At 45.4% G+C, this 266,235-nt stretch overlaps 10 protein-coding genes across 17 annotated transcripts; 5 read left to right on the top strand and 5 right to left on the bottom strand.

The window, feature by feature from the left end:
- Positions 1-7,903: 7,903 nt before the first annotated feature.
- ALOX5 (arachidonate 5-lipoxygenase) lies at positions 7,904-34,678 on the top strand (the record flags this gene model as incomplete). Of its 4 annotated transcripts, none has more annotated exons than XM_082285753.1 (14): positions 7,904-8,053; positions 12,020-12,218; positions 13,948-14,029; positions 15,535-15,657; positions 19,318-19,424; positions 22,298-22,470; positions 23,170-23,316; positions 23,416-23,619; positions 23,844-23,930; positions 25,712-25,794; positions 28,491-28,612; positions 30,785-30,885; positions 32,782-32,952; positions 33,983-34,678. In XM_082285753.1, the coding sequence occupies 14 exons, from the start codon at positions 7,904-7,906 to the stop codon at positions 34,160-34,162; spliced, it is 1,929 nt and encodes a 642-aa protein (XP_082141879.1). In that variant the 3' UTR covers positions 34,163-34,678. The 4 variants fall into 4 exon arrangements, with proteins under 4 accessions (XP_082141879.1, XP_082141878.1, XP_082141877.1 ...); XM_082285752.1 differs by having other exon boundaries at positions 25,703-25,794; XM_082285751.1 differs by having other exon boundaries at positions 25,616-25,794.
- An 18,488-nt stretch (positions 34,679-53,166) lies between these two features.
- On the top strand, positions 53,167-62,626 carry LOC309575722 (cytochrome P450 2H1-like). The gene is made up of 10 exons (XM_082286492.1): positions 53,167-53,290; positions 55,640-55,822; positions 56,755-56,917; positions 57,786-57,935; positions 59,530-59,690; positions 60,088-60,264; positions 60,695-60,836; positions 61,120-61,307; positions 61,785-61,926; positions 62,196-62,626. Exons 1-10 carry the CDS (start codon positions 53,285-53,287, stop codon positions 62,375-62,377), a joined length of 1,494 nt encoding a protein of 497 aa, XP_082142618.1. The 5' UTR covers positions 53,167-53,284; the 3' UTR covers positions 62,378-62,626.
- Positions 62,627-65,614: 2,988 nt separating this feature from the next.
- On the bottom strand, positions 65,615-69,304 carry BLOC1S2 (biogenesis of lysosomal organelles complex 1 subunit 2). Of its 2 annotated transcripts, none has more exons than XM_082285650.1 (5): positions 68,774-68,792; positions 68,268-68,384; positions 67,308-67,427; positions 66,719-66,823; positions 65,615-66,200 (listed from the first exon to the last, which is right to left on the bottom strand). In XM_082285650.1, exons 1-5 carry the CDS (start codon positions 68,787-68,789, stop codon positions 66,169-66,171), a joined length of 390 nt encoding a protein of 129 aa, XP_082141776.1. In that variant the 5' UTR covers positions 68,790-68,792; the 3' UTR covers positions 65,615-66,168. The 2 variants fall into 2 exon arrangements, with proteins under 2 accessions (XP_082141776.1, XP_082141775.1); XM_082285649.1 differs by lacking the exon at positions 68,774-68,792 and adding an exon at positions 69,192-69,304 and having other exon boundaries at positions 65,617-66,200.
- Positions 69,305-69,938: 634 nt separating this feature from the next.
- LOC309575308 (broad substrate specificity ATP-binding cassette transporter ABCG2-like) lies at positions 69,939-88,593 on the bottom strand. 2 transcript variants are annotated; one of them, XM_082285669.1, is made up of 16 exons: positions 88,441-88,593; positions 86,632-86,915; positions 85,992-86,051; positions 84,615-84,729; positions 82,188-82,340; positions 81,322-81,479; positions 80,067-80,218; positions 78,758-78,874; positions 77,674-77,939; positions 77,040-77,122; positions 76,585-76,674; positions 74,993-75,117; positions 74,480-74,634; positions 72,984-73,073; positions 71,713-71,825; positions 69,939-70,826 (listed from the first exon to the last, which is right to left on the bottom strand). In XM_082285669.1, exons 2-16 carry the CDS (start codon positions 86,913-86,915, stop codon positions 70,679-70,681), a joined length of 2,109 nt encoding a protein of 702 aa, XP_082141795.1. In that variant the 5' UTR covers positions 88,441-88,593; the 3' UTR covers positions 69,939-70,678. The 2 variants fall into 2 exon arrangements, with proteins under 2 accessions (XP_082141795.1, XP_082141796.1); XM_082285670.1 differs by lacking the exon at positions 88,441-88,593 and having other exon boundaries at positions 69,940-70,826; positions 84,615-84,721; positions 86,632-86,762.
- A 9,956-nt stretch (positions 88,594-98,549) lies between these two features.
- Positions 98,550-114,720, bottom strand: PKD2L1 (polycystin 2 like 1, transient receptor potential cation channel; the record flags this gene model as incomplete). Its single annotated transcript, XM_082286541.1, has 15 exons — positions 98,550-98,738; positions 99,688-99,835; positions 100,586-100,722; positions 100,953-101,070; positions 101,390-101,511; positions 102,240-102,338; positions 102,915-103,035; positions 103,953-104,134; positions 104,842-105,012; positions 105,387-105,615; positions 105,968-106,192; positions 107,041-107,297; positions 108,422-108,549; positions 110,523-110,636; positions 114,426-114,720. The coding sequence occupies 15 exons, from the start codon at positions 114,718-114,720 to the stop codon at positions 98,550-98,552; spliced, it is 2,535 nt and encodes an 844-aa protein (XP_082142667.1).
- A 21,108-nt stretch (positions 114,721-135,828) lies between these two features.
- SCD (stearoyl-CoA desaturase) lies at positions 135,829-157,306 on the top strand. Its single transcript, XM_082286564.1, has 6 exons — positions 135,829-136,081; positions 139,812-140,097; positions 147,248-147,378; positions 150,700-150,905; positions 152,134-152,366; positions 153,589-157,306. The coding sequence occupies exons 1-6, from the start codon at positions 136,055-136,057 to the stop codon at positions 153,786-153,788; spliced, it is 1,083 nt and encodes a 360-aa protein (XP_082142690.1). The 5' UTR covers positions 135,829-136,054; the 3' UTR covers positions 153,789-157,306.
- A 15,373-nt stretch (positions 157,307-172,679) lies between these two features.
- On the top strand, positions 172,680-194,814 carry WNT8B (Wnt family member 8B; the record flags this gene model as incomplete). The annotated part of the gene is given in 8 exon segments (XM_082285820.1): positions 172,680-172,685; positions 173,772-173,807; positions 173,811-173,833; positions 189,082-189,115; positions 190,100-190,238; positions 191,609-191,734; positions 193,731-193,873; positions 194,257-194,814. Coding segments are annotated over 8 exon segments (1,065 nt in total).
- A 4,798-nt stretch (positions 194,815-199,612) lies between these two features.
- SEC31B (SEC31 homolog B, COPII coat complex component) lies at positions 199,613-234,899 on the bottom strand. 3 transcript variants are annotated; one of them, XM_082286517.1, is made up of 27 exons: positions 234,804-234,899; positions 230,381-230,469; positions 228,242-228,365; positions 227,252-227,447; positions 226,380-226,475; positions 225,159-225,299; positions 224,536-224,678; positions 224,197-224,296; positions 222,082-222,243; positions 220,073-220,225; positions 219,112-219,342; positions 217,639-217,713; positions 216,978-217,058; positions 215,945-216,053; positions 215,382-215,560; positions 214,603-214,729; positions 213,369-213,514; positions 211,803-211,976; positions 210,988-211,170; positions 210,084-210,297; positions 209,378-209,701; positions 208,297-208,335; positions 205,398-205,453; positions 203,997-204,143; positions 203,461-203,577; positions 201,984-202,055; positions 199,613-201,448 (listed from the first exon to the last, which is right to left on the bottom strand). In XM_082286517.1, exons 2-27 carry the CDS (start codon positions 230,457-230,459, stop codon positions 201,269-201,271), a joined length of 3,648 nt encoding a protein of 1,215 aa, XP_082142643.1. In that variant the 5' UTR covers positions 230,460-230,469; positions 234,804-234,899; the 3' UTR covers positions 199,613-201,268. The 3 variants fall into 3 exon arrangements, with proteins under 3 accessions (XP_082142643.1, XP_082142644.1, XP_082142645.1); XM_082286518.1 differs by having other exon boundaries at positions 225,180-225,299; XM_082286519.1 differs by lacking the exon at positions 208,297-208,335.
- Positions 234,900-236,911: 2,012 nt separating this feature from the next.
- On the bottom strand, positions 236,912-240,766 carry NDUFB8 (NADH:ubiquinone oxidoreductase subunit B8). Its single transcript, XM_082286667.1, has 5 exons — positions 240,645-240,766; positions 240,343-240,469; positions 239,583-239,682; positions 237,838-237,993; positions 236,912-237,137 (listed from the first exon to the last, which is right to left on the bottom strand). The coding sequence occupies exons 1-5, from the start codon at positions 240,742-240,744 to the stop codon at positions 237,045-237,047; spliced, it is 576 nt and encodes a 191-aa protein (XP_082142793.1). The 5' UTR covers positions 240,745-240,766; the 3' UTR covers positions 236,912-237,044.
- A 2,026-nt stretch (positions 240,767-242,792) lies between these two features.
- Positions 242,793-252,511, top strand: HIF1AN (hypoxia inducible factor 1 subunit alpha inhibitor). Its single transcript, XM_082285641.1, has 8 exons — positions 242,793-243,078; positions 244,032-244,282; positions 245,563-245,711; positions 247,403-247,548; positions 248,046-248,152; positions 248,551-248,614; positions 248,852-248,962; positions 250,107-252,511. The coding sequence occupies exons 1-8, from the start codon at positions 242,839-242,841 to the stop codon at positions 250,149-250,151; spliced, it is 1,113 nt and encodes a 370-aa protein (XP_082141767.1). The 5' UTR covers positions 242,793-242,838; the 3' UTR covers positions 250,152-252,511.
- The last annotated feature ends 13,724 nt before the right edge of the window (positions 252,512-266,235 follow it).

The raw sequence follows: 266,235 nt of genomic DNA, 5'->3' as shown, positions 1-266,235 counted from the left end.
AGATATGAGTGAAACAGGGCAAATACAAAAGCAAGGATATTGCTGGCTGGATTTCCTTAGTGTTGTATTAGATACAGAAAGAAAATTTCTAAGTGGGACCTTTTATTTTGTGATTATTTTTTAGTTTTGAGATATTGCGGTGTCTGTATATTCCAATGAAGTACTGAAAGCACTTGTCTTTGTATAGAAGATAACTGTTTAAAAATTGCAGCTAATCTTGTATTTCGATAAAACATTTGTAGATAGGTAATTGTATAATGTTGAAGAACTTTACACTGGCATGTGTTGTATAGTTTATACAAGACACTTCATACTTCTGCAGAATTTTTTAGTTATTAAATTTCTAGTAACTTAATGTATAGTTTTGTATCCTTTCATGTATGTTTGTTTTCTCAGTATTGCCACTTGCAGAGTTATTTTTAGTTTCTTAAACTGTAATTGGTTATTTGTGTGTGATACACAGGGTTATTGACTGCAGCAATAAAGTGTTTCTATAAAAAAACCCAGAAAATCCCAAACCCATTATAGTATCCATTTTGTTTGAAAAACCATGGAGAGAAAAATTGAGCTCTGCAGTAGTAAGATGACGATCAAAACACAGAATCTGATGGCTCTTCAGTGTAGCAGACCAATGCAGAGTAGCATCCCATGACAATTTGATAATAAAATGATCCATAATGATAAAGGCATTGTAACCATGGGAGTAATTGGGCAACTCCTTCAATGCAGGTGCTTTGGCTTCAAATGCAGGAATCATGGGGAGAATTTTCTGGTTTCTGCCATGCAGGAGGTGGGGAGAGAAGATTGCCATGGGCCTTGAAATCTGACCTTTGGAATCAACACTGCATGGGGCATCAAATGCTTCATGTCTGGAGTCAGCATTCTCACATGCATCTGTGTAGAGGTGCAGAGCAGAAGATGCTCATTACTATGATTTTCATCTAGGAAGAATATATTACTTTTGTATACAGAAGAGGAAATCTTCAGTTTCACGCGAATACGTTTCTAGAACCAGCAGGTCAAGGAAACTGCTGCTGTGAGAGAGCTTGTTACAAAGGCATACACACCAAAGAGCAAAGAAAAGCTTTTCATTTCTGCTTAAGTAGTAATTAGTTTTTAATTTTCTTTTAGGTAAGGAAGGGAAGGAAATCTTAAATCTGCAGCCCTGGAGAGGTGTCTCCCATGCAAAACAAAAGTCTCTGTCCTATATTCCCTTAGTTAAGAAATTCTGGCTGTAGTAAATGAAGCTACTTACATAAAGTTTGGAAACCCAACAAGACCTCTATACAAAAAAACCCTTCTGGAGAGATGGTAGGATAATTTCCAGGGCCTGCTGTTTGACTGGCAGTCTCTGAGATGAAAAGCTGATAAATGGTTTAAGGAACAGAGCCTGCAAAGCCATCTGGCTGCCAGTTAAAAAGTGTTCCTTGTCTTGGGCTCAGGCATCTCGAGTTAATTATAAATTAACTTACTTCCTCTTGTAAACCTTATTTTCATCTGAAAGAGTATTACTGTCACTGTGTGCATTGTGTCCATCTCTGAGGCAGAGAACAGCATTGGCTCAGCAGCATATGGCACAGCTGTGACTCCAGGAACAGGATTTTTCATCTGGTCCCCAGGAACTGGAGGTGTCTGGTGAGTAGTTACTGGTATCTGGCTGGCAGGACCAGCATGACTTGCCCCTTGGAGCAGGGCACAAGGAGGCAGTTGGGAAGCAGAAGGGGCAGCATTTCACAAGGTCGACAAATGCCCTGTGGAGGCTACAGACCTGTCAAAAGGTGCAGCTCCAGCTGCTGACTCTGAAAACCAAGTCCTCTCTCAAGAGCCAGGCTCGTTCCTGCACTGCTGCTCAGCCCCCTGCACTGCTGCAGGAGCTGGACATCTCCCACCCCACTTCCCACAGCCACCCTGTGGACCAGTCTCCTGTCACCCACCCCTCCATTTCAGATTTCCCTATCCCCAGTGTGTTACCCATATCATGCTGTGCTTGTCCTTTTCCTTTCAGTCTGCTTGTGCAACCCAAATTTCCTTCCTCTTGCCCGCTTCCTCACTTGCCTCTGGGCCAGGCTGGCAGTGAGGGTTGTGCTAGGATGTACCAAATGGCAGGCAATGTGTGATTAATAGGAATAACCATGGAAGTACCCAGGAGTGTCACTGCAAATAAAGGTCAATGCCCCCTTGTGATCTCAGTTTTTCCTGTAAATCCTCTAGGCTCCAGTCTCTGATGCATAGGATGCTCTCTGACATTTTGGCATTGTATGATGTACCACAATACGGCAGAAGTGGAGGATTTTTCACTTCCTTAGGATAGATGTATGACATAAGAAAGTCAGGCAAGAATATCTCAATATAGAACAAGAACTGAACAGAGGAAAACTCAGTTCATCTTGGCTAGATGGAGAAAGGAAGCAGAGGAGGTTTTTTAAAAAAAAAAAAAAAACAGCCCTGGACAAAGGAAATGGGGAGCAAATTCAGTGCATTACACAGGGTAGAATAATTGGAAATGTAATACTGCTTAGGCAGGGTCGAGTGATGACAAACTTTAAGAATAATCTTAAAAGTGCATTCTAGGAAAAAGACAAGAATGGTGTCAGAGGAACTGAAATCTAAAAATAGAGAGTAGACTTTGTTTGAGAGTATTAGGGAGATAAATGAAATTGTCTCAAAGGCTTTAACATCAGAGGAGGGTTTGAAATGACTGAATAAAGCACCAGAAGGCTGCACAGAGCAAAAGGGGGGAAGATCACCACTCAGGGTGTGTTCATTAAATCCTGAAGCTTCAAGGAATCAGGCTTGCAATTCCTCACATTTTAAGACTTAACTAAAATAAACCTCCCAGTCATTTTTGCTGGGAGCAACTTGCTGTGCTGGGTTGTTCTGGTAACTGTCTCAAAGGCCACCTGCAAACAAGGCAGGCCAAGCAGGCTTAGGAGAATTCATCACTGTTAGAGCTGTAGGGTGTGGTGCTGGGACAGCAGGTTCCTTTGTGAAGGGGAAACAGTTATCCTTGTGGTTGGGAGAGAACAGGAAATGTCTTGGGCTAAGGACTTGATCCCAGCTGCAAGAGCACAGCTGTCTTGGAGAGTGTATGTCATACTTCATACCTGCTTTACTCCTGAGCATCCCAAAATAACTCACCAAGCACCACTGTCCCCTTCCTGCAGATAAACTGAACTCTCTCTAGAGCCCAGCTTGCCACTTATTTTGCTCTCATGTTTACCTTCTTGCTTTTGAAAGTGCTGTCTTAAGAGAACTGATTCTAATAATGGGATTAGCTAAACCAGTATATCCTCATGCCAGCAAGATGATGGTTTATTTTATCCCAAAACTGCTTTTAGGACCATGTTACATTCATGGTCACATGTAACCAGTTGATGTACACCAGAGAAATTAGATGTAAATTAAATCAAACCTTTCCACTGAGCAGCTTTCTTGCAGCCCTGGACCAAATAAGGCTTCAGTAGAAGTTAGAGGTATTATTTCAAGGATTAATTTGGACCTGCCTGATGTTGCACAAGCCTCTATCAGGACTCTACCTTTGCTGCTTGTGCTTAGGAATTTTGCAGCAGTTTTCAGTCTCTCATTACTGTTCTAGTTTTGCAGTTGTCAAATGTGTGCAGCACAAAATGATACCTAAAGAGCAGCCAGTAATGCAGCTGTACTCCTTGTGTTTGTCTTGTCTGTGGCTTATGTGTCCTATGCCTTTGCTCTCTCCTCCTCTTTAGCACTGTTACCTGCGCAGCCTGAAGCAATGGTTTGGGGAGGGGAAACCTTGAGAGCATGCTGCTTTCTCTCTGCCTCCCTCCTCTCCTTAAGCGCCAGAGTTGCACAGCTACATCTGCAGAGGCAGGAGAGGATCTGCGCATTTAGGGGGAAGTGATGAGGTCAGGCAGTTCCAGATCCCATGGTTCTCAGGGCTGAGGGAGATGTCCTAACACCATATTAAATGGGATGAAGGATCCAAGGAACATCAGCTCAAAAAGAGGGTAGGAAGTTCATGGGGATAGAGAGACTCTCAGCCTCTCTCAAGCTGGATGGTCCCTTGCAGAAAAGGTATTAAGATACCATATTAAGTGTTGATAGAGCAGCCCTGCTGGGGGCTGTGAGAGATTGAACTGGTGCCAGAATTGCCACTGCCTGGATGGCAGAGCAAGGGCATTGTGCTGAGCTTTGCAACTCTAGAGTTCATTTCTGGGCACGGAGGTGGGACAGAGGCAGTTCTATGAACATGGAGGGTTTTTTCTCCCCATTCTGGTGGAGTAATGTGCAATTAGCACCCATATGTTCTCGGCTATTCAGCTCATGCCCCTGAGGTTATTTATGTAGCTTGGAAATTTCTGTAGGCTCTGCTGCTCCCCTCTGCCGTTTGTTAATTGCCTATTGTATCATTCCTCCCTACTCCCAGTCCTTACTGACACATTTCAGGAGGGCCATCTGCCCACCCCAACTGCCTGGAACCTCAGGAGGGCTGTAAGATATGTGACATCTTCACAGAACAACCTTGTTTTTCACTAGCACTGCGTGAAGGTAAAGAGGGACAACAGCTGACTTCTGCTGTGAGTTTCCATGGAGTAAATCTGAGGTATGTTTGGGAAAGGGGAGCTGTGAGTCAGAAGCAGCAAAATCTCTGGCAGAGTAGATGTGCCCTTTGCAAGCAGCTATCCTGCCCTGCACTAACACTCAGCCAGACCAGGAACAGCAGCTGCTCATGTTTTAAGGGCCCGGTTTCCCAGCTGCCTGCATGTGGCTGAACAGATCCTGCTGCCTAGTGAAACCTTCTCCAAGAGAGGAGCGAGGTGTTTGTGCACAGCTGGGGCAGGGAACTGTTCCTGCCTCCCCAGGGAAGGGGCTTGGGGCAGGTAAGCCCAGGCTGGTGCTGACAGTACAGTATGGGTCTCCTCATGAGTGAAGTAATGTAGTCTCTGGATAAAATGGTTGGGTTTGGTTTTTGTGTATCCTGCATTTTGTCTGGCAGGATTTTGACAAAGGATTTGAAATGATGCCAGAAATAAATGTCAATAAACTTTTGAATGTGGACCTCATGATAAAAGCTAGAAGTGACAAAAGAACAGACTTAAAAAGAGACATAGCTGTGAAAAGGCTGGTGAGATGTAACAAATGCATTCCTACAAATTTCCTGTACAGGACTATATCTAGTGTATTTTTTGATGAGTTTGTAAGAGGAGTTGTAACACTACTGGGAGACTCCCAGTCACATCTTTGTAAAGAAGAGACTCAAACCGTGTGAGAACAGAACTCATCACTCAGGAGTGGAATTGGGTTCAAATGCTGCATTGGAGCTGAAATGCAAAGAAACATGGAAACCCACTGATCCAGATTCGAACACCATTTTGTTCCATATTTGCAGTGAAAATGGAGGTACCTAGAAAGTGACCTTAGGTATGACTAATCTGTTTCTGAAACACTTGATATATTAAAAGAGTTTCAGATATCTTTAAATGAAGGCTGTGAACCTAAATTTAGAAATTTTAGGACTGACAGCTCTTGTGCAAAAATGAAACGGAAGTGTGAGTTCTTTGAAATCTTACTTAAAGGGAAGAGGAAAGCAAGGAAGAGCTTACTGAGTTTATGGAGCACTTCTATGTGGTAACATTGTCCATAGAAGTGATCACAGTGCAGTAACAAGGATCCCTTGCTGCTTAAATGTCAGGAGGAGAAGTCAGATCTCCAGACTGGGATTCTGCAGCTACCTCAGGTGTGCAGTGCAACAGTTGGCCATTTTGCACTTCTGGGTGTTATTTAAAAAGTAGCAGCAGAGTAGAAATTAATGCTGAGTACTTCTGAATCTTTTCTATGTCTATGTATAAAAGCATGTCCTGAATGTGGGAGAGCCTTGAAATCTGAAGTCACAATACAGAAAATGCTTGAGTTTCTACTTGACCTGAAGAGATGTAGGAGATCTTCCCTAACTCTTCTGGGTGAGCATAGCCAAGTATCTTCATGCCTCTGCAAAAGAAGAACAGAATCCTTTCAAGGGCAGCACAGGCTGTCCCTGTTGTCCCCATTGTTGTGTGGCCACAACATAAATAACTTAAAACGTAAGATGGGCTACAGCATGTCTTGGGAAGCTGGAGCAGAGAATCCATAAGCCTATCTCGTGGTGTTGCTCAGCAGTCCAAGAGGTACAAGGCACTTCGCAACTGGACTTGGCAGAACAGGCACAGCCAGCAACAAGTTCCAACTGTTGGCTGTAATTGCTCACTTCCTCTGTATTTGAAAGTTGCTGCCTCACCTGTGGGCAGAGTGCCTCATACTGAAAGTGCTACCAAAGTATGATTTGATTACTTACCATCATGCACTGATTAAACCAGCACAGTACCTCAGCTCTAACTGGATCACAAGTAAAGCACTCCTGAGGTGGTTTTAATTTCACTTGTTACATATCACTAGAGATTCACAAGAGCTAGAGACCAGCTAGGCCACGTGCCTGACAGCAAGGATATGAGGAGCTGGATTTGATCACAGAACACTGATGAAAGGACACTGAGATGTGCAAAAGCGCAGCCTGGTTCCTCTCAGCACAGTATCCTGCAACTGCTGCTGGCAGCAGCATGGAGGAAGATTATCAGTGAGATAACAAGGGTGGCAGCATGTAGTATTTGTTTGCTTGATGAAATACTAGAGAACAGTATTAGTGGTCTTGGTGTCGAAGTGCCAAGTGTGCAGTATCGCTGCTATGGGGTAAGTTGGAGTCTGGAGGAAGCACAGACAGCTCTTCTGTTCATAATGTCAGCATCTTAATGATAGCAGGTGCTTGGTGTACGCAGGGTGGGGAGTGTGAAATGGGATGTTTAGAGGGCTTTCTGCAAATGGGGAGTTGGTTGTGTGTGTGCAGTTCTGACATGCAGATATGCTGGCATTTGGTGTTGCGCACGGTAATGCAAAGACGGCAGGGTGTTTCAAAAGCTTAGCAGAATACAGGGGAAAAAGCATGGGCAGGTACAGGGGTCAAGCTCTGAGGAAAGCATGAGCTGTACACAGATTTGCACATCTGGTGTATATAATGAGGGTGCAGTATGGTGTGAGTCACCATCCCTAGAAATGTTCAAAAAACATGTGGATATGGCACTTAAGGACATGGTCTGGTGATGAATTTGAGTGAACTTGATCTTAAAGGTCTTTTCCAACCTTAATGATTCTGTGGTGCTATGATAGAATGATTAACTTTGGATGATGAAGCAAGTGGGATATATGCAGTGTGTAGTGTGTCGTGTCAGTATAGTGTGAGTGTAAGGAGCACACAGAAGAGCACGTATGCCTGCACACTGGGGTGGTTGGGGGTGAGGTTACAGAATGCGGAGCAGTTTAAGGTGAAATCCTGTAAGCGTAGAGGTGGTGAGGCACACGGGGCTGTGCCGAGGTGAGCTGTGCCTGGCAGCATCAGGAATACTGTGCGGAGCAGTGTGCTGCAAAGCCGAGAGCTCTGGAAGCTGTGTTGAGTTGTGAACCTGTGGAATGTAGTCAAGAGGAAAGTACAGTGTGGAGGCCTGTGTGTAAAGCGTGCTGGTGTGGAGCTGATGCACAGCGGGAGGACAGGTGCACGGAGAGGGCTGAGTGCAGGGTGCGGGGCAGCTTTGCCAGACAGGAGCACGGGGCAGGGCTGGAATTCAGGGTGAGGGGCTGCTGTGCCAGGACACGGGCACGGGGCAGGGCTGGAATTCAGGGTGAGGGGCTGCTGTGCCAGGACAGGGGCGCGGCGCAGCACGGAGCGGTGCGGCAGAGGCGGGCCGGGGTAGGTGTGCCGGGCTGGGGAAGGGGCGGGCAGCGCCGAGCCGCCCGTGCAGTGCCGGAGGAGGCGGCGGCGCGGGGCAGGGTCCGGGCGAAGGCAGGAGCGCGGCTTAGCAGCGCCGGTGGGGCTGTGCCGAGCCGAGCCGGGGGGAGCATGCCGTCCTACACCGTCACGGTGGCCACGGGCAGCCAGTGGTTCGCGGGCACCGACGACTACGTGTACCTGACCCTGCAGGGCACGGCGGGCTGCAGCGAGAGGCACCTCCTGGACAAGCCCTTCTACAACGACTTCGAGCGCGGCGCGGTGAGTTCCGCGGGCGCTGCCCCGGCCCGCACCGCGCACCATCCGCCGCCTTTCTCCCCGCGCTGCCCCGGCCCGCACCGCGCACCATCCGCCGCCTTTCTCCCCGCGCTGCCCCGGCCCGCACCGCGCACCATCCGCCGCCTTTCTCCCCGCGCTGCCCCGGCCCGCACCGCGCACCATCCGCCGCCTTCTCCCCGCGCTGCCCCGGCCCGCACCGCGCACCATCCGCCGCCTTTCTCCCCGCGCTGCCCCGGCCCGCACCGCGGTGCCGCGGACGGTGGAGCACCAGCGGCATCTCGGCCGCTCGCTGTCCGGCATCTCGAGGGGCTGGGCAGGGCTGGGCTTTCTTTAAATTCGTGTCCGTGTGCCGGTGCTCCGGACAGGGACACTGAGACTGAGGCACCCGCTGCCCTCCCCGGCCGCCCGTCATTCGCATCCCTGCCCTAGGATTTAGCCCTGGCTGTGGTTAGTCAGGCGTTGGGAAAGATGGTTCTGTCTTACAATGGGCTTTCAGATCTCCTCATACTTTCTTTACAAATACTAAAAAAATATTGTGGGTTTCCTGTTGATAGTCGATGTTTAGGGTCAGTTTTTACTAATAGTCAGAGCCCTGTTATCTCCAAAGAATTAAACAAAGAGGTGAGAACATCCAATGAGAATTACAATGCCTTCCAAGAGAAATGTAGAGGGCAACTTCAGTGAAAGCTGAAAAACAGCATGAATGTGTGAGAATGAAGTTGTGGCTGGGCTGTCAGCTGGGCTCTTCTTCCTAACCTAGATTTCTGATGTGTGCTGTGCCCTGTCCTCTCTGTGGTCCTATCACAGTATTTGGACTATCCAAATGTAATTGCTTATACTCTGAGCACTGGTTTAGAATGGCATTTATTTATTTGCTTATTGTCCACTCTGGAAATAAAAGAGCTTTCTTTTTTTCCCTTTTCCAAAATATGTATTTTACTTGGAAACCAAATTCACCATTTCTAGAAGGTCTGATGAGATACAAACAACTTTGAAAGTTTTAAAAAGGTATTCAGAAGTTTGAAAGTTAAACCTACCATCACATGTACAAGTGAGTCTTCACTGTCATGGTGCTGCTTTGCCTTGAGGTGTGTTTTTTCAACAATGTGGTTCACAGCCTGAATTAGGTGCGTGGTCTCTTCTTTGTTAAACAGCATAGACATCCTTAACAGAAGTCAGCATTTTGAGTAGGTGTTGATGGTATGTGTAGCTGTGGTCACCCATTTACCAGCCACTGCTATTGAAGTTAATTTTCTTTCATGATTAAGCATTCATTAGCTTAGAACCTTGGTACCTGAATTTCCCAAATGGACATCCAGTCATTGTTTATCTCTTATCTGCTGAGTAGTCACATACTTTCAGCAAAACTGAACAACATTAGTAAGAGAGGTTGAAGGAAACCTCAGACTGTCCTGAAAACTTATGGTTAGGGTGCTCTCTCAGGAGGGCTGAGCCCTGCCCAGCTGAGGAGATCAACACCAGGGTCTTAGTGACCAGGCAATTTGCTCTTATTCCTGGGCTGCAAAAGAGGGTTTCAGCTGGCTCTGACTGAGAGCCTGGCTGTACTCTGAGCATTCAGTTGCACTGGATCCTGTCACAGGGAGAAAATGCCACGATGGGAGCTTTCAGGATCTGCCCAGCAGTAACTGGTAAGCTGCTGTGGGACCAGGTCCAGCAGGAGCAGAGATACATCCACTGGGTGAGGGAGCAGCAAACAGAGGGTGTGGATGTTAGTAGCAACAAATACACAGTCTGTTTTTCAGCATGTATTTATTGCAGATAATGAGAATAACTCTGTGTTCCATAAAGTGTCCGGCTCATTGGACACTTGCAGTACAATGTGCTAAGTTTTGGTTTTGAGGATGTTTTCTTGGGGAATGCAGCCTGTTTCTCCAGGCACCTGTTCAGATTACATTGTGCCCAAAACACCGTGAGTCTTAATAAAATGTTGTGCAAGGAAAAAAGAAAAGAAAAATACCAGTACAGAACAAAAAAAAATTAAACTGAAGCAGGCCAGAAGACTTTGAGTTTGGTTGGTTTGCAAAATGTAGCAATGGTTTTCACAGTTCTGCCTTTAGTGTTTCTTTCAGTACCATCTTTATATTTTTTTCCTGCAAAGCAATTCAATTGTTAATCCATTTGCAAAACAAATGTCACTTTTTAGTGGATTAACATAATTTTGCAGTATTATTTTGTCTTTGTCTACTTTCCAGGTTTGGGATATTTTTTTCCCGAATGTTGGGCCAGGCTCTGTAGTTCCATTATCCTCATAATGTCTTAATTTGCATTATTGCAAATTGTGCATATTACTAGATGTGATGAAAGAGGGCATGGGCCAGATCTGAGTAGGAGATTTGAATGGCAAATGTTGACTGAGGGAAGAGTATGTGGAAAAGTCTGAAGGGGTTTGCACAATGGTGGCTCAGTTGTAGTTTTTCTGACTTACTTCAAGATCTGGACACAGGGAATGTTGAAAGTGTGTTTTCTTTGTGTAGTGTCTTTTGGGTAAATTCCTCTGGTGCTGAGTGATTTCAAAGTTTTATGGTGTCCCCCAGTTCTCTCTTTCCTTCCTGTTCCCCTTTCATCTACTTTTTGCTTTTGTTGAAAGAAATGTACTCACATGTATTTCCAGAAAGGAAATATAGCTCTTTCCAATTAGAGCTTTGTGCTTATAGAAAGAGGAGTTGTCTGTGCCATCCTTTTTCCAATATAAGAGTAGTCAGTAGGAATCTTTTCTCAAAAAGAGAAGACTTAGGTTTTGCATGAGATTAAATTGCTTGGACAGGACGGTACAGGAGTTTAGACAGTCCAATACTCTTCCTTACTTCTGTTCTCTCACTCTGCACTCAAACTGTATAAAAGCTCCTAACATCTCTGGCAGCCACCCCGGTGTTTACCAAGGGACCTCATACAACAAATGTCATAGAAACCTTGAGCAACCAAGTGTCAGTTCTTACCTGAACCTTGTACATTCTCTGTAACCTTTACTGTATTAGCAGAATTGTCATCTGAGGTGAGCCCATCGCAGTGCTGCCGCAGTGCTGGAGGCAGCAGAAGCTGTGAGGTACCAGGAGGGAGCCCTCCCTTTCAGAACTGCCATTATAGTTGGAGTTGTGATGGTCATAAAAAGATTAAAAAGCTTCAGGAACATTTAGGTTACTTGCAGGTCCTTTTTGCATTACATCAACAGTAACTATTTTAGGGCTTTTGTAATATAGGCAAGTAGATTGTTACCAGAGGAATGAGTTTCTTCTGAAGGTTGGCTGTCAATGTGACATTTCTATCAATTCCTTAGATCTGATTCATATTGCTCTTTAATTTAAATCTTACATCTGCGTATACCTAGGTGTGACATTGTCCTTAAATTTTTCTGTGCATCTGAGCCTTACAAACATGAAATGTATAATTGTCAAAAATCTTAGCTGTACAGCCATAAAATGTACCATTGTCCTCATTTTAAAAAGTAGACCAGGAAGCAAAAGACAGCGAGTGGATTTAGGTGATCTGGATACTACCCTTAGTCTGAAGCACACATAACTAACACACAAAGGTCTTTAAATTCCTAGTGCCATGTTTTAATCTCATTACCATCTTGCCACTCCAGTTGCATGAGTAGATGTGCCCTAGCAGTACCTCCTTCAGCTATTGCTAGGAGAGTAGTGAATGATTTCATGGCCTGCATGTTTTTCTAAGACTTGCAAACATTTCAAGGAGTAATACTGTTTTTAGGTTGCATACAAAAATATTTCTCCTTTTCTGGAGCGTTTTGCATGTTATTGTTTGTTCTTTTAGTCATCTTTCTGTTGCACTGAAGTCCAATAATAGGACTTCCTTTTTTCACCCACAAGAAGCTGGAAAGCTGTGTGAGGAAAGACCAGGTATGTCTGTGTAGTGCTGGTGATGCTTTCTGCATGTGCAGTGGATCACTGGCTGTATTCTGCTCTGCAGGTTGACTCCTATGATGTGACTGTGGAAGAAGACCTTGGAGAAATTCAGCTAATAAAAATTGAGAAACGAAAATACTGGTACCAGGATGACTGGTACCTTAAGTATATCACTGTTAAGACACCAGTGGGTGACTATTTGGAGTTCCCATGTTACCGCTGGATTACGGATGAAAAGGAGATTGTCCTTCGAGATGGAAGAGGTGAGAGCCATTAGAAACCATATTTCCTGCAGAACACCTGGAATTTTTTCATCTCTCCTTCCCATTTCTCCATGTAGCTCCCAGTCTTCTCTCGCAAATTAAGACCCTGCTGCATCCTAGAGCATGGGCTTTCCCTACAGACTAGGAATACTTTCTGAGCAGCTCGTTGGCCTAGGCACTGGCCGTGGCATTGGATGTTTTGGGAAGCACGCACAGGGAAGAGTCGTAATGCTGCCTTGTTACACTGGTCTTGAATTTGAAGGCTGACTCTAGTGCCAAATTTTTGACTATTTTCCCATTGCTGGGAGCCCTTTTGATCTAATTAGAATTAGCGTTCCCTGCTTGTTTCATACTAAGCTCCTAAGTGGCCCATGATTAATTGCCTGCAAATTGTCTTGTTTTTGTGAGAGTGAAATAAAATCCCAAAGTAGGCTGCTCAGCAGGTGCAAACTGAAACAGCAGCTTACTTTTCATTCATTCTCTTTGCATGCTGTCAAGTCCAGGACAAGGCAGGGTGATGGTTGTGACGGCTGCAAGTAATGGGGACCAGCTGAGAAAAGTGTTTTAAGTGTCTCTGACACCTAGTTGCCATGACCAGGGTTTGGGCAGACATTTGTCACTGATGTTTGCTTGTTCCCCTCTCTGCTCCCTGGGGTAGGTTGGCCACTGTAGTGTTCTGCAGCATGAGTGCCTGAAAACAGCTGAAACAAGTGTGAGGTGGTACGAAATAAATGCTTTTATTCCCCTTAAATTTTTGGCTACTCCTGGCTGGGGCATTTTGTCTTTGAAGTCTTTTGTCCTATAATAACAATTATGTGTCAGTTTATTTTTGGTCTTTCAATTTTTCATAATTTGCTTTATAGCAACTGTAACACTTCATGGAAGGCAGCTTTGCATGGCTTTCAGAGTATGGTGAGGTAAAGGACAAGAGCAAATGAAACTCTGTTGGTAAATTGAACACAACCACCTGGAAACCATTAGCCATCTATGTGATCAGCTGTATTACCTCTGATATTTCCAACTCCAACCCCAAACAGCTTTTGTCATGAAACTCTTGCTGGTTTTATCTGCCTCCACATTTGTGTATGTAAAGTGAGTCGTGTGCCTTGCCCTTTCTCTGATCACTAAGGAAGTCTCTGTGTTATTTAATGTTGTATTGAATTCATGGTCAGAAGAGCAAAATGTCTGGAACTGAAGCCTCACTGTTTTTTCTTTCTGTTCTCATGACTGGAAGATGTGATTATTGCCCCAGGCTGACAGGGGAGAGCATTGCTCAAGAAGAGAAGCTTGGAGATGTTTCCTGGAGATGTCTTTTAGCAGAGAACTGGAATAATGTTGTGGTTTTTCTTATTGATGGAAATTCCCCTAGGTACTGAGCTGTAAAACTAGTTCCCATGACCCTCTTCAGACCATTTAACACTAGATGTATACAGCGAGTGTCTGCATTAGAAATCCTGGGTTCATACACAGTTGAGACAGATGTTCCTAGCTTGAGCTAACTGCCCCTTGGAAGCACCAAGTCAGGAGCTTATCTTCTTTCACAGATTCTCTAAGGACCTGTGTGTCTACTCAAAAGTACTAAATTGGATCATGTAAACGTTTCCCACAGAAACTTTGAAAAGGTATAGATCAGAAGTTTGAAGGCTTGAAAACTTTGCTGTCCTTCTCAATACCTGGGCAGTGATAGGTAGAGGAGCCTCATAGCCCTGTCTCTTTTCCCTGTTAACAGCAAAGCTCCCCCGAGATGACAAGACTCAGATTCTCAAGCAGCATAGACGCAAAGAGCTCGAGTCCCGTCAGAAAATGTACCGGTGAGTTTCCTACTGCTCCAGGGTCTGTCCTCATCAGGTCAGAGTTTGGCAGGGTATGTTCACATTATCATATGGCTCTAATTACTCAACTGCTGGATAAGAGAAAGCCTAAGGTATCGTGTTGGCCATATGTGGTTTTTACTTAGATGGAATTCATTGTAAGTGATGATCATCCTGGTGCAAGTGGCATTATGAGATACTTGTACCTCAGATAAGCCTCTCTGGAAGACTTAACTGGGAATTCAGTGATACAGCCTCTGTGTGGGCCCTCTGGCACACCATTGTGCTTTCAAGGAAGATTTGAAGGCATATTTCATTTGCCTGTTACAAGCAGTACTACAGTTTTGGAACATGATCTGAACATGTCAGCTTTTACTGGAGCTTTTTGGCTGCTGAACCAAGCTAGCTTTAGTTGTTGCCTGCACCAGGCTGCAGTGAAGATCTGTCCCTGTTTGAGTGAACTGGAATGTGCTAACAGGACACAGTTGTATATTATATGTATATATTTCATATGTATATATTATACTGACATAGACATTTTCTCCTAGTCTGTGTCAAAATGAGAAAATTCTGTCTTTTCTCAGAGGGTGACGCCAAAAGGCATTTGACATTGCCTTTTGCTAGAGATGTGCTCTGTTAAAATAATGAAAGTTTCTTGCTCTTGTACCTCATTATCGGGAGAGTAAGGGTTAAGGCAAAGGGTCTGTTCAGAATTGATGGATTGAGGCTTGGTGTATGTGTTGTTCATTTCATTTGAACGAGAAAGGCTGTTCCTTAAAAATTATGGGAAGTAGAGCAGAGGAAAATATGGTTCAAAAAGAGGTGTGACACAAAATTTTATTTACATATGCAAGAAGGAAGGCAAAACCATTTGTAATTTCAGGGAAATAGCTACTTACAATTCTGATGCATAGCTGATAATACACAATGCAGTCTGTGTGTGGCAGGTAGTTTGGAAATACCATGGAAACAGTATTCTTTACAATTTACTTTCTTTTGTTTTGAAATAAAAATGGGGCAAAGAATGTGTGCCATGCCCATTAGGAGGTTAAACAGTTGAATCAAGACTCCTGGAGAGTGCCTTTTGAAGGAATCTAAATAAATGCCTGAGTAGTGTTAGCTGCTGTATCTCAGTTCTGCAAAATGTAGTCCCAGGAATGAGCATGCATTGGGCAGCTGTCTCTCTGTCCCCTCCTTCCACAATACATTTGAAGCTACTGCCAGTTTCAACCAAATGTGGCAAGTGTGTAGGAATATCACAGACATTAAGTTACTTCAAGCTTTGTGAAGATAGGTGGCCAAGTAGATCCCTTCCACTGTGCTTCAGGACTCTGTGGGGTACTGGTAGGTACTGATGTGGTATAAATCACTTATTTTGGCCCAAGTGAGTCTGCCACAAACTTCCTTTAGAGCTGTGAGTTACCGAAGCAGTGGAGGTAAAGGAAAGACACAGCTCCTATGCTGATAAGGTTATATGGTTAATCAAATCTCTCTTATTTTCTCAGCTGGAAGGAGTGGCATCCGGGCTTTCCCCTGAGCATCGATGCCCATTCTCACAGTGAGCTGCCTCGTGACATCCAGTTTGACAATGAGAAGGGCATTGACTTCATTCTGAACTACACAAAAGCGTAAGTGTTTGTGGAACTTCAGGAGTTTTGCAGAATCTCTTTTGGGGCAGGGTAAGGATCTGATCACCTGTTAGGTTTCATTGAGTCTCAGAAGTGGATTACTTTCTCCAAGCACTGGATCAGCAGCCAAACAAAGTAGAAAGGTAGGAATTTAGTGGATTTGTTACTTTATTTTTTAGTTATCAATATTTAAGCTTTTCACGCTGGGAACTGACTGAGCCTCTGCATTCTTGTTAGCCATGGTTTTGGCTGTAGGTGGATGGAGGAGACACTGCTGAAAAACATCAGCAGAAGGACTAGAGGCACCTGAGACCTTGAGCTTTTGACTCAGTTCTCAGCATTGCCCCCTGGAGATACTTTTCTTCTCTGACTCTTGGCGATAATTAAACCTTCTGATGGCATACACAAAGAAGATGGTTATCAGTGCACCTTTGTCGTCCTGCTGGAGAAAATCTGTTCCAAGAAGCTCATCAGTTATCCACACCTGAGTGTAATCTGCTTGGGGGGGACAGCCAAGTCACTGTCCACCCACTTGCACATGTCGTGTCATTGAGGAAGACATTGGATGGCCGATGGATGAGCCTGAATAATAAATTCTACAGGGCTCTGGAATAGTACAGGGTCAGTGAGGTGGAGGGACCTCTCTGACCTCTGAGTCGTCTCCTGTGCTGTCTCAAATGCCCAGGTCATATCACAGTGTCTCAGATATCCCACCATACTATCAGCTGGTGGAATAGTCTGACATGAGACAAGACTGGTCATTACATGTCAGAGCATTCTGGGTATTTTTTTTATTTATTCATTTATGCAGCTGAATTCCACTACCGGCACAGAGTCAAATCAGCATGGTGTTAGCCAGTGCAAAACAGCTGTTCCTGGGCTGATAGAGAAGATCTGAGTGATGCAGGAGCAACAGCACCTGAATGCCAGAGATGAGAGGTTTGCCATTAGGAGACATAAAGCAGTTTGGAGGCTGCATTCCCCTTCCAGCAATCCCATCCTGCCAGGCTGTGGCATGTTGTCAGAGGTCCTGAGTTACTGCCAAGTGAAACTTGAAAGCAATTCAACAGAGTGCAGGGACATCTATCTTTGTCATTAGCTGTAAGGGGCCCCACCCATGAAATAGGAACCTGAAACTGTATTGCAGAAAGCCAGACATTCTGGATAACTGGTATGACACAAAAGAGGTTTTTCCAAGCAATAGCAATGCTTCTTGTCTGGCACATTTGGCTGAAAAATCTAGACCTATGTTTTTGGTCGAGTGAATTGTGAAAATCTTTGCAGAAGAGTTTGATAGCCCTTATGTAGCCACCCTGATGTGCTTTGGAATCTTGGGACAACTGTTTGCAGGAATGGAGTGGAGAAACATGGGTGAAGGCATGGGGCCTGCCTTTGGTTTGAGTGCAGTAGGAAGGAAGATAGGGAAGTGTGTCTGGAAATCCAAAGGCAGGTGTGGAGCTGCAAAGTGCAGCAGTGGGCAAGGAGCACTTCTAAGGGAATATGTGAGAGCTGGGAGTGTTGTATGAGACATAGGAAGTCATGGAAGAGGGGAGGGGAAAGCCCTTTTTCAAGGGGCATGCAAAAATGAACTTAGAAAGAGGGAGATAAGTCTTGGATATTCTTTATGCTGTTGCGTGGTTGGATCTTTAGATGCTGTTGACAGTGGATAACTCTGCAAGTTTAAAGGATTAATTGTGTGTAGGCGGAGATAATCCTGAAGATGTCTGGTGCTGATGTGACCTACACTGTCTAGCAAATGGAAACTCTCAAACTGGAATCTGTGCTAGAAATGCAGGCTTGTGTATCTATTTTGGACTAACGTTGCATTTGGGCAGATTAAGTTCTACAAGCAAGTCTGACTTTTTTTCCTTGCTCTGGTTTCTAGTATGTGCCAGAGACTTTAAAGAAGTACTTGATTTCTTGGGGAAAACAGATTTTTATTTCCTAAGTCCTGTGGAAGTTTGTTCCAACATAGGAAATGTGAAGAGCCTCCTCCTTTTGGAAGTAATTTTCAAAACCTCTGGGAATGGATGTGTGCCTGGCATTCAGCAGGTCAAACCACAGCAGGTTTGTGACTAGATCCCAGGTGCTGTGCCTACTGCTTGGTTTGATCAGTAGCCCCAGGTAGGAAGACTTGGGCAGGAGAGGAGCAGTACATATCAGCTTATATGTCAAATGTTCTCTAATCTTAGAGCAGTTCTGAAGGAGGACAGAGGCTCTACAGGACCTTTAGTTGAAACTTTCAAATGAGTCAGTCTTGAGTAACTCTTATCAAGCTATCGAGTCATGCTTTTTCAAATAATTTAACCTTCTGGTGATGGTCATGCTGCCTCTTGAAGTTCATGTGTGATTAGGATACCTGGTCCCTATCAGAAAGTCCTGCCCAGCAGTTACCCTTGCTTTGATCCTTGTACAATGATTCTGTGTCCCTGTCAGGTGTCTCCTGTTCTAGCCTAGGCAGTTGTGTGAGTTTTACTTCCTAGCATGCCTCCAGGCACCTCTTACCCTTGACTGCCATCTGCAGCAGCAGAAGCAGTCCATTCTGCCTGCACCCCTAAAGGGCTTAGTGCAGAAGCAGCTCCTTTGTCTGCATTATGGTCATGTTGGTCTGGAGCCTTCCTTCCAGATTACCACTGGCTGTTCTCCAGGCTTTTGGTCCTCTCCAGCCAGTTCTGAGCCAGTATTTTGTATACGTTTGCTGATTGTAAACCCAGCCTCCTGGGATTCTCCTCAAATTCTTCTTGGGAGGATTTCCTGCAACACTGTGACTTTTCTTTACTTTGTTGTCTGCCCTGCATATCTTTGTGTGCTGTGTGCGCTTTTATTTGTGCATTTGAAGTGTTAGTGGGAAGCCAGCTTTGTTTTTCAAATTCATTATTTGCTTTCTAGTCAAGTAAATGATTTCTATCTAATAACAGCAGTTTAGCATTTATGTAATAATTCAGGACCCATCGTCTCAGATGACGGGAACTTGCTTGGCTGTGCTGTATTTGCTGAATTAGCAGATGAAGTCAGACATTTCTGGCTCCCAGCCTGCTGTGTTCATGTGATGTCTTCAACCAAGAGACTTGGTTTCTGAGGTTAAATGTGAGCGTCAAGTTTATCCAGCAGCTCAAGTAAATAGAAAGCCCTCAAAAACTCAGGCCTCACACTTTAGGGATCCAGTCTGGCCGTGGTCATGTAGATACTTACAGTATCTGTTCCTTTTTTTTAGGAAGAGTGGCTGACTGATCCTGGGTCATGTTCTGACTTTGTGCACCTCTCTCAGTCTCTTTGTGTCACCATACCACTTTCTGAACTGGTGTTAGCAGTGCTCTCAGCACTCCCAGCTGATGCTAACCACTGACAATGTGTGAAGCACTAGCTTTTCTGACTACAGTTTTTATAGGTCCTAAAGCACTGCCATTGTAGGCTGCCAAGAACAACTCTAGAATGGAGTTCTGTAAACACAATAGCCAGAGCTGCACCCTTGGTGTGCCTTTCTGCCTTGTGTGTAAAAGTACAGCCTGCAAATTTAATTCTGTAGGAACTAATCCCACATGCCATCACTCAAAATTTACTATGTTTAGATATATAAAAGCGTGGAAAAGAATAGGAATGGGTATTGAGAAAGCTGGAGATTATTTTTTTCAGATACGTTTTGTTTTGGTTTATTTTTAGGATGGAGAACCTTTATGTCAACCGTTTCATGCACATGTTCCAGTCCTCCTGGAGTGATTTTGCAGATTTTGAGAGGATCTTTGTCAGAATCAGCAACACAATCTCTGGTGAGTTGATCAGCATTTCTTCGTGTTTGCATCATAGAGCGACTAATTAGTTGTCTTGTACATATTTGATTAGGATGGAGGTGGCTGACTGGCTCTTCTGTGTCAATAAATAAATTGTCATCTCAGACTGGTGATCGCACCATCAACCCACAGGACTAAAAAACAAAGCTATGATCTCACAAGCTATCAGTAATTGCTCGGTGACCTTCTCTGTCCTGAGCTGTGCTGGAGGTCAGGGAAGCTGGGCGTCATGGTCCCTTTTGGCTTTTAGAAGTGTATTTTCAAGTATGTTCAAGTCCCATAGGACAGATTTTCGTAAGTATTTTGTGTCTAAACCTAGAGATAACTTAGTGGGAGTGCTTTTCAGACCATACTAGCTGTTGAGGTGTTTTTGAAAGTTTGATTGTCCATATCCCACTTCAACCATCTAAATACACAGAAAATCTTCAGACAGGGAAGTCTGGTAATGTTCTCTGCTAAGGGCGAATATAAGGGTGACCCCTCTTGCCTCTGACACAGACCAGATCAAAGGCTGTTGCCTGATACCCCAGTGCTCAGTTGCACTTTGCTGCTAAAGTCCTGGCTTCTCAACCCTGTTGCAACATGGGGAGGGTACCAGTGCCTTGGTTCTGCTGTCATAAGACCTGTTCCCATCACAGACCCGTAGCTCCTCTCAGTTGGTTCTCTTGGACCATTTGTGTCAGTTACATGGGTGAGATCAAATGTTTTTCAGGAGTAAATTTATCCCCACAGGGGTTATTTTAGTAGAACTCATTTCAGATATGAAAACCTATGCTGATGGGCCAACAGATCTGGGGATGGGTTGCAAAGAGCTGGGAATGACCTGGAAAACGTAACTTCTCCACCTGGTCACCTGGTCCTCAAACCATAATCCGAGGAACTGTGCTTCTTACTGGAAATTTGTGTGAGCTAGACCTGAAAAAAGCTTGTGGCATTTGTCCAAAATGTCACTTACCAAAAATGTGTCAGCATTTATGCATATTGAATTAAATACCCTCCTGTGCTTGCCATTTCATACTCCCATCTTCTTCTTAGAAGACAAAAATCCCCATCTAAGAGAGTGAATTTCACTGTTGCTGTCAAGGATGTTCTGTTAAAAAATCCGTTAATGTAGTATTGACATATAAAAGACAAAATGCTGCTTTTCTTTAACCCTTTTTAATACAAAAATCTTAGAAGCTACTTAAAAACCCAGTAAAAAGAATTGCAGATAGTCAGGGGTTTTGAAGTTTGTGGTGCCATTTCTGTAGAGGTGGGCTGGGGAGCTTTCGATGTGTGAGCCAGGCCCAACCTTCTGCTGTCACCCATGGTTGCTTTATCTTAGTGTGTTATTGGATATAACAGATGCACAGCCTACTTTAAGTTGGTTAATGTGTGACTCCTCAAATTTTTTTTGTTTTGACTCTGCAAAGGAAAATGCTTTTCCCCCCTTCTCTGAAGTTCTACTCTTCTTCAGGCTGCCTAGGGATCAGTTCACAGAAAAAAGAGCAATTTTGCATTTCTTGGGTATAAACCCAAGCACACAAGGTGGCAGAAGTATTAAAAACTAATTACAGCAATTTGCTACATTTAATAAGATTGCTTCCTAAAGTACTTTTAACACAAGAATTAGATACAATCTACAATTAATTTCATTGATAACATTTCCATACTCATGAGGAAAGCTCCAATTCTGTGACATTTGAACATTAAGCATCAGCCTCAGTTATGTTAACGTGACTCTCAATTTGCTTTTTTGCAAGCCTTGGCAAAAACAGGGATAATGGAGAGGTGGTTCAAGGCATTTTTCAGTCATGCAGTTTCTGTCCAAGGTGCTGAGTCATTTTTTTCTTGATGCAGACTTCAGATACAGCTCCAGACTCATAATGCAGTTGACGGAGATAATGTAAATGTCATTTTATATAAACTTTACTTTTTTCTGCTTTATGAGAAAGCATTGTGGGTTTCAAGACCTTTTTTTTTAATTATCACAGCATTCCTTTGGGGCCTATATTTTTAATCCTTTTACCCTTTTTAGAAAAATTAATTGCTTTCAGAATAAGTCCTGCCTTGTTTAAAACTAGACAGTTGTGGAAAACTTCACTACCTTCATTTTCCCCCTGAAGACACCAATAGCATTTTTCACATTAACTGAAGTGGTGACATGACATTACAAATCAGAGCACTGCAACTATGGGAAATATCCAGTAGCACTACATATGTAATAGTAAAGAGATGGAGTATCCAAAACTAGAATTTTGTTGAGATGTTAATCTGGGTTGATGTTAGCAACTGAAATATATTTGGAGAGAAAACAAGTCAAGCAAAACAACGAATGAGGAGTTTTATTGAGTCGAAGTCCAAACGCTTCCCCAAATGTCCCTCACCCAGCTCTAGCTAAAGGAACTGCTCCAGCCACTGCTGTTCTTTCCCTCCACACATTGCTGTGTATTTCCTTTCTCTTGCTTGTGCCATCTGTTTTTTGAACTTATCCCTCTGTACTGCATGCCTTGTGAATTTGAAGAGGGGGATTTAAAAATATCATGGAAGACCTGAGAAGGTGGTTTACAGGTAAAGAGAGTATTCTTCATAGAAGTGGAATATTTTATTTCTCATTGCTTCTGTACATGGAGAAAAAAGTTATCATCAATTTAATTCTTCTCAATGTGAAAAGCAAGGATTAAATTTTCCATTTATCTTCAGTGATTTTTCTTAAAATTCTGTCACCTTTTAAATCCTTTTCTTGCTGCTTTCTGTATTCAGAGTTGCAGTGCAGTCTAACAAAAAGGTGGGGGGGAAAGGAGGAATGCTACAATGCAGTGGGATATTGATGTTGTGCAGCTATTGATGCTGCAGGCTTGTTTTTCCTTTAGAATACGTGATGCAACACTGGAAGGAAGATTTTATGTTTGGCTACCAGTTCCTGAATGGATGCAATCCAGTGCTGATCCGGAGATGCACAGAGATACCCAAGAAGCTGCCTGTGACCACGGATATGGTAGAATGCAGTCTGGAGAGGAACCTGACGCTGGAGGAGGAAGTGAAGGTACAGCTCTGGGTCAGGCTGGGCTCTACCTGTTCCTTCTCACATCCTCTAACCTCCAAAGTCTGTTCTTACTGCCTTCGGCCACATCTCCTTTCTTCAGGATGTGTGATAGGTCATGGAAAAGCAGTCTCTGCAGACTGGCAGTGCTTCTGTTGGCTTTTCTCCTGCTGTCCTGGAGCTGCAGGCCATGCCTGTCTCCAGGTCTGGTGGAAGAGCTGTAATCAGGAGGTGAACAGTCCCTTTTCACTGGTTTTCTCCGAAAGATCAGGGATTGACTGAATGCCTCAGAGGGGAAAGGTGCCTCTTCCTTTTCTGGTAGGGTCTTACCATGGACATGCTGAAGAAGGGTTGACAAGGGTGGTGCCTTGCTTTTGTTTGTACAATTAACACAGGGTTCTCTTCAGCTGGCAGTGTGAAACTTGCTTGCATCTGAGTGTCACTGCGTGAGTACCAAATACAAAGATGCTCTTTGCTGAAGGGCTCACTGCCAGACTCTGCAGACATCCGTCAGGTGTTTGTGCAATGGTACTTGCCATCTCAGTGGCATCATTCCTGAGCTGTGAGCAAGGGCATGCCAGGGGTCACTTGTAACCACCAGGCTCAAGTCAGTCTCTGCCTAAGACTTTCCATTCTTTTGTTCCAAACTGCTTGCACACCATTAAAACACATCATGCTTCTTTCCCCCCCCCCCCCCTACAGCAAGGAAACATTTTCATTGTGGACTACGAGCTGCTTGATGGTGTGGATGCCAATAAAACAGACCCATGCACGATACAGTACTTGGCTGCACCCATCTGTCTGCTGTATAAGAATCTGGAGAAAAAAATTGTACCCATTGCAATCCAGGTGGGCTTGCTGTCAGGGTCTTTAGAGGATCACACTGTTTGTTGTCTCATTTTAAACATGGAAGGACTTGGAGTTTCATATTTTTTTTGTATCTTTCAGCTTGGTCAAAAGCCTGGACCAGACAATCCCATCTTCCTTCCTTCAGATGCCACATATGACTGGCTGCTAGCTAAAATTTGGGTCCGCTCCTCTGATTTCCACATGCACCAGACAGTGACCCACCTCTTACGGACACACTTAGTCTCAGAGGTGTTCAGCATAGCTATGTTCCGGCAGCTGCCTGCTGTACATCCCCTCTTCAAGGTTAGTTCTTGCATGAAGGAAGGATGTCTGTGGGCCAAGGTGGTTATCACATCAGTTGGACAAACCAAAAGGAAGTTCTGGTGAATGTTCAGCTGAAATAGTTTAACTGGCTGCCCTGCAAGATAAGATACAGCTAAGCCACCAGGAGTTCAAACTTTACATCTGGCTGCTGTTGAATTCAATCTGAGAATTTTCCTTCTTTCATTGTTTGTTTCATTTCTCAGCTCTTGGTGCCACATATGCGGTTCACAATAGCCATCAATACCAAAGCCCGAGAACAGCTTATCTGTGAATGTGGCCTTTTTGACAAGGTAGGTAATCCTCTCTGTGAATCTTCACTGTTCATGTCAGTTCTTGGTTATTCCTGGTTCTTTGTTGTTCTTCATGGTTCCATACGTACATATCCTTTAATCACATATTGCCTTATTCCCTGACCTTTCTATTAAAAGACAAACATAAGCAATACCACCCAAGGAACTGGCACACAGAAGTGATGCCTCATTGTGCTAAAGATGTTGTTCTCTTTTACCTCTGAGTACTCAAATCAGAACTGGCCAACGTCAGTCAGTATCTCACTCGCTGCTGATGTGCCTTTGAGTTATAGTATAGAAGTGCACATAAATTCCTGCATGTATTTCCACATAGTTAAGTCCCCAATTTCTTTTAAGTACCCAGTTTTTCATCTGTGAACAAAAGGATTTGTGATTGTGAGTGGAAGTTTTCATCACAGAAAGACATGTAGGGAAGACAGATTTCTAAGACCACAAAGTGTGTTTGGATTCCAGCTTGTCTTCTTGAGTTGCCATAAGCAGCAGACCGGCTAGGATTAAATCTCAGCTTCATCTGAGTCAGTGAAACACAGCTGTATGTCATACCTTAATGGATGATTTGGGTGAAGGCTGGAGTGCACCCTCAGTAAGTTCACAGATGCCACCAAGCTGGGTGGGAGAAATGGAATGCTGCATCTAGGATCTGCAACAGCTTGGCACACAGCAGTCTCTGTGACAACATGCTGGGAGCTATGTTTGGGGAGGTTTCAGAAGTCCTTTCAAAGAGGGAGCCTGTGTTTCAGGACACCTCTGTCCTTGTTACACCACTGGCACCAGGCTGAAAATAGCTTCCTTGCCTCAGACTTTTTCACCCAAGCAGAATAGAGAGGTTAAATCCAGACTTCTTCCCTTGTCATCTATACTCCGCTGCTGACTGTGGAGACTTCCCATCCCTTTAAACAGAAGCATCGTGTCCATACCCCATGCAGAGTGTGTGGGTAAGACTTGCCAGCAAGGATCCTGGAATTCCAGAATTTGTTGGTTCCAATGTAAATGAACAACCGGCCAGAGGACGGTAACTGTAAGGTCACTACTGCTACAACACTTTTATCATATGCTGTGAAAGCAACTTCTGGGAACTTCTGCACGGTGTTTATCTAAAGAGTTTTGCAGTGCTGTCTGTTGTGGACATGCTGTGCTTTTCAAATGTAACATATACCGAAACACTGGCCGGTCCTCATCAGTAGCCACCCAGCAGGATTCATCTCCTGGCATAATTTCCAGGGTGACTAATGGTAGCCTGCATCCCTAAAAACTTTCTCCTAAACTATTCCATAACAGCACTGGGAGTTTAACTTAAGCCCTCTTCTAACACAGTCAGGGCTGCCTTCCTTCACACATGCACTGGTTCTGGAGCATAGGACTGCAGGGAGTGCCATGCTTTGATGTTGCTGTACTTTATTAGTGAATTCCAGTATAAGCAGTACCTGTGGTGCAAATGTGGATATTAACAGTCATTCATAGGAGAGGTGTGAAATCCCTGAAGTCAAAATGCACAGTTCCAGTAGGCCTCTTCAGTTTGGTACTTTGTGTGGAGATGTGGCTTTCTCCTTCAAAAACAGATTCACCAGCATTCTGTATCCCATCTTCTGCACATTTGTAAAGCCAGTCTTGGCACAAAGGGAACATAATCTCCTACTGTTCCCATCTTGCTGTTCTTCCTGCAGGCAAATGCCACGGGTGGAGGAGGACATGTACAAATGGTGCAGAAAGCAATGAAGGATCTGACTTACAGTTCCCTCTGCTTCCCTGAGGAGATCAAAGCTAAAGGGATGGACAGCAAAGAGGATATCCCCTACTACTATTACCGGGATGATGGCATTAAGGTCTGGGAGGCCATAAAGAGGTAAAAGACCATAGTTCTAGATACTGGCTAATAAAGTCACAGAGACACAGACCTCATTTTTTTCCTGCTCGCTTTGCTCTTTATCACATCTTGTAAGCAATATCTGGGCTGTTCAGTCATGTACTGCCTTTTCCATCCAGTATATCTCATCAGAGGAAAAATGCTTAGTCAAGCACACACTCTTGAAAGACCGTTAATTCCTGCTTTTCTCAGTGCTGTTTTCTTGTATTCTGTATTTCAGAAGACCCTTTACAAGTATGTACTCTTGTATAGGATTTCACAGAAATTTAGTGAGTTGGAATTTAGCCTGCAGAAGGAATTTAGTTATGATTTTTTTAGCTGTGCACAAGCCAAGAGAGGACTCAGTTCTCTGAGCCAGCCGTGTGACCTCATCAAGGTTCTTGTGGAGTGAAAATGTAAGTTTGGCTTCCATGACAGTTCTCTTTTGAAACTCAATAAATTAGGTATAAACTGTTTAGAACAAAACCTTTCTTAAAATGCCTTAAAATTGTGAAGTCTGAATTTAATCAAGAAGGGCAGCAATTCTGAGTAAGGAGAGGTACTGCAAGCCTGCTCGACCACACAAACATGGTTCCTTTTCAGATCTGAAACGCTGCCTTGCATGATTTACATGGTTTTTATTCTGCAGTGGCATTTAATTTAACAAACAACGTATTTTTGCATGGCATAAGTTGCTTACCAAATATGCAGCTGTTTCATGACTTTTGAAAAGCATGTTCATTAAAAATCAGATCTTTTGTGTACACAAAGTAGGAGTTTTATGATGCAAGCATAATGTTGAAAGTTCTGGGGACTTCTTCGTCTCCTGTGTTTTCTCTGTGTTTTGACAAGGGCTTATCTTGCAATATTTCCTGCAATTGTTAGTGCCCATTTGAGAGAAAAGGAAGTTGTAACTTTGCTGTGGTTGTTTTCTTCATAAAGTCCATTTATTTTTGTCCTCCTTCTTTTTCCTGTGTTTTCTTTGCGGGTTGAGATATGCCTTTCAAATACCAGGTAGTACTTAGTCAACTCCATTCAGTTTGACTGTTTGTGGGTGTTAACCTTGCTGGATGATGATGTTACACCGCCTCAAACTTGGCTGAGAGCTGTGAATCATTTGGTTTATAAATGGTGTGGGCAGTATCCTTTTGGGTGTGTGAGATCCTGACCCATCAATCCATGGTCATGCATGTGTCTGCTCACCAGAAATCTCCTACGCTGTGCAGGGCTATCAGTCTTCACTTTTTTGATGAAATAATTTCTATCCCCAGCATAACTTCACATGTGGTAGATGGTCTAGACCTGAGGAAGCTGATAAAGTTGTTTCTATAGAAACAATGACTCTCCCATGGCAAATTTGTAAACTGCTCTAGTACACAGCTTCCTATTTCTGATCTGACTGCAGATAGATACACCAGGGCAAAGATACTTCAGCCCAAAAGGTCTCACCCACACTTCATATACTCATTTCTATTTGTGTGGAAGGGGGTCTAAAATACTGCCATTTTCTAAGAGGAGGATCCCCTTCCTGTATCACCTGGCACCCGTGCCAAATGCATGGAGACAGAGCTCATGCAGAGCGGCTTTCTCTCTGCATCTTGCAAAATTTTTGTTTTCCTTTATTGTCCTCTGGAAGCCAAAATTACTTAAACTTTTGCTGTTCATGCAGTTGTTTGTCTGCCTCAATGACAACTGTTGACTGGCTAATAGGAACCAAATTGATTTGTAAAAGCCTCCAAATTGCAGTAAATTGATAAAATTTATAAATTTATATTTTATTAAGGGATAAATCTCTATTGGATAACAATTCTTGATCCCATCAGTCAGCTTCTGCAGGTAAGTGTTTCACCCTAGGGGTTGTTGTCAAAATGTTTAGCAAGAGATTATAGGTACCTGCAGAGCTAACAGAATTATGTCAGCACAGCAGAATGTCTCAGCACAGCTCCATTAACCAGTCATTCAGTCATGAACTGCAAATCTTCAGGAAATCAGGATTACCTATTTTCACTGCTTTCGAAACTGCTTCTGTTATCTTAGTGTTTTAAGAGCCTTTCTTTCAGAGGTGAGCTAGCCTGGGAAGCTTTTATAGGAAGAAGGATCTTGGGAAGAGGAACTGAACAGGAAGGAGATGTCTGCTGTAAACAGTGGGCATAGGAAATAGCTCTAGACCTCTTTTTCCCAGGGGAAGTTTCCTGGACCACTTTAGTATTTCACAAAAAGGATGTCTAGTGGGAGGGGTCAACTATTGGCATTCAGGAGCAGTGTTGGAGTGTCCCACATATGGAGAATGGTACTGGTATCAAAGTCTGGGAACCCAACTGCCCAGTGTGGGAGCCACGTGGATATGAAGAGGGAGGCTGTATGGAGTGAGGAAAGGATGTAGATGTGATGACAGAGCTCTGTGCAGGAGCAAAGCTTCAAATAAGAGAATAAAGTGCACAGGATTGTTCAGGGGTTGCAGTGTGGTCCAGGATCTTTTTGTTGGGGAAAGAAGTGATGCTGCAGTCCCAAATGAATCAAAGTTGCCTCTGTTCTTTCCCACTGCTTGTAGGAAGGAGATAGGAAGGTTTTGAGACCTTCTCTTGCCCTCCTCTCTTTCCCTGTGTAACATCTGCAAGGTCAGAAGATCATTTTCTGGAATGGCACACTTGCTTTCTCCTTTTCGTTTTGTTTTGTCCATTCGTTCCTGTCTGCAGTTTTGCGGAGGATGTAATTCACATCTACTATGGGAGCGACGAGGTGGTGTGTGAGGACGTGGAGCTCCAGGCCTTTGTCAAAGACATTTACGTCTATGGGATGAGGGGTGTGAAAGCCTCAGGTAAGGTATGATGGCCCAGCCAGATCTGCAGCTTGTCCAGTCCCTGCTGACAGCAGTGCTGAGTGCACAGAACAAGTTAGAGACCCTCTCCTTGGCCTGAAGATGCTCAGTTTTATGTGTTAGACCCTGGATCAGGCCACCTCTCAGGAGACAGCTCCTTCCTTTGACAGAGATTCTCATAATCAGCTTGGGCAACTTGTGTAATCTCTCTACACTGGGGACAGGTCTTTGATTTTGTCTGCTCACACTTCAAGCATTAGGGGGAGTGTCTGTGTGTGTTGGAACCACCGGGCAGACTGATAGAAACCAAGGAGTGGGAGACCCCTTGAATCCTCTCCTCCAAACCTCACACCAAATAGGAACATGTAAGAACCTCCCCAGGAGTGCTGCATTTCCCATTTGTTCAGCACTTGTGTCATCATTGAACTATTCTGCTCTCTTCAGGGAAAGATAGTCATAATTATTTCCAAGAAATATTTTCCTTTGCTCTGTCTTTTCTTTCTTTTCTTGCAAACCATCACTTGGCCATGGGAGCTCTCATCTATAACAAAGCTCAATTTGCCCACCTGAGTTAATGCTCCCCTCTCTCTCCCTAAATATGTTGCTTTTCTCTTCCACTCACATTTTTTCCAAGCAGATTTTCTGGAATTTATAGAAGTGGCTGGGGATTCTTCCTACTGTCCTGGCTGATTTACATCTGGCAACACCTCTTGGCCAGTGACCTAGGGGAGATGGCTCTGGTGTTGCCTGCACACATTTGAGTGCCAGATGTCCAGGCAAAACTGTGATGTTTCCAGTCATTACTGGTATGTTCTGGTGGATAAAAGGCTTCTGGGCTCTATCTGCCTGGACAAGCAAAGGTTCATTTTTGTTTGTCTAGTTGTCTCTTAGCAAAAGCTTAGAAATGTTCCTCCTGGTAGGAATTCCAAACTTTACCTAAGCATCTTGATATGGGACAAGTACCGAACCTTTCCAGGGCTCCAGCTGGGGTGGGATGCTACAAGAACGACTGGTGGGAGGACTGCCACTACAGATGGCAAACCTGCCAGGCTTGCAGCATCTCTCTCTGCACTGCTGCTGCTCCAAGGGCTGTGTTATAGAGCAGGGCGACTTGGCGGTGTCTGTAAAGAATGGGAGGAGGCTAACTGAGGGAGGCTATGGCACATGTTTCTTCCTTGGGAAGGCTGCTGTGATTGGGAGAATGCCAAACTCCTTTAAAGATGAGCACAGTGTACTTGGAATAGCAGGACACAGTGGGGGATGGTGCATCCTCTCCTTTTTTGGCTTGGTGTCTGGCCAAGGTACCTCTTCCCTCTCTCAGGCTGAGTTCACATCTGTATCAGGCTGGTGGTGGAGACACGAAGCAGCTGGCACAGGCAGCCTGGGCAGGGGCAGCTTGCTCCAGGGTGCTAACAGGTCTGTAGGTATACTGGGACCTGTGGTCACGTTGGGCTGGGACAGGGAGTACAGCACAGGACTGTGATTTAGTGAGGATAGGAGAGATACAGGCCTGGGGTTTCTTTGGTTGCAAAATATTTCCCTAGTCCCTGACTATTCCGTTTTTTCTTTATATAACTCCGTTTGATTATTCTCTTTCAAAGACAGCTTAATGCAACTATTTCTGTTCCTCATTCTGTTGTTTGTCTTTCAGAAGTTCTCATTTCCTCACTTCCCATTTCAGCGAATAAGCTCTCCCTGCACTCTTTCTTGCAATACGCTTGATTGCTGAACCTCAAACCTTTATAAATACAAGCACATGGTTGCTTCCTCCTTGGCATGAACCTTCCCTGCTTGCACTGCAGACTGAAGAAGAATGGAGCATCTGAGGTCACTGCCCTGGGGACTCTGGGAGTTCCTTGCTGCAGGGTAGGTAGGTCAGGAACACTGTTTTTTAAAGGTGTAATTATGCTTCGTCTTTCCCTTATGGAACACCACATACTTTGCAAACAGAGGCCATGCCTCACAAACTTGTATGAAGTAAGGCTGTTTTTACAGCTGCACAGCCAAGGCACAGAAAGGCTGAGGAGCTCCTGTTAGACCACAGATCAAGATTCATAGAAAGCCCTGCTCTTCAGCGACTGCTGCACAGCCCTCTAAGCCATGTCTTTTGAGTACTGCTGGGTAGCAGGGTCACTTCATCACTGGGTTAAGCTTTTCTTCTCCCTCATCTAGGGTTCCCTAAGATGATCAGAACACGAGAGACACTAGCAGAATATCTCACAGTGATAATATTCACCACATCAGCTCAACATGCAGCTGTGAACTTTGGTCAGGTAGGAATTTGTGGGAAGACTGTTCTTCTTTCTGGGCTGGGAGGTACATCTATGAGGGCAGGGTCTGAGAACCATTTTTTAGTAGATGTACAGATTGACATTACTGTTTCTGGTCAAAATAACTGCAGAGCCATCTACAAATCCTGAAGTGATTTGGAAGCTGAGAAAGGCATTTCAAGCCCTACATAGGTACCAAAGATCAGATGAGGGGTTCTAGCTTGTGTATTTCAGTTTTGCTGATTTTATTACGGGAATAATTTTTTTGAGCATTTAAATGGCATTGCTGCTCATTTCTTGAGTTTACAAGCCAAGTGGCAACTTTGAGCTTCCTCTGTGATGTTTGATGTGTCAGATTCTGATAACCTGTGTTATCCCTACTTGCCTTGACTGATAGATATCTGCCCTGAAACTGTAGTAACAACCTGCCTTTCAAGTGCTGTTTCTTTCAACATCAAGGCATTTTGGAAAGCAGATTTAACAGCCAGAAGCAAATCACTCTGTCAGTCTCAGAGCTTTTTCACTCTGTGGTCAGTCACTGGAGCAGGCTCCCTAGGGAAGTGGTCACAGTTCCAAGCCTGTCAGACTTCAAGGAGCATTTGGATGATGCTCTTAAGCTGATGGTTTAGTTTTAGGTAGTTCTGCAAGAAGCAGAGAGCTGGACTAGGTGATCCTTATAGGTCCCTTCCAACTTGAGATATTCTATGATTTTATGAGCTTTTTTTTTTTTTTTTTTTGCATGTTCTCACTTCAGGCATAGGTGATCTCTGAGATATGATCTCAGAGATAAGCAGAGAGACCATTTTATTTATGATGGTTATTCCCAAATACCCTGCATCACTTTCCATGCTGACCCTTCTGTCCACCCCTGCAGCTCAGGAGCCCTGGAGAAGGTCTGGATCCTGGTGTCTAATGGACCCACACTACTGCTGTGACATGTCCATGACCAGGGACCTCTGCAACTATTCCCATCTGACTTGTCTTGACAACTGATTGTGACAGCTCCCAGTGCCCCCCTCAGAAAATCCTGTCTGTTCAAGTAATACCAAGAAATCATCTCTTGATCTGGCATACAGAGGATATGCAGCCCATCATGGGCTTCAGCCATGGGACAAAAAGGCAGAGAGAGCTGAGGGGAGGAGGAGGAGGTGGCCGTACACTGGAGAGAACACAATGAGCAGTGTGAGCATGGCAGGTAGCTGGCACAGTGTGAGCATGGCACTTCCCCTCAGGCAGGGCAGGGGATATGTATGAAGGTAATGAAAAAGTGCTTGGGAAAGAGTTCTGTTAAGTGCACCATCTCAGATGGTGACAAAGCTCGGGGTCATATCTAAGGCAGATGAGACATCAGCATCTCACAGCACTGAAGCAGGCCAGAACTGAATATGACTTCCCAGTCTGCTGCTCACCGTGGCCATATCAGCATGCCATATTCCATAGTTCTCAGTGAACCAGCATGCTTTATCTCTCTTACCATCTGACCACATGGACATGCTCTGTGGGCATGTTCATGGAGGAAATTTTGCAGAAAAGAGAAGCTGGAGTAATGGGGATCGCCTCAGGTTATTAGAACTGATGTTTGTTTAATAAAATATTTGAGGCCTTAGCCAGTCTGGTGAATTTGAGCTGTCTGGCACATGCCTGTGGTTAGCAGAATAAATACTCCCATTTAGATTACCCAGCTCTCTCTCTTGTGAGTTCCTGAGCAAAACAGTAGGGACTTCCTTGTCACCTCCAGTCCTTCTCTAGAGCATCTCCCTGTCCTTAGTATCTTCTCTTTCTGAGGGGCTCATACTACAGAAGCAAACTCCCTGTTGGCAAACTCCTGATTTTCTTTGCTGTGTTCCTAAACACCAGCTGCTTCAGGTTTTCACTGTGCTCTCTTGCTCTGCTGTGCAGTATGACTGGTGTTCCTGGATTCCCAACGCCCCACCAACAATGCGCTGCCCTCCTCCAACAGAAAAGGGGACAGTCACCATCGAGCAAATTGTGGAGAGTCTGCCAGACAGGGGACGTTCTTGTTGGCATCTTGGAGCTGTCTGGGCCTTGAGCCAGTTCCAGGACAAAGAAGTAAGTCAATCTCCCTGCTCTAAGTGCTGGAGATGTGAAACCACGAGGGCCATGGCAAGACTGCACAGACTCACAAGACTGTAGTGCTGCTCTGTGCTTGACTTGACCATTTTCACTCTTCTGTGGAGCTGTGTCAGTGCTGTGGGTTTGCCCATGTTCTGCCAGATGCAAACCAGCTCTGAGCAAGAAGCTGTATTTTACTCAGAGTGTCATGCACTACAGCTGTGGCTTGTGCCTGGTGGGCGAGGAGTGAAAACAGAGCAAACCTGTGGGAGGCTTTGCAGGCATGGTCTGTAGCCATTTGCCTCGCGTAAAATGAGGTTGTAGGTGCTTGGCTGTTTCACACAAGGGCTCTGTCTGGAGAATGTGTTTTGACATCCTTAAATAGAAGATGATGGACAGAGGGTACTTTAAATTCCGTTCTTCTACAAGAAGAAAGCAGTACTAGCAGAGAAGCTGTACTCTGAGGAAATAGTTCCCAAACTTCCCAAAGCAATGCCAGTGTGCGTATTGGCAGTGCACTTTTCAGAGCACCCTTAGAGTCCATGCTGACTACACCAACTGTCCTAATGAACTCTGAAGGACAGTTTTAGGTCAACAGAATCTTCCACTGTCACTGAATGAAGTAGTCATCTTCCTTTTAAATCTGTGGCTGTGAATTCCCCTCTCATGCTATCCTTTTCTCTATCAGCACAGATGTTTGTGTGGCTGTACAGAGATCTGGCGTAGGAAGCTCATCTGACTGACCACTGGCCTGAGCAAAAGTGCTTGGTTTTCAGTGGATGACCTCTCTTTCGGTCAGGGAGGTGCCATGTAGACACCTGAACCAGCACCACAGAAAGATGCAGGGATGGAAAGAAGCAGCCAGCAATAGAGGGAAGGTGTAGGCTAGCTTAAGTATTGATAATACTATTTTAATAGAAGCATTTGTGAGGTGAGGCTCTGGTTGGTGTTGTGCCTAATGGCATAATGTTGAAACAGAATTGCCTTTGCTTTCTCAAAGCATGATTTCTTGGTGTTTTTCAATTAGCTATTTCTGGGCATGTACCCAGATGAACACTTCGTGGAGAAGCCGGTGAAAGAGGCTATGGCAAAATTCCGCAAGAATTTGGATGAGATTGTCAGCACCATCACCGAGCGCAACAAGAACAAAAAGCTTCCTTACTACTACCTTTCCCCAGATCGCATTCCCAACAGTGTTGCTGTTTGAACACATAGCCAGAAGAATTTGGAGGCCTGTAAAGCTAATGATGTTTTTCTGTTATATATGCTTCCTCAATTAGCTTTTCAGAAAAGGATAAGAAACCCACCCTCTCCATCAGAGCCGCCTTAAGTCGCTTTGAACTTTCAAAATAAATTTGGTTATGACCAATCTTGCAAACAAAGTCTAACAGACAACCCTCTAGGTCAGATTTGTTACAAATTTATTTTTTCAGGACTTTTAAACTAATCTTAGAATCAATATACATGTTTCTGTTATCTTTCCATCTCCTTGTCAAGACAGTGTAACCACAGATTAACTTACTCAATGGAAATAGTGTTATGAGCAATAAGCAAGTCACATTTTAAAATCCTTCCTGTTTTTAATATGTGACACTGGTGACATAAAAAGATAGAATCTTTAAAGTTTATGCATTGTTTTGAATCTGATTAATGTCAAATATTTTCACTACCATTGTGAGTATCTTAATCAGGATGAATGTAGAAGCAGGAAATTTTCTTAATATAGCTGATGGGGTTTTATCACTTTCTTACCAAGTTCATGTGAAATGACATCTCATAGGAGCTGAAAATTTTGCACCTGCATAAACATGAGTATTTTCTGCATAAAACTAGGAAGGTTTGTTTTAGCCTCTGCCAGCAGTTCGATGTCATTCACATGTAGGGACAAATGTTCTACTTCAGACAATGGCAGCAAGTACAGACCTAGCAGTGCTTATGCTCAGTTTCTGTTTCATTGCTGAGGCTGCTGGGTTTTCTGGACAATCTCTTCTGTTTTGTGGGGGATTAAGAGGCTACTTTGTATAATGGAAAAGTTTGCAGAGAAGGCTTAATTGACAGCTCCTAAGAGGAATCTTTGGATTTGGCCAATTAAGCATAACTGGCATGTTCCCTCTTAGTTATAAACCACTGAGTTTTGTCTGTTTTGTTTAGAGGTGTTTAGGTTCAAAAACTTGGGCTCTGGTAAAAGTTGAGAAAGTCACTGAGAAAAGCAAAATTGAGGTTTGTGAAATTAAAAGAGTTGTGGTTTTGCTGATTAGAATTTGGGTTTATTTTTCTGAGAATTTGTTCCTGATACTTCATCTGCTGGCATGCAGTTTGTTTTCTCAATAGATAAGTAAGTTCCTTGTGCTAATAAAACAAAACCAAACATCTAGCTGTTATTCCTAATTCAGCATCTGGTGCTGTATGTCTCAAAAACCTTGTAGGTATAAACACAACATGCTGTGTAGAGAAATGAAGCTTATATCATCGAGAAATACAGTTATTTCTATTGTTCATGTGTGATTTGGAAAACAGTACTGCTAAAATATATATCCTTTCATATGAAATGGGTGTGAAAACTGATTTTAGACCCTTTACAGCAAGCAGACTGATTCCTGTTTTTTTCCCCCCAACCAATGACTTGGAGAAAAATGTGGAAGCTAAGACCGTTTCCTGTTATTGAGGTACTACCTTTATGATTTATGCATCATCATCTTACTGCAGCCCATGAGAAGTGATGAGTGTTAGGAGCAGAGTCAAGCTTGTAAAGCAACATGGAATAGGACCAAGGAACCAGAGACAAGAACCTGTGAGCCCACCCCCTCGAAAACAGAAAAGTGCAACTTAAATGCAACAAGCTGATGCAATATATCCAGCATGCCAGCTCTAACTTTTGTCTTTCCACTGTGTACAGAGAATATCCTCTTGCTTCAGCTTTCATGTGATAATGATTTGCATAGTCAAGTATCTGTTTAGAAAACAAAATGTGGAAGGAGACTGGTGGATGTTCTCTTCCATCTGTGCGCTCTGATGTAGCCTGTGGACCTGGGGTACAAGTACAGTTGATGGGAGGTTTGGGGAATTGAATGTGCAGCTTTCAAAACTGGTATCAGCATCTGATTCAACTGCAGGAGAGGCTGTGGAAAGAGGTAAAGAGGTTAAAATTAATACTAGCACCAGAAGAGGAGCAGATACTTGCAAATAGTAAAGTGCTTACTCTTCCAGGGGGTCTGAGTATACATGTTGCTGTCCCACTCTCAGCTCCCTTTTCAGCTTGTCTCCTAAGTCATGGTACTAAGGTACAGTTCCCTCTTGCAGGATCCCTCCTAGGGGGAAGTATCAGCTTTCCCTGAAGTGTGTCATGCACTCAGCCTGTGATAGATGTTTGAGCTTGATGTGCATCAGCCCAGCTCTAACAGGGTTTGACAGCCAGTAGCTCGTGTCTTGGCTGGATGGCTGTTGCTACTGGCCAGTCCAAGGGAATGTAGCCTGACTCTTCATCTCAAGCTTCCTTGCTGTCTTTTCCAATTGCAGTGATTCTCAACTGGCTGGAAGATTGAACTAGGAGATCCCTGGTTCAGGAAGTCCTGCCAGGATATCTGACCCTCCTTTCCTCTTCTAGCAGGGTGAATTTAACTCTATAAACTACTTTTGGGATTGTCCCTTTCCCAACCCCCAAAGATCCCTTGCAATAATATGATTCTCACTGCCCCTGAAAACAAAGCCCACATACTTCTTAGTCATCCCATATGAAGTAAGCTACCCTTTTCCCATCAGCCCCCATTTTACATGTGGGGAAATGGAATAAGAGCAATGAAATTCAGCAGATTAGCTCTGGTTTGAGGTGCTTTCTTTATAGAAAGAACATGAGAAAGTTGTTTACCTTAAGTATGCTAATTTTAGCCTTCTAGAGAGCAGACAACAGGTTCAGGCTTGGCTGCTCAGACTTACTTGCTCTGTTGCATGTTGAGCAGAATGTAAAATAAACCCCAAAAGATGTGTTTCTAACTAGCAAGTTTCAACCAGCAACTGCCCTTTCCTGCTACATTAATAGCGACATGGTATCTAGGAAGGAATTGCACACGCTGAGGTAGTATCACAAGTGCGTAGTTTGCTTTATTTGTACTGTAAAAAGGCATAGGTATTGCACAATCAGATGTGGCTGGTACATTTAGAGGTTAACTGAGTCATGGGTTTTTATGGCCAGCAGATGTGGGTTTGATTGCTTAGACTGATCTCAGCATAACACAGGCATTTGGATTTCCCTGAAGCATTTCCCTCTTCAAATTCGATGCAGGGGTGCTTGGTCTAGGAATCATCTGGGAACATATCCACTCATAATGTACCAAACCACGATTCACCCTGGTGCTTGAGTCACTTGTCTCACTGGTGAATCCCTCATGCTGTGAAAGATAAATGCTGTGTTTCTAGTTCTGTGTGTGTTCAGGCTTCACATCTTGCAACAGATGGCTTCTTGCAGCAGCCTTGTGTGACTGAAGGTCCTTCTCTGGCCATGTTCCCTACTACATGCTTCCCCTTTCTTTTGGTAAACGGAGTAGATTAATTTCCTGGAGTCTTTTGCTGTAAGACTTTCTTTAAACCTCTTATCTGCTACCACTGTGTGCGCAGCATGTGGGCAGATGACAATGATGATTAAATGGCTATTTCAGTTGTTACTTCATACTCTGCATTTCCTCCTGCTTGCAACTGTGTATCTGCAGTTTGTCCATAGATTTTTGTCACAAACCACACAGCAAATTATCTGTGTTACTGAACAAATTTCCTGTTCGTACATATGCAAGCGGTGGACAATGTCTTCAGGAAGTAAAAGAAATATTAAGTGAGTTGTTCAAATATTTCCTTCTAAGATTAGAGTTGGGACCTGACTTCAGTAGGTCTCTATCAGGCTTCAAATTCAGCATATTCTATGTCCAGCAGCCTTTTAACTTTAGATTTGCAGTGTTTGAAATCGTGTACTTGGTGATTAGGCTCAGTCTCTAGTTACATAGCTGAGTTACTGTAGAATCATAGAGTAGTTTGGGTTGGAAGAGACCTTGAAGATCATCTAGTTCTAACCCCTTGCCATGGAGGGTTCTATCATCCAATGCTAGACATTTTTAACCTGTATTTAACTTAATCAGGGTTTGCTCTAAAGTTAATCCAGGCTTTTGGCTGCCTGCATATAGCAGAATACGGCAGAGGTTTCTGGGAAGCCTGCCCAGCCAGTTCAGTGGAGCTGTGCAAGATGCTGCAGAGGAATGTGTTAAACTCAGTGCAGTTACCACAGTCTACGTCAGCATAGGAATTAGACTGAGAACATCCTTTAGTACAGGACACTGAAGAACCATTTCTTTCCCAACTTGGTGCTTGTTTGTAGAGCTCTTCCTTCACTCTTCAGTACCTTGTGTGAGCACCTCCCTCACATGCATGAAGTGACCAACGTCATGTGCGAACTAACAGCTGCCACATGTCAATCCTCCCTCTCCACTTGCTGCCTCTTCAGGATCTGTTTCAGGAGAAATCCCCATAGGCAAGTGGTGCATTGGTCTTCCTGAAGTCTTGGCAGCAAAGGCTCTGAGTCCTTTTGTCTCGGCTGGAAGTACAGCAATGTAAGAGCCACGGTCTCTGGGGGAGCTGAAGCACTGGATGATTCTCATCTCATTTAAATGGGTGTAGATACCTTCTCTGCAATACAGCATTCTTTGGTTACAGCCTGCAGCTCTTAGATGTTTTGTTTCATTTCACCAAGAAGCTGAGCCATGCCATTTGTCTCAAAGATACTGCAGCCATGACAGCAAAGGGAGCTCTATTTCTGCCCTCAGGGCTTGGGCAGTATCAAATACAAACTCCAGCCTTTATTCTTTATGATTCTAGGGTCAGATCTAGACAAGCTACATGACATAATGAGCCAGTTCTCTCTCATCTGTGAGGAAAATATTATAGGGGTAATTGTCAAAGCTGGTTGGTAACTTTTCAGATCTGCCAACTATATAAATATCTTTTTTGCGTGTTCTAGAGAGTGGTGTCTATGGTACTGCCTGCTGCCACTCACATACCTACTAATGGTTAGCAGCCATCAATCTTAAACAGGAATCAATAATCAGCATTAATCACTATCCTAATAATTGTAGGATAATCTGTCTGAGGACCTGTTTACTGAAAAGCAGACCTGCATGGTGACAAAGTCAACCTGATAGGCTGATGATCAGGTGTCACAAAGTGTTTGGGTAAAGCTTTGAACAGTCTGGCTTTGTCTGGTGCTTGCCTGGTCACAGCTGAGCTTCACATGGTAGAAAAGCTGTGTTTGCTCAGGCCTAGAACAAGCATATCTGGTTTGTCTGGCCCTGTGGAAACAAGAAGTCAGAAACAGACTTGTTACTTTCCTGTGTTTGTGGGAAGTACCTAAGTGTTGCCTGATTTTCACTTGGCCACTGCATTTGACCCAACATAAACATTCCCATTAACAGGCTTCATAGTGGACTGCAGAAAATCAGATGTGATTTTGGCATGAAGAAAAATGGGTTTTTTTACATTTTAACCTAAGAGCAATGGATTTACACCACTGAAATCCTACTTAAGCCTGGGTTGTATCAGTATATTCAAGCTGTTTCAGCAGCAGCATTTCACAGCAGGTTTTTCTTATTTGGGGAATAAAAGGCCATCTGGAAGCCTTCTCATTCCCAGGAACTGTACTGGTGAAACATTTTTTTTCTGCCATCATTAGATCTCAAAGGCTAATGAGTGCTATGTGATTTAGAAGTGGAGGTACTGGTACTTCTGTCTGCATAGATGGAGGTAAGTAGAACTAATCAATAAGCATGGCCAAGATTTAGTTATGTTTCTTCTCCCTTCTGTTCTACAGGGCTAACTTCACAGCAGAGATATTAATAGTTCTCTTAAAGCATGCATGAGAAATGTTTCTGGAAAGAAAACTTTCTTAACAGTACTTCTGTCTCAAAAGGAAATCAACAGATGTAATAGTAGAAAGGTGCTGGAGGCTTTGCAAAATGAATGTACTGGAAGCAGAGGGTCTGACGAGAGCAGTAACAGAGCAGGTTTGAGCTGCATTTGGGTGACCCACAGAAAGGTCTGGGGCTTTGCTGAAGTAATGGATCATATTCAGATGTACAAATTGATCCAAGCAGATAGTGACAAAATGTTTTTCCATAAGCTTTTTGGGAGTTATACAGGTGGAGATCCAGAAAATAAGTTTGGGAATAAGCTAGCAGCTCACCCACAATCTGGATGAGTACTGGATGAAGGTTCTTGGCTCTGTTTGTGTGAAAAAAATCTCCCAGAACAGGTGTTACCAATCATGAAAAGGGAATCTGTGCTTCAGTATTTGACCCAGTGTGTGGAAAACTGCCAAAGGAGACTCCGTGGGACTGACCACATGTGATGGGTCAACACTAAGAATTTAAGACCTTAAAAACACTGAAATCCTGTGAAATCAGTTCCTGAAAGACCTCAGAAATTATGTGAATCATAGTATCATAGAAAATCCTGAGTTGTAAGGGACCCACAAGGCTCATCGAGTCCAAGTCATGGCCCTGCACAGGACAACCCCAAGAATCACACCACATGCCTGAGAACTTTGTCCGGTTGCTTCTTCAATAATATATAAATACAAAAATAATAAGAAAATATAAAAACAAGAATAAAAGGTGTCGCAAGCCGGTTGTTGTCTGAAGGCTTCAGCTGCTTTCAGAAACATGCAGTGTAACCTCACTGCACGGGCTAAACTTCCCTGTTCACATTTCCTTCACCTTTGGCAGAACTTGCTATGCTGGAAATGGGAGCACCACAGAGAGGAAGAGGGAGCTTGTCCTTTGGGTGAGATATTGCTCTGAACAAGTTACTGGGGAGACTTTTGCAAGAATTGTGTATGACTCAGCACTGGTAGAGAATTAAACACACTTTATTTAAAAATCTGAAGACTGATAAAGATCAATGAGGGATAAATTAGGAGCAACTGTTTGGACACGTATGCCCATATGTCAGTATACAGCTCTTATACATATGAAGAAAAATAGGCTTCCTTGTATGTTTGCCTGGCTGTTTCTTCAGGCAACTTCAAGAAAAGTGAGTCACAGGACATACTTCAGTGAAGCATGAAAGCACTGTTGAGTGCTTCGGTTTCATTGTTGCCACTTTATCTCTTTTAACACTTTATCTGCTTTATCAATAGAATCACTTAAATTCTGCGGTCAAAATCATGTCAAGAGCCAGTAGCTAAGGAGAGAAAAATTTAAATAAGATGTAGGACTGATGACTGACTTATCATCGCTGACCATTTTTGAACTCAGTCTGGCTCAATCTTGAAAGATTATGCTGGCAATCTAACAAGCAAAAATCCTTTGTGCTACAGAGATGGTCAAGTCCAACTGCATTAGTTTATGGTTTCATCATTTATAAATGCACATTTTAACAGGAGAACCCAGAGGTGTCAGGGGAATAAGGAAAAATCCTTGAACAACTGGAAAAAATGTAATGGGTGCTGTTACAGATCTGCAGGTTTTTTGTGATACTTCTTTATGGTTTTTTTTATTGCTTTTGGTATCATTTGACCTGCCAAAGTTTATCTGTCTCTAGGCCTTCCAAGATGAATGTTTTCACTATGAGTAAATTCACTGGGAAAAAAGTGCATGTAAAACCAGGTTTCCTGTTAGTAACGTGTGGTACAAGTAATGAATGGTATTTTCACACCAAATTTTCTTAGGCCAGTAACATTTCAGAATATATTTTGGATGTATTTTTTTGTTTTCCAAATCTTGGGCCACTTAAAGCTGGAAAATATCACTTGTTTGTTCCTACTGCAAAGTTAAATCATCAAACTGTTCTTTTACTCTTTTTACTCTTCAGTCATTCACAAGGCTAATTAGATTCATAGGACCAGTAAATGCAGCTCTTTTTTTTATTGCAAAGAATGTAATTCTCCTGTCCTTCCTTTGAAGTCAGCTGGCTTTCACCAAGGTTACTGAATGAGGAGCTTGGCTCTTTATTGCCATAACAGGTAAGATTCAAATTCTGTCCTTTTCTTCATAAATGTGACGGTATCTTGCTGCTAATGGTGTTGATTTTCAGGCTCTGAAAATGGCTTATAACTGTTTGTGTGAGTTGGTGTCACTCGGATTGAGCCATATGACCAAGATGGCCCTTCACACAGTACAGCATGAGAACATACTGGCAGTGAAAGAAACCATGTGCTGCTTCCCCATTCCCACCGTGCTGGTGAGTGCAGCAGGAGTATTTGTGAGAGCTTTGCCAGTGCTCTGTGTCCCCAGGCATGCACTGTCTGTGGCCTGACTTCCTGTGCCTGGAGCGCTGGCAGGAGACGACTGTGCATTTGGGTCTGGAGGGGAGGTAAGAGAGGGCAGATGTGATGCAGCTGTGGGAGAGTTTTGGCTTTCAAGGGTCTGGATGTGAGCCAGTGAAGAAAACCAGAGAGAAATACCTGACACAAGTATAACGTGAATCCTGACACAAATCTCATGCCTTTAATATTGTGGGTTCTTCCATGCATTGTCACCACTGTGCTCTTGCAGTCCTGGAGCCCAGCTTGTTTCAGGAGGAAGCTGGTTTGGTTTGTAAGCAGCTTTGTGACTGTGTTTAGCTAGTCCGCTGTGCTCTGGGAGGTCATAAGGAAGGCTGAAATAAAGAAACTCTTTCTTCATAGCAAAATGATGAGATCAGAATTTAGAGTTTTTTATGATTTGTGAAATGAGATTCATAGAGGCCATGACCTCTCAAATTCCAGGTGTGGGTCCTTGTGGAGGATGGGAAGGAGTGCTGGAAGTCTTGGAGGGGTAGTCATGGGGCAGGCCTACCCCTGGGGGAAGTACTCAGGGTGTGGGACAGGCAGGAAGAGGTACCTATGGGACTCCTTCCATCTTGGGCAGGGCGCCTGAAGCAGAGAGGGAAGGATGCCAAGGGGGCTCAGAGCACAAGCTTTGCAAGTGGGAATGGTCATGGCATAGGTGAGGATCACACAGGAAGGAGCTGGGACAAGTATCATGAGACATGAGTGAAAGTGAAGCAGGGCCCAAGCTGAGCAGAGAGAGAAGTGAAGCAGCCCCAGAGATGCAAAGGAGAGTTCTGGAGAACTGCTGGAGCCTCCAAGGGGCCTTGCAGGGTTGTGGGGACTGCCCTGGCACTGGGCTCGGAAGTAGTCAGATGTTCTTGTCACTGGTGCCCTCTGCTGCTGCTCAATTAGAAAATGTCTCTTGTCCTTTGCCAACACTGTCAATATTTACCACCTGGTAAAGGGAGTGCTCTGGCATCTCACTACAGGATTTCTAAGAGAGTATGTGTAAGCATGGAGATAGGATTTTCCTCTTTGATAGAGTTTTACTTCTGAGAGCACTAAGGTCCCACTTCTTTACATCTCAGCCATTTGTGCAGTTGTCCCCAGTGGTCCCTGCAGGTCTGCCTTCCTTTGGAATCAGCACTGAGCTCAGATTCAGATATTCCGGGAGCTTATGTTTTCACCTGGACGTGTCTGACATTCCCCTGGTACAGTGATTTTTCCAGTTTTAATCACACAGATGTGGCTTTATGTGACTGACTGGTATTGATTTTGTCTCTCACTCAGTGGTTATCAGTATAAAAGCACTGAGTCATTTTGTGTAGACACCATTCCCATGCATTGTGTGGGTACAGCATTTTTTCTTGATGAATATTCAACAGGTTGCATTATCTGAGATCATAAAATATGTTGATGACATTTGCTGAAGTTGTCCCAGCACTTCATCCAGCTACAACCACATAGAAGACTCTCTTCCTTTCTCAGCCACAGCAGAGACATGAGAGCAGCAGTTTCTGGAGCGAGGTGGTACAAGGAGATCCCCGTGGGTGATGGTAAAGGCAATCCCACTGCAGCAGTGATGCAGCCATGAGGTAAAAGAATCAATGTGGGGCCTTTGGGGCTGTCACAAGCTCTGTGACTGCAGGAGTGCTCTCAGGCACATCATGTCACCAACCAGTCAGTCCCTAAGCTCTGTCTCTACCTGCACCTCCAGAATTTTGCAGCTGAAGTCCTTTGCTACTCTCTTTGTGCATCTTTTGAAAGCAACAAGTGCACAAGCATTAGCATGTGTGGTGGCAGAAACAAGAGACTCTAGGAAGCATCAAGTATAAATTTGCTCATTTTATAAAGTCTGTGCAGACCCCTTGGAAAAAGAATGGTCAGAGCAAAGCAGGGAGAGAAAGGTCAATTATCTTATCTCTGAAAGCAGAGATGGAGACCTCAGAAAAGGAACATTCATTGTCTAACTCCACAGCAGAATGATTTTCAGCTTGTTATTAATGGGCTTTTTCTGTACTTATTTGACTTTCATAATCGTATCAGAACTGGATCATAGCTTTTCCTTTCCCAGAAACCTGCCAGGACAAGGTTGAAAATCAGTTATCATATTGTAGAGAGGCCTTTTTTGAAGATCATGGAGGCATCACTGGATAATTCCGCTCGTATCAATTCCCATGTTAACCCAAAGTGTTTCTTCTGAATTGAATTTCTGCATATTTATATAAGTGTGTTGGAGTAAAGAGTCCCTTCTCCTACAGAGATTTTCTTTGATTTATTACAGGCTGTCTGCATTTGTCATTTCTTGAGCTGGGGTCTCAGACAAGGTACAAGAGGATCCTTCTAGGTAGACAGAGAAATGAGACTTAACTTTGTAGCCTTCCTGCTGCTAAGTCCATCCTTGAGTAGGGAAATCACCGTGTAGCTGTTAACTCTTTGCATGAAGTGTTTTGTGGTAGTGGCTGCTGTGTGCATTCCAAGGAGCTGAACAGCAGCGGAGAGAGGAGGATTCCTTCAGCCGTATTTGCCATATGGTTTTAGAGTTAGACCCTGATCTTCCACAAGCTTCTGGCAACATTTCAGACCCTGGCAATCCCCCCCCCAAGTCCAGCTGTTAGAAAGAAGTGATCTTTATTTCTCCAAGCAAGACAAGTGGGAAGAGATGGTTTATGAATTTGAGGCATAAATAGGAGCCCAGCAGCTTTCAGGAAGACTGGATGGTATAGTAATGCTTCCATTTGCTGTCTTTAATGAAACAAAGATGGGGAACCCCAAAGTGTTGGACCTCTGCAAATTCCTAATTCATTGCCTGTGGAAGCTCCAGCATGGCCGGTACCAGCCAGGAGAGGGCGCTGGGATCTCAAAACACCCAGCCTGAACACCTTACACAGTCGCTGATGGGACTGAACAGCCAACAGGATATCCTCTCTCCTGCATTCTCCTTTTCTGATCAGAAATTCTTAACAAACCAGCCAAGCAGCAGAAACTGTTCATTTCTCAAAATAAGATAGTACCAGTTAACGCAGAGTATTCACCCAGTCATGTTTTGGTTTGCTTTGCTTTGCTTTGCTTTGTTTTGAGTGTGTGTGTTGTTTTTGTTTTGGGATTTTTTTTTTTCACAACTTCTTGGTGGATTTGGATGCAAACTGGACTACAAAACCAGTATTCACTTCCCGATGAAGAGATAAAATTCTGTTCCCCCCAGTCCATCATCTCTGTCATTATGTGAACATCATCATAAATTGTACAGCAACACACAGCTGGAAATGCGTGTGTAAGAAGAGCCAGCCACCAACCCTGGGCCAGACCAATGCTCCATCTGTGCCAAAGACTGTCTGGCAGTGGCTGGGAATGCATGAGATGTGAATGTGTATGGCACACATTTCTGGCTGCTTGCAACATACTCTGTATTGGCAGTCAAAGAGTCAAAAAGGTGGTATTTGGGAGAGAGGACAAGGTTTTCCTCACCCTTCCAGGCACAGTCCTAGATAGGGACAAGGAGAAGACTGAGTGAGGGACTGTAACAAGAATTTCAGTTGTGTAACTCTTGATGGGATTAATTGGTTAGTTCATGAGGTCAAGGGTATAATTCTTAGGTTGAACAGGAGAGGGAGTTGTTTTGCATTAGATGGCAGCACTGAGAACCGGCCTGAAGGAGAAATTGCTGTCGGACATGCTCGTTTCAGGAGCAGCCTGTAGCATGGAAAAGAAGTCTGGATCTCAAAACATCTGTGCAGAAATCCAGCTTCTTGGGGCACAAAATGATCAATCTCTTGTACATTCGCTCTGTCAAGGAGTATATGACTTTCAGCACAAGCTGTAAATGAACATCACCCACGTTTGTCCAAATTTCTGTGGCCTATCTGCAGGTTGTGCACGTCCCAGTGCTGCAGGCTCAGGTATGTGGGATATGGTCCATATGTCCCCCCTCCACTGATGCAATCACATTGCACGTGGTCATTTGTTGTACAACACATTGCCATCACTGGGGCAAATAATGTGCCTGGCCAGAGGCCTGGAAAGAAAGAGGATCCACAGAGCACCTGAGGAAGCAGCACATTTGCAGCACCTCACCTTCTCCAGCACAAAACTTGCCAAGCAGCCATCTGGAGAAATCACTTTGTTCATCCATAATAGTGTGAACCCTGGTGCTTCTTGGACTTGGGATAAGACAGCCAGCAGTAGAAAAGTAGCAGAGGAATGTCCCATTGATTGTGGAGCCTGTTATTTAATTTTTGAGCTATACAAAAAAGTCCATATTTGTAGTTTCCCTTGGAGGGTGGCGAGGAAAAAGGAGAGAGATGAGAGAAACAGCATATAAAGAAACATATTACCTTTTTGATTTTTTCCCCCCAAATTTACTTAACCCAACACAGACATAAGGAACTTATCAAATTATCACACCAATGGAGTGAGGCTATATATACATGACTCCAGTGGATTCAAATTTCCTTCTATATCAATAAAAAATGAAATGAAAAAACAATGGCTGAAGCAAGTAGTTTAGAATCCTTTTTAAAGGGTTATACCATGGCTATATATTACCCAGCTAGCCATATTTATTTTTATACGTATATGCTTTGTCTCCTCTAAATTTGTTTGTTACTTTCAATTCCTCTTTATATTAGCCAAGATATATTTCCCCTTAGGTGCAGAAGGGGAAGCACCTCAGAAGTGCCTCCTTGGTCTTTGTACATCCCTTTCTTTCCAGTAGCACAGTATGTCTTTCCATGGAATTAAATGGGACCCCTTGCCAGGGTCCTGCTTCCTCCTCTGCAGGCCACAGTCCCCTGCAGGGTCTCAGAAGTGGGGTCATGTTACAGTGCGGATGCTGTAACACGTGTATCAGACAACGAGGTCTGTGGAAAAGAAATAGACATGGACCGATTCTTGGTAGCTGTTTCAGAGATGTTTATTTCCCCAGCCCATGGCCGGGGCTCTGCCGAGGAACTGCTCAATCCCCGGACCGAGGGTCCTTGCCGGGCAGGGGAACACAAAACAACCGATGGGGAACGAGGCTGAGCAGGGGCAGGGAAACCTTGTGCCTCCCCTCAGGGCCCCTCTCCCAGGGCTACATGGCAGGGGGGAAGGGACCCCAACAGGGTCACAGCCCCTCTTCCAGAGGCTGCTGCTCACAGGCTGTGCCCTTCTCCTGCCTCTACTCTGCCACCTATTTTCTTTTAACCCTGTGTACCTGCTTCCCCCAGATAGCTCTTGTTTGCTGACCAGGATTTTGTGCTGAGGCTTCCTGCTAGCAGCACTTGGAGACCTCTGCATCTGACCAGTCTCCTGTGGGGAATGACAGCAGATCCATGCTGCTTGGAGCTGGTTTTCTGGGCTCATATTTTACTTAGAGTCTTCTCTTTTCTTGCCCTCCAAGTACACGGTCTGTGAGACATTCAAAGTTCAGGACCTGCTCTTAGGGGTTGGACTGATGATTTTCTGCCTCAATATCTTTTTTCCTCCAGGCAGCAATCTGCAAATGATATTCAAATGGACCCATGGAGAGGAGAATTACTCTGCCTCCAGGACAGACACAAACCACTCATAAGGATGAATCCAGTTTGAGGCTAGGGCTTGAGGAAACTCAATTCAGGTTTAGGAAAATCCCTTTATTGCATAAAAAGAGGGCAACAGTGTTCTTTTTTTTCTTTCTCAATTTTTCCTTTATTAAGGCTGAAACATTTCTAGGCAGGCCTTTTCCATCACATGATCTATAGGTACCCCCAGGTAGGTAGGTATGCCTGGATCAAATAATAAATAATAATCCTTCCTTAATAGCTCTTAGTCTAAAGCATCAATGTACCTTACATGAAAGGTGCAGTGAAAATGGTCATGGAACACTGAAAGAGGTCATGGAAGTTCACTCTTCATTTTCAGTGACACCTAGTTACAAGGTCTGATGTTGGAACCTTTCAGGTGATGCCTGGATTAGCTGAGTTCATTAAGAAACATTTAACTAACCTATTTGCCCTGATAAATCAAATATCCTTCTTGCCAAGCCCTTGTGACATATTAGATAAGCTGTGCAATGTTCGTTTTGCTTCTAGCAGCTGTGTCACCTGAGCTGTTGAATACCAGTAGAATGTACAGTACAATCTATGGATCACTCTGCATCTTTTGCCATAGTACTACTGGGAGATTTACTTCCATTAATAACTTCATCTGAAAGTCACAGAGAAAGAAGGGAGAGGTACCTACCCAGATACTTTATTTTCTTTTTTCTGACAATTTTTCATTGAAATATCATATGCTTCACACCTCTTAAGTGGGGAAAATAAATCAGAGTTAGTGTTCTCCCCTTTCTCTATTCCAAATAAATGAAAAAGGATAGGGCACATCTTTCATGTTCATGAGAGAGAATGCATTAGACATCACCATTTCCAGAGGAGGTGATATGTGTAGGAGAAGGTGCTGCTTGGGAGGTGGGGGAAGAGCCGCTTTCACACGAGGGAGACAGGGATGACACCTGAAGCAGAAGAGTCTTCTCATGGGCCCTTTTTACCCAGTGATCCTATGCATGAAACCTGTAGTGAGGAAGGACTGGAAGAGCTTGTTGCATGCTTTGGAATGGGGCAACAGAATCAATCCTGAATTCAGACTGCTGCCATGGAAGAGAATGGTCCCTGTGGGCTCTGAACCAATCACTGTTAAACATTAAATGAAACTCAAATACAGTGATTAGCTCAGAAAATCTCACTTCACTATGAAGTAGTCACATACTTTGTTTTAATCAAGTGAACTCTGCCTTTGGCTCATTGACAAGTTTATCTTTTACGTTAACTTTCAGGACAGTACTGTTTGTGTCCCACCAGGAGAACAGAGTCTGCTACCCCGATACTGCTTCTGAGTTCATGCAAGTTCTTGTTTCTTTTGGGATGCAGGCCACAAATTATACAATGGCTCAACATGCACTGCCAGAGAATTTTGTGGCTGATTTCCACTGTGATGAGCAGACAGTGGAAGACATCCTAGAAACTCCCCATTGACCCTGCAATTTCTTCTTCTCCCTCTGTCACCATGTAGCTGGTGTAGGCCCTCACACAGGGATTGACGGGGTCTTTGGCCAAGGCAAGTCCTCCCTGTCTCACCTGCCTCTGTCCTTGTACCCCACAGCACCACTACATACTCACCAGTTTGGCACTGACTTCTACAGAGAAAAGTCCCTCCCAGGCAGTGCCCTCCACCCTGTCCTGGGCTTTCTGCATTTCTCTTTGATTTGTAGTATAGTAAACATCCTTCTCTTGCTTTCCTGCATCTTCTGGCTCAGGTCTTCTTTCTCAAGTTACTCTACATTTCTTTGCTTACCCATTAGAGTAGGGAAACATGATTTTCACTTTTACTGCTTGCTGTAATTTGGCATGTTTTAGGAGAAAACCCAACTGACAGATACCAATACCTGTAAACTTGGAGTTGAAATGTTGCTAGTTTCTTTTTGTCATTAAAAAACTAACCTCCCAAACAGAGAAAATATGTAAATTCATCAGTGGGATCTGGTCTGGCAGATTAGGCTGATGAGGTTAGCCAATGGTGTGTTCTCCTGCAGACATCTATACTGTATTACATTAGGGACCCCTCACGTGGTGCTGTGGAAATTGCTATGGCCTGACTATCTACACAACCAACAGGGAGATGGTGTCTCCAAGGTGAGGATTCCTCCTCCACCACCATCCTCCTGCTAGAACAGCCCAGCGCTGGCTGTGCCATTGTGGTGGGGTCACTTCTTGGGGTTGTTGTGTTTCTTTGATTTCCTCCTTTATCTTCTCAAGCCACTGTGCTATCTCTGTGCTTCTGTCTCTGGCAGGACTGAAAGGCATGGTGAAGGCATACATTTTATCACTTGGTGTCAGCATCAGTTACTGCTGTTTTGTGTTTTAAATGCATGATTTATCATCCGTTTCCCTTATGACTGTAGTTATTTGCTATCGTGACATGTTAACAAAGGTTTTGTTACTTGATGATTGCTGAATTCTTCTTGAATTTTAAATTATTTGGTGAGTTTTTCTGTTATCATTTTTCTTTATGATATGCACTGTTTTCAGAGCATAGAGACTACCAGCAAGTTACATGTTTCCATGATTTTTTGTGATGATGATAAGCAATGTCCTAAAGTTGCAGGATGCTTCTAGTTAAGGCCCTAGCCTGAGTTTGAGCAGGTCTGTGTTCAGGTCTTGTTTGTCCTGCAGATTCCCTGCTCAGCCTTTGGAAAGGCACGGTGGGCACTCTGCCCCGTGATGACGGTGTTACAGCTGCGGACAGCTGATAATGTTGCCCCTTTGCTTCTTTATCTCCCAGAGCACAGACCTTTTGACAACCTGCTGTACACCACAGTGGTTCTGCAGCTGGTCAGGAGGAGCTGAGAGCAGCAATATCAGGAACTCTGCTAAGCTCAGACACCCTCTTTGAAATTGGCAGCCCTCACTTCTGTGCCTCTTTTTGCCATGTATAGCACCTGACTGACTTTTCCCATTTCCTGACTCTTTTTTTGCCTGGCTTGGGGAAGTGCTTGTTCTTTCTTTATGCTGGCCATAGTCTAGAACTAAGCACCTTTACTGAGAGATGATGGTGTATAGCAGCAACATAGTGATTTACTGTTGGTGGAGTCACAGTACAGGTCAAGGAAAGGCTGTTATCAGCTTCATTTCCATGCCCTTCTGATTACTGAAAGGCAGTTTTCCAAGTATTGCAAATGACTGATGAACTTCATTGACTTCATCCTTTTACAGCTGACATGTTTTGGGTCTAGTGAGTTCATACATAAATATTTAACCAAGTTTTTTGATCTAGCTGGTCAAATGTAATTTCTGTGACCTGAAAATTAATGATGTGGTTTGTATCTTATCTCTAGTACAACATATAGCATTTTACAAATATGGGTGTTACACAAATTGTTGAATACTGAAGCTATTACTGAACCTTAATACTTGCTGACCGTGGCAGATCCTTTGTCAAGTTGCTGTCAGAAATAAGACAGAGGTTGATATTGTTATTTTCTACGTGGCACTAAGGAAAGTCCTGTCTGAAAGCAGTAGAAGTTTAGTAGCTAAGATGTTGCTATTCACAGCAGAACAGGCAAGATGATTTCCGCAGGCTACTCTGCCAACTTGCTGTCCTGGCTTTGGATGGGTAATTTTCTTCTTAGTAACTGGTATGGGACCATGTTTTGGATTTATGCTGGAAACAGTGTTGATAATTCAGGCATGTTTTAATGATTGTTGAGCAGTGCTTGCACAGCCTCAAGGTCTTTTCTAATTCTCCTACCACCCTGCCAGCAAATAGGCTGGGGTAACACAAGAAGTTGTGAGGAGACACAGCTGGGACAGCTGATCCCAACTGTTCAAAGGGATATTTCATGCCGTATGGCAATATGCTCAACACATAAACTAGGGAGAAATAGGCTGGGGGCCACTGCTCAGCAGTGGCTGGGCATCAATTTGTTGGTAGTGAGCAACTGTTTTTAATTTCCATTACTTGTCTTTCTCGAGTTTTATTTTTTAAATTTCCTTTTCTTCATCATCATTGTCATCATCATCATTATTTATTTCAACTATTAAAATGTTCTTATGTCAACCCATGAGTTTTTTCACTTGTACTGTTCTGGTTCTCTTCCCCTCTGTCCTGCTGGAGAGGGAGAGTGAGTAAGCGGCTGTGTGGTGCTCAGTTGTCAGCTGGGGTTAAACCATCTCAATGAAAATGTTTAGTGAAATGTCACATTATAATGTAAGGACATAGGAACCCGAGGATGGGTGTGCTGGATCATGACAATAGTCAAGGCAGCCCAGTACTCTCTCCAACTCCAACACTAGCTTAAGAATTAGCTCTCAAGGAACAGAACAAAACCATGGCTACCACAGAGGAATATTCTTTCAGACTGCTTCAGTCTCCAGTGATTCCTGAGCTATCAGTGGTGTCTTTGTGTTTGAGTACCCTCAATGGATTTTGCTCCCGTGAATTTGTCTGGTTACTTTTTGGACACATATGTCTTGAAAAATGGTGTTCCACAGCCGAAGGGCATGGTGTATGAAAAGCCACCTCCTTTTGCTTATTTAAAAACACAGAAAGGAACAAATACCAAAAATTGTTACATGGATTTGTGCCTGGATGCCAAGGAATAGACACTAGTTAATAGGCTGTACCCAGCTTTCTGTGGTGCAGACTGTAGATCTCTCTCTAACAGGATGAGGGAGCAACTTGGAAGAACAAAAATGATAAAATTTCCTCGTCAAGATACAGACAGTTAAACAAAGAGAAGGAAAAAAATAAAAAAGTGATGCAAAGACTCACCACCAGAAGACTCATGACCAGACAGTCTCTGAAAAATGGCTGCATTGGAGAGACAATTCCCCAGTTTTCTTTGCCAAGCATGATGTTAGACAACATGGATTATCTCTTTGGTCAGTTTGGGTTGGTTATCCTAGCTGTGTCCACTCACGATCCCTTGCTGTCCCCCAGCCTGCTACTTGGGTTGGGGACAGAGGGAGCACCCAAGAAAGCCTCAGTGCTGTGCAAGCATTGTTCAGCAGTGGCTAAAACACTGGTGTGTCCTCAACACTGTCACAAATATAACTGCAGCACCACACCAGCTGCTCTGAGGGAGCCAGATCCAGTATGCCTTAGCAGGCTGTGAATACACTTGAAGGGGCTATTTTGGGGAGAAGAAGGTTTTCTCACAGACCTAATCTGGAGAACAACAGAAGCAAGTGAATTAAGTGCAGGTCCCAGATTAAAGGCTACACATAAGCACAGGATGGAATCCCAGGAGCTGGCCCCTACATGCCAAGAGGCAGGCCCAGCAAAGCAACAGCCTCCAGAAGGCATTCAAAGGAAGGTCTGGAATTTGAAAGACTGGTTCATGCAGCAGCATCCCACCCTGTCAATTTGAGCTTAAATTCGCAGGTGGAGCCAGAGAATGGTGCCAACTTGTAACAAGACCAGAGGACCAGAAAGCATCTGCTTTCCTACTACGTGGGGAAGAAAGCTGGGAAGAAAGCAGAGTCTTTTAGGTGCTTCCTGTGAATGTGAGCTATATCAGGATGGGTCTTTCAGATGCAGGTAAGCCTTTCATACTCAAACAGCCTTTCAGACTCAAATAATCCCTGTCTTTCTGTCATCAGAGGTGACCCAAGATCTTTGGCAGTTAAATCTCTTCCCAGTTAAACTCATGGATCCCTCCAAGCAGCTCTGGCTTTATTCCCAACACCATTTTGAAACCCTTCAGGGATTATGTGAGTAATTACATAAATAATGAAAAAGCCATGTCCGGATGTGGGGTGATGCTGCAAGCAAAGCCCTGCTTTTCCAGTGCATTAGGCTTCACAGCAGTTGTGCACCCTCAGGGCTGCCAATAGAGGAATGAAAGGCACTTTATCTGCAAAAGTAAAGGAAAACAGAATGCAAACAACTAGAGTTTTTCCTTGATGACAATAAAACTGACTGTTCTCAGCAATATAATCATCGCTCCAAAGCCCAGAAGGTTCCTTTCAATTTCACTCATCTGCCCACTTCTGGTTTTAAATGCCCTGGTGTGCAGTATTCAGAGTAGTGCCTATTGTACTAGAATTTGCACAATTTGTTGCTGATAAAAAACCCCATTAGGACCAGGACAAATGAGCAGGAAATTAGAGTCATCTGCCTCAAAACATATCCCTAGCAGTCAGACATGTAAATCTGTATATGTCTCCAGAGCCTTCCTTTGCAGTCAGGGGAAACAAACTTCTTCAGTGACTGACTCATTTTACTAAAATAAACTCATAAGAGAAGTGAGATAACCTGTTCTCTGTAAGCATCAGTATTTCCCCACTAGCAGGGGAGACCATCAGCTCATTTGTATGCCCACCGTTTTAATACCTAAATTTAAGCAGGACATGTTTCTTCGCTCGCTGTTGTAGAATCTGCTAGTACTCGTCTAACTGTGCTAAAGATAAAATCTACCCATCCTTAGAACCCCACTTTGACAACTCAGTAGAAAACAAAGTGTGGTGTTTACAGTACGTCTGGCTATTTTTGTACACATGAACACTCAAAAACTGATTGAACAAATGTGGACTCAAATTCTAAGCCAACAAGTTCATGCAGGAAGTCAAATTACTTTCTGTTACCATTACCGGGGAGACAAAGAAGAGATTTAGATACATATCTATTATTTTATATAGGATATATATTGTTATATATGGGATATATAAAGATATATAAGATTATATGCATTTTAACACATCCTTCCAGCATCACAGCATCTAAGGGGTCAGTATCATTTTGGCTGTGTGTCTCAAATGATGGAATGGGACAGCATGGGCAGAGTCTTGGCAGGTGGCAGAGCCTGTTTCTCTGACTGAAATGGTCCCTGACGTGGTTGTTTGGGTGGGATACCCATAATTTTACATTAGTTGTCTGAAAATCTGGATGAGCTCCTTCTCTAGTGTGTAAAGAGAAACAGGCACTGCCAAAGGGCACTGGCACCAATTTAATGCTCATCCATTATCAGTAGGTGATTTACAGAGACCAGGGTGTCTGAAGCAAAGAGCAGGAGAGTGGTCAGAGTGTGACCGGAGCCTATGGGGTGATGGGTGAGACCTACCCAGGAAGCATCGCAATGAGGACTTCTCTCCTCTGCTAGGGCTCTGGGGCTGTAAAACATAAAGCTTCTCAAAAACAGAGCAGAAGGTGCGAGGGGGAGGAGGGAGAATAAAAAAGAGCAAGCTGTTTCAAACAGAACTGTCCAGAGAGATTTTGCTACGCAGAATTTGTACTGAGATTACCTCAGCTGATTAGAGCATGGTGCTAATAATGCCAAGGTTGTGGATTTGATCCCTGTGGGGGCCATTCATTTAAGAGTTGGACTAGAGGATCCCTTCCAACTCAGAATATTCTGTGTTTGACACACTTCATTTTTCTTACCAGCATTATCCCCTGCATTGTCTTTGAGCACCAGTTTCATAGATCAGAGATAAACAGAGATAACCAATCTTCTTCTGCAGATTCTCATTCAGGATGACTTTAGGAGTAATGTCATGTCTCTTTCTTATTACACAGAGACTTCCTAAGATAATGAAACCAATTTATGTTTTATTCCACTAATACTTCCATTCCCCTTCTTAAGCTACAGTTGTTACCATCTTCTGCTCTCTACACATGCTCTCATCCCTTGTTTATTTGTTTCCCTACCAGGGCTTTGCCAGGTCTTAGTTACCATTGCTTTAGGACTATTACATAACTCACAAAGTCAACTTTAGTAACATTCATTCTTATCATGAGCAGATTAATAAGTAAACTCGTATCTCAACAGGAATAGGAAGGCACTATTGGCTCATTTCAACCACATGCCTTGGCACCACAGCATATAAATAAGCATGGATTTACAGGTCCAGCATCAGGATTTTCTGACACTTGACTTCTCTTCCTCAGCCAGCTATGGAGCCCCTGGGAATGACCACTATTTTCTTGCTGGTCTGCATCTCATGCCTTCTCTTTGCCACATGGAGAAGCAGATCTCAAAAAGGGAAGGAGCCTCCTGGTCCCACTGCATTCCCCATTGTTGGAAACCTGCTCCAGATTAACCCATGGAATTTGCCAGAAAGCTTGAAGGAGGTAAGGGACTGTCTCATTCCTTCCTATGTTGTCTTCATTGCATATAAAAAAAGTCCAGTCCCACCAGTCTCAGCTTAATTCACAGGCTTAATTTGCATTGACCAAATGTTAGATTCAAACAGAAACAAAATGTTTCCCAGATATACATGCCTGTGAACTCTATATATTGCAATAATTTGTAAGTCTATATACTACAAGTCAGTCTATATATTTGCAGTGATCATACTAACAGTAAGCCCTGTACTGACCTCACAATTTGTACTACAGTACTACAATTTGCAGTGGATTTGCAATCAAGGCACTGATGCTGTTGCAAGATAATCCTCCTGTGCCCAACTCCTCGCCATGTTGGCAACACAGCCTGGCCCTTTTTGGGGGGAGAACCCTGCTCCATTTTGCTGCTTCTTCTCCTTAGCAGATATGTAGGATCTTCTGGAAGTAGCAAGCACAGAAATTGAAGCAAAAACATTTGGAAGTGATTGTGCTGTCCATTCCCTCCCCTGACTGATGTCACCCATCAGGAAAAAATACCTGTTTGAGAGACAGCTTTGCTGTTTGTGCTCAAAAACCCTTTAGGCATTTGCTTCCATATGTGTATATAATTGATTTTAGAGCTCATGTAAACTGTTATCCACTATGCCTTGTAGAAAGGCATTCTGAAATGTTTTGCCAGCGCTGCAAAGGGCTATTTTCTTTTCTCAGACTTAGACTGGATACTCACCATTTCCATTCATATTCCCTATTTCTTGTATGATTCCCTATTCCCTTGTCTGTAACTCATAGTTCAAAGATCTCTGCGCTGTTGTTAATCAATGTCATGTCTCAGCAGTGCTGGGACACTGGCACATCACCTGTCAGACCTCTTTGCTGCAAACTTAATATGATTATCATTCATGTTGTCATGCTGTTCTTTGTGCTCATCTTTCCTACAGCTCAGTGAGAAGTATGGTTCTGTCTTCACGGTACATTTAGGCCCACAAAAGGTTGTGGTGCTGTATGGCTATGATGTTGTAAAAGAAGCTCTGGTTGATCAAGGAGATGACTTCAGTGGAAGAGGCATTCTACCACTGATTAAAAAACTCTTCCAAGGCACAGGTACATCCTTGGTAATGCCAGCGTTAGATGGCAACAGATGCTTTCAGTGCTTCAGGGACACAGCTGAGAGGGCAGTGCAGGAGGGAATTTGCTACTTTTTTGCAGACAAATATTTCATTTACTACTTTTATGCAGACAAATTAGCAATTAAAGACCAAAAACCCAGCTCATTACTTGGACCCATGATTAGACTGGTCCCCTGTTTCAGGTCCCAGGATGGCTTCACTGAGTGCCTTTTTATTTTCAGCATGCTTCAAGTGCTGGCTAAAATTTTGTACATTAAATGTGCCTCTAAGGTCTTACATTCATTCTCCCATTTCTGAAAATATTCTGAATATAGATATAGCTAAGGAACCAGCAAAAGGAAAGTCACAGCACAACAAAGATAAAATAATACAGGCTGACCTAGTAAGGACCACACTCCAGATTAGGTCATGAGATTATTCACCAGGTCAGTCCCTGGTATGGCATTTATTGTACATATTCCATGGTATTATATATGTAGTGCAGTACCAATGGTATTGTCACTAATGATATGCTCTGTGAAGGTGCACAGCAGAACATTTGAGTAGTTATTTCAGTGTAAAGGCCTTGTGCCCAAGACCAATCCAGCATTACTTCTTACTTACTTCCCTACATAGTTTTTATTATCCTGGGAATAAAGTCCATTTTACTCAAAGCGCTGTGACAGGTGGATCAAATTTGTCACCTTCAGAATTGCAGAGAAGTTATGGTTTTGGGCAGATAGCAATTGTGCTGTAACTCCACAGAGAGGTGTCTTTGCATGCTGAGTACTTACTGTGTAGTTCCCATTGAGGGAAAAAAAATCTATTTCATCATGAAGGTCTATTTTTCCTCCCTGTGTCAGGCATTGTGACCAGCAATGGGGAGACCTGGAGGCAGCTGCGACGATTTGCACTCACCACCCTGCGAGATTTTGGGATGGGGAAAAAGAGCATTGAGGAGCGAATCCAGGAGGAAGCTAATTTTCTGGTGGAGAGGCTCAAGAACACACATGGTAGGATAAGGACTTCATGCCTGCTGAGACACTCTACATATCTGCAATGAGGCAATGAGCGGTATAGGGCTGCTTCACAAAATCTATGGCCCAAGGAGTGCACATACGGCTGCTGTTTCTGCTCCCTGCTTCTGTAGGCAAAGTTATCAGTCCTGGAAGTGGGTCAATCAAAGACATGGTGACAGTATGGAGGATAAAAGTAAGAGAGGCTTGAAAAGTGCCTTTTAACCTATTCTGCTTGAGGAACAAGACAGCAAGTGGCAAAAGGAAAGGCTTTGCCACAGAGCCAAGGGTTTGATGGAACTCAGCCATGGAGACAGTGCTGGACGCTGTCATGTAACCACGTAGGCTCCTCTTCACCTTGTCTCCTGCAGCTCTATGTAAACAGATCTTGACGAAGTGGGTGACCAGAGAACTCACTTGCAGATATTTGAGGTTGGGTCCAGTCCATCTGAACACTAGACAACACGTCCCAGTATTGATGGGGCTTTTCAATGGGAACAGGGATATAAGCTGCTTCTGAGGGAAGGGTATAAGGTTACCCACTTGGTTTCAACCCGTAAATGTGTTTTCTGGTAGTATAAAAGTCAGTGTGACTTCTAAGTCACCCCTGAGGGTGACATAGTACCAGCCTGGACCCCAGGCATCCTTTTCATTGCCAGTCCTCAATGTGTGCCTATTCTGCAAGGCAGGGGAAAGCAGATGGATCTAAAAGGATGATTAAGCATCACTGTTTTTCATGAGCCACTAGAAAATTCAATCTGGCTTCTCAGATAAACATTTATTTTATAAATCAGAGAAAACACTCTCACCTGCATTGCTTTAACCTTTTGACTAGCACAGTAATACTATATTTCTTATGCCCTTATGCAAGCCTCTAGCTCTGGCTCACCTTGTTACTGCATCTTTTACTTGTGTACTAAAAGGTTTTGCAAGCAAGATATATACAACAGAAAAGTATAATTCCATTATTTACCCTTAATGTAATTAATAAATAGCTATGACTAGCATCTTCTACATTCAACATTAATATTCTCACGACCTCTGAAACATCTGCTGAGTCTTCGATTGCCACAGAGTCACCAGTCAGGCAGAGAAGAATCGGTGCTATTGCTCCTTGGAATAGTCTGCTGCCAATTTGACATTTTCTCACTCTATGGTTTTCTTTTGGGATTTTACACCTTTTCATGTTATTGTTTCTCATCTTGAAACCTTGAGAGGCACTCTATCACTGTCTGTAATTATAGCTTTCCTTTCTTTCTTGGGTCTAATCTTGCTTTTTGCTTACACCATAATTCTCTTCATAGAAGTAATGCAGCTGTGCTATCAAAACTAGACTTTGATCACAGGCATTTGAACCCCAAGGAGAAAGTTGTGTAACTGAGGTTATGCTAATAAAGTTAATAAGGAGAGTTCAATAACCTAAAGACATGGTTCAGGCAAAGTCCCTATGGTTTCATTGGGATTTTGTGGGAATCTTTAGGCTATTTCTAATAAACAGTCTATAAGGCAGACAGGCATGTGCTAGCTGAAGAGGAACTAAGGCACTCAGACCAGAGTTCTGCTGAGAACCACTTTTTGGTGGCTGTTGCAGAGCGACCCTTCAACCCTGGGAGTTTCCTAATCCATGCTGTTTCCAACATCATCTGCTCCATCGTCTTTGGGGATCGGTTTGACTATGAGGACAAGAAATTTCTTGCTTTAATTGATTGGATAGAGGAAAACAACAAGCTCCAGATGTCTATACAAACACAGGTGTGTGTGGTTTTATTTAATACATTTGTTAGCTATTATAATATTTTATTAAGGAATATTTATTCATGTTATTAGTTTTTAATTGCAGCGGGTTTTCCTAAATTTGAAAAAATTTTTAAAAGTGAAAAAGTCAGTTAAACAAATTCCTGCTGTTTTTTTCTTACCTTGTGGAACTGCCATTATATGTCCAAAAGCTGTCATTGCAAAAATTGCTCAAGTGCCATCTATCCTTGAAGGTACTGAAACCATAAAGTAAATGGCAATAAAATCCTGAGTAATAAAGACGTACTGTTCCAAAACAGTTTAACTGCCCCATTTTCATTGTTACAATCAGGGGAACATTTTATTGTATACACATTAATCAGAACGTACTTTGTCATCCCTTTTTTTTTTACAGATATATAATTTCTTCCCAAATATCATGGAGTATTTACCTGGACCTCATAAACAACTGATAAAAAATATTGAAAAAATTGATAAATTCACAACAGATATCATAAGGGAACACCAGAAAACCCTGGATCCCACTTGTCCTCGAGATTTTATTGATGCTTTCCTTAACAAAATGGAACAGGTACTGTAAGAGTAGACATTTATTGGATTATAGGGAAATCACTGCTTGAATCACATCTTTTACTTGTGATGGGGCATTGGGTTTTTGCAAATACAGAGGGGAACTTGCTCTTCTTGTCCCACTGACTTAATTTTATCTTCTCCATTTTCTTCTCAAGTTTTAAACACAGAATTAACAGCATGAGCCAAAGTGAGGAAAAAGTGAAGACCAATCTGGTTAATGCAATTTGATGCTCCTTCCATATTAAAAAAGGTTTTTAATATTATTCAGTAAACCTACCATAAATGCAGGTGTTCTGGAGAGTGACTGTCATATTTTTGATAGGACATTAGATGTGTTTATAAACTTACATTACGGGTACAGGATTTTTCTTTTTAAACAAACTTCTTGGCTTTGTCATTCAAAACCTTCTGCCAAATCTTCCCTGCAGGAGAAAGGGAATGATCACTCAGAATTCACCGTTGAGACCTTGAGCAGAACCACGCTCGACTTGTTCCTTGCAGGAACAGGGACAACAAGCCTCACACTGAGATTTGCAATTCTGATTCTCCATAAATACCCAGAGATAGTAGGTAATGGAAAGAAATAGTTTAAAACTTTTTAATAAGTTGTGGGATCAGTTTGGACAATTCCTGTCACTACCACGTGGCAATAGTCCCCTGACGAAGGAAGTATGTCTCTGCAGTGTGGAAATGTGTATTAGTCTTAGTTTTGTGCATAGGAAGGAGATGTTAGTACTAAGTATATTCATATATTCCTGGTGTGCTAAAAGCAAACTTTGCTGTGAATGGGGGGAGAGGTTCAGGCAAACAGATGGGGGATTTGTTCATTCAACACTTACTTATTTCTTAATAGAGAAAATGCAAAAGGAGATTGATTCCGTGATCGGCCGGGACCGAAGCCCTCGCATGTCAGATCGGAGCCAGATGCCCTTTACAGATGCTGTGATCCATGAAGTCCAGAGATACATCGATTTCCTTCCTCTTAATGTCCCACATGCTGTTATCAGAGACACCAAGTTCAGAGACTATTTTATCCCCAAGGTCTGTTCCACTGTGTCTGAGAAAGGTCATCTCTTGAAAAGAATGCTGTGTTCTGTTCTTTGTATTTTATTTAATTTTCAAAAGCACTGAAATACTATACTGAATTGAAATTTTTTTCTGGAAGGGGATTCTAGAAGTTACTGAGTCTAACCCCTTGTGTTAGGAGAAAAGGAAGAAAATACTTTTACATCCTCTGTATGAAGAGGGAGATAGAGCTTTCCATTTATTTTTTCACATAAACGCAAGTTGCAATTTATTTGGAAGCAATATTAAATACTCCAAACAGACTCACCATTAAAATTCATTTAAAAACCATATTTGCCATACCAATGGCATCTATTTTCATGCATTAAATGTTCACTTAAACCTGGTTAAACTTTGACTACCGTTCTGTTTAGCTCTGGGATTTTCTTAAATTTCTTAGTGCCTCCTTGCTTTAACATATTTCCATTGTACCTTTCTTTTTTGTTAATTCAGGACACTATGATATTCCCTATGCTGAGTTCTGTCCTACATGATAGCAAGGAATTTCCAAATCCAGAAAAATTTGACCCAGGACATTTCTTGAATGCAAATGGTACCTTTAAAAAGAGTGACTACTTCATGCCATTTTCTACAGGTAAGACCTCTTGCTCTTTCCGATCCTAGACTATCCTCTCCTGGAATTTCTCTGAAGATTTCATGACTCTATCACCATGGTCTGTACAGTGATGTCAGGTGACATCTGCTACAGTCACTTCTGGGCAACTCTAACCCCTTCACTAGAGTTTCAGTTGCCTTCCTTTTTAAGTAAACACAAAAGCTCCTCCAATGCCTTCTACAAGATGTGTATGAAGTGGGACTCAGACATGCAACTTGTGTCTCAAACTCAATTTTTTTTTCTTGTAGGAAAACGCGTCTGTGCAGGAGAAGGTCTGGCCCGGATGGAGATATTCATATTTTTAATATCCATCCTGCAGAACTTTACTTTGAAGCCTACTATTGATCACAAAGACATTGACATTACCCCAGTAATCACCAGTCTGGCAAATATACCCCAACACTATGAGGTCTCTTTTGTTCCACGTTAGCCAAGTGAAGACAGTTGCCAGCTCCCAAACTCATGAGTACTCAGGTCGAATGACAGCCATTCCCCAATCTGTTGAGACTGAAACACTCAGATCATTTGATACATACTTAATGGAGAGAAGAGTGCTTAGAAAAGAAAATTGTGTGGTGCTTTTATAATCACCACAGCCAGCTCTTAACAGAGTAGGCAATCACACAACTCCCTGTGAAAAATTATAGATTCTCCTATGCACCTACCTCACCCAGCTCTGGTCCCTGTCTGGCTCCTGACATGCCAGGCTGTCTGCAACAGTTCTCTGAGAGCCCTGCTGCTCCTGCCCCTATCACCTGAGGGGTTCCAGCAGGAACAGATGCTTGTACTCCAGGGATTTTACAGACTTTTCCTGAAGTACCTCTCTCCTCTGTACTTTCAGTTTGTTTGTCATCTATTTGTAAAGGCAAGCATAAAACACTGAGGATTTTTTGTGTTAGATGATGATCATCTATTGTATATTCTTTCCCCAATACTTAGGGTCTACTGTGGTGGGGATGGAGTTTGTCAATGACTGGGCAGATGGGTCATCTTCAGTGTGTTTATAATAAAGGTTTGTGAAATTACAATTTATAAAATAAATTACAAAATAAAGAAGTAGTATACTGAATTGTTTTTCTGACATCCCAGAACATCTTTTAGTGAAAAACCTGTGTCCACAAAGCTTATACTCCAAAATCTCTTTCAAGTCTTGTACACCTCTGACTGTTTAATTTCACTCACTTATAAGAATTGTACTATGGCTTGAAGAATGAGCTGGCTACTGACCTATAAACTTCCATTCCTAATGTGGGATAAAGCTGCACTGACTCTACGGGACCTATTAGAACCCCGAACTGTGGTTACAGAGCTGTTCGTTGTGGAAAAAAAGGACAAATGAAATAATATCAGGATCCTTGCCAGTGCCTTTTCCTAGATGAATGCCAGCTTGCATCTTCCCGTTATTTTATGAAGTACATAAAGATCACTGCAGCAATGTTACAATCAGGAAAAAAATCGTAAATAGAGTTTACATGACTTGCCAAGCATACATGTACAGATCCACGAGTGGCATTTCCTGTCTTGATCATGTTCCCATCAATGTAGAGAGCTGAATCTGTACTATGTGGGAAAAGACAAAACTGTAATATTACCACAATGGCATTAACTGTTTATGTGAAACAGACAGAACTTGTTTCCTTTCAAAGATTAATAACCTAGATACCACGAGTTAGTAACATGGCATTGCAAAGGCAAAAAGCCACAAATGTCACAGTATCACAGATACAAGTCCTCTCACCAGATAAAAAGAAGAAAGCACTGTACTTCCTCTTTAGCTGTGCCACAACCAAAATAGCCAAAACAAATGAGGGAGCAGCTTCCTTGTTCCAGGTATCTTCCTCCATGCTGAAAAGTGAAGGAGGCAGCCAATGCACATCAACAAGAAAACAGCTTTAGCACCCAGAGACTCCAGCATGGTATGAAGTGGGCTTTGGGATTAGAGGAGGACTAAAGCCATGTGCCCTGATTCTGAAGACTGTGGATATCTCCACAAAGTACTGCTCTGAAAGTTGGATGACTTTAGAAAAACATGTTAGAGAAGCTGGGCAGAACTGTCTTAAGATGCTGCAAAAAAACAAACTCTCCTCTGGAACTCTTCTGCTTCTGCCAAAAGCTGTATTTGCTAGGCTGATTTTCATCCCCTGGTTTGCAGTTGCAGTTCAAGCCATCAAGAACTGCTTCAGCTCCAAAGTGGTTGTATAGACCATTTTGATGACACTCTTCGTCCCTGGACTCTCATCCATCAGCCCTCCCTTTTCTGTTTTCTTCCTGTTCCTCCCTTCAAGAACCCACTACTTTCTTACTCTATTTTCCACCAGAAAATACTGCAATAGAGAACAGTGAGATTTAACCACCTTCTGTACCTCCTCTGGAATTTCTCAGGGACTCTCCAAGTGAAACATCCGAGCAGTAACCAAGTCGTGGCTTTGCTTTTGGACTATCCATTTCCCCAGTACAATGCTGTTTACACACACCTCTGTCTCTCCTATGGTGCTACTCTCCAAGGACCTGCCATGCTTGACATGATTTGGATTCTACCAATGGCACAGAGGTCCCTCAGGCAGGGAGGGTAACAGTTACTCAGAGACACAACCGGGAACACAGCTGTCAGCTCTTGGCCTAACTGGGGTGCCACTGTCACACAATTCTCCAGCAGCCAGAAAGTTGGTCTCTAAAATTTCCTCTCAAAAAAAAAATCACTTTTGGGACAAGTCCCTCTTCTAATTTTTGCTTCCTGGAGGTGGGATACTCAAGGATTTGTAAAGGAACTCACTATTTCTTACCTTTCTTACCTGAAAACACTAAGCACTTAGTAGCAGTGCATGGCTAGGAGGATTTCCATCTTCGGAGCCCCTGGAGGTTTTCATCCTTGTTTTGAAATGGTACTGCATTTTGTATACACAGAAAACCAACCTTTTCAACAGGAGCTGGTCCGTAGCGTGCCTTTCCTGCAAGATCTGTGGTTTTCGCTGCTGGCACAGTGCCTCCTTGTGTCCCCCTGCAGCCCCGCCAGGTAACACCGCGAGCACAGAAATGCTATTTCTATTTCAAACCCTGCCTTTTCAAAGTGATGGTGAAGGCTCTCAAAAGTCATCTGCTTCACTCTTTTTAAAGAGCACTAAGAAAAAGTGTCCATCCTGACTAATTAGTGGCTGTACATAGCCTGACAGCATGATGATCTTTATCACACTGGCACCTGACTAGACATTCTTTTAAACACACTAAGAAGTTTGAACCACTTCTTTCCTACATATCAGCACTTATACTGGTCTTCAACTGCAACTCACTCAAAAGGCAGCTTGAATTACTTAAGGTCAATAGCTACAGCAAAAATATCCTTGGAGTAGGAAGAATACTTGTTCAGTACAAAGAACTCTGCCGAATCAGCAATCTGGAACACTGTTAACCTAGCAGAGAAGCAGTTTTTTGTGCTAGGCATGCCACTTCAAAAACTACTAGGATCAAAATTCACTGGTAGAGAAAGGATCTGCTAAGTTAACTGAGCATGTGATAAAGTAGTATGTCTTGAAATTTCACCTGAGGTCCAGACAGTCAAAGAATGTAATTGCAGGAACACTTGATGCAGAGTTTAAAATACATTTTCTTCCATCATCTCCAGCAGATTGAAGGAGTTTGTCTTTATTAACAGACCCCTTTGAAAAAATAAAAAAAGCAGCTTGCGTAATCTTTCCAACAGACCATGAGATTCCAGAGAAATAAACGCAGCAAGTTTATTGTAAATTTATAGTGATTAGTCTCTCTATTTCAAACAGATAAAAGGAGATACCAAAATGAAGTGTTTTTGATACCCCACCCATTAAGTCCAAAGGTCCAGGTATCTTCCCAATACAGAGCTCAATGGAGGAAAAATTGAAGTTTAGGTCCTGCTGCTACTACGGGAAAATGTCTTTACAGATTACAGAAGACCTTCCCTAAACCAAGTATTTCATGTGGAAAACAGGACTAACACACGTATAGCCAATATCAACATGAGTTAAGGACAAGCTTCTACTTTTCACTGCAGAACGGAGGCAACAGTACCCCTTGAGAAGAGGAAAATATTATTCAGCCTTAAGCCTGAATACAGCCTACTGTATTCAATAGCTGAAAAAAGTTCCCAGTCTTCATGTTAGCTGTAACCAAATCCTTGTCAACATACAGAATGTTGTGCAAAACCAGTGTGATTCACTGCCCAACTCCAGTTTATAGACTGTTGTGATTTCATCGTTTCTCCAGTTTTTTGTACTTGGCTTCTGCAGAAGGAAAAATAATATTTTAGTACTTGGTAGGTAAAAGCTTTTCATCCTGTAAGCTAATTTACTGTATCATTCAGGACACTTTTTTACTAATGCATTTAGGCAAATATAATTGTACAATAATTTTTTTTAAGAACCCAGTGCTTAAGTCAGACAATAATACTAATTTAAGCCAAGGGGACTTGAGTGCCTGGTGGAACTTAATGAATCCCGCAATTTGCAAGGCTAAACATCAGTCTTTAAAATATGAGTCAGTGCATACCATAAAAAAGAAATCAAGCCTCACTAACAAGCTGTAGTTTACCAACACCTGTACTAATCCACCATAATATAACTTGTTATACAATTTTTTCCCAATGCTTATCACTTCACGCACAGTGTTTGTGCTCAAAAGCAGCACAGGCAACTCTGCAGCTCAGATTTGTTAAACAAAACAGAGTTTGCTTCCTTTCTTTTTAAATCCCCTTGGCAAGGCACTATGCTGCTAGGCCTTAAGAGTGGGGGATGATAGTTACCAAGTTTTTTGGAATATGCATCCAGTTTATAAGCTGCCTGCTCCAGAGCTGCAACCTGTTCCTCAATTAGGTTTATCTGTTCCAGATATGGCTGAAGATCAGCATCTTAAAAAAGCATAAAAATGTTATCTGTCAGTTCTCAGTAATGCACTTCCAAGAAGCAGTTCACACTTTAAAACACAACAATTTCTTACTACATTCTTCAGATTGGACAATTCAAAAGGTCCTTCCCTCCCCTGCCCCAAAATTAAGTGGTGACACTGACAACCACATTCCAGGAAAATATGAAATGTTTAAGAGTACTGTCTAGTCTCTAACACAAGTAACAAGAGAACGTGAATTAAAAGAAGTGTTATTCCTATCAGATCCAGAATCTGGAGCAAACCAGGACACAAATTCAGATGTATTTTCCCTTACAGTAATCTACAGACTCTAAAGCTGTATGACTGGGATTGTATAGCAGCACATCTATTCCAGTGAGTTTTCTTTCCTTCAGCACAATGGAGTGTGAACCTTCTGACTCTAAGATGCTTCATTTCCCAAACAAGTGCACCATTCATTACACCTCTACCTTATTTGGTGTACTTACATTTTTGATTTAAATCCTTCAGATTTCTGCTGATGTTTATAGCAATATCTTTCATTTCTAAGTACTTCAAACTAGTCAGCTTATTCATGTTTTCCAAGAGCTTGTAGTCTTCACTGGTGGCTTAAAAAATAGTTAAGTTTATTTTAATTAAAGGTGATACAGTTTGAATTGTGTGCACACTCTTCAAGAGGACAAGAGATTTCAAAGAGCCAAAAGAAGCACAACAGTTTAGATGGCAATACAGATTATTAGTATACACTCTACAAAAAGATGACATCTTGTGAAATCAACTGCAAAAATCAACTGCACTGATGAATTCACTTCTAAATTTTTTTGAAAAAAATTTACTAAGTCTTCATATTTCTACTCTTAATTCTGTCAGTTAGATGCTTATATTTACAAAACTGATAGCACAAATCCAGATTGGTCATCTGTACCATATACCCTTCAAGTCTGTGCAAATCAGTAGTGCTGTGGAGTGCTTTCAAAATTAAGAGCCTATGGAATGCACTGGCTTGGTGAGCAGTTTACTTTCCTCCAGTTAATTCTGCACAGCAGTTTATTCTAAAGCATAAATGTTGGAAAACATGTGTGATCCTTGCCCTCAGGAAAAAAGAACTCCACTCTATGCAGTGCTTCCCTCGTAGTCTGTCTTAACCTAGACCACTTTTGTTTGATTGATTTTCCATGTACAAACTTCTTCAAGACAAAAAAGAATTATTTTTTAAGCTGCTGCTATCATACTGAATTATTCTGAAAAATATTTGTGCTATTCTGGGACTTCATTAAATTAATATAACTAATCTTAGTGTTTTTAGCAGCCTAGTAACATGCCAAATTTGGACTGCAAGTCTTACCAGATGTGATTTAAATAGTTACAGTTGAGACAAACTACACAACAGATTTCTTTGAAAGAAAGTGAAAAGAAAGAACTTGCAGGTCAGTATTGCAGTGCCTTACCTGTCAGTTCACCTGTCAAGTAAGTGGCCATTTTGCTGAACATGTCTTTGCAGAGTTCATTGATGTCTGCCTCCGCTGGCTCCTTAGCTTCCTCTGCGGTTTCAACAGCAGGATCCTCTAGTCAGGGTAAAGACATAACAGGTTTAAGGAAAAACTATAGCAAGTACAGAAACACACCAGAAAGATTAAATGGTCCCATTTTTTCCCTTTCAAACTGCCTACAGCTACTTTCCAATGTAAGTTGTCTACTTTACTAAGGGGTAACAAACCAGGGCAGCTTCCTTGAAGTAGCACCAACATTATTTCAAACTAATACTTTAGGCAGCATTCAAGAGACAGGCACCCGGCCTGACCGCCCTGACAAGTATTAGCCCCCTCCTGTGCTTAGACAGGAAAGGAATTCGGGGAGAACTTCTGAGTGGCTGTGCACGGTGCTGCTGTTTATTTCCAGTCACTGACTCGGAACGGAAGCACAGCTGCCCCAGTCCGCTTCAACAGATCCCCACCTGCGGAAAGCGGCATTCGCCGCTTTCTTCTCCAAACCCGCTTCTATCACAACCTGCCCTTGTTCGGCCTTCCCGGAGCAGACGGCACCTCTTCCCCAACCCGACAGGCCGCTCTTCCCCCGTCGGCACCGTCTGCCGGCTCGCACACGGAGGCTGCCCGAGGCCCGCGGCTCCCTCCTACCGAAGCGGCGGCGCGGGGCCGCCCGGCTGGCGCGGGTAGGACCCAGCCGGGTCCCGGGGCAGCAGCAGGAGCAGCAGCAGCAGCAGCAGCAGCAGGCGTATGGCCCGGCCCGGCCGGCACACGCCAGGCCGCGGGCGCACCGGGAGCTCCTGCCCGCGCCGCGGCCTTCCCGGGCCCAGCCCCGCACCGCGGCCCCGGGGCACGCCCGGCCCCTGTCCCGGTCCCCCGGCCCCTTACGCTTGGCGGGCTGCGCGCCGGCCTCGGGCGGCCCCTCCGCCGCAGCCGCCATGGGGACAGAGCCCCTCCCGCGGCACCGCACCGCCTCCTCCGGCCCGCGCCAGGCCCGGGACCGCCCCGCGCCGGGCGCGGGGAGGAGCCCCCGGAGCCTCCGCCCACTGAGGGGCGGCCGCGGCGGCTGTGCGGCGTGTGAGCGCGGCGGGAACTCGGCTGCAGAAAGAGACAAATACCGAGGTGCAAAACGTGGTGCGAGGTGACGTTGCTCCAGCTGTTAAAGGCAGTGAAGCAGAACAGAGAGCGCCTGGTTTGCGCTCGAGGCGGCTGCGCAGTCAGTGCGAGCATCTCCTCCTTCAGCACCGCAACCCGGCCGCTCACTGCAAGAGCACCACCAGCACTGTCACAGCGCACGGCCGGTTCAGGGACTGCTGCCAGCCCGGCCCTCACAGGCAAGCTCTTCAGTCCTGTGTTTGAGGATGTTTTCCTGTGGCTTAGCTGAACCGCTTACAGCTGCAGGTCTTAATGCGATTTAAAAGCATCTCTTCTGTTGCTGATGAGGTGGTGAGGATACAAGTACCGGCAAGATAGTCAGTCTATCCTGTGGGGACTGTGGTACCTGTTGCTGTAGTTGCCACAGAAGTGTCTATGTAGGTTTTTTTCAGTCCAGTGTAAGTAGCACTATATAGAGATAGTGCAGCAAATAATTAAGTCTGTTGTTAAAAACCTCTGCCAGTAGTAAGTATACAAATTTTTATTTAGAAAAAAAAAAAAAAGAAAAAGGGCATTTCCTCTCCTCCTTTTAAGTAGTACATACATTTCTTGCTGTTCACAGTGGGGGGGAAGTTTTTTGGTTTGTTTTTTGTTTCCTTATTTTACAGTACAACAGTATATATTTCTCTTCTTAGGGGAGATGTCTTACACCACTGTTTAGTTTTTAATGAAGCTAAAGTTATTTCTGGAAGTAACTTCCACTGAGAAACTACTAGAAGTATAACTGTTGTTTCCTGGCACTGAGTGCTTGATCTCTGTACTGACTTCAAACTCAAATGCATCTCCAACACACTGCGAATGGTCTGTGTCTCTCCTCAGATGTGACAGACACTAAAAAGGGACAACACATCAATCCATAAATGCCACCATCACCTTCCACCTTTTGTGATGGAGAAGCTCATATGTTCAATGGAGTATTTTGTGTATAAGCTGGCCACAGAATAATAATGGTTTCCAATATAAAATTTGATACGTACCTAAGGAATTACGAGAATTATACTTTCTTAGAAAAAAATCACTTTTGCAATGTACATTAATGTGTTTCTTCTTAAAACCCACAATCACAGTCCTGTGGAGATCATGCTCCAGAAACAGGGGGACAGGGTTCCCATCTAAAGTCCAGCAAAGTCAGCTGAAACATTTTGGCAATCTCCAGTAGGCCCTAACAAGCTTTTCAGTTTTAGCACCTGAGAAGCTGCAGGGCAAGGCAACACAGGAGTCTATGTGAACTTCCTCATAAACCGGAGTTTTGCATAGGCAATGATAAGGAAGATAACAGTCATGCAGAAGAGAGCCACTATGTTTTCCCACATTGCCCAGCTGGTAGGGGCGATTCCTTGGCTGCACAGGTATGCTTCACCAGAACACCTGCAGAAAAGCATGGGGCACAAGTTCATATTACTATGTGGTACACATCATCAGGTAATTACTTTTATTCCTGTTCCACAAAGATCCTTCTACCCTCAACTCTGCCAAACAGGTGACAGAAACAGAGAAACTTCATAACCCATGACCAAATAAAGCTTAAGGGACAAATCTACATCTCTGGTTCTCGTAATTTTTCAGTAGTAACCTAATCATTCTTTATAGATAAGTGGCATTTTATGAGCAAACCTCAGAACCACCTTAAACCATGGTAAGTACAGAAGCATTAGTTTTCCACAACAATCACTGGAAGTCCAAAATCCATGGAAACAGAGCACTGCACTGTTCCCTGCAAAATACACAGTTTGCCATCTTTCTGGTACATGTCATGAAACACTTGCACTGCTTAAGGTATCAGTAGCCAAGAGTATTTCCAATGGGGCCAAATGGAGCACTGAGAGAGAGATACCTCTGCTCTCTGCTGTATCTGCAGGAAGGTTAATATTTATAAACAAGCTCTGTGGGGGAGGCATGTTTCTGATCCCAGGTCTACTGCTTTCCAGCAACTCTGTAGCTGTCCACACATTGCATTCCCATTGTTACATGACCCTGGATTTGTTTAGGAAAACTGGTCAGTCAGGGCTAGGTTATCAAATACAAAACTTAATTTAGTGCATCTGCCTATTTCTTCAAGTAAAGTTTCATCCCTACTTCACTCTTGGGTAACTGTGGAGGTTTACTATATAATCCTAAAATACATTACTTTGGAACATGTTGAGATTGGCTTGTAAGTGGTTATTCTGTGAACAGTATAAAAATTTGACACAGTCAGACTTCCCTTTAAGCGAGTCATCACAATTCAGGCCCAGAACCACCATGAGTTACTTACACTTCCTCTGAAATACTGGGGGGACAACTGCCTGTATCTCCCACAAACACTGTTGCATTTGGATTCTTCTCACCACAGAAGTAGAGATCTCTGTACTCATTCACCTGAAGAGCCTAGGGAAAGAGGCAGACACCAGATTTTTGCAGAGTTTGTGGTTTGGGGTATTAAAACTGAAACACTTCAAAGGAACTTGATTATTAGAATACACATACCACCATTCTTGGAATCATATGTTCATGTTCCTTTTTATTCTCAGGCTCTTAATCACTGCCTTTCTTAGGAACCACTCCAAGTTCTACATGCAGAGTTTGGTGTCCCAGGCCTTGGCTTCAAAGTTACTTAGCCATGGGTTGCTGTCTTTCCAGCTACAAGTTCCTGTTCATCCACTTTCACCTGGGTCAATCTACTGATCCAGAAAACCATGTGGCTGCAGGCAGACACCCCAGCACCACCACACTGAAGGTGTGGCACAGTCAGCCAAGGCAAGAGGTGAAAGGTTCCCTAGCACTGGCATCCTGCACTCACTGCTATCTCAGAGGACACTTCCACATTGAGTACCACTGATAAAATACCTCAGTGATACCCAAACAATAAGGTCTCACACATCTCCCACCCTGCACCAGCTCCAGCATTCATTTCAGTCATTTTTACTCAAAGTAGGACACTATTCCTTCCAAAGAGGCTTGGCCAGGATGAAAACAGGAGATGGAAACAACTCCCACCTGTGACCTGCTCTACCTATTTACTGTGTTCCAAGCAGCTGCACCCTTAGATTTCTGGTACCCCAGCTCCTTACCACTCAGAAAAGTCAAATTTCACTTCAGAGGAAGCCACACTGAAGACTGAGACACTTGGGCATTATAGTAAATCCTTTAACCTGCTGTAAATTCATTGGTCTCAGACTGGCCACCCATACAGTAGTGTCTGGAGAGGCTGTACCATATTTTATTTTATTCGAAACCACAGGGATCAACTATTCAGGCTAGGAATTAGTGCCTCACTGGACAGCTTGCTCTGCTGCTGTCCAAGCAGCACTAATTCTGTAGCACAAGGTGTTTTTTCAGTCTCTGAGACTTCCAGCTCTCACACAGAGTTCTAACTTTTGCTTCTATTTTGAGGCTGGCTGGTTTGTTCTCTTTTTTACCATGTTCATGCAATGAAACAAACCAAACCTGGCTTTTTAGAGAACTTCACTTTATACTCAAAGCCTCTCCAGCAAGCAGCAGTGTGGCTACATTACTCAGAGGAGACCAGTGCTATTTTCTACTCACAGTGAGGCCGTATCGGGGGATGCTGAAGTACTTGAGCCAGTTCAGCCAGCCCATTACTGAAGGGAGGTTCACTAAGAGGCCTGAAAAGATCTGAAATAGAAGAGAAGAGATTGATGAGTCACAAACTCTGTTTACTGCAAGTAATACCATTCCTGCACAGATGCTGCAGTTCCCAGCAGAGGTGCACTGGGATTGATGGACCTACTACTGTTGTCATGCCTGTACCCACAGACATGGGTTGGAGCCTTGCAGCACTCCCAGGCTGCTGACCCAACAGCATACCCAAGTACTTCAGCTGAACTGCTTGCAAAGAGGTCAGAAAGGTTTTTTACATCCACATGTGGGCTAAGAAGCATGATCACAACTTCTTAGTCAGGAGGACTGTCCTATGGTAGAGCTAGCCAGAGGCTAAAGAGGGATGACTGGGAGATAAAAAAGTGGAGAATCAAAAATGAGAAAAACAGGGAACTTGGGGCGTTATTGTTTCAGTCTTCCCCTCTGTCCTACATCTTTCATCCATGTTTTCTCTTGTCTGGAAAAAGATTTGCTTTTACTTCTTAGCACAAGCGGTCTTCACAGCTAAACATGACACTTCAGCCTCTGCTTCATCACAAGTGATCTTGTGCTTACTCCACTGACTTTCACTCCTGTCACTCCTTATATACTGTGACATAACTCAATGTACATCAGCTGCCCTTGACTACACATGCACACTTCTCACCCACAGCAAGAAGATGAAGCAGGATACTATCACTTGGCATATTGCAAAAGCAGACTGAATTGCAAATCGAGGAATAAGGGATGGACTGTGGCTCAGAGTATGCACACAGACAGTGACCAGGAATCACCTAACAAGAAGTATGTAACTTGGTAGGTCTCACAGTCAAGAAGTTCCATCACCAGCACCACCTCTTTGAAAAAGAATTCGCAGCTCTCATGAGTAGTCAAAATTCCTCTTTCTCTTGTTCTCTTCCTTAAAAAATTGGGGAAGAGTATTGAAGTAATTTCTTGAACCCAAGGGCAATACTGAATTAAAAAAAGAGAGGGTTTTCACCTTCTAATCCCACTTAGGCAGCAAAAATTAATGCAAAAAAATCAACAGATCTAAAGTTTATTTCAGGACTTTTTCCTTTTAAATGATCTAGCTGACCACTTAATTTCTAATACTGGAAATGCAAGATTTTTTTTAAATCCATCTTTGTAAGGACAATTTAATAAAAACAAACAACACTTGTTTGGGGCACACTGTTTGTAAAGTTCTGGTGGCATCACAACTACTGAACTGCACCTGAGCAGTGATCTGACCCTTAGATTACAAGCTGGCAGAAGTATATCTTTGACCCTATAGTGACCATAAAAATCACAAGCAAGGGGCTGACATGCCACTGGACTATGGATAGTTTAGCCTGCCTAGGGCTAGCTCAACCCAATCCTCTCAGCTGGTCTCAGCTTTTTCCTCCCCTCCAGGAGGAGTGCACACCCCCTTATATACTTACAAGCATCAGGACAAAACAAATAGTGATGAGCAGATTGGCCACAGCCACCACATCCATCCCAGCACTGATAGCCAGGGACATGGCTGTGGCAGTGTAGGACACCAGTACCAGAGTCAGCATGAAGAAGAAGAACCGCCCTGCAACAGCTTGGTATCCTGTCAAAAAACAGAAAGGTAAGAGTCCAGTAAACAACCACATTATGAATTCCAGAGAGGAATCCTATACAAGACAGGCATGTCAGGAAGGAAAACCAAGTTTGGAGTTGGCAGGAACTATGCATGCTTCAAAGGCCCACAGAGCATTACCAAAACACGTTGTCGGGCAGGTCCCTGTCTTAGATTGCTGCTGTCTCTGCCCCTGCCCCAGAGTCCTCCAAAGTTATGATGCCAAGCACTTAAATCAGTTGAAGGTTCAAGTAGTAGTATGTTATAGATACAGGAATTAAGCTCTGGCTACGTCAGAAATCAAATGTGTTGGAAGACGACAGGTTCAATGAAAGCATCAATTCTTTACCAATCATCCAGTAACTGATGCATGAGAATATGATGGCTGGAGTAGTTCTCATGGGCAGCAGATCTCCTATCATCAAGGCCAGGAAGTAGGCAGACACACGGTAATATCCACTGGTGTACTGATGGCTGCAAGGACAGGAAGGAGGGGAGTTGTACAGGTTTAGAGTTTCTGTGGGAAGCGGGCTCAGAGTGCATGTTTGGTTTATCCTGATTTGTTTTCTGCTCTTTCTGCCACTGACTCCTCTCTATGCAAATTGCTCATATTCTCTGTGCTCTCCCTGATCACTCTGTAAAGTAAGGGCTGATCTGTCTCACAGACCCTGCAGTCAAACTGACACCCCTTCCACGGAAAGTGAATGAAAGGCTGTGTGACTGCTGTGTAGAATACCAGAAAAAAATCTCCTAAATCTCTTTTCAAAGAAAAAGATCCTTAACACAAGAGCACAGGGAAGCGTTAGACTGCTATAAACTGGAGCAACACTTCATCCGCTGCTAACTCATATAGCTGCTTCCAGGGAAGAAGGAATGATACTCAACAATGGGAAAACACCTTTGGAACATCAACCCAGTTCACAGGGCAATTAAATGTCATTATGATTGTTTTGCTGCTTAATGGAGCTCATGAAAAGATGCTTTAACTGGTGAGGTGCCTAAATCCCGATTGACATAGCTGGTAAACTACACTGAGAAGCAGGGCAGACTAGCAAGAAATGGCAGCTTGGGGGAATTTCACTCCTGAGCAGTTGTTAGGATCAATACTAAGCTGCTCTGAGCAGCCTGTGGGTGGACATGTACATTCCAGGCATAAATCTCCAGTTTCCTCTTTACTGCATAGGATCTGTCTCTTGCCCTTCCACTGCACGAGGTGGAGGCGCCTCCAAACGACACTTTCAACATGTATGTATATATACATGTATGTATACTGTATCTACATGCATTTACACACAGATACACACATACAAACACATATATATATATGTATATATATAAAAATATAAAGAATAATTATACAGATATTATACATAATATTATAAGTAAAGTAATAAATGCAGTAACTATATATAATTACATATTAAAGTAATTATTTATAACAAGAATGTAATAACTGAGCACATCCCTCTAAACAGAGGGATGCGCTTGATTATTAGCAAGCTCTTGTAAGCCAGACAGCAGCCCCCTTCATCTGAGCATCCCTTGCAAACTTTTTCCAGGAACTCACCCTTCATTTTTGCACAGTCTTGCCATTTTAGGACCATTGCAAGACAGTCTTTCAACCCTTGTGAGCAAGAGGGCAGGAAGGGTTCACAGTCTGCAGGATTCACATGCAGACTTCAAAACCAGCTGTTACCAGAAGTGGGTTGGAAAAGCAGCTCCAGTAAACTGTCACACAGCAAGCAAGTAAAAGCATTTCCTCCTTCCCGCAGCTCTTAGCATTTCAGCTCCCTGCTCTATAGACTAATTTAGCATTACTATTACAATCTGATGTTGCAAGGGAGCAATGAAGTCTTTGGTGGTAATAATTTTGTTTAGCGTGTAAGATACTCCCCCATCTTGTTCCAGGGTATGAGACCGTCCAAGTGCCTTACTACTTACACAAATAGTTTCTTGTCTCTGATGAATAGCTCAATTGCAGAGACACTGGAAAAACACTGGTTTGTGGTGACAAAAAACAAGGATCCAACCCTAGAAGGCAAAACAGAACACTGCAACAGCGAGGGAACAACCAGATCAAACACTGTCAGCCTCAGACATCATCATACCATCAAGTCAGTGCTTTTCTCTGTCCACAGAATGGATATTTAATTGTGCTACTGTAAATCTTAGCTGTATCCTTTATCTTTCCTTTTACATCCCCTTTGTACTTATGTGCAAGCATGGCAGAACTGTGGCCCCTTCAGGAACCTTTGCAATTCCATGCTGCAGTGCTCTGAGGCTTGTGAACCCAACCCTCCTTGGGTCCAAGTGGATCCCAAGGCCTTCCTTCCCTGTGCCTCAAACCTGACTGCTACAGATAGAAAAATGAGCAAAGCTGTGGCTTTTCATCTTACCGATTCTGAATGCCACTTCGGTCCAGTTTTACACCAAAGAAGATAGCACCCACAACCAAGGCTAGAATTACAGTCACTGCAATCTGGAAGTGGAAAGAAAAAAGGAAAAAGGAAGTCCTTCAGATAAGTAAAAAAGTTAGGAACTAACATTAAGTCATCTGCAGGGTTTAAGATTCACACCTGCCTAAAGCCTTGCTCTTGGTGAGGCAATGTATACCCTATGACACACACAATTCAAATCCTTATGAGTTTTTCAGATTTTATCCTCTTCACTTTCCTACTTTGTTCTTTGGCTAGGAGAGTTAAGCAGAAACACACTTATAGAATAACCGAGTTTAAAATTTAAAGTGAGGCACAAAATTAACATCACCCTAGAAGATCCCCATGTGAACCAGAGAATGGAGCACTTTATGCCCTCCCCAAACTTCAGTGCAGTAGTCCTTAGCTAAACTAAACCAGAGGTTTTTTCCAAAGGCCACAAAGGTAGCTGAGCATCTCACTCCACTTATATGGCAGTGGCACAGGACTTTTCTGTTTCCCCATCTGCCTTTGAAAACAAGAGTCTGTCCTACAAACTGCAGATCATGGGACTGAGAGCAGCAAGAGTCTGAGACTTTTAGCAATTGTTACCTACTTGTGCAATGGAGGCCTGTGGGTTCCTGATGAGGTTTTTCAGGGAACGCTTGGACACCCAGTACAGCTGAGTGAGGAATCCATTTGCATAGGTAATCTCATGCTCCTGCTTGGGTAGTCTCTGCTTGCTTCCCCGTCCAAGCTCCACTTTCCCCAGTGCTTCCTTTGTGCTCTGATACAGGCTGGAGCTGAGATATTTCTGGTGCAGCACATCCACCACACTGCTATCCACGTTGTCTTCTGCCACTCCATTTTCATTCCTCACTTCTGAGTGAGAAAAACAAGATATGGCTTGTGATTCCCTATCAACCTGACCTTCAGATATGGCCCATCAATAAGCTTAGCAGTTCTGGAGGCTGAAGAAAGGCAGAAATGCCCAGAGAATTTGAGTTGTTCAAGCCTCTAGCTCTGAGTTTAGGAGGACAGCTTGAGTGAAAGGTTTTTCCTGCATTTTTAATCGAACCTAGCTAATCTGCCCATTCCTTCTGGAACAAAACAGTCATATTCTTAAAACAAGGCACCAGAAAACCTTTGTTTCATTGAATTTGGGCAAAATCAATGTTTGCTCTGATTCACATTACTGAAAAGTGCTTTACAAAATCTGTTCCCTTATAATCCTTCAGTCAACGATGTACTACAGTATCCCCAAACAAGTATTTCCAAACATTTCACTCACTATATTGCTAGAGAATTTGTCCTCTAATAGTTCCAGTCTTTTTCACTGTCCTGTAAATCCATCACTCCCTAGCCTTGGCTTCCCTGCAGCAGCCTCTTACATGACTGAAAACTTCTGTCAGCTGCCTCTTGAGACTAAGCAGATCTAGTTTTTCCAGTCTTTTCCACATAGGGTTGTTGTTTTTATTTTTGATATTTGTCATTGCTCTCCTATAAAACTGAAGTGAAAAAAATCTTAAAAGTTTTCTGAGCTCTTTAAAGAAGAACAAAGTATATATATTAGTAGGAAAAATAAAAAGATAATGAAATGCTCTTAGGCTCAAGGAAACCCAGAGAATAAGAGCTTGCCATCACCACATACAATTTCCCTTCTACACTAGCCAGCAGTGGATTTCTCCTTCACAATTTACCTTTTTCTGTGTCCACAGGTCTGTGATCTTCCTTGCTTGCTGCCACAGCAGTTGAATCACCATTTATGACATCGAGGAAGAAGTCAGCTGGATTGTTGAAGGGCTCACATTCATATCCTTAAAAAAAAAACAGAACAGACCAAATCAAAACCACACATGCAATGTGTTTGTATTGCACAGAGCACACCTTAGAAGGTTAGGTCTAATACTATATCACCTTTCCATAACCCTGCTACCAGAAAGCTTCACTGCTTTTTTTTAAGTGCTACTTTACAGCAGTAGATTGACAGGACTTAGGAGGTGGTGAATCCAGGGTATCTAAAGAGTTTGAAAGTTGCTTATTCACTGATTTTAGGTGAGGAGAAGTCTCTAACTTGCTTCTACACAGCTCAGTATGGACAACTCTTGCCTCCTTCTCAGTGCTGTTTAACCATATCCCACTCTGAAAGACACAGTTCCTCAGCAGAGGTTCCTGGATGTCTCTTCTACAGACTCAGATACTTCTTCCAGAGACTCAATTCTTGCTGTTGTTTCCCTGGTCACAAGGATGAGGAAGGGCTGTCCAAGAGCAGCTTCTTATACCATTCTAACTATGGGACAAGGAGGAAATTAAAAACAAACAAACCCAAAGATGCTTCTACAGCTTCCCTGAGAGAAAGGAAGTGAGCTACTAAGAGGAGGAGCAGAAGTACTGACACTGGTTAAAGCACCTCCCTTTAAAGTCAGGGAAAGCTTACAGTCTAATGTGTCCATGGTTGCATCTACAGACTGGAAGTTCACTCCACATTCTCTGTTCATTATTTTCAGACATCTTCATCCTGCTTACTTGGAGAGAGGGCAGCCACCCAACAGTGCAACTATTAACCCATCTTAAGACACCATAATTCTGTTTTCTTGGTTGTCCATCTGCATTCAGTCTAGAGCATATTTTTGGATCAATTTGTACAGATTGCTGCCAATCTGCTGGCTGTAGTTCAAAAACCACTAGATCTTCCACCGAGACCTGGTACAACTACAAGTATTACCTTGTCTGTTGGACATCATGCTTCTACATGTCCAAGTGATTCTTGGCTTTTGTCCTCATGCAGGGCAAAACAAAGGCAAGAGAGAGCCATGTTCTCATCTGAAAATTTTTGGGTTTCTCATTCTGTCTTTTTTCTAACATAACACTGCTCAGACTGTATGTGTACAGTCTCTAACATCTTAGTGATAGAGAAGCATGGGACGGTTATCCCATGCTAGGGTAAGAATTTACACACAGATTTAACTCATGAGCCAGTTGCTTTTGCTCTTGGCATGGAAGACTTACCAATAGAACTGAAGTACTCCAGGGCTTGCTTTGCAGGACCATGGTACAGCACCTTTCCTGAAGCCAGTAATGTCAGACTGTCAAACAGCTTGAATATGGAATAGCGGGGCTGATGGATGGAAAATATGATGGTTCTCCCTCTTCTTGAGAGCCTGAAACAGAAACAAACCATCTCTTAAGTACACCACACTTTGAATTTCGGGAAGGCAAACCCCAAGTATCCAAATCCAAGACAAATACTTGGCAACTTCTCAGGGTCTTGACCCACAAAAACTGTCGTTTCCCCTTCTCTGTCACTGAGTCAGACGCTGTCTGCAAGACCTTCAAGATAGCACCCATCATTACAGGAGACCATCACTGCAGTCCAGGTACCCAGAGTATGATGTTGTTATGATGTATGATGTAGCAAAGCCTGAGGCCACAGCTGTGTATAAACCCTCCTTACATGTTTTTTACACCACATCTCAACCTGACTAACTGGAGCAGTCCTACTGTGCTCCATGGCAGCACCAGGCATTACTTAGCAGGCTGTGGAAGTCTGGCCAGCTGAGATTCCTCTTAGGTCTTTTGCTGAAGATTTACTCTAAAGAAAAATCAAAACAAGTGTCCCTTGAGGTTTGTCAGATGCTCTTTCAAGTGCTTTAGCACTGATGCCCAGCAAGTACCCTTGACAACCAAAGACCTATATCCACAAACAGCAGAGCAAAGTGACCCCCAGAAGCAAAACCAGACAACATGCCACAAACCCAGGAGGAGGACTGGAAAGTCTTTCTCATTAAATAAGCCTTCTTTGTCTTCCTGGCATGCAACGTTGTTCTAATTGTCAGAAGACAGTTCATCTCCTAAACACTGGACACTGAGGGTAAATCTGCAGGTGAAGTCTTAGATCTGAGTTCAAGACTGTTATCAGGGGGGGCCTTTGTAATAGACTCAGATGGAAAGCCAAGAAATTATGATTGCAAGGCCGGACCTTCCAGTCCACCCCTCGTTGTGGCAAAGGGAAGCTGTCCAAGCTACATCTGCTTTTTGGGCTCCAATCCAATGCTTGCTGTGGAAAGATTCCCATAAGCTTAAAAAGGCTTTGGAAAAGACCCAAACAAATCATTTACTACCACTTCTGAGACTATTTGTCTAGCTATTAAAAAAACAACAACAACAAAAAAGGAGCACTAGCTACTCAGTCATAAGAACATTCCTTTTTTACTAATGAGTTGACAACCAAATTGCAACACAGCCCTGAAGAACTGATTCTTACTTCTTCAGAAGGATGAGTACTGCATTGGCTGTGCTGGCATCAAGGCCAGTTGTCGGTTCATCCAGAAAAAGGACTGGTGGCTCTGTGATGAGCTCCATCCCAATGTTGGTTCTCTTCCGTTCCCCTCCGGACACTCCCCGGATCAATTCAGTTCCTACCTGCAAGAAGAAGAAATCAGGTATTTGCAACAAGACCCAGTCAGTACATGCTCTGGAGTTGTGGGCTTTCCACACCCAGCAGCTGTTTTCATTTTCAGAGTCCCTTTAATAACCTCTAGGGCCAGCAGCAGGTGAGTTTGACTCAGTGTGAGGGACTGTGTAGTAGTAAGCTGAGCCTGATTTTCAGAGGTATCAGGTGCCTTATAACTTCAGGGAACAAGGATGACACTGACAAGGAAGAGACAGAATGAGGCCACAACATTCAGAGGAGGCATTGGTGTGTGGGGATGCCTTTTGTTGGTAGCTTGCCTGTTAATACAAGAGCTGCGCAGAACTTTTCTATCACAGACCAGTCTTCCATCCCTCAGAGCTTTCAGAAATGAGAAACCAATTTCCTCGTCTTGTCCCACAAAGTCAGGAAGTGACTGAACAACTTTCCAAGATGCAATGACTAAGCGACTCCTTCCCTTCTGAATTTATACAACATGCTGGACATGGTTCAAAACCTTCCCCTTTTAGTAGCAAATACAAATACCTCTCTCCAAGCTCCCTCCTGAGCTGGAGACTGATTTCTTGCATGCAGTATGGTTTAGTCAGGTTCCTGTTTAGCTTCCTGTAACTGCACTACATGCACCATACAGCCCAGAGATAAGCGGCTCAGTTTCCAGAGGTAGTATGATTTCTGAGAAAGGTGTTCTCGCTGCTCACCTTAGCATCAGCCACTTTGCTTAATCCCAGCTCATTGATTATCTGGGTGACTCGCTCTTCCTTCTCTTTAATGCTGATGGAGCTGGGGAGACGCAGCGCAGCAGAGAATTGCAGGTTCTCCCTCACCGTCATTGTGCCCATGACAACATCATCCTGAAAGTACAAATGGACAGTTGGAAAAACTCCTCAGCTGCCTGAGTGGGCACCAGAGTCCCTTAGTGGCAGTCACTAGATCAGCTTTTTGCAGACCACAGTGGAACAAGGACTGAAGGACAACTCCCCTTTCAAATTTTACATGACATGAAATTCAAAGTCCTTCAATAGCAACCAAGGGGAGAATGCAGCTCTGCAGGACCCACAGCTTACACCAAGCACCACCTCAGCCTGCTTTCAGGCTGAGAAGTTCAAGTGCAGACACTGCCACTTTGTACTGCATGTGCATTCTACTTACTAGCCAAAGCGAGGCAGAGCAGGCAGTCATTTTGTACAGTTAAACTTCTGTCAGTCCAGTTGGAGCCAAAGGACGTTGCTAGGACTCAGTGTTCAAGGTAGAGACACTCAGGGCATCACCCTGGTCAGCTCTGTTCCCAGTTACAAGCCACACCTTGTTGTGGTCCAGAGCACCTGCTGAGTTCAGCTGCCAACAAGGACCTTTCCCCAGCTCCTCACTGGCAGCAGCTTCTCAGAGAAGCAAGAATATTGCACCAAGACGCTCCTGATTTTTTCTATGTCTTAACTATGTATATCTCTTGGACCTAAGACTTTTTTCTAAGGGTTACCCCTTTACAAAACTTCCAACAGTTGTGCACTTTGAGGGGGAATTAAATCTATCCACCTGACAGACCTGGGCAGCCTACAGCAACCTGCAACAACCATGAGCCAAACAAGAGATTTATCATCAGGTCCATCCAGAGCTCCATGCCTCTCCATCACCCCACTCTGATATTTGTACCAATTCTGTATCCTACCATATGATGAGGAAAAGGGCTGCAACACTGGGTAGCTGCTGGGAAATATGCCTGTTACATCAGGCATCTTTGGAAGACATCCCCTAAGCTGCAGGGCAGCAGATTCTTGCCTGCTTTGGGACACTGCCCACATCAGATGTAGTGCATCAGTAGCACAAATGATACACCAGTCAACCATGTCTGGCACTGGAGTTAACAGAGGAAGACAAGAATGTGCTGCTTTGCTGCCAAAGATGGTTTTGGCATTTCATACCTTCCCCTCCCTTCCCACAACCCCCCAGTCTCTGACCCTAGCCTCCCATTCTCCACTCTCAGATCCACCAAAACAACTACACTGGAAACTAAACTGTGAATTTAAGCTTAATACCAAACATAACCAACAGTGGTATGACACATTCGCTCTCACAGCATGAATGCAGAGACCACCAGCAGTTTTATGGGGTAACATATGACTTAGCATGCCTATATGCTTATCTGCACAAAACTGATTCTATAATTATGTACGCATTTAGGACTTAAGTGTTGTTTGTAGTTTTTGGTCCATCTTTATCGAGCCAGGGAGTACTGCATGGGGTGAGAACGGGGAGAGACCATTTAATGTTTCACCAAGTTGCTTATCATTTTAAGGTTATGTTTGGTTGCTTTGGACATTTGAGAGACAAATGTCTCAAACTGGGACCACTTGCAAGAAACTTACAGGCTATTCATCAACCACTGAGGATGTGGGGATCTTTTGACCTCCAGGATCAAGATTCAGCACCAGTCTCATCCCACGGATCCTCCCAGAGCCCCCCAGCTGGCAGTTTTCAGCTGCCTATGTCACATCTGCCTGTAGTCAGAACCCTGGATGGTTTCCAGATTCGGCTGCTCATATGGCTGCCAAGAATCCCCTTCTCCCCAAGTTCCCCAGGGCTTTGAGGGTCTATTATTGGTCCAGGCCTCCACCCACTTCCGCAGATTCAGCTGGCTTTTCCTGTCTCCGAGTGGAATGAACCTCTGTCACAGCCAGCTAGAATCAGAGGAAGAACAGCAGGGATCTACTTATTTCCTAGAATTATTGTCTGATAGTTTGAAGGTACTTCTGCCAGCTAGAACTGCTTCTGAGTTTAACAACAAGAGCTTTTGGGTGTCACGGGTTTTTTTCCTGCTTTTTTTTAAAATCTTTGCTAGCTTTTCAGGGCAGAGCCCAAAGGACAAGTCACAGCAGCCCAGCAGTTTGGGCATCCACGTGGCTGTGGGAAGACAAAGACCTCTGTGCTTGACTAAGCTAGAGTAACAGTTGGATCTTCTTGTCTTCCATATCCCAGATAAAAACTGAATAGTGTAATAGCTAAGTGATCAAATTAGGCTCTGTAGGGATCACTGAAAATTACTGCTAAACTAGTAGTTCCTGCTTTCCTCATCTTAAGTGGTCTTCCATCCCAAGGTCTCCCAGGCCTTGCAGAAAGCAGTTACTCACCTGCACAACGTATCCTGAGATGCACTTGAAATTTGGAGGTTGTGGGATACCATCTATAAGCACTTCTCCAGACAGACCTGCTGGGTCCTTTCTGGCAGCCAGCACATCTAGGAGACTTCAGACAAACACCAGGCATTAGGTTTTGCAATAACTGTTGCTTTTACCCTTGACTGGGTAAGAACCATCAGCCAGCACTGAGTTACAGCCTGCTCTCAGCATGCTGCAAACCAGAGGGCACAGGAAGGGGCTTCCCCTACTCTGCAGGCTTTAGCTCTTTGTACAGAAAGTCTGGTGTACATCCAGGATTTTCCAGCACACGGTGTGCCACAGCAGTATGGCAGTGTACAGACAAGCACAATTCACAACAGTCAACCCCCCACAGACATAAACTTGGTCTGTGTATTTATAGATAACCTCAAACGCACAGGGACAAAAGCACCCTGCTGAGTCGTTGCAGGCTGCTCTCCAGCCAGGGGAGCACAAAACTAACTCCTTTGATCTCAAGGAAATTAATCCATATGGGCATAAACAAGACTAGAGTTACGATTAATGCTAGAAAGTAATTTTTTTTTAATGTATCACTGGATCCTCCTTACTGCCAATGCAGAGGCCAGCATGTTCGCCAGCTAAGTAAACTGCCCTGATGAAGTGCTGCTCTTGAAAGCATCCTGATTAACCAGCAGTCTCCTTAGAAAAGAAGATCAATGGTCACTACAAAAACACACCTGTGTGAACTCTGGCCATATTTGAGAGTGTCTGACATTCTTACAGTCAGAGAGTGACAAAGACCTCTCTGACCACAGGAGAGAAAACAGCATTAGCACTGGATGGAGATAGTCTACATGGTATTTCTGTGTGCCTTCATCCAAACAACTCAAGCACATGTGCAGTTCCACCAGCAGGCCAAGTTGGGGTAAGGATCCAGAGCATCCTACAGACTGCATTCCTGTCAGTTGTCAGAGAGGGGTCTGGCCTAGCAGCTTCAAGGAAGTCTTGTTGCAGTGAGTTCAGAGGGAGTGTCATCTGCCATGCCCCAGGAGAGCTTGTACCCCATTCCCACCCTGTTACCAGTCAGGACAGAGCCCACATCTGAGCTCCAGTCACCCCAATTCTGCCTGGTATCTTAAGTCAGGCCACCACCAAAGATGACTGCAGTACTACAGAGCACCAGCTGGAGTAGATGGGGTGTAACACAGTCACAGTGCAAGAACTTCAGCAAAGCTGACAGAGGGGCAGGAGGTCAAACTGTATCACCAGATTTCTCACAGGCATGCAAAGGTCTAATCCTGCAGATCCCTCAAATCTCCCCCAACCCTCAGAATCCCAAATATACTTTGAACAGCTGACTGTCCATTTAAAGGAGCAGAAGGTACTCACGAAGATTTCCCACTCCCTGTTGGCCCCAGGATAGCATTCAAGCCTGGTTTCATAATGCCACTGGAAGAAGGAAAGATTTGTTTACAAATAAGGACATTTACAAGGACCATCCATATGCAGCTTTTAGTAGAGGTGAGGTGTGAACAAAATGCCGTTGAAAGGAAAACTTCAGAGATTAAAAACTTCTTAAATCTGAAATCAATAAGCATTTTTCCTTTCTGTCCCAGACTGCCAGTCAGAACAGAATCAGAACTGGACATAAAAAGCAATCCACAAAAGACAGAAATTAAGTGTCTTCCCTGCTGAGCTGGGTCTTGAGAAGAAGCAACAACTGCTCTCTATTGCTCATTTCCTCTGACTGCACCTTGAACCATAGCTAAGGGAACCCTCAGATCTTCTGGCAGAAGAGTTCACAAAAGTTTGGTCCTAATTTGTTCAGATCAATAACTGAAACTGCTTCAGTTATATTCCAGCTATTTTGCCTAAAAGCAAATCAAAGTGCTCACATGAACTGCTGACTGGCAGGAGGGCAGTCATTTCTGTACCAGCACAGCTGGATCTGGAAGGTGACATGAGGTCACTGGTTCACAGCAGCAGATTAATTCCTACCCTCTAGTATTTCATTTAAGCAAACACTTACTTAACATTATGAAGGATCTTCTTTTCCACAGTTTTCCGTTTACAAAGGAATCCACTGGACTGCTTAACAGAGTACTGGATGTTATGGAAACTCACAACGGAGCCCCGAGGACATCGCAGGGACTCCTGTGTTGGAACAGAACGTTGAAAATTGCCTGCTCCTTCTTCTTCTCCAACAGAAATAATGCTGTGATCAAATGTGTCTGACATCATGTCCTTGTTACACAGGTCAAGCTCCACTGCATGGAGGTTTTTGAGGTCACTATTGTTTTGAGCAGTTCCCATCTGTTGAGACAAAGAACACAGAAACATGAAGGAAGGAGACATGTGAACAAAAATTTCTCCAGAAAGTGTCTTGGAAAAGCAAGTTCATGCACACCACACCAATCAATACACATGCCAAGTTTCCAAAAGGATGGACATCCGCACGGGAACACATCAAGTAGTCCCCAAAGGCACGGAAATCCACAGATTTAGAACTAACCTTTAAGAACAAGAAGTATGTTCTTGAACTAAATGAGGCTTGCTCAAAGGGCATCTAAGGAGGCAAAAACAAGTTCACCTATGATGGTGACTGTCTTTTGCAACAGTTGGGACTACAAATGGAAGCTGTTATCACTTAAAGAGACTCAAGCCCACGTTCTTCAGTCATAGCATGCTTATCCTGCTACCACCCAAAAAAGCCAGCAGAGAAAGCCTATAAACGAATCCATGTGAAGAATCACAGCAAGAAAAATGGCTGTGTTTATTGAAAATGAAGGCCAGTCACATGCATCTTGTTTGCTGCACAAGTCTGTTCCAGAGATGTCAGTGTAATAAAAATAACAATTACACATGCTAAAAATTTACTGTGATGCTGGGAAAAGCCAAGGTGCTCATCAGGTTAAAAGAGCAAGGAGAAAGACCTGTCCACAAAGACATCCATCGCTAGTTTCTTGAATTTTGTGAGAAGGCAGAGGTATCCCACCAACCACCCCCCTCCCACCATCTGCACTTCTTTCCTCCCAGGACTGAGAGGGTGATAACTAGTAGGACCACCACTACAGCAGTAGTAGATTTCTCAGGGAGAGCGAGATGGTCACCCTATTAAGAAACTGGAGCTACAAAAGACAGGTTTAAAGAAACGGGAATTGTTCTTTCCTGTCTGCCTCTTCCTATCACTGAAAGCTCAACAAGTTGCACAAGTTTTTTATGTATAAGTAAAATAAAAATGGTGGGGGAAAGGGTTGTTTAGTTTCGACCCAAACTGAACTCTAAAGCTGTTCACCCCAAGGAAAGCCTTGCTTATGGGAGACAACATAGGGTATGCTGGTTACATCAGCAAGAGATGGCTTACACACTTGAAAGGTTGCACAACAGATGATGAGAAAAAAAAAAAAAACTAACAAGATGACAGTGACACTAAGGACAAGGACCTTGTTAGACTTTTGAACATTTTTCTTGTATCTGTCCTGGCTAGGTTCTGTTGCGTAGTTCATCGTATACCCTTTTATGCAGATTTTTATAAAGCTACCAATTAGCACTGGCAAGCTAAACCACAAGCGGGTGTGTGCACGGACGGCAGGACGACGAGAAAAGCCTAGCAAAGGCTACGGGTAGGCTCGGGCTGCAGCAGCACCTCACCAGTAGTGCCCCTCTGTCTCCCACCCACACCCCACGGGCCAGTTTCGCCAGTAAGCCAGAGCCGCGACCCGACCCGGCCGACCACGCTCCGCTCCGCTCCGCTCCCCCATCCCGGCCCGCCCGCGGCGCAGCCCCGGCCCCGCCAGCAGCGCTGCCCGGCCGCCCCCGGCCCGGCCCGCGCCGTTACCTCGCGGCTGCCGCGGCGCTCGGGGTGGCGGCGGCTCTGGCGGCAGCGCTGCCTTGGCGGCGTTTTATAAGCGGGTCCGAGCGGCGGGTTACATAAAGCGGCGCCGGGGAGTGCCGGCGGTGTCACGCAAACCCCGCCGGTCGCGGGCGAAGGCGGCGGTGATGGAGCCCCGCTCCGCGGGCGGCGCGACCCCCGGGGCGGTGCCGGCGCCGCGCGGGGCCGAGCCCGGCTGTGCGAGGGCCGCGCTGCGGAGCGCTGCCCCCGCCGGCGGCGCTGGGCCCGGGGCAGCCCCCGTGTGCCGGGGTGCCGGCGCCGTCAGCCCGCCTTCCCGGGGCGGGGAGAGCAGCGGGGCAAAGCCGCGGTGTTCGCTCGCTGGGAGCCCCCGACGCGGGCAACGGGCGTCGGACACGAGGAGCCCCGTGAAATGCCCGCGGCCCCGGCGCACCCCGGCACGGGAGGGACGGTCGGGGAGTAGGAGGCAGCGCCCACTCTCCCTCCAGCCCTCCCACCTCCTGGAAAGGTCATCACACCCCGGGGTATGGGTCCAGTCCAGCCGGGTCAGCTGGGGCCATTGGCAGCCCTAGCAGCCCCTTCCCAGGATGACACTGCCACTGTGATCTCACCCTTCCCGAGGCAGTGTGCTCCTTGGTGGGCTCAGAGGTGGTCAGAACAGCCTGTCCATCAGGTTGCCTCTCTGTGCTGCCATGTGTTCCCAGCTAGGAGAACGTGTGAAAGCAGGAATATCGGATTTCCTTCAGTTCATGGTCAAGCCTTCTCCTTGTCTTCCCACTCCTAAGCACTATTGTCTTTATAAATAAGCTGTATCTCCCCTGGTTCCTTGATGCTGTGAATGGCGGAAAAGCCCAATTTTATGGTTTATAAATATGATTTATGGCAAAGCTGTCAAGTCATTATATTAATTGCCTCTGGTTTGAGTGCCCTCTGCAGCTCGGTACAGCATTGCTTTTTTTCTAGCTACAGCTTTTGACAGATCAATTTAAGGCTCAGCTAGGCTAAAGTATACCTCTAGCTATCCAATTAATAATAAAAACTCCAAAGGCTCACCTCTCCCTTCTCCAACACCTGCCTCCCTCTGGGTATGTTGATATACTCAATGCCATTGCTGCATTAGGTGGAAGACACCCACATCCTATGAAGCGGCATTGCTCTGCAGGGCTGACAGGAGTCAGCAGGTGGGTTTATGGGGGTATTGAAATAGCCCTAGAGATCCATCAGAAGAGCAGGTTTTGCCATAGGTACACCCAAGGATCAAGCTTGCTGAATGTTATCTTCAGTCACTCTGTGGGTCAGAAGTGAATTTGAGTTCATGTTTCCTATGTGATTTAACTTCCTCTTTCAAGGAAAATCTGCCTACATTGAAGACTTTTGCCCTAGTGTTTCACCAAGCATGCACATCTCTGTCTCCAAAAATATTTGAATCCTAAATACTCACTACCCCTCAACAAGCTGCAGTCAATCCTCTCTTGTCATGTGCCTGGGACAGTGAGACAAACAGAGCCTGTGTGTTGGGAACAAAGGTGAGCATTTTCTGAGTCATGAACTTGCTGCTCCACATAGTGCCTGCACAGTGGTGCAGGAGAACAACTCGCTCAAGGAGCACAATTAAAAGTTCGGGTTGCTCTTGACAGCTTCAGTTGCACATCTGCTCCTCAGACAAAGGTGCTAAGTGCCTTCATGCTGGTAATTTTGGGAAACACTACTGCTCCTCCCACACTTCATGGAATGGAAAATCCACTTCTCTCTCCCCTGTGCCTAAGCTCATCCCAATGACAAAGAAATAAGCAGAGACCCCAGATATGGGGAGGAACTAAATCTGCCAAATACAGGATCTGGCTGGAGGCTCTGGCTTTTCCCTAGCCCATTCTTCAAGCAGCAGTCTTCTGGGCTTCTTCAAGGAGAGCCTATTTCATCTCCCACCCCAATTAGGAGTATTTTTTCAACTCTATGATGTTACTAGTCCAGTTGATCTAGCTCATACTGTTGCTGAGGGAGGTTTCTGTCAGTACAGGGACAGAAAACAGTGGCCAGGGCTGCAGTTATTCAAGACAAATACTCACAACAAGCCTGATGACAGCCCTGATGTTACTATACTTTTCTCTTGCCCATCACTCTGTAGGCTGGTGGGTGCCAGCACTGCTTTGTGCTCCTCATCCACTGAGAGGGGCATTTGCCCCGTGAACTGTCAGGCTTTACTGCAGATTGAAGGATGTGGTCTTCACAGAAAGACACCAAAAGCATTAGCCCAGTGTAAAGCCCTAGAAAGCACCAGGCTACAAAGCCCTGGTGCTTTTACTGAGTGACATTAAACAAATAATGCTACAGGCTTCAAATTGGTATGTTGTGATAGCAAGGAAAGAACAGCCTGGGTCATGTTTCAGATCTCATGCAGATTTTAGCACAGGTTTGAGATCTTTGCTCTTGCTCCTTGGCTCCTGCTGCCTTGAGCCTCTGATTTGGCTGCCACTACAGGGTTGCAGAGCAGGAGGGACCATGATACCATCCTGGGCATGGGGAAAGGGATCTAGCAGAAAGTGAGGCTTTGAGGAGTCCTGCTGTTTCTCCACTGCTTTCTTTAGGATGCTGCTCTTATTGACCTGAGGATCCAGGGTGTTTTTAATCCTACCTAACGCTGAATTTCTTAAAGCTCATAAAATATTTCAGGGACTTGAACCAGCAAGAGAGTGCATAAGAAATATGCAGGAGGAAGTATATCCAGGAGGAAATGTATGGTGATTAGTACTATTGCCTTCTCTACTGAATGCATCAATAAGCAGATCCCAATGATCACTGTATAAAAGCAGCTCTGAGATCAGTGCAGAAGATGGCAATATCAGACAAGGTGCTTGAGTGATACTTCCTGGGCTCTTCTTTTCCAAAAGCTCCAGTAAACCATTCCAAAAGACACACCCTGTACAGATGTGTACACATGTGCTGTATCTGCTACATCTACAAATTCACCACCCTAGGCACAAAAAAAATCTCATCCTGCTTTTTCCACCAATTGCTCATCATGTCAAAGCTAGTGCTGACTGGCCTCCCTTACTTGGTTAAAGTGCTGCTTGCCTTGGGGAAGTAGACTTTTGCAAGACTTGCAGATTATGTAGAAGAAATCTGACTCTGTCAAGTTTTGTTAATCATTTTGTCCATTATCTGAATTCATAGTAGCACTAAATCCTTAATTGGTTAAAGATAAGAAAAGGTTCAAGCAAATCTAAGAGTAAAGGAAATCAGTATTTAACTAGTGCACTACACTGAGATATCATGAGCTTCATTCTGACAGAAATCATGAATAGTTGAACTACAGGATCAGCAGAATTACACACAGGTATTATCTAGTAAAGCAAGTAATCAGCCAAGGAGGTAATAGATAAAGTGCCTAGTGCATCTAAACCACCACAGCAGTTCTTCAGGAGTTAAAAAGATGACGTCATAAATATGCTCAGATTTTGATCGCTCCTACTCGCTGCTGTTAGTGATGTGTTTGGGAGCCTGTAAAGGCAAAAGAAAGCTCCCATGTCCTCTCCAGCCCAGCAGGTCTGGGAGAGACGCCAGTCGTGACTGCCCCTATAGTATTCTCAAGCCTTTAAGACAAAGCCTGGGACTTCAGACGAAGAAGTGCACCATGCTAAACTGGGGCCACAACACACAATCCCCAGTACAGTTTTCTCCCACACTCAACCCGAGCTCCTGGGCAGGACTCCTTCAAGTACAGTTTGTCTTGCTATTTGAGTCAGGAATGGGCACTCCATCGTTCTGCTTCCCTTCTGAGGGCCTCAGTGCCTGCAGGAGGCTAACAGGATTAAAGTGTGTTTTATCTGTCCAAACTCAGCTCTGCAGAGGTCAGTTCCCTTGCTAGACATGAATGTTGACATACACATTGTTACATAGGCATTTCACCTCCTTCCTCAGGAACAAAGTCCAGGCTGCCCTATGAGACATTCCTAAAAACTGTTTAACTTTTATCCACTCCCAAGGCCTGAACTGCTGCCATTAGGATTTGTTGTGGCAGCCCTGAACACATTCAGACTTTTTTTTTTGCAGTAGGTGCTGTACACCCAGAATCGCAAAGTGTTTGTCCCCCCAAGGGACCCTACACAACAGCAAGAGTGTGAGATACTATTACAGCAAACAGCTTGCATTCTGGAGGAGAGATAAGAAACTAGCTCTATCTCATCCATAACTCTTCCCTTCTTTTGTGCCTTCCTAGAGGCCCACCAGTGCTATGTCATCTTGACAGAGAACTACCATGCCATGAAACAGGGCAGGGCAGAGCATCGCAGTAGGTGAAAGAAAAAGTGCGAAGGCTCAGAAATCTCAGAAGTCCCCTGCTCTGATGCAGTCTGCAGGAAAATCACATTTATCAACAAGTAAACTGAGGAAGAAAAGCAGGGAATCACCAGGTAGCAAGTGTTAGCAAAGATAACCCAAAACAGAAAGCCAGACTAAATGTTTGCATTTTTGTCTTGAAGATGAAGGCAGTAACCAAGAGGAGAACAAAGAGAAGGAAGCACTTGGTTGCACAACTCACCCAGTAATGCCACAGGAAAAAGCAGAACACTCCTAAGCTACTTATGCCAGACTTCTTTCTACTCACCTTCCATCTGGCCTCACTGGTTATGTTCCACTGTGTCCCAACTCATCTATATATTTGGCCATCTTTTTCAGGGAAGCCACTGCCTGGTGTTTGTCTTGGCCAGGGCATCTGCAGGTGTGTGTGCACACGTATATGAAGTTTTTATCTCTGAGCTCACCCTTTGCTGCTATTTCTGATGCTTTTTGCAGAAGGGGACCCCACAGGTAGTCACAAGCAGTGGAAATGATCACTTGGGATGGGTTCCCAGTCCCTTCTTAGGCTGTGGTGCCTTCCAGCACCTAGAGGTGAGTGTACCATCAGAGTAACGATTGGTATCTTCTGGGGATGGTAGTGTCCAGGAAACAGCACCATGCAGAGCTGTTTGGGACATCCTGTGCTGCAGAGCCCTGTTACTGCCATGCACACAGGCTCTTGCCTGTGTGACTTGTATGGCACGCCTCAGCAAAGCTGACTGACTTCAGGCTGGAGACCCATCACTGCACAGCCATTGTTTTGTCAGCTGAACTTCTCCACTCCTCCTTCGGCACTCTTCAGCCAGGACTGGGCTTTCTCTCACCCCACCCCGCGGGGCCGACACCCTTCTGTCACCTGCCTGAGTGCCTGGCATGTGTGCAGCATGGCTGGCTGGCAATGAGCTATGCCCGGCATTTGCCACCTCTGAAAATGGGCCGTGAGCAGGGCTGCTTCGTTCCTCAAGCGCTGAATTGTGCCATGTCTCTCCAAAACCCGGCACGTTCACGTTACCATATCCCTTAACCTCTGAGCCCAGGATGGGGGCTGGACCTCGCACTCAGTGAAATTCCTCCTACTTTTACTGCTCTCGCACTCCCAGAGCTCCTTGCTTTCATGTTTGGAGACCTGGAATTAGGGTTTCTATGACCAGCAAAAGGATGGCACATCCATCATCTGGGCTTGTAATCAGCTAGATCATCAGGTGCTGCTGGCTACTCCCCTCCCTTTTTCACTAGCTGATAAACTCTGAATACTGATAGTTGTTCCCTGATGTTGCTCTTTTCTTTATAAATGCCTCCTGCTAGGGCGTGCTCGTAAAAGAAAGGGGCAGGGCAGCCTCCAGCTAACAACCTTCTGTGCTAAGGACTGACCAGTTAGCAGCAGCCCCAGGCTATTAGTAGCACTCATTAAGAACTTTTCACAAGACTTTAAAAAATGAGCAAAACCTGTGCAAACCCTTTTCACAGGTTGTAGGGAGAATTATAACCTGCCCAGATGGATAAAGCTTGCAACAAATACACAAGTATGAGAGTCTAGTGTCATAAATTACCTGTTGGAAACCATGGATTCTGCTTCTGTCTTTTCTCTGCCACCACGAAGGGAATTTTTCTGTATCTCAGTTTCTCTCAGTAAAACAAATGAGAGATTTGTTTCTGGTCCCCTTCTAAAATGGAAGAGGAAGGGGCTGTAGGTGCAAAGGGTTGTGAGTAGTGCTGACTGACATCTACTGGTAAACCAAAACAGGCTGATAATGTACCTAGAAGCTTGGCTGTATTTGTGGGGTGTCTGGGGATTTGTGTTCCTTTTAAACATGAAAAGTTAGGCTTGCTCATTGTTAAGACAATGGCATCATGTTCTTGAAGAGACACAGCAAAGAGACACTATCAGGAGCTTTCCATGCTTGTAGCCACGGCTGGTTGGGGCTGCTCATTGCCAGATGCCTGAGCCTCCTCTCAGACATCACTGCCATGGCCTTCCCTGCACACACCCATGAATCTCTCTGTGCCTCACTTGGACTTTGAAATCGTGGCTAGGACACCGCTTCCTTCCCCCTTGGCTCTGAGTCAGGAGCACAGACAGCACCTGCCAGAGTGGGCCTCAGACCACATCCACTGTGACTGCCAACATAAATAACAGTGATAACTGGTGATATCTCTTCAAAGCACTTTATGCTTTTCCAAACCTCTTCCCAAAGATTTTAACCAGTTCAAGGCACAGCTGGCACAGTGCAATTTGGAAGGCTCTGCAGATTGAAACAAAACACAACTATGCACCTTTTTTTGAGGAAGAAAATACTTTATTTTCCCCATCAGACATATATCATCTAAGTAATATCAGTAATATAAGTAATATCTGCTCCTGATGGGAGGCCTAACAACACATATCTGAAAAGAGAAGCTGTATGAATTTACCATTTGGCGTATTTGTTATTTCTCAACCAGCTTGGAAACACAATTGACAATTACACAAAAGCACATGCTGGGGACGAGTAATTTCCTTGCCCTCCTCTAGGACACATCATATGCATGACAACGTACACAAAGAACAGACAAGGCACAGTGGCATGAAGATGTAAAAGAAAGAGAGAAGAGATTAATGCAGGTGCAGGCACATGCCAGTAACAGAACTTGTTTTACACTGAGAAGCACTAGCACTGCTAAAATTCCTGCACAGGGGGAAGTGGTCTTTCTGCCAGGAAGGGGAGAGAAGCTGACCTGGGAGACCACTATAGCCTGCAGGTCTTGTCTGATCCCAGCCAGAGCTAGTTTAGGGCTCCTCAATATGGCAGGCTGACTGCTGTCCCCCACGTCCAAGGGAGAGAAAGCTGCCAGGCTGTTCTTTCCAGAGAGAAAGGAAGAGACCTGGCAAGCTAGGCTAGAGTCTCCTGCATTTACCAGAGACAGGCAGAGTGAGAGGCAGACATCTCTCCCAGCAATGGCCCTGTGGAACCTCTCATGCTCTCCCTTTGCAAGTGAAAATTGGTTTCCCAAGTTTCAGGCATGAACAAACACTGCACATGAATATCACCATTTTGTTCCTCCTACTGCCCTAAAGAGCAGACTCAGTGCCTGGGAGCTGGTTGCCTAAGGCTGTTGGTCACTGTCCCGTGGATCTGAGTTCAGCTGTCACACCTCTGCACTTCATCTGCCTTCCCTGGCAGTTATGGGAGTCCCTTTGCAGAAAGGAGCAGGGGAGTGGAGGTTATCTTCTGGTGTGTGGTGACAGGCAGGGCTCTTACACTGTGCTGCTGTGGCTGCAGCATCCCTCCCTCAGTGGGAGGTAATCTGTGGGGCTGGTCCTGGGGTTTGGCACAGCTCGGAAGGGGAACAGAAACACTGGGCAATGCAAAAAGGGAGGCCCTGAGTCGCCTTCTCTGTTGAACACATCTAAACAACACTCTCCCTTGTGAAAAATCTGAGGCTTTGTAAAGCCAAGCTTTACAGATAATAAGTTTTACCTTCATTTTCTTGGCAGAACCTGATTTCAGGATCCTGTTACCCTCATGGTAGTTATTGCTAGGTTAAGGAGCTCAGCCTCAGCCAGCAACATATCTTACACTGACTACTGGCACAGGTTCAACCACCTGAAGCAGACAGTTACTGCTTGGATCTCTCCCAAAGTGCCGGACTTAGTTCCTCACAGATCAGCATCCCAAGCATTTGATAGCTGTGCTGTAATACAGACTCAGAACCTCATCCAGTAATTTGGGTCCATGGAAATGGCAGACACTCTATCAGAGACCTCAAAAGAACAGCAATTTTTTGTTTTTTACTTTGCAATTATACCTTGGTACCCGTAGTCTGCTCTTGAGCCAGGATCTAAAACAAGGTCTTACAAATTAATTTGTAAGAACCCTCCTCTGTGCCTTTCAACACACAGAAGACCTGATGAGTTAACTACAAAGGGCTGTGTGCACTCTTTGAGCCCCATTATACAGCACATAGCTCCTCTGTTCAATTACGATTTAGCATATGAATTTTCTGTTTAATTAAAATTTGGAGGAAAAAGATGCCTATTTCAGGAAGTTCTCCTGACATAGGCTGTTTTCTTCTGAATAAGATAATAGCTTCAATGCAGAGAGGAGGAGGAAGTAAGTAACACCATTGTTCTATTTTCAGCTAGTAAAGCTAAAGGTAAGAAGTTTTGCTCACTTCCGAATTCAGTGGAACTGGGAGTCAAGAACCGTGGCAACATCTCACAGGTAAGTCTTGTCCCCAACAGCAGGAGCAGCTGATGATGGGAAGTGAGTCATGAGACCCTGCAGTTCCTGCCTCCACAGCTCCTGTCTGAAATCTAAGCTCCCTGTGGGTGGGGCAACAAGCTCCTTCTCACAGCCCCCGCTGGGCCCTCGTAGTTGAAGACCCTCTGCTTCAATTTAGTAAGACTATCTTGTGGTGGTGACAGCCCTGAAACTTGGGCCATCTGAGGACAGGGCTCATCCTGAGGTCCTTCAGACATAGCCAGAGAGGCTTTCCCCAGAATGCAGTGACACATCCATCTTAAAAAAGGTGACAATACAAGATGCCCCTGCACAAGGTCCCCACTAAACCTATCACTGCACAGCACACTAAACAGTGTAGCTCTAATGAGAGCTGTTAGCAGTGGTCTGGTACAGCTCACATTTCTATTGGCTTTAAGCCTACAGAGCCTATCTGAGGCTAACTATTGTGGAATACCAGTGATTAAGGTATTTGAAATATATTTATAGTGGCCCTGTAATAGCAGCAATAGTCTGCCCCAATTACAAGGAAAGAGAAACCTCAGCAAACAGAAAAATGCTTGGAAGTGTTTTGCATGTGGTTGAAAAACTGATATTCAGCTCATTTTCACAATATTCTTTAATGCAAATGATGTCAGCACCCACAACTGAAAATTTGTTTCCTTGACAAAAAGAAGCAGCATCAAACTTTGTAAATATGGTGCTAGCTTGCAATATGCAAGGACCTTGAGATGCAATTTAAGGAGTGTGAAAGTAAATGACAAAGATTTCTTAGTGTCAATGGCTGTGTTAGAAATCGTGTAACCAGAAGTTTGTTCCCTAACACTCAGACCTAGGACTCCACCAGTACCAACTGCTTTTCATTTTAGAATATTTCAGGCCTTCTCCCAGTTACACTGGCAGTCAACTCTCATTGTGGTTATCCAGAGTTACATGCTAGTAACCTCTTTCCTCAACACCTGAATCTCAGGTACAGAGAGGCTTACCAAGGTAATCTGGGAACAAACTACAACAGAATAAAACTGGCTGTAACCAGGTAGAAACAACTACATTTCTTCTTCCTGTTTCACACTGGTGATTATACTCTGCTTTCTTTACATGACAGCCACATCTTTTTCCTGAAGACCATTGTGTGTTTGGAACAGGTTGCAATATGCCATTCTGGACTCAAATGTTCAGAGTTTTGGGGTCCCTACTTTTTGGGGAAGGCTAGATAAAAGATGATGTGCCAGCCTGTTTAGAGGCAGAAATCTAATACATCACCTAGCTCTAAATTTCATCTCTTCCCAAGATATAGGGGCAGGGGAGAAGGTGAAGGGGGGCAGAAGTTCTAGCTCTGTGGCATGATACATCATTACACTGGAGAAGAGCATCCCTGATTTTTCATATTAAGAGTTCCTGGCAATAGTGGTGTCTGTGTCCAGCTGTCTGGATTATCCTAACAGTGGGGTAACAGCTGACAGTGACTTGGTACACCATGGCAGCCAGACTGGGAGCACTGGGCTGTTGAGCACTGCTGTAGGAGTGCGCATCAGACTGCGGCTAGAGGTTCTTGGGCACCTGAGACCCCAGCACACTTGACTTGGGCAAGATGTGATAGACCTCCTTTTGGGAAGAGTTGCCACTCAAGTTGTTTATCTGTATGTGTTCCATCCCCCAAATTTCTGCTTCTTCTTTCCCCATCTGGTCTAGGCTCTGGGGGTGCAGTTCTTCCTGTCTGGCTTCTTCCTCCTGTGAACAAGAAGGAAGCATGACCTGCAGTGTCAGCAAGCTACCAAGAAGTCTAGCAACAGTCCAGGAGAGAGGCAAGGTGTGCATGACACTAAAATATCTTCCCACATTCTTTCAGAAATTAGAACAAGCCTGCCTGTCTATTAGAGATCCAATACACTGTTTGCTGCAATACACTGATGAATGCACTTTCAAGCTTTAGACAAATGAGAGATTCATCCCTTTTCATCCTTTTGAGCACATTCACAGAAATGCTGTGGCAAAGCAAATCTGCAAGCAAACACTTGCGTAAGATTTTGGGCATGTTTACATGAGAAGGAGGGCCTCCCAAAACACTCTTTCAGATGGGAAGGGATTACAAGACTACTCTGCAAAAGGGAGGCTTTTTTCTGAATCTGCAAGGTCACTTTGTGCTGTTTGGCTCTTCTCATTATTGAAGCCACAAAAACCTGAAGTAGTGACATGGCTCCCACATGCCTTGATGCCTTTGACTTTAAAGGTGAAGAGCCAAAATACACTGGCTGACTCAATGTGGGCAGTCTTTGGCAAAAGTCAGAGTTCTGCAGGGAGATGCTATAAGCACACAGCTGACAGCCTTCCACCCTATGTGTGATAAATAATCCACAGGCAAGATGTTAAGATCACAGTCCATGACAGCCATGAGCTGCTCTTGCTGGAGAGGACAGTTTGATCATTTTAATGTCTGAGGATGAACAGTTACAAAGCAACTGAAGACAGGCAAATTTTATCCACTGCCACAGGAGTAAGGCTGGCCTCCAAGGAGCCAGAAGGTGTGTTTAAAGGTACCATGGTTAACTGAGGGGACGCGAAAGCAAGAGGTTTTGTGTCATTTTGCTTGAACAGAAAAGACTTATCATACAGAATGCTGACCCTGCCCCTGCCCAGGCCTTTTCCTCTTATGTCAAATGCATGGTGGAGAGCTACCAACCTTGCTAACATCACCCAATGGTTTGCCCAACACATCCTTCCTCTTCAGCTCTTTTCTTTCTGGCACATCAAGCTTGTTCACCACAGCATCAATCTTGGAGCCAATGCTGTTTATGGACTGTTCCAACTGCAGCACACGATGCAGGAGGCTGAGGGAAACATGGAGAGCATTTGTAAGCTTTTTCTTGTGATGATTAGTAGGATTTGCAGCAGACATGTCCCAGAGACCTGAAATAGAAGTGAAAGCTCCCCATCAGATAACTGATTCACACCCACTGATGAGATAACTACCTGCTACACTGTGTTTTTGTCTGTAATCAGTGGTTCTGCTTAGGATGGGTCCCAGCCCAGACACGGTATAATACCACCATTAAATACTGCACCTGTCTCTCCTCTGATATGGCCCTATGTGGTTTGCTCAGTGTTTTTCAATAGTAGAATCAGGATATCCTGATTCTCTGTGCTGTATTTATCCCGTGCTTCTCCTATGGAAGAATTAGCCAAGTATTATTCTTGGACCTGGAGGATAAAGGCCAACTAGGCTACAAATCAAGGATATTTATTGCTACAGGACCTTTTGTAAAGGTATCCGCTTTCCCTGGCCCAGTTATCTGACCTGAAACATGGCAGCATATTGCCTGTGGCCACATGACAGGTGCAGAGGTTATTCAAGAGGCAGAAAGCAAAATTTCTTAATTCAATCTTTTACAGGAACAAGCAAACGACATAACTAGAACTGTACCGGTTACCTGCTTATTTACATACATGCAAGATAAAAGGGACAAGATCTTGCTGAAACTGCTCAGCACCACTGTAAAGAGTCACATCAGGGAAGGAAACAGCAGGAAATTGGACCCCTCATTTGCAGGGGGGTTAAACTACTGACAGCACAAACATACACTTGGAACTCTTCTTTGGAGACCCAGATGGCCTTATTGGTGTGGTTATTCCTTGCTTCCATGTAGGTCAGATTCTCATCCAGGTTGTTGTCACCATAGGATTTCCCCAAAATTTCAATCTCTGTATTCAGAGCAACCTGGAAAACAAAGAAACTCCTGCAAATATGGATACTGACTCTGTGGTCAGCTTTACTGTGAATAACACAGAGCTTCACAGGCAGTGATATACTCAGCTGTTTCCAGGTAGAGTTGGAACTATATTTTACTTGCCTGCTTAGTTTATACCATAAACCCAAAGATTCCTGAGGCCACTTTGGAGTGATCTCTACCAAACAGAAGATTTTTTTCCTTGCCCTTTTTTTTTTACCCTTTTTGCCTCTAGGTCACGCTTCATCTGCTGTTGCTCCTCTTCGTCAAGGATGTGATTGCCATCTTTGTCAAATCTGGAGAAAGCTGCTGTGATCTCATGGTCTGCATGGCCCAGTCTGCAAAAGAATAGAAAGAGAAAGCTCAAAGCATAGAATTACACTGTTAAGCTCTAACAGAGTGGGAATTTTGAAATCAGTGCGTTGTGTCCTCTTGCCAGTGGCAAACCTAGACATTCCAAATGGGCAAGAAATAGTTAAACAAACCTATTTAGAACAGGAGATTAAACATTTGAGGAAAGATAATTTTTTTTTTCGAGTCTTAAATTGCCCAGATCTGAGCTAACTGCTCTCCTTGTCTTGAAAAGCAGAAAATTTAAATTACCTGCATTACTAAGAGAAAGGACTAAGTGGGCATCTCTCAAACTGACTCACTTACTCCTTCAAGCTGTTCTTGAATTCTTCAAAGTCTAGTTGTTTCGTTCTGTTCTGCAGGGCTTTCTGCACGTCGGAAATCCGCTCCTTCTTCAGTTTCAGCCTCGTGAGTGTCCGGTTGTAGCTCTGTTACCAAAGATACACACAGAACCATGCACAAAGAAATACACACAGAACCATGCACAAAGAACCGTGAAGTGTAGAGCAGAGCAGGCAGTGCAATACAGGTGAGCATATGCTGAGTAATACCAGCAGTTTTTAAGCTTTCCACAAGCAAAAATAAAACACTGCTGTATGAACCTCATCTCTAAACTAGATTCATGCCTTCAGAGTGACACCAACACGCTAACCCTCTGATTTTCTTGTCCCAATTCTTCCTTTATCTGTTTTCCCAGCACATCCACTGTTTAAGATAATGTCTCAAATACTATTCTTTCCAGAATATTGGTCCCACAGCAGAATTGTGACGTTCCAGGAGCTTTTCTGGAATTTGCCCATGGGAGAGCCAGATTTGTGCCACTGTAACAGGCTCAGCTTAGCAAAGTAAGGCTTGCCATGTTGTTGATCAAAGTACATTCTATGAAGGACTTTGTCTAGAGACCATCCTGGGAAGAAAAGTCTCTCAGAAACACTACATCAAGTAACAGGATTCCTCCAAGACCTGCTTGCTCATCTTCTCATTGCCAAAGGGTCTGGAAGCTTGATTTATCCCAGAAAGGAACTGTGACTCTTGGACATGCAAAGAAGGGGGGTCTGGAGTTGTTTCTCTCTAGTAAATTCCACTTAGGTCAGGGACTTCCAAAATATGCTTCATGATTTAGCTAGAAAGCAGCATGGCATTCACTATTCATTACCTGCTTCAAGATGTCAGAGAGCTGCAGCTCATCCTTCTGGCTCGAAAGCTCCTCCTTGACTTCTGAGTAGGTGTCATTGATGATGGCTAGAAACATGTTCTAGAAAAAGGTGAAGAAGTGAGATGAATATGCATGAGACATCTTGCCTGCTCCAACAGTAGAAGCAGCAAGAAACAGGCACAGATGTGCAGGACTTGGTTAAACCAGGAGCTGCTTCCCCATGGGGTATCTCTTGGGCAAATTAAAGAGGGTGAAGAGAAGGCCTGCTTCAAGCACACCGTGCTTTCTTAAGTTTTTGCAGTTAAAACAGTGGCTGGAAGTACATTTGTTCCCACATCAAATACTACCTTTGGTAGCTTCTCTTGCAAAGTCTTAGGTTACATTTGGACTCCTGACACTGGGTGTTTAACTTGGTTATTATGAGCATCCCTCTGCATCCATTGCCTAGGAAGCCAGTCAGTTTCAGTCTTCACCTTAACAGATGTTGGCCCTTAATCACCCTAATAATCAAATCCCCAGTCGTAGTACCACACTCTTTGCCTACTGTGGGCTATTTGCACTGCAACCAGAAACTCCTTTTCTAAGCATCTGCACTGCACCTAACCCAGGGATTGTCAGGAGGGATCTCACAAGCGCTGCTCTCAATACAGGGACAAGGAGGACTTGGTTGCTTACCAGGAGCACAAAGAAAACAAAGAACACATAGGTGACAAAGTAAATAGGTCCAAGGACCCTGTTGGCATTGTCAATGGAGTTGTAGTCAAAATCACCAAGAATGATCCGAAACTGGGTGAAACTGGGAGAAAGAAAGAGCACAGGGTCACACAAAGGCACATGCACTTATCCTACACATTCAGACAGTCCTGAGGTGAACCTGAACCTGCCTGCAGCCCAGATGAGCACAGGCACAAACCAGAGCTGATCTGGTTAGAGCTAGAGGAAAATAAAACATGGTTTCCACACAAATTCAGGTCGTCCAAAGTGTGCTTTGGTATAAACAGGAATCAAAACCAAAACAACCTGAATTTCCCTTATTAAAGGCATTTGTCTCAACAGAGGCATCTCTTGCTGAGAGTTTGTGAGACTCTGGAGGGATGTTAGAACTGGACAGTGCTCTTCAACTTGCAGTTCATAGCCCCTATAATGAAGGAAGTTTAAGTCTATTGATCCTAAGCTTCTTTGTCTCCGTTTTCTCTTGCAGACCCCTCAAAGGCAGGACCTGGATGCCCAGAGGTCTGTGAAACACAAGCTGAAAAGCACTGCTGTAACAGATACCTCCATTAACATCACACATTGCTTGAGCAGGCCCAAAGACTGCAGGATTGTCTGAGATGGGACTTTAACTCACTTCCCCAACACTCCCTTCTGTGTGTGTGCGCTCATCCTCCATCTCAGATATATTGGTCATTATCTGTGGGACTTCTCTGGAAACAGATATCCTTACCAATATCCACCATATCTTTTGTCCTCACTGATAAACACCAGACAAACAAAAATCTGCCTGTAGCCCTCATTTTTCTCGTTGTATTCTTTTGTCCATGAAGATGTCACAGCCAGAAGGCTGTGAGCAACTTATTAACCATCGTGGCTTTATTATGATGAGATACAACACGTCTGATTGACATTGAGATTTGCAACTGGCGGGAAGAGTGGAAAGCAGTTAAAATTATTTCGATAAAATTATGGAAACATGGTACTAACTTACACACTTACATGCATTTAACAAAGGTACTGAAGTTTTCCACTTGTGTCCCAAAAAGAAGGTAACCCAGCTGGGCATAGGCAAAGAAGACAATGAAGAACATAATGGCAAAGCCCAGGATGTCCTTAGCACAACGTGCCAGTGTGGAGGAGAGCTGGGTCATTGTTTTGTTAAAGCTAATGTACTTGAATATCTGCAGGATGGAAGAATGGGGACAAAGTTAGGCCAAAACATAAGCTAGGTCAGTCTTTTTCATGTATGCACATGCTTACTAAGACAAGAAGCTCGCTATAGGACCAAAGTACTGAGAAGAAAGTTGGCTAGGGAATGGTGGCTTATTCTTCAGGATATTTGTCCCAGGTGTGCCACCATCCTCCTCTGGGTTTGTAAACGTATGACTGTTCCCTCTGTCAAAGGAAAATATAAACAGGGACTGCTAGAAGGACAAATGTCCTAAGGCTAATGAGGAGCCCCTTGCTGGCTTTCCACCACACCAAGATGCTTTAGTTGAAATGCAAAGTCCATGTCAGCAGATGAGTAATTTCCAGCTCTTGAGTGACCATCATGAAAAAAACATGGTTTGCAAGATTATCCTCAAGAATACCAAAATAGTACAGGGTGGACTAAGTTACGTGGTACTCAGGATTTTCTAAAACCTCTTTTACACAACAGTGTCTGAGCTCATATTCCTGACTGTTATCTCCAAATAACTGACCTCAGAATGCAGGGTGAAAAGTTTCCCAGATTTACTGCAAAACAGAGCATATGACTTTGAAGAAAATCCTTTCTTGTATAGCTGTTACACTCATTTACTCAGAGGGATAGAAGAGACAACCCTCAAGCTCTCCAGAAGAAGAGGCCTGATTGGACACCTGGCACCTCCCACACCCCCTACAATACCTTGATCCAGGCAAAGAATAAGTTGACTGCATTCATGTTGTTGTACTGTGTCTGCCAGAATGCCAGGAACTCAAAGTCTGCATAGGTGTTGGGGTGTTTCAGCAGCTCTCCCAGCAGCCTGTTCACCTCAGTGGTGCGAAAGATGTGAAACCCAATAGCGACAATGGAGAGCTGCAAAGAGAAAGAGGAATAGTCCACAGTGACCACTGTTCCCATGCTTTCCATGGAAATTAAAATGTCACAGAACTCATCGGAATCCCACTTCAGAGCTGCAGTCTAGTGGTGGGCTACGGAAATACAGTCTTGATGCGCTGAATGATGCCCTCACTTCACAGTCTCTTTGGCATCTCTAAGAAAGAATTTTCTCCTAGCAGTTCTTCCAGACACAAGAGCGTGTGTCCATGTACTCTGCAGTTCATTTTAGTATTAGAGCAAAACATGTGCCAGCTCTTGTCTTAGCTAGACTAATTTTCACATTCCTTCATTTGTTTTGGCTCTTGTATCTCTGCCATTGCTCCCCCAAAAAAGCATGCAAGGATCCTCACCAGAATGACAACCACATCCAGGATGTTCCAGATGCTGGTGAAGTACCGAAGCTTGTGGATACGGAGCTCCAAAGCCTCTTCTACCACATAGTAGAAGATAAAGACACAGAATACAATTTCACAGGCAACAATGAAGAAGTCCCATGCGCTGACATATCGTATAAGCTTCACTGTCCGGATCTGCCAGGAGGGAATGGCACCACCAGTGGCTGGAAACTCAACCACTAACCTTGAAGGGGACAAGGAAACAATTACAAACTAGGGGATGGAGGCTCAGAGATGATTTTGAGAGGCATCACACTTGAACATGACCTATCCACTAGACCATGAGTGTGAGACTTGTGTGTGTGTTTATGCAGCCATATCTCTGCTGCTTCACTGCCTCTGATAGGAAAGGGTGAAAGGTGACGAGAAGTGTGACTGGTTATTTCAGGAAGAGCAAGACTAATCCATACAATTTCTACTGACATCACTCAGACCCACCCCACTGGTGGACCATAATAAAATATTTGCATTTTAAGAAGCAATGGCATTGAGGAAGATGCAAGAGGCTGAAGAATTTTCATCATGACTCAGCTTACCTCAGAACACAGAACAGATTGATATTTGCATTATACACAGAGAAATCAATGAAGACGACTCGTGTTCCCCGATCCAGCCACAGTTTCTCCTTCAAGACTTGCAGGGCTTCAGCACTCTCTTCTCTGGTCATCTTGAGGTCTATGTAGTATCCTCCCCCACTGTAACTGGTTAGTTTTCCCCAGTGAGATGAACCACCCAGCTCCTCCTCAGAATGGTACCTCCACCTGCAACAGACAAGCCGCAAGCAAAGGCTTCACTGGCCCAGGCTTGGATATGGCCTTGTACCCAGGAGAAATTAGACTATATCTTCAACAGGCAGAGCAGTTTTAAATTAAAGAATTGGCACTTCATTCCTATTCCAGATCTGACCCCACACAATTTCTCCATTAGTGTTAGTTTTATGGTTTAGTGCTTCCCAGCAGTGACACAACATGATTTGCAATACTATGGAGGGAAAATTCGGAGGTTTGTTGGCTATATTGGTCTTGTTTTCATGGAGGTTACTTTCAGGATCCACTCTATTGCCTTCTACCATATCACACACAACCATCTGCTTAGAATGCTCTTGTGCTCATATTTCCTAATGAATAACAGCTTCTCGTTCATGGATCAAGACTCATGCAGTGAGCAGAGTTATTAAACTGCAGCTACCTCACATTATTATAGAGAAGTAGGTTGTCAAGATGAAAGGGATGCACTCCCTTTTCTCTGGCTCCTGAAATTCCAGAGGAAAGCAAATAGTAACTTGCCAGCTGAATGCCAGCTTGCCATTTGGTCCCAAAAATCTTTATTTATCCTCACTCTCTTAAAAATAGGCAACAGCTTCTTCCGAATTTTCCAGGGGAATTTTTGCATGGCTTTCCCAACATGAAAACTCATTCTGTTGTGCCACTCATTCTGTTGTGCTTCTCCACAAAGAGACACTTGATCCACTCAAATTGATAGACAAAAAGGATTTGCTGCCTCTGACTGCAAGGGGAATTCTAGCCTTATGTGAGACACCCCCGGCATCCTGCAGCTCAGCAGTTCTTACTTGAACTAGAAGAGACTAATTTGGATTAGATGCACTTACGCTGTTCCATTGACGAGCCCAAAGGAGACCCTTTCTTCTTTTTCTTCGGAGTATACATCATAGCAGCCAGAGATTTCCTCCTTGAAGTCATCATGGACCACACAGGAGTTGTTCTTCACCTTCAATTGTCTCATGCGTGGGACACCCAGCAGCAAGTTCTCGTAATAGATGTATGACTGGGTGCTGTGCACTGCCAGGGACTCGTTGTTGTACCACTTTGTCCAGTAAAGATTATCCAGCAGGGGACCTTGTGCATACTGCAAAGGAGGGAGAGGAGAACAACTCCTTCATAGCTCATGCATCAGAGGAATTTTCTTAGTCTGGGATTGAGGTAGTAAGACCTGACCCACCCCTCTCTGCTCCCCAGGATGGAAAGTAGTAGAAATTTGTGTTGGATGTGTGTTAAAGAGAAGAAAGACCAGGGCTGGTGGTAGAGGAGGAATGCTGGGCAGCAGGGTCACTGTTGGTTTCTCATAGGCCTGTAATGTGTTTGCAGCACCTTCCATGGCTAATGAAGAGACAAGAGCCCTACAAGTCTCTTTGTCTCTTCTACTTCAGTCACCACAAGTTTCAAGGAATTGCCTTGGCACCAGTTGTGAATGATGAAAAGTGCATGTGCCAGTATCCTGGAAACAGTGGGGGAGAAACAATAGTGCCATTGTTTGCTCGAGTGTTTTAATATGACAGAAAAAAGACAAATCTAATTAACAAATAATTTCTGGCTGTCAGAGATAAGTGGTTGCAATAACTCAATGGCCTTCACTGTGGCCCTCATTATTCCTTCACTCATTCTTTGACAGAAATATGTTAGACCGCAGATGTTTTTCCCCTTCTTTATTCTCTTTGATAAAAGTCACTGCAAATTTTAATCCTGTTTCTTTCTAAAGAATCTATAGATTAGACAAGCCAAGGCATGAATTACAGACAGGTTAATTTTGATGTTCTCAAAATGCCATGACGGACATAGGCTATTATTAAGACACCAGCTTGAAGACATTGAACTGTAGGATTCAAAGCCACTTGTACCACAAGGAAACCTGAAGTAAATCCCTTGGTTTCTCTCGGCCAGTACTTCTTATCTCATATCACCAAAATTATTTTGTTATGTCCTGCCTGCTTTACTGGGAAGTGGACTCTTGTCTGGGCACACATAACACTTAGCCTAGCCAGTATTCTGGACACAATGCTCAGGGATAAATTATACTTTTATTCGGAGACTATTTTGCATGCAAATGTTACTGTATCTATTGCTAGTAGCTGGCAGAAGCCTGTGGCAGCAAAATGTCTTGCTGAAATCACTAGATAGTACTTCAGAGGGAACTGAATATCCCAGTCTAGCTGAGTTTCAGGGTTCCCCATGGCAGGCCAGATTTGTACTCACCACCCAGAAGTCAGCCATGCTGCCGATGGACTGGAAGGAGACACGGCCGTCTGTAGAGGTCTGCAGGAAGAGCTCAGACATCACTTTGGTGTAGTAATAGGCACTGGAACTTGTCATTCCATATGTCACTAAGAGAACAAGAGGAGGATCCTTCCTTATACCTGAATATTTGAGCCTGATATAAATGTATTTATATATTCACTTTCTGTCTACCTTATATTTTCACAAGTAAGCTGAACAAGGCACAGGAGAAGAAATCTTAGGGCTTTCTGCTTTCTTAGGGATTCATAAACTTATCTGCTCTGTGTTCCAGAGTTTAAACGGTCAGACTGACCTATATATGTAAGAGTTAAGTAGTCAGAGAAGACCACTGGAGGATACAACTGAACATCCTGGGTAACAGTTTTTGTTCTCAGACAAAATTTCTGACGGAAATTTTATTTCTCAGAACAAAGTCCATGATCCATATTTTGAATTTCTGAAGTGAAGTCATAAAGACACAAAGACCACCCTATTTTTCTGAGTGAAAAGCTCCAGGTAAGTTTTCGTCAACCAAGAAACCCCAAGAGGTGCAAACTAGCTTCCACAAACATGTTGTTTCAACTCTCCAGTGCTGCTTCCTTCAGGAAAACATCCATCATGGTGATCACTGAGAACATGTCCTACTCTTGAAAGGACATCAGGAAAATAAAGCACGTGACATTCAAGACACAACCCCTCACACCTCCTGGATGAGTCAGTGTGCGATAACATGTACGTCTGTGTGCGTCTTGGTTCTTTCACGACTGAAGCAGTGTCTCCCTGGCCCAGCATGATAGTAACTTAGGGTGGTATTGTCTGTCCATCTCTCCTGCCATAGGGTCCGTGAAATATAACCCTCTTCACTGTCCCATGCCACAGGTGCTCATTTGTGATAACAAATGAACCTTTGTGAAACCAAACAGCCATTGTCCTACCTACACAAAGTCCATATTAGCATTAGCATTCAGTACAGGGACACATTTCATTCACCCAAGAATAACAGGGTGAGCTGCCATCTGCTTTATCACCTCAGCCACCCATCCAGTCTCAGAAGGGAAAATCTCCCTGGACTGTGTCTTTGAGACCAGGAGTTTCTAGAGCTGCTCTCCGGGTCTTGAACATTTGCTGTGAAACTGAGAAAAGACCCTGGGCAGATTCTCCCAGGACTGTGGAGTCAATGGCTAGAACTCATAATGTGAATCAGAAAATACTGCTTAAGTCTAACCAACAACAGCTAGCATTCAGTAATTTTACTTCTGTGTGCAGTGCCACAGCCCGTGGCGTAAATCAAATCTCTTCTGATGGGAGAGAGTTTTTAAAGTCCTTGCCAGGAGTTAGTTCCAGAGACAAACGGAGACTTTCAGCCTTCACTGCTGCTAGATAGTTGTTTATTAAGTCTTATCAGAGAAACAGAATCACTATCATGACCCAGACACAGCACAGAGCAGAGAATGCAGGAGAAAGCCTAATTATCAAGATCTACACGGCCTTTTAAAGATAATTTAACCAATGGTTACTAAAAACATATATTATTTTCACTTTCCTACCAATTATTCAGTAATGCAGCCAGGAACTGTGGAATTTTTTGTCCAATCATCCCAAATTACTTTTACTGCAGAATATGGAGTAGTAGAAGAAGAAGAAGGAGGTTTGGAGAACAACAACAATCCTCCATTTTGATGTTTTTTGCTCTTATCTATTTACTACAAGAGAAGCCCAAAACCTCTAAATTTTTCACCCTGTGACAATCTTACATAGTAGTCCATCACCTAATTCACACCACTGTATTTTCTAGTTCTTGTCTGATAGTTGGCAATTTTTTCCATGGACAAATGTCAAAACAGTGCTGTTCAGGGGGTTAAAAATCCTTCAAAACAGGCAGAGAAATATTCTCAGCACTCTGTGTTCCTACAGTGCAGCAGCTATTCTGTAGGTTAATGACAACTTCTTGTTGCTGTGAGTGCCCATACAATAAATGTAACACTTACAGCAGAGCAAGGAAGACTAGTAATAAAATCTTACCTTATTCCCCTCACGTTGCACACAGAAATGATGCCTATGAAATATGAGAGCTACTTACATAGACAGATGTCCACCAAGAACATGACATAGACCAGCAGCTCTCGCAGGGTGGTCTTCACGTAAAGCTCCCTGTTTTCAGCTGTGTTCTCAGTCAGCGTAGTGCCCCACAGACCTGTTGGGTATAAAGGGACTAGAGAGTTTTCATGGCCATTCTCAGGGGCCACACGAGGAACTGTAGTCCTGTTCCAAAAGAATGCTGTTGAGAATTGAAGTTTTGTGGCTTTTCAAGGCCAAGCCACTTTTTGTTTCAAAATTTCACCTATAAAAATGTGCTAAATACCCCTAAGAAGAACCATTCCAGCCTGAATAAAAGCTTTGTGGCTAACCAACACTGAAATATACAGGCTTTTTATTTTGCTAAATCACTCTTTAGTTTTCTGTTTGTGTTCATTACAGCCTGATCTCTTCCTGACTGTTTTTCAGCTTATTCTTTGCAGAAATTCAGTCTTTGTCACAAATGCTCTTGAAACCATAATATTTCATCTCTGTCACCCATGGGCCAACAGCTGACCTTCTGAGAGGTCTTCCATAGCAGAACTGCATCTGGTGTTAGTTTTACAACAGTTAGTTTTAGGAACTATTACTCCTTTTAGTGTATATTGAACCATTAGGCCCCAAATATTTGTCCTTTGATTACCTAAAAACTCTTTCAATTTTCTTGTTGGTCATAAGACTCAATCAAATAACCCAACTCAATATTTTCAGCATAACATTTAGAGCCAAATTATCTTCAGGACATCTAACAATGGAACTTAGCTGAATCCAATACACCAATTGCACCAGCTAAAGATCCTATTTCTTCACACAACTCATTAAATGTCACCAGGGCTGTCAATAAGAGAGAAACGCCTCTTTTAAAAGGAGCCTTGATATTTTGGGTTTGATGAACCACCTGATACCATTAGTGTATTTGTTTGTTCTTTTTGTAATGGCTTTCTGTTGTGATTTCTGGAATGCTCCTGAAGTTGAAAGGCATAAGAACTTTCAATTGAAAGCCTAGTGATGAAAGCCATGTCAATAATAGCCATAGTCTTGCTGCTTTCTGCAGCTCCTAGAGAGCTCAGCCCTGATTCCTATCCCCAGTAGGATGCAACAACCATCTTCCTGCAAACCAGGATCAAAGCTGATCAAAGGCCCCACATCTGAAGTCATCTCTGGCGGATGGCAAACTTTTTTCTCTGGAGTAAGCAAAAGTGTTCTAGCATTTATCCTGTCATTTTAATAGCTCTTTGACATCTCAAGAGATTAGAGAGCTTTTTGCACCATCAACTACCGTAGTGACTATTGCAGCATCTGCCGTCACTTCGGGGCAGATAAACCAGTAGCCTGTTCTGGACCAGCAACAGAAATGAAAGCCTGGAGATGATCTGGATTAACTCCTGTGTTATGTGATCTACAGGAATCTTCACAATGGAGAAGAACAAGGGAAAACAATTTGCCCATCTCTTCAGGTCACTTTTAAATGACCACCTTCATCCTCAGAGATGACTACATCACAAGCTTTTAAGAAGTTCGTTTTGGTTTTTTAGCATGAGCAGGGAACCCTTACTATCCATATGTTTGGAGCAAAGGTACAGACCTTCTTTACTTTGAGAACAGAAGTGTACTCAGGAACACCTAAGTTCAACAACACTCAAATATCCTTGAGAACTTGGTTCAAAGACTTGCCCAAAATGATATCTGGAGGACCATGAGGCTGCTCCAGTCCTTTCAGATTGCATCCAGTAGTTGCAATCCTGTATCAGATGATGTTTATTTTCAGCTATGTCTTTAGGAAACATGCCAGGGAAATCTATCACCTGATACATGAAGCATGTCCCCATCTGTGTCTCCTTTGACATCACCTACCCCCTTAGGGATGCAGCTGTTTTGGACATGGCATGTGGAGTAGAAGGACTCAACGCTAGAAGACATCCAGTCTTCCTTACGGTACCTTGAATGACCATCCAGCACTCACACATCTGAGCAAAGAAAAAATAACAGAATCTAGAAAATAGGCTATGAATGCAATTCATTTGTAAGTCTTACCTTCCTGATAGCAACAAGTGCCTGATAAGAATTACTGGCAACACCTACATTATCTTCTGAGTGTGCTTTTAAGCCAGATTTGTGATGCAGGTGAGTGACTAGCTCACAGTCTCAGGTACAGCTGGAGATCCTCTTCCAAAGGCAGCGGGAAGCTGGGTGTCCCTCATCAACCACCATGCACCCAGGTACCCAGCAAAGTCTGTGCATAGGCTGGCCATGAAACACCTGAGGTGGCAGGAGGCAGGCAGGAACCAGGACACAGAGTTGCTTGGACACTGCTTAGAGAGGAATAGTCCTGAGCAGGGTCACTAGGAGCAGCAGCTACTCATTTCTAACCGAGCACAACAGCTGATGAGGACAAAAGCTTAATAATCCATTTATTACCACTAGCTATGGACATGTAATCGCAGGAAATGGTTTTTAAGCAAAAAACCCAACCCCTCAAACTGTCATTGTCTAACTGACTTACATGTAGTACTTCTATTTTCCATGTGAGGCACCAAGGTGATTAAATGGAAAGGGAAGGGGGAAAGCCAGCAATGGAGAAGCAATGAAAAACAATGGGCACCTAGTAAAGATGCAAAGGAAGGAAGCAAGTTCTTCAAGGAAGATGTCCCCACTTCTGTGAGGCTCAAAGAGACCTTTGGTCTGTCTGCACTGGCCTTTGGATTCCCAGCTTTGGTATTTCCTACAGCCCTATGTACCACCCTTAGTGGCAGGACACACTGGTGCAACAGTCAGAAGAAGAAAATGCTGTGGTGTCCTGACAGTTATCATCATTTGCATACTCCAAATTCAACTCTGGCAACTCACAAATGGAAATTTGATGTTAAACTATGGATATGTTTTTCCATTTTAAGCCTCAAACAATGCATAGAAGAAAGCATTTCAGAATAAACCAGGTAAATGATTGCCTAAGAGTAATCTGTAATTAGCTACCAAACCCACTCAGCACTGTTCCTTGGCCAGGAGAAATCTCTAAACCTCTGCTCTGAATTCCATGTGAATTAGTAGTGTTAGACTGTAATGGCTATGATAAAAGTATTATTCATAGAGGGGCTGTGCAATTCAGGACCAAGCTATATTGTTATTCACTCCCTCGTACTGTTAGAGGGTGCAGCTCTGAGAAAGGTTCTTGCCTTCCAAGTGAGGAAAAAAGACACAGTGGCAAGAAGATGTTGTTTTGGTTTGCTGGGTTTTTTTTTTCTTTATCTTCCCTGTTTTTAAAATATTAGGATTTTATGCCTTCTGTAAGAACCTGTTCAAATAATGCCATTACCCAGGATTGTATCCTGACAGGAGACTTATCTTGCCTCCAGGGTTTTGTTTGCCTCTGAATAAACCTATATAATATTTCATTCCCCTTTGTCTTTTAAACTGGAAAACAGCATCTCTTTCTTTCAGCTATCTTCAAGCAAAGCATTATTTGATACATTGCTGTGATCCCTTACATTTCAGTCCTGACAGTGCTAGATTTTCTCTTGTAGATATGTCTATCAGTTCTTATGCTACTGTAGCACAGGGGCCAGTACCACTCTATCTAGAAAATGCACACAAAGACAGAATAGCCTGCTCCAAGCTCTGCCAACAGATTCACTGCATGACCTTGAGCACACCACTGAGTCTCTTGCCTTGTAGTAAAGGTGACAGGACAGACCATGAAGCTATAGCAAGGCACACAGAACGAGGAGGCTCCTTTCAGGTCAGCCAAAGATGATCTCTGAAGTAATGCTACTGCATGTTGAACATGTCCCTGGGCTACACAGACACTCTGAGGCTTCTACCTTCTGCATCCCTTCTCTTCCTCCCCTCCTTCCCACACCATTGCTCTGAGGGCTAATAACTCCCTTCTAATGAGATATCAGAGACTTACCTCGGATGCCTCTGAAGATGTAGAAGCAGCACTTGAGGAAAGGACTTGTCTTCCCATTCACAGCTTTGCTCTGTTCTTCCTGGCAGGGCAGTGGATCCCCAACCTCTTCAAAATTCTCATAGGGATTCTCCAGGATAGACTTGGGGTTGTAGATAGTTTGAATTTTCAAGGAGGTAGAGGGAGAGCCATTGTAAACAGGATTGTCCCAAGCCTTCTTCCCCACTGTCTCCAGTTCATGCACCTCTGATACTTTAAAGTGGCTCTCAGCTCTGTTGTTTAGGTGAGACAAATTCATGACTGCTCACTGCTGACAGAAGTACCTTTTTACTGGAATTGTGAAGATTGCCTGCCCGGGCTGGAATTAAAACTTAGCAGAGAGATGATCAATGCCCAAGAGCTTGTCTGCCTCAGCAGCCAGAAGAGGGCACACCAGCAGCTCCCCACAGAGAGCAAGCATCCTCTGTTTCTTTTATATCAGCTCAGCTGGTGATACCGATCAGAGGGGTGGCACTACCCGTTGTTAGGAACCACCGTCAGCCCTATTATCCCAGTAGCCCTGGGAACACCGACAAGTCCAGGAGTCCTCCTCTGCTTCTTAGCGGCAATAACAGACCTAGACGCCGTCGTGAGAAGAGGAGGCTGCCAGGAGCCGACCCCTGCGGATGGGGAGCGGCTGGACCCCTCAGGCTGCTGCAGCCCGGGTCAGTTCCAGGGGGTCCCCGTGCGAGTGCCGTGGGGAGAGGGGCCGGATGGCAGCCTTGGCTCGGGGCCGGAGCACTCCCAGTTTCGGTGAAGGGCCAAAGAGCAGAAGCTCCCGTGAGTGCCCCGCGGGGGGCACAGCATCCTCTTCCCTATCTCATTGTAAAAGCCGGGGTGAAACACGGCAGTAAATGTAGTGGGTTTGGAAACCAGGGGCTGCAATCTTCTGCTTTCACAGTATTTCCACAAGCCCTGCCTGCTAGCCCTGAGCCAAGCCTGATTAAAAAACAAACAAACAAACAAACCCAAACAGGCAAAACTGACAATAACAGTAGCTGGGAGTTGCCTGCATCCACCTTGCCACTGGCCACCTGCAAGCAGTCGTCCCAGGCATCACAGGTACTGTAGGCCTGTGATTGTACCCTGGAGGGTCCCAGAGCTTAACCCTGGGATGACACACTTGTCTTGGTGATGAGACTATAAAAGAATGTATAGCCTGAGCCTGGTCCTTCCTCAGGTCTGAATATATAATTCAGAAGAGATGCCTCTTCTCAGTGGGTACTGAGGGTTGCTATTTTTCTGGCATTACCCAAGGAAGCAACATGACTCTCACACCTGTAGGCCCAAGTAAGGATGTTTTCTTTGGACTCTAATGTTCATACAGGTGTTGCTGCCAAGCCAGGTGAGATATGCAGAGATGGCCCCTAGATGTCACCTACTTGATCATGGCAACTTGGCACAGGGCACTAAGAGGGCAGCAGCTGCTTGGAAGATCACTGGAGGTCTGGGTTGGATCCTTTGACTGAATTTGGTATTATTAGGGCCTGTTGTGTTTTATTACTCCCTAGCAAAATGAAAGCAGTGGCACAGAATCAGCGGGTTCAATGGATGGGAAGCATCTGCAGAGCTCCCGAGCAGCAGGAACGCTAAGGAATGAGGCCTCAGTGAAAGACCACATGCCAGAGCCAGGCATCCAGTTGCACTCCTGGGACCATACAGCAGATACCCCTGCCCATGCACAAGCAGCATGACTTATGTGTGGAGCTGCTGCTTTGGGGGAACATGAGGGTTTTTTCATAGTGCAGCTCTTGCTACATCCTATCCCATCCTTCAGGACCCAGGTACAGTGCAGATCTGCCATCTCACTGGCTGGGGCACAGAGCAGGTGGCGAGGGGGGGATACTGACCTGTGTTGAAAGACCCAGTCATGCACCTAGCCCAGAATACAGGTCATGTCTGTGCCACCTGATTTTGAAGAGCCTAACACAAGGCAGAACCAAGAGCACCCTATAATTAAGGAAACACATACAATGCTTTACAGGCAGCATGGGGTGACTCCATTTATGTGGGTCTGGAAAGCTCCTTTTCAGCCAGTAAACTTGAATGATGGGTGATGTGTCAGCTGGGGGAGAATAGGATCCAGACTTTAGGACCTCACAGATCACTCTGCTCTGCCCTCTATGGTGTTTGATGTAAGCCTGTGTGGAGCAGGCAGTATTTGCTGGCTAAGGAACAGTGCATGTCTGGTAGCACCTGTGAGCACTTACCTCACATCTCTCTTCCTTACAGTGCCTTGGGCCTTACTCGCCAAACTTTCATTCTTGTGAAAACCAGCCAACAGAATTTCTCTTCTCCATTCTTCTTTTTCCCTTCTTCATTGAGGTCCATTTTTCAGCAGGCCTAGAAGAAACCTTTCAGAGATGCCCAGGGAAGACTGTTTCTAAAACCAGAAACCACTATCACAATGGGATTCAGCATGTTAGGATAAGACAAAGTAACACAGCCACAGAAGTTTTTCTGTCAGTGTGTCAAGCACACATACCTTTAAACAATATCCCACACTTAATTCCTTTGTGTAAGGAGAAGTGAGCACCAAAGAGTTCATCAATTCACCCCCCCCCCCCCCCCCAAAAAAAAAAAGCACTATCAAATGCTGAATTAGAACTACAAAACATTTAGGTTTCATGGTTAGAAAAAAGTCCTCTCAGTTAATGAAGAGCAGTCAGTTATTGGGACTGAAGGCGAGTCTGCTGACCAGACCCAAGAGGACAGACTCTCCAGGAGCTCACCAGCCACTGCTGAAGCGGCCCTGATGGGAACGTTTTCACCAGCTAGAGGTGATGCTGGGACACCAGTTACACACCAACTCTCTGTGCTGAGTAAAGCTGATAGAGGACCAGGACAGAAGTACCCAGCTCCATAACAGAATCCGTTTCTGCCCAGATTTTGAACAATACTTTTAGTTTTCTTCCAGGAGCTTAATCATCATCACTGAGGTTTAAAATCTTACAGCTGTCTCGTTCTTGAGAAATCTTGTATATAAGTTTAGCAGTACACAGTATACTATAGTCACTTTTTACTGTAAGTAAAACAAACAGAGACACAGCCATGGATAAACAATTCTGTATCCAAGTTCCTGTTTTCTTACTTAGGGTGCTATGTTAATTCTCTTGGCAATAATCCATTTTCAGGGCTTCTCATCAACACAAGCATTTTATTCCCACTTCCAGGCAACATTAACAGAGCTAGAGAGAGTTGTTATCTCTGTGTATTGCATCAGGGATAGAGAATGGGAAAGTGGTAGCAACAGCACTAATCAATTGTTAAACATCAGAAATAAAAAAACCAGACTTTCAAGCAGAGTACCTTGGTGTTGAGTAAGCTGTTTATGACACATTTTGAAAATTTTCCCAGCACAGTGTATTAATGTTCATGTGTTTTCATTACTTTTCATTTAAATGAAGTCTTCTCTGCCTATTTTTTTTTTTTTTTGCATCAAACAGGTGGCTTTTATCTACATTTGAATAATACCATTCTTATTATAGTAATGTTCAGAGGCTAAGGAATCCAATCATCTCGTGACAGACTTATTGAGGAACCAGCACAAACAGTGAAAGCTGCTTTCTGCAGACCAAGATGTAAAAACTATATTAGTAAGGCAACCATACATGTCTCCAATCTGTCAAAATAAATCTGCCTGAGAAGGAGAAGGTGAAGAGAGAGTGAAGGACATTTTAGCCAAGGACAGATTGAATTTGAGCTATAAAAACTTGTTACCATGTTGTACAAATTAGCAATAAATTTTCATAAATATTTGTACAAAGACATATTTACTAACACTTACATATTTCCTAACATATTGGAGAGCTTTCTTACATTCATGTACCTGTGCAGTGGCCTTCAGTGGGGACTTCACTGGCTGGCTGCAAATTCACAGGGATTGTGCATGTGCAATCCCACCTGAGCAGAAAGCAGCAGGTATAGGATGAAGTTATCAGGTCCTTTACAAGATAATGTTGATTTTTCCTCTTTTTAGAATATAGAACTAAATTTTCTTGTTCTCTAAATACAATTTTGATTACAAATAACCTTTACTGTCGCTCTGCAGGGTGTTGTTTTCTTAAAGCCTCATTGCAATACATGCAGCCGTGCAGACCCACGTGTGGGCATGTCACCACACACACAAGCAGCAAGCACGCTCTGTGCTCCTAGGAACTGTCTGGGCCAACTGGCACTGCTGGGAGAAAGTCTGTCTTTGACACACCGTGGGCAGCAATGAACACTCAGCTGAGCACCACACCTAAAAAAGCAGAAGCACCTGAGGAGGACCAGTTTCAAAACAAAAGGTATTTCCTCCTCTGCAATGAAACCAGCTCTGGGGTGGCAGCCAACCCACAGTTTACTCCCAGAGGTGACCCACACTTGTCACAATTCAGGGAGCTTCCATCAAGGGGCTCAAGGAGTCACTTCTCATAGGCTGGGCTGCCATCAGTGCCAGAGGCAGGGTGTTTGGATACAGGCTGCTCCTTTGACCCAGATTTATCACAGCCAGCAAGAAGAGGGACAAACACAGTCTGTGTCCCATGGCATATCACAAGCCAACACCTGCCACTGTCCCTACAAAGACAAAGCTGGACTCAGACCAAAGATTTCTTCCCCAGTCCAGCTACCTGGCAGGTGCAAGAGAGTCTCTGTATGATATCCCTGAGAACACAGCAGGTTGCAAGCTGGTGTTGAAGAAGTGTGATGAGAGGAAGGAATGCTGATCACTCTTGGTTTTTGGGGAATGGTACATTAATACATGGGCTAACACATAGGGGAAAAAATAGCAGGATGCATCAGATGTGAGAGATGAGATTGTAGTTTCAATCAGCTTTGTTAACAGAAGCAAGCACAATGGAGAATTGCAGTGCTACATCCAGCTTTCTGATGGAATAGCATCATTCATATAATGGGAGACTAGTAAAAGAAGGTCTCTGTTGTGGAATAGTTTCCCTCCTCCTGAACTTGCGTTCCTGCTGGTGTTCCCACTTTTAGATGCACCAGCACTTTTTACAGCATTTAATCTCTGAAGCATAGGTAAGGCCTGTGGGTTTTTTCAGTTTATTCACAGAAAATCTTGCTTTGAAATATTGTTTGGTTTCATTAGCTATTATTCATACTTCAGTGGCTTTCATCTACTCCCTAATTACATGCTTATGGTTCAGTAAAGCCCTTAAACTCACTGTTGTGACCACCTATGATTGCTGGGCAGTTCTCTGGGAATTTTATAGCATATGGCTACAAACTGGCACAGGGTTGCCCTGTTTGGGAAAGCTCACTTGGAGCATCATTGACCTTTTCTGCCTTTTTGGAGGAATCCCACGAAGATGGTGTCCAAATCTCTCAGCAGCGGCAGTCCAGCCCACTTCGGACGCTTGCACCCCGCTCAGCTGGGATGAAATTCTTCAGCTGAAACCCGCGGGACGCTCCACGGGCTGCCCTCGTAGTCTTCCAGTCCTCGCTGGCGGCCGCGCGGGAGCCAATGGACCGGACCGGACCGGACCGTCCTGTCCCCGGCCCCCGCCTGCGCCGCCCGGCCCGGCCGCCAGGTGGCGCCGGCGCTCCGCCCCGCGCGCGCCGTCCGTGTGGCCGGCCGAGGGTGCGCGCTGCCCTCCCTGCTGCCCTCCCTGCTGCCCTCCCTGCTGCCCTGCTGCCCTGCTGCCCTCCCTGCTGCCCTCCCTGCTGCCCTCCCTGCTGCCCTCCCTGCTGCCCTGCTGCCCTCCCTGCTGCCCTGCTTCCCTGCTGCCCTCCCTGCTGCCCTCCCTGCTGCCCTCCCTGCTGCCCTGCTGCCCTCCCTGCTGCCCTCCCTGCTGCCCTCCCTGCTGCCCTCCCTGCTGCCCTCCCTGCTGCCCTGCTGCCCTCCCTGCTGCCCTCCCTGCTGCCCTCCCTGCTGCCCTCCCTGCTGCCCTCCCTGCTGCCCTGCTGCCCGCCCTGCTGCCCTCCCTGCTGTCCTCTCCTGCTGCCCTCTCCTGCTGCCCTTCCTGCTGCCCCTTCCCCTGCTGTCCTCTCCTGCTGTCCCCTCCCCTGCTGTCCCCTCCCCTGCTGCTCACTCCTGCTGGTCTCTCCTGCTGTCCCCTCCTGCTCTCCCCTGCTGCCCCCGCTGCCCTCCCCAGCTCGTTCGCTCTCCGGACCCGCTGCTGAGCGCATGTCCCAGCGGGTGCCTTCCCGGGGTGAGGGTGGCCGCACACACCGAGCTCCGCTGCCCTGGTGCCACAGCCTGGGTTTTGTGAGTTGTTTGAGCGGCGCCCCGGCACTGCAAGCCTGCCAAGGGCTGCAGCTCGCCAAGGGCTCCCGGACCAGGCAGCGCAGCCCTGGGGCACCCCCGCCTTGTGCCCTTCACGCAGCTGGTCCCTCCTGCATGCATGGCCCCCTCCTCAGCTGGCTCTTCTGCCAGGAACCACATTCCCCAACAGCCACAAGCACTGCAAATCCCAATCCCACCAGCACTCGCCTTCCATACTACACTGGGCTTGTCCCTTATCAAACTCAGTCAATTACTGCCTGTCACCCTCTTTAACAAGGACAATATGGGCAGAGCCAGCACAGCCTCAACAAGACCCAGCCTGTCCTTGCCAGGACAGAGCAGCAGTAATGTCCATCAGCCAGAAGAGAAGCAGCCAGGCATCTTTAAATGCTCAGCAAAGCACTCAGCTATCAACCAATCCTGCCTGAGGACCAGTGCAGGTGTTTGGGATGAAAGGAGTACAGTTTATTCTGCCTGGGAAACCTTTTTCTTGCTGGTCACTGATCCTTGCATATCATGCACAAGCTACAGAATGAGCGGCAGACACATGCCATGAAGGCTGTACCATGGCCATCTGCTGAAAGTTGCCAGGGTCTTTGCAGTTTAATCATTGCATGTTGACTTTAGGAACACTTCCACCTCTCAGAGCCTCTAGCAGGGGCAGGCAATGCAGACATCCCATGATGAATAATTTAGTGATAGTCCAAAGGGTGGGGCTTATAAATATATATATATATATAAATCCAGTATAAAACTGGATTAGCAGTTCAAATTTAAATCCTCAGCAATGGTTAACTGACATGTAACTCATTCCTGGACAGGGAACTCACCCTGTCTGTTCCTGTTATGCCTGGAGCAAACTTTAGCAATGAGGACCCTGAAATCAGGGTCATCCAGGGCAAAACATCAAGCATCTCTGATACCTGCTGTGGGACTAGCCCTCTCCCCTGCTTCTAGCAGCTGTCAAGTGTCAGCAGTTGACATTCTGATGTTGTTTTTCCCATAGTCTATGGCTAAGTCTCACATTAACACATGCTGAAGAGGAGATACCCTGCTCCCAGGGGTGAAAGAAATGTTTGTGATACATCCAGCAGCACCAGAAGAAGGACTGGGTCCCTGCATCTGAAGGCCTGGCACCTCCTGAGATCCAGCTGTGAGCACTAGGGAGGAAATGCAAACCAAGGAATCCTGACATCTTTGGAAACCAATGCAGGAACCCACTGGACACTATAGAGCTGCTCTAGCTTTACCTCAGCAGATCCTGAGCTCACTCCACTGTTCTTTTGGGGGATGGTGCTGGCCAAGTCCTGGCTAGAGACCAGAGAGGCAGATTCCTCAGGGGCTGCAAATGTTTCACCACATTTCTATTTTTGTTCACTGGTTTTCTGTAACCAAATCATTGTTTGGATGAAAATAATTTGTCTGCAGTGCAATTATATCCATTCAACCTACACAGTCCCATACTGCACGTGCTTTATATGTCTCTTCTTATTCCTGACTATGTAATTCCAAATACATGGTTGTAAATTTATATTCTATAGGTAGGAAGACAAGATAAGAAAGGCTGAGGTGGCCATTTGAAAACCCAGAGGCTGGCATCAGTTTTGTGATTAGGTGCTGCAAGTGACTGATATTCAGCGATGAGCCAATCACCTGATTGAGCCAGTCTTTTAAGGATATACTTGAGTAATTGAGAAAGAGGAGGTGAAGAAGGAGTTGGGGCCACACCAGTCACTATCAACACTGCGTGTTTGCACACCAGTTAGCTGCCATCTGTGTTCTAGAGCTTTCCAGACTCATTCTACCTCAGCATTCGGGCACGTTACCTGGGATCCTGGAGTACCTGTGGGGTGCCCTCAGCCTATTACAGAAGCTGTGATCAGGTGGGGACATCACTGGGCAGGAGACATTGCAGACCCTTGGTAGTGGTTTTTGAGGTGCCACCCTGACAGGCATGTATCCCCCTAAGCTGTACAGCTGAGTGTCACACATGATACCACAACTTTGCTGCTGCAGGATGAGGTAAGTTTGCCTGGATTCTCCCTGTGTGATATTTTTGCTGTTCAAGTTTTAGGGTTGCTAATCTTTTTATGCAAATCCTTTTTCATAGTTGTTATTCCCAAGGCACGCCACAGAGTCAGCAGGCTATTTAAAAAGCAAAATAGCACAGTGGACAAACAAGGAAAATCCTCAGGCCTTGCGTGTCGTCAGTGTCAAGCAGAACCAGACAGTTACACACCTTCCAAAACACACCAAATGCCTGCTGTGCAAATGTGTGAATGCATGTGGTGGTCAATCATCTGCTCACCTCTCCAGTGCAATGAGGACCACACTTTGTAAGAAGCCTTTGTAGACTGACATTTTGAATGAGACTACTATGTTAGTACTGTCACAAGACTTTAGAGACAAAATGAGGATGCTTCAAAAAGGTAACAGAAGTCGCTAAGAGCAGATGGTATCGGGCTGCAGGATCTCCTCAGTGTTACCTGCTCAGGATTTCTTTTACAGTTGCAACAGATCTTTCCCTCTTTTAACGCTCCAAACACAAACACCAGGTTAACATGGGGCATTTTTACCCACCAAAACTTACAGGAACCTAGAAGTCTGCAACCCTTTACTTTAAGTGAGGAGGCAAACATGGAAAAAGAAGAGTGTTTCCAGCTCCATTCTTTAGAGGAGGCAGGGCAGACAGGTTCTTTAGAAGACCTGAAAATGCAGCAAAACCAGGCAGGCGGGTAAGGGAGCAAGCGAGGAAACCTAAAAATGTTCCTGGCCAGAAACCTAACAGCTTGTAGGGCCTCTCTACTTAAGAACTCAAAATGTCCTTGACTTGGCCAGCCATGCACACTGCTGCAGCCCACACACCGTGGTGGGGATGCACTCTGCTCAGGGAGGAATCCTGACAGATCTTCAGTTGCAAATGAAGAAGACATTAGAAAAAGACACAAGCACCATCCCTGTTCTGTAGGCAAAAAAAACCCCAAAACAAGAAAATGCTGCTGACCACATACAGCTCTTCACTGGGATAAGCAGAGAGGGAAAAGAGGAAAAGCAATGCTGGTTCCTGGAGGAGTACAAAGCTCTCTGCTCTAGTCCTGTTGTCCAAGAGGAAAGAAAACATTCACTTTAAAAGCGACTGAGGTATGGATATAGACAAAGCTGGAAACAGCAGACAGGGAGAGGCACACCATGTCTTTGAGGTTTTCTTGTGTGTGCCACTGTAAGGAGGATTGGGTTGAGGGTCCAGCAAGTTTCTCCTTTGTCCTTTCTGCTTCTCATACCAGCAGCATGTGTGCGTTCTCAGGGCAACCCCCCCAGTATCTCCCTGCCAGGGTATGCCTGCTTCCCCTGACAGGAGTCTCTCAGAAACATCTCCAGGATAAAAATGAGTATCTGGAATTCAGATATACTCCAGCAAGTATGTAAGGAAGATGTCTCCCAGATCTCTAAACCCCAGGTTATTTTTAACTTTGGTAAGCTATTTTTGTTCCCCTAAAGTTTGGGACAGCCATCAAATTCTCAGGCTGCTATTGCAGCAAGGAGACAGGGTAGAAAGCAATGATGCAGAGCACACACACACAAAGAGGATAAACAGCAGCATGGGACACTGTGCTCTGCCCAAGAGGCAGCTGCAAACTGACCTTGGACGTGCCCTCACCATTCTCTGGTGCTACAATTTCCCGCTGTGCTGACTATGTGGCAATGTGTCCCCAGGGCTCACGCTCACAGCCCCGCAGCATCACCTCTGTCCCCACACACATGGACATCCACCCGCAGATGCAGCGGGTATCTTGGATGTGTCAGCTGCATCTAACCTGGGCTGACACCATGGAGCATGAGACACTGTGGTACTGTGTAGGTACAAAAATGCTGTTAGCGAGGATTTTCTCGTTATTTTCTAAGTCTGTGAGAGATTTTTCTCTCTCACAGAAGAGGTAGCAGGGAATGTAAACAACCAAGCCACCTGCAACCTTGAAAAGTCTTGTTTATGGTATAGTAGAAAATATTTTGACAATGGATGTTGTAGGATTTTAGCCAATCACCCCCAAGGGGTGGCTGGTCCTTTGTCCAATTAGACTATGAAGAAAAAAGTCTATAAAAGAGTTTGTAAAATAATTAAATAGAACAATCTTGCTGCACAATTCCTGCCTGCTGGATTTTCTCTCCTCTTCCTCCCCATGGCTGCGGGACACGGTGATATACCATAGGAACCAGGCCTGCAGTAATAGTACTGCCCACGCCACCTAAGCTGGGTCAGAAGATCTGCCACTACGAGGTGACATTTCTGCAGATCCCTGCTCGGCACACTCACGATGCTGGCAGCAGAGGATGGGGTACCTGGGAGGATGGTCACAGCCTGAGGGGAGGGGCAGGAGGTGTGGGCTGCAGGTGTGAGAAGGAAAGCGCAGAAGGCCTGGAGGAGGAGAAAGGGCAGCTGAGATGAGCAGAGAGGCTGCAATCCGAAGAAGGGAGGCTGCAGAAGTGCAGAGGTGCCACTGTCCAGCGAGTGCAGGGCGGGAGGGTGGGGATGGGCACTCGGCATGCGGCTCCTTGGCACCTGGCCTGCCATATCTGATGTGGGTAGAAGGACACCAGAGAGCACCAGTGCTGAAGAGAGGGTGGCAACACAAAGACTGCTGTGTTCCTCTGGTCCCCATCCCTTTCTCCCCCTCTTCTCCCAATTTATTTACCCAAGTTCAAAAGACAGCCTCACAGTCCGGAGGGGCTGGCTGAAGTGGCCAAGGGGTGGGCTGTGAGGTCATCTTCAATGAGGGCAAAAATCCAGTATCAACAATGCTGCCCATTGTATGGCCCTGTTTAGACAATACCGGCTGGGTTCTTGTTGCTGGCAGACTGGGAGCAAAGCCTGTTTGGGGTAACAGGAGGGGAGGAGGGTGGGCAGGGTGTCTGGCATTGAGTCAGACAGCAAGAGATGGAGCAAAGTGCAGATATAAGCACCCTATCCTATAGGAGAAAGTTTCACAAAGGATGTCTGGACTTCAGGTGGCTCTCTTGAAAGCTGTTTATTGCATAGGCGAAGTTACAGCATTTCAGGGAGTGGGTAACCAGAGCCAGCCCTACAGCTGTCAGCTACAGCTGTGGGCATACCTGAAGCCACTTTCTGTTCAAGTTACAAAGCATTATATACTTTTCTTTGCTGAGTATCTTAACACATAACAACCAATAAGCACCATACACAATACCTTTACATCTGCCTATAGCCTATCATAACTACTACCATCACCATATTACAGTCATTATTATCCAATCACAAGAGTAAGTAAGTTACAATTTAAGCTTACAGTGGAAAATTCTCAGACCTTTCTTCTTCTTCTTCTTGCTACATCAACATTTCTTGTTTGCCTGCCATATCTCTCTTTTTGGTAAAGACATGTTTTCTATTTACTTATGCTCTTCTTGAGACTTATTTACTTGGTGAAAAACATATATTTGTTTGTAGTCACATACCTTTGTCCTACTCCTAGAAATCTCCTTCCAGCTCATCTCCCACCTTTGCCTTCTCAGTTACTCATCGATCACTGTTTCAGCAAAACATCTTTTACTCTATACCAAAACTTGCTTCCATTTCTACGTCATCCCCAGTTTCTACATTCACAGACCTTTCTGCCAAGCCTACATACCTGTGAAACTTTCTTACCAAACTTTCATCCTCCCCAACATCTCCCCCTTTCTGTTGAACTATTAAAACATTAGAAATTGTCTTATTCATTATTTTCTGCACACATTGAAGTACACAGGGTACCACTACTATAACCACAATTATGACTACTAAAATAATTAAGCTTATTTTATAAAGTTCCTTCAGCCAAGGTGCAAAGCTCCAACTATCAAACAAACTGTCTAGTCAAGATGGTTCATCTGTTGTAATTTGGTCAGCTAAATCTCTTAACTTTTGCAACTGCTTATGAATAGAAACAGAATGATCAGATAAGTTTATACAACACAGTCCTTCAAAATTTTCACAGCCATGCCCATGTACTAGTAAAAGACAGTCAAGGGCAGCTCTGTTTTGTAAAGTGGCATGTTTGACAGCCTCTTCATCTGTCAGCAAGTCACTGATCATAGAAGAAGTGGCATTTACTCTTTACTGTGCCTAAAATTTCTAATTTTTGAAGGTCAAATTTATCAACTTTAAAATAATCAATTTAAGTTATGTGTCTTGGGCTGGGAGTTGGAGAAATGTGATGATCATCATATGGCTAATATTTATCAAAAGTAACATTACCAAAACCTTCTGGGAAAGGCACTCAATAAGTTGAGAAAGGTTTGTCAGGGCTTGTGTTGGATAAACAGATGGTGTCGGAGCCTGCGGACTTGGCTAAAACAACCCAAACATTTGTCTTTGGTTGATTTACAGGTAAAGCTTCACTGCAAAAACAAAAACAAAGGTAAAAGCAACATGCATCTGCACAAATAATACTAAAACTCCATTCTTTTCTTGAGCCGTTTCTGGCAGACGATCTTCTCTCAGTGGTTCTGCCAAGTTCACATTTGGGTGCCGCTTCTCGGCTTCCACTCGCAGGGTCACTGGCTGAAGTGGAACCGACAGCAGGCTTTGATGCGTGGTACGGCTTCACGTTCTTTGCTGGAATCCACTTGAGCTCTCCACCTGTGGAAACACACGCAAACCCCTTCCCCCATGTTATAAGATCATATGGTCTTTCTATTTTTCCTGATTCTAAATTCTTAATTAAAACTGGGGGGTGTTCTTTCAATTTTGCTTTTTTGTTGTTCAAGAAATGTCTGTAAATGGGGGGGGGGGGTCATGCTCTTCTGCAGAGCTGCTCAAGAAATTATAAACATACAAGGCTTTATTCAACCTTCTTTGAGGTGTAGACTGGGCTTCTCCCCCTTTCTGTTGATTTAAAATGTGTTTTAAAGTTTGATGTGTTCCTTTTAGGGTACTTTTTAGCAGTTGTTTAAGATACGGTGAGCAAATACCACTGTATCTTACAGCCCTTCTTAGTTCTTTAATTTCGAGAGTGGGGATGGGAGCCCACGTTTTAGGACTGTCAGGCTGTTGGCTAGCTATCACAGGCTTAGCTAATAGACTAAGACTTTCATCTTTACAGATTTGGCATCTTATTTCATGCCAATCTGTTGAGAATAATCTGAGCACTTTGGAGGACTTTTTGATTCAGAAAGTAGCGCTAACAAACTCTCAGAACTCGTTTTCTCTTTCTGGGTTGCAAGATCCCCGTCGCTCGCTGGCGGGACTCTGGGGCTCATTGCAAACAAATCTGGCTGCTTTTCAGGGTTTCCTTGTGTTAGATTTAAAGCATCAGCTCTGGCAGAGCGGCTCTCTGTCCCCCCTGCCACTGGAGCTGCATCATTGCCCTCCGTTCCCCCATTTGTGGCTTGTGAGGCGAGGCTGAGCTGCACGATGGTGGGGTACAGCTGCGCGGTGCCAGGGGACCCCGGCGGGGGCGGCTGTGGCGCGGGGATGGGGCCCAGCGGGGGCGGCGATGGCACAGCCGATCTCCGTGGTGGCGGGCGAGGAGGCGGCGGGGCCACGGGAGACTGGCTCTGTGACTCCAGCACAGCCGATCTCCGTGGTGGCGGGCGAGGAGGCGGCGGGCGATGGGGTAGGGTGGAGCTGCGCGGCGGTGTGGGGTGCATGGCGAATATTTCCACTTACGCTGCACAAGCCGGGATGAGTTTTGCGGTTCTCTTGTCCTGGCGTGATATGGCATTAAATAATTTGATTCCCACTGAGTCCCAAAAGTCTCTGGTGTAGACTGCTTTAGAGTCAGCGACTGGGACATGGGTCACAGTCCATGCTATGAGATCTTTCAGTTCTTTTTTTTGCCAATTTAGTTGGACTGGACTTAATTAGAGGTTTTAGGTGCTGATAGACATCCTTCTGTTGGGCAGACACATGCTGACCCATGACTGGATTACTCGGTGCTCACCTTTGCAGACCCGTCGCGGCAGGTGTCTCTCGTTGAGGTCCGGTCCAGGCTCTGACCCATTGCAGCGTCTGTCCGGCCTCCACACGCCTTCGTTTCAGGTGTCTCCTCTCATTAGCAGCTGCACACGCTTTCCTTTCAAGCGTCTCGTTTGCAGCTACTCAGGTCACTTCGTTTCAGCGACTGCACATTCACCGAGAAGTCTCCTATATGCGGAAAAAATCCCTTTTTGCCCCTCTATAATGCTGAGCACCAATTTATAGGAGAAAGTTTCACGAAGGATGTCTGGACTTCAGGCGGCTCTCTTGAAAGCTGTTTATTGCTGTAGTGGTTTTGGTTCAAAATATTCATTACTTACTTATTTTCCTTCAGTGAGATAAGAATTAGGAGAAAGCAAAGCAGGCACAAACCTTAAACAGTTGCAGTACAATGAAAGAGTTTTATTACTAATAGAATTAAAAGTAAAGAGAAATAAGAGGAAATTAAAGCAAGTCGTCGTCGTCCCCCCCCCCCCCCCCCTTTGCAGCACTTCTCTCCTTTTACCCAATTCGCACAAAGGATAACAGAACATGGGATGTTAGTCAGTGTTGCAGTTCTTGAAAAGTCTCTCTCTTATGCTTAAGGAAAAAAGGGTTTTCTTCAGCTGCACGTGGTTCCCAAACTGCCACCAACAGCAGACTTGCCCGGAAACAAACAATCTGCTGTGTGTAGAACATCTCTCCCATGAAAAATCTCACAGTTCCTTCACACTGCAAAACATGGGCCATCACATGGGGTTATTCATCTTTTTAAGGATAAGTTATTTTGGCCTGCACACAAAGGCTTTCTTCGCCACAAGTCTCTAAAAGCTTCTCACTGCTTCTATACAGCCTGGCATAGGCACTCTTCACAATCTTCACAGGCCACACAAGGATTCTCCATCCCCCCATGTACTTCAAATGGATTAAAGAGACAAACAGTTTGTGGTATTACAGTTTCTTACCACGGCATGCAAGAAGGTTTCTTTTAAGCTGCGCGCCAGAATCGCGGCACCGCCCTCTTTTCTCCCGCCGCCGTGCTCAGCTCCGTCCCACGTGACTCACTTCTCTTTCTCTCTGACTCTGAAGCCGCCATGTTGAAGAGTGTTCTTGTTCAGCCTTTACGGTGGGGAAAGCCTCGCTCCCTTTGTGCTGCTGGCTGCGTGGTGTCTTCTTCAGTTCAGCACGAAGTGTGCTGGCTGCAGACAGGAGGCTCTGCCGGCTCCCGTTGACTCCGCCGGCTCCGCATGGAGAGGAGAGGGACCCGCCGGTCCCCAGAAGCCGCGCTGGGTGGGTTTAGCTGTGAGCAGTCCATGGCTGGTTTGAGCTGTGAGCAGTCCATGGCTGGTTTTAGCTGCCTGTGGCTCTGGGACAGTCCCCCCCCAGCCACCCAGGGTCCGTGCCGCAGCGTTGGGAAAGGGGGGAAGGAGCAGTGGCCCCGGCCCGGCCCAGCGGGGCCTGGAGGCTTGGAGTCCCCCCACCTCCCAGCAAGCGAGCTCCGACAAAAAGGGAAATCCCGCCTTTCCGTGTGGTTTAAATATATAAATTGTGAGAAGCATCATTAGTCTAAAAGAGTGTCCATCAACTCAGGTTCAACCCACTACAATTGCATAGGCGAAGTTACAGCATTTCAGGGAGTGGGTAACCAGAGCCAGCCCTACAGCTGTCAGCTACAGCTGTAGGCATACCTGAAGCCACTTTCTGTTCAAGTTACAAAGCATTATATACTTTTCTTTGCTGAGTATCTTAACACATAACAACCAATAAGCACCATACACAATACCTTTACATCTGCCTATAGCCTATCATAACTACTACCATCACCATATTACAGTCATTATTATCCAATCACAAGAGTAAGTAAGTTACAATTTAAGCTTACAGTGGAAAATTCTCAGACCTTTCTTCTTCTTCTTCTTGCTACATCAACATTTCTTGTTTGCCTGCCATATCTCTCTTTTTGGTAAAGACATGTTTTCTATTTACTTATGCTCTTCTTGAGACTTATTTACTTGGTGAAAAACATGTATTTGTTTGTAGTCACATACCTTTGTCCTACTCCTAAAAATCTCCTTCCAGCTCATCTCCAACCTTTGCCTTCTCAGTTACTCATCGATCACTGTTTCAGCAAAACATCTTTTACTCTATATCAAAACTTGCTTTCATTTCTATCTCATCCCCAGTTTCTATATTCAAAGATGTTTCTGCCAAGCCTACATACCTGTGAAACTTTCTTACCAAACTTTCATCCTCCCCAACACTATCCCAGTCATCAGCATGTTATCAGCCTAATTCTTGATGCTGATTAAGATTGTCTTGGTGCTTATTCTCTCATCAATGGCAGGGAATTTAGCCATCCTGGTCATAGCCTGGAGCCATGGCTGTCACCCCAGTTATGTCTGCATTCCCTTCTAGCCCTGGCAACCAGACACCAGTGATTTCTGCCACTTTATTGACTCCCTTTAACCCCGCATTTTCCACTCAGCAGCAGGAGGGTGGCAAGGTAAGCATCAGCTTCTTCTTCCAGCCCTTGCCCTTGCAAAGGCAGTTGGGGGTTTGACCACTGCTATTCTTCTGGGTGTTCCCAAATGAGGACCCCAGGTAATCCATACTGAGCTTAGCCATGCTTTAAGAGTGAGGATGGAGCAGGGGATCTTCAGGAAATTATGGGAACCATTGAATTTATAGAGCAATGGATGATGTTCTAAGGTGTGTATGTGGTGGGGGGAACATGACGGAAAGCAAGCAAGCAACCAGGATGCTGCCAGTTCTTCTAAAAATAAATAGCACTTATGGTAAATGCCATGATACCAGGCTCCTCAAGTCACAGTGTCTGGAGCCAGGTGACTAAACAATTCTTAGCTTTCCATTTCAAATATGAAAGCCATTAAGTACCTCTCCTGGATAAGGAAGAGTGTGTGAAAATATAACACAGGTCACCAGATTCCAAAAGGAAGCATGGAGGGAGAAAGCAACATCAAACAAGGGTGGTGATCCCACAAGCTGGTATCTGATCCCTGGCACCTGAACTCCAAAAACAGACAACCCTGAAAGATCTGCACCTGCCATCATCTTTCAAGCAGACATTAACTCTGAACTCTTGTAGTCTGAGCCAGGTCCTGTCCCAGCTCATTCTGTAGCCATGGTCCCCTACCCTATTTCTCTGCTACACATAACTCTGCCCAAAAGTCAACCCATCAAAACCAGGGACACCATTAACCTATGAGACTGCTGGCAGCAGTGGTGAATGATGCCAGTGTTCATCTGCTCTGCAGAGCGGGCTCGATGTCTTTGAAGAGCAGATTCTTTATGAGGGTAAGGAGGAGAAAGAAAGCATTGGGGAAAGGACAGAAAGCCACTCCACCACTTCTCTTTGGATGAAAGACCCATGGCATGATTCTCCTACCTCTAGAAAAAGCTCTAAAGCTGGAATTGCTTCATACTTCTCCGGGAAAACAATGCCAGAGATGCAGAAAATAATCCTAGGAAAATTTTTGCAAACCTTTTTTTTTGACATAGTACTCAGTTCTTTCCCCAGTTTTCAGCTTATTCCCTCATTATTTGAGTCTCCTCTTCTTGTTTCAACTTCCAGTTGTGAAATAGAAGACAAAGTGGGACACAAGGAACGTTGTTAAAGAAGATAAATAATCAACATGCAACAAACCTTGCAAAGCCCTTGCAGCAAGCGTTTTTGTGTACATGGCTTTTTCAACAGTTTTGGAGGGGGTAACTGAGGACATCCAATAAAATTTCCATGATGTCAACACCAGATGAAATCCCCTTGCAAAACTTACTGCTAAATGGAAAAGCAATTTTTTTTTTTTTTTAAGGGGAGAATAGGAGGGAACGTGTTATGGTAAAAGAACCTTAGCTTAGCCTTGATGCTTTTCTCTGCATTCTGGCACTGTGGTAGCAAAATCAGGGTGGTTAGTGCATCCCACGACAGGAATGTGACAGTTCTTCCTCTTAAGAGGTCTGCTCATGGATACTGTCTTGTGGTAAACCTCACTGCTGGTTTGTGCCTCATTTTCCCCAACCTTGATGAAAAGGTTGAAAAGGTTGTGAGACCCTCTGACAAAAAGAATTCTGCAAGAATTTTTTGCTAGCCTAGTTCCTCAGCTGAGTCATGAATCTGTGGGGGGGGTCCTAGGAAGGTGGAAACAGCCTTACATGAGATCATGTATTTCTAAAGAAATTCTGTGCTGAAGTTCATGGCCTGTGCTGCCCATGACATGGCTCTGTTCATTGCTGCCCTGCACCATGGCCCTGGCATTGCATCAGCTCATTTATGAAAGACTATGACCCTGGGCAACAGTCACCAGATGCAGAAGAATTGAATCAGTTTCCTGAGGACGATGGCTGAAGCCGAATCGTCGTGAAGCAGTGTAGGTGTACACCACGAGCAGTGTCATTCTGCTGAAGGCTCAGCTGGGAAGTTCTCCCTGAAAGGAGGGAAAAGCCTGTAGAGATTTGTATCTCTGGAGAGATACAAACTAGAGCAGGAGAAGCCCAGTTTAAGATGTATTTCTGTGTCTATATAGACATTTCTGTTTTCCCACCTGGGCTGCCCAGTGATCCCCCTCTTGCCTCAAACCTTGAGCAGCAGAGCTGAGACAGAAGTCTGCAGCTGGGACTCGGATGGGCAGGGCCGGGTGGTGGGGCCAGGGGTGTGCAGGGTGCAGGCCACCGGCAGGGCCAGCAGCTCTCCACAGGAGGGAGCCTGGCTGGCACAGCATGGCCAAACCTCCAGCCCGCAAAGGACCAAAAAGCCTTGTGACAGGCAAGGCCAGATCTGTTGCAATCTAAATATTGGAAAAGCAAACCACTCTGCACACTCTCCACTTCCTCACCAAGGTGTCAATGCCTGAACCTCGTGGCCACATTCAGGAGCATTAACCTGTTTCAAAGGAGATGAAAACAGCAGCTGGAGAAGCTGGCCAAGCTGTGAAGGGCCTTTCTCAGGGCTGTCTTTGGCACATAAGACTTGAAACCTGCCAGGTGAGCACAGCCCCAACAATGATCAAGATCCATCTCTTCCTCTATGCAACAAAAAAAATGTGATGGTCACCCCCAAAATAACTTGGCAGGGGAATATGCAGAAAACACTCCTGTTGTGAGGGAGCAGCCAAACGTGATATTAATTTTAGAGGATGGTAAAGTCCAGCTGCCTTGTATAATCCTTTTTAGTTGCACTCCCTGTCTGAGGAAGGAAACCCATGGAAAAGGAAGGGCTCTGGTTGGGTCTGAGCATCTGCAAAACTGCAAACCTTGAATTCCCCAAAGCCTCACTGTCACCCACCAGTAGCATTGCCAGGTCTGCTCCTGGTTCATGACATGGAGATTATTTTCCCCATGTGTTATGAGCTGGAGATTACCTTTTTAAAATCAACAAGTCTTCATTTTTTAATTGTTTTTTCTTTTCTGGTTTTCTTTTGGAAATCAGGTTTCCTTAGGGCAGTTTTTAGCTCAGTTTGTAGTTCTTTCAGCACTCACATAGAAAATTGGTAGAATTTTTAATTAAAACATCATTTCTCCTCAGTGTTGTTAAGCAAACATTTAATGGAGAGTCTTAAAAGAGATGATTGAAAGTCCCTCCCTGATTCATGTCCGCTTTCACCATCTAGGAACATCTTCTGATGTGGGCTCTCTGTTTTAATATTGTGTCTCAAAAGGTGGGCATGACTTGAGATCCTAATGTCAAATTTAAACATATACTCCTCACAGACCTCTTCATCCATCATAGTGAAATGAAAAAGCAGGGACATATTTTCCCCCTTTCTGGACACCTCTAAATATGGAGAACAAATGGGCTACTGTTATTTTTCATTGTCACTTTTCCCTTCCAGTGATTACAATGCAACTCACTTTTGACAGCTGCCACTGAATCAGCCATGATATGTCTGAGCAGGATGCGCCCAGGGGTGGACTCTGCAAGATCTTGGTTGTCTGTCTGCACCTCGTGTGGTCAGCTCCATCACTGCAGGAGAGCTCCAGACAGGATATATATCAGAGGATATGGGCACACTTTTGGCTTTTCACATCCCTGGTCCACTCCCAGAATGACTCATGTGTCAGCAGGGGACAGAAACTGAACACGGGACACATTACTGAGTAGGGGAAGCAGCTACCAGAGGTCCTGGCCAGGGTGATGGCATTAAGGTACCCTAAGCCTTGGTGCTAAATGACTGAGGGTGCCTGGCTCGGTGACCACACGGTGGAGTTCGGAGAGCTGCCTCCGAGCTCTGCCACCGCCAAGGTTTGATTTGTAAGGGCCCTGTTTTTCACTTTTAATAGTGAAGGTCTCTGTGGGACAGAGTTTGAATTTCAGATGGAGCTTGGATTTTGGATAGAGGCTGGATATTGCTGACATTACTGGCTAGCGAGGAGGTTGTTATGGAAAATAGCTGACGGCAAACTGAGCTACTTCTTTTTCCTTCCATCTTCCGCTGAAGGCATTATTTTCTGGGGACAACGGACAGGATTCTTTTTAAAATGCTACTACCAACATTTTCCAGACTGTTTTTGCATATAGTGATGAACATCTACACAGACATACATTCTTATCCGGACACAAGTTGGGGGGGGGGGGGGGGGGAGTGTGTGCTTTTCTTTGCAGAAATCTCTGATTTCTCTGCACACATATACGTGCAGAATGCTCCCCAGACAGATCCCCAATACAGAGCAGATGTTTCATGCTGAATCCCCTTCCTCCCCCGCCGCAACCCACATCCAGCTGGGGAGGGGGAGCGGGGTTCCCTGCCATCCCTCACCCCTCGGGAGCCCCTTATTTCATGAGGCGCAGCCCTCGCGGCGGCGGAGGGTGCTCTCGGGGGACCGCAGCACGCCCGGCGCTCCCCCGCGGGCGCGGAGCGGGGCGCGCAGGGTGCGCGCCGCGGGGAGCGAACAGCAGATTGCGGGCAGCCAATGGCGAGGGCAAGCCGAGGTGGCACCAAATTTCCCGCAACCAATCAGCTCGCGAGGGGGAGGAAGGGGAAAAAAAAAAAAAAAAGGAAAGAAAAAAAAAAAAAAAGAATAAAAGCAGCCAGGCATCATGAGAGAGCCTGCCCCTCGTCATCGTCCTCTTCCTCAGCATCCTTCCTCCCTCCCGCCCCCCTGCCCGCTCCGCCCCGCCTCTCCCCCCGGCTACGCCGAGAGCCGGGCCCCCGCCGCGATTCGCCGCCCTCCGCGCTGACCCCGCGCATCCCAGCCGCGGGCAGGGGTCACCGGGAGGCCGGGGCGCGCAGAGCCCGGCCCCGCCAGCCGCCAAGCAAGCAGCCCCCTTTAAATACCTCCGCACCCGCCTCCCCGAGCCGCACAGCTCGCCGGGCGAGGAGCCGACCAGAGCCAGCCTCCCACCAGCGCCGGGGACCTGCGCGCCCGCGTACCGCCGCCGAGGAGCAGAGACAAGGCCGCCTCATGCCTGCGCACTTGCTGCAGGAGGAGGTAAGCGGGGCCCCGGGGTGCGGGTGCCTTGTCTCCCCCTCGCCCCTTCCTCCTTCATCTCCTCGGCTCCGGCAGCGCTGCGCTGCTGCTGTCTTGGAGGAAACGGTCTGGGCATCCACGCGTGTCTGTGCGTGCACACACACACGTATCCACACGTGTGTGCCTGAGTCCCCTCCGCCCCGCTTCGCAGCCGTCAGGCCAAGGGGTTCACTGGTAACTTAAGACATCACCCAAGCTTGATGGGGGGCCCATGGATGAAGCGGAGACATCCACGCCTCTGAGGTGATCTTCCTGGATCCTGTGCCCTCAGGTAGACTGAGCATAAAATACTGGCTTATTTTGAAAACACCCATCGAAGCATGCTGGGTGCTTGAAGGGCTATTCAAGAAGATCTTTTGTGTGGGTTTTTTGATAACACTTAGACTGGGATTTTTTTTAGTTTTCTTAATTCATTTTCTTTTTAATAAGAACGGGGTTTCACTCACAGTGTTTTAAAACTAAATATAGCAGCAGGAAGCGTCTCTAGGACAGACGCAAGGTGAAAGCCGGCTGCCCAGATGAAATGAATGACTGTGTCTGCATTGCTTGAGCCAAGCAAACATAAAATAGGGAGACTGCCCTTTTTTGGCATAAGAAGGTCTGAATAACAACCTGACACCAGTAAGATGTGTGGAGCTGTTGGATTTTTAAAGATTTCCCTTATTATTTTTGACCCTTCTGGCAGCCACGCTTTGCCCAAAGGGAGAGTGGCTTGATTCTGGTGTTTGTGCTCTCACCTTCTTATTCTTTCCCCCTCTGCCAATGCCTAGAAGTGGATGTAAATCATTGCCCTGCTCTTTTTCTGTCACCAGCACACAGGGTCTCCCTTGGTCCTTTTGTGCAGGTGTCATGACCTTCCAGGGATGCTGTGATGTAAAGAACTTTCCTTTTCTCCCCTCCCAAAATGGATGTCAAGGGCAGTGTGCTCACACCATGTTTCATGGTTTTGGCATGTATTTTGGGTCATATCCTGGAAGCTGGAAAGAATCCTGTCCCTGGGTCATGCTGGGCATATTCAAATATCCTGGACCCGAGATTCAGTGCCCTGGGGCCCGTACACTGTACCCAGTGCAGGAGCCTTTGAGCTGCAGTTGGTTGTATAAGATGGCTGGGTGCCAGGATCACCTATGGCATGTTCAGTGCTGGGAAGGTGGGGGTGTAGGTGGGGAAACACATCTGTTCTGCAGATGAGAGCTGCAAAGTCATTCAGAAATGAGGGAAAGCTAATGAAAATGATTTAGCTGGCCTCCTGCCTCCCTCAGCCCTAGACCCCAGATCAATCTCCATCCCATTTTCCTCGGTAGGAGCCACTATGGTCATAAGGGGATAAAAATTCTCTTTCTTTCCTCATTTCCCCCATTTCTACCTAAATAGCTGCCCTCTCTCCCTCCCTCTTTCTCCCATGCTCCTCCCACCAAGTCTGTAACGGTGGAGCTGTTTCACAACTGCTTTATAGCCCTTTTGTTTCAAGGTAAGTTTACATGTGAGAAATGACCAGTCTGATTATATCAGTGTAATTCCAGCAGCATAGGTATGCTGGTAAAATTCCTCATGTGGCTACTACAACTCTGCAAAAAGAGATTTTTTCCTCTCTGCTGTTTTCTTTGCTCTCTCCCTCCTCCTCCTCTGCCCCTGTGTAACTTTGACAGTGACATAAACTATCATGGAGGAGAAAAATGCAACTGCAACCCCACATTCTTACTCTGGAAGTAGCATGTCCATATGGGGTGTGTTACCTGTCTAATTATACCACCAATCACTGTTGGGAATTTTTCGTGCATAGACAAGTCTTGGGTCTTTTTGGTAGATCGTCTTGCAGCCAAGAAAATAGTACCTTTCTGCCAAAATGCCAGATGAGAATATCTAACACTTGGGAAAGGGCAGGACTTCTCCTTGCCTAATCTCTGGATTAGAAGCCATTTCTCATGGCTCTTTTGGTGTGGGGATTACCTCTAAATTCTCCAGCAGATGAGAGTATCATATCCTCAGAACATTAATTAGGAAAGCAGGCAGAAACAGCTGATAGCCGGGATGCAGAAGAGCCAGTCACAAGCTCAGCAGCTTGCCTTCCTGCAGTGAAGGCAGCAGGATACTTTGTGTCCAGTTTTTTTCCTTTCTAACCTTTGATTCCCCAAGGAAAAACTTAAAGCGTTCCTTCTGTAGAGATCATTTTACTTCCCAAATGTGGGGAATCTGGCAGCCTTGCCAGCTCCTCCCCATCGGAAGGTATGTCTGTAACCCTCTAGTTTCTACCCTTGGGAAAGGGAGGAGTTGGGGTGGCCACGTAAGCTGCCTGGCCTGATTTTAATGCCTCCCTCAGGAAACTAGGCCATGGCAGGATGGTGGTCTTTTATGAATCCTGAACACCTGAGTGGGAATCTGCTGTTAATTCAGGAGAGATTTCTGTTGGGCAAGGAGTTTTCCCAGCTTGACCATGCTCCCTCTCGCAGTCTCAGCTCTGCTGTTCCTGCTGGCTGACCTTTAGTGCCCCTTCACCCATGGATGTGTCCCTCGGGCAGGTTCCCAGGAGGCAGGGGATGGGGGTGATGTGTGTGGGACACACTGCTTGCATCCCACGTGCTTGGCACCCCTGGGGTTGAGCCATGTTGGGCACTTGGGCTCGGGGCTGACAAAGGGCTGCGAGTACTAGCAAGCACACGGCTGTCATGACAGAGATGGAAATTGGTGATTCAGGGTTCAGTGACCTGTCTCATTAGGGTCAGTCCTGCCTGCTCCTTTCGTCATGCATGCCTGATGGGGCAGGCTGTCACTCAGCCAGCACAAACAAGCATGTTTAGAGGGAATGTTGTGTCACAGTTATAGAAGGGAGTCAGGAGCCAAGCTGAGCCAACTTTGCTGCTTAGAACTTCCTCTCTGCTTATGCTGGTGGCCAAAGCTCAGAGGATTGTCTTCCCTTGCCTCAGTTTGCCTGTGGGTGGGAAATGAGAGAGGGATAAAAGTCTTAGCAGCAGGCACAGGATAAATAGCTGTAGTTCTAACTAGAAGTACCTCACCTGACTGCTTCCCATCCACTGATCTTCAAGCATGCTGGTCTTGCCACATCCCATCCTGAAAGGTGAGGCAGAGGAGATAAGGAGGCACCCCAGAGGAATCCCTCTGTGGATCTTCCTGATGTTCCCTGCATAATCCCTGGCGGGGTGACACAAAGAAGTAGGATAGCAGGAGCAGCCCATTGATTTATTATAAAACTGTGTTTCAGACCATATTTCTCTCCCACCTCTTTGTTCATTCACAAGATTTCCTTTATTGTTGTCTGCTTATGCATAAGCCGAGACCACAAACCCACCGAAAAACGCCCACTAATCAAACTGAAGGAAAATAAAAATCCTTGCAGTCTGCAAATGATCTCACCCAAGCCACTGGTGGAAAAGAGACTGGCTTTCAAGTATTTTTCTTTACTTTCAGCACCCTATCTACCATTCACCTCCTCTCCAGAAAGACCAGGTCCCTGTCCTCTCAGGCCATGACTCCATGTGGCCAGAGCAGGCTCTTCTTTGTGCCAAAGTCTTAGCTGAAAGAATGGAGCCTTCCAGGGAAACCATAGGCTGTGAATTTTTACAATGCTAGCCTAGATGCATGTATTTCTATTTCTTGAACTGATAACCACCAACTTCTTATTTTGTTTTCCCTTTTTTTCTTTCTCAAAAATATCCATTGACACCTCTCCAAGGAGTTCTCCTCCACTTCCAGCACCACTGCTGATGGCACAGTCACCTCCCGGGTGACCAGGAATGGAAATGCCATGATGGAGAAGGACTTACTCAATCATGAGGACTTGGCAGGAGACCGGGGCATGATAGATGATATCTTTGATGAGACCTACCGGGAGAAAGAGGGCCCCAAGCCCCCGCTGCGATATGTCTGGAGGAATATCATCCTCATGAGCCTGCTGCACCTAGGGGCCCTATTCGCGTTGACACTGATACCTTCTGCAAAGATCCAGACACTGGCATGGGGTAAGCACACTCCTCTATCTGTTTCTTGGCATCTGCAACCCCCAAATCTGTTGGGTGGTATTTTTTTTTCCTTCAGGCCCACAGACTTGGGGATGAGAGAGAAGCAGGGGGCTTTTTCTAGAAGCAGCTCTTCAGCCAAATTCGTAGCAAGCTGTGGAAGGGCTTGCTAGTGTCTCTTGTGAGGTCACACGTGAGAGGGAAAGATTTGGCAGGGATTTGGCTTGTCTGCTTAAAGAATAAACTTGATTCACAGACATTAGGCTTGGAAATATCCTGAATGTGCAGCTGCTTCTGGGGTGAAGCACAAAAACTGTTTGATAGAGTACCATGACAGTGCCAGAAAGTTAGGAAGAAAGAGCACCTTAAGAGGTGGTTGGGGAGGCAAGGTACAGAGCACTCTTTGGAATGAGACTGCTGCCCAGACATGAGAACCACTCCTGTCCTTACCAGGGAAGTGAAAATCCCACAGAGCCTCAATGTGTGTATGAGGGAAAAGAGACAAAATACAGTTGTGCAGAAGATAAAAGTCAAGAATTAAGTCTGAAGCTCAGGTTTTTTATCATTCTTAAAAAAGAACAGATTAGCCACCATCATCCCGGAACTAAGCCTGACAACTTTCAAAAAATAAATAAGCATCTCTCCAGGCAGCAAATTCCAGTGGAAAGCACAACCCAGCAGAAGGTAGCTAGGCAAAGCTCCGCTTTCTCAGAGATCTTGCCCTGGGTAGGAACCAAACTTCTCCTCTGACTGCTTAAAAGACAGCTGGGCCCAGGGCCCACTCTGCAGGAGAGCCTCGCTTTCCACGAGCCTTTGTGTGGACCCCTGTAGGAGTCCAGAAGCCAAATGGCTCCCAGTAGGGAGGTCGAGAGATTGTATCCAGCCCCTGCCTCCCTGTGAAACAGAACATCCTGAAACAAAAAGCAACAGTCCAGATTGAGGCCTGCTGCGGCGGCTTTTGGGTTCAGTAGTACTCCTGCTTACTGGTCAGCCCGGCTATGGATGGGCCCTGGGGCGATCCACCTGGTCTACCACACTGTCAGAGTGTGTGTTCCTGATGGCTGTGTGCAACAAGCATCACAGCTGAACTGGGAAGGAGATGGCTTCCTGCATGGACAGGCTGACTCTTCCTCCTGAACCATATCAGCCTCTCACAGGCAGAGGTCTGGGGGATGAGCTTCACTGGAGGCCACAGTCAGAGTCTGGCTACAGCATCTGCAAAAGCAGAGGCACTGATGCGTTCCCTGTGCAGCCAGCGTGGCCTTTCAGGGGGACATTATGAAAGAAGACTTTGCTGGGCCTTTCCCTTGTGAAAACCTGACAGGCTGTACTTTCCCCTGGCCCATCAGGGCTGGGCAGAACATGCAGCTTCAGCATGACCTCGGAGGAGCATTTCAGGGCTCTTGGTCCTGTTATGTGTGTCCCATCCCTGGGCTGGAGCAAAGACTGCTGGAGCAAAGACTGCTGGCTTCTCTCACTCACTGAGCTGACAGCCTGGGTCCTTCAATTCCAGTCAGATATCCTCAGGGTGCTGGGGCAAGGAGGAGGAAAAAATGTGAGTCGAATTTACTGATTTCATTTCAAGCTGCTGATATGCTCCATGATTTCTAAATCCATCCAACCCTTCTCCCTTGAGTTCCCTTGGGATACTTAAGAGGGCTTGAGCATCTTTATCCAGAAGGTTAATGCTGTTTTGCATTCTGCTAAACCCCACCCTACCCCAAAATGGTCTCTGAGGCAATGTCTTTGCAACCGCACATCTCTTTGGGATGTCTGTGTGGCATCTCATGGCACTTCACAGGAATCTGCTATGCTTTTTATCCGATATCAATCCTTCCTGCTCTCCTTGCTCAGTCAACTCTGGCGTGAAGTGCCAGTTGCTCTCCTGCCACTGTGAGGCACTGCAAGATTCCTTGGTGGATTCTGGAGTGACATGTTCTGGGAATGGGAGAAGGGACATGGTGTTTGGGGGAACTGCACTGTTCTGGACCGGCTGAATATCAATCCTGCCGTACCAAAGCTGGAGTAGCTCCACCAAGCTCCCTGTCCTGCACTCCTGTTCCGGGAAAGGAGCACTGTTCTTGGCACCTTGCAGCCAAGTCAGAGTTCCCTTATAGTCCATTCTCCTCCAGCACTGACTGGAACTGGAATACTCTGATCCTCCACAGGTATACCTTCTCAGCAAGGCTTCTTGCTCCTTGCATTGCCCTTTTCTCAGCTCATACCTTTATTTAGCAAGGCATCTGTGGCTGTCATGGCAGTGACTTGCTGTTATTTTCCCAGCACCTTCTGGTAGCAAGGAGAGGGCAGTTCCCATTTTACAGACAAGGATAGTGCAGCAGAGGCTTAGGTTGCTTCTGGCAGTACACCATGGGCACATGGCAGGCCAGCTCTAGCAGTGGTAGTTCTGGAGCTGCTGGAGGTTTTGCTTGTTTCTTTGTTTGTTTTTCAGATTATTTCTTCCTTAGGTTGTGTACATATAATACAAAATTAACATGGTCCCAGATGTTCTCCGTTGTGGTACAACAGGCAGCTGTGGTGCCTGGTAGCTCATCTACCTTCTATAATTTATCTGTTGCTTATACCCACTTCATCTAGGCCACCGTCTCCTTGATGTTCCTGTCCCTTTGAAACCAGTTATACTGGTGACTGTCCTCTTTTGTTTTCATTTCTCTATGTGCTGATTCCTCTTTGTCTCTCAAGCTCTCCAGCCCTGCCTTCATCATTGTTTGCTGTTCTGCACTGCTGTGTGCATTGTATCCCCTGATCTCTTTCTGGTACAGAGCTTCCCAGAATGAGCTCGGGTTGTTGATCAGGTGAGAGCTCACCATCACAAGAGCTCTCCGAGCCATTCCAGCACTGGCTTTCTAGTCAGCTCCCCTTTTATTTATTGTCTTCTCCACTGCACTTCTCAAAGTCTTGCTTAGTCTGTTCAAGGATCATGGGCAGATTTTACGTCATTTGCCAAATGGCACAGAGCCTGAGTCTGAAAGGGCAGGATACAAAGGTGACGGACAGTTTCTTCTCTAATTGCTCAGATCCTCCCTGGAAATGTGATTTGTGGGTAGTCTTTTTAGCCCTCGGATGCAGGAGACTGACAGTAACTGTGTTAACTCCTGTTGGCCTGGACAGCAATGTCTGTAAATAGTGATGGTTCCTCTCCACATGGTTCTCTGTCAACGCCTCAGTTCCCTGCAGTGCCAGAGGCTCTAGAAGCATGGGTTGATACTATATTTTGTTGTTGCTGTATTATCTTTGGACCAAGGTGAATCTTGCTGGATAATTTAGGCAATTCCTGACAGTCTGAAAATCTCAGTCCATACTACCCCCAGAGATATGTCAGCAAACAGCAAACAGCAAAATGGGTTTTTTACTTTCCCATCAAGACTACAGCTGGCAACACCTTCCCACTTAGTGTTCCTCCAGGCTTAAGTAGCAGGTGGTGTGCTTCTCTGAGCATGGCAGGGAAGTTAGGTTTCAGTCACAGCAGATCCTATTGCTCCTCCTAAACACTGTCCCCTCTATGCAGCCTGTACATTTCATTGCTTCTGGTATCTTTCTCCTGAGAGTAGCAGGACTCACCTGGCTAACAGGGACTGGGCAGCAAGGAGGGAACAGTCTTGCACTGAGCAAAAGCCCAAGGACACCTGCTGGAGCAGGAGCACCTCTTCATGTAAACATCCTTGGTGTTCACTGCAGGTGACAATGCTTTTAGCACATTCCTGGTTTCTCATAATAACTTAGGGTCTGAATCTGGGTCCTAAAGAGGTAAAGCCAAATGAGTCATAGACATGACTGAATCCAGAATGTTTTCTGTTTAATTTTTGGAGCACTGAGTGCTTATTACTGCCAGTGGTCATAATTCTTTGTATTCCAGTTGAATGGGTCACTGGGAATATCACCGGTGAGTTGCCAAACCTTTTGGATCTTGTATAGGTCAAAGCATGGTATGGAAGATGACTTTGAATCCTCAGCTGATGGAGTCCCTAAGTCCTTCAGTTTGGGGCAGCATCACAGGGCAGATGTGAAAATCTGTGCTACTTTATTTCACCTTCTCTACACTCTTTCCAGTTGAATTCTTAGTGGATGATCTTGGAGGAGTTTTTCTTCTTCCCTCTGAGATGCTGATTCCCTGACTGTGCAACAATCATCACTGTACCTCTTTGTGGGGGTGAACTCTCTGAATCATAAGGGTGCTGGAATCTTCTGTATTCCACAAGGATTTCAATCATTTGGCATATCCTGTCGCTGTCACATCAACTCTTAGTTATGGCTGATGGATCTGATTGTCTCCAGGTAGGGTTTGGCTTTCTGTGGGGCTGGTGCCACGAATGCACAGACTTTCCCACAGAAAGTGTCTGCCCCTTAGATAAACTACAGCTTCTGTATTTGGGAAAGAGGCCAGGCAGAACAGGATTATAATTAGAGGGTTATGGCCATTGTAGTGACCTGGGATGCAGCTCCAAGAGAAGTCAACATGAGCTGCTGAGGTTCATGGGCTTTGGATGAAGGCTGGGACTGTTCTATGCCAGGGCACCCAAAAGCAGTGGGTACTCTTTCAAATTTTTTACAAAACCTTCCAGGAAAGGCTACCAAAAGCAAGTACTGGGTTGTCTGGGTTTTGAGTCTGTTGGTGTCCCCATCACATCTCTTTTGTGATTCCCTGTGCTTGCTGATAATGTCTTTGTTGCTGGTGTTGTCTTTTCCCAACAGGGATATCCACAGGCAATTCTGAGAATTGCCTGTATAAAAGAGATACAGATGAGCTTCCTTTCCTGCAAAGCTTAAATACAACAGTCCTCAGCCAGTGTCATCTTCCTGGAGGCTTTTTTTACCAAAATATTCTCAGTCAGCATGTGAGGATTCACCAGATAAGGAAAGCTGAAAACTCAGGGCTATGAATTGGGCTTCTACTCATCTAACCTGGCATTTACTTTCTTGTACTATTGAAGATCATGAAAAATCACATAGTTCATTTGTGTCCCTGGTACACCATCAATTCATAGGGCCTGCTTGCCCTACAGCAGACAGATGGGCTCTTTCCCTAGCAAGTTGCCCCCCACATCCATTGCAAGGTGCCATTGTTTATCATGTACTGTCTGTCTTGTGTTATCTGTGGGGATAGTACTGATTTAAATGTGTCTTAAAATCTAAAATTAACAGGTTGTGAGTTGGTTCATTACTTTCAAGTCAGAGTCATGAAACTGAGTAGGATCTTCAAGGTTTCTAGCACCAGTAAGGCCAAAGGGACGCAAGAACCAAATGCCCTGTTCCATCATCCTTCACTTCTCCCCTTCCAGGCTTGGACAGCTTTGTGAGCTTTGTTCAGCTCCATTGTGTCTTGCAAAGGCTGGGTCCTGCTGTATTTGCATGCTTGGCTTTTTTGAGAGACTGTCGAGGTGCTGGGAGAGTTGTGCTCTGGTCCAAGGCTTGTGCTGCATTCAGCAGCAGGCAGGGGAACCAAGGGAGAAGATGAAGATGGGGAGTCACAGTCAGATCAGCAGACAGGGAAGGTCACTCTTGTGCAGTGGGGTGCAAGTGAGAAGGGTTCATGCAAGTTTAAGGGGCCAGAAGATGATGTTAAATCAGCCAAGACAGGCTTTTAGTGGATAAGAGATTAGGTTGGGAATGTAGAAGAACAAAAAGGAGGGACGGAAGGAAGAGGGAGCAGGGGATAACAGGAAAGAAAGCCTGTATTAGTTTGAATGAAAGAACTTGGCTGTGCCTGGCACATGTCTCAGATCTCTGATTCCAGACAAGTTTCTGGCAGAGTATCTAGTTTTCTGGGTTCAAGATAAGCTTGATTAGAGACATTTGGCTGGACTGGATGGCTGAACGTCAAGCATACCAGCAATTCCTATCCATGGACTTACGTGTAAGAATAAGGAACTTTTCTCATGATGGATGCAATTGGCTGAAATGTGCAAATTTATACTAGGAAAGTTTGCCCTGGGGGACTGGTAGGAAGGCATTGCTTCCCGCAGAGGACTAAAGGTGGATCAGTTGACCTGTTCACAGAAGTGCACCCTTCCCTCTTTGTGTCTGAGCTTGCAGAGCAAACCAACTGTTGAATGCTCTCTTTCTGCTAAACTTCCTGACCCTTCCTTCCTCGAGGAAGAGCTAATTTGCAGAACCAATTTTCTTCTAACCCTGACTTCCTAGTGTAATGCTGCTATGAAACTCTTGGGTCTTTCCTCCATTTTAGTTTTAGAATCAGATGCTGGAGCTGAGGTTAATTTCCAGAAGTCCCAGGAGGACAAACAGGCACACAGACCAGAGCAAATATGAACACATGCTGTATTGGGAGCAGGATGTGTTTTTTTACTAGCTGCCAAAGGGCAAGGAATTCCTTCTGCCCTGGGTGAAGAGGGAACACATGAAGCAGCCTCAAAGCTCAACAGGGCCCAGCAAGATCTGCCTCTGCCATGGGCACAACTTGTAATGAATCGTTAGCCCTGGGGTTTCCTTCTGTGAAAGGTGCAGGAGATGAGCAGAGGGAGGAATCAAAAAGACCCTAGGAGTGGTAGCCTCTGAGCAGATTTTAAGCCAGTGGTAGAGCTGAAGGTGAGGCCCAGGCTTCAGTGGGAGGATAGATAGGTTAGATCTTTTTCTAGCCAACTTCTGCTCAGAAAAGGAGCAGAAGAGAAGCCTAACTCTGGGCTTGAGCTGTCCCCCTGAAAAATGGTATTATTTACCATCTCTAGGTGAAAATAATGCAAAAGAGATTTAGTGAGGAGTGGTGAGATAGGAAACCGAGAGCCTGGATTATTTCGGGTGGGAGGAAAGGGAGAAGCTGTTCCCTGGTGGACTGCAGTGCTTTTACCAGAGTGCTTTATGGAAGCAGCCGCTTTATACTGTTTTGACTATTCTGCACCATGACAGATGGCACTGTGCTAAAGAACCAACCCTTGTGACAAGTCTTCTAAGGGGGAGCCTCCTTCCTTGTTAGAGATAAAGAGCTGAATTGATTTGCCCCACATTGCCCAGGAGGCCTGCGGTAGCTCCGGCACTCTCACCTTGAGTTTTATTGCCCCAGTCTGTGCTCTCCATGGATTCTTCTCTTGCTTATACAGCTTTGGGGGAAGGCCCGCCTCTGTGTTGCTCTGCCTGAAACTTTGCTCTAACTGCTCAAACACTTTCTTTTCCTTTGTAGCTCTTCTGTGTTTCCTGGTGAGTGCTCTCGGGATCACAGCTGGATCTCACCGCCTCTGGAGTCATCGCTCCTACAAAGCCACACTGCCCCTGCGAATCTTCCTGACTATTGCAAACTCCATGGCCTTCCAGGTAAGCACTTCCTTAATGTGCCACTGGTCCTCAGAAGGAAGTGCTCCCATTAATCCCTGTCTCAGACAGAGGACACAATCTGATGAAGAGGTTCCTCTCTCCTACTACCTCTTGTTAGGAAAAAGACTGCCCTTTCCATCTAACACTGCAGTGCTAGAGTCTGTCTTTACCTTGTCCCATCAGAGGTTGACTCTGAGACAAACCCAATGAGGAGAGGACAACTGGCCAAGACCAGGGGTAGGAAAGCTCTCCAAACAGGAATGTACCTTTCCCTCCAGGTGTGGTCTCCCTGTGCTTGCACCAGGTCCCATGAAAGAGGTATGGAAGTGTTAAGTGTTCTCCTGGTGTTGTCTCACTCTCCTTTTGCTGTGTGGCTGATAAAGGAGAAGACATCTGCAAAGCTAAGGATGGAAAATTCTGCACGATGTAGAATTTGCTGCTGCATAAAGACCAGGAACTTCTTGAGATTTAGGGGGATGTTTCTCTGGTTCAGAAGAGTGATATTTAGGAATAATCATGTTACAAATCACACCACTGGCTTCCAGAGAGTTGTCCCAGGTCAGTGATATTTTAAGGAGAGAAAGGTTGGGCCTTCAGAGTGGCACAAGTGACTGCAGTCACTGTTAAGCACTTTGGGAGATTGCTTCACCTCTCAAAGAGCACTAACCTCAGGATATTGCCTAACTACTGTGAGAGCACTTCACAGTCCCCAAAGCAAACAAAACTGCAAATCTGTGGAAGTCAGAGTGAAAACCCAGATTGGCATGGTGCAGAAAAATAAATTCTGGTGGTCTCTCAGGCTTGCTGCTGTAAGTCAGCCCTAACAACTCTCCATCCTTTAACTGTACTGAAGGGTTGCTTGTCTGTGGGAAGTACTCAGGAAGGTGTCAGAATGCAGTACTTTCTGCTATAAAAAGCTGAACACAAATGTATCAGTGCTGTGCTCTTAAGTAATTCTCCAGAGGATAGCACTTTGTTTACATGTAATCAGAACAGAGCAAAGTTTTTTAAGCCTTGAAAAACTTTCTAAAACACCATTGAATTTCTTCTTCTCTGTTAGTACCAAATAGCAGTCTTTCACAAGGAAGGGGGAGGACCAAGCTGTCAATTCCAGCCAGTGGTCCAGCACTCAGCAAGACAACAGGATGGGTTGCTGTGTATTAGCTAGTTCTGTACAAAGACCATCTTTCACAGGGTTATAGGGCAGGGGGGGAAAGAATTTGCTGAGCTGTTGCTGTAGGGGATAGGAATAGACAAAGATGAGAGACACACAGATATTCCAGCTTCAATAGGAACTAATCCAAAGTTCTACTGAAAATTTGGTATTATTCCCCATGGATTTTTTCAAATAGTTACTTTCAGTGAGATCAAGAGAAGATTTATGTTGAATCTATCTCGTTCCTGCTAGTGGCAGCAGAGGAGATCAGTAACTTTTAAGGTCAGGGAAGTTTATAGACTGTTTTATCTTAGGTCCTTCAGAAAATGCCTGTTGGTTGCGCAGAGACCTGTGACTTGTAATTTCAGAGAATTTGAGAATTCTGCCTCTAACTGGCTTTTCCACCTGCAAGACCTGTCAGCTGCAGCACAACAGAAGCTCTCACAGTTATAGCCTGTAGCTGGAAACTCCCAAGGAAGAAGACATTCTCCTTGGCTTTGCTTGCTCTTCTCAGAAAGTCATGATTTTCAGTAAAGGTTGCAGTTAGAGGTGGTCCCAAAATAAGATCCATAGAAAAAAGAGCTAAAGTTTGTGTCAAGGTACCGATTTTTCAGGTTTGAGACTCCCAATTTCTGTTTGTAGACAGGGTGTGGTGGAGGAAGTGATACCACATGGTCTCTGCATTACATGGTCTCTTTCCAAATTTGTGCCTCCTCCCTGCAGCAAGACAGGGGAAGCCTTCCCATATGTGCAAGCCCAAGTTGTCTGTTAACTTTCAGACTGGGCTTTCTCGTGTTACATGGTGCTGTGTAGGGTCTGGAATGTGAAAGAGACTTTGGGTCACAGGTGAAATTTTCCAGCATAGCTGCTGGTTAAGTTTCTCTGCTTACTAGATAGGGAAGGCAGCTGGGCCACCCTCTTCTGGGGGAATACTGAATGATGAAGCTCTGGCCAACATCAGCGAGGGCTGCTAATACTTGGAGATACTTGGCTGGAAGGAAGGCAGCAGTTCCCAGTATTTGGAAACAAGTGAGAGTTATAATCCTGGCCCATGTTTATCATTGCCTTCTTGAATGGCCTGCAGGTAAATAATTTTATCTCATTTAAAGGAAGAGTGGTTACAATACTAGAAAGGGACTTGAGGAGTCGTGTCTTTGCCACAGGCTCCCTGTGTGGACAAGTCCCTCAGTCTTTTGAGGCAAGAAATAGAGATGGTTATGCATTTTCCCTACCTTCAAAGTGTTTTCAGGAAAAGTCCTGGATATGTAGAAGATTAATGAGCCTCTTGTGTAATACAGGTAATAGAGCTGTGCTTGGATCTCTATTTCATGTTTTCTAGGATGGTGTAATACATGGCTTTAAGCTTATTGAAATCTTGATACAAAGAAATGATCACAGGCTTATGAAAATCTATTCTTAACACCAGCCAAAGCAATCATTTCATAATACAAATGATAAAAGCATTGACATTTTCCAAACTGTATTGATTTTGCTGCTTAAATGGAACAGTTACAGGGCTGAAGAGAGGTATTTTTGAGAAATGTCATTGAAATGGTGTGTTTGTTCTTTTTCTAAAGAGGAGCCTTAATTTTAAGACTGTTTGATTTCCAATGAAAAAAAAAGTTTAAAAAAGCCTCGCCCCCCAAGTTAAATATCTGATTTGGCAATCCCAGGACAAGCAAGGCAGGATGACCTATGGGAAATATCAGGGACAGGGAAGGGGCAGGTCGGTCAGCCCCAGCTGGCACTGTGCAGGGATGGGGATGGGGACAGGGATGGGATGGGGATGGGGATGGGACAGTAGCTGAGCATGGGAGGGTGGGGCACCAGCCAGCCAATGAGAGTGGCTGCTGCAGGGGTGGGGCACAGGCTGACCAACCAGAGCCTGCAGCACCATGGGTGTGGTGCAGCCCCCAGCCCAGAGTTGGCCAATCAAAGAGCAGACTGAGGCACCCCTGGAGCTGCTTCCCAAAACCTGGAGAGGTACAACCAAGGCCCAACCTCTGTTTTAAAGGCCAGAAACCCCAAACCCTAATGGGGCATGATGCCACTGATATGAGTTCAGGTCAATAGGATTTAAGTATTTAAACATTTCAGGCCATTTTGTAATTTGAAAGGAATTTCTTCAGCCCTGACCCTAAGTTTTCACTGCTGTTGACTTGCAGAACGACATCTATGAGTGGGTCCGGGACCACCGTGTCCATCACAAGTTCTCCGAAACAGACGCAGACCCACACAATGCCATGCGGGGCTTCTTCTTCTCCCACATTGGCTGGCTGCTCGTGCGCAAGCACCCGGACGTCATCGAGAAGGGACAGAAGCTGGACCTGAGTGACATAAAGGCTGACAAAGTGGTGATGTTCCAGCGCAGGTGAGTGCCACGTGGGGTCAACCCTAGTGGGGAGCCATGGGGGATGGAGCAGGGACACTGCAAATGGCCTGGGAACTCCAAGTGGCTTTGATGGAATGTGAGAGGATTTGAGGGCATCGTGTGAGAAATGTGACTCTTCAGCATGCCCAAGGCTTTGTTGTGAGACGAACTGTGAGAAATGAGCTGTGCCTCTCCTATAGGAAGTATTCAGAATCTAGTGCCACCTCTAGCCCTCCCACACTCCTCTCTTGCCTGCCTACCCTGCAGCATCTTGCCAGCAGCAGGCTGATCTTCTCACCACTAAGTCCCCCCATGCCTGCTCACCCCACAGCCCAGCTGCTGCTTTGGCTGGCCCAGAGCCCACACACAGGTGCCTCTGAGACATCTTTGGAGACTGTACACCTTCCAGGCCATGTCTGTGCCCCTCTTCCCTCAGTCTTCTGGAAAAAATGTGGTGAAGGAAGGGTTGAAAACGGAGATGTGAGAGGGGCAGTAACTGGGAAGGACAGTCTTGATTCACTGGTGCCTCGTGGACGGGGTATCTCTCAGCCATCTGGAGCTATACTGGGACTGATCCCCAGAGCAGATGAGCCTATCACCAGGGCTGCAGGGATGTGGGACTGAACCCATATAGTAACCAGCCTAAGTCAGGAAGTCCCTAGTTCAGTCCCAGCGTGATTTTTCTTGTGGGTCATCGGAGTGGTTCACCTTCCTCTACTTCCATTCTTCTAGTGTAAGAGAGCTCACATGCTCATCTGTATGCTCATCTGTGCCACTTGCTTGCACTTTTTGGTGGGTGTATTCATAGGCAGAGCCAAGTCTGCAAGGAGGAGTTGCAGCACTGGGCCAAAGCCAGAGAAAGGACCATCTGTGGGACTCTGGAAGCATGGGGTTGCCTTTATAGTGACCAGTGTAGCTGAGAAGCAAATGACAGATGAGGCCAAAAGCAGCAGGTGTCTGGACTCATGGTGATGGGGACATTGTTTTATGCTTGTGTGAGGAGAGCAGGATTTAGTCTGAGTCTCTTGCCTGATGATAGGACTTGGGAGTCTCCAGGCATGGCTTCCGTGCATCCAGAGTAAAAGATACAAGGTTCAGGAGCAAGGCATTTCTGCACCTGATTTTCCCTGGATAGCTGAGTGTGAATCCTCCAAATAGAGGACTGAATCAGTCCTTCCTGTCCTGCCTCTGCCACTGAACACCTTCCTCCTGGTCCCTTTCTTTCCAGATACTACAAGCCCTCAGTGGTGTTGCTGTGCTTCACACTGCCAGCTGTAGTGCCCTGGTACTTCTGGGATGAATCCATCGTCATCAGCTTCTTCATTCCAGCCATCCTGCGCTACACCATAGGGCTCAATGCCACTTGGCTAGTGAACAGTGCTGCTCACATGTTTGGCAACCGGCCGTATGACCAGAACATCAACCCACGGGAGAACCCCCTGGTCAGCCTGGGGGCCCTAGGTATGTTCAGCATCTGTGTCTTTGCTGCAGGGGGACTCTAGAACAGGGACTGCCTCTTGGGGCTGCAACTGCTTCTAGGAATTTCTATGAATCCAGGTGTCCCTATTTCCCCTGCACCCTTTCCTTCCAGCCTTTGCATCTGGGGGTGTTTCCTGTGCTGGCCAGTGAGTACATAAGGGCAGCAGGGTTATCAGCTCCCATCAGACTCTTTCCAGGCTGGAAAGGACTCTGCTACACTTATCACCTTCTTATCTCAACAGCAATATTTTATTTACCCTGCTCAGAAGTCTCTCTGCCATGTTCACTAGACTGAAAAATGTGTGCTGCAGTCACTGCATGTCTGAGATTTGTCAACTTGAAAACCAGCAGATGCACATTTTGATGTGTTCTCAAGACAGCTGGTGATTTTGGGGGTACTTGAGGATAAGACAAGCTAGATGCTTTTATGTTTTTTACTGAAAATTTGGAGATCTAGGAAAGTACATCCCAGGATCAGCATATGCCCTTATCTGTTCTCCCAAGCCTAAATCCTCATCTGTTTTGCACCACTGTACATTACTGGGGCTCCACTGATTTCCACCACCAAAGAATCTGCTCGTGAATTTTTAGTAGGGAGGGGTTTGAACTGCAGAGATTCAGGGGTAGGAGCAGTAGTCGAGGCAGTGTCTTTGAAGGGGTGAGTGCTGAAGCCAATGTTGACAGTATCCAGAACAGATGGTGGCTGACTGGTGTCAATCGTTTAGTAGAAGTGTGTGTCTGCTTTTTTTTCCCATCTGGAAATGTCCTTTGGATTTGGCATTAGGATTGCTAGTGCCATAGGAGTATTGATTGGCCTGGTTTGTTGGGGACTTGCTGCTGCTCTTGCTGGTAGCTGAATTAATACTAGATTTCTTGCGGTGGCAGGGGAAAGACTATTAAGAATCCCTGGTGTTTTGGTGCAGCTGGGGAGCCAGGGACTAACCATTCCTTGCCACATGCTTGTTTTCCTCTAAAGCACCAAACGTCCTCTATGATTGTCATTGCCTCATTTGGGCCAGCCCTGGCATGCTGGGTCATGCCCAAATGAGATGGGGTAGGTTGTAGAAGGGTGAAATTGGGCTGAGAGGAGAGAGGAGCCTGGACTCAATCCAGAGCCTGTTACAGGAGTGTGGTGCTTTGGGTCAAGATAAAGGGTCTATCACCTAGAGCTCTGCAACATCCTCTCCCTGGTCGTGTTTTTCAGGAGAAGGCTTCCACAACTACCACCACACCTTCCCCTATGACTACTCCACCAGTGAGTTTGGCTGGCGCTTCAACTTAACCACAGCCTTCATCGACCTCATGTGCCTCCTGGGGCTGGCCAGCGATCGCAAGAAGGTCTCCAAGGAGGTCATCCTGGCTCGGAAAATGCGGACTGGAGATGGAAGTCACAAGAGTGGCTGAGTTCCTGCTCCCTTGCACACACACATCCACACCTCTCCTTCCTCCTTTTATCTCCCTTTCTCCCTTCCTGACCCCTCCAAACACGCTGGACAAAAGTTTAATGTTCTGTTTACTAACTACTGAATAATGCTACCAGTTTGCTTAAGATATTGATAATGAGTTTTAATGCCCCCCTCCCATGCTGCATTTTGCGTGATGTATTTAAGATCTAGGACTCTGCCTTTATAACACAAGGCCACCCTTTCCCTCCTTTCCTTTTCCTTTCTGTTTCCCTCTCCAGCCTCTCTAACCTGTCTCCTGCTTTACATTGTCCCAGTCTCTCCCTGGAAGAGAAGCTGGTAGGAAGTGGCCTAGGGAGGCCCATTGCAGTTGGCTATGTACCATTTAGTTAAGGGAAGCCTGTACTAGCCAGATGAAGAGTTAAGCCAAAGTCAGCGACCCTCTCCCAACCACCTTCCCCCACAAAGTTTCTGCCACTGTCCCTCCTCTTTTCTCAAGGGCTGCTGACAGACATGACATAGCTAAACTGCTCTTCCTGGGAAAAGCAGCCCCATCCCTTGCTCTTGCCATCAGAAAGAAGAGTTGCTTCTTTCCAAGACATCTCTTGGGAAGTGTTCTCCCCTGTTCCTCACCACCTAGCCAGTCTGGCTGGAGTCTCTCTCAGATCCCTAGCCAAGTCCACCAGTGGCTGAGGGATGAAGTAGCAGCAGTGGGCACTGGAGGGAAAGTGCTGGTGGCCTTAATTCCTACTCCCTCTGGTGTCACAGCCTCCCTCCCTGCACTGCCCTCTGTGCCACAAGGGACTGAAGGCAGAGCATGTCTCTGGGCTCCACGGCTGTTTTGGAGAACCACAGTGAGGAGGAGGACAGATGGAGGGGTGTGCCACTGGCTGCCAAGGGGCAGCACCAGCCCATAATGAGTTTTGTTCACCCCCACCACTGAGATTTTTGCTGGCAAATGGGACTTTGCCAAAACGGAGAGGAGGAGAAGCATGTAAACCAAAGCTCCACCTCTGAGTTAAGCTGCTTTATGTGCTGGAAGAACAGGGTCCCTTCTGGGGGGCAGGCAGATGTGTGTGCCTGCCCTGCAGATCCACATCCTGTGCTGAGCGCAGGGACAGGACAAGGGAACACCTGCAGGTGTAGGGAGGAGTGAGGGTGTCTGCAGGAGCAGGTCTTTTCATCCTCGGGGGCTCCACTCATCAAGTGCCTGAGAAACACCAATGTGGGGCCAGGTGGCACAGGGGGCTCGAGGAAGTTGAGACCTCAATGTGAGACTGCCGCCAGTGTGAGCTACCTCTGGGCTTTCTTGCCCAGGGTCTGCTGTGTTGGTTTGCCATTCCCTGCTTCCCAGAGGGAGTGGGAAGGAGAGGCAAAACCAGCTCCTTGTTAGTCCCTTAGCTTGCCTCCCAGCCCCCTCGGCGAGCCATCTCGCCACCTCGCTCCTTTGCCAGCAAGACAGGCAGCGAGGGCGGCTGAGCCTGCAGAAAGGTCAGTTACATCACTGAGCCAATGTGGGCATGCAGCTGGAGGATGCTGGGGAAAAAAGTCCATGTGGGTGTTGTTTCCTGCAAGTTGCAGAGACCAGCTTGAGTTCAGGCAGTCTGTTATGTTCTGGGTGTTATGGCCTCATGCCCCTCACTGAGCTGAACATGCTTTTTTTTCCCCCTTAACTCTCCTAGTTACTATTAATTTTTATTACTATTATTATTATTATTATTAGTTGTAGCAATAGTATTGTTTTTGTTGCTTCAATGCATCAATCGGAGCTGGAGGAAAGCACAAGAGGTAGCTGGAACAAAGTGATATTGGAGTGGGGTTTGCAGCGTCTCCCTTATTCAGGCAGGCCAGGGAAGGCAGAGACAGAGCAGATGCCAACTTCCTCACCTCATCTCTGCCACATCGCAGCCAGGGAAGCTTCATGGGAGCAAGTCTCTGCAGCTTTGCTTCCTCTTGCTGCAGTGAAACTCACCAGGAGCCAGGATAGCTCGGTGATGTTCTTAACAAGAACACGCTTGTTACTCAGAAAATGAGTCTGTCTCCTCACCTTCCCCTCCCAGCCACCACCATGACCTTGTTTTTGCTCAGCAATGGGACCCTTTGAGGTTTTCAGCTGTAAGGAGTGATATGGTCTCCAGCCAAGAGGAACAAGGACAAATGGAGAAAAGAGTCCTTCAGCTCCTGGTTTCAGGAGACAGCATCCTTACTGCTCTGAGGCTCTTGACTGCCTGGGTGCTGGCTGGAGCAAAGGGAGTTGTGGCTAGAGCAGTATCCTACCATTTGAAAAAAAAAAGAAAAAGCCCTCCAAAAAAAGAGAAACACTGTTAGGTCTGTAATTGTGGGCTGACTTTGCTCTAATGTAAACCCCTCTGAACTCGTGGAAGTCCCCAGAGAGGATGAATTTGCTCCAGCCAGTAATTTGAAAGGGGTGTGGGGAGGGGAGAAAGGGAGAATGACTTCCTTGCTCCTGGTGCCCTTAAGGTGTAGTGTGACTACCCTACAGTAGAGATGTGTGCTGTGAAATGCAGCAGTATTTCACATCCTCTCAGCAGAGAAGCAGGGCTTGACATCAAGAGTTCCTTTCAAATTTCAAGTGCTGATTCGGGTCCAGAATCTGGAATGAGAGTGGAAGTTGAGGAGCAGTAACCAAACAGTCCTGGTGTTTGTCCAGTCACTTTAAAGGTAGATTGGCAAATATCTCTGGGTGCCTTAAATCTTTCTTTAATATACATAGAAGTATTGACAGCTATTTGCCGTTTTGGTTTTTTTTTCTGAGTTATGAACATTCAAGGGGTTTCTTAATTATTTAATTGCCTACATTGAACTGTGGGTGCAGGTGATTTTGAATGTATTTGAGTTAGAATTTTTGTTAGACTAAGAAACAGATACAACAATTTAGGTAGAACTTCGTTTGAGATATATATATATACCTATAAATATATATATATATATTTGGTGGCATGTTTGTATCCTGGACGCATTGTCTGTATGTTTAGCTTAAACAAGTCTGTGAAAGGTAGAAGCAGAAAAATCAGCAGTGGGACCTCATGGCTAAAGCAGCTGGGACCTGTTCCCAGCTTAACAACTCGCTCACTGCGTGATTTGGGACAAAGTCATTTAAAAACGCTCCGTGCCTCAGTTTCCCTATCTGTAACAGGGGGTTACGCCCTGCCTCCCAGAGGTGTGGTGAGGCTCGCTGCCGACCAGCCGAGCACAGGAAGGAGCCCTACGAACCACACACACCGCTGCTGGCAGAAGCATGGACTGGTTTGTTTTCCAAAACCGTTCCCAGCCCTGCTGGTATTGTGAAGAGCAAAAGTCCAAGTGTTGGGTGTTCAGGGAAGGATTGGAAAGTTGAATCTGCACATTGTCTAAGCTCTGTCACTGTTGAAATGTGAGTAGGATATGATTTTTCACAGCTTAGGGATTTCTGCATAGTAGTATCTCTGTTTTGTGTACTGGAAAAGAAAAAAAAACCTTTTTGAAATAATTTCTACTAATAGGGAAACAGACATCTGGTTGTGCTGATCTGAAATTTTATTTGTTCATAATAAAAACGATAAATGTCACTTTAAAACTTGTTGGACTGATGACATGGTGGGCAAGGCTTGGTAAAGCACATAATGCTCCATCAGGATGCAGAATGCTGTGCCTTACTGTTTCCAAACCCCTCTCTCTTCCAGGAGAACCAAGGGAAAAAAGCCTCTGGCTCTTTAAGCATCATGAATGAGTGGATTATAATGGCTTTCATACTCCAGCGCAGGCCAGGCAGGCACACCCCGCCAAGGCTGCCCTTATGCCTGGGGTTACTGCAGGTTAATTCCAGCCGGGGCCCCTTGCCAGGGCCCTGTGGCTGGCGGATACACATGCGGCACAACACGTAATACCGGCAGCCGCCTCCCGTCAGGCGGGTTCATCAGCCTCAGCGAGGGGAATTTTCCTCATGCAACAGTGAGCGTCCCTGCTTCTCCCCACCCCTTTTGCAGCTGGAGGGAAGTGAAAGGAAAAGGGGGAAATCCCCATACCAAGTATCACTTTAATTGATAGTAGCTTCCCTGCACCCCCACCCAAGCACCTTTTGATCATAGTGGCAAGTAAGGCCATCTCTGCATGGCACCAGCTTGCTCCATGCACAAGCAGGCAGAGGGGATGGCCTTGTTTGTGGCATCTTTGCCACCTGCAGCACACAGGGACCCCTGATCCAGCCCATGTTTGCTGGCACTGCCAAACCCTTGCAGCTGGGCACGCTGAATCTCTTGGAAAAACAGGCCCATGCTTTGATTTCCAGCTGCAGCTACTGCTGCTGGAAAGCCCTTTGGGTGGGAAGGCCAGAGCTAGGGCACTGCAAATTGCAGCAAGTGGCTGAAAAGAGAGTTACTCAGACAGAAGGTTGAGGTTCTTCCAGCAGCTGTGTTCTTCCACCTGGAGGTATGAGACCAGCCCAACCAATTTGACATGTGGCTGCTTTCAGCTGTAGAAAAAAGCAAACCAAACGCTCCTGCTCATCAGCTGGTCACAGCAGTATGTCCCTGGAAGTGACAGAGAGGTGCAGCTTCTGGTAATCTGGTGCATTTTTGATCCCAGCTGTGACAGCACAGCCCTTCCTAAAAGAAGTGAAACAGAGAAGGCAAGTCAAGTCTTCAAAGCTCCTGATTATTCAGCCAAGCCTAAAAATAAAGTTAATGATCCCTCTGTCTGGATTTCATGAGTGCAGCTCCAATCACGGCCTCTCCCTCTTCCTTAAAGACTGTTATTAAATCCCCTGCCCAAAATACGTTTTCCTACAGTATCAAGCCCTTCAGCAGTGCCAGCTCAGCATTTTTAGGTCATTTCCTGGAAGTATTTAATGCATGATAATTCCTGTTTTCCTGTGTAATCTGCACATCTGGGTTGCAATTCCAGTGCACCCCAACTTTGCTCCTCTGAAAATCTCCCACGCACCAGAGAAGGAGAGGGAAAGGAAGAGTTAACGTACAAGCCAGCTCTGCTGGGTAGGAGAGAACAGGCGAACAAGTGCCTGCTTGTTCAGACCCAAGGGAGGGAGAGCAGGGAGGGCTGCAGGCTGTCAGGGGAGAGTTTGCTGCATCTTTTTGCTCTGAACACAACATGCAGAAGATGCCAATGTGATCTCTAGGGGAGACCAAGTTCCAGCTGCAATCCACTCCCCAGAGGCGGCATGCAGTGAACACAGCTGTGAGGAACCCAGCGTGTCCAGCCCAGGACCCTGGGAGCAGGACCTGGGAGCGTGCCCAAGGGAGGGTGCCCAAGGGAGGGCAGCAGTTCCCCCAGGAGCTGCCCAGGAGCAGGACTTGGTACCAGCTCTGCACCAAGCCATGCGCTCCAACCACAGCGAGAAAGCACCAGCTGCTGCTGACGCTCCATGAGGGCACCACAAGCCTGTGGGGACTTCCGGAAGGAGAGAACAAAGTCCCAGGAGAGCACCTGGAGGAGATGGCACCACAGCCGCCCTGCAGAGCAGCCGGATGGATGGCATGTGCCGAATGCCCAGTCCCCTCAGCCCAGCCCCTGAGGGAGCTCTTGTCCCGGGGGGCCGCGGCAGCGCTCCGTCCCGCGGCTGCCATGGCCACAGCAGGGCTGTGTGGGCAGCACGGGCCCCAGGGTAGCCAGGCGCCCTCGCAGCCGGGGAGGCCGGGCACAACCAGCGCCAGCTGACGCTGCAGGGCCGGGATCGGGGGGGAGCACCCGCAGTGGGCCGGGCTTCCCCGGGGTTACTGCCGGTCACCGGGGCCCGAGCCGCGTGTGTGCAACAGCCCACGGCGCCTGACCGCGCCGGGCCAATCCCGCCGCCCAGCCCCGCCCGGCCCTGCCCCGCCCCAGCCCCGTTCCCAGCCCCATTCCCAGCCCTGCCCCAGCCCGTCGTTGGACTTTCTCAAAAAAAGCATCAGATGCTGGAGTCGTGGGAAATACGAGCGCTTCGACTTGTGTTTAAAAATGAGCTCCGGTTTTAGCTTTAAAAGGACAGTATAAAAAATCCGGGAGGCAAAGAATTGCAATTCAGTATGCGCATGGACGCATATAGTCAAATACAGACACTATTATATACATACATAAACAACACAAAAGTATCTTCATAAAGCGGAATACTTAGATTTTGGATGGAGGTTTAAAAGTATGATTTTCAAATGTAAATATTAGCTGTGTTGTAATCTGGTAATTTTGTAACTGTATTTTGAAAGCTGGCATCACAGCAAGGCAATCAAATCCTCACTCGAAATTCTTTACTGAAAATAACCAACCTTGTAAAACTGTCTTTTATTTCTTTTTAAACTGCATGGAAAGATACAGCACTTTGCAGAGCAAATAGTATTTCATAATAGAGACCACGGTGATGACAGCTCTTACATGCCACTTTGGCTTTGCAACAAACACAGCTGCTTGTTTTACTTTTTTTTTTTTTCTGTTCTCCTAAAATAGCTTTTTACAAAACTCTGGTCTTTATCACTCAAACAGAAGAAATGCTTATCGCTTTTGAAAATGCCTGTGACCTTCAGGCACCTTATATGCTGAGTAAGTGAAATTATCATTTTGACAAAATGATCCTAAATACTTGTTCCTTCATCTACAGAGAGGTCTAACATTCTGTCACATTTACACAGTCATATAAAACTAGAAGTTTCTAAGCTAATCACACAATTCTGGTAACCCCTGCCATGTGACTCCTAATATTCAGAAACAGGAGGAGATTTACACAATCATAATATTGCTCTTCTTCCTTGTCTTTTTGAGTTGCCTAATTAAATACCGGTGACTCAAATATCACACATTTTACAACCATATCATCAACTAAAATAGATTTGGCCTGATCCTGAATCCCAAAGAAGTGCTTGGACAGATTGTTCTTGGGTGATCACTGGTAAGTGCATCATTAGAAAACCAAGATAATTAATTTAAAAGCCCTGAAAGACTACACCTGTGACTGAGGTCAAGATGTTTTCTCACCTCAAGCGGGTGACGGAGCATCAGGCTGCCCTGCACTCACCTGTCCACTATCCCCCTTCAGCCAGAAGTCATCTTTCTAAGTCATCTTTCAAGATGACTTAGAATTCATGTGTCTCTTTTCACAGGGCAAAGATGGTGGGGACACGTTCCAATTCAGCAATTTTAAACGCGTGAAATCCACTTTGGTTAAATAAGCATCCCTTAGTCAGGGGAGACAGGGAGGCAGTGCCCACAGTGACTCACAGCAGCAATCTGAGATACCTGTTTTAGAAAAGGGTGAATCATCTGCTGGTGGTGCATCTGTAACTTCTATATATGGATACCTGGATTAGTTTTTGGGTGCCTGTCTTTTAGATCATGAGTTTGGTGCAATGAGTTCCACACCTGGATTTTAATGAGGAGAGCCCTCAACTCTAAGCATGGGCTCTGAGTGCTCAGAGTGAGAAACATGTCATCTGAGGCATCTTGGTGGCTTTGGCCTATGACTAAGCTTCCTTGTTTGAAGCTAAGGAGGTTTAAAATGCCCCAAGAATTACTGGAAATTTGAAATGCACTTGACATTTAAGAGTACTTTTTTTTTTTTCCTACTGGGGGCGATCAACTTCTAGAAATTGTTTCCATAGGATGTCATGGCAGCAGACAGCATCAACAGGTTCACCAAGGCTTTAGGGAGATCACAGCAAACGAGGTCCAAAACCAGATGGTAAAAGCAAAGATGTGCCCTCTAACACACACAAAACGTTTGTGGACACAGGTCTGAGTGGAGCAGACCTGGAACAGCCTCAAACAGCTTGCAGGCTCTCCCTAAACAGCCTCTCTGGCTGCCACTGATGGAAAATATGACATGTTAGGCAGGTACAGCGGGATCAGGAGTAGCTGCCCTGCTCTAAGTTCTGCTTTCATGACAGCCCCTGTTGCAGCATGGGGACACAGAGGGCTGGAGTGACTGTGGGTCCCACAATCTTACCCAGTTTTGGAGGCAGCACTCCTATTCCTCCACATCATTCCTTCCAGATCTTCCAGTTCTCTTCCCCAGGCTTTGTTTGAGAACTCCAAGCCTCTGAGGAGGCCAGCCATCAAATTATCAAGATGTTTGATGGCACATAATAAATATTGAATCTTTGGGAATGAAGCTTGTAACTCAGTTTGCCACTCCTGACTAACAAGCCCGTCTCAGACTAATTAGTTCTTTGGACTAATGACCACATAACATGCTGGGGTTGATGTTGTGGAAGATACTGCAGACATGAGAGTATTCAGGAAATGTCTCTAGAACTGCTAGCAACAATACAGTAGCTTTGTTTTAATATTTGTGTGGGATTTATTTTCTGTGTTTATGGGATTTTTCTTTGTCTCTAGTCTCTCCAGTGCCGATTAAGCTGAGTCATATGCAGGCAGAGTGTAAGAGGTTATAATAAAGAAGCATCGAAAAGGGAATTTTTTGTTTCACAACTAGCTTTAATTTGGATTCAGAAAGGTGAAAAATTGAAGGAAAAAATTTACAAACTTTTTGGATTTATCGGAAAACGAACAAAAAGCTGTGATGTCCCAGGTTTCTTGTGTGGTTGGTTGTTCATGAGGCTGTCTCAGCCTTAAGTGTTTGCCTTCCTTTGTCTTTGACTTGACTCCTTTCATTCCACATAATAGTATATAAGATCACCACCTTTGCACATCAATACAGCTGAAGAGTCTTTTCCAAACAACATCTAGAAGCATTTAATTTTGAAAATACCCAAACCAGGGTATTTCAAACCAGGAAATTATACCCAAACCAGGAAATTTCAGAATGCCCAGAACACCTTTTTTCTCCTTCTGGTTTCAAACAATGTTTCAACTATGATGACCACATTTTCTGCTGGCAGGTGGCCCCCTCAGTGGAATTTATCCAGTCAGAAGGATGGTGCAGTTTTATATGTCTTGGGCTGGGCCAGCCTCCAGTCTGAATCACTACTAGTGAATTTGTTTGGTTCCCACTCTGCTGTTGACTTCCTACGTGATGCTGTGCAGGTCTCTTAATCCTTCAGGAACTGGGAAAATGCTGCTTTTCTCCTTCCCAGATTTTCTGCTGTGCTCTGTGGACAAAAGACTTCATGTTCCTCATCCAGCACAGGGAAGCCAGAGCATGGTTAGGGACGTTTTAAGACAAAGAGCCATCAAAGAAACCTTCCACCTTACCTCCTCTACTTAGAGTTCAGCGATTCCTGTTCCTCTGAGGTCCACAAGGCAGGTCCTCAGGCCATCCCTCATCTTTGAGGAAAATCAGAGCATAGTATCCCATCCTTTGCTACTGCAGAAACCCTTGCCCTAACAAAACTCCTGTGCAATGAAGGACACTGAATCACTGAAACTAAAGCACCTTCTCCTAGGAGATGCATGCACAGGTTTTTCTCTCAAGAGACTCAAATCAGTTCTGATTGCACATTTAAATACATAATGTTTTTGAATGATTGATGGGTTAAGGCACAGCTCTCCTAGCTTGTTCTATGCCCTCATCCTTATCTGGGTGCCTTGACCTAACAACAGCACAGACAGATAATAAATGCTTCTGCCTGGGGAACTGGACACATTTTATTTCTTAACAGCATGTTTACTGTCAGCTCCTTCTTCTGTCTGAGCAGGTACAGGACGTACTGCAAGGATCACTAATTGCCTGACACATCTTTGTCAGTAACCCCTTTAGCTGAGTTTTCCCTGCCCTGGTGAGTTACTTTCATTCAGCTGCAGTATGTGTTGTGCTGTGATAAATTTCTGTTTGGCTGGAGAAACGCTTCTGCATCTCCTGCCCAGCGCTGCTCTGCCACCCAGCAGCAGAGCCACTGAGCTGGGGCACAGGAGAACTCTAAGCTCAGCCTCTTTGCCCTTTAGTTGCACTGTAAAGTACACACCTCCTTCCCATGTGGCCAGCACACAGAGACATTTCCAACCCAAATGTTTGCCTGGGCACAGTGTATGGTGGCAGTGCCAATGGCCTCCGGCCTTCTCTGGTCCCTAAGAGATAGGGCAGAGAGCTTTCCTGGCCTCATGGCATCAGCTCTAGCACAAGGGTGGTACCATACACACCCTTATAAATGTGCTTGCTGTTCAGTGCCAATGTTTAAGTGCATAGGACTGCTCAAGGCATACCAAATAGTAAATATTTATAGGATCAATCTGTGATCAGGCATTGCATCTTTAACACAAACCCCACTTCAGAGCACATTAGCTTATTAAGTGCACTCAATTCCCTTCTGTGAGGAGACTGCTGGGGGGAAAGAACAGATATGTGGTCATGAGGAGGCCACAGTGCAGCAGTAAAAGAGAACTCTTAGAAAGTGAGATAGCTTAGAGATGATTACCCTCATCCTCAGTAGAGTACTGAGACACTCTAGATTAGCTGGCATAGATAAAGCACCTCCCAGTAAAAGCCCAGATTTATAACTACTGAAAAAGTGCCTCCTTCCTGATGTATTTGCAAATAGCTTTTCCATGGCTGAGAGGACAGGGTTAGGCAGCTCTTCCTGTTGGGGGAGATAGGGACACTGATACAAAAATGTTCTTACTGCAAGATAGTCATTACAAGAGTACCATCGAGGGGAAACCTGCAGCAGAGGCTGAGAAATAACCTGGCTGCTGAAGAGCTGTTTGACTGAACCAGCAGGGAAAGGTGGGTGGGAGCTAATTCCAGTTAAGGGCATGACAGATAACAAATGCTTTAGTTGCCATGGCTGGCAGGGTGTCTGTCACAGTGACAAACAAATAAAGAAGAGAAGACCCTTGGTACTGCAAAGCCCCAGCGAAGACAATGCAGTGCACGGTCTGTCAATAAGGGCTGCACATGCCTCCGATTTCCCAAATGACAGGTCTTTAGTAAGCTGGGTAAGAAACTTGGCTTTGTGAAACAACCTGCAGCACTTCACTTAGCACTTAAATCCACAGCTAGTGACTCTGCTTCACTGACATGTCAGCATGGCCTTTTCACACTTTCCTGCTGGCTTATAGTTTTTTTTCATATGATACACAAGCTACCACATGTTTTAAATTTAGAATTCTGTGTGGGACTTCTGAATGTAGTCTGAAAACTAACAGAAAATGCCAGTGATGGAAAGACATGGATACACACCTGCCGACTTCACCTCCACCATCAAAGGTAATAACTACATATTCAGCTGTCACACACAGCAGCACAGCCCTCTTGGTTTTCTCCACTGTGCTATATGGTGAATGAATTTACTAATTCAGGATGTTTCTGCATTTTGGTTGCTCCTAAAAAGCCTACTCCCCCTGTTTCCCTGGTTACACTAGTCAGATCCCCCTGTGCATCCCTGTTCTCCTGCCACTGGCTGTAACGTTGATCAAGAGCATCAAGCTGCTGATAGATCAGATCCACAGGGTCTGCTGCAGTTGCACTGAAAGCCAGCCCTCCAGGTAAGACAGGGAACAAGATCTGAGGGATCCTGCAGTAGGGAAGGGCCCATGTAATCAGGTGATCAGGAGCCCTCAAACTTTTCTATCTCAGGGCTCCTTTAACCCAACCCTTATTCCCATCCACTTTGGCTTTTCAGGACAGGAGCCTCTTCAGAGGGCCAGACTCCACGGAGGTGAAAAGGCAAGGCTGGATTTAGGAAGAATTTCAGAGCACTCATCCCTTTCCTTCACTCTGGGCACCCAAGATGGTAACATTCCTTTCTCCATATTTTCTGGCTGGCTTCACATTCAGGCTGGCCAGCTCCACACCAGCTACAGCTCAGACTTCTTTGGAGATGCTTGCTGTGCAGCAATAGGGTTTTTTCTTTCAGCAGCAGAAGACCAAGACACATCTGGGCGAGACCAGGGAAAGCCAACCAGGAGCACTAGCAAAGGCACCAGCATGAGCTAGTGCTGCTGAAAAAGGAGCCAGGCTAATTGAGACCTGCTAAAGGAGCAGACTGTCTCATTACTGCATGTATATGAAAGCCCCAAGTGAACCTATTCACGAGTAACCAGCACTGCATGCCATATGGCTAAGATCCCACAGAGCTCTCTCCTGGTTTGAAAGCTTGGGCCATCCTGCTCTGGTAAGTTCCCATATAGGGCAGAGACGCAAATTGGTATCTACTGGGTGCCACACAGTTACTTACACTGCTCCTCCTAACCCTTCTAGGGTCTGCAAGGAGCTCTGTTCTTCACCAGCATTTGGGCTGAGCACTACAACACAGCTGTCAGAGGAGGTCATTGCTCCATGTATGAGAGAGCTGGATGACCAGGGGGACCCCAACTGGCCTGCAAAACGTAAAGAGGAGCTGTGGCAGGGAGTCTTTCTATGTGTCACAGGCTCTTAAACCAGCTGGAGAAGGTAAATATCAACTCCATCCACGGAAAGATGACAGCATCAGTGTGCCCAAGTACTGGTATCCATCCAGCTTATTCCCAATGAATTTGAGCCCACCTCATGCCACAATATCACATATTCTGCAGAGGACATACATTTTCCACCACCCCAGTTAAATACTACCTCCTGGTATCATAGAAGCCCCCTTTGTGCAAGTTTGTATGCGTCTATAGATTCAGATGGAAAAATAGTTACCAGGAAATATTACAGGCCAAAGTCAAGATACATATATGCTAAGAAGATACTATGTGAAAGTTTCCTAGGGGCTGATAAACTCCAGAGATAATTAATCCTCATGAATTTGCAAGAAATTATAAACTTGGACCACCAGTGTTTAATGCTGTACAAGGCCACCAGCACACGTTAGCACCTGCAACAGGTTGTGTAACTTGGATCACACCCAGGAGGGCAGTGGCTGCTCTACGCAGATTAAGAATAGAGAGTTATGTATACAGGTGGTGAAACAAAGTGCCCTCTGAAGGAATTTCTAAAGACTTACCCAGAAGGCAGTGGTGTGCCAGGATGCCCTTCTGCTTCCAAGCGTTCACATTGGCATTGGCCTTCTAACGGCTGCTCCCACTAATGAGGGAACCTGAATGAGTGGTGTGTTGTGTGAATAGTTACCTGCTTAACTACTAACACCTTGATTCTATTAACAGTAGCTAATGAACAAAAGATAGTTTAAGAAATAGCAGTTGTAATCTGTGTTTTCCCCTAAGAGTATTCCATATCAAAGGAAAAAGGACCTTATATTACCTGTTTGGGAAAAAACATGTTAAAGACAGTGTGGCACTCATAACTCTTCATGCTGACACACCTGCAGATCCAGCTAGGACAGACAGTGCTAGCACAGGACAGCTTCTGTGACCAAACAAACCATGAAACGGTTTGTGGAAAGCCCAGTGAAACGCATGCTACTGTTTGCCAGAGAGAATTGGTGGCTGTGGGGAACATGTTCCTCCTCCTAAAATGTACTGTAGGAAATTCATTCAAATTCAGCCCTGTGGAGGGACTTGACAGGAACCACGTGCATACCTGTAAAGGCAAGATCTGTTCAATGGGAGAAGGTTCCGCGTAAGAGCCAGCTGAGTGCTTTCTGCTCCATCACCCACATGCTGTGTTCTCTTCATGCTTCAGTGCATGGCTGGGGACCATGAACTGGCAGACCCAACTCTGCACTCTGACTTAGTCACTCTGCAAATATGGGCATTGCTCGAGTCTTCTGTTTTACTAAAGCATCTCCATAGGCAATGCCTTGTGGCTTCCACAGATGTCCAGAGAATCTGTGCAAACTCAGCACTTCTAATGCAGAAAAGTAGCAAGTGTTGCAAGTCACACTGCTGCAAATTAGTGAGATGCATGACAATTTATATTGTGAGTCTCCCTTTTAATCTGCCTCCAGGTAATCTGGATTCCCATCTCTCCAGGGATGTCAAGTTTGTACCTCCAATTAAAGAACAGCCAGATTTTTCCATCTATAAAAAGAATGTGAGGCTGTTTGAATAACTATTGCAACAAAACTAGCTTTATTGAGTCAGACCAAAGGTATCCTCTGACTAACCACAGCCAGCAGCAGATGCTTTGAGCCCTAAGGAACAGCCAGATTATATCTGGACCTCTGTTTTTAATAACCACTAATAACCTCACCTTCTGTGAAGCACTCCTTCCATGTAAATGCTGAAAGGCTTGAGCAGATCACACGATCTTGCAGCTCCTACCCCAGAGAGAGAGTTCATAACCCAAGAGGCAAAAGTCCCAGCTACAAATGCAGGCACAGAGCTGCCTTGCAGGAGGCAGCCCAGATCATTCATGGCAAAGCTGAGAATAAAATGCAGTCTCTTGCCACTAGGTTATATTTTCAAAACTATCTGTCCAAGACATGATGGGAATGATTAAACTGAAGAAACAAAGGTTTTGACAGATGAAATTTCCTTCCAGATTTTCTGGCACTGTTTCAGCCTGATCACTGAAATCCCTCATGCACACCTGACCTCCAAGTGTGCACGAGGACAGTGCTAACACATGCCCAGCTGATGCACCACCCAAACAAAACTTTCTGCTGATGAGCCTATTTCCTATTGCCTCCAGTAACTCCTTCAATACCAGCACACTGATATCAGCAACATTATGATTTGTTAAGACATGGAACAGAGTTTTCCCAGTGTTTCCCCTCCCCCACCATTGTCATCACTGATGAGGTCCTGCCTTTAAGAGCTTTCTGGGTGCTGGCAGCTGGAGCTGGCAAGCTGTGGTCAGCAAACACTTGCAATCAGCAGCCTGCACAGGCAGACAATGTAATGTTTTGCTTTTGTGCCCAGCACCTCACTTTGAGGGCAAAAGAAGGCCCCTCAGGCTGTGGGACCTCCTGAGCCTACACCTTGCCTACAGCTGTTGGATTTGTTTAGTGCTCAAGTAAAAGAAGCCCAATTGGTTATGATCGAAGAATAGGGAAAGTGAGCTGGCTCAGCTATGCTTTAATGGTATTAGTTATGAATTTTTACTCACTCAATGTTCTCAGTGCTTGCTTTCCTTTTTCCTCTAATCTCTTTCATTTGTGTGAAATGGATGATATCAGTCCTGAAAACTTTGCTTAGCTTTGTTACTTCTACCTCTGCCTCAGATTTTGAGGAAAGCCTTTGGGGTGTCAGCACCTGTAGAGCTGGAGAAATGCATTTCCAATCCTCTCTACCAGTGCCAAGACATTGTAAAATCCCCACACTTCATGTAGAAGCCTCCCAATTTCAGAATGCAACGTGCCTTTACCTCTCCCCGTGCACCAGCAAGTAGGGTAGCTGATGGCATGGCTCCAGTGCCCGCTAAAGCTTCCACACTGCTGCTGCCAGCAACCTAAACAGATGTCACCTCTTGTGGCATTTAGAAAGCCTTAGGGTATCAAGTGAGAGTACTCCAAGGCTGTATCACCAGAAATGCCAGAAGGGAGCCAGCAAGAACATTAAGATTAAATCCCATCACTTTAGGACTTGAATTAATTACGGGGCAAGGGAACCTGTATGAGGTAATTTATACACCTACTCAAGTTAAACCCCAGTTACATATATTCCCTCCCCTCAGAGAAGTGTCTCTGGTCTGGCTCTGTATGCAACAAGGTGAGCATACTGCTTCTCCATCAATAGGGTAGAAACTTCCAACTCCCCCTTACCCCTGTAAAAGTCTCATGAGGATTAAAAAAATGTGCTTTTTCATCTGATGCATAAAACATGAGCTGGACTGGAGCTCATTCCCACTCTGCCACTGATCAGCTAAGCAACCTCAGCTGTGTCTTCTCGTTCCTTCTTCACAAGAAGTACTAATCCCCAATGTACCTAGCCCTATACAAGAAACCCCTGCTGCACCCATTAAAGGAATAACTGGACCTATCCTAGATGGCCAGAGGCTTGGCAGAGCAGTTGGGTTTGAACCATCCACAGCCTATAGGATTCTGCAATCTTGATTAAGATCTTTTTGCAAATGAAGGAAAAAGTCAATTTCAGGTGCAAAAGCCTTTAAAAATTTTACATCATTAAGTAACAAAAAGATTTTCAAACCCGTTTATTTGCCTCCTGATGGAAGAGCAGGGGTATAGCCACTGGCAGCCTTTCAGCTTAATACCTGCTTTTCAGATATCAGAGGAGATATGATAGCTGTTCAGATCTAGTAGGGGTCCCCATGGACACTGTTTGAAGATCAAATTCTGTCATTTTCCCTCAGACCAGTTCTTGTCAACCACTGCAGGGACATGGTCACACTAACACAAGTGCCAGATTTTCTGTTTGGCTACAAGCACCAGGGAGTTGCAAAATCTTTGGCTGACCACAGAAACCTGAGAACAGTAACCCTCAGATAAGGGCAGTGGCAGGCAAATGGCTGGCTGATGCACCCCTGGCACTCTGTGACATGTGAGGAGCAAGGGGTTACTTAAGTGAAATGTCCTGACCAGACACTGCCAGCACACTAAGACTCGCTAAGGCTGACATCAGCCAACTGAGACAGCAGGTCAGTGACAGACCTCATCCAAGAATGGCCTCAGACTCCAGCACCTCTGATGGCACTTCCTGGTGCTCTGCCCCACCACCCCAGTATCTGAGAGGTCATCAGCTGAGAAATACTCCTGGCTTGGTCAAAGAGATCCCACAGCAGACCTGCTCTGGCATAGGGAAGAGCCTACAAATCAACTATTAAGATGCTCAGAGACCTAAAAACCATAGCTTTCCTATGAAGGCACAAAGGCACTTAAAATAGCAGCTGTGTCCCCAGAACTTAATTAATAAACTTCTAAACCCTGACAATATCCCAGCAATAAGCAGAGAAATGTCACACAGGAGGTCAGGCTGCCATATCATCATCGGAAGAGAGAATTTCACAAGCCTTCATTGCATGTAAGGCCAAGGACAAGGGCACTGCTTTCTACAACAGCAGGAGACTTTAAACTCTCAAAAAACATTTACAGAGTCTGGGGCCTCAGGGTTACTTCAGGCTCCCAGTATCAGAGCCAAAAAGTTTCCTTTACACTATCCAGAGCATACCTAATCACAGAAGAGAGATAGAAACAAGGGAAAGCTTAAAAAGGTAGGTCACTACTCAATCAAGTATTCTTCCCTCCCTGAGAGCAGGCCATGCCTTGCCCTCCTTTCCCTCCACAGTACCAGTTATAATAAGTAGTATTCAAATTCATCTGGTTCCCCTATTCTCTAGCAGCTGCTTTATCAGCCTTAAACAATGGCCTAAACCACAGAGTTTCTAAAGCTTAATCTCCAAACCTACACTAAGTTTTGCTACTGCCCATACCTCCAGTAGTTGTGCCTCCGTAGTCTCCTTTTATAGGAAAGTCCAACTGCTCAGCTGCCCTCTGTTCCCTAGAAATCCCCCTACCTGGAAGGAGGGGTAAGGCACAGCTGAGGCTCAGAGGGGGTTAATCTACCTTTATTCAGCAGAGTAGTTTCCACCTTGTGCTAATTGCAGCACAAACTCTAAAATGCATGGGCTGAGCCCCTAATTATGCCTGAAAGAAATTTATTAACACATGTGACTGACCATAAGGGAATGATCCACCATCTTGGCCTTGCATAGAGGACACCCAGCCCAAGGCTTTTATATACAGGTGATTTTGGTAATCCTACCAAAGCTAGTGTGAAGCACAGTTTTTGGAGGGTAGGGACTCTTGGTTTTTTTTTCCAGAAATCAGAGATTTTTATGACTGGGGTTTTTTTCCCCTCAGATGTTTTCTGAGTTTTGCCCTTGGAAACTCACTAGTAATTGCTAGTTCCTCAGGAATTCTGGCTTTTGTTCTGTTGAGATAAACCAGCAAAGTGGGAGGAAAACCGGCTCCACATTAGCATTTAGCTGATGCTGCTATAAACGACATTTTTGGGGCCACCTTCTCCCTGTTATTATAGGGCTTAGCACATTTTGACTGTGTGTGCTTTGACTCACCTCAGGTGAAGCCCAAGCTGTGTCTGCTGGTGGTCCAAGCCGGAAGAGTCACTCAGCTCTCAGTGAGAGGCATCACATTTAGGGCACACTGGGTCTGAGGTCATGAGAAGACATGGACACTGTTCCCATTTGTTGGGACATCAAGGGCAGAAATCTCAGAGGACTGAGTGATTTTTTTGGAGGTCCTATAACCTCCCTTGAGGCACACAAGGCACTTGCTCCTTTGGTGTTTGGGGAAGATGGTGGACTTGGTAGGATGCTGCTGAATTCTCCTCTACTACATCATTAATGCAGTTGCTTTGGGAGAGAAAGGGGAAGAAACCCCCAGTTTAGTGGAAATGCTGACAGAGTCCTGATATCCAGATGCTTCCTCTGAGAGGAGAACTTTGCTACTGGGGTCAGCTCAGCAAGCAAGATGCCATTTGATTAGTCAGTTGTTTTCTGGCAGTAGGGCCAGAAATGATCGCAAACTGCAATGCCTTTGGCCAAACATTTGAGAGATTGCCACATTATGTATTTATTAAAGGAGTGAAGAAATCTGAACTGGATAAAAATAGCAAGGCTTGGATTAGAAAGTGGCTGGCAAATGAGGAACAGAGGTTCACTGTTGCTTCAGGATGCCTAGTGTTGCCAGGAAATCCTGCACAGCATGGATATGGGTCTGTTGAGCTGGAGTGGAGGAGACACATAAGACACAAAACTGGCCTGAGGAAGCACTACCAGGTCTTTTGGATGATGGACTGATGTCTTGGTCAAAAGAGGTAGTAGTACACCAATGAAATAAACTCTTTCTGGTAGAGGTTGCACACAGATCCGCTCTTTGCAGCAAAGTTAGAAGACGTACCTTTGGAGGTGAGGTACACACTGGGGTCTGCTCTTCTGCCATGCAAGATGGGAAGTTCACTCTCTTAATGATAGTGAAACAGTACTAATGGTCGTCACACTACTTATGCTGAAAACATCCCCATTAAAATGTCCGTTGTGAGACTTTTTGTAGTCAAAAGGGAGTTTTCCTTAAGAACTGATGCTTCCTATCTCCCGTGGTGTTTCTAGTATGTACTTAAAATGGAAAAGGGGACTGGAAGGCTGGAGGGTCTAGTCTCCTCAAACCTGTGTTTTTGCTCCCTCTTCAGATGGGTCGAGTATCCCCTTGTAATGGAGGTACCAGTTCAATCTCTGGTGCCAGTGTAGTATTAGTTCAGCTCTCTATGGAGTTGCTCCCTGAAGAGAGCCATCACAATTGCTACAAAATTGCCCTTTGGGATCCAAGACTCGGAGTTAATTTCTCGTTCCTACTCGGAAGAAAGCTTCTAGCAGGCAATGGAAACGGCACACACATTGCATCTGAGGTGCAGTGCTGCCACTTGGAGGGCAGTCACCTCCCCTCAGAACAAAGAAGTTACATCTTCAGTCCTTGCAAAGACATAAAATGGTTTTATACATGCACACTTTCCTCTGTCACTTCTTATCTCATGTCTGATCTGGAGTCAGTATGGCCAAAAGATTGTTCAGATAAATTGTTTCATATATAGACTTGGATGCTTCTATTAAGATAATGAGTGAAGGCTGCCATCAGGATCAAGGTCTCCATTGTTCTGGACAGTACCTATACTACATTCTGTATCTCCACACTATGAGACTCTCACTGTCTCCAAAAACTTACAGTCTAAGTAGAATTTGAATGGGGAGGGAGACTAAGGCATGTAAAAGAGGAATAATTTATCCATGATCAAAGGTTGAGCTGGAATTAGAAGAGCCTGTGTCCCGGGTGGGATCTGTTATCTCCTCTTAGCATAACCACCTACCAATGACTGACACCATCTGTAAATACTCATAATAAAAGGCATCCCAGAAACAAGACACGTGTAATTTCTTAGGACATTCTGTTCTTCCTCTGGTTACAATCCACGGGCATGTAAGGGCTGTTCCAGCAGCTGCATGCAAGGCTTCGGACGTAGCAAAAACAGGCGGACCGTGGTTGTAAGAATGACTCCTGTCATATGCAATCATCTCTCAGCACACCCTGTGGTGCTAATAAAAAAATCTTTTCACAGAGTGCACAGTGTGCATAATTAGCTGGAGTAAGAGCCGAGGCAGCATTGCCATCCTGGAGTCACATAGGGAACTGCAGGTGCAATGTGTCTGAATTACAGATTCCTCTTCGGTCACCCTGATGGCACGAGGTCTGAACTATGTTGCCATACTTCTGAAAACTGAAGAGAGGAAAGGTTGGACTCTGTCTCCAAGGAGGTACTGCAATCTGACAACACAAAGTCTGGGAGTTAGCACATCTTTCACAGTGGCAATGAGTAAGGATAAAGCTAAGTAAAGTACATTATTCTGAAAAATACCACCCTGTGATGGACAAATATAAACATTTGTATAAAGAAACTATATAAAAAGTTTCTTCTAATGTGGTGGTTGGGGTTTTTTGCCGCCTCCTCTCATGGCAATGAATGCTTTGTCCTCTGCAAAGTAGGGCTCATTCCTGCTTTGCATATGTTAATATGAAACCAGTGCAAACTTTGCTGTTGATTTTCATTCTGACACCAGATAGAGGTTCCCATAGAAATGTCAATGTTTGGGAAGAGCTGACTTTATACAGGATCCTCTTGTGCTCCTGAGGTAGTGCCATCCCAGTGTACTGGGGTCTCAGCACACAGCAGCCTCTGTCTGGAAGCCAGGATGTTCTTGCATCTTCTGCTATAGGGTACCTTCCTTCTGAGCAGTGATATGTTGTATGGGCACCCTCAGCTCCCTCTCCTCCTATTAGCAGGCTATACCCTGGTCTGTTTTCAGCTCAGATGTACCATATGAGACACCATGTGGCTGCCTGAATATGGGCAAGGCATTATCTGTGTCATGCCTCAGTTACCAGCCTCTAGTCAACAGCTGACACTTTCTAAGTATACCAAGAGGTTGTAGTGGCCCATGTCCTGGGATGCTGCAGTGATGGAGGTGAGATAAGGATGACTTTGTAAAACATTTATACAAAGCAAGCCTGACTGCTGTCAGTTGTGACAAATGAACATAACCAGCCAAAAGTTTGTCACCACGTATTGATTCCCCTCAGCAGCACCTGACAGCACAAAGCCATCTTTTCTTTGAGTGACAGTCAAAAAAAGCTTGTTACTTTTAGCCACAATTCTCTTTCCTTCACTGTCTGCATCTCTGGTCTTTAGGACTCAGGGAAAATCTTGATTAGGACACAGACCATGCTCTTGTGACCAAAATATCTGGTCCATTTAAATGGGAAAAGAAACATCTCCTTCAGAGAGCATTGTGCTTCAATAAAGCACTTCTTTGTGGTGGCCCACATCAGTGGTGAAACCTTGTCCAGGCTCACAGTATGAAAGCCAAGGGGCTTGTTCCAAACAGGCAAAAAAAAGCGATGCTTTATTATTTATACCTCTTTCTTGGGACACTTATAAAAGGGATAAGGGTTGTCCAACAACAGTCTGTCTGCAACATTTTTCCAACAACCATCAATAAAAGTGCTTCATGTTTAAGATTGTGACAGAAAGATGGATAGTAGCTCTGTCAGCAATGGCATTTGCAAAGGATTGGTGATAGATTTTGTGGTGCCAGTTTATCCTGACCATCTCGGAGCTGTTTCTTCATCTTGGCTGCCTGATTCAGCCTCCAAGCTCATCATCATCACCATTTATTGGGACTGGCTGACAATTCTGACAAAAGAAATAGTCCTAGTCAATGCAGAGGACACTGGGTAATGCTGGAACTGGAGCCAGATCCTGCACTCTGGGTTTTATGGGGAAATGATTCAGCTTTCCTTACAGCTCACTGGGAACCACCGCACCCCATGGGCTGATCTGATGTTCACCACTAAAATGCAGCCACTCCCAAGGTGAAGAGTAGCGACAAGTATTACACACAAGGCCAAGAGGAGTCCTTGGCCAAGGACAGAGCAAAAAGGATCCAGTATTTTAATGCACAAACACTAAATGTGTGAGATCTCTCAGGCAAACAGCCAGGACCCACACTCAGGAAGTTTTGGTCAACACGGTGAGGCCCTATATGCCTGCTCAGTCTCACTACGCCCATAATTTCTGGCAAGCCTTTTGACATTTGGTGTTCACTGGAAAGTCAGATTGCCCGGAGCCTAGGACTGTCAGCTTGCCTTTCATGAGAGAGAACTGCATGTTCCCAGCTCTGCCATTTCCAGAGGAAACAAGCCCCAAGAGTATCTTAAAGACTTGGACACAAATAGCTCGCACTGTGTATTGTTTTCAAGCTGGTCTCATGATTTTACAGGTCTGACTCATTCTGGATAAATGCAGAAGGTTAGTCATGATAGTCAGCTGTAGGCAAAGAGGAAGGACCTCACTGGACTTACCCCAGAGCAGTTTTCATTGCTACTGTACGGCAAAGAGCTGAGCCAGATTTGCTGGCCCCTGACCTTGGGGTTTGTCCCAGGTTTGTCAAGGGGCACCGAGAAAGTGTGGATACAGATCTATGCATGCCACTGTCACCCTTACATCTGGGTTGGTGAGCATCTACTCGTCCCTGAGCTAAGGCCAGGTGTTGGTAGGAGTCTCGTGGGCTGCCACAGTAGCTGGCTGTGGGAAGTGTGCTGCAGCACATGGGTGGTGGCTGCACTGTGGCACTGCTGACCCCTGCCCGTGGGCACAGCCACCAGCAGCTCCACACCACTGCTGTGACACAACCAGTCAGAATCATCTTTGGACTTTACCTACTCAGAGGCCTCAAGATACTTGGTCTGGAGAAGCAGGGAGGAGGAAAGGAGAACTTCTAGGCTTCGATCTTGTGCAGAGCCTGTTGTCTGTGCTGGACATGGCCATGTCTAACACAGCAGTATTTCCCTGCACCCCTGCAATTCAGGAATACTCTTCCACAGCAGTGCTGAGCCGCAGCCCAGCCACAGGCCAAGCTGGGAGCACCATCTGCCGGCTTTGACACGGCAGGCTGGCTCGTCAGAGGGACAAATTACAGGGTAACACAGAGCTGCATGTGCCACTGCACGGTCATTAGACTGCATAGCAAATTAGAGATGAAAAAGATCACAGAGTTGGACAAATCCCTCAGCTAAACCTCCTCCTGTCAGCCTCACAAAAGGGACTCCAAACCAGTCTGTCTTTCTGCACTAGAGCCGAACAAACTGACTTGGGTGAAGGAGATCCAGCTGTAAGTTAGCTGGAGTTATTTAGGGCTCTTGCAGAGCTTGTGAACAGTTTCAGCTAAAGAAGTTTGAAGCGTGTCACTGGGCAGTCTTCTTAAGGCTTAATTCTTACAGCTCAAAATGTAGTTTTGTTTACAAATATTCCTGATAATAATATTGAGGGGAGCACTGGGAGCCTGAAAGGGAAATGAAATTTATGTCTCTGGTGTGACAGTGGATCTGTTTAAGCAGCTCCCATGTAGATTTTTCTTGGGTTCTTCAGGTCTGCCAAAGACCCAAACTAACAATTACTTACACCACACTGCTGAACCATCTTCCTGCTGTACCTGCCTCATCCTCTGGTCCACAGAGCTCCATGTACCTCTCAAATCCATAGCCCTTTCCTCTTCCAGCTACTAATCCTTCTGGCCAGTACAGAAGGATTCCTCTGCCTTTCTTCTTCTTTTTTTTTTTTTGTCACGCCCCAAATCCTCATGTGGAGGGCCAAGTATCTTTCCCCCTTGAGAGGCAGAGCTCTCATGGGTGCTAAAGGGAGGCTCCTTTTGCAGAACTGCCCACACTGATGCCTGTGACATTTATATCCCATGACCCCGATCTTGTCTGTGGTGGCCCAAGCAAGGCTCTCTGAAGGATGTTGGCTGTGTCCAGGACGAGTAGTAGCATATGGCCTGGGCTCCTGGTCCCCAAAGAGCTGTGCTGGGGAGCACTGCAGATGCCACTCCATATGGGACTCGGGCTTTTCTTTGGGGTGTGGGGGGACAGGAGTGGGGTGTGGCTGGTGAGCTGCCAGGGTGTGCTGCTAGACCTGGGAGCTCAGTATGGTCCCTCTCACCTCCAGGGGTTATGCCACCAACTGCTAGCCAGCCAGGAATGTGCTTTCACTTGCTCAGTCCTGCTCAACCTAATTACACCTTCCTGGTGTGCTGTACATAATTTCTCTCCCACCCCAACTGTCCTTTCTCTCCAAGCTGATCCTGCTTATCCTTTAGCGGCACACCACTTTCTCACTTTCCTTTCGTTTTCATCCCCATACCCACCTCTCAGAACTTCTGTCTCTTTCCCTCTCACAGCTCTCAGCTGCTTAGTTTGTGAATGCTGGAAAAAAGATGCACTGGACTCGTACTTGCTTTCTGAACTGTTATAAAAATATATTATAATATTGGCTTCTCGCAAAGTATTAAGGTAGGTATTATATAATGTTAGAAATGCTATTTGCTGTGTGGATGTAGTTTTCTCTCTTTTTAGCAAGAATGTTAGCAAGTGTGAGCAAGTAAGATAACCTCCAAGGGAGCAGAGGATGAGGCCCAAGAAGCTGCTAATCAACACTTTGTCCAGAGAACAAAAGGGCCCAAAGGCTGCTCCACCCGGAGAAAGGGCAGCCAGGAGGGTCCGACAGCTGCTATCACCGCTCTGCCCGGGGGGCAAAGAGGCCAAAGCTGCAATCAGCCCTGACTGTCTGGAGAATTAAGAGATCCACCCTACCATCGACTCTTACCTAGCGGGCCCAACCCCAAGAATCAAAAGAAATAAAACCGCAAGGCAGAAGACTACGCATGCTCTAAAAAAGCGGAACCAAGGAGTGGCCATGCAAAACAGCTCCGGGAAAAGTTTGAATATGAATAGAGAACAGACAGTAAAAATGGTATAAAAAGGACTCACCTCTAGCATCAGGTGTGCTCTTGGCAGAGCGCCAAGGCACCCGGCCGTTATCCCTTTGCTTTATTTTATATGTCTCTTATTGTCTTTATATTAAACTCTTTAAATTCTAACAGGAGAGTGAACCTCGTTTTTCACATGAACTCTCAAAAGAAATACTTTTTTTGGCCAAGACAGCATGAGCCTGTGCAAGTCACTTTCACAGCAAGACCATTCCTCTAGTACTGTAACGGAGAACATGTGATAAAGGAATCATTGTAGCTCATACTATGGATGAACCAGAGATTTTGAAGTGCCCTAAGCTCACTTGCTGTGGGGCACAGGCAACTTCTACGTACCATGACTAAAGAGGCTGTTTCCCTAAAGATCTTTGCCTTTCCCTTGAACCTGGCTGCCTTGAATGGTGGCTGGGGCCAGCCTAGGAAGCAGGGCACTGGATCTATCTCCTAACCACTGCCTGGCTCACTCCAGGCCTCAGTTTTGTATCCTGTGAAATGAGAAAAGTGGGGAGCTGTTTCACTGAGGTACTTTCACTGCAGGTGGAAAATGCTTTGTAGATGTCCTTGCCTTGAACCCTGAAGCAACCCTCTATAGCCATTGCAACAATTCTGACCCTTTTGATGTGATTTTCCTTAAGCTTTTCTCCAACAAATGAAGAACAGCCCAAAGCTCTGACCCTTCTGCCTTCTCCACAGCTGGACAGAAGTCACTTCCTATGATGCGTGAGAGATGCGTCCACAGTTCACTGCAGTGGACAAGGATCTACTGAGCTGTCCCTGCATGAACCCTATGGAGAACCTACAAATGTGAGGGTACTTCCAATACTGGTAAAGCACAAGCAGACCTCACAGGAGGCTGTCCTGCATGTGTCACCCCCACAGAGAGCAGCATTAGGGAACAGTGTTAGGTTACAAAATCAAGCTTACAGCAAAAAGGGCATACTGTTGTTGGTGTGTTCTGGTGTGTCAGTACTGTCTTTAATGGCACAATCTCAGACTGATACAGCTAAACACAAAAATAGAGAGACTTCTGGGTATACCAGCACATTTCCTGCCTTTTCAGAGCCAAAATGCTAAAAATCCCATGTTTGCTCCCATTGCATGCCATTCCATCTCATGAAAGCTACTGCATTTCTCCAGCCTTTATTTGGCTTTGTTTCTGGAGCCACTTGACTGAACAAGCAGAATAGCACAGGGCATGTTCAGCACAGGATTGTGAACAACATGTACACATGTTCTTCTTGGGGTGCAGGTGGATATTTTGACAGGCTTTAGACATTATTGAAGCTGCATTTAGCTGGTCCAAAAGGCAAACCTGCAGTCGAGTGAATTGAAATTCATTTACTGGACTGGAAGCTGGACCTTCCTAAGACTATTTCAGCCCTTTCAGGTTTGAATTCTGTGTGTTGCCTAGACAAGATTAATTTCCCTTTATTTTGATCTCATACCTTTTACATATCGTTTAACAAAAGAAATGTCAAATTCTTTCTTGACCTTTTTAATGGCTATTTGTTTTGACAAATCTGTCCTTTGGGCACTTTGCATTGACACCAAGAAACTTTCGAGATATCTGTGAGCCAGACTTGAAATTATTACCCCCCTTTCTTAACCTCTTTTTTCATATCCATCAGTTGCATTGCTACTGGGGTGGAAGGCAGCAGGAATGTTAAAGGCCTTATTTTTCACCTTTTCTCTGGTTTTCGTGATTACTTGTACAAGTTTTTACGATAGTTCAGATTTTCTCTGTACTCTGGAAATCAAAGCTAGACGTATTATATTAAAATTTTGTGGGGTTTTAAATTTTTTTAAAACAAACTGGAAACAATTATTGCAGATGGTGGCAGGTTCTCTATCTGCTGTTGTCCTCAAGCCCTGCCTGCCATTCTGGGAGATGAACAAACAATCAAACACATATTACAGTACTCAGTGCAAAGGTCAGAAGATATCTGTATAGGCCAGTGGGTCAAGTGGGGTAAGGTACCAGTCCCGGCCATAAAATGTAATTTAATGCTCTGTGCATCCATTTAGTAAATTTACAGAGCTCTTGTCAGTAACAATAACAAAATTTGAGGAACGTATAAAACAATTTTGCATCCCATTTCTTTAGATAGTGCTTCATAGAATCTTTTAAATAGCTTTTGAGAACTGTAATTAAATACTTTGAAACATGTTGGGGATGGTTTTGTTTTAGACTTTGCCTCCAGGTTCTTTGGTTTGAAAAACGTGCTTGTTTCCAGGAAAGTCAGTATTGTATTTAATTGGAATTAGATGTTGGCAGAGGAGGCTGATGTTTCCAAAGTTGCTGGTGCTTCTGTGAGCTTGGAGATAGGCCTGCCTGCCTCTTGCAACAGTTAATAAAAACAATTAATTGCATCTCTTTATTTTGGATCCACCTACTATTAGTTTTTTCCTACTTTTTGTAATCTTCTTACTTAATATGTCTCACAGTAACAAAAACAGCTCACCCCAGTGAACCCAGTGGTGTCTTTCCTTTCCAGTTGGTCAAGAAATGTCTGAAGTGTTGCACGATTTCAAAACAGCTGTTGCTGCCAGACCTGAGAAATGTGAACACTCCAGTTCAAGAGCCCTGAAACAGACAGTTGGAGACTTACAAGAAACAACTGAAAATTCTTCCCCTTCCTACCATCAGAAGTAGATGCCAAGTGCAGGATGGTGGCATCTCCTGCATCTCACCAGCATTGTCCCAGTGGGACTGAGCCCCTTGGGAGACCCTCAGCTCCCCTGAGGCAGCATCAGCCCCTGCAGCTGCTCCCGACACCGAGCCCAGGACAGCCTGGGAGGGGGAGCACAGCCACCTCCACTAAATGAATTAGACCACCAAAATCATTAAACTGTGGTAAACATCACAGCACTGAAATTTTGTTCCAATATAATTAATAAATAGTATTCTTTTAAAATAATTTAATAATAAATAAAGGGCTCATTTCCCTCACCTTTCAGTTTCTGGGGTTTTATCTTCTACTAGACAAATTTTCAAGCTTTTTCTCAGTGTACATAACACCTTAGTTTTTAAAATGCTCAGGGCTCCAAGAGCTAGGGCTTTAATGAGTGCAAATACCATCAGCCTTGCTGTAATAGGACACAGCTGGGGGCAGAGCTGGCCCTGGGATAAATTGCTGGCACCTGCATTGTCTTCTCCTCTAGGTGCCCACAAACTGCCCAGCCACCTTTGGGGTGAGGGGGTGCCCTGGCTGGACAGCCAGCGCTCTGGGTGAATGTAGTGTTTTGCCAGCAGTGTCCTACGTGCTGTGCCTGGACAGGGCTCCCTGACTTGAGCATAGCTGTGTGATATGGCCAAAATCCATCAGAGAGCATATCTCTGCCAGGCAGGTTTTCTTTCCTGAGACTGTGCAACCCAGGAGGGACTTTTGTCTATCTGAAGGGTCCCCAAGCAAAGATAAGCCTCCTGCCAGCCCTGCCTGATGGCTCAGCCACACGGTCTCAGTCCTCTTCAGATCCTGCCTGGGTCCAGTCCTTCTGCTTGGCAGCTGGCCCTGGATGAAATGAGTTTGACTGGTCTCAGCCTGTTTTGGCTGATCATGTCCACAGCACAAAATTCAATTGTATAGTGTGGAGATCTTCCTATGGCTTTGGGACATGGTGATACAACTGGTCGTGTTGATTTAGGGCCAGTCAGGGTATCTGTGATGGGTGCTGTGACAGTAATTGGGATGTCCCACATGGCCAGCTGCCATGGGCTGGATGCACTTCTAAGCAGCTCCAGCAGCTGTTGGTCTGGGATAAGCCCTCAGTGAGAGACTGATAACCCTTCCAAACCAAAGACCCCTCTCATGGACTTTTTAGGAAATGCCAAAAGCAAAAAAATTAAGGGTGAATAGGAAGGTTTAGTCACAGGCCTTTCTCCTGGGGTGAGGATGGCTTGATGAAAACAGGAGGTGGGAAGAAAGAGCAGGTCACCATGATGAAGGAGAAGCAGATGGAGGTAGGAACTGGTCCTGATCCTCCTTAAACTTCTGGGGGAGACTGAGGCAGAGACAACGATCACATATCTGTGACCCAAGCAGCAGACACAGACAGCCTGAACCCAATCCCCCCATCCCAGAGCACCCAGTGCACCCCAGCTTGGTGGTGTCTCCAAGGCAGGAGGAGGAGAGGGCACTCCAAAAGCAGCCCTTCCAGTTGCCTTTGCCGGGAATGGAGAGCCAGGGCAGTGCTGGTGGAGATTGAATCTAGTGATTACTTTAAGGGATTTGCTGTCTCTTTCTTTATCCCTTTCTCTCTCTTTTTTTTCTTTCTTTTTTTCCCCCCCTTTTCCCTCCCTCTTATCCCTTTCGTGGTGCATTTGTCTTCGAGGAACCTGGGGTGTTCTTTTCATCAGTTCAATCTCTCTCTGGCACTTGAGTGCTGATTGGCTGAAGGACTTAGGGAAAAAAAAAATCTTTAATTAAGTAGATAATCTCTTCTTAGGAAGTTCTGCGGCTCCATTTCACCAGCCCCCTTTAGCTCTTACTTTAGGATTGGTTACCCTTTGCAGAAGGTGGGATTCAGGAGGCATCCGCCTCTTCATCACACCAGGACTGCCGGGTAGAAAATAACTCCATCCCTTCCCTAAATTAGTTGTGCTGCTTTTTTTTTTTCCTTTTCTCTGGTGGTGGTACCTAAGTTTGGGGTTTTTTTAGGATCTCCTTTCTCCCTCCTTATTTGGATTTTATATTTCACATGGACCCTTATCTGGGCATCTTCTTCCTCACTCCCTTCTTCCAGTCCTGCTGTGCCTGGTGAGTATCAAGAGCACCTCAGTCTGTGTCACAGGCAGGTGTTCTTCCCAGATACCCTAAGGAAATTCCTCTTCACCTTCCTAAATGTCTTATCTTTCTCACTTAGCTCAGTTCTGTCTTTAATGGAATCAGATATTTAACCAAGTCCCTACACACTCATTGGCAGAGAGGTTATATCTATGAAAGTCCCCCTTTTCCCCTGCGCCTCCCAAAAATAACTATGGGCCAAATTGTGAGCTGTAAAGTAGTAAAATAGAGGAGAGCGGATGCTGAGGACCTGGCCCCTCACTTTCAAGTGGGAAGATAACCCAACAGAAAAGCCAGGGACTTCTGTTTTTCCAAAGGGTCCCAGTCAGCTTGTCTCTTGTCTTAATTAAATCAAGTGGGGCTTCTCTCATGCTCCCCAAGGAGGACAGTCCGTGATTAAGAGCTCAGAGCCAGCAGGAGTGAGTTAGATACACAGGAGTGTCACTCTGGCTGAGCAGCCTGAGACCCAAGCTCCTTGGCACACACAGGGGCAGAATTACAGTCTGAAATTCATCTACTAGGATTTCCTGGGAGAAGCTATTGGTAAGGATTTTGCTACAGTGTGGTTTCCAACCACCTGAGTCCCATCAGACCAGTTCTGCTGTGCATAAATCTATGGCCATTTGCTGTGGAGCCCTTGCTCTGCCCTAAGGGTGGTGTTATATTTATTTCCCACAAAGTTCTATAAGGGTGAACCGAAAGAGATTGCGCTAGCATCAAATCTCCTATCATTGCTTGTGGGATATATCAGTCCTATTCCCAAAGGGAGATGGGCTCTGCAGGTATTTTTCCTATGGGATTTTTACTGAGTACCCAAACTTTATTCTCCATTGCTGTGATGCCCTGGGGAATCTGCTCAGCGGGTTACAGACTTATCTCTAACGGCAAGGAAAGTCTTTTACCATTCAATACTAAAATCCCCTGCCTTCCCCACAGCAGATCTCTAGGGTTATTACCATGGATGGAGAAATCAAAATTACAGAAAGAGAAACTAAAGAGTAAATGGGAACTCATTCCTGTTAGTCTGGAAGTGAAATTTATGTTCTTTCAGAGATTTTCTACTCCCTTCATTAAAAGAATGTGCCACAATTTGTGTATGTCTAAATACTATAAAGCAGGAAACTCAAGATAAAACTCCCTTCTGGAACAAGGGGAATACATATGTTCTACAGAGAGACTAGGCAAGAGCTCATGCTGATTTTATTGTTATTTTTCTGCTCTTCCTGTGTATGTGTCTTGCTTTCCTCAATAAAAACAGGTTTAGAATACATAAAAAAAAAAATCAACATTTTAAAGAAACAGTTCAAAGGAGAGAAATTTCAGTGCACAAAGTAGAGCTAAATATGGAAATCCAAGGCATTTTCAGTTCGAAATTGGATGTTTAAATTCCCTGTCTCTCAGCAGTTTTTATCTAAGAGAAAAGTTTATAGATCAAGACAACCCCGCTTCTCTCTGCATGTTGCTCATAGGTCATGAGTTCCAGAGAGAAAGGAAAATTGCAACCTTTATTTGAAATGACCATTTTCCAGACAGTATCCCTTAACCCTTGAGGAGAAAAAAGACAAGTTTGTGGGAATCATAAAATAATTCTGCTTGAAAATTGTGCTGGGTTTCTTTATCTGATCCAACAGCTTAAAATACAACAAGTTTTTTTTTTCCTGTGATTTAATCACAAGTATTGGGAGTGGCAGCATGGGGGGGAGCAATATATAACAACAACAAAACATTTCTTTAAATATATATGTGGCCACTTCCCTTCTGTGAGGGTGCATTAGATTTTACCATCTAACAGACCATTCAATCAGTGTATTTCTAGGTGATCAAAATGTCAGGGTTGCATTTGGGAACAAAAAACCCCAAAATAAATATAACAAAATAGAGAAAAATGAAGAAAAAAGAAGTAAAGCTTCAAAAGTTATTGAGTTACCACCCAGTCTCCTCTCTTTTGGGAATAATATAACGATCTTTAATGCAGCAGTTTGTTTCTAAATGTATTTTCTACACTTCAGCTGTGGGACTGCCTTTGGTTTCCAGCCTCCCTGGTTTTCTAATAATACCAGGGAGCTCATATTGAGAACGAAACTCAGATCCAAAGTGAAATTCTATCAATTTTCTCTATTTACAATAATGACGGCAAAGATCTAAATACAGCTTTATCATTTTCTAAAGAGCAGAACCAGCAGCACAGTAACCTGAGTGGGTGGTAAGGTATCAGACAAATATTGTAATGAGAGATTAGATAAGGCTCTTAGGGCATATTAAACTGAGGAGTGTGGTGCTGTTATTGGTTAAAGTTGTAACTGAGACAGAATTATCTGAGGCTTATTAGTATTTGATATGAGTAAAATACAATGGGACAGCTGCTTGGCAGGGTTCTTTGCTTTCAGATTCAATAAAACTATGATAGAAAACTCCTGCTAAAGATATTCATTAGCTTTGAGATAATTTCCTAATACTGGATCCCATGAAAATCTCTTGCCCTAGATTTGCTTTTTACCTGGAGACAGAGTTGTGGTGAGGGAAGCACTGTACCCTGGCCAGGGCCCTGCACAGCCTGGGGAGGGGGCAGAGGAATTCGGGGGTCTCCTCTCTCTACCTGCTTACCTATGAGCCTGCTTTGCTTCAGTCTGTGTAATGCTGTCCTGGAGTTTGAAGGTGGAGGGAAAGGGGTTTACACAGATAGGAACCCCGTGAGCTTCCTCAGAGAAGAGAAATTGCTTCAAATGTCTCCTTTCATGTGCATGATACAAAAAATCACCGAAGTCATGGGAATTGGGCTGGTGCACACCAGCTGTGAATGCAACTACTTAGCTAGTTTAGTTTTACATTCTGCTTTCCTTTGCAAAGGAATGAAAATTTAGTAGAAATACATAATTTCTTTTTAAAAATCACAGAGAAAATAATGAAGAGAGATTTTGGTAGTGATTCCTGTTTGCAGCACAGAGATGATTCTAGAGACACTGTCACTATTGTACTACATCTGTGTAAGTAGTGACTTAATTGCTCTCTGCCCTTCCTGGAGACGATATACAGAATGGAAATGCATTTTTCTTAACTAAATCATGGCAGAAAAGACAAAGCACACAGATTCTGTCTCCATTATTATGTTTCCTTCCCCCTCAACACAAGTAAGAAAAATTTCAGCCAGCCCCCAGCCATACGACAGTCCCATCTCCCCTTCTCCTGAACCCACTTGCAGTCGCAAGAGTTAAATGTTGGGGTGTCAAGTGCACCAAACACTTGCATCTTTGTGAATCCTTCACTTGTCTAAGTCCTACAAACCCAGCCAGCAGCATACCTGCCTGTTGATCTGAGAGCTCAAGGAAAACGCCTTCTGTCTCTCTGACTTTATAAAGTGTTTAGAATATCCTGCTGGGAAATTGCTACTGTATCATTTACTCAGCTGCAGATGGAGAATTGGCATATCCTGAACTTGGCCTTTTTGTGAACCTTAAAGTATATCTTGGAAGGAGCAGATCCTCTGCTTCAATGCAGTTGTGTCAATTGACTCCTGCTTAACAGGCTGGTTTGCTGTAAATGCTGAATTTGTGGATTACTGTCTTCCTCCTAACGCCATCCTTGCAACTTCCCAGATGTTCCTAATCCAAGGGTTTGAGGCAAATCCCTCCTATATGCTGTGAATTTGGTTTTTCCTACCCACATGGGAAGCAATGCAGACAGGATATTTCTCTTGTTTTGGTGACAAAAGCAAGATAAGAGAGGACTTGCAATTTTCTAGCTCTTGCCTATGCAGAGCATTTTACAAGAGTTTTCTCACAGCTCAGATTCACACTGTCACCATCCTGAGTGTGGTCCCCATAGCAAAGCACTTAAGGTCAAGGCAATGGACAGAAGGGAAACCAGATGGAAAAATAACTTGTTCATGCTGCTACCCAGTTGCGTTAGGATGGGGACCCATGGAGCTTACACAGTCTGATTAGCCCCAGGTTCATGGCCCTGTGTGATTCAGGTCACCCGATGCTCTAATCACTCGGCTACAGATGCCTTCTCTCCAAGTCCCAGGAAATATTTAATTAGCTGTACAATGCAGAAGCAGCTCCCAAAGGAAAATTCCTCTGCAAAACAACCATCGACTTCGTGCTAAAGTACCCATGGGGGCTGGAGCACAGCCGGGTCTGAATCGCAAGCCTGGAACAAAGGGGAAGAATCTCCTGTTCTCGCAGTGCCTTGGCACAGCCCACTCCTGTTTTGACCCAGGGGAATCTTTCCCAAAGCAAGCTTCATCAATATAAACACATTTTCACCAAAAAACCCACAAAACCCAAACTAAAACAAAAGAAAGCTAGACTTGCCAGAAAGAAATGTTGCAAACACACTCTCTCAACTCTTTCTAAATTCTAACAGCAAAGATCAAGTTTCTTGTGATTTTGACCAAGCTAAAGTAATGAGACCTCCTTTTGTGGTGTACATTGGAAAGGATCTCTGTGGGTGCAGTTCTAGTGGAGGTGAAATGGGCTTGCTAACTGCATGACTGGTTTTCCAAGGCAGGACAGCGTCCTCTCCCAGTCTCTCCTGTGTCTGATGTCTGGACACCAGTCCTGCCACCCTGTCTATTGCTGTGTCTGTGGCAGGGCTGCACTTTGACCCTCAGCTTGGGACAGCAGTGCCTGCCTCTGCCTGTGCTTGAGCTCACCCTGGAATGTCCTCACGGTGTCTGTGTTGGATTTGTAGCACAAAAAGACAGTACCTTTCTCTCCCTTACAAGGAGATACTTGTGGCTCATTTGAAGCAGAACATCATCTTCATAAGAAGCTGAACAGCCAAGTTTCTATCAGTGCATGCTCTGTCATTTTCCCAATCACTCACTCACTGCAAGGTCTCAATCCACTCATGCCACCTCTCTGGCCTCAGTGTCCTCTCTGGGTGATAACAACACTCACCCTTTTCTCTGAAGGGCTGGGTTGCGAGCAGGGAAAATGCTCCAGAGGCTCACCAGAAATAGTGATGAGTGTTATTTTGCAAACCTGGAGATACTGGGATTAGGTATTTTTAGGACACTCTCTCTTTTCTTACTTCATTTCTGATTTGGGATATTTAGAATTGGCTCTTGGGCTTTTTCAAAGTCAGTCTTTTCTGCTGTGACACTGCTAAGCAGGATTCACCCAGCCATTCTCCAGATTCTGTAGGTGGTCACTGCACCATATGGAGTCCTGATGCTGACTGACCATTTGCACAAAAACAGACTTTCTCACTAGAGAAGGACTCAGACTGGACAGCATCAGTTCTGCAAGCCCATAGGGACAGTGCTGGAGACAAGCCACAGTGCCTGGCCCTTGGAGATGATCACTCCACGCCTTCAATGGGAACATCAGAAAGCTTAATTTTGTCTAGGACCTCCCACCCACCCCAAACCCCTGGGATCCCCTGCACAGTGTCCAGGAGGGTGGGGAGGACATGTATATTTGTGCTCAGCCATCACCATAACCTGACCAAGAGGAGAGTATGGGCAGTCAGAGCTGGCACCACAGGAAAACAAGGGATTGTGATCTGGAGAGATGCATCTGGACACATACTGCAAAGGAGCAGTGGTGTGATGCCCTCCTTCCCTCAGCATGGTCCCACTCCTGGGGCTGGGGGAAATGCTACCCTGAGTTTAGTCAAGTGAGGTAAAAAGCAAGGCTAGGGGAACAGGAAAGGACTAAAATAATGGGTGGCTTGGTACAAAGGGTAGCTGAGCAGAGGAAAGCAAAAAGACAGAGCAGTGAAGGAACTGCAGCCCAGTACAGCCTGACTGAGGGGAGCAGGGCAGGGGGAAGGAGACGGCACTGTCCTGTCCCTCAGGGAGCAGCAAGGGGACATGAGGGAGAGACTAGAGGTGCCTGCAGCCAGGAGACAGGCAGACTGTGGGGGGTAAGAGGAGAGCCATGGGATGCCTGGCATTCCCCAGGCCCCTCCGCCATCATCCCCTCCCTGCTGACACTGTCTCTGTCTTCCAGGTCAGTGAATAATTTCCTGATGACGGGGCCCAAGGTAAGAGAAATCCCTTTGATCTCTGTCCCTGATTCTACTAAACCCAGAGAGGGAAGGAGAGAGAGGGAGAGAGAGGTGCTCCTCCTTCCCACTCCTCTCCACCCAGCCTTGGCCAGAGCTCCCCTCACCCCCAGGTTTCCAGCAATAAGGCAGAGAAAGGCCAGGAAAGATTTGCTGTGAGCTGCAACCTGTGAACTCCTTGGGCTGCACCAGCCCCGAGCAGTGCTGACCTGGGGTTCTTTTAAGCTGGTTGGGGCCAGATTCTGGAGATTTGTCTACTGACACCAGCCAAGGTTCTCACCTGCCATCTATTGCTTCCTGAGGATCAGGTTGGCGTCAGGACCCACACTGATCCAGCTGGAAAGTATTTGCTGTTAAGCCCTGTAAAACATACTTCCTCAAGGAGCCCAACTAAAATTGCCAGGAATTTGTTCCATATTTTTGACCCCTCACATCATTGTGCTCCTCTTTCAGAGGCCTTTTTTCTTAGCCAGGACCAGCTGTAAAATTTACCCAGTTTTTGTTCTGGCTATTCCCCAGGAACACCTCCAGGCCCATCTAGCTCCCAATACACTGGTGGAGCAACCTTGCTCCAAAGCACTAGCTCTCCCCCTGGAGCTGAGGTGAAGAAGGTGGCAGGCTGAGGCATCTGCTGGCCTAGAGCTCCCTGATCTCTGAGCAGAAGGCTCTGTTTCTTCTCATGGTGAAGAGATAAGGGGTTCCCCATGGCAGAGGCTGGCTGGCACATTTCCTAACGTGGCTAACAGCCAAGAGCTCAGCCTTCTCCCCTAGGAGGCTCAGGCTCTGACCCAGGACAGCAGAAAATGGGTTTGCTGCTGCTGATGGTGAGCACCACTTCTCAGGGAAGCCAAGGCTGGGAGACCTTCTCAGCTCTGTATGTGTTGCCTTTGTAAGATGGCATGCAGGTTACTTTCAGTTGAAAATATGCATCGTCCCTGTGCTGACCCCCAGCTCTGCTCCTAGGCCTATCTCATCTACTCCAGCAGTGTGGCGGCTGGGGCACAGAGCGGCATCGAGGAGTGCAAGTTCCAGTTTGCCTGGGATCGCTGGAACTGCCCAGAGAGGGCACTGCAGCTCTCCAGCCACGGTGGGCTGCGCAGTGGTAAGGAACGCATTGGATACCACTACTGGGACCCCCTTGCTACAGGTTAGAGCCCATGGCCCCCTCCTCTCTTCCCAAGTACCTCCTTTTCTTCCCCATCCCCACCTGGGAAGTGCTTCTCCCAGGAATCCCCCAGAGGGATCTCTCCAGGAGACCCCTTCACCCATCGGCTCCCAGACACACGGGGATCTAGCTCCAAGGCATCCTTGCAATGCCAGCCTCACCTACGGACCTGCTGAACCCCAGCTGGCGCAGGACCAACCCTCACACAACTGCGTCCCCACAAGGATGTCCCCCCACGACCTGCACATGGGCTGCTGGCCACACCATGCCTAGATGGTGTCCCAGGGTATCCCAGGGAGGCTGAGAACCAGTGCAGGCTGGTTGGGTAGCAAGCAGGGGGATAAGGCTAAAGGGAGCAGGAAAGAGTTCATCAGTGGCTGTGCTCTGGCCAAGAGGCAGGAGAAAAGTCTCCTACATCTTCCAGATGTCAGAATCACCCTAAGCAGAAATCCAGTACCCCTGACCTAGGCCACTGTAGGGCATGGGGCTGTGGTCATTGTTACTGTATCCTATTCCTTACCTATTTGCAGGTCCCAGGAAATATTTCAGTGCATACCTGGCCCCCTAGATCCATGTTTGATGCTGGGCTGGGCTCATACCTGCTCTGTAAAGGCAGGAGCTGGGTGTAGAGGAGAGACTCAGGCCTCTGGTGGGACTGGCAGCAGACAAGGGACCAGAGCCCAAGGCAAAGGTGGACAAAGGTTTCAAAGCTAGGCCTTGAGGAGACAATTGCAGCACAAGGCCCCCTCTGAGACCAGAAGCAGATCCCTGAATCATTCCTGTCAAGGTTATCTGCTCAGATCCACACCTTGCTGGTATTAAATGAAAGCCAAAGGCTCAGTGAAGCTAGCTGATGATTCCCAAACTGATCCTGGTGGGTAGGTATGGTCACTGCTCAGAGCCCTTCCAGCAGAAGGTAAGGCTCGAGGGAGCTGTGGGGAAGGAGCTCCTTGATCCTTGAAGAGGCCCCCTTCCTGTTGGGGATGCGTTAGTGAGAAGTGGGGGACATTTGGCTGTCTGTGCTATATTGCCACTGTTGAGCTCCCACAATGACAGCCAGGTGCTCTCTCGTCCACACCCTTTGAAATGGCATGAGTCAGTCTGGATCATTTTTGGGAGCTTCTGTCTTCATGCAGTTCAAGCCCAAACTAAGATAATCTGATGTGTAGGGCCTCTTCTCCACCCCACAAAGTCTTCCCCACTGCAGATGTCCTGTGCAGACTCCTGCACGGCAGGAACAATTTCTAACACTGCCATTGCCATGAAATCTTTAGCACATCTGCTCTCTTTGTATTCCCCCTTGACAGCAAACCGAGAAACAGCCTTTGTCCATGCCATCAGCTCTGCGGGCGTCATGTACACGCTGACCCGGAACTGCAGCCTGGGGGATTTTGACAACTGTGGCTGTGACGACTCCCGCAATGGACAGCTGGGTAAGGAGAGATGAGCTGCTGCCCCTTTCTCGTCCCAGGCGGCAGGAGAAGCTCTTCTCTCCTCCTCTGAGGCCAGCAGAAAAACCTCCCCTTCCTGGTCCCCACATCCAGGAACAATGCTCAGAGCAGAGCTGTCCCTGGTTCAAAACAAAGTAGCTCTGTAGAAGGTAACAGAGCAACCTCCACTTTACACCAGCCAAGCTCTTGATGCTTTCCAGTACTTTCTAAATAAGCAGGAGAGTAGAAGGGGTTGCAGTTTCCCTGGTTCAAATCAAGAACTCTATTTAAGCTTCTGGAGAGAATGACTGTGTCATAGGGGCAGAGAAATGGATCTGTTGCCACGCACCTAAACGGTAGATCTTGTTATAGCAGCACAGATCAGGGACATCAGGGTTCCCAGGGTCTGCAGGACCAGGGTGGCCCCACAGCAGAATGACCAAAAGAGAAGCAGGGTGCCATTCATAAACCTCTCTAGCGCTTTTCAGCATGGCAGGCACACAAGAGCACAACCAGGAGAACCACTGTGGCAGCACACAGCCCTCGCACCATCCACATGACTGTGGTATCTAGGCCCTCAGCTGCCCAGCACCCCTGGTAGGGAGCTCCAGGCTGCACCAGTCCAGCTCTCTGCTCAGCTTTCACAGAAAACACTGACATTAAGGGGTTTTGTTTTGAATAGAAAAAAGGTCAAATTTCAAGCGATCAAAATCTTTCAAAAGCCATGCCCTACCCAGCCACACTCGGCAGTCAGTATGTGTCACTTTATGACAAACTCCTCTGGAGTGTCCAGTATTTAGTAATTTACTTTACTGGCTGATAGTTTTGAAAACAGCTGCTGCTGCTTAGGTGTCCAAAGTTTGGGAATGCCTGTCTCTAGCAGAGCAAGACTTTTGGGCAACAACACATCAAATTTTATCTTCTCTGGAAAACCAAGTTAGTCATGGCATATTCCTTTTCCCTCAAATATATCTGTTTTTCATGAAAACTTTCCATTGTGAACTTAGAACCTTGTAAGGTACACAAAACTTGTGGGCTTGACCAAAACAGCATGATTCAATTCAGCCACTGCACTGAATCCAAGTCGGTGAAAGGTTTTCATACTTCCTTCAGTCCCAGCTCTTGATTTGGACTGCATTATCCACTGCAACTACCCACCTCTCATGAAACACTCCTGTCTTTCTCTGGGAAAGGGGATCACGATGCCCTGGGGAAGTCCAGGCAAGGGCCAGGCCTTTCCAGAGAGGCACGAGGTCATTAAACCACAACTCCCCAGATGTACCAATGTGGCATGTCAGGGTCAGAATATTCCAGATTTCAGATCTTCATTAATAATTTGGCATCTTTCTCTAGGAGGGAAAAAAGAAAATTGCATGGCGTTTTTCCAGTCCCACTTAGTTCCCACTCAGTTAGGAAAAGTACCTTCCACATATTTTTGTGCAGTTTCACAGTTCTGTACTGACTCCCTTGTTTTTTTTACGGTAACTAGAAAATCAGACCATTCTAAGATGCCAAACATCGTCTGAGAATTCTGGGTGTGCCAAAACCAGGGCCTCCTCGATACACGTGTGCCAGGCTTGGGCTGTTCCAGGCACAGGGGAATCTGTTGCCTCTGACCAGGATGCCTCCACCAGTTTGCTAATCAATGTTAGCAAGATGCTGTCCCTGCAAGTCACACTGGACCAGCTGAAGTCAGGGTTTGAGAGGTGATTAGAGACCCAGAGGCTTATCTACATGTCTGCTAATGCATGATAACTGACAGCTTCTAAATCCTGCTCTATAGAAAGCCTGCACTTATAGTACAGGACATACCCCTTTGCAGCCTGCCTGAGTCACTTATTATCCGGGCCTCAGTAGAAATGCCATGAACTCAACAGGAGGGAACCTGGGAGCACTGTGAGGTGAAAGGCTGGATGTGACCCATAGCTTCCATTCCCTCCCCTCACTTCTGAAACCTCTTCTGGTTCTTTGACAGCACACATCTCATCTCCTTTCTTAGGGGGACAAGGCTGGCTGTGGGGAGGCTGCAGCGATAATGTGGGCTTTGGGGAAGCCATTTCCAAGCAGTTTGTGGATGCCCTGGAGACTGGACAAGATGCCAGAGCTGCTATGAACCTGCACAACAATGAGGCAGGTAGAAAGGTGAGCCCCTCTTTCCCTCCAGAGCTGATGGTGCATACCAAATTGGCTCTGAACATTCACTGTGGAGAGTCACAATTTGCTGTGGCTAAAATCACATGTCTAGAACAACTTCTGGGGGGAGACAGCAGCAGTACAATGGTGTCTGTTCTAAGGTAGCAAAGCTTCTGTGTTACAGTGTTAATGACTTTCTGCAGTCCTCTTTCTCCCAGTTCACGGAGGGGAACACTGGGAAAAGCAAATCTGTGAGCTTCAGGACTATCGTGCAGGGAGAATTGATACCAAACTCCTCCATAGGCCTGGAGCCATGTTTCTGCATGCATTGCAGTACAGAAGTGACCCCTCCGGGGGTTTTTCCTGAACCCCTCTCTCTGCTCATCCTGTAGGCAGTGAAAGGGACCATGAAGCGGACTTGCAAATGCCACGGTGTGTCGGGCAGCTGCACCACCCAGACCTGCTGGCTGCAGTTGCCTGAGTTTCGGGAGGTGGGCACTTACCTCAAGGAGAGGTACCACAAAGCCCTGAAGGTAGACTTGCTGCAGGGAGCAGGGAACAGTGCTGCCAGCCGGGGTGCCATCGCTGAGACCTTCAGTTCCATCTCCAAGAAGGAACTGGTCCATTTGGAAGACTCTCCTGACTACTGCCTGGAGAACAAGACACTGGGGCTGCTGGGCACGGAGGGCAGGGAGTGCCTGAAGAGGGGCAAGGCGCTCAGCAAGTGGGAGAAGCGGAGCTGCCGGCGGCTGTGTGGGGACTGTGGGCTGGCAGTGGAGGAGAGGCGAGCTGAGATGGTGTCCAGCTGCAACTGCAAGTTCCACTGGTGCTGCGCTGTGCGCTGCGAGCAGTGCCGCAAACGTGTCACCAAGTACTTCTGTGTCCGCAAGGAGAAGCGCGAGCGGAGCGGAGGAGGCGGAGCCAGCCGCAAGCTCAAGAGAAAGCTCTAACTTGCTTCTGCTCCTCCACAGTCCTGTCTGCCCCTCTCCTCTCCTGCCCTTCCCATCAGCCCCTGGCACCATTTCCATTTGGCACAGTTTTGTCTCATTGCCACTGCTGCCTCACTGGGGCCTGGACAAGGCAAAAGAGCCTTGTATGAGTGTTCAGGCCTTGCCCATACAGGGCATTAGTGCAGTGGGTAACGTCTTCTGGGGAGACCTTCAAGTGTTGACAAAACAAGGTGAGATTCGGTCCCTTGAACTCAGTGTCACTCTATCCAGTGACTATGGCATTATCTCTGAAAACACAGGAGGTCTTGGTGGCTCCCGTGGTTTTGAGCTTGTCTGTTCCCCAAACAAGCACCTGCTCTGGGCTTTTGAGTAAGTGAGATAAAAAGTACAAGGAAACTGAGATGGCACCAACAGCTGGGCAACTCAGATCAGTAATCTGTAAATGAGAAGAAGCTTTTAAAAAATATAGGCACTAAAATAGTTATTGCCCCAGGCCTACACAATGAGGAAATAGAAAAGGCATGCAACTCCTTTCTCAGCAAGCCAGCCTCCAGTACCCCACAGCTTCGGTCCCATCCTTTGACAGCTTGACCTGCCCATTACACAGCTGTCCAAAAAAGGGGTCTTATCACTTAGTTTTTACATGCTTTCTCTTTGTCTTCCAAGCCTCCAGGTCTGGTCTCTCTTTTCAGGCCAGCATTCCTGCCAAAGGCCCTGACTGATGCCATAAAGATGCCCTCACACTTCTCCACTCCCTCTTTCCTCCCAAATCTCTCCCAGAGAGGAGCTGCCAGCTGAGCCTACTCCCCATGTCCTGATGTACTTGCCAAGCACTCTTACCCTGTCAGCTAACTAACTAAATACTTCTTCCTAGTCTGAGAAAATAATGTCAGTTACTATTTAATGGTGGTGTAAATAGGAAAGTGAAGCACTTTGAAGTTTAATTTATTGCACAGTTACTGTGATGTATACGTAACAGTTTTTCCTCTACCACTTATTGTATATATTCTATAGGCTAAGCAAGCAGCAGGAAGATTTGGCTGATGAATCTCTGTTCCCTTGCTGAGGTTAGGGGAGGGAGGTAAGAAGCTGCAGGACTTGGATAAGATCACTGCACCATCACAGCAATCTTCCCCAGTGCTGCGATAATACCATCTACTTTGCTGTTTGAAGTGTCCTTTAGCCAGACGAGAAGCCAGCAGAGCTGTTACTGGCCATTAGACCCATCTTGTAGCCAATATCTGTAAACCGATAGCTAATGCAATAAATCAGTAGCCAAGTGCTTGCAAAATGCTGTTGTGTCTAAGTGGCTGGGTGTTCTTTCATCCCATTTTGTGTGTGTATGTATAAGAGTCCTGGAGATTGAAACACACCGCTTACCCATCTGAGCCCAGGAAGACCTAACCAGTTCCAGCCAGCACAACCTCAGCCCCTACCAGGAAGGGAAAGGGTGTACTCTGCCCTGAGCTTGCTTGAAGGTGCATCCAACCACAATGCAGCTGCCAGGAGGAAATAGGGTGGGAGGGGGGAAGGCAGGGCCCAGTTGCCCACTTCATAGCTGAAACATTAAAGACATTCAGCAGCCTGTATGTGTCTCTTCATTATCAACTAGCCCCCAAATTCTAGGACTACCTCACAGGGAATAAGAATTTGGACCTAGGGTTTCACCAGATCAAGAGCATTCATTTCAAGCAGTAATATGGCCTTTCAAAAATTGCAAGAAATCTTGGCCCATTCTGAGGGAAAACTGAAACACTTCCACTTCACACACAAACCACCACAGTGTGCACAGATTATTATTGTGCGCAGCAACTATTAACACAGTGACCCTGCCGTAGGTCTCTCTTGCATCCCCATCAGCAGTTCCTCTATGTCCCTGTGGTTGGCCAGGAAAGGAAAGAGGTGGCAAGAGCTTCTCGACCACCAGGGAAAGCTCCAGCATGGGGCTCCCTTTTCCTTGTGGGCCCTCCCCGTTCCAAGAGTCAGCTGGAAAAGCTGTAGAAGCCGTTTCCCTCTTCCTCCACTCGTAGTCGATCCCTCCCCTGCTGACACTGCTGCCCCACACTGTTGCCCCGCGAAGGCCGTGGCACAGCCCGGGCTGTGGCTGCAGGCGAAGGGGAGATGTGGGGCACCTCAGTGTGAGCCCCACGGCCACACGCTGCTTCCGCTGGGGAAACGGCGACACCGCAGCTGCAGAATGTGCTGACCTCAGCAGCGGGTCCCCCCTCCCGGCGCACGGAGCCCTCAGCAGTAAAGGCCCTGCTGCCATTGTGGGCAGGATTGGATGCTTCCATGTATTCATTTCGGTTTAATGAAGGCGCATTCCTCAGAGGAGAAATATTTACATTCAGCTTCCCAGGTGGTCACCTTCACCCAGATGACACACAAACAGGCAGCCCCCCCGCTCCCTTTTCCAATCCAAGCCTCTTTAGAGGGCTCGGGAGGAGGGGAGATGGGGAGGGGGGGGCTGCTGAGGGAGCAGAATAGAGAAGGGAACAAAATGCTAATAAATCAGCCAGCCAGCCCTTTTCCCCTCCCCTCAGTGGAGTCAATGGAAAGTGTCATTTCACATGCTAATCCCCCTCCGATCTCTTTACAACACCTTTTCCGAAAAGTGTTTGGGAAAAGTCCTTGTGGCCCGTTTACAGCTCCCCGCCGCTTCAGATTCCTTCTTGTCTAAGGCCGCGGCCCCGGTGTGGGTCTCTCCCTCCAGCAGGGCTCCTTACAAAAAACATCTCAACAAAGACTTTGGAGTTCATCAGCCTCCCACTGAAATTCACAGCTGCTGAACAAACTAATCCCCTCTCTTGGCCTTTCTTCCTTTCAATGGGTTCTTGGCTTCAAAGACACTTTGGGAAAGGACTTTGTGGGGACTCACACTGCTCCCTCAATAGAAGTTAGTGCAAGCATTATCTTCAGAGCAAGTGGCTTTACAAACAAATACTGCCTAACAATCTCTGCCCCTCCAGCTCCCCCAAACACACACAAGCCTAGCCTGCAGACATGATGTTATCTGCCACAGGATTAGAGCTCTGTTCTCTGTGCCCAGGGATCCTTTCCTACTGCCCCCTTCCCCCCAAATTCTTTGTCAACAAAAAGGCCTACTCACCCAACTGAAATTGCTTTCTCTAGTGCCCGACTGCTGTGAAACCATGTGCCCACATGGGAGGGGGCAGTGCCCACTGCCCGTAGACCAGAAGCTGTTGCCAGCCAGCCAAGAGGGTGCTATAAATGGAGGAGCACTTTCCAGTGGGGTTTGAAGGGTAATATACCACACCAGGGCTGCAGAGACAGGGCTTCTCCCACAAGCCTCTCCAAGACTTACAAGCGAGTCACCTCACTTCCCCCGCCCCCCGCTTGCTTTCACTACAAAGACCTTCAGGGATGGTGCTTACAGGGGTAAACATGAAGCAAAACAGAGCAACAAAGGGGCAGGTGGGAAGGACTCACGTCAAAGGTGGGATAAACAGCCAGTCTCTGCGCAAGTCCTAGGTAGCAGCAGCTATGTGTGCTGGAGGGAACTAACATCAAATGTATCTGAGAAATACATAGAAAATCTGTGCTTATCTCTCAGCAGTAGAAGTGGCCTGAGAGAGCAAAGGGCTGGACTGCACAGGGTACAATAACTGAGTCCCAAAAGGCAGAATCTAAGAAATGCCAGGCTTGATCTCAGAAGCTGGGACTTCCCTTATGCACTCATTAAGCAAATGCATGCCACCTGGGCTACCTGTGTTATGACCCGGTTTGGATGATGCACAAGTGCTACCTTTGAAAATCAGCTTTGCATGCCCCTGCTGGGGGACAGCTGTTAGGCCAGGCTGTTTGCTAACTGCTCCAGCACAAGCTGCAAAAGCTCTTCAAGACTCCTTCACACTGGGTGTTTGCCTCTGCCAGCAGCAGAACTACAAAAGGCTTGTTTTCCTTGAATGCATGTGCTGTGCCCCTAACACCCAAAACTCTCATAAACCCTGGGCCCTTCCCAGCAACAGCCCTTCCCATTTTCACCATCCAAACAATCTTTCCAAGCCTTTGCTTCCTACCCAAGTCATCCAGCCTTGGGCTATGCAATACAGTCCTGCATATTTCAGAGTTTCATGTGTGCTAACTGGCAGGCTTGTACATACATACTAGCTAGCTGACAGGAAAAAAAGTTACATCAGAATTTCTTTCTTTGTAAGAAGCAAGTTTGATTCCCCCAACTTTTTCTCAGTAGTACATTTCAATTCAGCCTTCTTACCTCCTTAAAAGATTAAATGAAATCAGCCAACAGATTCCTAAGTTATTAACTAATGATAAGAACTGACAATTCAATGGTATAAATTTCCACACAGGTCCAATCCTTACCCTAGTTCAAGCAGCACAGCTTCAGCGGTGTAGCATTTATTTCCAGTGGGAGAGGATGTCATCAAGGGCTCTCTGTTTACTTACTGACATACTTCCAACTCTTGATGTCAAGTGCAAAATCCCCAACACCACTGAGATTCCCCAAGAGAACCTGAGTCTGGGGCCTTCTTGTGTCTGATGCAGATAAACATTCACAAGTGACGTAGGTGATCTGGAGAAGATCAGTGCTCTGACCCTGCAGCCTTTGGGAGTGGGTAAGACCTGAGGTCTCACCACACCAGGATGGATGCTGCCCATAGCAGCAGAGCCCAAAATCTGGTTTGCCTCACACAGTTCTCAACTGCCCCCTCAGTGGGTGGCCATGCAGACTGAGGAAGAACCCTGCAGCCAGAGGTGACAAGCCTATGAAAAAAAGCATCACAAAACACAGCTTTTATTTCACCATTCTGTAATTTCTCAGTGCATCAAACCGCAGCAATAGAAACAACACAGCAGCAACAAGGAGGCACTTTGACCTGGAAAGGAGAGAATGAGACATGTCCTCTTCCTCCCTTCTCTGATTCTCCTCCCTCCTAAGTCTCATGGTAGACTAGGCTGATTCGTGTACGTCACTGAACCGCAGGCCCACAATAGCATTATCACTCAAGCAGCAAGCAGAGAAAGTGGGGGCTGGCTGCATCCAAACCTTGGGAAGAAGCCTCACTCCCAGCTATGGATCAATGATTATGCTGCCTGGTTAGTAAGAAGGATGTTGAGAGAGAAGGCAAGGAGGGAGGAAGAGAGGGAAATATACACACACAGAGATGCGCCCTAAAATCCCATCTGCCTTCCCAGACTTCTTCCTCAGAACAGATATGCTTCATTCATCTATTCCCAGAGGAATTGCCACAGTGATGACAAGTCTCAGCACAAGCCAGATCTTCAAGTCCTGACAGCATCACCTCCTGCAGCATATTTCTACCACCATAGTGCCAAGAGGCTTTTGAGAACCACCTTTGCATGTATCTGTAACTGTAGACAGTATGAATGCACCATACCTGGAACAATGAGCTGTCTCTCCCTGCTCAAGTCTGGGCTGGTCAGGATAGCTCAAAGAAAATCTTTATGGGACTTAAACAATCCCTGCTGCTCTTAAAGTCCCTAGGCCATCTGAAAAGCCTGAAGTAGGAAGCCTTTAGATAACACCAGTGAGTAGAAGTCCAGCTGTGCTAAAATAAAAGAAGTTAAAAAGGCCAGGAGCCAGAGAGGGCAGCTTTTAGCCCCAAGACAGGATGTGGCTGGCTCTGGGGAGAAGTGGACAGAGCACAACCTGCCAACATTCCTGAATGGGAGAGTCCCAGGAATGGGAAAGGGAAATCATCCCTGGACCCGAAACATTATGGGCTTGAGCCTGCAGCTGATGGGGGAAAAGATATAAAGGAAGGTGATAGAGGGTAAACAGGAGACTCGACTTTTAAAAGCAAGAGAGCTGAGTGAAGAAGAAAGAGAACCAAAGCTGGCCCAGAGTAGATTAGTAGTTAGCCCCAGTTGTAGCAGGATATGGGTGCAGAGGGGTGAAAAGGTGAGTCAAGGATAAGAATGAAGAGAAAGAAAGAGCCAGGAGAGATCCTCACTGCAGCCCAACAGAGTGAGGACACACCAGCCTAGGTTCCCAAGGCAGCCCAGCTACCACTCAGGAAGTTTACTCTGCAGCAGGGAGTAGAGCCTGAGGCTCTTCTGTGGTGGTGCTGTAGGTACCAGCCCTGTTTGTTTCCTGAAAAATAAAAAGCAATGTCAGCCTAGAAGGGAAGGAGTTTCCCCTTTGTGCTGGGAATATAGGGAAGAAGAAGGACCTCTGTGCAATCTGGACAGCCTGAAATTGAGATCCCTGGGCTGGAAAGTGGCTTCAGACTAGTAAGAAAGAAGAGAGAAAGAACAGTCTCCAGGAGCTGTGGGCACCAGTGGGCTGACTGGAAAGTGGATGGGGCTAGGCGTGCTGGCCTAGCACAGTTCCAGGCACTGGCACAGACCTATTTCTCCAGAGTCAGAAGGAGAGTCCACAACTTGCAGCAATCAACAGGTGAGGCAGTCCACCAGCTCTCAGTGTGCACTGTTCCAGCTGCTCCACACTTTACACATTCAGCTTGCCTGCAATGGTCATGAGGACTTTCAGGATGGGCATGAAACCAGACACTTCACTGAAACTGCTGCTGCTCACCACTTGGGTGTGAACCAGGAGACCTTGTGGGTAGTTCTTAGCCTCAATGCATCGGGCAATTTCATGGAGACCCATGAGGATGGTTGGAGAGAGCTGTGGAGAGGGAGCAGAAATGTCAGCATGTTCAGCAATATAACATAGGTCTCTCTCCCTCCATACCCTTCCTTACTGTTGTCCACTTCACCAAACAGCACCTATACAGTCAAGCACTGGCAGGAAGGATAGTCTGCTTCTTCCCTTGCTTTCCCAGACTACAACAACTGCCAGCTGGCATCAGCAATTGGCATTAGCAACTTCAGAGTTTTCTAAGCGAGTTACACTACACACTTAACCACCCCCAGTTGCCCCTTCCCATCTGGGATCTGTCTATGTGCCAGTATATTTCTTGAAGAGTACAAGCACGTTGCAAATACCTCCTCAGCTCTTCCTTACACTATGTCTGGGCCAAAGTTAGGAAAGAAGATACAAGGCTGTCTGGATTCATGGTCGCTACAAGGTTTGGCACTCCCCTTGTCTTCCCAGAGAGTATGTGCTGGTTACACTGGTACAGACACCAAGACCCACAACCCAGTGCAAAGGTGGGTTCAGGGAGCCAGCTGGACCACAAGGAATGGTGGCATCTACTTACCGCCTGCTCACGGAGCTTCTCATACAAACACTCCAGCCGCTGCAACGCGTCCTCCAGCTTCCTTCGTGTTTTCTGAAGCAAAACAGGTATTGCTTGTCTGCCAGAGCTTCAAAGCCATCTCTCCAGAGCTCAAATTCTCTCATTCAGTCCCTCCCTTCCTCTTTCCACAGCACCTTATAATTCAGCTGCATCGCAGCCTCTGACAGCCAGGGACTGAGATACAAGTCAGCCATGCCCTCACTCTGTACGTGTACATACATATACACATATGCACATTCTCTCCCCAGGACAGAAAGATGGACTGCCCCTTTTCCCATCTCCCAGCCTAGGCATTCCTCCCTTCTGCTAGTGCTTGCAGACCACAGGATAGAGTGACTACTTCCAAAGTATGAGAAACATCCACTAGTTGACCCATGGGGTGCTCAGACAGGCTCACCCTTGACTGAACTCAGGCTCACCCAAGAAAGAATATCTTCCTGGTCTCCTTAAGGTAAAGAGGGAACCTCTGGGTAACCACCAAGGAAAGTGCCTGAGTACTGAAGCTCTGATGAGACTGTGAGACTGACTTCATTAACCCCATCTTGAATAATCCACTCATGGGTAAGTTATTCCATGAACACAAATGCCTGGCTCTAGGCACTGCTGGAACAGGCCTGGAAGCCTGAAGTTCAGCTGACTTGCACTGCTGTACAAAGACAGCTATTCAACCACCACCTAAGTCAAGTGCTTAAGCCCAAACCTACAGGCCTTTCTGTCCATAGAGGGAACCTTTAGGTTATCCCCCAGACTGTTATGCTGCACTCTCAGAAAGCACAGAGCAAACACACTGGAGATGCTGCTCTAATTGCCTGACTCAGGGACAGCAATCTGGGCTCAGTGTTCATCCTAACATCTACCAAGCAGAGGTATTCTGGAAGGCTTCTTAGTGGCCCCAAGCCCTGGGAAGACTTAGCAACCTAACACAATGTGCAAACACTGCTTTTCTGCTTCCAGACAGTCTGGCCTGACACATTCACCCAATGTGACATATGCCAACAGCCTTCCAGGAACCAAAGTGGAGAAATTACAGTGACATGAACACAAAGATTGTTCGGCTTTCTTTTCCACCTGGGATATCTCAGCCTTTCCCTCTAAACTCTAAGGATAGCTGGTAATACCAGCTCTGCAGGAACTATCTGCAGATCAAGCCAGTGAAACTGAATTAGCTGAGTAAATTCTTCTACTTCCCTTAAAAGAAAGAGCCAGGAGGACAGAATCATTACTCCAAGAAGGCAATGAGAGGCAGAAGATAAATGCTAGAGACTGCATCTCAGTTCCCAAAGATGAACAAGCCTGCAGCCTAAAGGAAGGAGGCAGATGGAGATTGACTTGGTTATAGGGACAAGACTTTTCCACTCTTTACCAACTGTAAGAAGGAAGCACCAGTCAAACATCTATAAGGGAAAAAAAGTCAAAGATCAGAGAAGGGAGGACTTACTGGATCAGTGGCAACAGCCGAGCAGCGTTGCACCAACCCTTCAAATGTGGCCTTCAAAGCCTGGTGCTCAGGGGGCAGCTCCTTCCTCTCAATGCTCTCCACAGGTAGCTGGTGATACTGACAGACAAAAAAAGCAGCTGAATGAATGCAACAGGAACATGAAAGGCTAGAGCAGGTAGATTCCCCTCCTGAAACTAGAGAACAGAAGGAATTTCACCCCTTCACAAACCCAGAGAATACTGCAAGCACAGAATTAGGTTATCATCTTCAGACTGTGATACAGCTCCAGGCCTCTGGATTCTCAACTCACAGCAGGCTGACAGCCTGCCTGGTCTCCCTCACTCTCTCCTACCCATACCCAGGTTTCATTTTTCCAACCTGGCAACTCCTCTAATACTCAGGCAGAGATGCCTTGTAAGGGCTAGGGAGCAGCATAAGCCCTCTACAGCTGCCAAGCAATAAGAACCTCAAAAGTTGAGTTATTTTCTACTTGACAAGATGCTGGTGGCTGGGGAATGCCCCACTTTCTCTGATACCTGTAGGCTGCTTTCCTTGGGTGCTCCTGGGGGTGACTGGCCAGATTCTTGCAACCTGGATAGCTGAGGATGGATCCCTTTGGGTTCAGCAGGCAGGCCCATTACTGGAGCCGTGATGGGGGCCAGAGGAGTAAATTTCTCAGGCAACTGTCAGCAAAGGAAGGAAAGAAAAAAAAAAAAAAAAAAAAATCAAGAAAACCAAGTCCAAGGAAGAAGGGTTGGCTGCCTCTCCACAGAAAAATTCAACTTCTTTTCTAACTTGAAGAGTTATGTCTTCAGTTCTCAAGATGATGTGTTACACATCCCTGTTCTTTCAGCCCCCTGACTCAGAGAATGGGGCCCTTCCTCTTGCATCCCAGATGAACAGTCAAAGCGACAGCAAGAAAACCCCTCCGGGATTGTTCAATCAAACAGATCCGTTACCCCTGAAAGCACCGGTCCTCAGAAAGCCGCCTGGTCTCTGCAACGGCACGAGTCCTGAATGTAGAGATTAGCAGCAGTGAAGTGTCCAACTGAGCAAGTACTGGGGAAAATCCCACGACATGGGGGGAGATTCCCCTTGCAAACACTTCATCATGCCCCTGCTAAGCCAGAGAGTCATGACAGATTCTCTCCAACAGGGCTAGATCAAAAGGAGATGGCTTTAACAAGAGGCTAATCCTGTTGTAGTGAGCACAGCCTGAAGCAGGTTCCCAGCTATGCTGCCAGAAAAAAGGGCGAGAAGTCTGTTCCAATCTAAAAAAGAGGAGTGGGGGGTGGGAAGGATGCCAAAGAAGCTTCTCGTCACACCTGCCAGCAGGCAGCAATGATAGAAATGGGGTACTGAGAGCATTTGTTGCAGAAGAACTCAGCTCACAGGCCCTCCAGTACAATCATGACAAGGCAGAGAGCTGCAGGACCAACACGGCAGGCAGCTCACAGCTACACCTGTCTCAACTTCTCTCAGCACAAGTGCCTTATCATTTGGTATCGGCATCTGAGGAATATCACTGTTGGTCCCACTGAGCTGAGGGAAAATGCTGCCACCAGCTGTCAGGTGTGAAGGGAACATGACCTCCTCAGCCACTATCAAAAAAATTGTATAGGCAAGGGCATAAGATTAAATCCATACTAACAACAAATTACTGTAGCCAGCCTGGGAAGTACTGACAGAGGATGCAACATTAGAGCTGATAACCATGTCAGAAAACAGCCACCCTGCAGAATAGCATGTGGCTTTGGATGGCAAAGAGTCAAGATTACTTAGACTCCAGTCCTAGCCATGCATGCAGTGCAGACGTAGACAGAGCTACAGGGACAGAGACCTGTGGAGTTTGACAGCGAGCATGTATAGGAATGTATCTGTTACATGGAACTCGCTGGCTAAAAGACAACCAACACATATTGTAGCTTAAAACTTACCTTTTTCTTTTGAAGGCCTCCTCTTCCAGTAGAGGAGTCACTCCAAGATTCCTGAGCTGCCAGGACAGAGGACAAGACACAAACCTCAGACTGTGAGAAGGTGGCTGCAGCAACAATTCATGGTTGCTTGCACAGTTTAGAACTTCCTTCAGGAGAAGGCCCTTTGGCTCCAATTCCCTTGTCATTGCACCTTTAGACTGTTTCAACTGAGGAATTTCAAACCCAGCTCACAGGCCCATGAGATGCTCTTGCTTAGCTTTCCCTTTCTTAATTTCATTCTTAGTATCCAAGTATGTGCACAGCCTTCATGAGGTAATGTCTGATCAGACTGAACTGGCACACACCCACTCCCACACAGAAAACTTTTTCTGGAACTACCTGAAGCTTTCTGGGTCCTTTATAAGCTGCAGAAGTCAGCCTCAGAGTCAGGCTGGAAGCTTGGTGGGGACCTGCATAAGTGTGCACCTCACGGTTCAGGAAGTTCTTGGGGTTCTCCAGAGAATTTGGCACTGTGGTAGCACAGCAAGAGCTATGCTGCAGGTGAGAGGGCTTTTCACCAGCACTTACAGGAGTGCTCATGGTGGCAGTCCAAAGCCATACAGGCTGTTCTGATAAAGGCGGAAAGATTTAGGGGTGGGATCCCTTCCAAAATCATGTTCAGAAACAAAGCTTAGCAAAATTTGCTGACTGCCAAATGGAAGGGAATAGACTTAACCAGTCTGCCTTGGGAGCAGAGGGGTGTCTCAGCAGATGCTTCTGTCATACTCTAACCTCACTCCAGGTAATTTAAAATCCATCAGACAACATGACATCAAAAGACTTCTGCCCACTCTTCATTCTGTAAAGGTCAAATTTCAACTACCTTGTCTGCTGCTGTCCTGTAAGGGTACCTGCATCTTTAGACAAAACCCCAGTATTAATAACCTCAAGCCCATGAGAGAGGAATAATCTGTGAGAAAACGGAATAATTCTAAGCAGCAATAACAGAATTGCTGGAGCTCAGAGCCACACTTAATGAGCTACTGATCCTGAACTGAGCTTTAAAAATCACAGGGGAAAGATGCAAAAGGTGCTTCATTACTTTAATTACCTTTATTATTAAAATTCTGGCAGCCTCTTCTTGCCCTCCCTTTTCCCATGATTTCAAGACTCACTCTCTGATGAGTTTGGATCAGTAGTTTAATTAAGTTGGCACCTATTTCTAGCTTGGGGATTCTGTGCCCTAGAACTCTGCTGGCCCCCACTGAGCCTGTGGCCTAGCAATCCTTGGCACTATTCCAACCCAGTGGCACTGTATCCTCACTGGAAACAGCTATTTAAATTATGCTCTTTAAGCCAGACACTTAATCATCAGACATGAGAGACAACAGACCCTGTTGCATTTTGCTGGGGTGAAATGCTATCTTTCCTACACTACTTGTGAAATAGGATTTCTCACCATCCCTGAAAGGAGTGCCCCATGGCAGCAGTCTCCAGCAATGCCTGTCCTAGAAAAAACAAGACCACCAGAGGCTGGAATCAGGGATTATCCTGGCCAGAAAGGAGATAAGACAACATGTTGCTGTCCTTCGCCGTGTCCTTGACACTCTCAGGAACTTGGGATTTCTACAAGTGGAGGTGTCTCTTCATTGTGTTAGTAATGATGCTCATGAGCTGTAGATACTATGTTCAGGAATTTCCAAAGCAAGCAATTTTGGCCAGTCAGATTGAATGATTTTACAGTTCCATTTCAGATTAAGAAAAATACAAATCAAAACCAGAACAATAACAGCAGGCAAGAAAGCACTCTCAAGGAAGCCAGTTTGCACTGCTGATCCAGGCATGCTATACATTGCCATTAAAACTGGGGGGAAATGCTGCTAAGGAAAAGGGAATTTCTCAGCAGTGAATTCCTGAAGGGCATCTTCAGCCTAAGGAAGTGCTTGAAATCCTTGTCATGGAATCATCTTCTCTTTAACAGAGAGAAACTGAGGTATTTTGTTTCTCTGCTGAAGGGACAACTCCCTCTCTGGAGTCCCACTTCACACAGCCAGACCTGCTTGGTGGTGTAAGTGCCTGTAAGTACTTGGATTTCCTAAATAAAGCTGTGAGGTTTGTGCCTGGCAGATGGTCCCTCCAAAGAGCACCAATCACTGCAGTGACAGACCACTAAGACACTGAGTCTTACCCCACTGACACTGCAGACTAGAAAATGACTACCCTCCACCACCAGTGAATCCCAAGGGGAGAAATCAGTACTAAGTATCAGTCAGAAAACCCCCTGGGTCCAAATTTTCCCCAATAGTTGAACTAAGATTCAAAGCCAAACCTCACCCTTTAACTAAAGCCAAAAGGGCTTTCCAGTTCCTCTTGGAAGAGAGCCCCCAAATCCTGCTGGGGAAGCTCTACTCCACCACTGCTTCTGCTGGGACTCACCTCTTCCAAACCACAGGCAGAAAGCACAAGAAAAACTGTGCACAAGGCTGGGAGTGTAACAGGGAGAAAATGAGTGATAAGTTAAAACCACTGGCCTGTTCCTTGCTTAGAGAACCAAGACAGGAAAACTGTCTGCTTCCCTGTCCTGCTGGCCCAGCAACTGCCTGAAAAGACAGAGACTGAAAATGGTCTAATACCTCCAGAACTGGAGGAAAATAGAGAAGGAAGAAGGGGGAGACCCTGTTTTCTGTACCTAAACTAATGAGTAATAGCATAGTACTTTTATTTCACTTCCAATATCCCCAGCTTTCACTTCCTAGTCCTTAGGACAGGTCTATTCCCCACCCCAGCTGTACAGCTCCCCAGGCATGCAACAAAACCACAAACAGCAGTGAGCATGCACACACATCAATACGTGCACACATTTCACTAGAAGCAGCAACACAGCCTGCCCCACAGGTCTGGAGATTTCTCTGGGTACTACCTGCATGATCCACGTGGGGATCTAGCCAAGGGAAGAAACCTGAAAATCAAGGCAGGGTGGAAAAGGCATGATCACCAACAGCTTTCACTCACTGAGTAATTTCACTGGACTACTATACCAAAAAGCTTTTCAGGAAGGAATTTGTCCAGCTGTAGCTTAGAGCCTTTGTGTGTAGTCCCCACAGACTTCACACAGTGGGATTTGCTATCCTTGGTTAAACACAGGTCAGCAAAGGATTTCGGGTGAAGGCAAACATCATAGCCTCAGTTCCTTCACTCTCAGAATACATGTGGCTTGGAGAAGCATCTGCTCAAAAATCTATGGATTGTCAGCCTTGTTGTTAGGGATCTCCACAGCCTGGCTGAACCTGTTCCTTGAGATGGCAAACAAAGCATTAACAAACACCAGATATGGTGATATTCTGGGAAATAGAAGGAATGCCCATCCATGGGGAACTAGGTCCAACAACCCTCTTTCTCTTCATCATGCTAGCAAGGACTTCACATGCCAGACTGGATTCAAACTATAGACCCAGAGGGGTCTACAACACTGCAGAGAGGAATCCAGAAGTGATTCCCAGACAAGCCCTTTATGACAACAGGAAAAAAATGGGAGCACTAGAGTACAGCAGACAGAGGAATTTAATCCTGAAGCTAAGTAAGGGGCATCTCATGGAGAGGGAAGCAGCACCCTGCTCTCCCACCATTTCAAATGCACTTCTCATGTAAGTTGCATAAGCAAGGGCGGGATGAGCAAACCTTCCACCAGGAGTTCCAAGGGAACCACCACCCTTTCTGTCAGAGCAGATGCCTATTCAGGGTGCATGGAGGACCTGAAGAGACAACATCTTGCAACCACAGCCTAGGAGAAAGAACAACTGAACAGGCTGAATGCAACTGTTACCATTGTTTTGCTTCACCACCACAGCAAGACTCAGCACTCTGTGCCTGTAAGGTTTGCCTCAGCACTACATCCAGCCTCTGTGGGGACAGACCAGACCTCAGAAGATCCATGTCCATCATGTACGACAAACCCCATCTTGGCTTGTCCTGGACACACAAGTCACACAAGCAGTACTTACCTGTGGGAGGAGGAGGAATGGCTGCTGGCAAGGGTTTAGTAGATGGAGCTCCAGGACCGCCCTGAGGATAACCCATGTTCATGGGGCAGTTGAAAGGTGCTGAAGAGTAGTCTAGAGGAGACTGGCTTGCCACAGGGAGAGGACAAGCTGCAGAAAGCTGAGATGATGGGACTGAGGCTGGAGTGAAGAGGGCAGGTCTGGGTGGTGGAACACCAGGAGACATCATGGGCATGGGCTGTCCTGGCAGAGACGGCTGGCTGGAGAAGGGAGCAGGACCAACAGGTCCGACTCCCACTGGTCCAAATGGCTGAGACTGTGGCACAGCTACAGACAACAGAGAGTGTATCAGCATCACTTGTTTCATGTGCCAACTACTCACGACACTATCCTTCTTGGTAGTAAGTCTTCCCTTCTTCAAGCCATACCGTTTAATATCTGTGTCCCCCCTAGCCCAGGCTACATCACTCAAACTGTCACCAAGCCAGCTGTGGCTTTTCCACCCCTATATATGCTTAGTATCAGTGCACATGCAGCAACAGTCACTACAGCTAGATGTGTCAGAGGCACTGAGAAGATTGTCAGACGGCTGACTTGTTCTTTGTCAGTACAACAGGCCTGTGAGGAAAAAAGTACAGCAGCCACCCATATTGAAGGCTTTAACCTCAGGAAACCTAGAAAATGGACACAACTATCAGACAGTGCTTACCTGGCCCTGAGACAGTTGCTGGATTCAAGCCCAAGTTGTACTGTGGGTACGGGTGTCCTCTGGAATAGACACTTGTTTGTGGACCTGTGCTGGCTTGGGGAGGGGCAACATGGTGAGGTGCCATGGACATCGCCGGCACTGGCTGAGGTGTGAAGAGGGAAGGCACTGAAGGCTGAGATGGTGCTGAAGGGGCAAATGATGATTGATAGTTGGGCTGCAATTAAAAAACAAAGATCTTGCAAATGGCCAACAGAGTCATATGTATACACATAATAGCAGATGAAATTTCTATCCCTGTCACTTCTCAGGCAAGAGAACTTGCTGCTGCTGTTGGTGCCCTGGATGCACTCGATCAAAGGCCTTTCCCACCACATAACTTGCTCAACAAGATGAGCACCACACTCTTCAGAGTGTTCTCCAGCTCTCAAAAGGATTAGTCCTCAGGAGCAAGTTCCCATACAGTGACTTCCTGGAAGCACAACCGGACGAACAGAGGAACAATAATGGAATAATAGAGGTTGGAAGCAAAACTTTGCAAACAGTCTTCTTGTGCAAGAACTGAGATGAAGCCATACTACACTAATTTTACTAAGATATGAGGGTAACATGAGCATAGGAAAATGACCACATCCCCTTTCACCCTAAGATTTGAGATCTCAGTGGATCACTACACTAGTAACATTCTCCTCTAGGGACTGCATGTAGGACAGGGCTTTGTGAAAAGATGCCAGACAGCTCACTTTTGGATAATCACAGAGCTTATGTTTGCTCCAGTGAAGGACATCACTGAGGAGTTCCTCAGTGTCTGCAATTTATGTCATCTCCTATTACTTCACATGCCTTCCACAACCCAGTAGCCTTCCTCCCTCCTCCCAAGCCATGAACACCTGAGTTTAAGGCCTACCTTCTCTGGATGTCTGGGACCTGCTTTGTGGGTTGCCCCTTCAAGGGTGGAACCACTCTTGGCTGCTGGGGCTTTACTGACCCCTACGCTGACACGAGTGTAGGGAAAAGGGGGTGGCTGCTGATCACCCACATTGTCTCCTTGAGCATGAAAGAGCCGGTCTCGGAGCTGTTCAATCAGGAGCTGAAACAAACTGTGCTTTAGAAGAAGCACCTTGAGAGCCCCAGATGGAAAATGCTGGGGAGGCATTTAAAGTAGATCCTGACCTAAAGCACTATGAATCAAACTGCAAAACTAACCATCTCCCCAACAGCCACCAGGAAAAAAGACTTCAGCAAATGGTAAATGACAGTCTGGGACATCACCTGCCAAACTCCCAGGCAGATGAAGTCTCACTGATCCTTCCTCCAGTCCTTGGAGTATTCCTTCCTCAAACCCTACCCACATTTAGGCACTAGATGGATTTGTTTCAAACTGCCAGGTGACCTCCCCATTCCCTTCCTCTACCAGCTAGTTTCAGGAAGAGAGGCAGCTTCGCTGGAGAGCTGCTTCCTAATGTTGTTCTCCATCGTCCATTTTACAGTTCTATAGCTCTTTTCCTTTTCCCTGAATCAAAGGCACTACAAAGAAAATGCAAATGAAGACAAAACCCATTTCCTGGAACACCTTTCCCCCCTCCCCCTCTATTCTCAAGTTAGCATAACTAAGGTAAAACCTTAAGTCCTGATGCATGTCAAAACCCCAGCTCTCTCATACAAAGCACCATTTCCCCCCGCTATACTACTCTCTTCCACAACAGCTTGCTGCTTACTCACCTCTTTAGAGCTGCTGGGTAGGTAATTCATTGCAGCTCCCAAGCATCCTTGTGATGCCAGGAGATTGGCATATTGGGTGATTCGTTCTGCCAAGACAGGGCCTGGTGCTGGTCCTGCTGTGCCTCGGAGCATCTCAATGGACCTGCTCAGCACCATTACCTTCTCTATAAGATCCTGAATAAGCCAGGGGGAGCAAAGAAATAAGACTGCTCAGAATCTGACTAGCTTTACTGGTCCATCTCACGCTGAGACAATACCAGATGGCCCTCCCCACTTTCAGCTGACATTGGGTCCAATGTGGACAGAAGTTACTTCCATTCTGCACCAAATACTGTCACTGATGACCATTTCCTCAGGTGCACTTGGAGAAAAACAGGAACCAAGAAGCAAACCCTGACATTGCTACTTTAACAGTAAGGGAAGAAAAGAAAATCAGAAGCCACAAGAACATTTCAGTCAACTGTAATCTTTTTACTAGGAAGCTACTACTGTTACAAGCTCTCAGCTTGGAAGAGGAAGGCTTAAAACCATACCAAGAGAAATGCAAAAAAAACTACTGTTGCTGACAAAAGGACCAGAAGGTTTTTAGTTACTCAAAACTCCTTCAACTCCTAGAAATCAAAGGAGTGTTTACAGCTGTGGAATGATATGTGCTCATATCTGGCAACTGGGAGGAGGCCAGTTTCAAAAACAACCAGGAGTGCTAAAGATGCTTTTTTTTGTTGCTTTTACTTACTAGTGGGATTACAAAACCAGGGAACTCCGTAGCAGAAAGCATTATCTACAGATATCCAAGTGGAAGACTTGTCTAGCTCATTCTAGCAAGTGACAGACACAACAGGGCTTAGTGACTTAGGTTTAAATGTAATACTACTGAGATTAACTCAGTTGGTCAGAGCATGGTGCTGGTAACACCAAAATTGTGGGTTCAATCCTCATATGGGCCATTCACTTAAGTGCTGGACTTGATCCTTGTGGGTCCTGTTCAACTTGGATTATTCTGTAATTCTGTGAAATAATCAATAGGAATGAAGAGAGGTAGGTAAAAACATTGACTTAGAAGTACCGATTCATCTGCAAGATGCGATTCCCCCTATGTGATCATTTTACTTGCAGTGGGAATAACATGGTCCAGACTTCATTTTATTTTGCTAAGGCTATTCTGAAGGTACAGCCAGATAACTGGAACATTAAGTTATACATGATAAGCACAGCAGCAAATGTACTTCCAGGCTACTACCAGTAAGAAAACAGGTACAGCTCAAACTTCCCTGAGAAAAAGGAAGCTCAGAGATGACATCAGTACGTAAGAGAAGCAGGTAGGCTGTAACTCCTGTCCATGGCTGGATTTATGTGCAATGTAAACACACAAACACGGAATGATTAAGAGAGCAAGCCTCCTTTCAAAGTAGGCCCACAATTCAGGCTAGAAGGAGATACCTTGGTGAGTACAAACAGGTCTCCACTGTCTGCTGGAAACCAGATACTCTGATGGGATAATGCAAACAGTTCAGGGCTACCAGACTGGCCTAAAGAAGAGTCAAACCAACATTATAGCACCTGTACCTGTAGGGCAAGTGGTGACGAAGTCTCATGGTTTTTTACCCAGCATTCCACCAACCTCTCCACATTTCCTGATGAGATATAGCAGAGGCAGGCGTCATTGGACAGGGCTGCATCTCCCTCCGACTCCAGGCGGGCACCCAGCACATCTAGAGAGGAAGAGATGTAGCCAACATTTAACACACTCCCCTTTTGAAGAGCTCATTAACCCCAATGTTTTGGATCTGCACCTAATTAGAATCATAGAATCATTAAGATCAGGAAAGACCACTATGATCAAGTCTAACTATAAACCTAACACTGCCAGGTCCCACTAAACCAAGTTTTTATGTGCCACATATACATGTTTTTTAAATAACTCCAGGGATGGTGATTCCACCACTTCCCTGGGCAGCCTGTTCCCAATGCTTGACAACCCGTTGAGTGCAGCTGGTTTACCTAATGCCCAATTTAAACTTCCCCTGGTGCAACTTGAGGCTGTTTCTTCTTGTCCTATTACTTGCTATTTTGGAGAAGTACAACCTCCTTTTGGGTAGTTATAGAAAGCAGTAAGGTCACTCCAAACCTCCTTTTCTCCATGCTAAACAACCCCAGCTCCCTCAGCTGCTCCTCATAAGACTTGGGATCTAGACCCTTCACCAGCTCCATTGCATAACTGCTGGATAACACAGAAATGGGCATCAGGAAGGAACCCCAAAGCCAACTTGGTTGAAAAAAAAGTACCTTTCCTACATCTGCCAATTTTTGTATGTCTGCCCAACACATAAAAGAAAGAAAGGACAGATGAATTCAGTAAAAAGGTCCAACACCTTTTTTTTTTGTTTTTTTGAATTTCCAAAACAGGTGTGGGAATCTCCAGGCAATAGTAGGGTGCTCAAACCTGTTTTAGATGGAGTGAAGCCCACTGGACCTTTTACTGTAAAGGAAATACCTTTCTCTATGGAATAAAAATCACTTTCTTCATGTCTCAGCTTGGTGATAGCATCTATCCTGTTTTTTTCCATGCTACTCCTAGAGGGCACAGGAAATACCACATATGTAACTTCACACCATGATTCTCAGCTACAGTGTGCATCTATCATTCTCCTGACTCAACAGTCCACACTTATTTAAGTTCCAGGTAGCTGTAATGGGTAAGAAGTGCTTTCCTTTCTTAACTCTATCCACTTCTTTCTGTAAGCAGTCCAGAGGAACCTCCTGCAAGGGAAATTGTATCAAAACATATTACACTGCATACCACAGAGCTGAGTGTAGTCTTCATGCTTTGAGTATGTTAACAAGATGGCCAGTGCCTCCTTCCAGCTCTGTAAATCACACGTGCAAACAATATCTTGCCAGTTCTGCTGCACAATGCAGGAAAGCAGCTGTAAGGGAAGCAGAAGGCCTGTCAGCCACTGAAGACAAAGATAAGCTCACAGCCTAAGCAACAGCTCACTTTCAAACACACTTCCCACTATGCAGCAACTACCTCACTGTACATTAAGGTCCAACAATCTCAGCATCCCTATGTTAACAGTAATTGGAACCTGATGCCTCTAAGGAAAGTAAAAATGCCCAACAAAGCACTTCAAAGAATATAGAAACAGCCATACTAGACAAGACTAAAGATCTAACACATATCTTGTTTCAGAGCAGCTGGTATCAATAACTAGAACACAGTGTTAAGATATCCCAACCTCTGTTACACTTTCATTCATAAATTAATAAGCTAGGAACTTCCTAGTTGAGCTGTAAAGGAGCAGTATGCACCACAGGTTACAAGCACAAGAAGCTGAGACAGAAACCATTAAAAAAAAAAAGGACAGAGAACACAGACACACTATGTAGACAACATAAAGTTGTCATAAAACTACCACGATATTAGAGTAAATGTCCCATGATAGGAAACGCCCAGATTCTGCTGACATTCTACTTCCTGCATTATGGAAAAAGCATTTCCACATATATTCAGAGAAAAATTTGCCAGGACAGTGGACACCTTCCCCTGCTCAGTGTATACACAAAACCATCGCTTACCACAGAGAGATTTGTTTTCCGCTTGGCAAAGTAGCGCTTCTGGGTTTCCTTTAGGAGGTTCTCCCCACCAGCTATAGCTAAAATGATGGCATCAGCAAAGCGCTCTGCTCGCATGCACAGCTCCACTGCACCCTCAAAATTCCCCAACAGAAGGGCTTGGCTGATGAGTCCATCTGTATCTACAGAAGTGATAAGTAGAGTCAACCCAAAGGGTTATCACTCAGGTGCACTGATGATGCTTGTTTTAAAGAGCAGGCAGTAAAAAGCAGTAACAGCTAAAAGCCCAGCTAAAGGAAAATTTGGACACCCAAAAAAACCCACTGACTTGACTCTAAGTCTTCCATCATCTAGAAGACTCTTCTGTATTTTTAATGGGTCTCTTATCTGGGAAAAGTATTTCTCTGCTCAATGAGATATGCTGCATGACACTTGAAGGGGTCATGTGTTTTAAAAGTATCCATCTGCCGGAGTGAACTAGATTCTTCTTGGTCCCCCTTAATTTTCTGGTTCTCTCTCCTCTCCCCTTTTCCTAGGAGGGCAGAAATACTCTTCATGTAACGTACCTTCTGTGACAGGAATCTCCAATGTGCTCATATTCTGTGGGATGAGGTTATCAAAAAAGGCTGAAGAGGAAGAAACAGCAGCTACATCATCGCTGGAATTCATCAAAAGCTGTGCAAAAAGTGCAAGAACTTATTTCATTCACTGCAGACACAGATCCTACCCAAAACAGTTTAGTGGATCACAGAGTGGGACAGGGCTGCTCTCCATTTCGTTGTGCATGCTCATATAAATCTAATTTCAATTTGGAAACTCCTGTCACTGCACTATCAATCTGCACAGTTTCACAAGGGCAGTAACAAGAGCAGTGCTGCAACTAACAAAGCTTAGGAGAATGATGGTGCAAGACCTGCAATGCCAACAGCACTGCTGGGCAGCATTCATCAGCTCAACCATCAGCCCCTGAGCAAGCTGAACTATTTTGGAGGGAACAGAGACAAGACCAACAAGTAAAATCTGAAAATAACAGGTTGGATCACAGCCATGCCTGGTGCTCTACTGAAATGCAGGACACAATTGCTACTCCTAAAGTATCTCAGCCAGTGTTTGAGGCTTGTGAAGAAGATTACTAATCAGACGACATAAGTTTAAGATACCTCAGAGGAGAAAAATTTACAGTGTACCAGGCATTGGAAGGCATCTGAAGATGGACATCCCAAAATTATGTGAAAATACATTTCAGAGGATAGACGTGAAAAGGAAAGAAATACCACAGCAGAAGCTTCACAGAGGAAATCCAGTAGCATGAAGTTAAGCTGCGGTGAGGCTAATTCTACCACTGAAGAAATCAACACAGAAGCAAGCCTTCTTCCAGGAATAACAGCCAGGAGTCCTTCTTCCTTGTTCATGGATTAGTTTTAAAGCCAGAAGGGAAAGTTATAATCATTTAGTCTGACCCTGTGAGGGTCTGACAGGCCTGTGAACTGCCCTCTGCAATGCCGGCATTGAGCCCAATAAGTTGCGGTTGGAATTAGACCTTGCAGTTCATTCTGCCCTCCTCTGCTTTCCCAGGCTGGCAAGAGGTACAGGACATACCTGATCTGGTGCAGCATTTGTACCATCTGCCTCAGGATGAGGCTGTTTATCTGGGATCCCCTTACTCAAACATGAGGCAATCTAGAAAAGTAACAGACACACACAGAGTATCTAAGTCTCTATCAAAGTAAGCACCTGGACAGCAAAACTACCAAGAAACTGCCAAGTCCCAGAAGCAATTCTCCCAGCTCTTTCACCTGTTGGAAAACTTCCACCTCACCCTATTCCTGGCTGGCTGCCTATCAGTGGCTATTTATTCCTTTCAAAGCATTATCCATCAGTGCTATGCCAGACTGTCTCCACCTGTCACCTTCTTCCCGGTTGAGGAATCTCCTGAGATGCAGAGAGCTGAATGCTAAAAGAAGTTCTCACAACTGCACTGTTGTTAAACATTTTCCCAGTGCACCAACAACCGAAAAAAAGATAAATGGGCTCAAGACCCCTTTGGTTTGATTCATTACAGCTACAGTTACACCCTTACAAGTGCTTGCATTTGCTTTTTAGTGGGGTATACTTCACATGAGTCCCAGCTGAAATTTCATACAGTTTGGTCCTTCATGTGCTATGAGATCACTTGCTCAGTTCCAGTTGGGACCCTACAAACTCTCCTGCAGTAGCTTTAGTCATGTAAAGGTTTCTCTCTATTGGAAATACCCCTTACCTTTTTTTGCAGATCCTCTTTACTGTAGCCCAGCAGCTTGAGAAGTTTAATCCTGGAGTCCTGCTCCAAATTCACCTGAGTCCCAATGGATATTAAAAAGATAAAAAACATGTAAAATCATAGACATCTACACACTGACAATAGTTAGCTCCTTCTGGCAGCAGCAAAGTTTAGAGCTCAGCTTATAGATAAAGAACTCAACTATGAAAAGTTCACCTAATGACTATTGTGGGAACATTTACAGAATTTAAGTTATAATCACAATAAAAGGGCAAAACTCAAGTTTGCCACAGTTACAACTGAGATACAATTGTGTATCAAGACCATGACTGTAACCTGCCCAGTGTCCTTGGTCATCAATTCCCTGGATAGTTTAGGAACAGCCAAGCTAATCTCTTCATTGAGAAAATTGACTGATTTGAGTCTGGATGAAACTGAGACAAGGTGGTTGCCTGAATTGCTAGCTGGCCTCACAAGAATTAGTTAACTGTTACAGAAGCTCCCTGGATGAGGATTTCAGACTATCCAAAAAATTCCCACAGGCTGCACATAGCCTAATTGATAGGCACTATTTATATGCTTTAATGCATGATTAGCATTCTGCAAGGAGAATCTGCCTGTCTCAGTCAAGTCCCATGCTGCTCCTACTACACAAATGATCAAACTGTACATGGATAAGATACTTGTAAACACTCCATTCAGAAACTGTTCCTGCAGAGGCAGGAATGGTGCTGCAGGACACTTCTTGTACAGAAGCCTGGTTTGTACTTTAAGACAATCAATTGTAATAGATCCTTTTAGTGCTGGAGTGGTCTCTCGGGACCACACACCAGATGGATTATAAAAAGTGACTAAAAATGACAGTTTGATGTGTCTCATTTGATGCAACTGAAGACATTGTGGCAATGGAGACCACTGTCACCACCTAGACTAACAGCTGGCCATCCTATTCAAGATTCTCTATGCAAATATAATACTATGGAAAAGATCCCAGTATTTTGCCCTCCACACAGTCTGCTATGAGTGTCTGTACACCCCGGCCAAGACTAAGCCTTGCCTCTTCAGAAGGATGACCACCTCTAATTACCAAACTCTCACATCACCAAATTGTCCATGAAGGCTAGTCAGTCCTCATGCCACCACAGCTCTCTCCCTTGTTCTGGGGTATCTTATTGCCCATTTGGACTTCACCTTGAAAAATAATAATGTACAGCTCCACAGGTAACAGGCAGATACAGCTTGGCAATGTGTTGAGATGAAAACATCCTGTTTCAGGAAGCCCAAACAAGTCCACTCCTAATGAAAACCAAGACAACCTCCAAGACCTCAACTTTCTTTAGATAAGTAACTAGTCTATTCATTCAATTCCATTTTATATTTTGAAGAACAGAAATATAAATGGCTGGAGAGGACCATATTCCACCCCAGGACCATAAAAGAACTGACCTCTGTATTTCACCATAGCCATCCTACCTTCAAGAAGTTCCAAAGGTTCTCATCAAATGGTAGCTTGGCTGTCTGGATCTTGCCCTGGCAGTAGTCAAGGAGGTTCCCTGACTGCAAGGCCATCTGCAGTTCTTTGGATCGGAGTAGGAATTCAGTTTCAGTAGTGACTTGACTGATGAATACCTGGTGTGGGTAAGTCTGCTGCATTTGCTGTCCAGGAGCTTTGGTAAGACCAAAGGTAATCAGTTTTCCTCCAAACTGAGAATAACAGAGGGAGACACAGTAAGTATTCTTATAAACAAAGGTAAAAGCTACTCAGTTCTTCATTTAGCAAGGCAGACCCAAGCTCCAGCAGTGATCACAAGGAACCCAAGAATTTAGTGTGTATGGATGGTATGAACATTGAGGGAGTTCACAGTACGAGCCCTTCAGCTGAACACTGATAAACTTGACACTTGTGCAGATCCAATAAGGCCTAGCCAATTGTGAATGCCAGAGAGGCACAGAGGAAAAAGTACCATTTGGAACTGTTAGTTCTTCCGTTACATGGAGAGGTAGACTGCAATGATAAAAACTATCAGGTGAAGAGCAGGCACTAGACAGACAGAGAACAAGTCAAGCAACAGGCTAAAAGAACAATTCAGCCTTACAATCTAGGAGCAAAGATGTGAAGAAAATTAAATGCCTGGATAGGAAGGAGACAGAGAGAATGGGAATGCATGCCAGCCTACAAGGACAGCTTTTACGAATTTTTCTTAGATTTGTTAACTCCTACTTATAATCTCCCATTCTCTGCTACAGGACTCTTTCTTGTTGGAAATATACCTGAATGTAGAGAGTAAACAAAATTCACTTCATGGGACACCACAATGCACCTTAAATAGGCATTAAACCAACTAGCAACAGGTTTCTCCAGTGAAAGAAAAGGGTTGTGTCACAAGACAACACATCTATTGCATTTTCAGCTAAGGATGCTCCATTCACTTACGGCAAATGAAACCCCCACAGGTCTGCGAATCCACTTGGGTGGCTTTTTTAATGGTGGAATCAAAGTAGTCTGAGTTACTTGCTCTGGCACCTGCAGAGGAGGAAGGCTCTGTCCTGTGCCAAAGGGATCCAGGTTGTTGAAGGAAGAAGAGATCTAGAATCAGATGGAAATAGGAAGAAATATAATTCAATTCCTTTCTGTATGGAGTAAGCACAAAAAAACATTGCTTAGGAATTAGTTACTTTCCACACTGATAAAGAACGAGGCTAGTACAGCACCTCCTTCTGGAATAACACCAAGCCCCGATGCAAGAGAAATGGCATTTCAAAACAGTTCCAGAAAACATTTCTCAAGGAATTTTTTACCCTAAGAGATTTTCAAGTAATTTTTCCTTAGCAAGATGCAAATTTCCTAACAAACACTGCTAGGCCTAGCACCCAGCTCAAACATAGCAGTTGCAAAATTACTTGTTTTATGCAAGATAATGACAACATATGATCAAAAGTTGTCCAACTTATTTCTTGTTTTCCTTACAAAGGAATTCTCACTCCCTTTTTGTTGCTGGAGTCTTTCAAATGGGTTCGTTTCAAGGTCTGTCTCAAGCTTTTATAGCTTAGATGAGACTGACGAAATAAAACTTTCTTGTCTAGACAAGAGTCAAAAGTGGCCCCTGAGCCAGATTTCTACATATAGGGAGTCAGTGAACACAGGCACAATGCTGTTCACAAGCACTTTTCATTTTTAACATCGTTCGCAGAGATTTGTTGTTTGCTAAAGATAATCCTGCTCAAGTTTGACTGGGCCATAGGGAATAACCTTAAAATTCAGCTAACTAGCACACCCAAAAGGAAGCAGCATCAGCCTGGTCAAGCTAAGGTTGCCAAACCTTAGAATCACAGGCAATGTTTTGTCTTTCTTCAGGGGAAATCAATTACAAAGAAAGAATATTTCTTGAAGAACAGCTTATATCCAACAAATCAAACATCCTAAACCTTAAAGAAATAAATATACACAACCAGGCTTGCAACAGAGTTTCTGTCCTGAGACTACTGAATTTGTAAGAGAGAGAACTCTTGGTCACAAACTCCCTGCCACCATAACTGTCATTATCTCCTGCTTGTGTTCTAGCTTGTTATTCAATTTATGCAGGAATTATTTGACACTACTGTTCCCCAGTTTTGAACAGTGGAAGTGAGGTGCATGCACATAAAGAACACAGATAAAGAAAATTCTCCATGGGTTAAATAAATCCTTAATCTCCCACAGCTGTTGCTTGATAAAGTATTTTCGGTCTCTTGCCGATCCTATGAAACTAAACTCAGTCAGCTGTAAATGACTATATAAATAACACTTAAGCCAGCTCATACGTGTTCTCTTAAAACCTGTATTGTAAGGCATTGGTTGGCTGGGACAGAGGGAGGGAATTAAAAGACCAGACACCAGATTAAAACTAAAATTTTAGACAGTAGTGACATTTAATCTGTTCAGAGTTTGCTCATCTATTCATTGACTCAGTAATGGGTTTCAGTATCAAAAATATTAACATGTTCCAAGCTGTAGTCAACACACTTGAGGAAAATTGCTAATAGTCGTTTGCAAGCCACTTTATAAAATGATCTTCTAAACTAATGAAGAATAATGTATCCTATTAATTAGTATCAATGTATTTAATGTTAACTTAATGACAAGAAAAACTTGTGTGCTGCTTTATTTTTAGTCTAACAGTAATAACAATAAAATAGATCTTAACATCACAACTGCACTTGATCTTGGTTCTCTTTACACACTTTGTCAGAGGCCATGTGGTCACCTTTGGGATTTGGTGGGATTATTAAGCCCCCACACAGGTAGCTTCCGGTTCCCACACCATACAGCCATAGGTCCTGGTGCATGGGACAGACTACATTGCTTAAAAATCACACTGTTACACACGTGTGCCTCTACCACTCTGAGCAGTCATGGGAGAAACTGCCAGTCTGCCAAGGTGTAACACGGTCACAGGACTTCACCTTGTCAGCCTGCGTCCTCTGCTGAGCTTCCAAGTTCCCACCCATAACAGAATAAACGTTGATCCACCCATCGAAAGTGGCAGCAGAGAAGACCGAAGGATTCCTAGGACACCACTGGACATCAAAGCACCACTGACTCCGAATGGGCAACTCATACACCACCTATCACAGAAAGAGAGAAGACAGAAGCACAACACTAACAGCCTCCTGCTTTCCCCGAATTACTTGCCCACAGCAAGCACATCACTTTATTTACATGTCACCATTCCATACAAATCTCTTATTTTTGCTTCTTGAAGGATGCATTTGCAACCAAATTATAGCACATTGAGTCCAAACAGTTGGAAGTCACAGAAAGCTCATGAAAAACTGGATTCTGACTGTAGAACAAAATCCAAAAGCAAGAAGTCACTTTTGCTCTGCTTCCCAAATACTGCTGAATCAGAGTACTAGAGCATTGTCACATTTGCTGTTAACCAAAGGAGAGACACCAGAAAACAATACAATAAAACCAGAACTCAAGAGGCAAGAATGTGTCAAGAGCAAGAACACATAAACAGAAAGAATAGTGCGGAGTAACAAATGTGACAAGGAAAATAAAGAGCCTAAAGAAAAAAAAAAAGAACAAGAAGAGAGGAATGTAATAGCTGCACATGAACTACGAAGGACATTGCAGCCAACAAGTTTATGGTTCAGCACTCAAAAACCCAAAGTTCAATTTGTGGCCCAGTCACAGACTTCCTGCCTGATGTTGGGCAACTCACTAATGCAGCCTTGACTTTAAACCTCTGGTTTGTAAAACAAATGTATCTCCTTTACGGTTTATAGGAACAAAGCATAGACAATCACAACTTTGTTTTCTGTGGGAACATGATCTGTATTTTCTTTTCCAGGTACAAGCAAATTAATGTAATTTTCTTATATTAAAATCTACATTGCCAAATAGAAAAACTAACAAACAAATCCCAAAAAACCAAACGTTGCCCAAACCCAAAGAAACCAGTACTTCCCTCAAACTTATAAGATCAGCCATTGTGTATAACTGTACTAATCCTTAATACTGCAAACCTTCCCAGCTTTTTCACCTGAAAATTTGCTGTTCATTGGTACCAAGTCAAAAAGAGCCCCCTAACAATTGTTTATACGTGAAAGTCTAATTTGAATTTGGACTCTGGAAATCTACAGCAGCATGCACAAAGATTAGTCAGCCACACTAATTTTTTTTTTTTAACTTTTCCGCTAAAAGACAGTGAAAATACTTTTGTAAAAATTAGGTATCAGGAACATTTTAGAGTCTGATTGTCTTCTAACCACTAGAGATCTAGACAAAGTGAACATCAAATCCCATGAAACTACAACGGCAGCATTTCATGCATTTTAGGAAAATTGATTCATTTTTTTCCTTGCCTCCAAGGCAAAAGTGGTCAGCTGAGGATATTGTCCCATGAAATGAATCTAGCCTGGGGATCCCAGCTGGACTTTGTTCAGTATTGTTAGAGTACTTTCCCCATGCTATCATCAAGATCAACTGCACTGTCCAAAGTTCAGTTTTACCCACGAACTCAGCATTGAATGAATGGGTGTGCATAAAAATTTTTTTAAAAGCCCAGTTTAATTCAGGTGATACCTAAATATACCAAGTATGGTAATTCTCAGATGTGTGACTAGGTAAGCACATACCTGTGAAACCATTTTACTGTAAACAAAGTTTACACACATTATTTAGCTACATTGTTGGCTTCTCAGTGACCCTCTCTAACTTGTTCTCCTTCAAATTTCCTCCCAAAAGAACTTACTACTCTAGGAAAAGGAAAAAGAAGAAACACATGGAAACAGAGAACACTAAAGTATGAGCACAGCAAGAGTAATCATAAATAGTTGAAACTAAATCTTAAATTAATGTTTTCTTCCCTCTGTGATCTCTAGACTCAATGAAAACCGATTTCAGCCTGGATATGGACAACACCCATTCACTCCAGACAGAAAGAGTGCAGAAGACATGCTTGAGGGAATTACATTGACACTCCACAAGAATACAGGGAAGGACACAAACACACAGCAAAGCACACAACTCTATAAAGTATACCATGTGTACCGCTAGCCGTGGTTACGTACCTCCCCCATACTTGGGTTCCAGCACAAGATTCGGTTGTCTTTGGCACTACTCAACAGCAGTTCAGGGTCAGCCTGGCACCAAGAAACAGAGAGAACTCCCCTAAAATAGAGCAGAAAGAAATCAGTCGTATTTCCTGTACAGACAACTCTGTCACCCAGTCACTAAGAAAGCACCATGCACCCGCACTCAGGCTCAGAAATGCTAGTTCTCATCTCTACCTTCAACCAGATTCATCTGGGAAAGAAAGCAGACCAAGGAGAAAATCATACTTCCCCCCCCAAGTCCAGTCTCCCAGATATCTGACTTGAAAAGATGCAACACAACACTCAAGTCCTCACCTGGTGTGCCCTTCCAGCTGGCTAAGAGGAGAGGTAGCAAAGCGTAAGTCCCATATTTGGATCACTGGCAAACGGTCATCCTCAGAGGAAAGGACTAGCTGGGTTGCAACTTCTGGATGCCAGGCCATTCCTGAGCAATGCATCTAGGGACAAAAATAGCACAGGCTGAAAATTCAGCAAAGCAAGCTGCCAAAAGCACAAATGGCACAGAGCCATGTCATTCTGTACTGAACTTGCCTTGAATGCCTGACATAAACCAAGTCTAGCTATGTCTTGCTCCAGGCAGCAAGTATTTCTACCTTCTCTATACAGCAAAAAAAACCCCACTAACCACACAGAAGTCAAAGTCCAAAGCTGACCTAGGAAGAAAGCTGGGAGGCTTCTCATATATGAGTTGTGAACACTGAAACTGAATGCAAAAGTGCCTGAATTTTAGGAACAGTAAGGGATCTTGTTGCCCCATTCATTAGAGAAAGAATAAAATGAGGTCCTACAGCTCCAAGAGAACTAGTTCCAACAGCTCCTAGAATAAAACCCCTTATGCCAAGAGTCTGTGCCACTGCTTTGTAGTCACATGTGGCATGTTTTAAGGTAGTTAGAAATGCAGGCTTTTTTCCACTCACTCTGTTGCTGTGGTCACTAACTTTGATGATGGGCTCATTCTTCCTGAGGTCCCAAACCACAGCCTTGCCACTGGGGTGAGCAGAGGACAGGATATGCTGCACCTGCCGATTCCAGGACACCACACTGACGTCCTCATGAGGCTGCCAAGACAGGAAAGGCCACATGTCCATTATTCCCAAGCTGAGGGAACACCAATCACAGGAGTCTGCCACTAGCTTAACTAAGGGATTAGAGATTTGATGATACATAGATTTCTCTCTTCAACTGCTGATCAACTAACTGGAAATACCAGCAGCACTGACCAGAAAGACATGGGAAAGTCCTTTACTCAGAGTACAGTGGACAGTAAAATTCTATGAGGGAATGTCACCTGGAAAAGTACCTTTGCATTTTAGAAGCAGGTACTGGATTCTACATTGGCCAAATGTGTTATAAATCACTCCAGAGAGAACTGCAGCTGAGCATATATGTATGTTTCTACCCCAACTTCTTAGATGAACTTAAATGGAAAGATGACCTTGTGCAACATTTCAGGAGTGCAGTGAGATGGAAAACGATGAAGTATTCATGGCTAATTGCTGTTACTTTATCTACTGCAATGCAGGAGATAGGCAAGGAAACAAACAAGAGACTTAATGGAGGAAAATCCCGGCCCGCTTTTAGCCAAGTTTACTATGATTTTTCTACTTTCAGGAGTTGATTGCCCTGAATAATATAATAAGCATCAGAAGATCAGAAACTTCTTCCTCTTCAAACTCTGGAAACATTATCTGGGAGCAATAGCCAAGATGCATTTAATGGCTTGCTGGCTCTGCTAGGGATATGACTTTCATGAGGTATGAAAAGCCTCAGCTGAAGCCTGAAAAAAATTCATTCTTCAGAGAAGGTCCAATAAACCTTCTTAATCCATCACACATGCCCCAGCTGGATCACAAGATAAAACTGGTCAGTTACTCGATTCAAATCCACAAAGAGCTTACCCATCCATGCAAAGTGCATCCTTCCAGAACTTGCCAGCCTACCTCCCCTTTACAGCAGTTCTTCCACCCCCAAGCATGAAACCAATCAGTCTCTTCTGATTCATCTTTCTGCTGACAGACATCATAGTCATTCCCCTTTCACACACTGACTAGGCTGGTATGTGTCCACACACATCTTTTTGTCTTGCCTACTGAGATACAAAACTGCAGGACTATTGCCCAGAGGAAAAGCTTGCTTACCTGGGATTTAGTCCCTGGAGTCATAGGCACACTGAAATTATTCAAGTCCCAGATGAAAATTTCAGAATCATTGGCTCCGGAAGCCAAGAGATTACTCTGTAAAAGGAAAAGCTCAGCTGAGATTCCTGCTCACAGGGGAAAAGGACAGATTTCTTAAAAATAAGTGGAAGCAAAAACCCCAAAATCTTCCAAAGTGAGATGAGAGCTGTATTTCACAGCCACTGGCAAGTATAAAGATACTAACTGGATTATAAACCAAGCATGTCTCTGGCCTGCATGCCTTCCACTGTGGCATAGTACGGACACATTTAAAATTTGTTTGTTTTGTTCAGGTGGCTGCTGTTAATCTGATGAAATTCTGCTGCAGGCCTGGAAGCCACCGTCTCTGGCCAGCTGAGCCTTTGCCCTGCATCCTGGCACCAAGGACATTTCTTCTGAGAAGATGCAGGTTTCTCACAACTGACTGCAGACAATTTTCCACTTGCCTTTGTGCTACCACAAGAACCATGGTCTGTTCACTCCTCGTTTATGCTGCAGTCCCTTCAAGTGTGATCAGAGACCCACTGAATTAAATACCAACTGAACAAATGAAAAAAATAGAAGCTCTAATTTCGAAAGAACAATGGTTTAACATACAACAATATTACAGGACGTGTTTTTATAGAGGTAAGAGATTTGAACAAGATCACAGGGGAATTCAGTGGCAAAGCTGTGAAGAGAACCCAAATCTGAGTCTCAAACCAGCTTTGTGCCACAACTACCATGCCTCTAAATTTAAAAATTTTTCTTTCAATTTATAAATCTCTGTGCACAAAGGAACGTATTTTCTAACACAGAGGTTAACTTTCCTTTGGTATCTTAATGTTACACACCTGGAAAGGGTTGAAGTCAAGGGCTCGAACAGGACCGGAATGCTTCTCTGTCTGCCCAATGACAGGGTCGCTCTTTGAAGTCAAGATGCGGTGCACACTGTACATTGTCAGGACTCCATTATCCCCTCCACCAATGAGCACTCCAGAAGACTCCAGAGCCCCATTTCCAAAGTTCCCCCAGATCAGCTTATGAAATCTAAAAAAAGAAGAAAATAAAGCTGGCATAAGCCACGATTTTTGGTGGAAAGCAAGACACCCTCCTCATTACCAAAACTCACATCCATGTTTCAACCTATCAAACATATCCATCAGTCTGCACTTTAAACAATCATCTCCCTTTTAAGAGGACTGTGGCTCTTGCATGCAAAAAAAGGAAATAAGCTTCCTTCCCAAGACTTTTAAAGGGAACTTAAAAAGGAAGAGGTTGTCCCTATTTTTTTGGCTGTTTCACTGTTTGTTTAAAACTGTTAGGACCTCACATGGGATTTGGTGGGTGAAATCCTCTAGCCTACACTTTATTGAAAATTAGTTAAGAGATCTATGTGCCATCATTTCCAGAGCTGTTATCTGAAATATATGCTAACACCCTTTAAAATCCACTAAAATCACGGCTGTATTTTACACTGGGTGTAATGTCACTCACACTGATGAGCCTAAGAAACCATCTTGTCTCAAAAAGCTGGAAGGTAAGTTTCACTCTCTATAGCCTCTTCAGTGCAAACTGTTAGTCCCAGCAACTTCACATTATACATAATGTCTCTACTGACTGACTATCATACAAGTAATTTCAGATTTCTGTAACAGTCCAACTGCCCTACTTTTATACCCAATATGATCTGTATCAACAAAAATGTTCCATTTTTGAAGAGAGGTCAATTGATTCAAAAGATCACTTTATATGCTGTAAACATTATCTCCTCCTCTCCTTTCCTGCACCAGAAAACCCTTTCCAGTTTCATTCATTGATACATCAGTATGAGCCTCTAGTACCTGTTTGAGGCAGGAAGTGTTCCTTTCTGCGTCATGTCCAGGGAGGGATCCCTGAAGTCAACCTCAAATATTTCCAAGGTGGCATTTGTACTGAAGGATGCATCCAGTTGTTGGGCAGATGTTCCTAGTAGAAGTACAAGGGCAACACAAGTGGGTATTTTTATCAAAAGCACAAGATACAAAAAGAGCAAGGCACTGAAAACCTGTTTTCATAGTCACACAACCTTGGTGTTGTAACAGTTCAAAACAGGACATGTCTGAACACCTCAGAAAAAGGAATCAACAATTATGACAACAAATTTGAAAGAAATTAAAAGTTCTTCAGGAGATTCTGGACACCAAGGTTACTGTTGCACAGATAACTTTCTTTCTTGGGATAGATGTAACTCGTGTTCCCTCCTCCAAGCAGCTATGGCTTTTGATATTAAGTTCTTCTCTAAATTACAACTGCAGCGGCATCATAAAATCCAGCTACAATTATGATCCCAAGTACTTCTGCACACTGCTCCTCAACCATGACCACATGTCTTAATCAGACCTTCTAAACCTACTCTACAGCCTAAGTTCAACCTTAACCAACTAAACGTGCCTCAGCAACCCATAGACAGCTAGCAGTCACAAATTGGTGTCTTCCTTCCTTCTCCTTATTCTTACAGAATAAAAGCTAAAAGTTGATTTAACACTGCCTAGTGGGACATTGCCAGGCAAACAGTCCCCCAGTTACCACAGGGATGCTTACAGCACGGAAAGTGCCCAAAGGACTGTTAAAAAGCAGTACAAATTATGAAACAACACAGTTTCTGATGCAAAGCAAACTGAAGCCAAGACCTTTGGTTCAACCAAAACTCTGGCCTTGTTCTCTATAAACTTCCCCAATGCGAATTCTTCAGAGGCTGCAGTTCTTCACACACTGCTCCAATGTGGGTCCCCTCCATGGGGTTGTCTTTCAGAACAGATTGCTCCAGCCTCAGTCCCCCATAGGGTCCCAAGTCCTGCCAGCAAACCTGTTCCAGTGCGGGCTCCTCTCTCCATGGGGCCACAGGACCTATCAGGAGCCTACTCCAGCGTGGGCTTTCCACAGGGCCACAGCATCCTTTGGCATCCACCTGCTCTAGCATGGTGGATTGTAGCCGTCTAGCTGTTCCACCATGGACCTCCATGGGCTGTGGGGGTGACAGCCTGCCTCACTAAGGTCTTCACCAGGGGCTGCAGGGGGATCTCTGCTCTGGCACCTGAAGCACCTCCAGCCCATCCCTCTGCATGGACCTTGGTGACTAGAGCATTATTTCTCTCACATACTCTCCCTCCTCTCTTGTGCTTCAGTTACATAGGGCATTTTTTCTCCCTCTTACTGTGTTATCCCAGAGGCACTCCCACTGCCGCTGATGGGCTCAGACAGCGGTGGGTCTGCCTGGAAGCTGGCTGGCATTGGCTCCAGCGGACACAGCGGGGGCCTCTAGCAGCTTCTTACAGAAGCCACCCCAGCTACCAAGCCCTACCATGCAAACCCAACAAAACCACCACAGCTGTCAGCTCCACACAGACAAACTTGCCTGCTGCCAACTCGGTGACTGACAGGCTGACTTTCTGCTTCAGGAAATAAAATTACTGTAAGAATAGTGATTAATTAATAAAATCAACAAAACATAATTTAAGGTTTTGCAGAAGTACTGAAAATGGAATGTTAATCAAAACAGGCAACTTTAGGGAGAAGAAGTTTATAGTATTTGATTGTCAAGCCACATGCTAATGACTGAAGACAGACAAATAAAAGTGACCTTAAATGAACATTACTTGAATTAACGTTTTTTCCCCCCAGAGGCATAGCAAGTATGTAATGTAGAATAGCAAGCAGCACTGGAGTCCATACAGTCTTAATTACAAATCAGAAATCAAAAAAATAATGTATTCAACCTTTGAAAAATCACTCGCCTTTAAAATGTCAAAGTTGGGCATAGAAGTAATCTTCTACTAGTTACTTGAAAAACACATAAAAGCTGTAATGTTTTTGGTATATTGCTTGTAAGTTTTCCAGAGACTACCAAGGTGGAAACTGTTGAAAGCTAAAACCCATACAACTCAACATAAAATTTCTCTGTGATTCATATTCTAATATTCACAAATTGTGAAGAACTTTACCTGTTGCTAGGTAAATAGGGTGGTTGTTTGCTGGACTCCATGCCTGTACAGCTGTTCGCTCAATTTCTTTTAGCTTCATTTTCTGGACTCTGAAAGAAATTTCACACAGTTTAGAACAGAGAGATACAGTTGACATGAAAACAGTCACATCAGAAACAAAATATTCCCCTTATCAAGATGAGAACACATTGCTCTCAAAAGAATGAAGTTAATTGCTACTTCCTGAGGTAGTGAATACAGTTTTACTGGAATGAATCAGGATATTAAAGAATTCATTAAAAAACACCCCCTACAATCCCACTGTCTGACCCCATATTTTCTTTCATATATATCTCTCTTTTTCATATGTCCCGATAACAGGAGAGTTTCAGAAAAAGGAAGGGGATCTAAATTAAACAACATACTCAAGTCTTCAGTCCAGGCTGGTTTAGATCAGCTGCAGAAATTAATTTAAACAAATGTATTTTGCTCTAGCACTAGTTGCTCTCTCCAAACAAGCTAATCTCAGTATGTACATAAGCAAAAAGGGAGCAGAAGGAATCTCAGGGCAGGCTAAATTCCAAGCAGAAAAGTGACGTGGCAACAGAAAACAAAGTGCAATGCTATAACGTGCCAATTCAGTTAATGTACTTTGTTCTTACTCCCGTGAAAAACAAAAGGAAAAAAATGATTTGACTTTCTCTTTGAGTTCTTCACACACTGGTATGGTAGAAGGTGAGAAGTAATCCACAAGGAACTACTGAGTTTCAATCTCAGCACTGCTGACAGCAATTCTTTTTATTTACTCAGGATAGATCAAGTGACACCTGTAAAATGGGAACAAAATTTCCCCATGTCTCCAGATAGAGATTAGTCGGCCAACAATGTAGCAGGTTAACTGAAAATCAAACATCAACAGCAGGCAGCTGGGAGGCTGCAAAATTGAATATAAATAAAATTGAATACAATACAAATAATTCTTTTTCTGCATAGGATCCCATTCTTGCTGAGGAGAAAGCACCCAGCACCTCTCCATCGCTGACCACAAACTGACCTTCTAAGCATCGTAAGTGATGTGTGGACATAGCATTCACAGGCTAGTGGTGTCACTCTCATGAGCAGTTCCTAAACTTTTCGAGCTTGGCTGCACTGCAGTCTTTTAACTCTAGCTAAACAGAACTGTACGCTCAGATGGTATCATGCTGAATGAAGCAAAACTGTCAGCAGGCAGCACAGCAAAACCCTCTGAATCTTGTCAGCTTGCTGTGATTAACCTCTCCTGGTTACTTGACACTGCGTAAACCACAACCTGCATCACATGGCCCTCTGTTCAGATGCAGGGCTTATAAGAAACTACGGCCTCCTGAGGTCCACACAAGGGGGAAGTTCGGTCAGCATTACTTCTTGGGCTTGGACCTCCCAGCTAATAATTCTACACCTCTTCTTAGGGTTTCTTCTCCCCCACCAGTCAGAAGTTAAGGACATCCCCTCTCTCTCGCCCATGTACTATTAGTATATGCTGATTGACTAGAATCTATTTAATGCTTTTTAGCGTTAGTCTGCAGCAGCGTCTCCCAAAGCTCAAACTGCCAACTGCTATTCTCACATTAAGCTTATCCCAACTTAGTTAAGGCCCAACAGACTCTGAACAGTTAAAAAAGTGCAACTATTTCTTCATGCCCCAAAGGAACAGAGTTGGTAAGGTGATCTCATCACCATAACAAAACTCTAAAGCTTACTTTCCAATCTTCCAGTAGACACTTTGTGGAGTATTCATTAGTGGTCCACCACATTCTCTCTGCAGTGCATCTCTCAAGATTTTCCAGAACCTACTCATGTCTCCTGTACTACTGCAGGAACCCTGTCCAGGTCTTCTCCCTTCACTGGCAGAGGGGAATGAAAATATCCCCAGAAGTCAGGTGAATCTGCTAGCAACAGTATTGCACAAGGTTCTACCTGACTCCACCAATGTGGAGGGCAGGACAGCTGGTATGTTCCTTACCAGTCCCTTTCTTGCCTCTTCCTCCTCCAGCTACAATCCATCAGTTGTAGGAGCTGGCTGTACACTCAGACCTCACTGTTTCTTGGCTTTTGAGAGGGGAACTTCCCTGTGAACATTAACAGACAATGGCCAAGAGACCTCTTCCTATAGGAAATTAACAGGTAAGGAATCAGTGAAGAGTACAACCATCGCAAACTTGGGTAAATCCCCCTCCTTACCTCTGTGCTGGACTGACTGCATGGCTGAAATAATTTACATTTAATGAGCAAATAAAGATAAGCTGCAAAACTTGTGTGGAACAGTATTAATCAATTGTTTGGATTCTCTTGTCGATAGAGTGCTTTACGTAAGAAAGTCAATTTACTGCATCATTACTGTTCTCTTTTCACAAACTTAAGTCAGGACAGAATGTGAAGGTAAAGTGTCTTGGTCATGGTAACCCACCCAAATGGAGGAAAGCAAACAACACTCCATTTAGAGTGGCTCAATGTCAACAGAACAACTGGAAGTGCTGGATCGTAGGTATTGAACAGGTTCACTCTGTCCCTGGCCCTAAAGGCAAACCAGCAGTGGCTCCAACACTTGAGAAGGCCCACAGAGGGTGCATAAGAAGCCAAAAGATCACATTATCACACTATCTCTTAAGAACATCCGAGCAGTTCACGTCCACTGCAAATGAGGATCTGCAGAGACACAGCAGCATCTCCTTCTTAAGTCAGTGAGATTTGAGTTTGCAAGGGGAAAATAAAAAAGCCTGATTTAAGTCTTACTTTTAGAGAAGTGATCCTTCTATACATTGTGCGTGTCTGGATCCAAGAGAGGACTCATAATCCTTAACGCGGGGAAAAAGCCCTTCTTTAGCAAACTCCTGCAGCTGCCTGAGAAAAACTTGCAAGCATTGAACTCTTCCACAATAGAATTTTTAAGGAGAGGTTGCCACCTGCTGTCGTCTCTCAAAATAGCATCTAAGACTTCCAAGAAAGCTCATGCTTTTCTCGGGACCTCTAATTAATTATCATGACAATTCCTCATCGTTCTTCTACAGACATCCATCCGATTACAGATCTAATATATTAATGCATCTCAGCCCCAAAGGTTTCCCCAGCCATGGCTTCCTGCACAGACATTAAAGGGTAACAGGCTGCAAAGCAAAACCTGACAGGTCAGAGCACACCTCACTACTGAGAAATGGAGAGCAGGCAGCTAAACAGTGAAAATTCCCAAATCACAATAGACCATGCAAACAGTGCTGTTAGAGGCAAAAATTCCTCACCTTTGCTAACCTGAAATACTTACAGCTTTACAGTACATTATAATAAGACTATGGTTGTTGTATGAGCTAACTGACCCTCAAAGCTGTCATGATTATTATCCCTAATAGCACTCTAGCGAGGCCTTCTCTCTCTTGCACCACCGCAATACTGTCAATCAGAATTCCCCTCCCACTGACTTTCCCAGCCCTCCTCCTGCCACTGGACACCCAACCATTCCTCTTTGAACAGTTCCTGCTGATATTGGACTTCCAGCACTGCACACAACAGACCTGATAGGCTGACCTCCCCCCAGTTAGCTAAAAGTGAAACTTGGGCAGAACAAAAAGATTTGTCCAAGGTCACCCGGGTGACAAGCAGCCACCCCAAGACCTGAAAAACACCCCTCAACCATGACACAATGGTTAAGACACAAACTGTCCCTACAGTTTTCACATCCCAGTGTCAATAAAATCTCTGTACTGCCCCTTCCGCTTGCATTGTTCTGACACCCTCCTTCCACAGCTCCCCAACACCCTATAGCCAAGCTGTTCTCGTATGTGCTTATTATAAACCCCGATTACAGAAAGCACAGAGACACTCAGCTAATCTCAGCTAATCACTGGTGTGTTCAAGGCGGGGTTGTTGCAGGGCAGGGCTCAGCACATTCCTCCATGACAGCTCCCATGGTATGTAAAGAAACTTCTTGTGCTCTGCGCAGTTTCAGAAGCTGTTGCCCACTACACAGTGCTGCTCAGATGGCAGTGCACACACGTCTCAAGTGTGTTTGTCTGCACAACAGCATTACACGGTGGGATGGTGAAAAAGAGCAAGGGTCTAGGAGGAAAGCGTTAACCTCGGACACGGGTGTCAGACACAGGCTCTGGGCTACGCCAGAGGCCTCTCCGCGGCCCAGGTCACACAGCTGAGCTCCCTCGGCCGTTCCCCGCCCGCTGCCTGCCGGCCGGCAGAGAACAAACGGTGCCACGGGACCTGGGAGCGGAGTCTCGACAGCGAGACGGGCAGGGCAGCACAGCAGCCCTGTGCTGGGGGGACAGGGGCGCGGCAGGGCAGGGGCAGCCCCCGGCCCCTGCCCCGGCTCGGTGTCCGCGGGGCCGGGCCGGGCCGGGCCGGAGCGGGCCAGGCCAGGCCGGGCCGGGCCGGGCCAGGTCGGGGGGCGGGCGGCCCTTACCGGTTGGCTGCCTTCCCTCCCGCGCCGCTCGCTCCCGCAGCCCGGCGCTCCGACGGTGGCCGCGGGGAGCCCAGAACGCCGCCCGCCGCACCGCACCGCGCCTGCGCGGGGCCGGCCCCGGAACCCCGCCCCGCTGCCCCTCAGCAGCGGCCGCGGCGGGGCCCGGCGCTCCCGGGCAGCTTCCCTCTGTCAGATACCTGAACCGGCTCCGTCCAGCGGCCCTGGATGGTTCACGCCGGAGGCCAAGGACACCACAGCTGGAGCCGGGCTCTGCTGCGGCTGCCGTCACCCCCTCAGAAGAAATTTGTCATAGCTACAAATTTAATGAATCCTGAAGGCGTGAAGAAGGGAATGTGTTTTTCTAAAAGTATTTTAACTGGCGGGAAAAAATATGCAGAACGACCCAGGCCTTCTTCCCTTGTATCTCTCCTGCTTTAAGAAAAGAATGCCTACATTACAAACCCCATTTTTAAGGATTTGTGAACCCTATTATCTGCCCAACCCATTGTGCCTTCCCCATGAAGAAAACCGTAATTCAATTACCATTTAGAAGAAACTGGGATTGGAAGTCCACAAAGGGGGCAGCAGCAGAGAGCACTGGAATGCTGCACAATGAGCCAGATGGGCCGAGACCTGCCTCAGTGCAAGCACTGCACTATCACACACACCAAGGCAGGGTTCCTATCACTGCTCTGATCACCTTCACTCTACTTGAAGACTCTTACAGCTCTCGTAACATTGTATATAGTGCTGTCATCTAAGTGCTGTGGATGGTAATTCTCGGCTAAAGTATCCCTACGGAGTGTTTTACCCTGCAAAACAGAATTGAGTTTTAAGGTCCCCATAGCTCGAAAAAACACTTAAATACCCTTCTGGGATAAAACATCATTGACTATAATTTAAAAGGAAGCATTTCTGCAACAAGAAGAAAAGGTGACAGCTTACAAAAGCTATGAGAAATGTTGATTGTTGAGCACCTCCAAAGCAGTTAAAAATATTTAGGTGCAAATAAAACTATGTCCTAGCATTCAATCCCATAACTCCCTTGAACATACATCCTTACAGAAACCCCTACACAAAAATCAAGCCAACAGTACCTTTAGAATTTGGGGTTTAAAATCTTTACAGATGGAAAAACCATGAATCAGTGTCTTCATATACCGACTTCTTTTAAAGTACAAAACTATGAGCCATGACAGGGTGCTGAGAGCAGACCACAGCATCGAGTTTATAGGAAGCACCTAGAGCAGCCCAAGCTCTCAGCTTTCTGTGATCACACACTCCTGCAACTAAACAGTGGGGTCTAAGGCATAGAACAGCAAAGTTGAGAACACTCACTGTGAATCAGTACTAGAGGTACTGTCTCCTCCAGTAACAAGAGGGAAAAAAACCTTATGTTAGAGTGAAGCTGGACAAATCTAGGAGCTTAATATAACTGTATCTATAACTTTCCCAAGCAAACTGTTGCTGAAGCTATAGGTCCAAGACCAGCGGTTTGCAGCACAACAGTCAGACTTCATGGGTCAGATATAAGTCCAGGCTAGGTGGATGAACTCAGGCCATAAAAGAAAGATTATGGGCACCTGTGCACTTGGATCAAAGCAGGTCTGGCCAGAGCTGAATATGCTCATTAGCCCTTTTGTACCGCTGCTGTCCACACAGCTCTGCTGCCAGCTTCAAGCTACACACTGCAAGGCTCTGTGCCTCACAAGTGCTTCCTACTGGTTGTGCAAACTTGAGAGGGCATCTAGACCAGGAAGAGATCAAAGTCAACTCCCAGTAAGGGCAGACAGTTATCCACACAAGACTCCAAAGGACTGGCACTTGCCAATCTGTTTCTGCTTGTCATTTCACAGTATACGGTGACACTCCAGTTCAACTCCCAGCAGCACATGCATTAAATACCTTGCTAACAGGCAGTATTGCCCACATAAACAGGCACAGTTGAGGAATGTTTGTGCACAAGGTACATAAATGACCAGCAGTCCTAGGTCTGCACTCGTAACTTTGCCCCACAGATACTATCCCATTTAGAAAAATGGCAAAGGTCACTCAGCTTCATTAGCTATAATTCAGCCTTCTCAAACCAACAGAAGACAGCTAGCACAGTAGGTGTCATTGATATATTTCACTGCAGTCAGCAGTTGAACATTGAAGAGCAAGTGTTAACATCTGCCCACGAACACTACAGAAGATTCCTTCTCCAGCAGAACTGATGGAAATGTAGCACTTGAACAACTTTCAAATTTCATAGTGTATCACCGCTGGTGGCTTCTTATTGGGGTCTCCTCCTTTCTCCAGATACAGGTCATTGAAGGGATATTGCTTCGGTCCCTACAAGGAGATACAAAGAGTGGCAAATTCACCACATTCACCAAATAAGGGTAAGAGGAAAATGTCTCTCCACATCCCACCCCCACCAAAATGAAGGCTTGTCATTTATGACCTAAATTTCTATTTCTTAAGTGCTTCAGCTAAAATATTAGAGTGTGAGGAAAGTAAATTCAGAAATAGGGGGTTCCTTGCATAAACTATTTTGTTTAACAGAAATATCAAGGCAGTCTTGCTTTTAATTTTAATCAACAGTTTATCTCACAGCATGAGGATAATATATTGCAAAAGCTGTTTGTGTATTCAGACTCATTTTTCAAGAGCACATTCCCCAAATGATACAGCTCATGAGATATAACTAAAAACACTGGGCAAGAGAAGAGTTAAAGCATCTCACTTGAGTAGACGCATGCACAGGGAAGGAGAGTACCTAGACCAAAGATGGGATACTGTAGGAAGCATAGTCAAAATTAGTTCCCCTGTGAACAGGGACTGCTCACTACGAAGCAGAATCTGTGAGCTGAGCAAGGCCAGTCAAGAGGAGCAACTCAGGCCACAGGACATCCCTTGGCCCATCCACTGCCAGCAGCAGAGTTCTGCATTCACACCCATCACTCATCTTCAGCAAAACCACTCTTATGGGCATGGGCAATGACACGAAACACTGCTACTTTTCCTCCCTTTACCCTTAGGTTTCACTCACCACAGGCCTGTAGGATGGGTAGATCGCTCCAAGACCAAACATGATCAGCATTATGCTCAAAAAGATAAAGAAGTGTTTGCTCATGGTGTGCCAGGGAACGACAGTGGAGGACGTATCAACCCGGTTCCGAACGTACATGTCAAAGTCCCAGTGCATCTAAAGAACAGAGGAAAACAACTGCACATTTACCAACAGTGGTCAAGCTGCTTTTCTCAAGGGAACCAGCACACTACAGCATTCACAAAACTGCCAGAATCTGTTTCATCTCCACCTCAAAAGTGAAGATAAAGCCACAGAGGAGGTACATGGTTTACCTATAGTCACAAAAAATGATTGCTTACAGTAAAACTCAAAAGACTCTACATTTCATCCTATGCTTATACCAGGCAACATGCTTAAACATAGGATAGCAGCAGGTTTTATTTCTATGCATAATCATTCCACCTCAGCTTTGCTCCCCAGGACCATTGGAAAGGCATGGTATAAATTGCAACCCTCATTAATGGAAGCTCAGTCACATACCCAAACAGAAGTAGTGCTATTTCAAACAAAGAAGCAGCTACCCGACACTTGGAAGCCGGTCTCTCAAAACAGGTAGAGGATCTGCTGCTATTACTCCAGGACAAGAGCAAGGCTGGTAGCAAGCTAATACCCTTCCTGATGGAAGCAAAAGGGCATTTAAGCTTCAGCCTTGAAGTATAAATAGGAAAGTCTCAAGCATGTTCTGCCTACAGTCTCCTTTCACATTGATAAATGCAGAGAACTTACTAATTTGCAGCTCAAGTACTGCCTCCAGATTCCCAGCTCTAGCTCCCCCAGAGACATTTCATATCAAACCCAGAGCCAGACTGAGCAGAAATCAAAGCTGTCTAAACAGAGGCATCTGCTGACACCTGATATACACTAGTATATTCCTCTTGGTTCCCAACTGCCAATGCCATGTGCAAGGGCTTGTACACAAGCCTTCCTGCAGCAAGCACTACAACGCAGAATCAACATGGGGTTTTTTCATGTGCTTTTATAGTCATTACAACATGCCTTTTTCTGTGGTACACATGTTGAAATGCTCTGACATGGTTTTACTACAATATATTAAGCACACGTACTTAAGTGAACTCTTCCTTTTAGTAAAGAGATCGCAAGTCAATTACCAAGCTCAGTAACTGCAGTCACATTGCAGTCATTCACAAAAAGACCATGCACTAAGAGAAGAGCTACTCCTGAAAGGAATTTGAGGAACTTAGATTTTCAAAGCTAACATATATGATCTATACACATTTGTCTTAAGGACATTTTGCAAACTTCCTTTAGAAAGAGAACATCCTTATTTGTAGCCTACCCCAAAAAAGTCCTGGAGTAATAAAGCAACAGTAGCTACTTCCATTGCACTAAAAGGACTTTATTCAAACGGTGGCTTCTTTGCTAAACAATTCTGAACCACGCTCTCGTACTGAGTCCGATCAGGCAAATAAAATTACTCCTGCAGGGAAAGTTAAGTTTGTAAAGTCTCCCTTCTCGTATGTAATAAGTTAACTGTCCTCAGCACTTTCACAGTATTTACCTAGATGGCCATAGCCTAACTTTGCCTTGAACTGACTATCCCTGCTTGCACAGGCAACACACACCTGCACTGGTGACGAAACTACACAAAGGATTCAACAGAAAGCACTAACAAGATGTGCATGTTAGAATTTAGTAACAGTAGCACTGGTGAGCAACTTGAGAAGTGGTACTAGCATTCCTACCGGCTCTCCCCAGTTATGCCTCATGTCTGGCTGGTCCCACTGGTACCAGGGGTCTCTCTCGTATTGAGACTTATTAGGGAGCATGGGATAGTCACCATACCTATGAGAAACAAACAAAACACCAAATAAAGAAACGTGTACTAATTTAGATACAATTTGTAGGAGACACTAAAAGACAGGCCTATACAAATAGAACGATTAAACATTACTTTGTTTTTATAGATTTTATGCATACACATTTTTGAAATGCATTAAAACAACTAGCACAACAATAATTACCTTGATACCAATCACCATAACAAATGGCATTCCCCAAACTGGCCTTTTTGGGCTATACTAGATGAAAGAAAACACAAGCTTAACTAAAATATGGAACCCTAGTTATCCTGGCACATGTCAAAGTATTCCCCAACATTTAAACATCTCCTGTAACACTTACTATAGAGACGGCTTTCAGTTCATCCCACTTAGCCTTGCACTACAACAGCATATGAAGTCTCTCATATTGCACTACAACAGCATATGAAGTCTCTCATATTTCTCTCCTGAAGTCTCTCGTGTTTCCTTCACACAGGCCTCTAACTCATTCCATTCGTTCCTATTTTAAAACACTGAAGTGGATTCAAAGCTCTAAGCTCACAGAACAGCAAAGCCAGGGCATTCACCAGGGACTGCCAGCCTACAGCACCTCCCCACAAAGCCAGGAGCTGCTGGCCCCGGCCCACTCCCAGCTGCGGAACAACGGCACCACCCAGCTCACCCCAAGCCGTCGTCGGGGTAGGGCTGATAGTCCTCCACCCGCATGTTGTACTTCTTCGCAGCGGCTGCCCGCTCCTCCGGAGTCCGCGGATACGGCCCGGGCATCATGTCCTTGGACATCTCCGAGGCTGCAGGAGAGCAACGCGGCAGGATGGGCGCGGGCCCCGCCGGCAGCGGCAGCCGCAGCCAGGCCGGGGAGGTCGCGCCGCCCTCTCGCCCCGATCCCGCAGCCACCGGCCCGCCGCCCCAGACACCCCCACCCGGCCGCCGGCCCCTCGCTCCAGCCTCCGCCTTCCCTCTCACCCGCCCGCGCCCCCGAAGGCGCCGCCAGGGCGGCCCGGGCCACCCGGAGCCCGACAGCGGCCCGGCGCCAGAGGACACCGCGGAGAGCGCCCGCCGCCATCGCCCCAGCGCGCAGGCGCGGCCCCGGCGGCACGGAGGGGCGGGGCGGGGCCGGCGGGGGGCGGGGCCGCCCGGGGCTGTCTCCGCTGCAGGCAGCGGTCCCCGCCGGGGCATGAGTTATCTGGCCGCTGTTATTGTAATACTGACACGAGGTTAATGGACGGAGAAGGCATCGGTGCTCTGTCTGCCATCGTCTGAAGCGGGGCAATGGGAATTTATGGCAGGTACTGCCTTCCAGACGCGGGGAGCCTCCTGCGGAGCAGCCGGATCGATGCTCAGTCGGATCGATGCCGTGCCCAGCGGCGTTATGCAAATCGCCTTCTTTGTATCAGTATCAATATTATTAAAGTCAATACCCAAATGGAATCGTCTTATCTCCATGGAGCCAGGGGAAGGTGGACCGCAGAAATGGCATGTTAATTTAGCAATGCGATTCTTCAAATGTAAGCAATGTATTATTGTAAATAAAATCAATATGAGCATTGAAGGATTTTGCAGTTTACTTCATTATGTAAACTCTGTGGTAGTTGAACTCATTTTCCTTCAGTTATTCACATCAGCCGTAATGGGTAATGTCTCTATAAAGATTTACATTATAAACCTTTGCAGCCCGAAAACTATCACAGACGATTTGTCATTAAACCCATTCCTTCTAATAACAACATTAATTGTAAACCTAATAATTGAATGAAGATAGTGATGAACCACAAAAATATATGAGATACAGCATGCCTGAGATGGGGGCTTTGTTGCAGACAAAGAACAGGATCCTTTCACTTATCCCAAAGAAAGGCCTACTGATGTCATTTTAGGGATGGTGTCTTAATTCAGCCAACTCTCTTACAAACGAGTATGCAGTGAAGTTACTCCATTATCTAATAAAGTTATTAACCCAGAGTCCAACCTTCCACTGCAGATGCTGCTGCTGTTTTCCATGGAGCAGCATGTGGTGCTTGTCCCACCTCTGCAGGCTAGAGCAGTGTGGGGACAGCACGGGAAGTGGGGACCTTTGGTTCCCATTGACTTGGGCTCAGGCCTCACTGCAGGCTTGGATTGTGGTCAGCTGCTTCTTACATCAGGTCTTCAGCACTGGGTATTTATTTTCTGAATTATGTTTGAGTTTTCCACAGCTGTGTTTCAAGTTTCGTAAGCACCCAAATATATTTGCAAACACACTGTAAAATTTCTTGTTAACCTGTACAGCAGATTTAAAAGGTGAGTGGGCATTCATTTCCCTAGCAACTAAGTGTATTAATAAATTTTTCAAGGACAAATGGAAATTGCATTATTCTAGAGAATGCAAAGTTTTGTGCAGGCAGAAGAACAAATCCCAGCTACTGTAAGGTGAAAGCCACTGAATGCCAGAGACCAAAATTTTCTCCAGAGCTGATGCCTAATGTGGCATGCATTCTTGGGAAATAGCGATCATCATTCTTGCTGTTTGCAGATTAAAAGCCAAATGTAGACTCTATCTCACATAACAAACATACAACAAGAAAATAATTCAACAGCTCCCGCTTCAGTCACACAGTTCATGAAATCCTGCTAAAATGATGTAGTCGCTATCACAAGCTGGGTGTTAGTTGCACCAGGCAGTGCTACACATTTTTTTTCGTAGCAAGTGTTAATTAACCTTGTCGTTTTCAGGCGCAGAGCTGCGCAGTACATTTCCCGCAGGCAGACTGAGGCAGCGGGCAGCGCTGTTTCCATCAGGGCAATGGAAATGCCCGAGAGGCAGCGCTTGCGCCCGGTTCGCTGCCCTTGAGGGGAAAGGGCTGCAGGCTGCAGGCACGCGGGGAGGCACGGGGCCCGGAACGAGACGATCCTTTCTGTTCTCTGTAGTGGGTCTTTCACCCGCCTGTGCTCCCAGCTCCCAGGGATGTCCGAGAGCCTTGGAAAGGGACAGGAGGCGAAGGGCAGCGGAGCCCCCTGCAGTCTCCGCCCGCGCGGGAGCGCTCCCGCCGCCGCCGCCGCTCCCTCCCTCCCTCTCTATGGTCCTCTGCCCTCCGCCTTCGCCCTCCGCTTCCGGCGTTGCCGTGGGTGCGCAGCTTCCGCTTCTGGCTTCCTCGCTCCGGGTTCTCCGGCGGAGGCGGCGATGGCGGCGGCCTCGTCCTCCTCCTCCTCCTCCTCTTCCTCCTCTTCTTCTTCTTCTTCCTCCTCCTCCTCCTCCTCCTGCTCCTCCTCGGCGGCGGCCGCGGGCTGCCGGGAGGGCCCGGCAGTGGCGGCAGGGCCCGGCTGGAGCGACTCCCAGTTCCGCCACTACTCCTTCGAGACGCGGCCCATCCCGCGGCTCAGACACAGCGACCCCCGCGCCGAGGAGCTCATCGAGAACGAGGTGAGGGGGGTCCCGGGCGCAGTCACCTCCTCATCCCGGCCCTGTCCCTCCGGGGTACCGCGTTGTCTCCGTTGTAGCCGCTGTCCCGCTCCTCTTTGCTGTAGTGGACAGTTTTCTTCGACACTACAGCGTTGAGTTGTGAAATTTGCAGGAAAAGTTTGTTTTAAGCCCTTTGTTGTCGGGATGGAAGTCGTTGGAACGTTGTGTAAAACCATGGACACGTATTGGTTGTTTTTTAGTACGAGCAACTACAGGTGTAAAGGTTGCTTTGCAGTGGTGGCTCTTGTATTGGTTCTGTACCAGCTCAGTCTTGCTTTGGTAGGTTTGGTAGTTGGGTTTTCTAAGAAAAGTCTTCAAGAAGGGACGTTGTGCATGCACAGCTTGGGAACACAGCACTGCCATCCTTGGTTAGGTTGCTTACTGCTGGTAGATGAGGAGGTAGGCGATGTCCTTTGTGTTCCTTTTGTAATGGTTCTTTTTTTGCTGTAGAAGAGATGGGTTTTTGATGGCTGGTTATTTGCAATCCTCTGAGAACAGAGATGAGTTCTGTTTCTGGATTCAGAGGTATCTTCTTGCTGGCATTTACCCCTTCACAGCTGAAGCTGGAAGTGACCAGCCAGAATCTACTGTGTCTCCTGGCTACATGGCAGGACCAAGCAGGCCCAGAAGTGTTGCCAGCTAATGTTTGTCTGATCTCGCTGATAGAGATGGGCTGAGTAGATAGTGCCATCTGTCCCACTGCTACCAGGAGCTTGCTGTAACCCCAGGCCACCACTTTCTTAGAACTTTCTATCATATCTTGTTTGTTTTTCTCCCCAGAACAAGGTATTTGTTTACTTCAAATGCCTTTTCCAATTCCCCATTTTGAAAGGGAGGTCATGTGGGTGCAATAGTGAATGTGTTCCTTAAGTTCAAGTGGTCCTTGAATCAATAAACTTCCTGTTTCTCTCCAGGAGCCGGTGGTGCTGACAGATACAAATCTGGTTTATCCTGCTCTGAAATGGGACCTGGACTACCTCCAGGAAAACATTGGTAATGGGGACTTCTCAGTGTATAGTGCCAGCACACACAAGTTTTTGTACTACGATGAGAAAAAAATGGCCAATTTTAAGAACTTCAAACCTAAGTCAAGTAGGGAAGAGATGAAGTTTGCTGAGTTTGTGGACAGACTCAAAGAAATACAACAAAAGGGGAGTGCTGAGAGGTAAGTGATATATGGAGTGTGGAGGTTTCTCTGTTTCTTCAGGCCTAAGTAGGGGCTAAGTTTCTCTTCAGTGAGTGTTGATGATTAAAGTGTCTTGAACTTTTTAAACTTTTTGTTTGTTTCACTTTATTAGCCTTGCTTTTCCTGCAGGGCTTCTAGTTGACATCAGCCTTGTTACCTGATTAAAAAAGTCATACCAAAAAAACTGTTCATGCTGGCTGCAGGAATTTTTTTTTTTTTTCACCTCCTCTGTGTGAGGCAGTGTTTGTATAGAGAAAGAATTAAGCTTCACTTTCTTTTGGCAGACTGTGGTATTGGCAGAGAAGCTTGTTATCTGATAAAAAGGTACAGGCTATGACATTCAGGCTTTCCCACAGAATCCCAAGGCAGTTGGAGCTAACGCTCTTTGGGAAATAGGAGGCCAGGTTGTGCATGTGCTGTGTACTGGTGGTGATGGTCTGTGCCACTAACAGAGCTGTAAGTTACTGAGAGGACCTTCAGGTGGACATGGAATATAACTATCACCAGCTGTACTTAAACCCTCAGTTAGTGTTTTCAGTTGCAGCCCTCTAAAAAGACTTACAGATGCTTAATTGTGTCGTAATTGGAAGCAACACTGTACCCATGCCCACTTGTCATCTGTACCTTTCTCTTCTTTCTCAGCTTTGAGTGTGTTTGTTCCAAGAGAGAAGGCAGTCCTTACTCTTAAAAATGTGTTTTCTTCCAGCATTGCAGACAGTGGTCTGTAATACTATGACTGTTGTTACAGATGCTTGATTCCTCTGATCCTCTATGTCTAAATGTAAACATGGCTTTAAGTAACTTGATACTGAAATGTGCAGGCTCTCCTGAATCCTCTTTTTACCTCATGTACTTCTGCTGGAAGAGGTAATTGATGTTGCAGGTTAGTTAGAAGGGGTGGCATTCATCTAGGGATTAGACATGAACATAATTTGATATTTGATGATGGCCAGTCTGTTTAGAGTTTCCCCCTCCTGCCCTGCAAGAGGGTTGTTCTGGCTTAAAATTATCTTTTTCTCTTGTAATTGTTCAAGCTGAACTGATTTCTGTTCTGTTCTGTACTGGGAACCTTTCTGCAAAGTTTGGGGACTTTTTGAAACTGTTTCCTTCCACAGGTATTTAAGGTGTGTAGTGATAGAGCAGAATCTCTAGGAAGTATGTCTCTGTTTTGAAATCTTTCTGAAGAGACAGAGGTATGTATGTCTGTGTTCATGACAGAGCTTAATACCTAATTTCTGCTTGTCTCTTGGACAATTCAGGCTATATCTACAGCAAACACTGAATGACACAGTTGGAAGGAAGATTGTGGTGGATTTCCTTGGCTTCAACTGGAACTGGATTAACAAGCAGCAAGGGAAACGTGGCTGGGGTCAACTGACTTCTAACTTGCTTCTTATTGGCATGGAAGGTAAATAGCTTCCTCAGATTGGAGGGGAAAGGGAGAAGATTGGGTCAGCAGTTCCGTATTTCAGTTCCAGAAGGTCTTCAAATGGATTTTCCCCTAGTTTCTATGTGTTCCTTCAGAGGAGGTAGTTTAAAGCTTTGGGTTGGGAGGGGACTGATGTCACAATTTAACTTGGGTTATAAAGAGGAAACAAGGAAAGGCATAGCCTGTATCTTGCCAGGCATGTACTGTAAATGCCTGAATGTAGTGTGCCTGTGGAAAGGCTCTGTGTGATGCTTGTGGGACTGTGTTTCCAGTAACTGCTAATCATATCCTGGGACCTTTTACCGTTTGCATGCTTCAGGTGCTGTAGATTTAAAAATCTTGGAGTCTGCAGATTAAAAATGCAGAAGGGTTTGCAAGTTGACCAGTGTTAGACTTCTGGGCTTTTCTGAGTATGTCCAATGTCTGCCCAGGAGGAAATATGATTATTTTGTGAAGCCTTTTTTCTTATTGGAGCTGGTGCACTGTGAGGAGGAATTCTCTTTTCATTAAGACCTGACGTTTTTGTCTTGAAAGGCTAGAGAACAGTGGGAAAGTTGAAGATGGGTAAATTCTAAAAGTATCTGGGTAGAATAGAATTCCAAATCCATGCGGAGCCTGACTTAGAGGCAGGTGCCTTAGAAGACAGAGGTACCACTAGGCTGTTTGCAAGGAGAACATTCTTTTAGAAAGTAGTCCCAGTAACTGGGTAAGAAATGTACACCATTTTGTGAAGTGGGAGGGCCTATAATCAATGTGGCCAACATATCTAATTATAATTGTTCAATTATGCAACTTGGATGTTTTTTTCCCTTTTGCAGCAAGTCATATGCAATCTACAGTAGTTTGTCTTTGCCACTTGTTTTACTAGCTGAGAGAACTTATTATAAAAACAGTGGACCATCACTTCCTTACAGGCCATATAATCACTAAAATCCTATTAACAGGTTTTGCACAAGAACCAAGGAATTGTCTTGAGCCAGCATGTGCTAGAAAAAGGAATGTCTTTACAGCAGCATGTGATTGTATGATCTATTTAATGAAGTTACGGGGTTAACTGTTATCTTAATTCTTGCAAGCCAAGAGAGTAATATCTGAATTGGCAAACAGCCTGGGAAGCAGTTGTGAGGGATACAAAATGCCCCATTGTATTTAAAGATTTGATTAAATTTAAGATCTAGTGGCAACAGTCAAGCACTGTTAATCAGACTTGAGCGGGTGCTATTGGGAGCTCTGGTGACAGAGATTGTTTACTTGTTTTCTTGCAAAACTTCCAAGACTTTTTTCCAAATCTGACTGTTAAGCTCCTTTTCTCTAGACTAATAATTTTTGATAGTCCGTTCCACAACTTCTTATTTAAACAAAATGTTTCATGAAGAAGCTTCCTGTCAACATTCACCATCTGCTGTTCATTGGAACAAGCTGGAAATCCTTATCCTGTAGAGCATAAGTTGCTGAATATGGATTTAGAATGGAAATTAAGTGGAGTAGCAACAGCTCAATAAAGGCTGACTGATAGTGTGATCAGTTTGTAACATTCCTGTAGTCATTTTCCTTGTTTAGTTTCTGAATGTGTGGGAGTGTATTTTCTGTCTTTAGCAAGGAATGTAACTTGCTTCTCTCTTTCATACCTGTACATGAGAGTGTCTTGATTATCTTTTCTCTCTGTGTAGGGAATGTGACACCAGCTCATTATGATGAGCAACAGAACTTCTTTGCTCAGATTAAGGGTTACAAGAGGTGTATCCTGTTTCCTCCTGATCAGTTTGAATGCCTCTACCCTTATCCTGTGCACCATCCGTGCGACAGACAGAGCCAGGTGAGAGTAGCAGATCTTTTCTCCGCTCCATTTCAGAAATGGGCATTTGTAAAGATGCTAGGTGGGAGGAAGCTGCACTGGAGTTAAAGCTGCAGAACACTTGCTGAGCTTTTGCAAAACCTCTGTTCAGATCTGTTAAGTGGTGGCTGCGTTGGTGGATGGACTGGTGGTTTTCTGTTTGTGTCTGGTCCCAACTTGCAAGTGCTAGGGCCATAAAAATCTTCTTACTGATAGCACAACGGGGCTGCAGTTGCTGCCTTCTCTGTTCTGTTTCATTGATCACTTGGTCAAACACAGGTTTGCTGACAGACACATTGCAAGATTCCTACCTAAATAGTACTTGGAGGGTACTGCAGGACCTCGCAATGAAGTTAAGATACAAGTGGGAATGTAAAAGCCATGTAGGGAAGACCAGGATGATTTGACACTGAGAGCCAGTAGTGAGGACTGTTATTGCAGGAAGTTCTTCTGAGTTTCTTGATGTTTTCTTCTATTAGGTGGACTTTGACAATCCTGACTATGAGAAGTTTCCGAACTTCCGGAATGTGGTTGGCTATGAGACGGTGGTGGGTCCTGGGGACGTGCTGTACATACCTATGTACTGGTAAGAGCGATGGCAGGACTGCACCGTGATAAAAAACAGAGGTTTAAAAGGTTTCCTACTAATTAGTGTTGGTTTGGCTCTTAGAGTATTTTGTTTTGACTTCTCCAGCAACCGTGATATTTTCTGTGATGTCTTGGACCAGTATGCTTCTAATTCCTGTCTGTTGGATGGGAACAGTAATTCTCCCTGACACCGCGTTAATTGTACGTGTACTCAATAACATGTGTGAGAAAAAGATCTATATTTAAATAAAGAGAGCTTTCCAGAAGTTTTGAGGTCTTGATGAGGGAGGTATAGGGCAAGGCTTGTCTAGTGCTGTTTGAATTCATCATCCAAGGTATTTCACTATAAGCTATAGCAATAGTTTCTTTTCTCTTTTTTGTGTGATTTCCATGCAGGTGGCATCACATTGAGTCTCTCCTGAATGGAGGGATTACCATCACTGTGAACTTCTGGTACAAAGTGAGTATAAGCACCTTCCAGCACAGCTTGGATAGCTCCATCCCAGAGGGTTTTTTCAGGTAGAGATGTATTGGCACACTTTGTCAATATGAGAACTTCATGGCACCAAGTCCTTTGCTTCTGGAAGCTACTTTTTCCTCTTTTGAGTTGTGTATGTGAAGAACTGGGTGACTGGGAGAAGGTGGAACAAGCTGCCAATACAGGAAGCATGCAAATAAGCTCATTTTGGTATTTCAGGGTGCCCCAACCCCAAAGAGAATTGAGTATCCATTAAAGGCTCATCAGAAAGTGGCGATAATGAGGAACATTGAGAAGATGCTGGGAGAAGCCTTAGGAAATCCACAGGAGGTATGGAAAAGAACCATGTGGTCTCTGCTGTTGAAATCATTAAGGCATAATGCAAAACTTGAGATGACGGCTACTTGGCTCTGCAGGTGCCACAGTGAGGGTGGGAGAAAGCAGGATTGCTCTTTTGCTATGCATGGTTCTTCCTCTAGTCTTCAGAAGGTCATTTACTTACAAAAAGGCAAGCTCTTAAAATTATAATTCTGGAAAGGACCACTACAATGAAGTAGTTGTTCTTGTATGTGGGAAAAAGTGTACTTTGGCTTTGGGCACTGCCAGGAAAATGTTGTTCCCAAACACTTCTTAGCCTTCTATGCAGCAATGATACCCATTATTTGCAATAAAAAGGAAACTCTTTTACCTGTTGAACCCAAGTCTCTTAAGTAACAGAAATCTCCTCTATTAAGTCATGTGCTTCTTCTTCAACATGTGTCTTGCTTATCTCTGAATTCTTTGCAATCTTAACCAACTGGTACATGTAAAAAAACAACCCTGAGGTACTAAGTCTAAAAGACTTGAGGTACTAAGAGTATGCCTTTAAAGATCTGATCATCTGAAAGTGGAAATACGGGTTGAGGATAGAAATGTTTCCATGGTCCATAATCCTTACCACTGTGCAGAAACTCCTCTTTAGCCTCTCCCATGAGATTATTTTACTGCCATAGCATGCTGAATTTCCCTCTCTGATTAGGCAGTGCTGAGATGTGGAAGTGGTCTTGACTGAAAAAAAAACTTTAGCAAAATCATCAGTCCTAGCCCCCCTTCTTACTGACCCCAAGGACCAGAGAGGATTCAGTGAGTGAGAATGTTCCTTCTCTGCCCTGAAAAAGCAACTCCTGATGACTATTGACTCCCTTTAATAGCGTTTACTTAGAAATCACAAATGCTGTGTGGGAAGTAAAAATGTTTCAAGGATGTTTCCACCCTGGATGGAATGTTTTGGTGTCACTTGAAGTCAGTTGTTGACAGAGAACCCTGCAATTTTGATAGGGTATTTTAAGAATGTGTTTGTGGGTGTCCCAGTGTTTTATCACTACTTTGGAAGTGATTAAGTGTATCTTGGGCTCTGTGATGCAGAGGGAGCAGGCTCTGCACTGCCATTTGTGTGTAACTGTCCTTGCTAATGATCTGTTTTTGCTTTGAACAGGTGGGTCCCTTGTTGAATATGATGATTAAGGGCCGGTATGACTAATGCCTGGTGTCCATGGCTGATGTTGGAGCTGCTTTGTTCACAAGCAATGGAAGATACTGAGCGCTAGTATTGCACGCAGCACTTAACAGACTGATGGGTTTCCTGGCCTATCCCAGCCCCCACTACAATAAAGGGGCTACTGGAACTGCAAAACCATTAGTACCCTATTCATCCTCCACTCTCATCTAACTGAACCTCCCAAGAAAGAGTCTGCACTTATTGGAAGCTGGATTCGTGCTCACTAACTTGTTTATTTTCTTCCCTCTGCCCTGTTTGCCACAACAAGGAGCATGGCTTCTGGCACTCGGATGTGTTACTTCAGGGTTTTCAGCCATATGAAGAAGAGCTTGAAGGATAACCAGGAGCAATATTGTTTCCTCAGCCTCATGGGGCTTGGACCTCCTGGCTGGGTTTGTGTGTTGGTGCCTGCAGTGGATACAGGGTGGGAAATGTTAGGTTTCGCAGTCCTCTGTTGTTAGAGGACCTGTCCCTGCTCAACTCTGGCACCTTTTTGTATTAATGGAAATGAACATGTGAGATGGCCTGTGTGTGTTGAGCAACTGGACAAATGATTCAGTTAGTTCAACCTAAGACACCTACACTTTGGATGTAGTGCAGGGTAGAGATCAGAATGAATTTATCTAGTGTGTGAGCACCAAATCCAATGCTCTCCAAATAACATCTGTCTTGTATGAGTCTAGATAAATCTCCTTTCTGACAGCTTTTTCTGGGGAGTGAAGGCTTCTCTCCTGCTCTTCTGAAGCTGCAGTGTGGTTAAAAGGGGATGTAGCATTATGAAGGGAGATGCATAAATGCCAGGGCACTCTCCAAGTCTTGAATGATTAAGCCACATTTTTAAATTAAATTTCCAACGGATGCTGAGCTCAGCTGTCAAAACACAGTGTCAGATAGTTACAGAGCCTCACTTCTCCCCAGCAGGGGTACTGGCTCCTCAGACTAACACAGGAAAGTGCCCTTTTTACTGAAACTGCAAGAACTCAACTGTGTGTGGCTGCGCACGTTTGTGTGATTTTGTGTGGCTCCTGTCCAACAGATAAATCCATGCCAGTGTGTGGTTCTCTTCCTTGTACAGTTACGTGAAAGAGTTCAGGACTTTTTGTTTAAATGTGATTAAGTTTATCTTGATCCTTTTTGTGTTCTGGGACTTGACATGACAGACTGGGAAGCGACAAGACCAGAGCACAGGAACCAGATAAGTCTCTGTTGGAGTCCTCAGTAATCACTCTGAAGAATAATTTTGCTTTCCTCCTCCTCCTCTTCCATGCAGAAGCCTTAGGCTCATGTGGAAGCTGGCTTTTTATTCCCTGAGGTGTGCTGCACTGCTGTCCCTGGTTTGGGGGGTGGTGCAAAGGTCTTGTATTTTTGATGCGGTTGTAATGGGTCCCAAGAGCTAGAGGTGGAAGAAGCTGTTTCATAGCCCATGTATCTCATCCCAGAAAGTGGAGAATTTGTGTTGTTGAGACTTCCCAGTGTTTTGCCTGTTATGCTGGGCTTGTTCTGATGTGGGTTCTGATAAAAGTGTAACATGCTACTTGAGAAGTGCTCCATCTTTGGCCTCAGGTCCCATCTTTTGCTGGGACAGCTCATGCACCACTTGCAGTGGGCTTGTCTTTCACAAAGGTGAAAGGCTTCTCAAACAGGAGGTCCTGAGACAAGTTTTCTGGCTACTTTACTGGTCAGAATAAATGAAGTGTAATTGGCAGCTACAGGGTCCTTGTTCAAGAAGCATGTGTCACTGAGTAGTCTGATTGCCATGTTGCAGGCTCTCCAGAGCTGTGCTTAGATCCAGACGAAGGTCACTCAGCTGGATGCTTATCAATGCTCAGCCTTTGGACAACTGGGGAAGAAGGGTAAGCTCCTGACTGGCCAAAAGCAAGGCCTTCCCAGGAATCCTGGGCACGTGCCCTTTGGTCAAAGATGCTCAGATGAAATCCCATTTCTGTGCTATTTATTCAGCACATGGTGGTCCTCAGTACTGCTTGTTAGACACCATCAACTCTTGAAGCTCAGGGTGGGAATTCATATCCCATGTGGAGAGAGAATGGTACTTAGAGAACTTTAGGATCCTTTTTTTTTTCTTTTATTTGCCAAAGGTCTAACTTTTAAAGTGTCTGAAGAGGTTTTGCTGCACTTGACTTTGTGAAAGCTCATTTACAATGCACTGATGGACTGACTCCCCCGCCTTCCCTTTTCACCTTGTGCTTTCAATGCCCCTTGCCATGGTATTGGGAAGCTGTGTGTTCTCTGCTAGGGGTGTGTGTGCAGGGGGTGGGGTGTGACAAACACATGGTACCTTCTGAAGTGTAGTTCTTAAATACAACCAATGTTGAACAACAGAATGGTGTGGCTTTTATTTTGTGAGTGGCTGTGTAGAAGAGCTCCATAAGGACATGTGCGTATAAAGCTACCTTTCAGCCCTTCTGACAACTCCACTTGTGTTCCTCGCTGGTGAAAACTGTTGCATTATTGTGTGTCTTCACAACTTTCTCCATATTACTTGCATGAGCCTGAAAGGGAAAGCTGGTGGGAAGGGAAAAATTCCTCTCCTTGCTGACCTGAATGGTGTCACCATACTCTGGTCACTGACTGGGTGATGGAGCAAACTACATAACCAGGCCTAATGAACTCAATTAATTGTCAAGGAGATTTTGGGGGCAAGCTTCCTGTGTGTACCTGTGCTGTATGTTAGCAGCCTTGGGAGATGGAGTCCTCTCTACCTGGTAGACACTGGTTATTTTATGGCAATATTAACTCTACAGCAATCTTGGAATCTAACCATTAGTGAAATGTTGACTAATTCTGAACAAATGTCTAAGATGTAGTAAAATAGGGAAGAATTGAATAGTAGGTGAGGGATGTTGGGGTGGTGGGAGAGAGAGAGAGATGTCTCAGGCTGGGCTACCCCGAATGGCATTCTCTGCTCGCACCCTTGGGGGACAGAGCGAATGTGAAGGGAGTATGAAAGCCAGGTGCAGAAAGTCTGACTGTGGGTGCTCACCCTTCCATGCTGTGCCTGCTGGGATCATCATCTGAACACCCTTGCTTCTGTTCCACTGAACTTTGAGATCTGCTATGTCTGATCCTGTAGTCTTTCTGCTCTGCACTTGCCTCTTGGGTAACATACAGCTGGTGTCACAAAGCTCAGAAATGTTTCAGGTTGTGTAAAGAGCAGAGGAAACTGAGGGATGAGAACTCTCATTTGAAAACTAGGTCAGAGTCCAAGATTTTTCACTTGTATTTGTAGTCTTTTTCTTGTTTTCTTTTATTAACTTAGGTCCCTTAATACCTTTCTTCTCTTTTTTTTTTTTTTCCTCCTCATGTCCCTTTTCCTTAAAAAGTGGGATTCTTCTAAAGAGAATTCTTAATCCTTGTAAATCACGGATGCAGGATCTTGCCTGTGTAAAGAGAAGTGCATGGGTTTTTGAACTGATGCACTTGTTCACCCCCTTGTTGATCAGGGTCATGCTCAGCTTAGGGAAATTTGGAGTGATAAATCAGGTCTAAGGTGAAGCCAAGAGGTGAGAATCAGGCCAGGTTTGAGGAGTTATCAGACACAGCTGCAGTGCAGGGGCAGTCTAACTCTGGGGGGGAAGGGGGACACCCTTGGCATCAAAGCAGCTCTTGAGAGAGAGAGAGGGGCAGGCCTGGGCTGAGACTTCTTTTGTTTGCAACGGTTCTTACCAATGACCAAGCTGACCTTGAACACAATCAACTGTGCCTTAAAGCCCTAGAATGGGGGTAGTGCACACAGGGTCTCAACAGTCTCCTGGCAGGCCTTTGCTGATGCATGGTCTCAGCTGTGGAAGCAGAGCAGCAACTGCAGCAGAGGTACTGCCTTTGCTCATGTGTTTTCATGCTTAGAGAAATGCATCTCTGCCACCTGTGTGTGAGGAGCTTCCTTGCACTCTTGCTTATGGTTTTCACTTTCTGTTCCTGTTTTGGAACAGAAAGCACCTCTCCCATCAATGTCCTTGGAAGCCCTGAAGCCACCATCTTTCCTGGGCAGTTCTCTGCATTGGTGCTGCCTAGAAGGAAAGGGAAAGATGCTGTTACTGTGACAAACACATGCAAAGTAAGTTCTAATTACTGCCTTGAAAAGTCAAATATTTGTTGCAAGCAGAGGACTAATTGTGGGGGGAGGGAGCGGAAGTCGAGGCTCTTGGAGTGTAAGTGGAACAGATGCCCGGACGCCTTGGGGAAACGCAGCTTTCCTCTACAAATCAGAGCTTTAAATTACAAGGCTTTTACCAACGAGAACAGTTGTGGGAAGTCGTCTGCTCTCATTTGCGTAATGGCTTCTGTCACTGGTGATTAGACACAGGATGAAGGAAAAGAAATTTGACAATTAAGAATGAGCGATCATTAATCAGAATCTTTGTTAGAAGGAGGGAAGGGGGGGAGAATATCCCACAAACAATGGAGGCAGCCACCAGAGCCACAGTGAAGTCCACAAGATGCATAACTAAGTGTTCCTGTTGCTCCACAGAGCCCTCTCTGCCTAGGTACAGGGCAGCAAACAGGGTTTTGGCTGGGTTGGAAAGCTTGGGGAGGACGGCAGCGAGGCAAAATCCTTCCAGTCCTGTCCAGTGATTCTCAGATACCTACTTAGTAAGGGAGAGAGCGTATCTGGGAGAGCAGTCCTTCCCCTACTGACACCTTGCACTTCCATCTCAGTGCCTGGCCACAAACTGACAGCAAATTACACGGAAATGATGTCTTAAATTTTCTGTCTCCTTTCTCCACTTCTTGCATGCAGTTTCTCGTGTGGAATAGAGCAGGCAGGGACCTTGACTGGCATGCAGAAAGCTTAGGATGGGCAACATGAAAGCAGTTTCAGGCTCTTTTCCTGATAATGTCATTTTCTACAAGAGCAAGAGGGAACCTGATGGACTGCATGACAGGTAAAGAAAATGCAGCGGTGACTTCTCTGTGTCTGTCATTTGCTGTCTTACCTCATCATCCAGTGATGCACAATCCAGTATATGCATTTGTTTGGGTTTTGTGGGCTTTGATCAAATTATCAGTACATATGACATCTATGTTACCTGTTTTTCCTACAGCTGTCATTCATGGTCTTGTCAGGCTAAACAATATTTTGGTATAGTTTGCATGAAGAGGCACTGCCTCTGATGCAATCAACAGCTCTAGCTTGGGAGGGGGCATGACAGACCATTTGTGGGGCATACAGTGTTGGTTGGTTCATCTGAAGACTTAAGCTTACTGGATCCATTGATTTCAGTGGCAATTCCTGTCTTTGCAAGGCTGGGTCATTTACTTGGGGTGAAGGTCTCCATCAGGGTGATTATTCTTTCTGTGACTGGAAATCAAAGCAGATACAAAGGGGAGAGCTGAAGCCATGTTGCCTCATTCCCAGCTGGCTCTGAGCTCAGACAAATGACACCAGCTTGGGTTTTCAGCCTCTTCCCATGGCTGGTGTTCACCACAGGAACTCAAATGAAAGAGAAAATAGATCAGGACAGGATCTAACACGGCTTTTCATCCAGAGCTCATCATGACAAAAGTTAGGAGAATCACTGGTCACATTGCTTAGGATGGGGAGGTATGTCTGGTAGTGACTTCTATCCCCTCTTGAACACAAGAGGAGGGCTGCTGCTCATTCTCAGCAACATTTAAAATGTGTGTTTACATTTGGAGGAGTGCACCTCATGCTCTTTGTAGAGGGGAAGGTAGGTTGTGGTGTAGTGGGTCAGAATTCACTTCACAAACTTGCAGCAAACCCTGAGCAATCCCAGACTTTGACAAGGCAGGGCATTGCCCTTGCTGTAGGAAATGTCACTGTACTGGATGGCAGGAGCACAAGTGTGACTTTCATCTCAGTGTCAGCTGTGGGGGTTTTTTTTCCTGAATAGTCAGGGTTTGCTGTTGAATGCTTTGATGGGGAGGACCTTTGGATGTGACTTAACCTCTCGGGAAGCCAGGAAGGGAGGCAAGTGTATGCTCTCCTGGGTGAAGGTAATCTGTGTTACAGGATCTGCTGCATGCTCTGTGCTCCCTGAGCTGCTTAAGCACTGCTGGCCTCATCCAGTGTGAGGGCTCGAGCTGAGCTGAAAGCAGCTAAAGGGGTGAGGTCAAATAATTTGCTTCTATAAAAGGACAGTCCCTGTGCCCACAGAGAGGGTACACAGGGTTATAATAGCATCCAAGGGGGTGGTTTCTGTGGAAGAGATTAGTACCACAGGCAATGGGCTGATTCTGCTGCAAGTTCCCATGCCAGGACCTCTGACATTCAGAAGCTGCTCCTAACCATCTGTGTTTCATTGGGTTAAAATCCTTCTGGCAGCAAAGAATTACTGCTACTGGTGGGTATTTGGGTCAAATGCCAGCCACTACAGGCTGTGGAGCTGGAGGCAAGGCCTTGCTTGGCATTTGAGGTAATAAGCTTCTGGTCTGTCAGTTCATGGGAACTGCAGAGATTTGTAGAACTGAGGCGTCACAGGGCCATGTTACTTGGGCTGTCAGGTCTGACAGTACTCTAGTGCAGCAGACCTTAGTGCTCTTTGAGCCTGTGTTTGGGAGTGGTGTGCACCTGAGGAAGGAATCTCCAAGTGGAATTGAGGGCTATGAAGGACCCATTCATCTGCCACCAGTTCACTCCAAGCACAGCTTAGGGCCTCTTGCTTCCAATTCCTCCCCAGCACAGAGGCAATCCTGTGTCTCCTGCTTTTGCTGTTTGTTTATAGCTCTCCCCATCCCATCTGTCTTTCTCTTCTCCTTCCTCCCCTTCCTTTTCCCTCCCTCTCCCTCCTCCCCCTCATTCCCTGTAAGCGATTAATCATTTTGACAGGCTCAGCGATGGCCTTTATTTCCTTGAGGCAGCCAAGAAATGTCTGTGAGCACCTTCTCTGACACCCCTCGTGTTCTCTCGCCAATCAGATCAGCCACTTTGCTTGGAGTGACACCATCAGAAATGTGGGGAGGGGAGCAGGGGGGAAACTCCAGCAGAGTCAGCTGGGAAATGGGCAGTGGGGCAGCATACAGTTGGGGTGCCATGTGGGCCCCCATTCACTGTGATGAATATGTCACTTCACTATATCTTGAATGTGTCATACTTAGCTCCCTCCCTCTACTGAGGCGCCCCTTCAAGTCTTGGTTTCAGTGCAAAGGCACTTGAGAAGAAATTGGGCTTCTCAGGAAAATATCAGCCTCCAACAGAGTGGCTGGAGGCAAGAGCTGTCAGAGGAGAAAGAAGAGCAGGCTGAGATCATCAAGGGAAAAAGAATGGGGATGATTTTGCAGATGGATGTGGAAGTCTTCCTGAGAAACTCCCTTTTGTCATGTGCAGAAAGGAAGTTGCTTCTGAGTCTCTGTCGTGATTCACCTGGACTTGTCACGTTGTCATGAGGATGCCTTCCATTCACCTGCATCCTGAGAAGCTCTCAGGCCACAGTACCTGCTCTTGCAAATACCCTGTTACCTAACTAGAATGAAAATGGGGTACATCAGGGTGCATGATGTTCCCAAAAGATATTATTGTCTTCTGTAATCAAGCTTTACTGTACCCACTATCCCCTCAGCATGGAACCAAGGAATGCTGTACATATAGAATTATTCTTTTCCCTCTTAAGTATGAAAGCCAATATCCTCCACAGTGGGAATGAGAGGTAATACTAACTATTCTGCTTAGGGGCTCTGGGGATGTCTAGGGACCCTTTGTGCAGGGCAATGGATTGTAACTAACATTTACAGAAGAGATTGTGAAGAAGAGAAAGAAGTTGTAGGTGATGCACTAGAAGTCAGATGGAATGTGAGGTAAAGGTCTTGGACAAGGATGTCAAGTATCATAAGGCAGGAGACTGAATACAATGACTCAAGGGGTCCTCTCTAGTCTCGTGTATCAAACAAGTAAATGAGCCCTGAGCTGAGCCTAGCAGAGAGTTAATAGGCTCATCCCAGGTAAAAGGCCCTAGCGTGAGACTGTTCCAATTCTTTATTAGACCAAGGAGCGTGGTGGATAGAATGAGCTGTGCTTTGAAGTCGCCACATCTTGCGATGGGATGGAGGCAGCAATGCAGGGCCAAACCCCAAAGCTCAATGCAGCTTCTCCTCTGTGAGGAGTAGCCAGGCAGGCAATAGCTCCCAACTGAGTCTAGGAAACTCACACCCTCTTACTATTTGCCATGTAAGCTTGAGTTCTTGCCCTACATGAAAGGCATGACAGTTTTAGAAGCAGACAGAATGGTTTCAGTGAAGCAGCCAAGGAAAAAAACACAATCTCACTCCTACATCTCCCCGTTGTTTGTTTTCTCCTCAAAAAGGTTGCCTTTCAGGTACAGACCTAAAAACTGATACAGCCTGAGTCCCAAGGGAGGGCAACAAACTCATCTGGAGTGCCCTAGAGGGCTGACTGCATCAGATGTCTGGAAGGTAGGAAGTCTCAAACAAAAGAGGAGTTAACAGGCACTTTCCATCAGGCAGCTGTGCTCCCTCTGACAGACATGCTGCCCCATGTCTTGGGAGTGGCCTCTGCCAAGGTCACTGCTGGGTTTCTCCCAACCAGCATTTCTCTCAAGTAAATATTGATTTTGTGCTGGTGGTGCTAATCAGTGTTGTTCAAAGAGAGGCTGTAAATGCTTGGCAGAACAGTGGTGGCCCTTCTTGGCAGCTAGGCTCATTCATCTGCCTCATTTTCTGCAGGCTTGTGCTCATGGGTCCAGGGTGAGGAACACTGGCTTTGGGCTGCCTGACTTGTGACCACTAACAGCTTTCGTGCTTCTTCTCCAGTGTTGGGTGGTTATGTTCGCTCCCATGAGATCAGTCAAGGAGGGAAGATGTTCATTAGCAGCAGAAAATGGCCTGTCCCTGGACAGTTTACTTCCAGTAAAAGGTAGTAACGTTTCCTTCTTGGATATAACACAAGAAACAAACATACCAGAGGCCTTAAACAGTTTATCTCAGTTTTCAGAGAGAATGTATGACTTTTTCAGAGAGAATGTATGAAATTAAGTCCAACCAATGCACTTAATGCTGGCTATCCTAAAAGCCTGTTTAAAATCATCAACAGACATAGTGAAATCTAGGTCTTTAAGGGTCCCTGCCTGTTATGTGCACTCCAGGCTTTGAATCATGTAGCATTGCAGTGACAAAATTTGTGCCTTTGCCCTCCCAAGACATGAGCAGCAAGCCAAACTCAATGCCGTCTGCTTTCCTTTTCTCTTTACGAGGCCTAACCATGGAAAGAAGAACCTGGGGGTAAGCAGCAGTGGCTTCTCACTGTTCGTTTCTTCTGTTATTCAATTTTGCATGCCCAGAAGGGTTGTGATACCCAAAAATTCATTTCTGCTTGCCCAGAAATGTTGTGGTGTCTTTATCCTTAGAAATACTAACTTGACTGGCCAAGGACTTGAGCAACATGATGTAATTTTATTACTTTAAGCAGGAGTTTGAACTAGATGATCTCTTGAGGCCTCTTCCAACCTAGGTTATTCTATGTTCCTATGGGTTTGCCCAAGAGAATTCATCAGCTGAAGAACTGTATTTCATAAAGTGTTTATAGAGCCCACATAACCCAGGATGTAAGGGAAGCATCAGGTTATTCTATTTCTCTGTGTAGAATCCTTTGTGGCAGGATGTTGTAGGCTACTTTCTTTGGTCTCCAGGGTTATGAAGAGCTTCCTCACCAAACTAGCCCCATGTCTGTCAGCAGAGCTGGTCAGCAACGCAGGCTTAGGTGGATGGTAATGGATTGAGAGCTCTTGATCATTACATGGGAGATGTTTGTCACTTCCCCACAGTGAGTGTCCACACCAGGCAGTGGAGACGGTGGGATGCTGCAGGACAAGGACTGTAGAAGCAACAGCAGCACTGCCACATCAGCGCAGTACTGAGGCTTGGCTCACTGCTGCAGCTGAGCCAGCATTCTCTGCTCTGTGCTGTGCTGAACTGGTGAAAAGAACGAGCTCACTTGGGGATGCCAATGTTGCTGTGTAGATCACGTTGCCTCTCCTCTCCTGGAAGTCTGTGACCTGGTTGCACCAGCACTGTTGTGGCCCTGAGCCAGCTAGAGTTAGGGAGAGCCGTGCCCCCAGGCAGGGGCTGACCTTCAGCCAGGATGCTTTGTGCTCTTTGAGGTGACAAGGTGACTTGCCTAGTTGCAAATGGGAAGGTGTAGCCATTGGGAGCTGAAATCCCCCACAGGGGACAAGCTGGACTATGTCCAGTCTGTTGAAGACTGAATGAGAACTTGCCTCCACTTTTCAGGGTTCAGGATCTAATTTCAGAACTTTGTCTGTGCTGCATGCTTTGCTGTTGCTGCCCCAATGGATTTTTTTCAGGTTCAGGTGCTAAGCATCCTTGTAGAAGTCTGGGTCATTCTGTCTCCTGGAAAATCTGAGATATCCTTGGTTATTGGCAAGCATGTCCATGTTGTGTAGCTGTTCCAGACTTACAAGGAGCACCTGGTGCTTAATGGGAAAACTGGAGCATGAAGTTAACTTTGCACATTCCATTAGGTGACTGAGGTGTTTGTGCCCTTGGAGACTTCAGAACTGGAGGCTGGGTCAGTTGGTTTTAAGAATCTCACATTTTGCAGTGCCCATCCAGTGGAGACATTTGTGTCTGAGCTCTGTCTGTCTGGGCTGCTCTGAACATTATGGATGTGTTGCTGCTGTCTTTGTGGAGTGGATGAAAGTGTTTGTGGTAAAATGTAATCAAGTGGAAAATTGCAGTGCATATAAACACATATGGCACTCAATGACTGGGCATTAGGCACAGTGACTGCAGGCAAAAAAAAATTATCTGTAAACGTTTCGCAGCAAGTTTCAAAATCTTAAAGAACAATAAGATATTAGCAATTTAATGGGGTGATTCAGCGAGGCAGTGATCCTTAGGTTGGGAGAACAAGGATGCATGCAGCTGCAGTGATGGGAGTGGCTGGGATTACTCAGCCAAGCTCAACAAGCCCTGTCTCCCAGCACAAGACAGTTGCCAAAGGTTTCTTCCACATGGCAGTGTGGCTATGCTTGGAGAGGAGAGAGCCAGGAGGTGGCCCATGAACCTTACCAGTACCATCTTCCAGCCTCCTCCAAGAGCCTGCTGTTTACAGCAGCATGTGGAAGAGGTTGTGTGTGGTCAATGAGGCAGAACTGATGGGCGAGGTGGATCAGGCCTGGCTCAGGTTGGGAGCTGTGGAGGCACTGCAGGTCAGTGACTGCCTTGGCCTCCCAGAAAGTGAGAGCCGGGTCTCGTTCATCTCCTGTGCCTTCAGGCTCCATCTGCTTATGCTGCCCAGGAGAGCAGCTTTCCAGCTACTGCAGAACACACAGCAGTCAAATCCTTCTTCAGGGCAACTATTTTGCACCTTGCCAAAGGAACTCTGTCATCTACTGGAACTGCATTTGGATCTTTCACATCTATAACCATGGGACTCACTGCCTGAGCAAGGTGTCTGTCTCCAAACCTCTCCAAGCCTTTCACTTTGATCCCACCACCTACAGGGAACATGCCAGCATGTGAAAGTGATTTTTTTCCTGAGTGACAGAAGTACCAGAAAGGTTTTTTTTTCTTCTCTTGCTGTGCTGACTTCCCTTTTTCTGACAGGAAAAAAGTTACCTGTGAGTGGGGGGAGGAAAGCAACTTGCCAGTGTCACCTGGCTGTACCTTTCCCAAAAGATACAGGAAAGAAAGTAGCTTGAATACTAGGAGGAATATAGCTTTGCTGGCTTTACTGACTGCCCTGAGGCCCTGGATCTGGGAGACAACACTGCACAAGAGTTAATGGGAGAACAGCTTCTGAAGGAGTAAAGAGGGCACCAAATGGGAAAACCAAGGATATCAACAGTTTGGCTCAGCAAAGCCTGGCTGATTCCAATCCTCTCTGGGGAGAAATCTTCTCAAACTAACCTGTGAGTAAGATCTGCCCAAGTGAAATAAAAATAAACAAAATCAGTGTTTCTGGGCCATAAGTGGCTGCTTTCCAGGAATTCAAGGAACACAGTGGGGCCCTAAGCTGATGCAAGTAAAGCAGTAGGTCCTCTTCAGCTCTCTGCACGGGATCTTTAATTTTCATACTGGTTCATACACAACCATGAAAACATGCCTTTTCCTGTATTTGATCCTGGAAATGGAGACCCAAGTACCTGGATCATTAGCAAAGTGTAACTTTGGTGAGATTACAGGCAGGCATCTGATGGTGTCCTTGGCTTCATCTAGCAGACTGCCTAGGGCTGGACTTTGGTAAGACAACATACCTATCTCACTTGCAGATTCAACTCTGAATGAAATTGGTGAAAATAATGGTGGGAGAAACTTTTAATGAATTGTTATTAAATAAAATTTACTTTCAGTATATGTTTTTATCCATTGAAAAAATTCTTGCTTTTAATCCTATCTCTTTAAATGTGTTATATTAGAAAGAAAGCTTGTATTTCTTGCCTTGTGTCACCTGCTGGTTTAGGCACTCACAGTGTTTACATCTATAAGCATTCTTGCTCTTTCTGATACATAAGTACCATAGGGAAGACATCGTCCAACTAGGAAATCAAGCTGATGAGGCATGTCTAACACTACTGAGTGCAGATGCATTTACCTACAGAATTCCCCTGGCTTTATAACAATCAGATGAAGTCAACCCTCCAAGGATTGTCCAGAAAACTCCCAAAGCTCTCTGCTGTGGTCAGTTTTGAATGCGAAGTTCTTCTCAAGACTTGTCTGTTCTAAAGGGCTCTGCATTTGCTTGAACTAGCTCCCTGCCTGTTATACTCTCTGCTTTACTACCTGTGGACTGTAGCTTGTTGCCAGCTCCCTATTTTCTCTGGGTATTTCCATGCTCCTGCAGCACTAAACCCAATGGGTTTGAGTCTCCTCCCTCAGACAGAAGGGGTTACTCATCCCTGTCCTTTGCCTGCTTGATGTCATCAGTCTGCACTTAGATCTGGAGGCAAAGGTCTCCTAGACCACGTGCCTGTGGAGGCCAGAGCAACAAAATCTTTACCTACCTACCTCAGCTTTCTGCTGAGAACACCAACTCTTACCTCCTGCCATCTGAGAGAGAGGACCATGTCTGCTGGGGTTTGGGTGGAGATGTAATGCCCAATTTCCACGGGGAAGTGCAGGACTAAAGAACAGTAAGGCTTTCTGGGTACACGATCATCAGTTCCTGCTACTCTCTGCCCTCTTCTCTGTCTGTCCATAAATCCTCTTGTGAGCCTTGCATGCATGGTGCTAGATACAAACTCATCCTCAGGACCTATGGACTACTCAAAGCTCCCCACTGTGACTTGTGCTTGCTTCCAGTTCCCTGGATTTCAGATGCATCAGACGTAATTTCATTCATCCTGCCCTAGAGCTGGGCTCAGATCAGGCATGAAGCCTCCAGGTGAAGGGAACAGAGCTGTGGTCCAGGGTTGAGGGGATTCAAGTGCAGATGGAAGTAAATGTGTAATGGCTGGATTTTCTTGGAAATATTTATTTTGGTGTGTTTGCCTGAGGCATGCCTTGGCCTAGATAGAAGTCTCTGGCATCAGAGGGGGCTTCTATGTGAGCTCGCAGTCACAGAATTGCCCTTCAGCATGAGCAAATGAACTACAGGCTGAGGCAGGACCCTGAACTTGTGAGCTTATATGTACCAGTTTCCCCAGGGAATTGCTGGGAAAATGTGGGAAATGCTGGGAAATGCTGGGAAAAAGGGAGAGCCTTTGCTGAGCTGCTTACAAGCGTGACGTGCTTCTGAGGGAGACTAAGAGAGGGAGGGCTTTGTGGTTCCCAGTGGACAACTGGTATCTGCCCCTGGCCCTGAAGGTCCTACCTGCACTGGCAGCTGCTTCTGTTCCAGGGATTACAGTACAGTTGTTGTCATCCTGGTGAAGGTCCTTTGAAGGATGACACATGGATCTGCCTTCTGTCTTATGACCAGAGGAGGGGAGAAAGTCCATGAGCAATTGTGTGAGAGACTTTGTAATTAGCTGCTGAGCCATAAGACTGCTCTCTTTGAGTAGGTACAGTCACCTCCACTGCTCCTGTGACTCAAACACTTCTCTGAGATGGGCAACTGATGGTGGTGCCTTTTACACAGGTCAAGAACAGAAAAATGCTCCTCTTGCTGTAGCAGGTGGTTTGATGCTCAGTAGGCAAACTAGAGATGGTAGGGTTGATAGAGTGCATGTGCTGGCTATTGCTGTGACAGATTATGAAACCACCTGAGTCACTTGTCCCATTGTCCCCACCCACATGGAGGCTATGGTATTTGAGGCAGGTCTGGCTGTCACACCTGAAAGAGCTCTGCAGCTCAAGCACAGCCAGGGAGAGATTTTAAGTCAAAAAGCAGCTGTTCAGTCACTTGGTGTAAGCTTGCGGGTAACTGAGGGAATTCTCCTTGTTTCTTTTGTCTAAACCCCTCCTTCCCAAAGGGCTTCCTGTCAGGGTTTGAAGGCACTAGGACAGAAAATTTACTGCTGCTCTGAAGAATTTGCTCCAGAGGTGAAAGGCTCCCATCACTTCATATAAAGCCCATCACTGAATCTCATTTTTGACTGAAATTTGTCTGGGTTTTCTGTAGGTTCTTTTCTTTCTCTGTCAGCATCTGAAACTCATATGGAAAGAGTCACACTCCCCTGGTCCCCAGTACTCAAGCTGCCTTTGACCTCTGGGTGCTGCTCCAGCTGCTGTGCTGATTTTTGGTTTATTTGGGCTGCAGCTGCCCTTGCTGAACAGCAGCCAGACCTTGCTGGGTGGCCTGGCCTGTCTTGCAGGAGGATTTGCCATCAGGCCGGCTGCTGCCTTTTCTGTACCTGCAGTCTCTGGTGCTGTGATGACAACCTGCCTTTCCCAAGGTGACTCTCCAGGTCTGCAGGGGAGGACTCTGCTCCTCAGGAGCAGCTGTGATGAGCTCTCTCTTGGTGCAGTGGCCAAGGCATTGCTGTCACCTCTGGCAGTTGCTGTACAGCTGTCAGATGCTCTCCCTCCTTCCCCAGCAGGACAGAGCTGATGCTGGTGCCTGCTGATGCCAGGATTGCCTCCTGCATCCAAGAGACTGGATTGTTGTTGCTGGTTTATTAGATGTTGCCCTGGAAAGGCTCTGTCAAATACTGGTCTTTCACCCACGGCACAACCAGACAATCACTGCCCAGTTGTTTCCAGGCACTGGAGAAAGTGTATCTACCCGATGTTGGATGTGTCTGCAAATGCCCATTCACACTGGGACAACAAAAGAGCAGGAGTGGATGGGCAAATTCCCATGTTATGGCCCCGCATGAGGGTTACAGTGGAAGGGGGTGGCTGTGGTGGAAAATGAAAGCCCCAGGATGTGACAGTGGCAGTGCTTTCCAAGTGCTTTAAGGCAGACAAATAATCAGTTAGTGAACAAATAGAGAGCCATCCTTTGGGTCCGAAGGAGGAGAGCTCAGACCCAAAGGGGCCGGGTTTTGAAGTGTCTGGACTGTGATCAAATTGGGGACAATGGTGTTGATGAAGGCGTCTGAGAAGTGGAGTGGGAGAGCAATGAAAAAGCCCGGCTAGAAGGAGGGCAGACAGACAGAACCAACCCCTTCCCTTGTGGGAAAGACAGCGAGGGCAGGGATCGGAACGGGCAGCTCTAGGGGTACGTGGCAGTGCCACGCGGTGGGGTGAGCGTGGGCACAGCCGCAGGTGACCGCCGGGGAGGGCGGGCAGTGGCCCGGAGCTGCCGTGCGCTGCCGCGGGATGGCCACGGCGTGGAGCCCGCGCTCCGTGCGGCGCTCCGGGGCTGCCGCGGGGACCGCGCCGTGCCCGCCGCGCAGCGGGGATGCTCTCGGCCTGCGGAGGGGCGCCCGCCGCTGCAGGGGCTTCAAGCTGAGCTATTAGGAGGGCCAAAAACCTGACTCTGAACTGAGATACCTTAGGAGCATTTCTCCCATGAAAATCTCCGCTGGCACAGGGCCCTCATGTGTCAGATACACCAGGCATGAATCTGAACCCAGTTTCAGCCTTAGTTTGGAACCCATCTGATAGACCTGGATTGGACTTGCCTCTCTCTTCTAGACCATACCTTGCGTTTCTGGGGATGTAAGTGAGACCAGGTACCTGAACACTGGCATTAGGAAGGATGCTGTCTGCTGTGCTAGATGCTGGA

This window comes from Coloeus monedula (assembly GCF_965178545.1).
Source record: "Coloeus monedula genome assembly, chromosome: 8".
Taxonomy (NCBI): domain Eukaryota; kingdom Metazoa; phylum Chordata; class Aves; order Passeriformes; family Corvidae; genus Coloeus; species Coloeus monedula.
Note: the sequence above shows the minus strand (reverse complement) of the source record. Positions and strands in the feature narration are given on the sequence as shown.

What these genes read in the sequence shown, in the direction of transcription:
- LOC309575722 (XM_082286492.1), top strand. An exon ending in AAAACTCTTCCAAGGCACAG is followed by an intron (nt 56,918 to 57,785) that starts GTACATCCTTGG and finishes TCCCTGTGTCAG; the next exon opens with GCATTGTGACCAGCAATGGG. An exon ending in GAGACTATTTTATCCCCAAG is followed by an intron (nt 61,308 to 61,784) that starts GTCTGTTCCACT and finishes TTGTTAATTCAG; the next exon opens with GACACTATGATATTCCCTAT.
- BLOC1S2 (XM_082285649.1), bottom strand. Translation starts at nt 69,243, where the DNA reads ATGGCGGCTGCGGCGGAGGGGCCGCCCGAGGCCGGCGCGCAGCCCGCC. An exon ending in CGGCGCGCAGCCCGCCAAGC is followed by an intron (nt 68,385 to 69,191) that starts GTAAGGGGCCGG and finishes TACCCTGACTAG; the next exon opens with AGGATCCTGCTGTTGAAACC. An exon ending in CTTGACAGGTGAACTGACAG is followed by an intron (nt 67,428 to 68,267) that starts GTAAGGCACTGC and finishes CTATTTTTTAAG; the next exon opens with CCACCAGTGAAGACTACAAG.
- LOC309575308 (XM_082285669.1), bottom strand. Translation starts at nt 86,915, where the DNA reads ATGGGAACTGCTCAAAACAATAGTGACCTCAAAAACCTCCATGCAGTG. An exon ending in AGAGACAAGAAACTATTTGT is followed by an intron (nt 75,118 to 76,584) that starts GTAAGTAGTAAG and finishes CTGTCCTTGCAG; the next exon opens with CCATCAGTACACCAGTGGAT. An exon ending in TTTGTTTTGTCCTGATGCTT is followed by an intron (nt 73,074 to 74,479) that starts GTAAGTATATAA and finishes CTTCTATTTCAG; the next exon opens with ATCTTTTCAGGCCTCTTAGT.
- SCD (XM_082286564.1), top strand. Translation starts at nt 136,055, where the DNA reads ATGCCTGCGCACTTGCTGCAGGAGGAG. An exon ending in GATCCAGACACTGGCATGGG is followed by an intron (nt 140,098 to 147,247) that starts GTAAGCACACTC and finishes TTTCCTTTGTAG; the next exon opens with CTCTTCTGTGTTTCCTGGTG. An exon ending in GTGGTGATGTTCCAGCGCAG is followed by an intron (nt 150,906 to 152,133) that starts GTGAGTGCCACG and finishes CTTTCTTTCCAG; the next exon opens with ATACTACAAGCCCTCAGTGG.
- SEC31B (XM_082286517.1), bottom strand. Translation starts at nt 230,459, where the DNA reads ATGAAGCTAAAAGAAATTGAGCGAACAGCTGTACAGGCATGGAGTCCA. An exon ending in TTGACTTCAACCCTTTCCAG is followed by an intron (nt 226,476 to 227,251) that starts GTGTGTAACATT and finishes TTCCTTTTACAG; the next exon opens with AGTAATCTCTTGGCTTCCGG. An exon ending in CTCCAGGGACTAAATCCCAG is followed by an intron (nt 225,300 to 226,379) that starts GTAAGCAAGCTT and finishes CTGTCTTGGCAG; the next exon opens with CCTCATGAGGACGTCAGTGT.
- NDUFB8 (XM_082286667.1), bottom strand. Translation starts at nt 240,744, where the DNA reads ATGGCGGCGGGCGCTCTCCGCGGTGTCCTCTGGCGCCGGGCCGCTGTC. An exon ending in GCCTTCGGGGGCGCGGGCGG is followed by an intron (nt 240,470 to 240,644) that starts GTGAGAGGGAAG and finishes GCTCTCCTGCAG; the next exon opens with CCTCGGAGATGTCCAAGGAC. An exon ending in TACCCCGACGACGGCTTGGG is followed by an intron (nt 239,683 to 240,342) that starts GTGAGCTGGGTG and finishes TGTTTCTCATAG; the next exon opens with GTATGGTGACTATCCCATGC.
- HIF1AN (XM_082285641.1), top strand. Translation starts at nt 242,839, where the DNA reads ATGGCGGCGGCCTCGTCCTCCTCCTCCTCCTCCTCTTCCTCCTCTTCT. An exon ending in CTGTACATACCTATGTACTG is followed by an intron (nt 248,153 to 248,550) that starts GTAAGAGCGATG and finishes ATTTCCATGCAG; the next exon opens with GTGGCATCACATTGAGTCTC. An exon ending in CTGTGAACTTCTGGTACAAA is followed by an intron (nt 248,615 to 248,851) that starts GTGAGTATAAGC and finishes TTGGTATTTCAG; the next exon opens with GGTGCCCCAACCCCAAAGAG.